Source organism: Oncorhynchus clarkii, chromosome 29 (genome assembly GCF_045791955.1).
Source record: "Oncorhynchus clarkii lewisi isolate Uvic-CL-2024 chromosome 29, UVic_Ocla_1.0, whole genome shotgun sequence".
In the NCBI taxonomy this organism is placed as follows: Eukaryota; Metazoa; Chordata; class Actinopteri; order Salmoniformes; family Salmonidae; genus Oncorhynchus; species Oncorhynchus clarkii.
Window position 1 is genome coordinate 17,758,800 of NC_092175.1, and position 288,358 is coordinate 18,047,157.

The following is a 288,358-nucleotide window of genomic DNA, read 5'->3' on the forward strand; positions in this document are numbered from 1 at the left end:
TACCTGATGACTAACAAAAGAGTGCTATATGAAGGGTAAGTAATCAGTGTTGTGTCTGACTGATTAAATTGTGAGACTATTTTTATCAAACCGATTACTTAACGTTTGATTGATTAAGTGATTGAATTAAACCATGCAACAATTAATTTGTTAATAACTTGGGGTACCACGGAAGAGTGTTTATAGTGCTGCTGTCTTCCGAATAAACTCTTGAAGATCTGTTATATCACTAGCAGTCCAATATTAAAGCTATGCTAAAGTAAATACAGAATCGTATGCATTCCAATAACCGCCCATTCGGAAACGGGAAAATGCCAGATATATATTTACACTGAGCTGCGCTTCGATAGATGGGTCAAGAATGGAAGACTGTTTTGCCCAGCAGAGATCACCCGTGTCCTTTATAGAATCTGTCTGGTTGTAGTGTTGTGTGGCGGATACATTGTAGTACCCTGTCTTCTCAGGAGATTGTCTGTCCTTTCCTAGGCCATGTACGTTTACAGCTGCTGCTGATAACTCAACGTCTAGGTGTGATAACATGCGTCTTGGTGAGAGGTGTAGGAGTCAGGCGCAGGAGAGCAGGGATGTCTGAGGAGCGTGTTTAATAATAGTCCAGCAATGCAAATGGCACAGAACAAAAATCCCAAAACTACGCTCTCGAATAATCGTGCAAACACACGGAGGAACTAACACAGTTCCGACACTTTACATACACGTGCGTAAATGCGAAAAAACAACAAACATCAAATACCATCGAACGCAATACACACAAGTCTAATCCTGCACGAATTACGGCAGGTAACAGCTGCCCTATATACCCACAGAAATCAAAGCAATTGAAAACCAGGTGTGAAAAGGAACACAGACAAAACAACCAGAAAAAGAAAAAGGGATCGGTAGTGGCTAGTAGACCAGCGACGCCGAGCGCCGAGCGCCGCCCGAACAGGGAGAGGAGTTACCCTCGGTAGAAGTCGTGACACTAGGATCTATTCTTTAGTGAATAAGAGTTCACAGTTCATACCAAGTTGCCATACTCAGCTTGTGCTGTATTCTGGCTGGTCTAGTCAAAATTCACCATTCCAGCGTGGTGATCGCCACCTCCACGTTGAAATTCACCCTTTTAAACGTTAGGACAGCAGTCCTAACATTTCTGGAACTAAATGTTAATTTCGTTAGGTTGTAGTTGAAATTATCCCTTTTAAATGTATGGACACCAGTCCTCATGTCATCGGGAACAGAAGTTTGACTTCCGTCAACGGGCTTTTTTATTGGGGGAGAGAAGGGCATGTTTCATAGTTCTCAACCAATGTCCGTTCACTTGTGTGTGGCCACTGAGTGAGCATGGTTTACTTATGAAAACCATTCTCTCATTTAGAAGCTAAAATTACATTTAATTTTTTCATAAATAGTTTCATTTTTAAACATTTAAATTTAACAACAATTCCATGTTAATCTGATAATTCTAATGTGTAGACTTTCTAAGATACAATTTATGTCATCCTATCATCAGATATAATGTCTGACACCAACTGATCTGACATCATATTCTTTAAGCACCAACGGACACTTTCAACTGGTTGGACTACAGAAATATTGTTATTTTCCCCAACCTTTTTATGTTACCATACTCTCTCTATTTTAACAAAGGGCTTTCCAAGAGTCTATTCTGTAGAGTGGAGAGAGAAGGGGGAAAGGTATTTATGGGGGTCATAAACCTCAGGGAAACGTCATGACATCAGGGAGTAATAAAGTCCAGGTGTTCGTAATGGTGGTTGACAGGTGTGCATGAAGATGGGTTGCCAGGACCAGTGGTTGGTAGACAGGCGACGTCGAACGCCGGAGGGAAGGAGAGGGAGTAGACGTGACACATATCCCAGATTACCTATTTGCTTATGGCCTTGCCTACACCTTGCGACTTGTTTTTTTTTAAATTTTGAGCAAAAAAATATAGCGCCAATGTATGTAATGAATATGAATTTGAAGGGCAGAAATTATTAAATATTAAAGCATTAGACCTCTCACTAAACGTTTCAGTCATACAGAAGTAATACTTAAATCCAAACTAGCAGATAAGTAAGAATGTCTCACCCCATGTTCTAGAATGGACAGTGTCACAGATTGTGTCACCAACATGATTCATTGTATTTGTTATTTGAAATTTTCGTCTTGCTGAGGTGCAGTGAATGGTCAGAGAAGGGCACACGGAAAGCCTCTCCAGGGTAGACATGTCCCCCAGCGTAGGTGTGACAACGTAGTTGAACCCCATTATTCAAATAACAACCTCTCACTTTCTCCAAAATAATGCTATTTTTAAAACAAGCCAGAGAAAGTTGGTTGCAATTTCAGCTTAATCCACCAGAAAAGAAATAACACATATCATAACAAATATTATGGTAAAACTCAAATATAGTAATTGAACCCCAAAAAAACATTTTGGTAAAAAAAAACGTTAAACGGTATAATCTTTGTAAAGTATGTAATACATAGGAATGGCGGAGTTAAGTCACACATGCAGCTAACAAACATGTATGGAAACGTCTGCTCTTCCCCAAACAACTAATTGCAGCATTAGCAAAAAAAGGGAAAATACAAGTGGAAGGGGGAGAAAGTAAGGAACTTGTATTAAAGACCAAAATTAAAGAAAGTTGTGATTAATAAAAAAGTATCCAAGTTTCATTTAAGGACAAAAAGGACAGAAATGAAAGCTGTGACATATAGATTGCAAAATAATTGGGAAGAGATTTTCGAATCGATATCCTGGCACATAGTTTATTAAATTATACACAAAATGACGCCGGATTCAAAACTTTGAGTTTTCTATTTAAAAGTTATTGGGATAGCCGTCCCACCTGGCCAACATCCGGTGAAATGGCAGAGCGCCAATTTCAAATTACTATAAATATTAAACTTTCATGAAAAAGCTTTCCCTCGAAAGCAAACCATGCGATTATCTGAGGACAGTGCACAGCACACAAATCATTTTCAACCAGGGAGATGCGACACGAAAGTCAGAAATAGCGATATAATACACTGCTCAAAAAATAAAGGGAACATTTAAACAACACAATGTAACTCCAAGTCAATCACACTTCTGTGAAATCAAACTGTCCACTTAGGAAGCAACACTGATTGACAATAAATGTCACATGCTGTTGTGCAAATGGAATAGACAACAGGTGGAAATTATAGGCAATTAGCAAGACACCCCCAATAAAGGAGTGGTTCTGCAGGTGGTGACCACAGACCACTTCTCAGTTCCTATGTTTCCTGGCTGATGTTTTGGTCACTTTTGAATGCTGGCGGTGCTTTCACTCTAGTGTTAGCATGAGACGGAGTCTACAACCCACACAAGTGGCTCAGGTATTGCAGCTCATCCAGGATGGCACATCAATGCGAGCTGTGGCAAGAAGGTTTGCTGTGTCTGTCAGCGTAGTGTCCAGAGCATGGAGGCGCTACCAGGAGACAGACCAGTACATCAGGAGACGTGGAGGAGGCCGTAGGAGGGCAACAACCCAGCAGCAGGACCGCTACCTCCGCCTTTGTGCAAGGAGGAGCAGGAGGAGCACTGCCAGAGCCCTGCAAAATGACCTCCAGCAGGCCACAAATGTGCATGTGTATGCTCAAATGGTCAGAAACAGACTCCATGAGGGTGGTATGAGGGCCCGACGTCCACAGGTGTGGGTTGTGCTTACAGCCCAACACCGTGCAGGATGTTTGGCATTTGCCAGAGAACACCAAGATTGGCAAATTTGCCACTGGCGCCCTGTGCTCTTCACGGATGAAAGCAGGTTCACACTGAGCACGTGACAGACGTGACAGAGTCTGAAGATGCCATGGAGAACGTTCTGCTGCCTGCAACATCCTCCAGCATGACCGGTTTGGCAGTGTGTCAGTCATGGTGTGGGGTGGCATTTCCTTGGGGGGCCGCACAGGCTACCTCTGGTGAGCACATGGATGGCTGACTGCCATTAGGTACCGAGATGAGATCCTCAGACCCCTTGTGAGACCATATGCTGGTGTGGTTGGCCCTGGGTTCCTCCTAATGCTAGACCTCATGTGTCTGGAGTGTGTCAGCAGTTCCTGCAAGAGGAAGGCATTGATGCTATGAACTGTCCCGCCCGTTCCCCAGACCTGAATACAATTGAGCACATCTGGGACATCATGTCTCGCTCCATCCACCAATGCCACGTTGCACCACAGACTGTCCAGGAGTTGGATGCTTTAGTCCAGGTCTGAGAGGAGACCAGGCGTTGTAGGGAGCATGCCCAGGCGTTGTAGGGAGGTCATACAGGCACGTGGAGGCCACACACTACTGAGCCTCATTTTGACTCAAATTTGGACATTGCATCAAAGTTGGATCAGCCTGTTGTGTGGTTTTCCACTTTAATTTTGAGTGTGACTCCAAATCCAGACCTCCATGGGTTGATCAATTTGATTTCCATTGATAATTTGTGTGATTTTGTTGTCAGCACATTCAACTATGTAAAGAAAAAAATATTTAATAAGAATATTTCATTCATTCAGAACTAGGATGTGTTATTTTAGTGTTCCCTTTATTTTTTTGAGCTGTGTATATGCCTTACCTTTGAAGATCTTCTTCTTTTGGCACTCCAAAAGGTCCCAGTTACATTACAAATGGTCCTTTTGTTCGATAATGTTCTTCTTTATATCCATAAAACTCAGTTTAGCTGGTGCTCTTCAGTCAATAATCCACTCGTTTTCCCTCCTTCAAAATGCACACAAAATGAATCCCAAACGTTACCAATAAACTTATCCAAACAAGTCAATCAACGTTTATAATCAAACATTAGGTACCATAATACGCAAATAGATAATACATTTAAGACGGAAATTATTATTGTCTTTACCGGAGATAAACAAAAAGAACGCGACGTCTCGGCCATGCGCTTGGAAACATTACAGCCAGAATGGGAGCCACTAAGAACTACAACTACTACAACTTCTCCCTCATTCAAAAAAAAAAACAGACTGAAACTTTTTCTAAAGGCTGTTGACATCTAGTGGAAGCCATAGGAACTGCAATCGGGGATGATTTCGCCCTATTATAAGTGCCAGCCATAGAAATTAGATTTATTTTAATGTTATGGTTTGTCCTCTGGGTTTTGCCTGCCATTTCAGTTCTGTTATACTCCCAGACATTATTTTAACAGTTTTAGAAACTTTAGTGTTTTCTATCCAAATCATTACATTTTATGCATATCCTAGCTTCTGGGCCTGAGTAGCAGGCAGTTTACTTTGGGCATGCTATTCAACCGGACGTCAAAATACCGCCCCCTATCCCAAAGAAGTTAAATTATTATACAAAATTCTTGCAACCAATGGAATGTTATATACATGGGGGATACAACGATCCCAGCTGTGCAGATCTTGCTGCGACGAGACAGAATCATTAGTTTGTTTTGGTACTGTCCATACGTAGCTTGTTTTTGGTCAGAGGTTCAGGAAGAGCTGAAGAGTTTACCTGGAACTACTCTGAAAATAGGGGTAGGAGAGGTTGAGTGGAGCTGAAGGGTAGGACTAAAAATAACAAGGTAACTCATGTAAAATATACTGTATCTGTAAATTGTATATAGTTTGTATAAGCTGGACAAAGAAGCGTTGTTGTCCATTAGTTCTCCAATTAGGGTTAGGGGAAAACAATAAAGGAAAATATATATTTTTAAAGATATATACAGTTGAAGTCGGAAGTTCACATACACTGAGGTTGGAGTCATTATAACTAGTTTTTCAACCACTCCACAAATTTCTTGTTAAACAATCTATAGTTTTGGCAAGTCGGGTTAAGGACATCTACTTTGTGCATGACACAAGTCATTTTTCCAACAATTGTTTAAAGACATTATTTCACTGTATCACAATTCCAGTGGGTCAGAAGTTTACATACACTAAGTTGACTGTGCCTTTAAACAGCTTGGAAAATTGCAGAAAATTATGTCATGGCTTTAGAAGCTTCTGATAGTGTGTGTGTGTGTGTGTGTGTGTGTGTGTGTGTGTGTGTGTGTGTGTGTTATATAAAATTGACCAAAATTATTTTTTTCTTTGTCATTATGGTGTTCTTGTGTGTAGATTGATGGTAAGAAAAAAATGATTTCATCCATTTTAGAATAAGGCTGTAACCTAACAAAACATTTGACAAAATCAAGGGGTCTGAATTCTTTCCGAAGGCACTGTATAAACAACACAAGAAGTGGGGGAAGCCTGGGGTCATGGACGACTTGCTGATTTCCACTTTAAATATGTCATTGAGTAAATTTGTCCATGTTATGTGTTTTATATCTTAAACTCCTTTGGAATATCGGTACACTAACCTGAATTTCACACCTCTGTCTCATGTCTTATTTCACTGGACATCCCATGACATCATGAATAGCAAGGCTTGGAGTAAGTTACCATTTCCTGCATAGACCTGGCACAAGTCATTGGCGTTAACTGTTATTTTGAGGGTGACATTTGAACCGTGCGAGTATGTCAATGGTAACCAATTTTCAATATAGAACATAAACAAAAAATGTGTCAAATGTTACCTTTGAAACGTTATATCCATAACAAAACAAATATGCAAACAAACTAATGTAAAATTATTATTTATTCAAGCTCACTTTCAGATTTATAAATAAAATCAGACATTTTCCCATTTAAACATTGTTGTGCCGGGAGAAAGTGCAGTGATGACACTTTTGGGTGAGAAATAAACTAACAACCTTTAGAATCTTTGAAATGACATGGTGTGTCCAGTAAAAGTTTTTGATATCCTGAAGATGCACCTGGCAGGTGTTTGTGTGTTGAAAATGCAAACTGAGAGAGGGGTTGTGTTCTGTTCACAGCAAGTGACATGTTGCCATACTAATATCATGCCAATAAGTGTCTGGCAACGGACACTCTGGGAATAGCACGAGTATGTTATCATGCCACACACTTTGAGAATCCTAGCGCCCAGTGTGGAAACCAGTGCACTGTGAATGGGGATCAGGGAAAGTGTCCCTGATTCTCCAAACACAGCAACTGGGGATGACAACTTGGTTGCCTGCACCAAGGGCACCATGCAGACACATCACAAACTCTGTGTAGGCAGCATGCCGGTGCTCCTGGGCATCATGTCCAGGCTCTGCTGCATCTGCCACTGCCAACATGTGAACCCTATAACGCTTGTGCAAACGTAAATATCACTCGTCTAGGCAGTAATGGCAAAATGTGGCAGCTGGCTTACACAGAGGTCTGGTTCCTGACCGCAACACTTCCTCTCTCTGTCTGTGGGCATCTCCCTGCAGTTGCCACAGGGGCACCAGGTACATGTGCAGGTGGTGGCTCACCATTCCGCCGCCGGTAAATCCGTAGGACATCCAAAACTATCCCTGGTTCTCGCTGAAACATCAGTCTCACCACCTCCCTGTTGTCTGCACCATCCAGCTTCATGAGGAGGAATTCCTGAATGAACAGATGCACACATCCTTTTTTAAATATCCTGATTCTCCTGTAGGTCTGCTGATTTAAACCAGATCGAACTTGTTTGGCATCAACTGAAAACATTAATCCGTAACTCTGCCAAGCCTACAGTACAAGCAAAGATGAACTGGTGAAGGCCATCAAGACGTCTTGGCTTGAGAAATTGACCATACTATAGACCCCTTTCCCTCCTTCCAGGCAGGAGTCTATTGTCCTGCTAATAGTGAATGGCTTCTTTTGTATTCCAATGTATTAATTACAGTCATTTACCATTCTCATTCTCGGACTGGAAGCACTGTTTGCACAGTTCACAATCTCATTTTAAAATCCTTGTTTAAAAAATAATTATATTTTGGAGATTATTTTGTTTCAAATAACCAAAAGTGAGCGGTTGTAATCTGATAAAAGGGGAAAAGGCCATTCTTGAACATGGGGTGAGACAATAGGCCCTTTTTAATTTTGTCTGGCTTGCCATTCCAAATGATATTTGGAATGTTTTGCTCATATAATTTGAACAGGTCGCTCTCCATGTCACGCCCTGACCATAGAGAGCTAGGGGGTGATCTAGTATATCTATTTCTATGTTGGTGCTAATGTGGTTCCCAATTAGAGGCAGCTGTTTATCGTTGCTTCTGATTGGGGATCATATTTAGGTAGCTATTTCCCCACCTGTGTTTTGTGGGATATTTATAGTATTTTGTGCCTGCCGTGGTTAGTTTATTGATTTATTGTTTTTGCTTTAAGTTTCACTTTGGAAATAAATATGTGGAACTCAACCTCCGCTGCGCCTTGGTTCCGTTCTTACGACGTCTGTGACACTCCACCTATGCTTGACTCTCCGCCAATAATTACGTTTAGAGGATTGGAGGATTCTAAATTAATATCTAAGGGTATTTTTCGTCAGGGCAAAACTGGTGTGTGAGAATATCTAAGGGGCTTTTCTATAATTATAATGCCGTGTTAATAATAATAATAATAATAACCGCTTTGTAAATAAGGATGAATTATGAAAGGAAAATGACATGCGCAAGAGATGGTGGTAATATTTTTCCTTTTAGAGACTATAATACATGGTACATAGGTCAACCAATATACACAAAGCATTAGAGATCCTTTCATGTCTCTATTTTGGTTTGGTCATGGCGTGAGTTGGGGTGGGCATTCTATGTTTTGTGTTTCTATGATTTCCTATTTCTATGTTTTGGCCGATGGTTCTCAATCAGGGACAGCTGTCTATCGTTGTCTCTGATTGGGAACCATACTTAGGTACCCCTTTTCCCACCTGTGTTTGTGGGAAGTTAACTTTGTTTGATGGCACATAGCGTTAAGCTTCACGGTTTGTTTTGTATTGTTTATTGTTTTGTCGGCGTCATTTCTTAAATAAAGTAAAATGTGTAAAACCCTGACGCTTGTTTTTTAAGTGTTCATAGATCTAGGTCTAGATATTCCTGGTGTTTGTTTTTAACCAACATTGCTAATTTTAGTTAAACGCTTTTCACAGACCGTGCTTATTTGAGACCAAAACTAGCAATCAATTGTAGAGTCGTGACTTTTTATAATACTTTCTATTTTTTACTTCTAAACGATCAAAAATAATGTTGGTACCTATTTATTTTGATCCAAAGCCATGAATGAGTGAGTCACTCAGCTTTATGTAGGTTCTGAGGCTATATGACTTCGCCATCAACTTGATTATTTAGCAGACATCACTTGCTGCTTACATTCAGTCAACACATATTAAGTATATTATGGAATATAATTGTTTTGTTTTTTTACAGCTTCCAAAAGCATAATCAGTGCTCATACCTCCACCTTGTGGTGGTCTGGAGCAATGAGGCAGTGACGCAGGGTAACATACTAAACCACAAATTACCTCTAAATTCCGCGGCATAATCTCAAAAATGTTAATTTAGGAACCACTGTAGCCTACTATCAGTAAAGCAGAATGTGATATTTCCTATATGTATGGTCAAGGTCTACGATTAATTCAAAGCCAATTCAAGCACTACTTTCTGTTGCAAAATGTTTCTATTGAATGTAATATATGTGGAGAAATACACTTGAATGTAGTATGTGTGAAGAAATACCAAAAGCCAACATTTATTCAGCCAACAATTATTCTGTCATACTAAACTATTCAACTATTTTTGTTAAATCTATAGGCATATTCAATATAATACAAACCTGTGTGGCAGCCATTCTATCAAGTCGGGGAGCAAAATGCCTCTTCTCATCCCCATTTCTGTCTCTCGGCTGCCAGAATCTGCCCCTCCCTCTTTTCCTGCTTGCCTGACTGCCATCAACATTGTCCAATGCAACCTGCGCATACAATGAATGACGTTAGATGTCCTGCTATGTGAAATACATTGAACATTACAATTTCACAAGGTTGAAAATATTGCAGCTAGCTGTAGCTAACTAGCTTTGGTTTATAAAACATTAGCAAGGCTAGCAAGGGAACCGAATGAACACATCACGGAAACTTGACAAATTGTTCACGATTTCCATATGGTATTACAATACCAATACTTTATGGAGTTTAACGTTATATTTTACCTCAACATTCTGTGTGTCCAATGCTTAGCTAGTAGACTGCTGCTGTAGCTGTATGAAATTGCTGGCTAGCTAGCTGTGCCTAATGTAAACAAATCCACAAATTTTAGAACGAAAGGGAGAGAGTGCAACGAGGGAGTGACGCTAAACTTGTTTAGAAAGGGTGTGGGGGAGGGAGGGGGAGAGTTCCACAATGTGGGAAAAAAATAGGGATATCTCCTTTAAAGCTGATCTACAACCAAAAATGTTTTAATTAAAAATGACACAACATCCACCTGGACAGGTGTGGCTTATCAACAAACTGGGGACAATACTAGGGCAACTCTAAAATGTGCAGTTTTGTCACACAGCACAATGCCACATACAGTGCATTAGGAATGTATTCAGACCCCTTGACTTTTTCCACATTTTGTTACGTCATAGTTTTTTGTTCAAATTTGAAATAAAACAACTGAAATATGACATTTACATAAGTATTCAGGCCCTTTACTCACCTTTGGTAGCGATTACAGTCTCGAGTCTTCTTGGGTATGACCCTACAAGCTTGGCACACCTGTGTTTGGGGAGTTTCTCCCATTCTTCTCGGCAAATCCTATCGAGCTCTGTCAGGTTGAATGGGAAGTGTCACTGCACATCTGTTTTCAGGTCTCTCCAGAGATGTTCGATTGGGTTCAAGCACGGGCTCTGGCTGGGCCATTCAAGGACATTCAGAGACTTGTTCCCGAAGCCACTCCTGATTTATCTTGGCTGTGTGGTTAGGGTTGTTGTCCTGTTGGAAGTTGAACTTTTACCCCAGTCTGAGGTCCTGAGCGCTCTGGAGCAGGTTTTGATCAAAGATCTCTCTGTACCATGCTCCGTCTTTCCCTCGATCCTGACTAGTCTACCAGGCCCTGCCGCTGAAAACATCCTCACAGCATGATGCTGCCACCACCATGCTTCACTGTAGTGATGGTGCCAGGTTACCTTCTGACGTGACGCTTGGCATTCAGGCCAAAGACTTCAATCTTGGTTTTATCTGATCAGAGAATTTTGTTTCTCATGGTCTGAGAGTCCTTTGGTGCCTTTTGGCAAACTCCAAGCAGGCTGTCATGTGCCTTTTACTGAGGAGTGGCTTCCGTCTGGCCACTCTACCATAAATGCCTGATTGGTGGAGTGATGCAGAGATGCTTGTCCTTTTAGAAGGTTCTCCCATTTCCACAGAGGAACTCTGGAGCTCTGTCAAAGTGACCATCGGGTTCCCCAATACTTATTTTCCACCATCATTTGCAAATAAATTCATTAACAATCCTACAATGTGATTTTCTGGATTTTTTTTCCTCATTTTGTCTTTCATAGTTGAAGTTTACCTATGATGAAAATTACAGGCCTCTCATATTTTTAAAGGGGAGAACTTGCACAATTGGTGGCTGACTAAATACTTTTTTGCCCCACTGTATGTGACCAACAGATTCACATCTGTATTCCCAGCCTAAATGACTACCGCCCGTAGCACTCACTATGAAGTGCTTTGAAAAGCTGGTCATGGTTCACTTCAACATCATCATCCCAGAAACCCTAAACCCACTACAATTTGCATTCCGGCCCAACAGATGACGCAATCTCCATTGCAATCCACACGGCCCTTTCCCACCTGGACAAAAGGACCACCTACGTGAGAATTATGTTTGCTACAACACCACAGTGCCCTCAGAGCTCATCACTAAGCTAAGGACCCTGGGACCAAAAACCTCCCTCTGCAACTGGATCCTGGACTTCCTGACAGGACGCCTCCAGTTGGTAAGGGTTGGAAACAATACATCTCCCACACTGATCCTCAACATGGGGGACCCTCGGGAGTGTGTGCATAGTCCCCTCCTGTACTCCCTGTTCATCCATGACTGAATGGCCATGCAAGACTCCAACACCATCATTAAGTTTGCTGACGACACAACGATGGGAGGCCTGATCACTGACAACAATGAGACAACCTACAGGGAGGAGGTCAGAGACCTGGAAGTGTGGTTCCAGGACAACAACCTCTCCCTCAACGTGAACATGACAAAAGAGCTGATCATGGACTACAGGAAAAGGGGGGTTGAGCACTCCCCCATTCACATCAATGGGGCAGTAGTGGAGCGGGTTGAGAGCTTCAAGTTCCTTGGTGTCTACAATCACTAACAAACTATCATGGTCCAAATACGCCAAGAGAGTCGTGAAGAGGGCAGACTGAAAAGATTTGGAATGGGATCCTCAAAGTTTTTCAGCTGCACCATCGAGAGCATCTTGACTGGTTGCATCACTGCTTGGTATGGACACTGCCTGACATCGGACCGCAAGGTGCTGCAGAGGGGCGGCATGTAGCCTAGTGGTTAGAGCATGGGGCCAGTAACCAAAATGTTGCTAGATAGAATCCCAGAGCTGACAAGGTAAAAGTCTGTCGTTCTGACCCTGAACAAGGCAGTTAACCCACTGTTCCTTCTTGTAAATAAGAACTTGTTCTTAACTGACTTGCCTAGTTAAATAAAGTTTAAATTAAAATAAAAGGGTAGTGCGTACAGCCCAGTATGTCCCTGTGGCCAAGCATCCTGCCATCCAGGACCTCTATACTTGATGGTGTCAGAAGAAGGCCCTAAAAATTGTCAAGGACTCCAGCCCGCTTAGTCATCGACTGTTATCTCTGCTACCGTATAGAAAGCAGTACCAACGTGTCAAGTCTAGGTCCAAAAGGCTCCATAACATCTTCTAAGCCATTAGACAGCTAAACAGTTAATTAAAAGGTTTCCTTGACTATTTGCATTGACCCCCTTTTTCATGCTGCTGTTACTCGCCATTTATTATCTATGCATAGTTACTTTACCCCTACCTACATGTACAGGAGCAGTCCAAAGTTTGGACACACGTACTCATTCAAGGGTTTTTCTTGTTTTTTTCTTATTTTCTACATTTGGAATCATGTAGTAACAAAAAAAAGTGTGAAACAAATCAAAATATATTTTTGATATTAGATTTTTCAAAGAAGCCACCCTTTGCCTTGATGACAGTTATGCGCACTCTTAGTATTCTCTCAACCAGCTTCACCTGGAATGCTTTTGCAACAGTCTTGAAGGAGTTTCCACACATGCTGATCTCTTGTTGGCTGTTTTTCCTTCACTCTGCGGTCCAACTCATCCAAAACCATCTCAACTGGGTTGAGGTCGGGTGATTGTGGAGGCCAGGTCATCTGATGCAGCACTCCATCACATTCCTTCTTGATCAAATAGCCCTTACACAGCCTGGAGTTATGTTGGGTCATTGTTCTGTTGATAAACAAATAATGACCCCACTAAGTGCAAACCAGATGGGATGGCTTATCACTGCAGAATGCTGTGGTAGCCCACCTGGTTAAGTGTGCCTTGAATTCTAAATAAATCACAGACAGTATCACCAGCAAAGCAACCCCACACCATCACACCTCCTCCTCCATGGACACATGAGACCAAAGGACAGATTTCCACCAGTCTAATGTCCATTGCTCGTGTTTCTTGGCCCAAGCAAGTCTCTTCTTATTATTGGTGTCCTTTAGTAGGGGTTTCTTTGCAGCAATTCGGCCTGATTCACGCGGTCTCCTCTGAACATTGTTGTTGAGATGTGTCTGTTACTTGAACTCTGAAGCATTTATTTGGGCTGCAATTTCTGAGGCTGGTAACTCGAATGAACTTATCCTCTGCAGCGAGCTAACTCTGGGTCTTCCATTCCTGTGGCAGCCCTCATGAGAGCTACTGTTTCATCACTTTTTTTTTTGTGACTGCACTTGAAGAAACTTGCACTTGAAGAAAAGTTGCACTTGAAGAAAAAGTTATTAAAATTTTCGGGATTGACTGACCTTCATGTCTTAAAATAATGATCAACTGTCATTTCTCTTTATTTGAGCTGTTCTTGCCATAATATGGACTTGGTATTTTACCAAATAGGGCTATCTTCTGTATACCACCCTTACCTTGTCACAACACAACTGATTGGCTCAAACGCATTAACAAATGAACTTTTAACAAGGCACACCTGTTACTTGAAATGCTTTCCAGGTGACTACCTCATGAAGCTGGTTGAGAGAATGCCAAGTATGCGCAAAGCTGTCATCAGGGAAAAGGGTGGCTACTTTGAAGAATCAAAATATGAGGATAAAGGTAAGACCCAGATGCAGACTGTGTCAAAGTAACAATGTTTATTACAGCAACAGGGACAAAGGCACAGGATGGCAGGCAGGCTCCGGGTCATGTCAGGCAGAGGTTGGGAATCCAGAGGTGGGGCAGAGGTACAGGACGGCAGGCAGGCTCAGGGTCAGGGGCAGGCAGAGTGGTCAGGCAGGCGGGCTCAGTGCCAGGACAGGCAACCAGGAGTGCGAGAAAAGAGACTGGGGAAAGCAGGAGCTGATACAAAAACCGCTAGTTGACTTGACAAACAAGATGAACTGGCAACAAACAAACAGAGAACACAGGTATAAATACACAGGGGATAATGGGGAAGATGGGCGACACCTGGAGGGGGTGGAGTTGATCACAAGGACAGGTGAAACATATCAGAGCGTGACACTAGAATCTAAAATATATTTAGATTTGTTTGTTTACTACTACTATGTTATTTCATAGTTTTGATGTCTCCACTATTATTCTACAATGTAGAAAATAGTTAAAATAAAGAAAAACCCTGGAATGAGTATGTGTGTCCAAACTTTTGAATGGTACTGCACATATTACCTCAATTACCTCGACTAACCTGTACTAGCGCACATTGACTCAGTACTGGTACTGCCCTGTATATAGCCTCGTTATTTTTTATTTTATTGTGTTACTTTTTTTCTTGCCTTAGTTTATTTGATATCATGTTCATTTGTTTAGTAAATATTTTCTTTATTACTTAGCCAACATTGCAGAATTTTTTAAAAGGGGTTGTGGTGTCCATTTCATGGTACGGTCTACACCTGTTAATACGGCGCATGTGACAAATTAAATTTGATTTGATCATATGCACAGTGAGGTTGTCTCAGGTTGAAGTCCACAGGATTCCATGTGAGTTGTGTGTAGGCAGGCAGGGATGGAGGCAGGCAGGGATGGATGGAGGCAGGCAGGGATGGAGGCAGGCAGGGATGGATGGAGGCAGGCAGGCAGGGATGGATGGAGGCAGGCAGGGATGGATGGAGGCAGGCAGGCAGGGATGGATGGAGGCAGGCAGGCAGGGATGGATGGAGGCAGGCAGGGATGGAGGCAGGCAGGGATGGAGGCAGGCAAGGATGGAGGCAGGCAAGGATGGAGGCAGGCAAGGATGGAGGCAGGCAAGGATGGAGGCAGGCAAGGATGGAGGCAGGCAAGGATGGAGGCAGGCAAGGATGGAGGCAGGCAAGGATGGAGGCAGGCAAGGATGGAGGCAGGCAAGGAGGCAAAGAGGGAGGCAGAGAGAAGAAGGAGAGAGGCAGGCAGGCAGTGAAGTGTCAGCCCCCAGATCCTAATTCACTCAGATGTAACCACACGGCTGCCACCAACCATTAGATCAGCAAAAACAACTTGATCTGCAAAGCATTATTCTACACGTGACAAAGACTATACAATTGGAATACCACAGACTTATTACCTTCCGATAAGTTGTTTATTGTTGCCCCCACTACCACGCCCCAACTCTCCCATGTGTATGCTGGCATTTGTGCATGGAGAGAGAGAATGTTAGGAATAAAATATAATGTAGAAAGTGCAAATGTTTTGGTTTACCACCAGCAAATGTCATGCATATCCAATTGTAAAAATGAAAGGGTTTGATCAGAGGGCCCCTTTTCCCAGTGGCAGTGTGACCTAACTAGAAACACGCAAGAAGACTGAGACAAGGCTCCAATTCACATGGGAACACGGTGACATCTCTTCAACCAAATGCTTGTTAAAACTTTTCCATACTGATAACTTCAGAACAACATTTTTAAAAACGTAAACTTGAAAAGTTTTAAAGGTTCGATAATGGAAACTCAAATAGAATTTAAGCACAGCATTCCTGCAGTGACAAGCGTGCCTGCAGAACACAACAAAGATATGATTTTCTTTCCCTCTATCTCCACTCAAGTGGATATTCTTCATTAGGAGGGAAATGGGTTGCGATTCACAATATTACCGGTGAGTAATATAGATTTTCTGGACCAACAGCAATGCTGACAGATGGTTCTTAAGAGGATCCACCCCTTTTTTTCAATGTTCGCCTTAAATGACATACCCTAATCTAAGCTACCTGTAACTCAGGCTCTGAAGCAAGGATATGCATATTCTTGGTACCATTTGAAAGAAAACACGTTGAAGTTTATGGAAATGTGAAAGGAATGTAGGGGAATATAACACAATAGATATTGTAAAAGATCATGCAAAGAAAGAAAAAAACATAATTTTGTATTTTTTTTGTACCATTGTTGAAATACAAGAGAAAGGCCATAATGTATTTTTCCAGCCCAGCTCCAATGAACCATTGCATTTCTGTTCAAAATGTTGTATCAAGACTGCCCAAATGTGCCTAATTTGTTTATTGATAACTTTTCATGTTCAAAACTGTGCACTCTCCTCAAACTATAGCATGGTATTCTTTCACTGTAATAGCTACTGTAAATTGGACAGTGCAGTTAGATGAACAAGAATGTAAGCTTTCTGCCAATATCAGATATGTCTATGTTCTGGGAAATGTTCTTGTTACATACAACCTCATGCTAATCGGATTAGCCTACGTTAGCTCAACTGTCCCGTGGAAGGGACACCGATCCCGAAGAAGTTTTAACCTCTGGCATTACTCAACTAAATACAAATTGCTGTGTTCATTAGAGTCTGTCATAACTAAGATGGGAACTCCACTGGATTGTTTGTGGTGCATCATGAAGATACAGAATGCCTATGTAGTAGTTCGTTACTTTATTTCCCCACATCAGTCGGTACAAAACTAAATGACCTTTCGCTCTAAACTTAATCAGTTTTACTCTTTGTTTGAGTTTGTCTCTCAGTAGGCTACAGTGTCTCATTTTTCTCTATTTTTGTTATGTACTGTGTCTTTTTGTGTGGATTCCGTTTGTTTCCTTGTGTCAGTTTTCACCCTCTCCATGTATTTTTTTTTTTGCTATGTGAAGAATTGTGAAGAATTGCTATGTGAAGAATTATTGTACATTTCTGTTTCTACAGTGTTGTGGTTTGTGAGTAGGCATTGTGTTCCCTTTTTTCTCTTTGTGTTTGTGTATTTTTTTAGTTGCTGTCTCCCTCAGATGCTTCACAGCAATTACCTCTGGGCCTGTGTCTCTAGGATTTTACAGACGCCTTATCTGCTTTGAACCAGTCATGTAATCGTATCCTGCAGTTTTGATGCTTTCCTCTGCCCCAGTGAGGCTATAATTAGTGGGCAGCCTCGTCCTCTTCATCCATAGTAATGCCGGCGCCGACAGAGATGGCCGCCTCGCTTCACGTTCCTAGGAAACTATGCAGTTTTTTGTTTTTTTACGTGTTATTTCTTACATTAGTACCCCAGGTCATCTTAGGTTTCATTACATACAGTCGAAGAACTACTGAATATAAGATCAGCGTCAACTCACCATCAGTACGACCAAGAATATGTTTTTCGCGACGCGGACCCTGTGTTCTGCCTTACAAATAGGACAACGGAGTGGATCCTATGCAGCGACCCAAAAAAACGACTCCGAAAGAGAGGGAAACGAGGCGGTCTTCTGGTCAGACTCCGGAGACGGACACACCGTGCACCACTCCCTAGCATTCTTCTTGCCAATGTCCAGTCTCTTGACAACAAGGTTGATGAAATCCGAGCAAGGGTAGCATTCCAGAGGGACATCAGAGACTGTAACGTCCTTTGCTTCACTGAAACATGGCTCACTGGAGAGACTCTATCCGAAGCGGTGCAGCCAACGGGTTTCTCCACGCATCGCGCTGACAAAAACAAACATCTTTCTGGTAAGAAGAGGGGCGGGGGCGTATGCCTCATGGCCAACGTGACATGGTGTGATGAAAGAAACATACAGGAACTCAAATCCTTCTGTTCACCTGATTTAGAATTCCTCACAATCAAATGTAGACCGCATTATCTACCAAGAGAATTCTCTTTGATTATAATCACAGCCGTATATATCCCCCCCCAAGCAGACACATCGATGGCTCTGAACAAACTTTGTTTAACTCTCTGCAAACTGGAAACGATTTATCCGGAGGCTGCATTCATTGTAGCTGGGGATTTTAACAAGGCTAATCTGAAAACAAGACTCCCTAAATTTTATCAGCATATCGATTGCGCAACCAGGGGTGGAAAGACCTTGGATCATTGTTACTCTAACTTCCGCGACGCATATAAGTCCCTGCCCCGCCCCCCTTTCGGAAAAGCTGACCACGACTCCATTTTGTTGATCCCTGCCTACAGACAGAAACTAAAACGAGGCTCCCACGCTGAGGTCTGTCCAACGCTGGTCCGACCAAGCTGACTCCACACTCCAAGACTGCTTCCATCACGTGGACTGGGAGATGTTTCGTATTGCGTCAGATAACAACATTGACGAATACGCTGATTCGGTGTGCGAGTTCATTAGAACGTGCGTTGAATATGTCGTTCCCATAGCAACGATTAAAACATTCCCTAACCAGAAACCGTGGATTGATGGCAGCATTCGTGTGAAACTGAAAGCGCGAACCACTGCTTTTAAACAGGGCAAGGTGTCTGGTAACATGACCGAATACAAACAGTGCAGCTATTCCCTCCGCAAGGCTATCAAACAAGCTAAGCGCCAGTACAGAGACAAAGTAAAATCTCAATTCAACGGCTCAGACACAAGAGGCATGTGGCAGGGTCTACAGTCAATCACGGACTACAGGAAGAAATCCAGCCCAGTCACGGACCAGGATGTCTTGCTCCCAGGCAGACTAAATAACTTTTTTGCCCGCTTTGAGGACAATACAGTGCCACTGACACGGCCTGCAACGAAAACATGCGGTCTCTCCTTCACTGCAGCCGAGGTGAGTAAGACATTTAAACGTGTTAACCCTCGCAAGGCTGCAGGCCCAGACGGCATCCCCAGCCGCGCCCTCAGAGCATGTGCAGACCAGCTGGCCGGTGTGTTTCTGGACATATTCAATCAATCCCTATACCAGTCTGCTGTTCCCACATGCTTCAAGAGGGCCACCATTGTTCCTGTTCCCAAGAAAGCTAAGGTAACTGAGCTAAACGACTACCGCCCCGTAGCACTCACATCCGTCATCATGAAGTGCTTTGAGAGACTAGTCAAGGACCATATCACCTCCACCCTACCTGACACCCTAGACCCATTCCAATTTGCTTACCGCCCAAATAGGTCCACAGACGATGCAATCTCAACCACACTGCACACTGCCCTAACCCATCTGGACAAGAGGAATACCTATGTGAGAATGCTGTTCATCGACTACAGCTCGGCATTAAACACCATAGTACCCTCCAAGCTCGTCATCAAGCTCGAGACCCTGGGTCTCGACCCCGCCCTGTGCAACTGGGTACTGGACTTCCTGACGGGCCGCCCCCAGGTGGTGAGGGTAGGCAACAACATCTCCTCCCCGCTGATCCTCAACACTGGGGCCCCACAAGGGTGCGTTCTGAGCTCTCTCCTGTACTCCCTGTTCACCCACGCACGCCTCCAACTCAATCATCAAGTTTGCGGACGACACAACAGTGGTAGGCTTGATTACCAACAACGACGAGACGGCCTACAGGGAGGAGGTGAGGGCCCTCGGAGTGTGGTGTCAGGAAAATAACCTCACACTCAACGTCAACAAAACTAAGGAGATGATTGTGGACTTCAGAAAACAGCAGAGGGAACACCCCCCTATCCACATCAATGGAACAGTAGTGGAGAGGGTAGCAAGTTTTAAGTTCCTCGGCATACACATCACAGACAAACTGAATTGGTCCACTCACACAGACAGCATCGTGAAGAAGGCGCAGCAGCGCCTCTTCAACCTCAGGAGGCTGAAGAAATTTGGCTTGTCACCAAAAGCACTCACAAACTTCTACAGATGCACAATCGAGAGCATCCTGGCGGGCTGTATCACCGCCTGGTATGGCAACTGCACCGCCCTCAACCGTAAGGCTCTCCAGAGGGTAGTGAGGTCTGCACAACGCATCACCGGGGGCAAACTACCTGCCCTCCAGGACACCTACACCACCCGATGTCACAGGAAGGCCATAAAGATTATCAAGGACATCAACCACCCGAGCCACTGCCTGTTCACCCCGTTATCATCCAGAAGGCGAGGTCAGTACAGGTGCATCAAAGCTGGGACCGAGAGACTGAAAAACAGCTTCTATCTCAAGGCCATCAGACTGTTAAACAGCCACCACTAACACTGAGTGGCTGCTGCCAACACACTGACACTGACTCAACTCCAGCCACTTTAATAATGGGAATTGATGGGAAATGATGTAAATATATCACTAGCCACTTTAGACAATGCTACCTTATATAATATTACTTACCCTACATTATTCATCTCATATGCATACGTATATACTGTACTCTATATCATCGACTGTATCCTTATGTAATACATGTATCACTAGCCACTTTAAACTATGCCACTTTGTTTACATACTCATCTCATTTGTACATACTGTACTCGATACCATCTACTGTATCTTGCCTATGCTGCTCTGTACCATCACTCATTCATATATCCTTATGTACATATTCTTTATCCCCTTACACTGTGTACAAGACAGTAGTTTTGGAATTGTTAGTTAGATTACTTGTTATTACTGCATTGTCGGAACTAGAAGCACAAGCATTTCGCTACACTCGCATTAACATCTGCTAACCATGTGTATGTGACAAATAAAATTTGATTTGATTTGCCCCAATCGCTCCCTGCTCTTAGGCTGCTTAATTACAAGGCAGAGATCTGTGTTTATGCAACGTGGTCTCAGAGCAATTAGTATTATTTTGTATGTAAATCTGTGACACTCCATTAAGTTTGAAATGTTACGTTAGGTTACATTATGAATGGAATAATGGATGTGCAATATCATACAAATTAGAGGATGTTTGGTATCATACAGATTACTTGATCATACAATTACATTAAAATTGGATGATGTATACTGTTGGCTTCTGAGAATATGAAATATATTTATTCATGTCACTGAGGGAGAGAGGGTAATGTATAACGTTTACATTATATTAGGTATCCTATTGAATTATTGAGTGCTTAGGGTTGTGTGCAATTAAGCTTGGAAGCAATCACATGTGGCAGGCATTGATAAGGGGAGAGAGCTATGGATTAGTGATGAAGGGGTCGAGGTCAAGTCAGATCACGTTAAGGGAGAAAGAAAAGTTTATGGACGTATTACTTAGTTTCCTGCGGAGCAGTAAATATACAATGTTTGTACAGATGTGTAGGAGGATACTCAGCCTAGGAGGAAGGGTTAAATATCAGTGCTTATGTGAAAAGGTTTTTGTCTAATGCAGCTGTATTGATCCTCTGGGAAGAATAAACTTGGTTAAGCTTTCATAGTGTCTGTTGAGTTTTTTACTCTGAGAAATAGAACCTAACACTACCGAACAAAAATATAAACTCAACATGCAACAATTAAAAATATTTTATTGAGTTACAGTTCATTTAAAAGTCTTACTCGTATTGGCTACGGAGAGTGTGATAACACAGTCATGTGGAACAGCTGGCGCGCTCATGCATTGTTCAGTGTTGCTTGCCTCGTAACGAGCAAAGAAGGCATTTCGCTCATCTGGTCGGCTTGCATCACTGCAGAGCTCGCAGCTGGGTTTCCCTTTGTAATCCATAATAGTTCGCAAGCCCTGCCACACCCGACTAGCGTCAGAGCCGGTGTAGTAGGATTCAATCTTTGTCCATTATGGAAGCTTTGCCTGTTTGATGGTTCATAAGAGGGCATAGTAGGATTTCTTAGAAGCATCCGGATTAGTGTCCCACTCCTTGAAAGCGGCAGCTGTAACCCTTTGCTCATTGTGGATGTTACCTATAGTCCATGGCTTCTGGTGTGGTATGTACATACGGTCACTGTGGGGATATGATGTTACATCATGTAAGTGTAACAGGGTAATTTGACTTTTTTCTTTAATTTCAGTTTGTTTTTTGCTAATTTGAAATGTGTTTACACAACTTGAAATTCACAACCATGAAGTCAAATCTACTGAAGCAACATAACAGTTGTATTGACTAAAAAGGACCTCATTAGAATAATACCCAGCACGCTTTGCAACCATTTTTTACATTAAATTTGTCATTTAGCAGACACTTTTATCCAGAGCGACTTCAGTTAGTACATTCCACGAAGGTAAATAAGAACCACATGTTTAAAAAAAAGTGACTTGTTAAAAGTTTTGTAACTGTTACTGAGAATGTCATTGTAGTTAAAGTGGTCTGTTGGTTGGTTGATATAACTGAGTGCACTGTCTAGTCTACTTAACTTGATTGTAAGTTAGGGTATTTGAAAATGGAGTCTAGTTATTGCTATGAAACAATTGTTGTAGGTTAGTATAACTAGAACACATCATTGCCTCAAGTATTAATGGCTATAAACAATCTTCAAAGAATAAGTTGAAACAATAAAAGTTTTTAAACAGTACTGTTGCTGGTAGTGTTTGCATTTGTGTTGAATGTGCTCTGCGATTGATTGTGTTTGTCTGCTTGTTTCTAGGTAACAAGGTGATTGAGTGCATCGGTACCCCTCCCTTTAAAAGAGGAGTACATGGGGAGCTTCTCTTTTGGGCAAAAACCGTCCTCCTTCCATTCTCCGCTGTGACCCACAAACCGACAAGTGGTCTGGGGGTGTACATTTGATTGTAGGCAAACGGATGAGGGTCCTCCCCTCCTCGATATATCCACCGTTCATCAAGGATCCTCATATGTATCCTACACGGAAGAGTTTTGAAATCTGCCACGCCTCCTTTGAATCAGCTGTTTTGTCAGAGAATAAAACAGGCACACATTTAAAAACAATATGCTACTTTTTATTTTATCATCTATAATGTATTGCACAACTAACTTAATCTGTTTTGATGAATTTACAAATTTAGTTTTGGATCCACCCCTGTAAATGTAATTTGCCTAATGAAGCGCGAATGGAGAAGGACCGTCTCATTTCAAGCAAGGACATTTCTCAAGGACACATCTCCTCAATTACCTTTGAACTTTTTCAAAAGGAGGCAAGAGAGGATTGAGAGAGGACGCGGGAATGAGGAAATCTAATTAATAAAAGGCCATGGAGTTTTCTGGATGCAAGCCAAGCCAGGTCAGGGAGAGATAGTCAGTGCTGGACTCCAAGCTGCCATGTTTTTTGATGATCTTGGTAAGGTATTAAAGTCAAGTATATTGTTTGTTTCTTGGTGTGGCAACTTGGAGGCCAGTCAGGTAAAACGCTACATTCTTTAACATATTTTAATCTTTGTGTGTTTAAAGGGGAAGGCTTCCATTTGTATAAGTTGCCTTGAGCCTCAGCCATTTAGTAGTTAACTTGCTGTATATTTATATTGAAGCTTGTGTGGCTTGACTGTGTGCTGTGCCTTTTCACTAAAATCTAACTTGAGTGCTATGTGTTCACTAAGGAGGAAATTCCAATTTGTATATACACTAAATGACCGATAGGGGGTGCTGTGTTGAAGCCATTGTGCCTCCATCTTGGCACTCCCACACTGTGAAAAACATATTTTGGAAGCTATTCAAATGCATTTGTTAATGTCTAAATTTGTTTTTGCCATATTTATTCTATTACAGACACCTTTCTGCATACCTTTAAATTATATTATGTAAGCTAGACAAACATTTCAAATATCAAAACATTTTCCTTAAGACGAGAGTAGTATGTTCATTACCGGAGATAAATAACGAAGTGCGCACCTCACCGGAACGCGCTACAAACATTTTTCAAAAAACAAGCCTGAAACTCTTTCTAAAGACTGTTGACATCTACTGGAAGCCTTGGGAACTGCAATCTGGGAGTATTTCCAATGATTTCCCCATAGACAGGCATTTTAAATGGTGTCACCTCCAAAAAGATTTCCCCTGCTATATCAGTTCTGTTATACTCACATACATTATGCTAACAGTTTTGGAAACTTTAGAGTGTTTTCTATCCAATACTACCAATTATATTCATACCCTAGCATCTGGGCCTGAGTAACAGGCAGTTTACTTTGGGCACCTCAAAAATCCAAACTGTGCCTTGGTTTGAGGGCAGCGCAGATTAAATGTACTGTTACGTAACAATCACATTCTGGAATGGAGAGAACATTCTAACATCATGTGCATAAAAAAACTCACACTGAGGCAACCATTAGAGATATTTGGAACTCACGCATAAAAGGGTGTATGTGTATATATATATATATATATATATATATATATATATATATATATATATATATACACTGCTCAAAAAAAATAAAGGGAACATTTAAACAACACAATGTAACTCCAAGTCAATCACACTTCTGTGAAATCCAACTGTCCACTTAGGAAGCAACACTGATTGACAATACATTTCACATGCTGTTGTGCAAATGGAATAGACAACAGGTGGAAATTATAGGCAATTAGCAAGACACCCCCAATAAAGGAGTGGTTCTGCAGGTGGTGACCACAGACCACTTCTCAGACCACAAATGTGCATGTGTCTACTTAAACGGTAAGAAACAGATTCAATGAGGGTGGTATGAGAGCACCGACATCCACAGGTGGGGGTTGTGCTTACAGCCCAACACCGTGCAGGACGTTTGGCAGTTGCCAGAGAACACCAAGATTGGCAAATTCGCCACTGGCACCCTGTGCTCTTCACAGATGAAAGCAGGTTCACACTGAGCACATGTGACAGACGTGACAGAGTCTGGAGACGCCGTGGAGAACGTTCTGCTGCCTGCAACATCCTCCTGCATGACCGGTTTGGCGGTGGGTCAGTCATAGTGTGGGGTGGCAATTCTTTGGGGTGCCGCACAGCCCTCCATGTGCTCGCCAGAGGTAGCCTGACTGCCATTAGGTACCGAGATGAGATCCTCAGACCCCTTGTGAGACCATATGCTGGTGCGGTTGGCCCTGGGTTTCTCCTAATACAAGACAATGCTAGACCTCATGTGGCTGGAGTGTGTCAGCAGTTCCTGCAAGAGGAAGGCATTGATGCTATGGACTGGCCCGCCCGTTCCCGAGACCTGAATCCAATTGAGCACATCTGGGACATCATGTCTCGCTCCATCCACCAATACCACGTTGCACCACAGACTGTCCAGGAGTTGGCGGATGATTTAGTCCAGGTCAGGAGACCCTCCGCCACCTCATCAGGAGCATGCCCAGGCGTTGTAGGGAGGTCATACAGGCATGTGGAGGCAACACACACTACTGAGCCTAATTTTGACTCGTTTTAAGGACATTGCATCAAAGTTGGATCAGCCTGTAGTGTGGTTTTCCACTTTAATTTTGAGTGTGACTCCAAATCCAGACCTCCATGGGTTGATCAATTTGATTTCCATTGATCATTTGTGTGATTTTGTTGTCAGCACATTCAACTATGTAAAGAAAAAAGTATTTAATAAGAATATTTCATTCATTCAGATCTAGGATGTGTTATTTTAGTGTTCCCTTTATTTTTTTGAGCAGTGTATATTCTTTTTTTACGACAACTACAAATAAATGCAATCCCAAAGTGTACTGACCAGATACTGTACCTAACCTAGGTTTCATTCCATTATGGCCACTCAATCCTTCCAAACATACACTTCACCTCACTCATCCTCATCTCCTGTTTCAGCTGAATTTCTGTCAACATGGCCAGTCATGGTCTAGAATACCACAGTAGCTTTCCGGCCCATGACTCAATACTCTGGTACCGCAGAGGAAGCTTCCGTAATTCCCAGCTGTAAAAGAAGGATCAATCATAGAGCCATGCTTCTAAGCCTCTGTCTGCTAAGCAAATAGGTAATGTAGTGTAAATAATGCTTAAAAATCTCCAGGATTATCCCCCATGCTTTTAATGTGGGGCTGCGGACCATCTAGAGCAAACTGAGCAGAATACTAAAGAGTCTTTGAGCAAAGAGACTTGTTTAATGAGATTAAGGGCAACTTTTACACGGAGGGTTTATCTCGGTCTACTCTATTATCACCCTACATGTTTCATTTCCCAAAGCAAGCCTGTCACGCAGCTTAGTGCTGAAATAATTTTCCATTATTAATTGAGTTGGAGAGATGCCCCTTCTTAAACAGCACTGACCACACTTTATTGTCTATGCTATCTAGGAGTATTTTTATACATTTTAACCATTTACGGAGTTTGTCTTGCGGCTAATTGAAATTACCTCATCCTAAGGTCCTATTTGTAAGGAATTGGAGGTCTTAAGGTCTTAACCTACGGTCCATCATACATCTCTTGATTCACATTCCCTCATTTTAAGTACTTGCAAACATTGCTCGCTAAATGCTTGTAATTATCTCACCTTCAATTTCGAGAAGGAGAGTACCAGATAATTTCTCTGAAACAACCCCAAAATGTAATATAATCCGTAGGTGATATTTGCAAAGCATGGACGAGGGTGGCCTTGTGGCTTTGTGAAGAAGTCACTTGATTGTCCTGGACTGAACTGAGAACATGACACAAGCAGTAAATCAGCAATCAGCAAACAATTCTGGAAACAATTTTCACTTGTTAGATTTAAAGCATAGGGCACATTTTTCCTTCTAGACCTAGAAAACAAAACAAACCAACTCCACTTATGTAAGTACTGTACACTGTGAATAAGTGAGGATAGAAAGATAATGTGAGTAGCCTTTACCTGCCACACAGAGCATGTTTGTTTGAGAGGAGCAGAAGAATAATCTTTATTCTAGTTTGCCTACAGTACTAAAATATCCTGTAATTTCACAAGTTGCTTATGTTTACATTGTAAGCCTAGCAAGTCAATGCATTTAGCTAGCTAGTAGAAGCATTTCCTCAACGGTTGATGGCTATGCCAGACATCCCGATGGCTATAGTGTAGCAGCCCAATTCTGATATTTTTTCTATAATTTGTTTTTTCACCAGTCAGATCAGCTCTGAAATCGTATGTGAAAAGATGTTATTTGTCAAAAGACCAATTAGTGGAATAAAGATCAGAATTGGGTTTCCCTGTGTAAACACAACCTAAGAGCCAAATATGCCAATTGTGTCCCCCCATTAGAATTTATATGGATGACTCTCAGGAGCAATACCATCACATACTGCAGATGCCCACCAATAGCAGAGAGGGACTTCCCTCTGCTCTGTCTGATTGCCCATGGTGATATGCTGATGAGAGGAGTGGTGAGTGTCCAGTAAGGAGTCTGACAACCTCAGGGTCATTGGCACTATTCATCTAAATTCCCCCTCCATTGGCAGCCTTCCTACAGGTAGATAAGCATCAGGCATAGATGCCCTATAGCTTACCTCTGTAGCGCTGAAGGGAACTGTAGCCTTACACGGATATGCCTTTAAAAAAAAAATCTGTGTGGCATGTAACAACGCCAAAATCCAGTTTCCACATCAAGATTCCTGTATTCTGAGCAAGAAAATAGCAGGGCCTTTGAGGAGACCTGTGATTTAGTCAATATACTTCATATCACTGGCGGAGATGAGTAATGATTAGGCCCATTCAACACCTCACTGTGCCCAAATATGTGTCTGACAGCTCGGAGGCCTCGCTGCTCCAGCAGTATGAGTATTTCAGCTAGTTCTCAGCTCAGAGAGTGGGCTTTTTTTTCCAGGGTTTGAATAAAATTGATCACTGCTGGGTGAGTTTCTGCTCCCTGTGCTTTGTGCTGGAGAAAATGTGGCCACGCGGAGTGCATCAGAGGTCCTGAGGAGAGAAAATAAATCATGGAAAGACTTCAAGCATGCATTTTGGAAAGGGGGCGGAGATATAGAGAAGCCTCTCAAAGCCACTAATACACTACTGAGTAGTGGATACAACAAGAAGAGATTAAGTGGGAAGGGAGATGGTGATGGTGAAGTGGAGGGTAAGACCAGATCACACATGATGTTACTTCACCAGGTCTCAGTGACAGAAGATGACTCGGAGTCAGAACTGATAATGAACAGCTTTTTGAGATACTGTGGGATGTTTGGAAGATATGGAAACACACCAGAATGATGGACATCCGGGTGCAGCGCCCCTCTCTCTCTACATGTAGGCCATCTATTTGATACTGTCTGGTCCAAACGAGTATGACATTGTTGCCGCCCATAGCATTAAATGCAAGGGAATCCAGCGAGCATTTGGCCTCCCTTCACACACGAGCGCAAACAGAAATCAGAACCATGGACAGTCACATCATATTTAGCTTATGTTGATTGGACTAAAATGTTTTTGGGAATCTTTTAGTTGTCACTGTTTTAGACTAAGCAGAGGTGATTTGATGATGTTGAAATGTTGAAGTGTAAATGGTGCTGGAATAGTGGAGTCAGCTCCTGTTTTCTTTGCAACTTGTGGAAACTCTCTGTGGTTCTAAATCAATAGTTGTTCAGTAGTCCAAAAATGTCTGAAACATTAACTTGGCCATGCTGTAGGTCATGTAACTGTCTATTACATGCGATATGTGTCATGGACTTCACCGGACAGAGGTTGCTATCACGTTTTGTGTGGTTGAATTGATTCTGCCACTGTTTTCTTATTGTCTTTGCCTTAAGGCCTATATATCACGATCAAAAGGCATATGAATTAACAGCAAAAAACACAGCTATGACAACATACAGTTTAGGTTGTTACTGTATATGTTTTTTTGAGGGGGAGGGCATGGTTTCCCCAGTGATTTTATCCACTCACTGCTACAGGTCTCCATACGTGTCCAGTGTCCACCACTCACCCATCATGATGTCCTTGGTGACAAACTGCAGCACCACCTCCTCAAACATGTCCTCCACCAGGATGAACAGGGAGAAGTCCTCAAAGATCAGCTCCTGGAAGTTAGGTAAGGTAGGAGAGGTTACAGGCTGTTGAGGGAATACAATGTTAATCCTTGAGTCAGATGAAAGACAGAGCATTACCAGTTCTACAATGACTGAACCTACATTCATTGCCAGAAGCTGACTCCAGTCCAAGGACAGGAAGGACAGCAGTGTAGTGATTCTATCTATAAATTGACTACATAACTATTCTTCAAGCGAGAACACACAAATGCTAGGGGGATCAACGGCCCACAATGCAACGGGGCACCTGTGGCCACTCCCAAATTCTCAGGGCATAGCCAATCAGATGCTGATCTCAGGTAGGCTAGACTGGGGTAGACTAAAGGCTTGGACATAAACCATTCAGAGTGTTATTAAAAGCCATGGCATTAGCTTGGACAGTGGCCACAGAGAACAAAATGCCATCCCCTGGCAGTGCTCAAGCAGGATTGTAAATATCCACTGGCTGGGTTAATGAGGTGTGCCATGCATGTGGGCCTATATTTATTTTTGGACGCACTCAGGCCAGGTACAACATCGGTCTCTGTTTCTGATAATGGCTTTATAATAGATGATTAAAATCGTTGGGGACTAGGGAAATGGGTAAATGAGGATGTGAGGTGTAGCTAAAGGATCAGAGTTGGGCACAAAGCCTGAACGATAGAGTTTAACTACCTGCTGTAATAATGTTTGTGAGTATACATCTTGCCTTAACAAAAGGAACACCTCTTGGGTGTCTTATGGCCGTAATAGGCCCTTAAACACCAGAGCACTCATCCATTTGCTACTCTCCTGACTCAAGGATATACACATTAACAGGTCAAGGTTATTATAGTTTTGTGTTTTTATATTAGTTTTTATTTCTATTAGTTTTTCAAATAAAATCTTTAATTCAGTTTAGTTTCAGTTGTATAAAAATATAACATTTTGTTTTTATAGGATTTAGTTTGTTTTAGTTTGAGCGGCGGCTCCAAGGGTCGCGTTTTCAAAATTAAACAGTTTGATTATTTTGTTTTAGTGTTAGGGACAGAAAGCATGTGTGGGTAGCCAGGACGCTCAAGATCTACTGCGAAATTTGCCATCCTTCCAGGTAAGCAGGAGGTACGGAATTACTTAAAAAGGGGCCACTAGGGGCAACGGTGAGAGCTATTACCATAAGCCGCAAGGGTCGCTTGTTCTATCCCAGTGCTAAGCACTTGTTTATGTTTTTGTTTTAACCCTATCCCAAACTTTAACCCTTACCTTAACCATTCCAAATTAATTCCTAAACTTAACCTTTGAAATTTGACATTCATGAACAAATGTCAGATTCTGCAGTGAGACTGTGAAAGCTTGTTAGCGTGGGAAGTTAGGAGCCATTTGGGTTGAATAGTTTTTTGGGATGTCACTTCTTGCAACTGGTGGGCAGTAATACATAAGGTAATGGGTCAAGTCATAGGTTGGGTTAACCCTTCTCATGAGTCATTCTACATCCCTTTTGATTACCTGAGATGATTTGGTCAAGTGTGAAACGCTCTGTCTAGAAACAATTGATCCTTGATTACGATATGTTTTGGAAATGTTGAACACTCAAGTTAATTATCATCCAAAAATAACTTGTATAAGATAAACTTACTGGTATCTGGTTTACCACAGATTTCCACGTAGTTTTTTTTGTGTAACACAGCTTCGAACCGACAGGTTTTTTTAGTTCCCTCCCAAGTTTCCATTAGCTCAGGAAGTTCAATGCAAAACACCTCGGTGGGAATATGTGTTAAAATGGCACACAGTAAGTGTATATTTTATATTTGTAAAATACTTCTGGGCAGATAAGAAAGTATAATTTTGGATGTTTCCTAAACGCATTGCACTCTGTAATTATTAATGGTTAGATAGAGCGTCGGGACAGCTGTACAAATCAGCCCCGCTGTGGTCAATAGTTTAAATGAGAACCCAATGGCTGTACAGCCTTGGGTTTTCAAGAGCTAAGGTTGTTAGGTTTAAATTATAAAGTCAATATCAATGTGAATTGGATTTAAAAGGAATAGCATTGAGACTGGTGCAAAGAATATGGTGGAAGGAATCTCTTGCCCATGTTTACACCAATCCAATGCTTTTAAACTATTTTTTTTTTTACTTTTTACCCATAGTTTAGAAAAAGAAATTTTGAACATTCATGATTTTTTATTTTAGTTACTGTTGGAGTCAAAGAAGTTTCAATATAGTTTTACAGATTTGTCAATTGTTTTACTTCAGTTCACAAAAGGAGTCATGCTGAGACCAATGTATTTTACAGATGAGCTCTGTATACACTTCAATATACACTAGACACATCAATATTCACATCAATAGACAGAAAGCAAAACACAATCATAAACTATTACATTCTTCAGTGAAATGTTCCTCAATCCTCCTGAATTGCCCTAGAGGCACCAATTCATCACATTTTAGAGATCCTTGGAGAATATTCCACAAGTGGTGCAAAAAACTAAGATCTCCAGTTAGCCATCCCTGAAACCGGGTCTGGTATCTCGTATGTATGTAACGGCTGTTGGGAGGAGAGGACCAAGATGCAGCGTGGTATGTGTTGATGATTTTTATTTAACTGAACACTGAAAGAACAATGAGAACGAACAAAACCAAAACAGTTCTGTGTGGTGCAGACACAAAAAAAAAAAAAGAAAACAACTACCCACAAAGACAGGTGGGAAAAGGCTACCTAAGTATGGTTCTCAATCAGAGACAACGATAGACAGCTGTCCCTGATTGAGAACCACACCTGGCAAAACACCTACAGAAATAGAAAACAGAACACAAAACATAGAATGCCCACCCCAACTCACGCCCTGACCAAACCAAAATAGAGACAAAAAAGGGATCTCTAAGGTCAGGGCGTGACAGTAACAATTAAGTAAGGTACAGTGGACATTTCTGCAGGAGGGCTTTATATACAAAAAGAGTGCAATGCATCAATCTACAAGACTTTACAAATGGCCAGCCTACTTTCTGATAGAGAATGCAATGATGTGTACTGAACCTATCTCCCGCAATAAAGCACAGTACAGTGGCAGCTGCATTCATATAGACTATATTGCCATTGTCTAACCGGTATCAATGTCGACTGAATTATTTGTTTTCTGCCATATAATGAAAGGCACGATCTATTCCTATAAAATAAGCCCATTTTAATTCTTAATTTCTTAGCTAACTCATCAACATGCTTTGTCACGCCCTGACCTGAGTATTCTTTGTTTTCTTTATATATTTTGGTTAGGTCAGGGTGTGACATGGGTGATGTATGTATTTATGTACTGTCTAGGGGTTTTATAGGTTTATGCGGTTGTTTACCATCTAGGTGTTTATGTATGTCTATGGTTGCCTAGATTGGTTCTCAATTAGAGGCAGCTGTTTATCGTTGTCTCTGATTGGGAACCATATTTAGGCTGCCATCTTTGGGTATTTTGTTGGTTATTGTCTATGTGATGTTACATGTCTGCACTGTTTATATATAGCGGCACGTTCGTTTGTTATTTTGTAAGTTTGTTTTAGTGTTCTTCCTTCATTAAATATAGAACATGTATTCATATCACGCTGCGCCTTGGTCTCCTCTTTACGACGATCGTGGCATGCTTATTGAAAGACAGCTGTTCTTCAATCCAGATTCCCAGATAGTTATAAATGGGGAATAGTTGACAAAAACAACCTTGGAACTGTATTTAATGAATACATTATCACCCGACTCCATATTATTTTCCTTCTACCTTTTCCTACGCATAAATGGTGAGACTGTATGGTCTGTTTGTGGGACTTGTTTCATTCAATTCCTCGCCTAGAGTTAGGACTTTGATTATACAGCAGGTGCCAAACTTGTATGCATTTCTGATTTGAATACACACCCACCCAGTCAGTGTCCCACATTTCCACACCTTCAGTAGTGTAAAGGCACAGACACTCCAGTAGCGGTTGCTGGCTGAGAGTACTTCGCACCACTGAACAGAGTGCCAGACCGAATCTACATATAGAAAAGGGCGAAAATGTTTGCGGTCAGACGCCCCCTACTGGTGATCCCTAAAACACATGAGAACAGTGAACGAACGGTCAACATTCACTGTGCGATGTTTTCTCCTCTAGGCTTCGCCTAATTATCTCAGTTCAATTAAACTGGTTAGCAGCTGTCTGTCTGACTACCTCTGAGTCTGCCATTTTGCCAGTCTGCCAATCCACCGCTGGGCACTGCCAGACCTGCCAACTTAACATGCTCTATTGATTTACCCAGAAACAAGCACACCATGAAATTACACTAATAGGCCACCCATGAAAGCACACAAACTTGAACTAAACAGCTATTATGGCTATTATGAGAATCACAATTTTCTCATAATGATCATCACCAACACTAACCATGTATTGTTTGTCTAATCCCACACAAAATATGGAAAACAATATCTCTATTTTCTCCTATACCACATGAGGAACACTGCAGGAGGTTGAGCCTTGGGGGTGAAATGGACTATGCAATATAGATAATGGAGAAGGTGGAGAACTTTGGGGAATGATGGAAGTACTCTCAGAGTGCAGAGAGAGAGATAGAAAGTCAGACACTACGATAACACCACTCGACCAGCTCAACTTGGCCCACTAGCTGATACAAAATTAAAACCCCAATTTAATTAGCAGCTTTATTGTTAGCATGACTGACTTCTAGATTCTAGATACTGTTCAGTTTCAGTCTGTCTCTCTCTGCCAGTGGGTGGGGGCTTTGCAAGTAATTAGCTGACTGATTAATGCCTCGACTGGATACCTGCCCATGGGAAGGAAAACTGTGTAGTTCAAAAACGATAGAATTACACATGCAAAACAGTGCAGGTACTAGCAATTATCACTGGGAAGAGCTCTACATTCAAAAAAATATAATTCAAACACTATGGTTGTTCAGATTGTGGGTTTATTACAGCTGCGGAGTTAGGATATAAAATAATTACTAACTGCCATCTGAGTCTGTCTTTTGCCACAGCTTGCACCCTGTCCCCTGAGAGACCTATCTCCTCCAGCTCAGCCACCACTGTCTGTTAGGAAAGAAACCATGCAGGAAAAAGTGTTCAAGAAGACAAAGGTGACATGGAAAGTGGATTTAGATTTCAGCATGGAAAGGGTATGGGTAGCAGCTTTAGAACACTGACCTTGTATACATGTGGTACATTGAGTTTGTTTCTCAGTGTTATTTCATTACTTAAATCAAGTCAAAATGTATTTGTCACATACACATGGTTAGCAGATGTTAATGCGAGTGTAGCGAAATGCTTGTGCTTCTAGTTCCGACAATGCAGTCATAACCAACGAGTAATCTAACCTAACAATTCCACAAGTACTACCTTATACTGTACACACAAGTGTAAAGGGATAAAGAATATGTACAGAAAGATATATGAATGAGTGATGGTACAGAACGGCATAGGCAAGATGCAGTAGATGGTATCGAGTACAGTATATACATATGAGATGAGTAATGTAGGGTATGTAAACAAAGTGGCATAGTTTAAAGTGGCTAGTGATACATGTATTACATAAAGATGCAGTAGATGATATAGAGCACAGTATATACATATGAGATGAGTAATGTAGGGTATGTAAACATTATATTAAGTGCCATTGTTTAAATTGGCTAGTGATACATTTTTTAAATACATTTAACAGTCTGATGGCCTTGCTTTGATGCACCTGCTTTGATGCACCTGTACTGACCTCGCCTTCTGGATGATAGCGGGGTGAACAGGCAGAGACTCGGGTGGTTGTTGTCCTTGATGATCTTTATGGCCTTGGTGTAGGTGTCCTGGAGGGCAGGTAGTTTGCCCCCGGTGATGCGTTGTGCAGACCTCAGTACCCTCTGGAGAGCCTTACGGTTGTGGGCGGAGCAGTTGCCGTACCAGGTGGTGATACAGCCGACAGGATGCTCTTGATTGTGCATCTGTAGAAGTTTGTGAGTGCTTTTGGTGACAAGCCAAATTTCTTCAGCCTCCTGAGGTTGAAGAGGTGCTGCTGCGCCTTCTTCACAGCGCTGTCTGTGTGGGTGGACCAATTCAGTTTGTCCGTGATGTGTACGCCGAGGAACTTAAAACTTACTACCCTCTCCACTACTGTCCAGTCGATGTGGATAGGGGGGTGCTCCCTCTGCTATTTTCCTGACACCACACTCCGAGGGCCCTCACCTCCTCCCTGTAGGCCGCCTCGTCATTGTTGGTAATCAAGCCTACCACTGTAGTGTCGTCCGCAAACTTGATGATTGAGTTGGAAGCGTACTATGGTGTTAAATGCTGAGCTGTAGTCGATGAACAGCATTCTCACATAGGTATTCCTCTTATCCAGATGGGTTAGGGCCGTGTGCAGTGTGGTTGCAATTGAGTCGTCTGTGGACCTATTGGGGCGGTAAGCAAATTGGAGTGGGTCTAGGGTGTCAGGTAGGGTGGAGGTGATATGGTCCTTGACTAGTCTCTCAAAGCACTTCATGATGACGGAAGTGAGTGCTACGGGGCGGGTAGTCGTTTAGCTCAGTTACCTTAGCTTTCTTGGGAACAGGAACAATGGTGGCCCTCTTGAAGCATGTGGGAACAGCAGACTGGGATAAGGATTGATTGAATATGTCTGTAAACACACCAGCCAGCTGGTCTGTTTCTGCTGTTTCTTTTTGTAATCCGTGATTGACTGTAGACCCTGCCACATACCTCTTGTGTCTGAGCCGTTGAATTGCGACTCTACTTTTTCTCTATACTGACGCTTAGCTTGTTTGATTGCCTTGCGGAGAGAATAGCTACACTATTTGTATTCGGTCATGTTTTCCGGTCACCTTGCCCTGGTTAAAAGCAGTGGTTTGTGGTTTCAGTTTTGCACGAATGCTGCCATCAATCCACGGTTTCTGGTTTGGGAATGTACTCTTGGCTGTTTCCATGGCATCACAGCTCAATGACCCTGTTGACTTAGTCCCTTTCAATCAGCCTTTATTAAATCTATCGTAAATCTCAGTCAACCTTGACTGTGCTTTATGTGTGTGTGTGCTCCATGTGCACATTGGTTGAATAGCGACTTATCATCAGTGTTCCCTTACCATTGCAAGTCCAAAAATCCTCCATTTTGTTTATTTGTGTGTGTTTTTATTTATTGTGAATATGTCTATTTATCTGCATACCGCTATGCTTTTGACTTAAAGCCTGTCATGAAGTTTATAAGGGCTCTGAATAAAATATGTTATCTGATGAGCTGCAGTTCTTACAGGCACCAGGGGAACATTGGCTAGAGTAAGTGCATGGTGCACACACCCTTCCTTTGTATTTAATCAATATCTCCCTTTATCAGCTGAGGCCTAAGGGGATGGACTATGAATGAGAACAAATCATCAGCATTTATGGTAAGTACTCCTTGACTGGAGGGCAGATGTATGGTGTAAAAGGCACTACCACTGCTTATCTAAAAGTGTGTCCTTAGTATATCAAACATTAGTCTATTAGTTGTCTATGAATGTTTCCCACAACGTTTGTTTCTTATGACAATGTTTTCTGTAGACAGATGTAAATATTTGATCAGTATGTGGAAAGAAGGCAGCTTTTCAAGTTTCCAGTTTTAGCTGTATGTACAGGATACACATGGTATACACCAATCACCGAAATGCTTACTTACAGGGTTCCTTCTCAACAGTGCAACAAAATTAAGAAATAAGAAAAGATAAGAATACAAACATAAAGTAAATGGCTCAGTAGACTAGAATAAACATTTTAGCATAAGTATAATACTGGAAGCACAATTTATAATCCAATATTTGAAGGTGTTTTGGGGAAGGGGGGATTCGGGGGAAAGTGTTTATATTGTGGAGTATTTTGCAAAAATAATAAGTCTGGTAGCAGCAGTTGTGATGTGTGTACAACATGAATGTATATGTGTGTGTATGTATGTGTGTGTATGTATATGTGTGTGTGGGTGTGGGTGTCAGTGAGTGCATGTGTGCTAAGGTGTGGAAAGTCCATGCAAGTGGTCAGTCTAGTTCAAGTGTTCAGCAGTCTGAGCCTGTTGGTATCAGACCTCATGCTCCGACACCGTCTGCCCGACGGTAATGGAGTGAACAGCTCCCGACTGGGGTGTGTGGGGTATTTGATGATGCTGCGGGTCTTCCTCAGACATTGTTCCTAGATGGGTGGGAGGACGGTCCCAGTGATGTACTGGGCCATCTTCACCACATGCTGGAGTGCCTTATGGTCGTGGACAGAGTCATTCCAGTACCAGGCCGTGATGCAACCAACGCTCTCAATGGTGCAAGCAGTAGTATTTGGAGAGAACCCGGGGTGGCATGCCACATTTCTTCAACCACCTTACAAGAGTGGTGGTGTTGTTGGTCCATGTCAAATCCTCGGTGATGTGGACGCTGAGGAACTTCAAACTGCTGACTCATTCTACTGCAGTCCCGTTGATGTGGATTGTGGCATGTTCCCTCTTCTGCTTCCTGAAGTCAACAATCAACTCCTTTGTTTTGCTGATGTTGAAGGAGAGGTTGTTGTCCCGGAGCTGACAGGGTAAAAATCTGTCGTTCAGCCCCAGAGCAAGGCAGTTAACCCACTTATCACCTAACCTATAGGCCAACTTGTTGTTGGTTATGAGGCCTGCAATGGTGGTTTCATCAGCAAAGCTTAATTATGGAGATGATGTCTTGCAAAGCAATGCAGTCAAGGGTGAACAGCAGAGGGCCGAGGACACACCCCTGGGGTGCCCCTGTGTTAAGAGTCTGTGTGGAGGAGATGCTTTCGCCAATCCTCACAGCCTGTGATCTGCCCATCAGGAAATCCAGGATCCAGTTGCAGAGGGTGGTGTCCAGAGCCAGGGCTCTGAGCCTGGTGTCGAGCTTGGAGGGAAGAATAGTGTTGAATGCTGAACTTTAGTCAATGAACAGCATTCTCACATAGAAATTCCTCTTGTCCAGATGTGTTAGGGCATGTGAATAGCAATGGAAATGGCATCTTCCGTGGATCTGTTGGAGCAGTGGGCAACATGGTGATAGTAATTTGGGCATGTCACCTTGTTTTTCATGGACACTGGGGTGATGGTGGTCTCCTTGAAGCAGTTGGGGACTACAGCCTGGGACAGGGACAAGTTGAAATGTCAGAGGAGACCTCCACCAGATCAGCATACACTCTGAGGATGCGGCCAGAGATGCCGTCAGGACCGGAGGCTTTGTGAGCATTTGCTCTTTTTGTTTCAAATATTTTTTATTAAACACACACAAGAATGGTGTATAGGTAGGTATACAAGTTGGGGACTACAGGTATACAATTCTTATCTAAACATAAAAGAACATACAGGAACAACAAGACCCAGAGTTCTGGGTGCAGAACAAATAATACAAAACACGCCATACAAAACAAGGACACGTAGAAAGAAAGAGGGAAGATGTCCCCCCTACCCCCCCTTATCCCCCCCCCCCCCCCTATTCCCCCCTATTCCCCCCCCCCCCCCCCCACCCCCCAACTGCTCGGGTGGCAGGGCCAGCACATGCTGCCCAAAGGTAGATTAAAATATTACAATTGAGAGTGCGTTAATAAGTACACATTCACAGCACCGCCTCGTCCAAGTAGGAGAGGAAAGGCTGCCAGATTTGATCAAATGTTGATCATTTATTGTTCAGAATATATCTAATTATTTCTAAGTGTACAGTGTTTGCCAATTCACTGAGCCATAATTTGGTAGAGGGCGCTTCCCTCCTTTTCCAAAACAACAAGATTAGTTTTTTTGCCGAGATGAGACCGTACGAGATTAGTTGTTTTTGGGGGTTGGTTAATCCGTTTAGGGACTCAGATACTCCCAGGATTATCAGAAGCGGGTCTGGATCTATTGAAGTCTCCAAAACTTCAGAGAGGATCCCAAAAATTCCACACCAATAACCATGCAAGCTAGAGCATAGGGCAAAGCAGTGGAGTAGTGTACCCTGCGCAGCCTGACATTTATCACATGTAGGGGATGTGTCAGGAAATATCCTATGCAGTTTAGTTTCGGAATAGTGTAATCTGTGTAATACCTTGAATTGTATGAGACGATGTCTGGAATTAATGGAGCATGTGTGGATATACTCCAAGCTCTCTTCCCAGTCTGCCACCGAGATGTCAGTCCCTAGTTCTTCCTCCCATTTTGCCTTGATGGCATCTGTAGAAGGTGTGCTAACAGATTGAAAAGCATCATATAGACGCGAAATCAGTTTATCTGAGGTGGGGCATATTTTTATGCATCCGTCAAACATGGAAGGTTTAGCATTCCCAAATGTTGGGAGGTGCTTTCTAACGTAGTCTCTAATTTGTAGGTATCTGAAAAAATTACTCTGGGAAGATTATAAGTTTCCCTCAGCAACTCAAAGGAAGCAAATGTCCCTTCTATGTATAAATCCCCTATGGTACTTATCCCCAACTCTCCCCATCGCTCAAAGGTGTTATCAAGGTTAGAAGGGGCAAAGGAGGGATTCCTGGCAACAGGGAGCATGAATGACATTGGTCTAAGCTCAAAGTGGACTTTAATTTGCTTCCAGATTCGGGCTGTGCTATGTATAATAGGATTGTTACAATAAAGTGACATCTCCAGATTGACAGGCGACAAAATCACAGCGCCAATAGAGAAGGGGTGACACTCCTCACGCTCCATACCAAGCCAGCTGGATGCCGGAAGTACGTCATCCAACAGAAACGTAACAACGCGGAGGTTAGCGGCCCAGTAATAAAATATAACATTTGGGAGAGACAATCCTCCTTCCATCTTGGATTTACAGAGGTGTTTTTTTACCTATCCTGTGTGTTTTATAATCCCAGATGAAAGGATTGATAATTGAGTCCAGTTGTTTATGAAAGGATTTAGGTATGAATACTGGGATGTTCTGATATAGGTAGAGCAGTTGTGGGAGGAAGACCATTTTAATGGCATTAATTCTTCCGAGCAGAGAAATTGGGAGAGTTCTCCAAAATAGTATGTTTGCTTTGAGTTTTTGTATCAGAGGGGAAATTCTCTTTAAATAGTAAGGAGTATTGTTTGGTAACTTCAATTCATAGGTAGGTAAATTTTTTAAGATAACTTAAATGGGAGATGTTCTAGCCAGGAGGTATTTTGCGACCGTATGGGCATTAATTCACTCTTGTTCCAATTTATTCTGTATCCCGAGAAGGTACCAAACAAATTGATCACATCAAGAATAGCTGGGATACTAGCCTGGGGTTCTGTTACATAGAGGAGGATGTCATCTGCGTATAGGGAGATCTTATTTAGAGTATCTTTAGTATTATAGCCATGTATTGCCGCATGAGATCTAATCGTCTGAGCGAGCGGTTCGATAATTAGGGCGAAGAGCATAGGCGACAGCGCACAACCCTGCCTTGTCCCCCTGTTGAGGTTAAATCGGGGCGACAATGATTGGTTAGTGAGTATTCTGGCACAGGGGTTCCTATATAAAAGCTGGATCCAATTTATGAACCCATCTCCAATATTAAATTTCTGTAGGACCTTGAATAGATAGGGCCACTCAACTTGGTCAAAGGCCTTTTCGGCATCAAGAGATATGACGGCAAGGTCCACGTTGGGTAACCTCTGAGAATACATAATATTGAAGAGGTGCCTGAGATTGAAGAATGAGTTTCTGTTAGGGATAAAGCCGGTCTGATCCGAATGGACCAATTTGCCAATTAAAGTGCTAAGCCTGTTAGCCAGAGTTTTTGCTCAAATCTTTTGGTCTGTATTAAGGAGAGATATTGGTCTGTATGACCCTACCTCTTCTGGATCTTTACCCTTCTTATGTATAACTGTAATGAACGCTTTGTCCAAAGTAGAAGGGTGAGCTCCATCCTCATTGGCCTGAACCAACATTTTGTGCAGGTAGGGAGAGAGCATGTTGCTGAATGTTTTATAGAATTCACCAGGGTATCCATCTGGGCCCGGGGTCTTGCCACTCTTTAGAGATTTAATTGTTTCTTGAATTTCATCAAGAGATATTTCCTTATTCAGGAAGTTAGAATCTTCCTGGTTCAAAAATGTTTGCATAATTAAGGGTTAGGATCCGCTTTAGATGTATATAGAGTCTCATAAAACTGCCGGAATCTGTCATTGATGTCTTTGGGGGAAGAGAGTAATTCCCCAGATGCAGATTTAACCCTGTGAATCATTCGGTCACTCACATTTTTTCGAAGTTGTCTGGCGAGTAATTTGTGTGGTTTGTCACCAAACTCAAAATATTTTTGTTGGCATAGAGAAAAGATTTAGCAATTTTAGCTGAGAGAATCTGATTACATTCAAATTTATATTCAAATTTTAAAGAGGTAATTTTTTTATGTTTCTCCATAGATGGGTGGCTAGCATTCTCCCTATCCAGTAAGTGAATTTGTCCCTCCAGTTCTTCCAGTTTTCCTCTGTTTTGCCTACTCCTGGCAGCCTGAAAGGAGATGATACAGCCTCTCAGATAAGCCTTCAGTGTTTCCCACAATAATGCTGGGGAGGTCTCTGTGTTGTCGTTGGTATCAAATAAATGTTTTATTTGGTCTATTACCAAATATATTCACAGAATGTTGGTTCTGTGAGGAGCTGAGGATTCAACCTCCAGACCCTCTCGTTTGGTACAATGTCACCCAATCTCAGGGAGAAGGTGAGTGGACTGTGGTCCGAGATTATAATTCATGATACCTCACATTACAGGTATAGGGGAGTAGTCTAGCATCCAACAAAAAGTAGTCAATTTGAGTGTAAACCTTGTGAACATGAGAGTAAAAGGAATGTTCCCTACCCGTAGGGCTAGCGATCCTCCATATATCAAATAAGTTTGAATTTTTTATGTAGGTATTCAAAAATTCGCTTGAATAGGAGGTAGGGGTTCGCCGGGTAGAGGATCTATCCAAATATTGGTCTAGCACACAATGACCAGGTTAGTATGGGAGATATCTGGAATCAGGGCAAGGACTCTTTTGAAAAAAGAGGGGTTGTCAATGTTTGGCCCATAGATATTTAGTAGAGTTACTGAGGTAGAGTGGATTTCTCCTATTGCGATCACATACCGACCCTCTTTATCCGTAATAGTGGTTTTATATAGAAAGGGAATTCCTTTCCGTACCAGAATCGCTGTGCCTCTCGTTTTGGCAGAGAAGTTGAGAGTGATACACTTGCCCCACCCACCTACACTTAAGTCTGCTATGAGAGTTATTCTTCAGATGGGTTTCTTGCAAAAATATAATATCAGACGAGAGTGCTTTCAAGTGGGCTAGGACCTTGCCCCTCTTAATTGGTTCGTTTAAACCATTGACATTCCAGGAAGTGAATGTAAGCCCCGCCCTCCTCTCGTTTGTAGTTGCTATGGTGGCCTGCATACCATGTAACTTGATAAAAAGGTAAGAAAGCGCACCAAACCATCACGATCAGCATATGTAGCACCTACACCCGAGCAGTATCCAACCCACCCCTCCCCCCTGCAAGCACCTTTACTTCCCACCCTGTTCCCCTAATTTCCCCAACACTTACCCCCCCCCCCCCCCATCAACCCACATTTAACAGGCATGCACAAACAGGAGAGAAAAAAAAAGGAAAAATAAAAATAATAAACACATTGTCTGGCCGATGCCAAAAAAGCACGGCGCGACCTCGAACAAGAGGTAAAACAAAAATAAAATCCCAACTATACGTTCACCTCTCACTATCCTAGAACTTCTACTAACATATGAACTGAGGAGGCTCCCGCGAGTTAAGTGTTCAGTTAGCATCTAATAAACCTAAACAGAATAAGTTGCAACTTAAACATATTGCGCATTTAAGCGTCATCCTGGGTCAATCCCAGAGATAAGCAAGATATAGCCTCAAGATTATATTGCTAAGCACTGCCGGTCAAAAAATAAACCATCCGCAACCGACATAGTCAGCCGTACCTTTACATACTGTACACACATACAGTGCCTTGCGAAAGTATTCGGCCCCCTTGAACTTTGCGACCTTTTGCCACATTTCAGGCTTCAAACATAAATATATAAAACTGTATTTTTTTGTGAAGAATCAACAACAAGTGGGACACAATCATGAAGTGGAACGACATTTATTGGATATTTCAAACTTTTTTAACAAATCAAAAACTGAAAAATTGGGCGTGCAAAATTATTCAGCCCCTTTACTTTCAGTGCAGCAAACTCTCTCCAGAAGTTCAGTGAGGATCTCTGAATGATCCAATGTTGACCTAAATGACTAATGATGATAAATACAATCCACCTGCGTGTAATCAGGTCTCCGTATAAATGCACCTGCACTGTGATAGTCTCAGAGGTCCGTTAAAAGCGCAGAGAGCATCATGAAGAACAAGGAACACACCAGGCAGGTCCGAGATACTGTTGTGAAGAAGTTTAAAGCCGGATTTGGATACAAAAAGATTTCCCAAGCTTTAAACATCCCAAGGAGCACTGTGCAAGCGATAATATTGAAATGGAAGGAGTATCAGACCACTGCAAATCTACCAAGACCTGGCCGTCCCTCTAAACTTTCAGCTCATACAAGGAGAAGACTGATCAGAGATGCAGCCAAGAGGCCCATGATCACTCTGGATGAACTGCAGAGATCTACAGCTGAAGTGGGAGACTCTGTCCATAGGACAACAATCAGTCGTATATTGCACAAATCTGGCCTTTATGGAAGAGTGGCAAGAAGAAAGCCATTTCTTAAAGATATCCATAAAAAGTGTTGTTTAAAGTTTGCCACAAGCCACCTGGGAGACACACCAAACATGTGGAAGAAGGTGCTCTGGTCAGATGAAACCAAAATTGAACTTTTTGGCAACAATGCAAGACGTTATGTTTGGCGTAAAAGCAACACAGCTCATCACCTTGAACACACCATCCCCACTGTCAAACATGGTGGTGGCAGCATCATGGTTTGGGCCTGCTTTTCTTCAGCAGGGACAGGGAAGATGGTTAAAATTGATGGGAAGATGGATGGAGCCAAATACAGGACCATTCTGGAAGAAAACCTGATGGAGTCTGCAAAAGACCTGAGACTGGGACTGAGATTTGTCTTCCAACAAGACAATGATCCAAAACATAAAGCAAAATCTACAATGGAATGGTTCAAAAATAAACATATCCAGGTGTTAGAATGGCCAAGTCAAAGTCCAGACCTGAATCCAATCGAGAATCTGTGGAAAGAACTGAAAACTGCTGTTCACAAATGCTCTCCATCCAACCTCACTGAGCTCGAGCTGTTTTGCAAGGAGGAATGGGAAAAAATTTCAGTCTCTCGATGTGCAAAACTGATAGAGACATACCCCAAGCGACTTACAGCTGTAATCGCAGCAAAAGGTGGCGCTACAAAGTATTAACTTAAGGGGGCTGAATAATTTTGCACGCCCAATTTTTCAGTTTTTGATTTGTTAAAAAAGTTTGAAATATCCAATAAATGTCGTTCCATTTCATGATTGTGTCCCACTTGTTGTTGATTCTTCACAAAAAAATACAGTTTTATATCTTTATGTTTGAAGCCTGAAATGTGGCAAAAGGTCGCAAAGTTCAAGGGGGCCGAATACTTTCGCAAGGCACTGTATATACATATATATATACATATATACATACACACATACATACACACATATACACACACACATACACATATATATACATACACACATGCATACACACATACACACACACACACGCACACACACACATATACATACATACATACATATGTGTGTATACATACCCACACAAAAAAATCATATGTAAAAATATATATTTAAAGAATATGTATATACATCCATATGCACATATACACATACAAACATTCATACCCCAGAATAACAATCTACACTGATTTAAAATATACACATACATAATACTAAAATGCTAAGAGAAAATAGTAATAAAGTACAAATAGTAATTATATGTACGCACACCTACACAGACATAAGCACTACAGAGGGCTGGTGGGACTCTAGTCGGGAGAGAGGCCCACGGCCAGACAAAGGCAGAACGGCACAAAACATCAACTTGCTAACCAGGTGTCTGCCCCCTCCCAACCATCACCCCCAGTCCCCTGCAAGCAATAAATAAATGGTATGGTAGTAAGAATAATGTAAGGATTGTAAAATAAATAACGAAACAAAACAAAAGTGGGGGAATATAAGTATATCCGTCCGAAGGTGTCAATGATCAAACCTGGAAGTAAAAAATATGCATCGCTCTGAGCACAGCCGGGATGAAAGTGAATTTAACGTTAAATGAGAGCTCTGACCGCCATCCATTGGTCTGCTCAGCGTCTTACATGTTCGGTAGCCCTTGTTGAGCCCGTTTAATAAGTTTTCACCCAATATGGTATAGTATGGAGTCCATGAGCAGACCTTAACACAAGGCACTCTAACCTGTACAGGGGATTGGTGTATATCCCCGGATAAACTTCTCTGCGTCCAAAACCGAGGAGAGCCAAATCTTCTCACCGGAAGGCGGGGTAATTCTTAGTCTTGCAGGGAAGAGTAAGGCTGGGCGAAGATGGAGTTTGTAGAGTTTGGTCATGACATCTCTGTAGTCGGCGCGATGCTTTGCCACATCGGGCGCATAATCCTCATATACACGGAATGGATGCCCTTTATGTGACAGGTTGCCCCTCATTCGAGCTTCACGCAGGATAAGATCCTTGGTCTTGAAACTGTGACAACAGATGATTACTGGGCGAGGACGTTGGCCCGGTCCAGGCACTGGGACAAGGGAGCGATGTGCACGGTCCAGCTGGGGATCCGAATCCAAAACATCCGATCCCATTGCATCCTTCAATAGCTTGGCGAAGAAGTCGGTGGGGCGAGAGCCCGCCTCTACCCCCTCTGCCAGACCAACAACGCGAAGGTTATTACGTCTGTATCGGCCCTCCAGGTCCACCACTTTCACAGAAAGCCTCTGCACACTATCCTCCAATGACGTGCATAGCTTCTCTAACTCGTCGATCCTACCAGCGTTGAATTCAGAAGCTTTCTCAAGGTCCACAATATTCTGGCCATGCGAAGCGACCGTTCGAATGATGCTCTCGATTTTGGTGTCCAGTTCAACAATAGTGGCCTTAAGATCCTCAGCTATAGCAACACGTAGCTCCCCCAAAGCCCGGGTAAGTTCTGTAAGTGTCACGTTGTTGCATGTGCCTCCCGCCATGTCTGTCTCGTTGTTTAGTGGGGAGTAGGCCTCCGCTGTGGATTTATTGTCCTTTGGTCGCTTCTTACTCGGCATTTTCATATAAAAAGTTACAATCTTGTATTAGAAAGAAACGTTTGTTGTAAAAAGTGCCATAAAGTAGGTTAAATTAGATTATTTCGCAAAAAAGTTGCAGGAGCCTCTCACGCACAGCCGTTCACTCCAACATGCTAGCTCCGCCCTAGCATTTACTCTTTTGAGAGTTTTCATCACGTCAGCCTCGGTGAGCAAAAACACCTGGTTAAGCAGCAAGAGCCTTCCTGGATGGCTCGGTATTGTCTGTCTCGAAGAGAGCATAGAATGTGTTAAGCTTGTCTGGGAGGAAGGCTTCGGTGGGCACCACAGCTGGATTTGCCTTTGTAGTCTATGATAGTCTGCAGTCCTTGCCACATGCGATGCGAGTCTGAGTTGTCGAACATCAATTCATGTTTGAGTCTGTATGGTCTTTTGCATCCCTAATGAATTTGCGGAGCTCGTACCTGCTTGCCTTGTATGCATCCTGCGCCACTGAGACATCGGGGTTTGTTCTGCTTACATTTAATGCTGCAGTACATTCTTTCAGCATGGTATGGATATGTCCATTCATCCAGGGTTTTTGGTTGGGGTATGTTCGGATTGTTATTGTGGGTAAAACATCTTCAACACAATTCCTAATGAAGCCTATGACTAACGATGTATCTTTTAACATATTCCAATCTGTATTCTCAAAATAGTCCTGCAGCATTGAATCTGCTTCCTCTGTCCAGCGCATCACTATTCTCTGTGTTGGTGGCTGCCTCTTGAGTTGCTGCTGCTTGTAGGCGGGGAGTAGGAACAGAGAGGCTTGATCTTAAGGGTAGGCTTTGTCAAAGAGGTGGGGCTTTATGAGGGACTGAAAGATGGTCATGGACTCAGTCACAGATGGCTAGAGGGAGTTCCAGAGCCTAGGATCAACCCTAGAGAAGGCCATGTCGCCAAAGCTCTGGAGCTTCGACGTGGGGATGACAAGGTGGCCTGCCGTGGTGGAATGGAGTGCGCAAGGGGCGGAAGTAGTTTGCTGACAATGGAGAACAGAGTCCTAGGTCTTATTGGAGCTGTTGATGATGTTGGGGAAGTAGGCAGACCTGGCAGCACTAAGGGCATCTCTGTAGATGAAGAGGTGGAGTTTGTGGGCTTCAGCATGGTCAGTGAGCCCAGACTTCCTGCTCAGGTGCTCCAGGCGGCCAGCTTGCTTCAGGGAGCACATGTTGGTGATATTTTTGAACAACATGCCTGGTTAAAATGAATTCCCTCTGTATATGGTGGAGTCTGCATTTTAGCATCAGAAACTCACAGGTCAGGTGAACAGGAGATCAATATGTTTTCAACTTCTGTACACCTTCGTCGGGTTTTTAATTAGCAAAAAGGAGGGATACTTGTATACATTTAAAAATGTCATCCTGATTCAGGGAGCAATCAAAATGAGAATACAAAACTTAATTGATAATTTAGTTGCACAAATCTGACCAATCACATCATGTTTAGCTTTGCATTACCATTATGATTGGTTGTTGAACTCATATAGGATACCATTTGAAATATATAAAAGCCTCCTTTAAGTTTTCATTCTGAGAACTCTGAAGGACCGAAACAACTTCTCTGGTTTTAAATTGTCTCTGTGGCATCGATATGAGTCAAAAACATGAATTATAGTGTCAAAATTGACTACAAAGAATAAATAGGATCGTTTTGGCCAAAAAGTCAGTCTCGTCCAAAACTGAGTTTTGTAAGTAAGTTACTGGAGCATAACATACTGGGGGGTTGGGTATGGATTACTTACAGTGCCTGCCCACTTTAGCCAATGATGCCCAATGGTTCATAGACAACACGTTGTGGTCTGCCTCCAGCTGCCATGTGGACATTTGTTGTCAAGTTTGCATATGGGTGAAACGCACTCACATTTCACTTATCAGCAGTGTAAAGGTGGCAGGTAGCCTAGCGGTTAAGAGTGTTGGGCCAGTAACCGAGCTGTTGCTGGTTTGAATCCTTGAGTTGACTAGGTGAAAAATATGTACCCTTGAGCAAGGCACTTAACCCTAATTGCTCCTGTAAGTCGCACTGGATACGTGTATCTGCTAAATTACTCAGATTTAAATTATTTAAGTAGTACTTTAAAGTATTTTTACTTAAATCGTTTTTTGGGGTATCTGTACTTTACTGTTGTAATGAACACAATGGGAGACAGAGAGCTGGTTTCAAGTGCAGGGCGCAGCAGGTGTTTATTGTGAAGGACCACAGGAGGAGGCAAGTAGGGGGCAGTCCAGGGGCAGGCAGAAGGTCATACACAGGGGTCCAAAAAGGCAACAGTACAGGCAGGGAAAAGGCTAGTAACGTCACCTAGGATATCAGACAATAGGTTGATAACAGGAAATCTGATAGCCAGGGAATAGGTATCGTTAGTGAAGCAGGCAAAAACTACCATACACGGGAGGCTTAAATTACAACTAAACAACCAGTGCTCCGAATAGCAGTGTATCACAAAACAAACAATACCTCACAATGATGGGGTGCAAAGAACTGAACTAAATAGGTGTGATGATGACATACAGGTGTGTGGACAGGTGATCAGAATTCAGATGATTGGGATCTGGAGAGTGAGCTGCGTTCAGGGGATCTACGTGTTTGAGAGTGAGTTGGAAGAAGACTTTACAACTATGCATATTTTGGAACATTTTTACTTCACTACATTCCAAAAGAAAATACTGTACTTTTTACTCCTTATGTTTTCCCTGACACCCAAAAGTACTCATTGCATTTTGAATGCTTAGCAGGACAGGAAAATGGTCCAATTCACACACTTTCAAGAGAACATCCCTGGTCATCTCTACTGCCGCTGATCTGGCGGACTCACTAAACACAAATTATTAGTTTGTAAATTATGTCAGTGTTGGAGTGTGCCCCCTGGCTATCCGTAAATAAAATAAAAACAGGAAAATTGTGCCGTCTGGTTTGCTTAATATAAGGAATTTCAAATGATTTATACTTTTACTTTTACAATTGATACTACTTAAGTATATTTTATCAATTACATTTACTTTTAATTCTTAAGTATATTTAAAAACCAAATATTTTAGACTTTTACTCAAGTAATATTTAACTGAGTGACTTTAACTTGAGTAATTTTCTGTTACGGTATCTTTAATTTTACTCACATTCATTTGTTAAAAATACTAAAAACATAATTCCACTTTGACATTATGGGGTGACACAATCTCAATGTAATCCATTTTCAGGCTGTAACACACCAACATGTATGCCTCATAAAAATTATATCTCAGTGATCTACTGACAGTTCTTCGGACGTCATGGTAAAGTTTCTGCTCTGACATGCATTGTCCGCTGTGGGACCTTGTATAGACAGGTGTGTTTATTTCTAAATCATGTCCAAACAATTGTGTTAGCCACAGACATACGCTGCCATGCCCATCAGGCGTTGGCAAACACCTCAGACAGGCTGGTCTCATAGACAGCGATCCAGGACACTCAAGTTAGTATGATACTGTACGCTACGTTTGGTATGGTTACATAAAAAATTAAAGGAGGGTGGTTGGTCGAAGCAGGGGTGGGTGGGTGTATAACACGAACGTCTAGCAATCCAAAGGTTTTGTGTTCAAATCTCATCACGGTCAACTTAAGAATTTTTGTTAATTAGCAACTTTGGAAATATTTAGTGCTTTTTAAGCTGCTTTTCAATTACTTGGCATGTTACCTAACCTTAACCCTGTAGCCTGCCCCAGATTTGATTTACTATGTTACGTCTACCCCTGAGTCCAGGTTGCGTCAGATGGGACAAAAAGTGATTACTAATTAGACAGTACATCACAAGTGTTTAGTAATATCATCCTTTCAATACATGTGTCACTCATCAATTGTTCCTCATTTTTCTACAGATGGGCAGGAGAGATGCTTTTCCAATGGAATTCTCTGACTGAAAGACAGGTTGATACTGATGTCAGAATTGAGAGAGACCTAGCACAGAGCATAAAAATTCTATACCACACATCTCTTACGTTTTATCGTCTTTTGTTATTATTGAATCGAATGGTACTATCAATGGGGGTGGGCACTGCTTCTAAAGCATTATGTGAAGTATGGTTTATTCTACACTGAACTGTTACAATTGAAAGTTATCTAAACACTTTGTTTAGAATTTCTACATAAGTTTATACATTTTACTTTTCTCATATTATTTTCTCATTTGCAGAAAAAAGGTCAGTAGCCTACAGAGTGGCATGAGAAAAGTGCCATTCTCCTGCATCACATATTTTCCTGTAGTTATTTTGCCTGCTGGACCCATGGGTTAAGGCAAATTCTGGCATATCCAGGATGGAGTGTCACCCCTTCTGCCACCTAACTGAACCTGTCTCTAACTGGTAATACATCACCCACTGGAGACTTGAAGACAGAACATCACTCAACCGTGCGTGTCAGTGTGTGGTTAGACACCCAAATCATTAGATTTGTCCAAATAGACAAGTCATGGCCGCTAGCATTTGTTAATGAGCAATGATGAAAAACAAGGCCAAATCAAGAAGTGGAGTTGCCCTTCAATGTAGTTAAGAAGGATTTTTGGACTTGAAACCCAGTGAGATTCTGGTGCGAAGAAGAAAAAGCTGAAGTCAATATTTATTAATAAAAAAATGTATTTAACCTTTATTTAACTAGGCAGGTGTCACGCCCTGACCATAGAGAGCCCTTGGTTCTCTATGGTATAGTAGGTCAGGGCGTGACTAGGGTGTGATCTAGTATACATATTTCTATGTTGGTGCTATGTGGTTCCCAATTAGAGGCAGCTGTTTATCGTTGCCTCTGATTGGGGATCATATTTAAGTATATATTTCTCCCACCTGTGTTTGTGGGATATTATTTTGTGTTTGTGCATGTGCACCACATAGTCATGTTTTGGTGTTCGTTTTTGTTTCGCTTAATTTTCACTTTATAATAAAGATGTGGAACTCCATGTACACTGCGCCTTAGTCCAGTTCTTGTGACAGCAGGTCAGTTAAGAACAAATTATTATTTACAATAATGGCCTATCAAATGGCAAAATGCCTCTTTCGGGTATGGTGGGATTAAAAATATAAATAACAAATATAGGACAAAACACACATCACAACAAGAGAGACAACACTACATAAAGAGAGACCTAAGATGACAACATAGCATGGCATCAACAAATGACAATACAGCATGGTAGTAACATGACAACAACATGGTAGCAACACAACATGACAGCAGCACATCATGGGAGCAGCACAAAACAGGGTACAAACATTGTTGGGCATAGACAACAGCACAAAGGGCAAGAAGGTTGAGACAACAATACATTAATACGACAATACAATATGACAAAAATATTTATCAATTCAATTACATAATACAGTTACAACATAAGACAAACAAGACAGCCTGTAGCAGGTTTATTATCAGCCTGGACTGCCTAGTGGTCACTATTCTATTCTGCAGTCAAAAGACAGCGATCACTATCGGCTGTCCAGGCTGATCTATTATCAAAATGTCTCCATCCATTCCATTATAGACTACTTTTTTTGGCAATGTAATAGTGTCACCTTGTGGAATTGTAATTATTTGCAATACAAAATCGATACTACTGTACTTGTTTATAAGTTACATGGTGACATATTGCTATACAAGCTTATTGTTGTAACATGCAGGCCTACACATGTTTTGTTGTTGAACTGAGTGTGTCTTGTAACCTGTCAGCGGCAGCAAGCCGCAATGCATCCAGCCTCCAGGAAAGCCATGAGAAAACAAAAATGTATGCCAGGGATGGGCAAAATCAGCAATCATGAGGGACCACAGTGGCATGCAGGTCTGCATACCCACATCCATACCCACACATGCAGTCAGAGCCGGCCCTAACCTTCTTGCTGCAACTCCACACATAGGGCTGAGAGATAATTGTGCAATTTTATAACTCATTTCCTGCAATTCTACTCATTTTGCCATCATTTGAATATGATATCAATTGGGTCCCCCAGTCGGAAATTTGACCATTATTATTTCAAGTTTAGATAGCTGGCAAGACTACTCAATATAAAAATGTTAGCTGACATGGGCTAATTAAGTGACTGACATAAAAAGATAAAAACTGCTGATACACAACCAAATTTTGAAATTGCAGATTCTGTATTCTGCTATTCTAACTCTCAACATTAAGTTGAGACTCTGACTGAGTTATTAAAAAAAAAATAGACCTTGTGATAACTGGTGTTGAGAAAGGCCTCCTCCCCTGATCAGATGTTGCATTCATCAACCAAAAGTTGTATTAAGGAAAATTTGGTTTATTTAAAAAATAATTACTTTTTGTTGGTAACGTATTGTCGAAAGCACAAAGGCAATATTATTTACTGTGCCGATAGAGGAGTAGGCGCGTGTACAATAATAACATAATTTGATGTGCTAGTATTATTTCTTTCATGGATGAATTAAATTGTAAATGAAAATATACACGTGGTGCTATAGGATAAAAACATATTTTACATTGTAATGCACTACCACTACATGCCATTGTGTGATGGAGGGTTTATTTTTCCACTGTCACTAGGCCTACACATTCACACTCGAACTGAATTGAATGGGGGATACATACCTACTTTTCACTGAAGAAGTGAACGAGGTACGATATATATATATAATTTCGATCGAAGACCTTAAAAGCATGCCTGACAAGACCAATGAAATCACAAAGGTATCCTAATATAGTGTGGATACAGGAGTAGCCTATTCTATAATAATGTAATGGTATGTGCTTGTATTATTTATCTAACTGATTAATTAATTAGTAAATGTGGATGGGTAAGCTACATCATTCAATGATTACCGTATTGTACAAGGTAGATACAGGAGTAGCAAATAGTCTACAATAATAATGTCAATGAATGTGCTATAGTATAACTTATTTCATTGATTAATGAAATTGTAAATGAGGATGGATAGGCTACTTTATTCAGTGAATACAGAATGTCTTGCTATCTCTGGGAGTATGTTAATGAAAGCTTTTCAGCTGTTGAACTATGGCAAGGTCGAACTAATTTCTAAATCTATCTTTCTTTTAGTCAAGAAGTGATGAGCCAGAGCAACCAATCAGCATCATTGTAGCTGTTCTACTCACCACGACACTGCTCTCCCTCCACAAGCAACCACATCCTCTTCTCTTGTTCAATTAACTTCTCTAGGGTAGGGGGCAGCATTTGGAATTTTAGATGAAAAGCATGCCCAGATTAAACTGCCTTTTACTCAGGCCCAGAAGACAGGATATGCATAATTTTGCACGCCCAATTTTTCAGTTTTTGATTTGTTAAAAAAGTTTGAAATATCCAATAAATGTCGTTCCACTTCATGATTGTGTCCCACTTGTTGTTGATTCTTCACAAAAAAATACAGTTTTATGTCTTTATGTTTGAAGCCTGAAATGTGGCAAAAGGTCGCAAAGTTCAAGGGGGCCGAATACTTTCGCAAGGCACTGTAAATACCCCTGTGCCCATCTCATTGCAATATGATCCATCCAAGGGCTAAGCTGGACGACTAAAATGTGAAATATTTAAACAAGATGCTAGAGTTGTGTGTGTGTGTGTGTGTGTGTGTGTGTGTGTGTGTGTGTGTGTGTGTGTGTGTGTGTGTGTGTGTGTGTGTGTGTGTGTGTGTATAGATGCCGTTCCAGGAAAAGACATGAGATGGCAATGGAGATAGTTATGAAAGTGAGAGCATACAGTATAAAAATAAAGACCTATTGGGACCTAAAATGAGTGTGGGGTGCCCACTTGTGTCTTCTTTTTGTCCGTTTGAAGATCCTACAGTCACCCCTGGGTGGAGGTTCTTGGAACACTGCTATTTAAGTCTGAGCAGAGGTTGACGAAAACCTTAAGGTGGTGGTGATATTTTGTGTGTTATCCTGAATACCAGGCAGATGTTTGAGTACAGCATGAAACAGGGTAAACTTGTTGAGTACATTCTTGAGAAAGGGGTTCCAGCAGGGTCCTTTGGCCTTCCCCAAAGGAGAACACTTTTTTTGGTTCCAGGTAGAACCCTCTGTGGAATGGAGCCCAAAACAGGTTCTATCGAGACACAGAAAGAATTCTTCCCTGGAACCAAAATAGTTTATCCCATGGGGACAGCGGAAAAATCCTTTTAGTTTATAAATAACACCTTTTTTATCTGAGTGTAGGCCTATATTGCAATGGTGGTTCTATGGTTTCCTTTTTTAAAAAAAAACATAATTGGTAGTGGGGAGTTAAGATGATCAGAAATACTAAGGAATATCCCCACTTTTAGCACATGTTTGCAAGCAGGCAAAGGAACATTCTATGTGTGCTGAGGCATGTGTGACCACTCAACATTGACAGGACAGACAAGAAAAACACATGCTCACATGCAAACAAAAGAGAGCGTGTCTTACTTGCACCGTTATCCAATTATTAGGATACAAATAGCTAATCCTGGCTACCAACGTTCTGACATTAATTTATTGAGGCAAGCAGATCAGAGATGTCAAGGTGGTACCCAAGTATATGCCATGTGTATATGACACACACGTAAGGTCATACTTTTTATGTTTTATTTTATTGAACCATCCCTTGTATAATTTTCTAGGCCTCCCAGGTATTTACATGAAATGTATGTATATGATTACTACCGCTAGGGGGAGCTGTGATGTCAATGGCGTATGTTAGTGAGATGGTGATGTCTTGGAGGTTTCTTCTTCAATCTTGGAGAATGACTACTACTGAAAACTAACAACTCCATCTCATCAATTTACCCTATTAATTCAGTTATGTAGTGTGTAGATGTGCAATATGACTGAGAATATTGAGGTAACATGGTTACAGTGGCTTGTGAAAGTATTCAATCCCTTTGCATTTTTCATATTTTGTTGCATTACAACCTGGAATTAAAATTGATTTTGGGGGGTTTGTATCATTTGATTGACACAACATGCCTAACACTTTGAAGATGCAAAAATGATTTGTTTTGTGAAACAAACCAGACAAAAAAAAACATTTGAGCGTGCATAACTATTCACCCCCCCAAAGTCAATACTTTGTAGAGTCACCTTTTGCAGCAATTACAGCTGCAAATATCTTGGGGTATGTTTATAAGCTTGGCACATCTAGCCACTAGGATTTTTGCCCATTCTTCAAGCTAGATGGTTTCCACTGGTGTACAGCAATCTTTAAGCCATACCACAGATTCTGAATTGGATTGAGGTCTGGGCTTTGACTAGGCCATTCCAAGACATTTAAATGTTTCCCCCTAAACTGTATGTATTTATATAGCCCTTCTTACATCAGCTGATATCTCAAAGTGCTGTACAGAAACCCAGCCTAAAACCCAAAACAGCAAGCAATGCAGGTGTAGAAGCACCGTGGCTAGGAAAAACTCTCTAGAAAGGCTAAAACATAGGAAGAAACCTAGAGAGGAACCAGGCTATGATGTATAACACTTGTATGAAAATTTGTTGAAAAACTACAAACCTCAGATTTCCCACTTCCTGGTTGGATTTTTCTCAGGTTTTCGCCTGCCATATGAGTTCTGTTACACTCACAGACATCATTTAAACAGTTTTAGAAAGGATTTATACTAACGTTACTATCTGGACTTACTGGTGGCACAAACACTGTTTCATCCTTTCCTACACTGAAATGACCCTTGCCTAACGATGACGTCTGAAGCTGGGCTTGCAGCACAGCTATCCTCGGCGTAAGGCAATCGTTCTCATGTATATTATGAGTACAGCGACTGCAATTAGAAGGCATCATGTTAATGTTACTACTTAGCTTCGACTGTTGGAAGTCCTGATGAACCATGTCCAGATAAAGCGTCCGGAGTGAAAAAGTTGAATGAAAAAAAGTTGAGTGAGGGAAAACCTAAAAAATATGAACAGTAATTAAAAAGTAAAAACCGTAAAGTTGTCAGGTAGCAAAGTAAGGTTGACAACAAAACGCACAGCAACACGTAAACAAGTCTGCAAGTTGTGACCGGAAATTATCTCGTCCTGATCTCGTCCACTTGAGCATTGCTTTAGCAGTATGCTTAGGGTCATTGTCCTGCTGGAAGGTGAACCTTTGTCCCAGTCTCAAATCTATGGAAGACTGAAACAAGTTTCCCCTCAAGAATTTCCCTATTTAGCGCCATCCATCATTCCTTTAATTCTGGCCAGTTTCCCAGTCCCTGCCAATGAAAAACATCCCCACAGCATGATTCTGCCACCACCGTGCTTCACTGGGGATGGTGTTCTCGGGGTGATGAGAAGTGTTGGGTTTGCGCCAGACATAGCGTTTTCCTTGAATACCGAATAGCTCAATTTTAGTCTCATTTGACCAGAGTACCTTCTTCCATATGTTTGGGGAGTCTCCCACATGCCTTTTGACGAAAAGCAATGACTTTTTTTTGGCCACACTTCCATGAAGCCCAGTGGTGTGGAGTGTACGGCTTAAAGTGGTCCTATAGACAGATAGTCCAGATAACCCAACCCTGATCTGTACTTCTCCACAACTTTGTCCCTGATCTGTTTGGAGAGTTCCTTGGTCTTCATGGTGCCGCTTGCTTGGCGGTGCCCCTTGCTTATCAATCAAATGAAATGTATTAATAAAGCCCTTCTTACATCAACTGATGTTACCAAGTGCTGTACGGAAACCCAGCCTAAAACCCCAAACAGCAAGCAATGCAGGTGTAAAAGCACAGTGGCTAGGAAAAACTCCCTAGAAAGGCCAGAACCTAGGAAGAAGCCTAAAGAGGAACCAGGCTATGAGGGGTGGCCAGTCCTCTTCTGACTGTGTCGGGTGGAGATTATAACAGAACATGACCAAGATGTTCAAATGTTCAAAGATGACCAGCAAAGTCAAATAATAATAATCACAGTTGTTGTCGAGGGTGCAACAGGTCAGCACCTCAGGAGTAACTGTCAGTTGGCTTTTCATAGCTGATCATTCAGAGTATCTCTACAGCTCCTGCTGTCTCTAGAGAGTTGAAAACAGCAGGTCTGGGACAGGTAGCACGTCCGGTAGCTGAGTGGTGTTACAGACTCTGGGGCCTTTCAGAACAGGTGTATATATACTGAGATCATGTGACACTTAGATTGCACACAGGTGGACTTTTTTTTAACTAATTATGTGACTTCTGAAGGAAATTATTTAGGGGCTTCATAGCAAAGGGCGTGAATTCATATGCACTCACTACTTTTCCGTTTTTAATTTTTTTGAATTAAGTTATTTTTTTCATTTTCACTTCACCAATTTGGACTATTTTATGTAGGTCCATTACATGAAATCCAATAAAAATCCATTTCAATTACAACAAAAGAGGAAAAACGCCAAGGGGATGAATACTTTTGCAAGGCACAGTAATAACATAGTCCATGACTTTGGTGATGTTTGAAGGCAATTGAAAGGAATTTTAGCTGAGTGAAAAACTGTTTGGTATTTTCCCCATTGTAAGTAATGGAGTTTGGCTAGGTTGCTAATGGTTTACATGTAAGAGAAGGGATTCAGATGGCGTCCGAACTTTCTGTATTTTTTTCAACAATGTTTTAGATCCAATTATTTTTATTTTGTATGAGCAAAGGATCAGTTTACTTTTGGTAATATATGTAAATATTTGATGTCACAATAAATTGTGTTAGTGTTAATATTTGTACGAAAATAGCGTTTAACAGTTCGCTAGCTTGATGCTAACCAAATTTAGCTTGGCTAAGTGTTAGTTAGCTCTAGGCTAGTTAGTTTCAGTCAATGTTAGCTTACATGTTAGTGATTAATAATGTAGTTGTTGTAGCATTGTTTTGCATAGGGCTCCAGTAATTTAGTTTTTTTTCGTAATTGACATAGATAGTTCAGTGAGTTATTTATAATGTGAATGTGTCATGTATGGTGAGTCCAGGTTTGGATGAACTCCAGGTTTGGATGGGCAAGTATCTTGACGGGTTCCAGGAATGGTGGGAGGACAATCTAAATGTAATTATCTTTGCATACAACAGCAGCGTCCAGGCCTCCAGAGTACTCACCCTATTGCCTGCTCTCCGGACAGGAATCACAGCTGTTAACTGAGATAAACAATGCAATTGTATATACAATTATTGCATATACCGTGGTATAAAAATCATGTGATTGACTTAGTGTTTGTCTATTGCTATTTCTGTATGACGTACTTTGAGATCACTGAAACTCCACCTGAAGTGGTGGAAGTTGTCGAACCAGATCAGAACGCCTTCGAGGACCACCTTCAGGCATGGGCTGGAGGTTTTAGACCAGGTAAATTTTCTTGTCCACTGTTAATTTATTTTCTGGCCTTCCAATAGATATATAAGAGATGTATTTGTAATAATATGAAATATAATTGCATTCATTTCTGTTATCAATCAAGGTGAGACTGAATATGGACAAGACGCAGGAGAAACAGAAGGAGAATCACCGGAGGAGAATCAAGGGGACCAAGTGCGGGTTAATTATCCGGGTTAATTATTTGGCTTGGAAGAAGGACAAAAGGAAAGCAGACCTGGGAAACCTTGCTGCTCTTTCGTTCCTAGCTGGGGTCACCATCAGTTAAGGTGAATATAAAACCTTAGATGATAACTGTTTGCATTTGCCTCCTCGTGGTGGGCAACAACAGCAGTACCAACACTGGCCCAGGGGTTTCTCCAAATAGACAATCTCAAGGCTAACCACTGGGTCTTGTAACAGCTGCTTCCATGTAGGTACGGTTAAGGTGTATAACTCCAGTGGTCATGACACCACCCTGGAGTTTCTCTCATCTCATCTCTCTTTCTTTTCCAGGGACCATCCCTTACCTCCCTCATCAACCCCACTGACATAAAACATTACAGACAGGTATCCTTTCTTTTCTGTCTGCCAATAACATTATTGTATGTCTAATCAAACATTTAAATTAAATAATTCAATAACTGTATTTTTACATACCTGATAAACCTGTAACCTGTGTGTTTGCTTGTTTACATCTGTCTCCTACCCTGTTCCCTTTACTCTGCTCATGTTCTCCAGGACCTAGGAGCTCTGCCTAACACCCAGACATGGATCCTCCTGATGTCCTCCATTACCAACCACCCTCCCAACTTTTCACTACATAAGCTTCTGTTGTTGTCATGTTGTCATTATCTGCTAAGAAAGAGCAAGAAAACTATCATACTGGGCATATAATGTGAGTTGCACAGATTAGCTAAAAACACTAGCACTGCAAACACTCAAAACAAATAGAGCAGCAGCGCCTGGACTTTGCAGTCTCCTTCTTTGAGTCCCCCTTCTGAGACTGACTGCCTGTTGAAAACAAGTGACATGCAGAACCTCCCATTCACACAGCACCCACCTCCTCTCTATTTCACACACCATAATTACAATTTTCAGTCTATAATTGCCATCAGAGTGGACAAACAATATGTGAAAGTAGATTGACATCGGTGATTTTCAGGTCAGAGAAAGAAGTCAGAGTTTATGAATTGGAATTTCGAGTTGGATGACCCTTCACAACAACAAAAAAATCCTAGTCTGAGCTTTTTTTTACAGAGTTCCCAGTTGTATTGAATACACTGAAGTCAGAAGTCAAAGATTGCCGAGTTCCGAGTACATTTTTTAATGTGCCGCTGGAGACTGAGTAGGGCTACCTCTAACAAAAAGGCTCTTGTGTCTGTATTGATCTGAGAAATAGGCATATCTACACAGTAATGGTGACTTGCTGCGATATCAACTAGCCTAATAATTTGTGTATTGAGGTGATATGCCTATTTTAGCTAAATCGACAAATGAAATTGATTAGGTTACTCTGGCAATTAAAAATATTTTTTTACAAAATCATGTACATGTAGACGTTCGCTCATGGTGAGATCTTTAATAATGAACAAAACAGACACTTCAACTAACATGTGACATATGGTAAGATCTTTCATAATAAACTTACAAGCAAACTGACACGTTATGTGTCAGTGCCACATTACACCACATGAACACTACTAAACACTACTTGTACATGACGTGTACGTGTCACGTGACGTGAACGCGTCGTTGGCACTATGAAAAAATATGTTTGGTGACTTGATGAAAGATATTGGTAGCGTCACGAGGCTTAATTCTGGCACTTATCACCCCCTATAGTCACCTGTAGAGCTCACTGCTGTTGACGTCAGGTAGGTAATAGAACTCCACTCATGCAGGCGTGGCCAAACGTCTCGCGGGTCTCTGAAAAGCGCTTTTTTGTTGAATGCGAACTATTTTTAAAATCGACAAACTGCTAAAATGAATAACGGTTTACTATTATCGTGAACATTTAAACAAGAGAGGAATTTATATGGTATTTAAGTCTACTTACACATGCTTTGAACGAATTAGTTGTTGAAGGGCGTGATGAGGGACCGCCTGGGCGATTTGACAGCGGTGAGTATCACTATCGGAGAGAATGGAAATAACTAGTTAACATTTCTATCTAGAAACTAGGACGTCTGCTTTGCGTTTCTTTTTCCTTCTCACTTTAAGTTTCAGTTAAATTGTTCATGAAAATGTGAATTGTTTCTGTCGAGTCATTTCGAGTCAACTACGACTCTTGTCTGTTACAGTACAGTAGCTGTAGGCTTTATTGAACTTTAGCATAAAATTAAGGAACTATTGGTATTGTCGGTTTATTCGATGGCAACAGGTGTACTGTACGATAACTATATATATATATGTTAGCCTTTTAATCCGTGTGCCAGCCAGGTAGGTTAGTGTAATGAGGGCCTACACCTAGCTACTATTGTCGATGTTACATTTAATTCATTATTAACTGTTGTGTTTCTTGTTCCTATAAATGGGTTGGTCAAGGTTATTGATGCCTATGACTCCAAAGGTCCTTTTAAAAAATATTTGTTTTTAAACATTTTATAGCTTTAACTAAGGCTATTCTAATGTGAGTAACGTTATATTTTAGGAATTATTTTATTCTCCCTCTGGCATTACACTTCACAATGGTAGGACTGTGCAGTTAATTTTTCACAATGGGGTGCTGAAATAACATGTAATTGGCATGGCAGGCCTAGTATTTTCTTTGGTTACAGAGGCCTTCCACTGATCAGACAATTATTTTCACAGAACAGCAACAATAACCCTTTTAATGTGGATGATGATGATGGCACCATCACATTGGATAACAATTCCCACAGGGATGACTTCTTGAAACAGGTAGTCTACTTGGAGCTTTAAGTTTGCATAGTCAAGCGTCTTCTCTAACTCTGTTTGCCAAAGTCTAGCCAATGTGTGTTAAAAAATGTATTCTGTTTCTTGCTGACTGTTGATTCCTTTCAAATGTCACTGTAACCCTCAGTGAGGGTAATACAATGTTTTGATTATAAAAGCCTCTGTTGTGTGTAAACTAATGAAACATGTTGTGTTTGGAAGGTGGGGGAGGTGCGAGGCCTCATCGATAAGATCTCTTCCCAGGTAGATGAAGTGTTGAAGAAACACAGCGCCATCCTCTCTGCCCCCAACCCTGAGGAGAGTGAGTATGGCCTCCTCACAGCTGCACACATTCACACAAATTGTCTTAAAATGTGAAAAGTACAGGAAAACCACATTTGAATGAAAATGGTTCCTCTCCAGGATGTTGTCCAGTCTGGAAAAGTCACATATTAAATACAAATGAGCCAGGCAGGAAACACTGCCTATAACTCCAGCCCAACCAGCCTGCCCATTTCTTCTAATAATCATCTGTTATTACTGGATTAAGGAAGTGCCAGACAACCTTTGGCTGCTGATGACAATCTTTTTTTTATTGCTTAAATGCTTCATATGTTTTCTGATGGAAATGGATGTCGATTTCACATTGAGAAATCTGCAGTCATATCTAGGCATGAACATTTTATTCTACGATGGCTCCAACAGAATAGCCTGCATTGGACTGAATGATATTAATATTATACAGCACTGTGGTGGGAGACCAGGTCAATATGCCACCAACAGATTATAGATGTTCCCAGAACAGTTGTAAAAGGCAGCATGTAGTGACTTCAATTGGCACCTCTGACCAGTCACTTGCTGCCTTTGATGTGCTGTCTCCATGTTTCTCCCTTCAGGCACCAAAGATGAACTGGAGCAGCTCACCAATGAAATCAAGAGGAATGCCAACACAGTGCGGGCCAAGTTAAAAAGTGAGTTCATAATAAATCAACAATTTCCTGTGTGTATCAAGAATGGTCCACCACCCAAAGGACATCCAGCCAACTTGACACAACTGTGGGAAGCATTGGAGTCAACATGGGCCAGCATCCCTATGGAATGCTTTTGAGACCTTGTAGATTCCATGCCCTGACGGCTGTTCTGAGGGCAAAAGGGGTGAAACTCAATATTAGGAAGGTGAGTGAGTTAAAAAGTGAGTTCATAATAAATCAGTTAGACTGTAAGCTAGGGTATGAATGAAATAATATGTAAGTGGGAGAACTAGAGAGTACTATATAATGAGTTTGGGAACACTTCCCTCAATTCAGAGGGATTTTAGTTTATAAGGGAGATTTGACTTGCAAAGTAGCTGTACGTACGGGAAAGCTACCCTCTGCACACCTGGTCATAGGTAAACACATGGCTGGAATAGTTTGACCCCCACTGCTAACAATATAGGTATGTAGAGGTGTGTGTCTTAACTGCCTCTGCATGTATGGGAATATGTTAAGATGATGCATACACTTGTAAGTTGGACTAATTGTTTGCTTTCATATGCAAGTGTATGTTTGGAGTTTAAGTAATGTATTGATGCATACAGTATGTGTGTGTGCATTAGGTAATACACTGAGTGTTAAAAACATTAGGAACACCTGCTCTTTCCAGGAAAAGACTGACCAGATGTAAGCTATGATCTCTTATTGATGTTACCTGTTAAATCTGATCCACCTCTACGCAGACGACACCATTCTGTATACTTCTGGCCCTTCTTTGGACACTGTTAACAACCCTCCAGGCAAGCTTCAATGCCATACAACTCTCCTTCCGTGGCCTCCAATTGCTCTTAAATACAAGTAAAACTAAATGCATGCTCTTCAACCGATCGCTACCTGTACCTACCCGCCTGTCCAACATTACTACTCTGGACGGCTCTGACTTAGAATACGTGGACAACTACAAATACTTAGGTGTCTAGTTAGACTGTAAACTCTCCTTCCAGACCCATATCAAACATCTCCAATCCAAAGTTAAATCTAGAATTGGCTTCCTATTTCGCAACAAAGCATCCTTCACTCATGCTGCCAAACATACCCTTGTAAAACTGACCATCCTACCAATCCTCGACTTTGGCGATGTCATTTACAAAATAACCTCCAATACCCTACTCAACAAATTGGATGCAGTCTATCACAGTGCAATCTGTTTTGTCACCAAAGCCCCATATACTACCCACCATTGCGACCTGTACGCTCTCGTTGGCTGGCCCTCGCTTCATACTCGTCGCCAAACCCACTGGCTCCATGTCATCTACAAGACCCTGCTAGGTAAAGTCCCCCCTTATCTCAGCTCGCTGGTCACCATTGCATCTCCCACCTGTAGCACACGCTCCAGCAGGTATATCTCTCTAGTCACCCCCAAAACCAATTATTTCTTTGGCCGCCTCTCCTTCCAGTTCTCTGCTGCCAATGACTGGAATGAACTACAAAAATCTCTGAAACTTGAAACACTTATCTCCCTCACTAGCTTTAAGCACCAACTGTCAGAGCAGCTCACAGATTACTGCACCTGTACATAGCCCACCTATAATTTAGCCCAAACAACTACCTCTTTCCCTACTGTATTTAATTAATTTATTTATTTTGCTCCTTTGCACCCCCATTATTTTTATTTCTACTTTGCACATTCTCCCATTGCAAATCTACCATTCCAGTGTTTTACTTGCTATATTGTATCTACTTTGCCACCATGGCCTTTTTGCCTTTACCTCCCTTATCTCACCTCATTTGCTCACATCGTATATAGACTTGTTTATACTGTATTATTGACTGTATGTTTGTTTTACTCCATGTGTAATTCTGTGTCGTTGTATGTGTCGAACTGCTTTGCTTTATCTTGGCTAGGTCGCAATTGTAAATGAGAACTTGTTCTCAACTTGCCTACCTGGTTAAATAAAGGTGAAATAAAATAAATAACTAAATAAAAATCCACATCAATCATTGTAGATGAAGGGGAGGAGACAGGTTAAAGAAGCCTTGATGCAATTGAGACAATGTGTATGTGTCATTTAGGGTGAATGTGCAAGACAAAAGATTTGAATGGGGGATGTTAGTAGGTGCCAGGCACACCAGTTTGAGTAAGTCAAGAACTGCAACACAGCTGGGTTTTTCACACTCAACAATTTCCTGTGTGTATCAAGAATGGTCCACCGCCCAAAGGACATCCAGCCAACTTGACACAACTGTGGGAAGCATTGGCGTCAACATGGGCCAGCATCCCTATGGAATGCTTTTGAGACCTTGTAGATTCCGTGCCCTGACGACTGTTCTGAGGGCAAAAGGGGGTGAAACTCTATTAGGAAGGTGGCCCTAATGTTTTGTACACTCGGTGTATATTGCGTCATGCTGACCGGGCCTTGCTGTGTGTTGGCAGCCATGCAGGACAGCCTGCCTGAGGATGAGAATGCAAACACAGCCTCTGTGGACCAGCGCATCCAGACAAACCAGGTCAGAACTGGACCATATGTTAACTACAATACATTTGTTTCAGACATAGACCCTAATGGAGTTCTCTGTGTGTGCCGTTTGTCTCCCCACCTTCAGCACACAAATCTGATGCGCTGGTTTGTGGATGTCATGACGGTGTACAACGAGACCCAGATGTCCTTCAGGGAGAGGTGCAAAGGACGGATTCAGAGACAGCTGGAGATCAGTGAGTGCTGGGTTTGCGCGCACAGAGAGAAACATTATTACCTTCTTAGCCTAGACAGTCACCTGTTTTCTGTGTGCTGTACATCTTTATCAGCAAACAGGAGTGTTCTGAGAGGGGGAGGTATACCCTGGCCACGCCCTAAGATTACAGAATGGGGAGCTTGCAACAGGAGACACCTGTGTTTAGTGCTGCCTTAGCAACGGTTTTCAGGGTTGTGTGGGGGAGGGGTTGCAATATATGTAGTCAGGTGACCAGAGGAACAGGAGGTGTGTTCTTTAGTTACTGGTCTGCTGTTAGTGAGCCCTTGTAGTTAAATTGGAAAACTGATTTTACAAATTTTCTTTCTTGAAGCTGGGAAAGTGACCACTGATGAGGAGCTGGAGGAGATTCTGCACAGTGAAAATCCTGCCATCTTCACCTCTGATGTGAGTGGCATATTCTTAGAACACTCGTGTATCACTACACAAATAAATCAAAAGATGTAAGTATAAAAGTGAATTGAATTATTGCACTCATTTCCTTCTACACGGTTACAGCTTTGTGGATTGTTTTGCCACATCATAAATGTCTCAACCTGTACTTCTTCCTCCCTGTACAGATCATCTCCGACTCCCAGATCACGCGCCAGGCTCTGAATGAGATCGAGTCTCGCCATAAGGACATCATCCGCCTGGAGTCCAGCATCAGGGAGCTCCACGAGATGTTTGTTGACATGGCCATGCTGGTGGAGACTCAGGTGAGATGGATGTCACAAAGGGAAAAATGTCTTGGAACAAAACTGCTTTGTGTATAAATCCTCTATCCTATATAATCACATTTGTCAATGTAAAAGCATATACGAATTTAAATATGGTTTCAAAGATCCCCTGGAAAACCTGTATTGTGATCTGTGTGTTGTCCTGTGTGTCCAATAGGGGGAGATGATCAACAACATAGAGAAGAACGTGAGCAGTGCAGCAGAGTACATCGGCGTGGCCAAAGTGGAAACCAAGAAGGCAGTGCGGTACCAGAAAGCGGCACGCAGGGTAAGACTTTTCCCCCGTTTCCCCAGCCTTTTCAAGAGCAACACCACCGCCGTCCCCAACGAACCAAAACCCACTGCTGTCAAATGAGCCACTATAACCATAGCTTGTCTTGCTGCCACTGAACATGCCATTCAAGTTAGCACTGTGAATGAAGCTAATGTCCCGTTCAAGGTCAGCCAATCATTTGTAACGCTGTGAAGCTAATGTCGCACGCCTGAAGCTTTTATTAGATTTATCACAGAGAACCTAATCTCTCAGGAGTCTAGCGTCACATTTGATGAAGGGAAGATGGTATCACACCATAGAGCTTCCCGATAGGTTAAGCACAGAACTGCTATGCAAACTGCCTGTAGAAGTGTACAAACTGTGAAATGTTAGCCATGGCCCTTGCCTCTGTTTGTGTGATGTTTGTGCTGTTTACCTGTAATGACCGTTGGAAATAAATGTGACTTGAAATTAAAACAGACAATTATTTGAATATTTTTATTAATGTATGTTTGGCCTAGTACACACTATTTTGACATAAAGCCTAACATTGTGCTTCTTGTTTGTTTTGGCAGAAGTATGTCATAATTGCCATAGTCGTGGTGATCCTGCTTGCTGTAATCGCACTTATCGTTGGTTTGTCTCTGGGTCTAAAACTGCCCTCAACCGCACAGCCTTAGGTAATTACTACTGATCTACACAGACAAACACTGTCTGTCCTGATTTAACACACACGTAGACAAATACTGTCATGTCCTATAGCAGTTTGCATTTAACTCTCTAAATGCAGTCCTGTTAGTCAAATACTGACCGGTTTATTACTATGGCAACTTATACGTAAGACTGTCCACCCCTGGCCTGTGGGCTATAGGAAGTAAGGGCCCTGAACTTTTCCTTTTTTTAACATTTATCTTTTAGTTCTTAATTCATTGCTTTTTTAATGAAAGACTGTATACTATGTATTTGGGCAATGCAGCTGATTCAATTTTCCTTTTGTTCCCCACTCCTTTTCCTGGACAGCTCTTCTTTTTCACAGAAAATGCTTTATCTTGCTATTGGTGGGGTTGTTAGTGTCATCGTTTTAGCCATTATTATGGGGTTGAGTGTCTCATAGTGTCCCAAGCCCCCCCCCCCCCCCCCACAAAAAAACCTTAAACAAAAACGATCAATATATGATCAGTCTCAACCTCATTCTTCCATCTGAAATATCTACCATGACCACTAATGCCTTGCTGGGTGAAGTGATTCCTCTCTCATGGAGTGAGTAAAAGCTCCAATGAGGAGTTTCTGCTGTGCATTTGAGGAAGAAGACAACTCTGCACCTGCAGTATCATCCAGAGGGTGGTGCTGAATCTCCTGTTTCACTCCTAAACCTTTTCAACCAGACATGCACTATGCACTTTTGACAGAAACAAACATACACACAGCATGTTTTACTATCCTTGTGGAGACCTAAAATTGATTTCCTTTCTATTTCTCCAAACTCCTATCCTTAATTCTAACCCTTGTCATTGCCCTTGTTTGACTATCCTTTTGGGGATTTTAGGTATCCATGAGAATAGATACACAGGGCCTACGCTCAGTTTACTTATAACCTCTGGTATTCTTTGAAATGGCATCAGTAAATCCCAGTTACATGTTTGTTTGTATTCCCTCTCCTGAATTGGTTGGATGTACTCCCTACTTGAAGATGTGTTCTATCAATGAATGTTTGACTGTTTCTTTGTGCCTCTTATTACATTTCGCGCTCCAGAGCTTTATCAAATATCTTTACACCACTGAACATTGCAAATGTATATTTTCAACTTTTGTAGAATGTATTTTTTATAGTCACCTGAACATGTATCCGATGTTACTCGTTATTTATTTGTGCTGTATTTTGTTAACAGCTGTGATAATGAACTTGATATGACATTGCTGACTGAGTGCTTGACGGAGTTGAGACAAACATCATGTTGTACTACTGCACCTGTTTTAAAATATTATATTTCCATACACAAAACACTAAGCTCACAGCACAGTGGATGTAATTTAGCCAAGTGTTGCAGTTGTCAGAATTAATTTAGGAAGGTGGGAATGGTGTCAGGACACACTTCATTATGCCTGTGGTTTTCATCAAGTGCCTTACAACAAATGACTAAGTTAACCACAGCACTGTCCAAGTCTGCAAGATATGACATCACTTGTCTAAAGTGAATCCAGCTGATATGTAAAGGGTCTCTTTCAATGTTCTTTCACTTCAAAAGTATCTATGATAGCCAACCAAGAGAGAGCAAAAATAAAGCAGTGTTAAAAAAAAGTTTTCCTGTAATAGTTCATGTCAATCCTGCTGTTTCATAGAAATGTTAGAACATGTTTTGAGCAAAGTGAGGTTGATATTGCTACTCATCCTTGTTTTACTTTAACAACTCCTTCTGCCTCAATGAAAAGCTGTTTTTCTGTTGGTCACTGAAGAATCAAAGGAGCTGAACAATTATCCATTCTGGCTCCTGTCCTGGCTTTTACACTATACACAACCATCTCCCTTACCCCCTCGCTCTCTGTAGTAGAGGTATCAGCAGCTCTAGCCCATGTATCCAAACACACTTACAGGAGGAGAGAGGGTATTTGTCTGTGGAGGCTGGTGGGAGGAGCGATAGGAGGACAGGCTCATTGTAATGGCTGGAATGGAATAAATGGAACCATATGTTTGACACTTCCTTTTATTCCATTTACAATGAGCCTGTCCTATAGCTCCTCCAACCAGCCTCCACTGGTATTTATAGTGTTGCAGTCCTCACCAGGAGAGACGGACACAGCCAGAACCTGCGCAGCTAAGTCTAGTGCCTATTTATAGACCCCACCTCATTAAACCTATTCTCATCCTATATCCTTGTAATTTTAAGGTGTTTAACCTTTCTGCTTTCAATAGGACATGGTGTTATGAACAATAATTGAAAGTGCCACTTGTTCCAGTGTGTTGTACTGAATGTTGTTACAGCCCATGTCTATACTTTTGATATTGTAGAAGATGTCAGTAGGGATCACGATGACTATCTTTGACTATGACCTGAAGCTTCATGAGTTCTGGTTATACCGGCATGGGGGCAGTTTCTCTACCGGCTACGATCACAGGTGAAATTCCCCTCTAGTCACTGTTTTCCTTTTCTCATTTTCTCATCCCTCTCTTCTGCTCCTGCTGTATATGTGCCATATGGCCACACAGCAAGCAGCTCCGGGTGCAACAATGCTGGGATGAGAAAGACAACACATTGGGCTGTGTTTCAAGAATACAGATCTAATGAGAATCTCCTGCATTAGCACGTACCAACACACACCATAGGAACCATGGAAACTACTGAACCTGCTGTGTTATCTCTGGAGGCACGACACATTCAGACATGCAAATATTCACTCATTTGTATTTAGCTGGATACACGCAGTGATCTGCACACTACATACTCTTACATTTGCCCTTTCTGCCACACAGCTGCCTTTATTACATGACTAAGGAGGACCAAACCAACTGATATCAAAAGAATACACTGCCAAGGAATGTCGGGTCATCTGCAGCAAAGAAGGGAGGAGAGAGTATAGTGAAAAAGAGTTGATTACCACTGAGGTAAGACAATTTGAAAAAACATGGGAATCCATCCTCTGAGGAAATTATTTGTATGTCTATACTGAACAAAAAATATACACGTAACATGTAAAGTATTAGTCCCATGTTTCATGAGCTGAAATAAAAGATAGCAGAAATTTCAGTCGGTGCTGGCATCCGACAAACCAAGATTTGTCCGTAGGACTGCCAGATGATGAAGCGTCACTCCAGAGAACGTGTTTCCACTGCCGCAATGGTGGTGAGCTTTGCACCATTCCAGCCGACGCTTGACATTGCGCATGTTGATATTAAGCTTGTGAGCGGGTGTTTGGCCATGGAAACCCATTTCATGAAGCTCCCGACGAACAGTTATTGTGCTGACTGTGCTTCCAGAGGCAGTTTGGAACTCGGTAGTGAGTTTTGCAATTGAGGACATACGATTTTTACATGCTTCAGCAATTGGTGGTCCGGTTCTGTAAGCTTATGTGGCCTACCACTTTGCACCACTTTGCACCTAGACATTTCCACTTCCCAATAACAACACTTACAGTTAACCGGGGCAGCTCTAGCAGGGCACAAATTTGACGAAATAACTTGTTGTACCGGTGGCATCCTATGACGGTGCCACGTTGAAACTCACTGAGCTCTTCAGTAAAGACATTCTAGTGCCAATGTTTGTCTATGGAGATTGCATGGCATTGTGCTCAATTTTATACTCCTGTCAGCGGCAGGGTAGCCTAGTGGTTAGAGCATTGGACAAGTAACCGAAAGGTTGCAAGTTCAAATCCATGAGCTGACAAGGTACAAATCTGTTGTTCTGCCCCTGAACAGGCAGTTAACCCACTGTTCCTAGGCCGTCATTGAAATTAAGAATTTGTTCTTAACTGACTTGCCTAGTTAAATAAAATAAAACATTTAAATGGTGCGGCTGAAATAGACAAATCTACTAATTTGAAGGGGTGTACACATGCTTTTGTCTATGTGGTGTATGAACATCATTGCATTTCCATTCTTATTATCTAAATTTAGAATCAAAATATACATGACTCAGGGGTAGGTAACATTGTTTTTTCTATTTTGTGAAAATCCTGCCTATAAATAAAAACACAAGTGCTAATTGGTGGGTTGTGAGGGGGCAAGGGTTGGGTTGCTGTGGGGACATTCATTTCTCATGCCTACAACAATAGACCATGGTCGTGTTCAGCAGGCATAACATGGGGACTAATTTGAAATGTAATGAGGTACGCATTTAATTTCCTGCCGTTTGAAAACAACCCAGAGCTCTCTGTTTCTTCTTCTCCCGGCAGCAATACAAAAGCTCTCCAAGGTGAGTCATTTAAGAAGCTGTGAGGTGTGTATGAATTTGGCAGAATATGTGTGTTTGCGTGCATGCACGAGTGTGCAGTGTGTGTGTGTGTGTGTGTGCGTGCGTGCGTGCATGTTCAAGGTTTAAAGGGAAGGCAGTCTGCTTTGGTTTGGGATAACAGGACAGCTCTCCTCTAAAGCACCTTTTTTTAAAGCCACAAAATATTGGCATCTATTCTAGGCTAAAGAGTCAAATGATAGAATGTCATTATTCAGTGAGAAATTAGAACATGGAAATGTTCTAAATGACTAATGGGGTGAATGCATAGACTGATGTTTGCTTTTTCACCAGGTAGGTTAAAGCCCTGCTGTAAGAAACCCCAGCAGCTGGAGAGAAAAAAAAGTTAATGGGAACGTCTGAGGATGTGAATGTGTATGAATAAGAGCAGTATTTCAGTGCTATCTGTGCAATCAATCAAAGTTAGGACCTGGAATTAAAATTCTCAGAAATTGTGACACCATGTTGCCATATAGTGTTGTCCTTGTGGTAGTGGGGAAAAAAGTGCTGACCACAATACATACAGTACTTTAGCATTTAGGCAGATAAATTACATTTCTCATTTTGAACAGCTATTGTAGAGAACCGTAGTCTATTATCAACAATAAAATAAACCATTATTTTGAGATTAAGCCAAGGAGCATCTGAGTACTGATTATATAAAACCTGCGTGAGAATCTTCCATATCATCATGTTTCCTGGGGTTTTTGTAGCCTAATCTGTTTAATTCTCCCCGGGATCTAAGCAGTATTAGAGTTGTGCCTAAGAACAACCCTTAGCCATGGTATACTTAAGCAATAAGGCATGAGGAGGTGTGGTATACAACCCTGAGAAGTGGTAAATTGCCCACATACCACAACCCCCCAAGCTGCCTTATTGCTATTATTTGCAGTATATTGGCAATATACCACACCTCGTGTCTTTTTGCTTAAATATACCACACTCCCTCGGGCCTAATTGCTTATTTAACCCCCTTAACCCCATCAGTCACCATACAATTGTGTTTGTGATGGCTAATGACAGTGAGTGGATGGAAGGAGGAGGACAGGTGCAGAGTGGAGGTATGGAGAGGAAGATTTAGTTGTGGCTGATAAAAGCTGACCTGGCTCCAGCGGCTCCTCCTGTCATTGTAGTGCTGTGATACAATAATCCCCCTGCTCCCTCTTATGTAACGGACTGGAGAACACATTAATAATCCCAGCCTGCCTCTGTCTCTGTACACACACACACACACACACACACACACACACACACACGCATACACCATCAGTCAGTCAATGAGTGGGCGCAGCGAGCAGCAGAAGCGGCCTGTTGTGGGGATAGCCAGGGAACTCTGGATGCATGGCAGCAGCACTGGTAAACTATGGACAGGTATCTATGTTACAGGGAGGTGAAAGGCTTGAGCACCAGGTCATTGGATTTACACCTAATCCAGGGATGAAGCCGTATTGTGTTTGTAATGTGAGTACAGTGTGCATATGTGTGAGCATGAGTATGTTTTTAAATACACAAAGTCTAAATTTGTAGTGTGCCTGCGCGTTTTTTTTTTTTTACAGCATCCATCTCTGTGTCTCTTTGTGATTTACGATGTGTGTGTGTGCCAGACTGCCAGGACATCATGCGAGGTCACAGGTCAAGTGACATTGAGGAGCTTCTGAGACAGTCTCACTCAGAGCTGCTGTGGATCCAGAGACAGCTGTCAATCATCGCTGCCAGGAACTCCCATCACCTGCAGGTCCAAGGGAAGGTAAGGTTCCACCCACGTGAGCTCACTTTTGGCCTTCTGACCTTGCTTTTGTATGCATATCCTTGTTAAAGGTCCATCTGTTCATATGTTGTACTATAAATCAATTGTCAATGTGTCCAGGAGAGGACAGCATAGTTCTCTGAAAACACCAATGACTCTATGGTAAAAAGCAGTGTCTGGATTCACCAATCAGAGGAAGAAAAAGGGTGAAATCCATGTTGACGTGTTATTAGCATCTTTAGTGGGTGTGGCCAGAATGTCTTGTCAAATGGCACCTTGCTTCCTCAGACTCATTTACATTTTGAAGGGAGTGGTTGGATTTTGGCTGTCCAATCCCACCTAGGTTTTGCATTGTGCCTGAAAACCAACTGGCTTATAAAGAACTGTATCTAAGGACAGAGAGAAAGAGCGAGAGAGGGAGATAGTGTGTACACTCAAAGCAGTTGGTGTTGCTAGGCAACATAATGGAGGAGATTGAGTTTTTTCCTCTCCCTCTCCATCCCTGTACATAGAGATCTGCTAACCAATACCTGCAGCTGTTATTTTGTAATCTCCCTAAAAACACCACTGCTTTTAGAGGTATGATCTGGGATTGGGGAGGGCTGAGAGGGCACTGATGCTTATTGGTCTGTCAATGTGACAGTTCGTTTTGATTGGTCTGTCCTGGGGGTTTTGTTTTTTCCATTGGTCCTTGTCCTCCAGTACTTTAGTATAAGTGTCTTTTAGAGGTTACGTAGCAGTTAAGAAATAAATGCATAAAGGAATCGAGATTAAAAAGTGAGGGATTTATGTCAGTGTTTGAATGGGAGGGGAGAAAGGATGATGAATCATGGCTAAGAGGATGGAAAAAGGAGCATTGAGCAAGGTTATGTGTACCAGGGGAGGAATCCATTGACGCAGTGGGCTCAGGTCATGCATTTCTCTGTTTTAGAAAGAGAGAGAGAGATGGTGAGAGCGAGACGGGTGTGAGGGCTGCTCAGGGACGGCTGCAGGTAGGAGATGCGTGTAAAGGAAACGCTCATCCATGATGCAATCATTTACACAGGCCAATGATATGAATGCTCACACACTTCAGTGGGTTTGTGTCTGTGAATTCTTGTGACTGGGATGAAGAGGAGGGATGTGGACTGCACTGAGCATGTGCGTGCATCTGTGAGAGAGGGAAGGGAGCGAGAGAAAGAGAGATGGAGAAGTAGAGTAGGTGAGGGAGGGAGGGAGGGAGATAGTGAGTGTCGTGGTAGAGAACCTGAGAGAGCTACTAAGGAGGAGAGAGCGCGAGAGAGAGCGGGAACATAAGCAAGTGACAGAAATGGTGTGTGTGTTAGAGAGCACTAGTGTGTATCTGACTCTCGGAGGGTGTGTTGTTGCTTGAGTTTTCCTCTGAGAGGGCTGAGAGGCTCTCTCACTGTCTGTCTTTTGGCTCTCCGTTCGGCTACAAGCTGCAGACTGGACCAACCATTAAGTCTGCGGAACGCTCACGCTGCACACACTCGTAGGCACACACACACACCACTGGGGTGTCAGCCCTGCCAGCCGGTGATGAGAGGGAGGATACAGTCGTTTTGACACAAAGGGGGAACTGCCTTTGAGGTATGGAGCTTTTTTACCCTCTGCACCACTAGTGTTGTGCCACTGTCTCAGCGGGAATTGTTATTGCCATATTCCTTAGCAAAATGCAGCATACACATTTCTGAAAAAGCATAGGCATATACATGCTTGGTTACACTACACACACACGCACACACACAAATCAGAATCAAAATGTATTGGTCACATATTTTGCAGATTTTATCGCAGGCACAGGGAAATGCTTATGTTTCTAACTCCAACAGTGCATTTATACATAACAGTATAAAACAATACACACAAATCTGAAAAATAAATGAACTAAGAAATATCAGCACGGGTAATGTCAGAGTCCGGAATATAAATATATACAGTATGTACACTGTACACAAATAAATATGTGGACACCCCTTCAAATTAGGGAATTCGGCTATTTCAGCCACACCCGTTGCTGACAGGTGTATAAAATTGAACACACAGCCATGCAATCTCCATAGACAACCATTGGCAGTAGAATGGTGTTACTGAAGAGCTCAGTGACTTTCAACGTGGCACCGTCATAGGATGCCACCTTTCCAACAAGTCAGCTAGTCAAATTTCTGCCCCGGTCAACTGTAAGTGCTGTTAGTGTGAAGTGGAAACATCTAGGAGCAACAACGGCTCAGCCGCGAAGTGGTAGGCAACACAAGCACACAGAACGGGACCGCCGAGTGCAGAAGCGCCCAGCGCATAAAAATTGTCTGTCGTCAGTTGCAACACTCACTACCGAGTTCCAAACTTCCTCTGGAAGCAACGTCGGCACAAGAACTGTTCGTAGGGAGCTTCATGAAATGGGTTTCCATGGCTGAGCAGCCGCACACAAGCCTAAGATCACCATGCGCAATGCCAAGTGTCGGCTGGAGCGGTGTAAAGCTTGCTGTCATTGGACTCTGAAGCAGTGGAAATGCTTTCTCTCGAGTGATGAGTCACGCTTCACCATCTGGCAGTCCGACGGATGAATCTGGGTTTGGCAGATGCCAGAAGAACGCTACCTGCCTGAATGCATAGTGCCAACTCTAAAGTTTGGTGGAGGCCTCCAGAGTGCTTGAGGCATCACTACAGACCCGGGTTCGATCCCAGATTGTGTCACAACTGGCCATACCCGGGAGTCCCATAGGGCGGCATACAATTGACCCAGCGTTTACTTGGCTCATCGCGCTCTAGCAGTTGTCAGTCGAACGGTGTTTCCTCAGACACATTGGTGCGGCTGGCTTTTGGGTTAAGTGGGCAGGTGTTAAGAACCGCGGTTTGGTGGATCATATTTTGGGGGACGCATGACTTGATCTTAGTCTCTCCCGAGCAGCGATGAGACAAGATCGCAATTGGATATCATGAAATTAGGGAGAAAAAGGGGGTAAAATACAACAATAAAAAAAGTTTGGAGGAGGAATAATGGTCTGGGGCCGTTTTTCATCATTCGAGCTAGGCCCCTTAGTTCCAGTGAAGGGAAATCTTAACGCTACAACCTACAATGAAATTCTAGAAAGATCAGTGCTTCTAACTTTGTGGAAACAGTTTGGGGAAGATGGCCCTTTCCCGTTTCAGCATGACAATGCCTCCGTGAACAAAGCGAGGTCCATACAGAAATTGTTTGTCGAGATCGGTGTGGAAGAACTCGACTGGCCTGCACAGAGCCCTGATCTCAACCCTATCGAACACCTTTGAAATGAATTGGAACGCAGACTGAGAGCCAGGCCTAATCGCCCAACATCAGGGCCCGACCTCACTAATGCTCTTCCAGCAATGTTCCAACATCTAGTGGAAAGCCTTTCTAGAAATTGTGGAGGCTGTTATAGCAGCAAAGGGGGAACCAACTCCATATTAATGCCCATGATTTTGGAATTAGATGTTTGACAAGCAGGTGTCCACATACTTTTGGTCATGTAGTGTTTATAATGGCGTGTGAAGACAGTATGGCCAGTATATGAATAGAAAGGTTCTGTGCAGCAGTAGTTATATAGGATTAGCCTTGACTAGAATACTGTATATACATATAAACTGGGTAAAACAGTATGTAAACATTATTCAAGTGACCAGTGTTCATTGACTATGTACATAGTTGCACTTGCATCATAAACCAGATGTTATCCGTGACTTCCCTCTTCAATCCACTGAAGAGGAATATATCACGACTAACCAGGTGTGTGTGTGCTAGCACGCTTACGTGTGTGTGTTTGTGATTTGTACACGGTTGCCCATTGACTTGTTTGCGTGGGCGATACTTCTGTGTTGCCGAGAGAGCGACGTGTCTGCTGTGAGCCCCTCCTCAGCTCTACTCTGCTGTTATGAAAACTGCTATGGCTGGGACTGCAGCGGAAACACTCTAGCCTAGGCTGGGCCAGGCTGAGTAGCTACATTAGACAGGGCCATGGCGCCATGGAGCTGGGAAGGCCTGTGGAGAGCTTGGCTAGGCTACATGCATGGGTCTAAACATGTTAGTCTGTAGGACCGTGCAGGCTTTTGTGCTTCTGTCTAGGGCTAAATGGAGCTAGCCATGGCAGGGCAAGGCAGTGTGGAGTTTGCCAGTGCCATATGCCATTTAACTGGGTTGGCTGGTGCCAGCAGGAATTGGCATGGGCTGTGAGGGAGTGGGAAGAGTATAGGCTGGGTGAGGCTTCCTCATGGGAGGTAGGATGGGTGGAACTGGGTAGGTAAAGCAGAGTTGAATATACCTGAGCAGATTTGACCAGGTAAAAATATAATTTTTGTGGACGAAGCCATTGAGTGTGTGATGACTCGGAGTGAATATCTGTGTGTGGTAGCATGTGACTAGTTGGTATTGCTTTCAAAAGATAAGAAATGGATAGAGAGTGAGAGAGAGAACGCCCCCACAGGCTGTGTTAGTATAGTAGTGTGTCAAGGTCACAGTGGGTGCTAAAGGTGGCGTTATTGAGGTTGACATTTAGCACATTGGATGTTGCGGCTAACAGACCTCAGGTTTTTTCCAACTCACTCCATTCCAGTCCATCTGCGCTGAGGTTGGCTTTCGCTGGGTTTCACTTCATTACAACCATCACAGGCTATGTCCCAAATGATACCCTTATCCCGATATACTGCACTACTTGGGCTCTAGTCAAAAGTAGTGCAATATTTGGAATAGGGTGCCGTTTGGGACACAATCAGATTCATGAATGCCTTGATAGCACTTTAGTTCCTCCAAAATCAACCTCTGCGTGATGGACAGAATAGTTCAGGCTTCTAGCTTCTCATAGGGATGTTGAGAGACTTCCAATAATATTTGGGCTAATTGGTAGACTAGTTATCTCTCTGAAGTAGTTGGGCTAGTGGTAGAATGGCTGCCTGGCGTTGTGTCAAAGCATCTGGCTACATTCACTGCTAGCTAAAAATCATGGTTAGAATATCTGGCTATCTGAATGGTCTTTGAAGCCTGTTTCTTCCAGCCTGGCTGGCTGATTTTCTGATTGGGTGTATGACATATTGGTTTCCTTATCCTGTATGCAGTCTATGGACAAGGTTTGATAGCAACCCCTGCTTTGGTTTTGTTGTCCACTGCCTCAAACTTCTTTAGCATTTGTGGCACAAATCCAATGCAAGTTAATGGTACCTATATTTGCATTGTTACACTTAATGTTCAAATCATCCCAAAGTATTTAAAAATGGATTGTGCATGTTACCTGAGAGGATTTGGATATGAAGCGTGAACATACTTATATAGACATACATTTGAAACAGTGTCCAGGTAAACTAAATCAAAGCATGGGGTGCTGTTGTACCTTGTCCATAGACTGCTTACAAGGTAAGGAAATCAATATATAATTTTGTAATTTGGGTGAACTATCCCTATAACATTTAGGGTGGGGGGGTGGGGAATAAACAAAATCATACCTAATAGCAGGTACAGCACCATCTTTGGTCAGAATCTGGTCATATCAGGATGTAGGATGGGACCTAAACATAACAACTTAAATTACACATTTCTCTGAACAGGGGAAAAAACATTTTTATTTAATTTTTATTTCACCTTTATTTAACCAGGTAGGCCAGTCGAGAATAAGTTCTCATTTACAACTGCGACCTGGCCAAGATAAAGCAAAGCAGTGCGACAAAAACAACAACACAGAGTTACACATGGGATAAACAAACAAGTCAATAACACAATAGAAAAATATGTATACAGTGTATGCAAATTAAGTAAGGAGGTAAGGCAATAAATAGGCCATAGTGGTGAAGTAATTACAATTGAGCAATTTACACTGGAGTGATATAGCTGCGGATGAGGATGTGCAAGTAGAAATACTGGTTTGCAAAAGAGCAGAAAAACAAATATGGGGATGAGGTAGGTAGTTGGTTGGATGGGCTATTTACAGATGAACTGTGCACAGCTGCAATGATCGGTAAACTGCTCTGACAGCTGACGCTTAAAGTTAGTGAGGGAGATATGTCTCCAACTTCAGTGATTTTTGCAATTCGTTCCAGACATTGGCAGCAGAGAACTGGAAAGAAAGGCGGCCAAAAAAGTGTTAGCTTTGGGGATGACCAGTGAAATATACCTGCTGGAGTGCGTGCTATGGATGGGTGTTACTATGGTGACCAGTGAGCTGAGATAAGGCAGAGCTTTGCCTAGCAAAGACTTATAGATGATCTGAAGCCAGTGGGTTTGGCGACGAATATGTAGCGAGGACCAGCCAACAAGAGAATTCAGGTCGCAGTGGTGGGTAGTATATGGGGCTTTGGTGACAAAACAGATGTCACTGTGATAGACTGAATCCAATTTGCTGAGTAGAGTGTTGGAGGCTATTTTGTAAATGACATCGCCAAAGTCAAGGATCGGTAGGATAGTCAGTTTTACGAGGGTATGTTTGGCAGCATGAGTGAAGGATGCTTTGTTTGCGAAATAGGAAGTCGATTCTAGATTTAACTTTGGATTGGAGATGCTTAATGTGAGTCTGGAAGGAGAGTTTACAGTCTAGCCAGACACCTAGGTATACATAGATGTCCACATATTCAGAACCGTCCAGAGTAGTGATGCTAGTCGGGCGGGCAGGTGCGGGCAGCTATCGGTTGAAGAGCATGCATTTATTTTACTAGCATTTAAGAGCAATTGGAGGCCACTGAAGGAGTGTTGTATGGCGCTGAAGCTTGTTTGGAGGTTTGTTAACACAGTGTCCAAAGAAGGGCCAGATGTATACAGAATGGTGTCGTCTGCGTAGAGGTGGATCAAAGAATCACCCGCAGCAAGTGCGACGTCATTGATATATACAGAGAAGAGTCGGCCCAAGAATTGAACACTGTGGCAGCCCCAGAGAGACTGCCGGACAACAGGCCTTCCCATTTGACACACTGAACTCTGTCTGAGGAGTAGTTAGTGAACCAGGCGAGGCAGTCATTAGAGAAACCAAGGCTGTTGAGTCTGCCGATAAGAATACAGTGATTGACAGAGTCGAAAGCCTTGGCCAGGTCGATGAAGATGGCTGCACAGTACTGTCTTTTATCGATGGCGGTGATGATATTGTTTAGGACCTTGTGTGTCGCTGAGGTCACCAGCATGGAAACCAGATTGCATAGCGGAGAATTGGCTTGGGCCAGTTGCTTCGGGGGGTGCAGAGCTATTGGCTGGGGTTGGGGTAGCCAGGTGAAAAGCATGGCCAGCCGTAGAGAAATGCTTATTGAAATTCTTGATTATCGGGTATTTATCATTGGTGACAGTGTTTCCAAGTCTCAGTGCAGTGGGCAGCTGGGAGGAGGTACTCTTATTCTCCATGGACTTTACGGTGTCCCAAAACTTTTTGGAATTAGCGCTGCAGGATGCAACTTTCTGTTTGAAAAATCTTTGCTTTCCTAACTGACTGTGTGTATTGGTTCCTGACTTCCCTGAAAGGTTGCATTTCGCGGGGACTAACGACACAGGGTGTTTTTGTGCTGGTCAAGGGATGTCAAATCTGTAGTGAACCAAGGGCTATATCTGTTCTTAGTTCTACATTTTTTGAAAGGGGCTTGCTTATTTAAGATTGTGAGGAAAGCACTTTTAAAGAATAACCAGGCATCCTCTACTGATGGGATGAGGTCAATATCCTTCCAGGATAACCGGGCCAGGTTGATTAGAAGTGTTTTAGGGAGCGTTTGATAGTGATGAGGGTTGGCCGTTTGACCACGGAGGCAGGCAATGAGGCAGTGATCGCTGAGATCTTGGTTGAAAACAGCAGAGGTGTATTTAGAGGGCAAGTAGGTCAGGATGATATCTATGAGGGTGCCCATGTTTACGGATTTGGGGTTGTACCTAGTAGGTTCCTTGATAGTTTGTGTGAGATTGAGTTCATCTAGTTTAGATTGTAGTACGTCCGGGGTGTTAAGCATATCCCAATTTAGGTCACCTAGCAGTACGAACTCTGACGATAGATGGGGGGCACAGCTGGGAGCTGAGGGGGGTCTATAACAAGCGGAAATTGTGAGGGACTTATTTCTGGAGAGATGGATCTTTAAAAGTAGAAGCTCGAACTGTTTGGGCATCGACCTGGATAGTATGACAGAACTCTGCAGGCAATCTCTACAGTAGATTGCAATTCCGCCCCCTTTAGCAGTTCTGTCTTGACGGAAATGTTGTAATTGGGGATGGAAATATCAGAAATTTTGGTGGCCTTCCTAGGCCAGGATTTAGGCACATCTAGGATATCAGGGTTTGCGGAGTGTGCTAAAGCAGTAAAGCAAATTTTGCGATACATGATGTTAACATGTATGAACCCAAGGCTTTTACGGTTGCAGAAGTCAACAAATGAGAGTGCCTGGGGACACACAGGGCCTGGGTTAACCTCTACATCACCAGAGGAACAGAGGAGGAGTAGGATGAGGGTATGGCTAAAGGCTAATGAACTGATCGTTTAGTGCTTTGGGAACATAGATTTAAAGGAGCAGATTTCTGGGCGTTGTAGGATAGATTCAGGGCATAGTGTACAGACAAGGGTATGGTAGGGTCCTAGTACAGTGGGGGTAAATCTAGGGTTTGTGTGATGATGAGAGGGGTTGCATCTCTGGAGGCACCAGTTAAGCTAGGTGTGGTCTCCGCATGTGTGGGGGGTGGGACAAGGGGGCTATCTGAGGCATGTTGAGCAGGACTCGGGGCTCAGCAGTAAAATAAAACAATGAGAGCTACCCTAAACAACAGTATACAAGGTATATTGACATTAGAGATAGGCATAAAGCAATCACAGGTGTTGATTGGGAGAGCTAAGACAACAACTGGTGAGACAACAACGGGTAAACAGCTAAGACAACAACAACAGGTACATGGCGATAGATGGGCAGTTATCTACACACAGGGCCTGAGTTCGAGGCTGGGGGTGACAGAATTGGGTCCGTGGGTGGCTTTCTTTGGAATCCTTATATCTTACTCATTGTTAGAATTTCGGGAGTCCAAATCAGATGTTATGTACAATATTTATTGAATATTTGAATCCTATCATTTAAAGTGGCCAATTTCAGTGCAGTCAATTAGCTTAATTTCTCAGAGATCAAATACATTGCAACAAAATAATGTTGCTTGAATGTTAATCTTCTTCGTTTATAACTACAGAAACAATTTCAGAACAATCTGAGATTGGGGGCGTCATGGCTTGCTGAAAAGACATGGAACGACCCTCTCTCTGGTCTTAATGGCTTGTGAATCAGATGTCTCGCGTATGTGTCCATCTGCCACTTTTCTGCTATATAGGCTGGTTGGCTTATCCGCAGGTTTGTCTGGCTGGCTTCCTGCCTGGTTTCCTGGTTGGTGTTGGTTGGCTGTTGGTCTATCTGTCAGAGGGGCTGTTGTGTGTGGGTACCAGCTGGATGGTTGACAAACAGTCTTCCAATGGTAAGTGTTAGTGATTTGCACAGCAGCGTGTGTGTATGTCAGGATTAGGAAATCCTCCCCTGGATGGTTCAGTTTAAGATCCCAAACACATTCATATCCTAGGAATTAAATAACAAATAGCCCAAATAAAACACATACCTGTGGTCTTGGCTCTTGGTGTTTTCGTGACTTGGTTCATGTGGTTGGAAGACCTTCTGATCAGAGGTCACTGAGGGACCAAAGCTATTCATCTGAAAAGCTTTTAGAGAGACTAAATGGATATTCTGACAAGCTTGTCTTTCAGACACATTGTTCTCATTATACACTATGGTCATTAAACATTTCAAAGAGAAAGATGTATCACAGAAGAGTGGGCATGAAACAGAAAAGGAAGACAGAGCCATTACATCGTACAGGGAGGCTTTCAAAGTAGTGCTCTACAGGTTGCTTTTGTCTAGGTGGATACGTTGCTTTTTATATCTCTAGATATTGGAGTGCCTGAGCCGGCTAAGTGCCTCGCTTAGGGGCTCAACAGGAGCACTACACCTCACTAGGGATTTCAAACTGCAGCTGACCAACTTTCAGCCCTATATCATTCCCCCATAATGCTTTGTGAGAGGCCTGGATGTCTTTTCGGCCCGGCCGGCCCTCTCCCTTTTTCCTTCCACAGAGCTGTGTGTGGGGTGAACGGGTCTGAGGGATATATCTGTTTGCTCATCAACTACCATTAACACACACACACACACACACACACACACAAACACACACACACACACACACACACACACACACACCTCCCTCCCACCCTGAGGGGATGGAGTGTTTAGAGTCATGGGGGAGACGTGTCCACTGGAGCGTGGCTAATTTCAGCAGACAGGGACAGAGGCAGCATTAGTGTTCCCTTGAGTCAGCTGTCCCGTCAATCTGGCCCTGGATCCCTAGTTCCATGCAGTCACAGCCACAACCCTGTCCCCTACCTGCTGTATGACAGTTCCTGGGGAGGACCTATGCCTGGGCACACATGTCATCATGTGAGACTGGCAATTATGAAATCATCTCATCTCCTATGTCTTCCTGTACAGTTGTCTTACAGAAATAATGTGCACTGTAGCACTGGGGGATGCTAAAAACGTTCATTTGGGGTATGGCATTTATTATGTCCTTGGTTTAAGGGATGGCACCCTTTGCAGGGCAGTGTCCCCATCACTGTTCTTTGGCAATGGGGTCTCCTTAGACCAGATGGAGGAGTTTGTCACTCTGTATTAGTGGCCCTCTAAATCTAGAACACCCCACCCTGTTTTTTCCCCCCAGGTTGTCTCCCATTCAAATACTGACCAGACCCAAGCCTATTCAGCTTCCTCTTTCAAAAGCCTGCATGGAGATTCAGGATAAGACTGCTGGCTAGCGTATATCTTTCCCTCCTTCTCTTGCAGCTGAGACATGAGGTTACTCCCCTGCACTCCACAGTTCTTTCATCCCACAACGTCAGCCTCTTCCGCCTTCTGGAGGATAGAAACCGAGCCCTAAAGCTTGAGGTGGCTACCCTTCGCCAGGAGAAACAGCAGTACAGAACACTGGTGAGTCTGGACTTTCTCATCTCTCCTCCACACAACTAGCCCAGACAGCGCTCAATCACTAAAAGGTGTTTTGTTATGGGCCATCTATTCTCCAGAGTATAGCATATTACACCATATCTGTGTTTTTGATCAGTCTCCATCTATCCCGATTACCCTCAGTTTGGGCCTTCAAGGCAGTGATTTATCATACTCTTTACTGCATTTATTTTTATCACAATATTTGTGCTCAGAGTATGTCTAATGTATAGACTAGCGAGTTTATGTTTTGTTCCTTTATGGCAAGCTCTCATGCATAGCAGATGTTGTGCGGTTTGTCGTGCCACTGTGTATTGTGCAGTCAGGTTAGTGTGTAAGATATGGAGGTGAAGAGAAGAGAAGATCAGAGGAGAACAGGGGAAGGGGAGGAAGTCCTCTGGGGCTCACCCTGGTCCCATGGGTGAAGGTGCAAAAGCCATTGCCCTGGCAACAGGCCCACTAGCACGATAGGGACAGATTGGTAAAGGGAAACTGACAGACCGTAATGGCTGCTTGCTGTTGCAAGCCTCACTTGTTCCAAATCAATTTCACCCAATGGAGATGTGAGGTGGTTATGGCAGAGATGGGTACTTACTTGTACACACAATATTGGCTTGTCATTGGCCAACACGCTTAGGCCTAAATCCCGGAACATGCTTTCTGGCATCCATATGACTTGATGATCAGCTGTCACGTCTGTCCAGTATCTTAATGCTCTCATGGTAATTTAATGTGGTTCACTATTGTGTATGCACTGTATGCATATGTGTATGTGTTAGGAGTGTATGTGCATAACCTGTTAACACATCCACATTGTTGTGTGCACGTTTCATTTCGTAACTCCATGGTCCTTGTGCAGGAGTAATGCTTTCCTGTTCCAGCTGTGTGAAATGTAATGGATGATGAGTCACCAGAGGCTGGGTTGTTAGAGTGGGGATGTGTTAAAGTGACAGCGACTGGTTTTCTATGTGTTATGACATGCTGGATTGTATACAGGTAACTGCCAAAATAAAGGAAAAACTTAATAGGGAGTTGGGCCCCCATGAACTGCCAGAACAGCTTCAATGTGCCTTGGCACATGCACCCTTTAAATCCCCTATCCTCTTTTGAGACCCCTCTTTCCAATTGAGATTTACTGAGATTTATTCTTCTAGCCATGTTAGCCAAAATAATGGGCAACTGGGCGTTTTATACCTGACCCTAATATGTATGGATGCATATTCAAGAACGCGAACCGTATTATATAGAGCTATTATTGCATGGAACTCCGTTCCATCTCATATTGCTCAAATGAACAACAAACCTGGTTTCGAAAAACAGATGAAGCAACATCTCACGGCACAACGCCTCTTATTTGACCTATATAGTTTGTGTGTATGTATTAATATGTAGGCTACGTGTGCCTTTTAAAAAAATGTAGTTCTGTCCTTGAGCTGTTCTTTTCTATTAATGTTCTGTATTATGTCAGGTTTCATGTTTTGTGTGGACCCCAGGAAGAGTAGCTGCTGCTTTTGCAACAGCTAATGGTGATCCTAATAAAATACCAAATGACCCTAAGCATAATGGGATGTTAATTGCTGCTTTCAATATACTTTGTATCCCTCATTTACTCAAGTGTTTCTTTATTTTGGCAGTTGCATGTACATATTAATTAGATTTATATAGCAACTTTCTACCTAGTGAGGTAATCAAAGCTTTTTACATAGTAAGGGCTCACCTGATCCATTGTGGCACCCACTTGGGTGATGCACGGTAACCATTTCGTGCCAGAACGCTCACCACATATCAGCCAGCATGGTAGAGAGGTGAGGAGTTATATTTGCCACTTAGGAATCAGTTGCCAGATTGGGTATATTATATGTCATTGACTGGCTTGCCAGATTGGTAGTGTACTGTGACAGTGACTGGGATCTATGCCATTGTGGTGATTTGTTATGACGCAGACTGGGTTGCTAGATTGGGATTAAGTTATGACAGAGACTGGGTTGACAGTGTGGGGATGTGTTATAGTGACAGTGTCTGGGTTGCTAGTATGGTGATACACTACATACAAAAGCATGTGGACACCTGCTTAAACATCTCTTTCCAAAATCATGGGCATTAATATGGAGTTGGTCCTCCCTTTGCTGCTATAACAGCCTCCACTCTTCTGGGAAGGCTTTCCACTAGATGTTGGAACATTACTGAGGGGACTTGCTTCCATTTAGCCGGAAGAGCATTAGTGAGGCCGGGCACTGATGTTAGGCGATTAGGCCTGGCTCGCAGTCGGCATTCCAATTCATTCCAAAGGTGCTCGATGGGGTTGAGGTCAGGGCTCTGTGTAGGCCAGTCAAGTTCTTCCACACAAGTCTCAACAAACCAATTCTTTATGGACCTTGCTTTGCGCATGGGGCGTTGTCATGCTGAAATAGGAAAGGGCCTTCCCCAAACTGTTGCCACAAATTTGGAAGCACATAATCATCTAGAATGTCATTATATGCTGTACCATTAAGATGTCCCTTCACTGGAACTAAGGGGCCTAGCCCAAACCATGAAAACAGCCCCAGACCATTATTCCTCCTCCACCAAACTTTACAGTTGTGCTATGCATTGCGGCAGGTAGCATTCTCCTGGCATCCGCCAAACCCAGATTCATCCGTCAGACTGCCAGATGGTGAAGCGTGAGTCATCAGTCATGTTTCCACTGCTCCATAGTCTAATGGTGGTAAGCTTTACACAACTCCAGTCGACGCTTGGCATTGCGCATGGCTCCCGAGAAACAGTTATTGTGCAGACGTTGCTTCCAGAGGCAGTTTGGAACTCGGTAGTTAGTGATTTTTTACACGCTTTAGCACTCGGTGGTCCCATTCTGTGTGACCTCCCACTTCGCGGCTGAGCTGTTGTTGCTCCTAGATGTTTCCACTTCATAATAACTGAACTTACAGTTGACCGGGTAGCTCTAGCAGGGCAGAAATTTGACGAACATACTTGTTGGAAAGGTGACATCCTATGACGGTGCCCCTTTGAAAGTCACTGAGCTCTTCAGTAATGCCAATCTACTGCCAATGTTTGTCTATGGAGATTGCAAAGCTGTGTGCTCAATTTTATACACCTGTCAGCAACGGGTGTGGCTGAAATAGTTGAATCCACTAATTTGAAGGGTTGTCCACATACTTTTGTGTATCTCGTGACAGAGAGGGCTGCTGAAGCCCTGTTGCTTGTTGCCTGGCGACCCTCTGTGTTGGACAGGGCATGGCAGGAGTGGACCCTGGGTGAGAAATGACCTTCTGTGTGTCTTTAAGGAGGGCTCCCGCTAAAAGGCATCTTTCCGGACACCATCCCCATGGCAACACCTCCACTGTGCGAGCCCCGGGCACAGCCCCTGCAATGATAGTCCTCATGATAAGAACAATGTGGACGCTCACTGGAACAACGGTGAATTAACAATAAAGGCTAATGACAGTGTAGCGTCAGGGTCATAATTTGCATCACTAATGTGTGTTATTCAAATGCATGAAGACAAAATCACAGGGTTAACATATTCCATTCAAATTCAGTACATTGCAATCCTATTAGATCCCATTAAACTCACCCCCAGGAAGTTCATATTGTTTTGACGAAGGGTTCCTAAAGAGATTTTCGTCACAGTCTGCTTTGGCTGAGGTCTCCATCCTCCCTAATTGAATTTGACCCAGGCAGAGCAGACCTCTTTTAGCTGTTTCTCTCTCTATCTCTCAGGCAGCCTCCATAAATCCATTATCCTCTCCAGGAGACCGCTAAAAGTACAGCCCTGTCTTCATAGAGGGAGGAAATGTACAGGGCCGACAAGATTCCTCTATTCCACAATGAGAGACACAGTAGCAGTATGGTGACAGAAAGGAACAGAAAGTTACCCATAAAATGTTGGGTTAATTAAGCAATAGATCCTTTGCACAATCTGTCTGGATCCTACTTTACCCCCCACCACTTTATTTACCAAGCCCCACCACTCCTCTAACAAGTCCCATGCATTCTGGGTGTAGCCCAAGGATTTATATATACGCTAGATGACTAATATGGTGCGCTGTGTTGAAGCCACCTTGCCTCCATCTCGGCACTCCCCCACCATTTAAATTTTTTGGGGGGAAGCTATATAAATGCATTTATACATGTCTAGGTTTGTTTTAGCACATGTATTATATTACATACACGTTAATGTATACTTTTAAATTATATTATGTGAGCTTAACATATATATATATATATATATATATATATATATATATACACAACTTTTTAAAAATACATGATTGACATGAAAGTCAGTCAATCTGGAACATTTCAAGAACTTTGAAAGATTCTTCAAGTGCAGTTGCAAAAACCATAAATCGCTATGATGAAACTGGCTCTCATGAGGACCGCCACAGGAAACGAAGACCCAGAGTTACCTCTGCTGCAGAGGATAAATTCATTAGAGTTACCAGCAGTGTTGGAAAAAGTACTCAACCTGAGTAAAAGTAAAGATACCATAATAGAAAATGACTCAAGTGGAAGTTACCCAGTTAAATACTACTTGAGTAAAAGACTAAAAGTATTTGGTTTTCAATATACTTAAGTATAAAAAGTAAATGGAATTGCTAAAATGTACTTACTATCAAAAGTAAAAAGAACATTTTTCAAGTTCCTTATATTTAACAAACCAGACGGCACAAATTTCTAGTTTTTTTATTGATGGAGCATTTGTGTTTAGTAATGTTCTCTTGATAAATGTGTGAATTGGAAAATTGAGTAAAAAGTACATTATTTTCTTTAGGAATATAGTGAAGTAAAAGTTGCCAAAAATGTAAAGTACAGATACCCCCAAAAACTACTTAAGTAGTACTTTAAAGTATTTTTTACTTAATAAGTACTTTACACCACTGTAGCCCAAATAAATATAAAATAAATAAATAAATACAAATAAAATAATAAAAATAATAAATGCTTCACAGAGTTAAAGTAACATATACATCTCAGCATCAACTGTTCAGAGGAGACTGCGTGAATCAGGCCTTCATGGTCGAATTGCTGCAAAGAAACCACTACTAAAGGACACCAATAAGACGAAGAGACTTACTTGGGCCAAGAAACATGAGCAATGGACATTAGACCGGTGTAAATCTGTCCTTTGGTCTGATGAGTCCAAATTTGACATTTTTGGCTCCAACCGCTGTGTCTTTGGGAGATGCAGAGTAGATGAATGGATGATCTCCGCATGTGTGGTTCCCACCGTGAAGCATGGTGGAGGAGGTGCGATGGTGTGGAGGTGCGTTGGCGGTGACACGGTCTGTGATTTATTTAGAATTCAAGGCACACTTAACCAGCATGGCTACCACAGCATTCCGCAGCGATACACCATCCCATCTGGTTTGCACTTAGTGGGACTATAATTTGTTTTTCAACTGGACAATGACCCAACACATCCAGGCTATGTAAGGTCTATTTGACCAAGAAGGAGAGTGATGGAGTGCTGCATCAGATGACCTGGCCTCCACAATCACCTGACCTCAACCCAGTTGAGATGGTTTGGGATGAGTATGACCACAGAATCAAGGAAAAGCAGCCAACAAGTGCTCAGCATATGTTGGAAAAGCAATCTAGGTGAAGCTCGTTGAGAGAATGCCAAGAGTGTGCAAAGCTCTCATCAAGGCAAAGGGTGGTTACTTTGAAGAATCTCAAATATAAACTATATTTTGATTTGTTTGACACTTTTTTGGTTACTACATGATTCCAAATGTGTTATTTCCTTGTTTTGATGTCTTCACTATTATTCTACAATTTGGAACATAGTAAAAATAAAGAAAAACCCTTGAATGAGTAGTAGGTGTGTCCAAACTTGACTGGAACTGTATGTCCTTGAAGAATTTAATTGAAATACTGTAGAATTCCAGCTGTGCCACCCTAGACGCGTCAGCGTCAGCTGTGCCACCCTAGACTCTGGGTTCGCGCCCAGGCTCTGTCGCAACCGGCCGCGACCGGGAGGTCCGTGGGGTAACGCACAATTGGCCTAGCGTCGTCCGGGTTAGGGAGGGCTTGGCCGGTAGGGATATCCTTGTCTCGTCGCGCACCTGTGGCGGGCCGGACACAGTGCACGCTAACCAAGGTTGCCAGGTGCACGGTGTTTCCTCCGACACGGCTTCCGGGTTGGATGCGCGCTGTGTTAAGAAGCAGTGCGGCTTGGTTGGGTTGTGTATCGTAGGACGCATGACTTTCAACCTTTGTCTCTCCCGAGCCCGTACGGGAGTTGTAGCGATGAGACGAGATAGTAGCTACTAAAACAATTGGATACCATGAAATTGGGGCAAAAAAGGGGTAAAAATTCACAAATAAATAAATAATAAATAAATACTGTAGAATTCCATTTATTCCTATGGAAGACTGCTCCTACTGGGGAGTGCCAATATGACTGACCAGTGGCTTCAAAGCATCTCAATGGCCAATACATTGCATCAGCAATCCAGCGTTTATATTCATCATTGATGTAGCCAGCCAGGGCACTGAGTTCAGCTGGGCAGCAAGGTTTGTGTCTGCATTAATCAAAGCAGACTTGATCCAGATCTGAACAGACTGAGCCAACCCATAATCAAATTGGAGGCAGAGCAGAGAGCTCATTGCTGGCACATAGGCTAAGTAATTGAAAGGTCAGTTTAAATATATAACTACCTACCAACTAGGGCTGGGAATTGCCAGGGACCTCAAGATACGATATTGTCACGATACTTTGGTGGCAATACGATATGTATTGCGATTCGATGTTCCAAACATATTGCTCACCATACAGTGCCTTCAGCAAATATTCATACCCCTTGACTTATTCCACGTTTTGTGTTACACCCTGAATTCAAAATGTATTACATAGAGCTTCCCATGCCTGGCTTGTGCAACATTTGCCCATTTTTATTTTCATAATTCTTCAAGCTTTCCTATGCAAACATTTTCAGGTCTTGCCTTAGATTTTCAAGTAGATTTAAGCAAAACTGTAACTCAGCCACTCAGGAACATTCACTGTTTTCTTTGTAAGCATCTCCAGTGTAGATTTGGCCTTGTGTTTTAGGCTATTGTCCTGCTGAAAGGTGAATTCATCTCCCAGTGTCTGGTGGAAAGCAGACTGAACCAGGTTTTCCTGAGGGGGAATGGGCTTTGTCGTGCCCTCTTCACGACTGTCTTGGTGTGTTTGGACCAATCTAGTTTGTTGTTGATGTGGACACCAAGGAATTTGAAGCTCTCAACCTGCTCCACTACAGCCCCGTCGATGAGAATGCTCATGGGGAGGATGAGCTGACCAATCAATGGTCTAGACGAGGATGAGCTGGCCAATGAGCGGTCTCCTCACATTCATATTTTTATGAACGATATATGCCCACACCATTCTGTTGTTGGGGTATGCCCACACCATTCCAACACAGAAAAGTTGCTTTTTAACATACTTAATTATACTGTTTTTGCAAGGAAAGCTATTTCACTCATATTGTAAGTAAATGATAGAAATCTGGAAACACTAGACAGTTTAAGTAATTTTAGGCTGTAACAGCAGTGGGCACCCACTGATTAGGGCAATATGATATACAGGTGTGAGGTGTGTGCGCTAGGGTTGAATGGTGAGAACCCGGTTACCAAGATTTACCAGGATTTACCAACCAAAACCACTTCCCTTTTCCCGGGATAAATAACAGCAAGAAACCAGAAATGATAATACATTATTTATATGAACAGCATGGCGTGAAATGGAACTATTACATTATATGCGATGTCGAAATCTGGCTTCTCTACGGCCTCTGCATGATGAATCATCAACGCTCAGGGTGGGGACAGACAGCCCATCTCAGTATGGATCACAGTTTGTATTTGTATTTATTATAGATCCCCATTAGATGCTGCCAAAGCAGCAGCTACTCTTCCTGGGGTCCAGCGAAATTAAGCAGTTTTGTACAATTTTAAAACATTACAATACATTAACAGATTTCACAACACACTGTGTGCCCTCAGGCCCCTACTCCACCACTACCACATATCTACAGTACTAAAGCCATGTGGATGTATAGTGCGTGTGTTATTGTGTGTGTGTGCATGCATGTCTGTGCCAATGTTTGTGTTGCTTCACAGTCCCCCGCTGTTCCATAAGGTGTTTTTGTTATCTGTTTTATTTTATCAATGTAGTCATGGCTCTATGTAGTACTGTGTGCCTCCCACAGTCTGTTCTGGACTTGTGAAGAGACCACTTGTAGCATGTCTGTGCATTCAACATGTCAAAACATCTCATAAATACAAGTAGGGATGAAGTCAATCTCTCCTCCACTTTGAGCCAGAACCTTCCAGAAGGACAAGCATCTCTGCAACAACGCAGGTCCTACAGGCCCTAGTTTTGTCTCACCTTGACTAATGTTCAGTCATGTGGTCAGGTGCCACAAAAAAGGACTTTTGCAAAAAAAAGGAAAATTGCAATTGGCTCAGAACAGGGCAGCACGGCTGGCCCTTGGATGTACACAGAAAGCTAATATTAATAATATGCATGTCAATGTGTTGTTAAGAAGGCAGAGCATTGCTTTATTATAGACAGACTTCTTCCCATCTTAGCTACTACTGCATCAATATGTCTTGACCATGACAGTTTACAATCTAGGGTTACTCCAAGCAGTTTATACATCTCAACTTGCTCAATTTCCACATTATTTATTACAAGATTTTGTTGAGGTTTATGGTTTAGTGAGTGTTTTGTTCTAAATACAATGCTTTTAGTTTTAGAAATATTTAGGGATAACTTATTCCTTGCCACCCATTCTGAAACTAATTTCAGCTCTTTTTTGAGTGTTGCAGTCATTTCAGTCTCTGTGGTAGCTGACGTGTATAGTGTTGAGTCATCCGTATACATAGACACTCTGGCTTTACTCAAAGTCAGTGGCATTCTAACTGGATTATGTTTGAGAGGCTTCCATTAAAGAACACCCTCTGTGTTCTGTTACACAAGTAACTCTTTATCCACATTATAGCAGGGGGTGTAAAGCCTAACACATAAGTTTTTCCAGCAGCAGACTATGATTGATAATGTCAAAAGCTGCACTGAAGTCTAACAAGACAGCATCAATTTCTCTCAGCCAATCATCAGTCATTTGTGTAAGTGCTGTGCTTGTTGAGTGTCCTTCCCTATAAACGTGCTGAAATTCTGTTGTCAATTTTACTGTCAAATAGCATTGTATCTGGTCAAACACAATTTTTTCCAGAAGTTTACTACGGGTTGGTAACAGGCTGATTTGTTGGCTATTTGAGATAGTGAAGGGGGCTTTGCTATTCTTGGGTAGCGGAATGACTTTAGCTTACCTCCAGGCCTGAGAGATCACACAAATCATCCAGAAAGTATACTTCTCTGTTGATATCACGTACATTATCAAGCATTTCACACATATAATCCACAGTTCCCAATGCATGGAGACCTATCATCGCATCATGGTAACTTTTTTTGTGTGACAGGTAGGCCTGCATTTGTTGCAGGATAGTCTATGCTACAGTAATTTAAAGACCGAAAGAAGGTCTAATTTACCCATCTCCATCTGGCTTTCGGGGGTCACCTTATTTTGTAAAGATTATTCTATTTAAATTGCAGCTGCAGTTTTAAAACAGCCTATCACTCGAATATCATTTTGTTAAATCAGTACTCGCGTGATCACTCTTTCGTAGTCTTTCTCTCGCTCCATCTCCATGAACTCCATTCAAATTACATCCCTCGATCCTGACTAGTCTCCTAGTCCCTGCCACTGAAAAACTTCCCACAGCATGATGCTGCCACCACTATGCTTCATCGTAGGTATGGTGCCAGGTTTCCTCCAGACGTGACACTTGGCATTCAGGCTAAAGAGTTCAATCTTGGTTTCAACAGACCAGAGAATCTTGTTTCTCATGGTCTGAGAGTCCTTTAGGTGCCTTTTGGCAAACTCCAAGCGAGCTGATGTGCTTTTTACTGAGGAGTGGCTTCCGTCTGGCCATTCTACCGTAAAGGCCTTATTGGTGGAGTGCTGCAGAGATGGTTGTCCTTCTGGAAGGTTCTCCCATCTCCATAGAGGAACTCTGGAGCCCTTCAGAGTGACCATCTTGTTCTTGGTCAACTCCCTGACCAAGGCTCTTCTTCCCCGATTGCTCAGTTTGGCCAGGTGGCCAGCTCTAGGAAGAGTCTTGGTGGTTCCAAACTTATTCCATTTAAGAATGATGGAGGTCACTGTGTTCTTGGGGACCTTCAGTTCTGCAGAAATGTTTTGGTATTCTTCTCCAGATCTGTCCCTCGACACAATCCTGTCTCGGCGCTCTACGGACAATTTCTTTGACCTAATGGCTCGGTTTTTGCTCTGACATGCATGTCAACTCTGGGACCTTATATAGACAGGTGTGTGCCTTTTCAAATCATGTCCAATCAATTGAATTTACCACAGGTGGACTCCAATCAAGTTGTAGAAACGTCTCAAGTATGATCAATGGAAACAGGATGCACCACCACAGGATGCAATACTTATGTAAATAAGGTATTTCTGTTTTTTATTTTTTATACATTTGCAAACATTCCAAAAACATGTTTTCGCTTTGTCATTATGAGGCATTGTGTGTGGATTGATGAGTAAAAAAATATTTTGTCAATTTTAGAGTAAGGCTGTAATGTAACAAAATGTGGAAAAGGGGAAGGGGTCTGAATACTTTCCGAATGCATTATTATATACATAGGTATGTGGACACCCCTTCAAATTAGTGGATTTGGCTATTTCAGCCATGTGTGTGTTGCTGTGTGTCTATGGTGTCTACCATGTTCTTGTAACCCATCACATCTGGCTTGCTATCCACTCTCCATCCATGTGTAACTGTAAAGTATGTAACGCCTGATAACGTCATAAGCTGATATGTGATGTTAAATGGCAATATGCAATGAAAAATGTTGTTCAAAATTCAAAAGGCACTCGCTCGCGTATTTGAGCTCTGACAAAGTCCTTGAGGCTGATACGTAAAGCTTAGTAAAGAACAGTGATACTAGCAAGAGCAGTGTGCAGGTTTCTCTTTTCTCTCATGTTGTCCAATTTGTTGTGAAAATGTGCTGAAGAGGGAAACATTTGTTGACTTGTGGTTTGATTGAACCATATTATGCGGTAAATGTGCGGTGATCAGTTGAAATTGCGAGCCCTCATTTTGTACTGTGTGTGATGGGTCAGTTTTATGTGATGAAATTGTGATGATTTGACTGTTTTATGCGGAAAAAGTGCAGTGATTGGTCAAATTTGATTTTGAAAAAAGAATTGGTGGCAGCGAATCACAGAATCCTGGAGGGACTGAAAAGGTTCCGCCCATTCTGACTGAGAACGACAGTAGGCTATGTGTCTACAGTCAAACAGGTTCCACCCATTCTGCCCCTCCTGCTGCAGTCACAGGCAGCATACACTTTTAGCATGCTAGCAATTAGCATTGAGTGTTTGCTTGCTTGTGTGTGTGACAGAGAGCAGTATCAATAAAGCCCTGCCCAATTAGCCCCACCCCATCGACTATGCCTGCTCCACAGCTGCATGAAGGGGAGCTGCCGAGCGGAGGAAGGGATCGGAGGAGGGGTCTATCCAGCCTCAGACCAACCCCTCAGCAAGCATCTCCAGCATTCAGTCAGTCAGGCAGCCAGCCCACTGGAAGCCCAGCCACCGGCAGGCAGGGCAGCTTCCCCCTATAAGGACAGCTTCCGGAACACTGCTGCTACTGCTGCTGGTAGGAGATGAATACAGCACCGGGGATTCTGTAGCTAGCTGCACAACCAGAGAGCGTGAGAGAAAGAGAGGGAAGAGAGAGAGACAGAGTGAGAGTCAGGAGGCAGAGAGAGACAGGAGGCAGAGAGAGAGAGACAGGGGGGAAGAGAGAGTCGGGCGGAATGAGAGAGAGGGAGGAAGGGAGGGAGAGACGCAGGCCCAGGAGCTGCTGCTGCTGATGCAGCCGCCTGACATTTAGCCTCCCAAGATAAGAGGAAGGAACACTAGCAGCATCTCAGTCACAATGCTACAGTGCTAGCTAGCCAGCAGATACGGTAAATACTGCTCCATCATCACCACTCTGCTTCCACTAACTACTGCATAGTCTCTCACTCTCTCTCACTCGCTCTCTTCCTCCCTTTATCCCTCCCTCTATCCCTTGGGTGTCGTGCCTGTGTTCTGAGCATGTGTGTGGTTGTATGTCTGTGGCTGGCTGAGGGAAGTCTCTCCCATTTACTGTGCCGGAGGAGCGCTGAGAGATGGAGGGGTGCAATAGCACATTGTGACTACTGGGACACAGTAGGGATGCTGGGCGCTCCTGCATTGTCACGCTCTTCTTCATTGTACACTGCCACCTGTTTTTCATTGCTGTGTGTGGTCTGTGTGGTCATTAAGGCCTGTCATGTCAGCTCCCAGACTCAAAATGTAAATGTTCTATAATACCTGTCTCTATACTATCGAAACAATGTACAATGTAATTGTGTGTGTGTGTGTGTGTGTTGTGTCTTTTCCTTATTTTGGATGTTGGTTGTGTAACCTGAACCTCTCCCTTTGCCTGGCCATGGGGTTGCCATGGAGACAATGGGAGTCTCCTCAGCAGAAATGCTATTTGATCCCAATACTGTGTTGTACCATAGATTTACAGGATGTAGATTCCGCTTCTACAACATAAAGACTGACTGCTTTACATTTTTTGGGGGACAGGATGGAGGCTTTTGGGAATATTGCCTTTCTCCACTTACTACATCATAACTGCATTGATTCTGGTCTCGACTACAGCTCTCTTCTCATAGGTGGAGGCAGGTTCTAGAAACAAAGCTGAAAGTAAATAATTTGCTCTAGTCACAATTATATTGACAAAGGATGTATATGAAAGTGTGTGTGTCTTTTTGCGTGGGTGTGTGAAAGGGACCAACGGAAGATGAGTGTAGATGTGAGGGAGGGTATATAACCTAAATTCTCAGTCTGCAGTATTTCGACAGGCATGATTCTCTTTCTCTCTCTCTCTCTCTCTCGTTCTGTTGGTGTGAATCCTCAAACAACAGCAGCAGCAATGACATTATTGGCTCGTGGGCACCCACCACCTCTTCTTCCTCATTCTGTTCTTCATCCCTCTATTTTCTGCGCAGACTGGTAGCCACTGCCAGCTGAGCTCATCCGGATGCCAGGGGGTGGGGGGGGAAAGAGGAGGGATGAAGGGAGAGGGGGGGGACTAAACTTCTATTTTGAATCCCCAGCTGGATGTTTTTCCCCCCTCTTCTTTTGAGATTAATTGAGGAATAGTCTGCCAGCAAAAAGACAGCCTTGACTAATCTCAATGTTCCTGAGGACACACAGCCAGGGAGAGGGCTCGGAATAGTCACACGCATGCTTGGGCATACACACACACTTAATCCATGTGCTGACACCCACAAGCACATATGCTCAAGCATGCATGCACTTACATTTGCCAACACACAGACACACACTGAATCCCATCCATGATGCATTTGCTGGTCAGCACAGCATGTAGATTCATTTTTGTGTGCACACAGACACGTGTGGAGTACAGTACAGTGTGTAAGAGAGGCGTAAGCACAAGAAAACATCCTGTCTCTTCCCACTAATCCTGTAGTATCTGTATCAGTGTTTGCAGGTGAGTCAGACCAGATGACTCAATGTTCCCATGCAGACTGCGTATCTTTGATAGATTAATTTACTCATTTAATTATTCCTGCCTGTTTGAATAACAGAGGAGGAGCATTTGCTTACTCTGCTTTTCTGCTTGCTCACACTTATAATACTCAAAAGAACATCTGATACTCTGGGATCTGAAAACACTGGCAGTGTAATGGTGCAAATTAGGTTTGTGGAAGCTTAGTACTTTTACCTCCGATATTCTACCTGTAAAAAAGGGTATCTATAGCAACCCCATGGTCTCCTTTCCCCACCTCCTCACAAATGTGAGGATGACTGCTCACAAGCGCACCATGAGCATTAGTGTCATTAAGCCAGTTGGCTTAAGGGAGTGGGTAGCATTTCAGACCTATGTGCGTAGTAGTAGTAGTACCACAGGCATTGGGCAGTTGCATTTTATAGTAGAATGCTACAGTAGCTTCTTAGTCTAGGCTTGTTTGTAGTTTATTTGGTCATTTGTAGTCTTTTGGTCATGTTGACATGAGAAATCTGTTACTCTGTGTTTTCCACAGGTACATATAATAGCCACCCCAACCCCCTCAATGTTTTGCAGAAGTAGCTCTACTTTGGTGGACTCTGGTACATTCTAATTAGGGCTGTATCCGAGAAAAAAAAAATCTTAAATCGACCGAGAGTCGTCTGTTCTTTTGACCAATCGGTTGGTCGAAATGTTAAAACGTGTATTTTTCCACATATAGACACATCCTAAACTCAGCAAAAAACCGAAACGTCCCTTTTTCAGGACCCTGTCTTTCAAAGATAATTCATAAAATTCCAAATAACTTCACAGATCTTCATTGTAAAGAGTTTAAACACTGTTTCCCATGCTTGTTCAATGAACCCTAAACAATTAATGAACATGCATCTGTGGAACGGTCGTTAAAACTTCTTCGGGATCGGTGTCCCTTCCACGGGACGGTTGAACTAACGTAGGCTAATGCGATTAGGTTGTAAGTAACAGAACATTTCCCAGGACATAGACATATCTGATATTGACAGAAAGCTTAAAGTCTTGTTAATCTAACTGCACTGTCCAATTTACAGTAGCTTTTACAGTGAAAGAATACCATCATATTATTTGAGGAGAGTGCACAATTTTGAACATGAAAAGTTATTAATTAACTTAACAAATTAGGCACATTTGGGCAGTCTTGATACAAAAATTTTAACAGAAATGCAATGCTTAATTGGATCAGTCTAATACTTTGCACATACACTGCTGCCATCTAGTGGCCAAAATCTAAATAGCACCTGAGCTGGAATAATAAACTGTGGCCATTCTCTTGAATTTCAAAGATGATGGTACAAAAAAAATACAAAAGATCGGTTGTTATTTTCTTTATAGTATCTCTTACCAGATCTATTGTGTTATATGCTCCTACATTCCTTTCACATTTCCACAAACTTCAAAGTGTTTCCTTTAACCTCTAGCGTCGAGCAATCCCGTATCCGGGAGTGTAATCATAGCCTCAAGCTCATTACCATAACGCAACGTTTCCTATTCATGAAAATCACAAATGAAATTAAATAAATACATTGAAACACAAGCTTAGCCTTTTGTTAACAACACTGTCATCTCAGATTTTCAAAATATGCTTTAACCAAAGCTACACAAGCATTTGGTAAGAGTATTGATAGCCTAGCATAGCATTAAGCCTAGCATTCAGCAGGCAACATTTTCACAAAAACAAGAAAAGCATTCAAATAAAATAATTTATCTTTGAAGAACTTCGGATGTTTTCAATGACGAGACTCTCAGTTAGATAGCAAATGTTCATTTTTTCCAAAAATATTATTTGTGTAAGAAAAATAGCTCCGTTTTGTTCATGACGTTTGGCTAAGAAAAAAAACGAAAATGCAGTCACTTACAACGCCAAACTTTTTTCCAAATTAGCTCCATAATATCGACAGAAACATGGCAAACGTTGTTTAGAATCAATCCTCAAGGTGTTTTTCACATATCTATTCGATAATCTATCAGTGGTGGCAGCTGGCTTCTCATCAGAAGAAAACGGAAAAATACTGCAGCTGGAGATTACGCAATAATTGCGACGAAGGACACCAAGCGACCACCTGGTAAATGTAGTCTCTTATGGTCAATCTTCCAATGATATGCCTACAAATTCCGCACAATGCTGCAGACACCTTTGGGAAAACGTGGAAAAGGTAAGCTGACTCCTAGCTCCTCCACAGCCATATAAGGAGTCATTGCCATGAGGTGGTTTCAAAAAATGCGGCATTTCCTGATTGTAATTTTATCTGTTTTTTTTCTGTAACATCAGTTCTGTGGCACTCACAGACAATATCTTTGCAGTTTTTGAAACGTCAGAGTGTTTTCTTTCCAAAGCTGTCAATTATATGCATAGTCGAGCATCTTTTCATGACAAAATATCTTATTTAAAACGGGAACGTTTTTCATCCAAAAATTAAAAGAGCGCCCCCTATATCGAAGAAGTTAAATGGTACCAAGAATATGCATATCCTTGCTTCATGGCCTGAGCTACAGGCAGTTAGATTTGGGTATGTCATTTTAGGCGAAAATTGAAAAAAAGGAGCGGCTCCTTAGACACTAACAGCTTAGAGACGGTAGGCAATTAAGGTCACAGTTATGAAAACTTAGGACACTAACGAGACCCTTCTACTGACTCTGAAAAACACCAAAAGAAAGATGCCCAGGGTCCCTGCTCATCTGCGTGAATGTGCCTTAGGCATGCTGCAAGGAGGCATGAGGACTGCAGATGTGGCCAGGGCAATAATTTGCAATGACCGTACTGTGAGACGCCTAAGACAGCGCTACAGGGAGACAGGACGGACAGCTGATCGTCTTCGCAGTGGCAGACCACGTGTAACAACACCTGCGGGACAGGTGCAGGATGGCAACAACAACTGGCCGAGTTACACCAGGAACCCACAATCCCTCCATCAGTGCTCAGACTGTCCGCAAAAGGCTGGACTGAGGGCTTGTAGGCCTGTTGTAAGGCAGGTCCTCACCAGACATCACTGGCAACAATGTCACCTATGGGCACAAACCCACCGTCGCTGGACCAGACAGGACTGGCAAAAAGTGCTCTTCACTGACGAGACGCGGTTTTGTCTCACCAGGGGTGATGGTCGGATTTGCGTTTATCGTCAAAGGAATGAGCATTACACAGAGGCCTGTACTCTGGAGCGGGATCTATTTGGAGGTGCAGGGCCCGTCATGGTCTGGGACAGTGTGTCACAGCATCATCGGACTGAGCTTGTTATCATTGCAGGCAATCTCAACGTTGTGAGTTTACAGGGAAGAAATCCTCCTCCCTCATGTATTCCAAGATGGCGTAGCAGTAAGACTTGTTTTTGTCCCGTGTAAATATTCAGTTTATTGTATACATTTCAATATATTTATTTTATATCTATTTTGTCCATATTCGGATTAAATATACCTTACGGCAACCCGCCTCATCCAATGTGGAACGGATTTGCAATTTTTTAGACCTTATAACTGTAACCTCCATCAGGAGCAGGCCAGGTAATTAGCTACTAGCTATTTTGTCATTGTTAGCCACCGCTAGTGGTATTTACCTTTAGCTCAGACACCAGCCGCTTTAGCCCGGATAGCCCGGATAATACCTGCCAGTCTGCACAGTGCGATATCAGCCCTAAGCATATCAGACTGCTTTTTTCCCCACTACATCACTGGATTCCTGCCACAAGCTCTGGAGCATTACACCGGATCATCGCAGCTAGCTAGCAGCTACCGAGTGGCTATTGTGGCTAACGCCTTGTCCAGAAGCAAGCACCAATTAGCCTCGAGCTAGGCCCATCTCCCGGCTAGTAAACGAAGTACACCAATTACAATACCTCTCTTGCCAATTGGCCTGGACCCTTTGTCGACACGGAGCCCCGCCGATCCATCACGACTGGTCTGCTGGTTGGCTGACGTAATTCGGCTGATGTGCTCTCAACCGGCCTCTGGGTCGTGGATGTCGGTGAAGTCCCATCTGCTAGCCCCGGCCCGCTAGCTTTTCTGAACACTGTGTCTCCTGCTCGCCTAGCATAGTAACGACTACCGAACGGCTCATTGTTTCATCTATTGCTGCTCATTGGACCCTATGATCACTCGGCTACACAGCTGATGCCTGCTGGACTGTTCATTAACACGTTACTTCATTTTGTCTATCTGTCGGCCCCAGCTTTGAACTCAGGCCCTGTATGTAACTACCTGACCCTCTCTGCCCATTCATCACCATCTACCCTTTGTTGTTGTCTTAGCTGTTTACCCGTTGTCTCACCCGTTGTTGTCTTAGATCTCCCAATCAACACCTGTGATTACGTTATGCCTCTCTCTAAGGTCAATATGCCTTGTATACTGTTGTTTAGGGTAGCTCTCATTGTTTTATTTTACTGCGGAGCCCCTAGTCCCGCTCAACATGCCTCAGCCCCATTGTCCCACCCCCCACACATGCAGAGACCGCACCTAGCTTAACTGGCGCCTCCAGAGATGCAACCTCTCTCATCATCACTCCATGCCTAGGTTTACCTCCATTGTACTCGCACCCTACCTTATCCTTGTCTGTACATACATGTCATGACAGGTCTATGCCCAAACAGTTCGAGCTTCTACTTTTAAAAATCCATCTCGCCAGAAATAAGTCCCTCACTGTTGCTGCTTGTTATTGACCCCCCTCAACTCCTAGCTGTGCCCTGGACACCATATGTGAATTGATTTCCCCCATCTATCATCAGAGTTCGTACTGTTAGGTGACCTAAATTGGGATATGCTTAACACCCCGGCCGTCCTACAATCTAAGCTAGATGCCCTCAATCTCACACAAACTATCAAGGAACCTGCCAGGTACAACTCCAAATCCATAAACATGGGCACCTCATAGATATCATCCTGACCAACTTGCCCCCTAAATACACCTTGCTGTTTTCAACCAAGATCTCAGTGATCACTGCCTCGTTGCCTGCTTTCGTTATGGGTCCGAAGTCAAACAACCACCCCTCATCACTGTCAAACGCTCCCAAAAACACTTCTGCAAGCAGGCCTTTCTAATCGACCTGGCCCGGATATCCTGGAAGGATATTGGCCTCATCCCGTCAGTAGAGGATGCCTGGTTGTTCTTTAAAAGTGCTTTCCTCACCAACTTAAATAAGCATGCCACTTTCAAAAAATGTAGAACTAAGAACAGATATAGCCCTTGGTTCACTCCAGACTTGACTGCCCTTGACAAAAACACCCTATGGCGTACTGCACTAGCATCGAATAGTCCCCGCGATATGCATCTTTTCAGGGAAGTCAGGACCCAATACACACAGTCAGTTAGGAAAGCATAGGCTAGCTTTTTAAACAGAAATGTGCATCCTGCAGCACTAATTCCAAAGAGTTCTGGAACACTGTAAAGTCCATGGAGAATAAGAGCACCTCCTCCCAGCTGCCCACTGCACTGAGGCTAGGAAACACGGTCACCAGCGATAAATCCACGATAATCGAGAATTTCAAGAAGCATTTCTCTATGGCTGGCCATGCTTTCCACCTGGCTACCCCAACCCCGGCCAACAGCTGTGCACCCCCCGCAGCAACTGGCCCAAGCCGCCCCGCTTCTCCTTCACCCAAATCCAGACATCCGATGTTCTGAAAGAGCTGCAAAATCTGAATCCCTACAAATCAGCTGGGCTAGACAATCTAGACCATCTCTTCCTAAAAATATTTTCTGCCATTGTTGTAACCCCTATTACTAGTCTCTTCAACCTCGTATCGTCTAAGATTCCTAAAGATTGGAACTCAGCCGTGGTCATCCCCCTCATCAAAGGGAGAGACACTCTAGACCCAAACTGTTCCAGACCAAAATCCATCCTGTCCTGCCTTTCTAAAATCTTTGAAAGTCAAGTGAACAAACAGATCACGGACCATTTCGAATCCCCCCGTACATTCTCCGCTATGCAATCCGGTTTTCAGAGCTGGTCACGGGTGCACCTCAGCCACTCTCAAGGTCATCATAACCACCATCAATAAAAGACAGTACTGTGAAGCAGTCGTCATCGACCTGGCCAAGGCTTTCGACTCTGTCAATCACTGTATTCTTATCGGCAGTCTCAACAGCCTTAGTTTCTCTAATGACTGCCTCGCCTGGTTCACTAACTACTTCTCAGATAGAGTGCAGTGTGTCAAATGCGATGGCTTGTTGCCTGGACCTCTGGCAGTCTCTATAGGGGTGCCACAGTGTTTAATTCTCAGGCTCTATTCTCTGTATATATCAATGATGTCGCTCTTGTCCTCGCTACATATTCATCGCCAAACCCACTGGCTCCAGGTCATCTATAAGTCTTTGCTAGGTAAAGCTCCTTCTTATCTCAGCTTACTGGTCACCATAGCAACCCCCACCCATAGCACGCGCTCCAGCAGGTATATTTCACTGGTCATCCCCAAAGCCAACACCTTGTTTGGCCGCCTTTCCTTCCAGTTCTCTACTGCCAATGACTGGAACGAATTGCAAAAATGACTGAAGTTGGAGACATATCTCCTTCACTAACTTTAAGCATCAGCTGTCAGAGCAGTTTACCGATCGCTGCAGCTGTACACAGCCCATCTGTAAATAGCCCATCCAACCAACAACCTACCTCATCCCATAATTGTTTGTTTTTTTTCTGCTATTTTGCACACCAGTATTTCTACTTGCACATCCTCATCTGCACATTTATCCCTCCAGTGTTAATTGCTAAATTGTAATTACTTTGCCACTATGGCCTATTTATTGCCTTACACCACCTTACTTCCTTTGCACACACTGTATACATATTTTTCTATTGTGTTTGTTTATCCCATGTGTAACTCTGTGTTGTTGTTTTTGTCGCACTGCTTTGCTTTATCTTGGCCAGGTCGCAGTTGTAAATGAGAACTTGTTCTCAACTGACCTACCTGGATAAATAAAGGTGCCTTGGTGGAAGAGTGGGTTAACACCTCACAACAAGAACTGGCAAATCTGGTGCAGTCCATGAGGAGATTCACTGCAGTACTTAATGCAGCTGGTGGCCACCAGATACTTTTGATTTTGACCCCCCCCCCCCTCCCTTAAGGGCTCCCCCTTTGTCCTGTTGTTTCTGTTAGTCACATGTCTGTGGAACTTGTTCAGTTTATGTCTGTTGTTGAATCGTGTTATGTTCATGCAAATATTTACACATGTTAAGTTTGCTGAAAATCAATGCAGTTGACAGTGAGATGATGTTTCTTTTTTTGCTGAGTTTGTGTTTTAATCAAATTAACTATTTGCACTGAGATTGTCTGATGCTTTAAGGGCTCTGTTTGATTAAATAATGAAGACACATAAATGACGAGAGGGAGTCCGACCGCAAATGATTTGACTTGCTCAGATTTGCTACGCTGTTAAAAATAATGACAGCAAGTGACTGTGTGACTGGCACTCGTTGTCTCTCTTTCCTCCATGCTGCAACAACCACTACAGAACTTCAACAATGTTTATCGTGCTGTCCATGTTGCTGAAGCTGCCTCAACCCTTGCTCTCTTTACGTGACACATGTATGCATCGCATGCACGTGACCAATAGGGCCTGACCTATAGCATATCATAATCACATCAATAAATTGGTTATTAAAAACTCTGAACTCATGTAAAAGCAAAATGGATGCTGAGGACTTGACAAACAAACTTGAAACGGGGGAATGTTCACTGGTTGCTCAGGGGGTAAGTTGGATGTGTGGAATAAATTTGACTTGTTTGGGAAAATACTGGAGATCAAGAAACAAGGTAAGGAGCAAGGGCTGCATGCATATTATGTGTGTGAAACATGTGCTGTTAGATTACAATAACATTTTAATGATGGTTTGGAACAATGTAAACAACACTAAATAAATTCGAAGTGTACCAGAGAGTCTGTTGTAATGTTTTTTTTTGTAAAGCCTTTATTACAGCAAAGACTAAAAACAGTCACATTCATTAGTGAATGCAATTTACGAAATGGAACAGTTTATTTATTGTTTACGCTAATTATTCAAAGTTGCTTTATTTTATTTTAAAATAAATGCTTGACTGCATTTAAAATCATGAATGACTCGTATGCTTTGTGATGACATTAAGAAATTAATGATTGATTGATACAGTAGCCTATATAAGTATTGAAATATAAGCCTAATGACATTACTTATTATTATAATGATGATCATAATAATAATAACAATAAGAAGGAGATCAAGAAAGAGGAGGGTTATTATTATTCTAAATAAATTGTTTCTGACAATTTGGAAGAGTGTAAACAAGACTAAATAAATTAAGTAATACCAGAGAGGCTGTTTTAAAGGGAAAAAAGTGCAAAGCCTTTATTACAGCATCGCGAAGACTAAAAACAGTCAATTTCAATTAATTTTTTGATCTGACGTGGTGGTTGCCAAACCTCACGGAATCAGTAGGCTATTAGACAAACACTCTAACAGAAGCAGGATCTGTCTTATTTCTATAGATATATATGGATGATTTATAAAGCCAGGCACATTTAAGTTAGGCTATTGATTATAGACCTAATTAAGATGGCGTTTCCTCTCTCCTCACTTTTCTTAAACAATTAAGGCAAGTGCTGTTTCCTCGTCACCTAACTCCCCTGCTTCCTCCGTCGCATTGTTCTCTACACCAATATGCTGGTTAACTTTGCTGTTATACACATAGCAACATGGTCTATGAAAAGGTGCCAATTCGCGCTCTGATGTTTCAGAACCGCAGACAGCGGCCGCTATCCAATGCAGAAGAATGCGCATTTGTTACAAAATAATATTAGTTTTATTAGTGTTACGCCATTGTTCTTACATAATATAACCAAATACAATTGCAGTAGCACGTCTTAGCGATGGACTGTGCCATCCCCACGGCTTCCACAATGGAGGACAGGCGTAGATCAGACAGGTGTCTTGTTCACCATGAAATTATATATATTTTTTGTTACTGCTCGACTAAAGAAATATCGGTTGACAAAATGGTCTTATGCCTTGATTCCATCTGAAATACACAGCTAAATTATTGCATACTATACAGCACATATGTCAGAGTCAAGGCCCGCGGGCCACATCCGGCCCGCAAGAAGGTTTTTTACGGCCCCTGGGATGATCTTGATTTATTATTAGAACCGGCCCGCAGCAAGCCGGCAGCCCGCAGATCTTTTACACGCACCAATACTACATTTCCCACAATGCAAAGGTGACGCACCGAGCAGTAGGCTGCTTCATTTCAATATTTATTGGCACAGCAGTCGTCAGCATCACAGTAAAATTAACTTTCAGATACCCATCAAAAATGGCAAAACGGAAGGTGGATACTGAGAACCGGGGGTTTCAAACAAGGTGGGAGTCGGAGTATATGTTCACGAAGGTAGCTGGAAAACCTGTGTGTCTTCTGTGTGGAGAAAGTGTGGCGGTACTGAAAGAGTATAATCTGAGACGACATTATGAAACGAAACACGCGGACAAAAACAAGAATATGGACATGGAACAAAGGCTACAAAAGGCAGAGGAATTAAAACGAGGCCTCAAATCTCGACAGGCTCTGTTCAAAAAAGCCAAATCACAAGGCCAGGCTGCTGTCAAGGCCAGTTTTATTTTGGCAGAAGAGATCGCTAAATCAGCCCGGCCATTTACGGAGGGGGATTTCATCAAAAACTGCATGATTAAAGTTTGTGACGAAGTTTGCCCAGAAAAAAGGCAACTCTTTTTAAATGTGAGTCTGAGCAGAAACACCATTGCCGAGAGAGTAGACCAGTTGTCCATCAATCTAAAAGAGCAGCTTGTGAAAAAGGGAAAAGATTTTATTGCATATTCCTTGGCTGTGGATGAGAGCACCGACATTTCTGACATTGCCCAGTTGTCAATTTTCATCCGCGGAGTGGACTCCAACCTAAGCGTGACAGAGGAGTTTTTGGCTTTACGTCCTATGCATGGCACAACTACGGGGCATGATTTGTATGAAGAGGTGTCAAGATGTGTAAATGAGATGGAGCTGCCTTGGGAAAAACTCGTGGGTTTGACAACCGACGGAGCACCTGCGATGTGTGGACACAGGAGCGGACTGGTGGCGAAGATACGGGAAAAGATGCAAGAGGAAAACGCGACAGGTGAGCTGACAGCTTATCATTGTATCATACACCAGGAAGCGTTGTGCGGTAAAGCCGTAAAATGGAGCATGTAATGAGCATCATCACGCGCACAGTTAACTTTATCAGAGCCAAAGGTTTGAATCACCGCCAGTTCAAGGCATTTCTGACGGAGTTAGAAACGGAGCATGGTGATTTGCCTTATCACACAGAGGTGCGATGGCTAAGCCAGGGAAAGGTGCTTCAAAGATGTTTCGAGCTTCGTGAGGAGATTTGTCTGTTCTTGGACAGCAAAGGGAAAGACACAACACAACTCCGAGACGAAATGTTTCTGTGTGAAATGGCTTTTCTGTGTGACATTACGAGTCATCTGAATGCAATAAACTTGCAGCTGCAGGGTCGGGATCGTGTCATCTCTGATATGTACAGTACAGTGAAGGCATTTAAAACCAAACTGACTCTGTGGGAGACGCAGATGCGGAAAGAAAATTTGAGCCACTTTCCCAGCTGCCAGACCATGAAAGAGAAGCTCTCTACCAGTGCGTTCCCGAGCACACAGTTGGCTGATAAAATAGGTATGCTTGCCGCTGACTTTCGACGCCGATTTGCTGACTTTGAAGCACAAAAAAGCAGGTTGGAACTGCTCGGTAACCCATTTGCTGTTGACGTGGAAAGCTCACCACCAAACCTCCAAATGGAGTTGATTGACCTCCAATGCAATGATGCACTGAGGGCAAAATATGCGGCAGTGGGTGCTGCGGAGTTCGCCCGTTTCCTCCCCGGCACAATGCCCCAGCTGCGCATCCAGGCTGCTCAAACGTTGTCTATGTTTGGCAGCACATACCTGTGTGAACAACTGTTTTCTTTGATGAACCTGAACAAAACATCACACAGAAGTCGACTTACTGCTGAACACCTCCACTCAATTCTGAGGATTTCTTCAGCTCAGAGCCTTACCCCGAACATTGATGAACTTGTGGAAAAGATGGGACACCACCAAGTATCACCCTCAACCTCAAACAAGTGAACATTACTGTGCAATCACATATTTAGAGTTTTTACTCAGTTCAAGTTTAAAAGTTAAAATTTAATATTTGTTTTCACTGCATGTTACTTCTCCTTAAACAAAGTGTTGTTTTTGATTAATAGATTTTTGCACTTTATTTTTTTTGTATTTCAATCCAATTATATTTTAAAAATATTTCAGTTGAGTGGATGATAGAAAATTGCTATTATTGTTTTTTCTTTGAAGTAAATTTAGCCCACTTTTGCTAAAATAGAAAATATAGTCTACTGATGGTGCCTTGAATACCGGTTTCTTTCATTTAATGTTCATGTTATGGGGATATTTATATAAAGGAAATTTGTCTTTTGTGTCTGTTGAAAATTAAAGATTACTGACAGAGCCATAAGAAAATATTGCTTTATTTATCTGATCATATTGTAATATATTTGTTAGGTTTTCAGTAGGTTCAATTAGGTTCACTAGACTATATGCGTCATTTAAAAATTTTTCAATGAACATTCGAACAGTCCGGCCCTCGTCTTGTAGCTGATTTTTTTATTTGGCCCTCCGTCCATTTGACTTTGACACCCCTGCTATACAGAGTTTACCTACCAGATTTGAAAAATATGTATTACTGTGTAGAAAAACATGACTTTACAATTTAAATGATTGAAAATGTATGAACTCTCTCACCGGTGCGATTCAGTAGGCTACACTGACTGAAGAGAATCACTCACTTTAGCGTCACTGTCTGGCAAGCCCTGACATCCTAGGAAAGGAAACCTAGGAAATCCTTTACTTTATTTGTCCTGATGCGATACCATGGGCATATAATATAACCATACTGCATGATGAATGGCAAAGAAATATAGGAGATAGACTTTATTCAGTCAGTTTGACATTAGTTTGGTATTAGGGGCGATGCCCCCCCAATTAAAAAATAATAATATTTATGTACATTTACGTATTTATGTTTTAAGCGCTCTTAAAAGTACGGTAAATGTGTACATTTTCCAAGCCGTTCAGTTACTACTCAGTCCCTCAGTGACTGCAAGCAGCAGCATCTCCGCCTCAGTGGGCGCAAAGGCCGTGCGAACATCGCTTCGATTGTTTTCCCAGGTATTTTCTATGAGAGGGAACTGCCACAATGTAGCAGAAATGATAAAACAAAGTAAATGAACTGTCCTGGGGCGCTCAAATGTGCTACCGTTCAGTCAGAACTTCTGGGTCTGTTCTAGTCATGTTCAAATTAATTAGCCAGCTACAGTCATTTTGAGATACATGGTTTTGTAGATTTTTGTTGTCAAATTAACCAGTATATCTACATTTGATATGCAGCTAACTAGTTATAGCTGGTAGCTTGCTAGCTAGTTAGCTTCCATGTCAATTTCAAGTCTTTATAAAATAATATCTAACTCTGAAATATTTAGTTATTTCAGAAGGAAAGTTAACTGGCTAGTGCTTCATGTTTTGTGACATTGTGTTAGCTAGCTATCCACAGTTAGATAATGTGCACCTGCATGTTTTTTGCATTCTCCCTGGTGCACTCCTTCGTTCGTTCGTAACGTGAGCTGGTTGCTCGTTCTAAATCATATAAAATAAATTGTTCAAAACAGTGGCAGCATATTCAGCAGTGGTCATATTCTCAAAGAAAACTTGCTATTGTATTTGTGTCATGCTGCTTTGTTGACAACTCCAACCACTTCGCGCCCCTGGTATTCAGCCAATCAGCGTCCGCCGCTGTAGTCAATGCTTGCTGTTCAGTTGCCAATCAACACACAGTAAATAGCGTTCTATGCGATACGATATGTTAAACACACAATAGAAAACAATAATTAGGCTAAGTTGTGGATTTCAACTTGTCGTTAGTTTTGTCGCACCTGGACTACTGTCCAGTTGTGTGGTGAGGAAAATTACAAATGACCCAGAACAGTGCATCACGGCTGGCTGAACCTCTTACTTCTACCCCCTCCTTTTTCGAACATTCTGTTAAAAATCGCGCAACTTTTCAGCGTCCTGCTACTCATGCCAGGAATATAGTATATGCATATGATTAGTATGTGTGGATAGAAAACACTCTGAAGTTTATAAAACTGGTTAAATCACGGCTGTGACTATAACAGATCGTGTGTTTCATTGAAAAACGCAAGAAAAACTGCTCTCTGAAAGCTAAAAATAATTTCCATAAGTCACTTCCACGAGTTGTTAAAAGAGAACAGAATTTAATATCGACCTGCCTGCAATTCATACAAATTCCACACGATGTCGCCATTGTCGTCATTTTCAATTGAATTAATTGTTGGAAAATCCATCTATCTGGCATCCATTTTCCCAGTCTTCACCCGGATGTAGTTGATGAAGACATTAGCAGCCATTGATTTGCAAGCGAAGACCTATTGAAAATACATCGCCCTGTAATCATTTTGATAGATTATAAACGTTTACTAATACCTAAAGTTGGATTACAAAAGGATTTCGAAGTGTTTTGTGAAAGTTTATCGTCGACTTTTTTAATTTAAAAAAATTACGCAGCGTTTAAAAACGATGTTTTTTTCTGAATGACACAGCTTCCATACAAAGCTATTTTGGGTATATATGGACCGATTTAAACGAAAAAAAGACCCAATAGTGATGTTTATGGGGCATATAGGAGTGCCAAGAAAGAAGCTCGTCAAAGGTAATGAATGTTTTATATTTTATTTCTGCGTTTTGGGTAGCGCCGGCTACCGCAAAATCTGTTGTTTACGTGTCGTGCTGGCATTTTGGGGGGTGCATGCTATCAGATAATAGCTTCTCATGCTTTCGCCGAAAAGCATTTTAAAAATCTGACTTGCTGGCTAGGTTCACAACGAGTGTAGCTTTAATTCAATACCCTGCTTGTGAATTTTGATCAAAGATTGAGTTGTAACGAGTACATTTAGCATTTAGCGTAGCGCATTTGCATTTCCAGGGGCATACTTGAGACGTCTGCGTCTCAAGTATGGTCAAGAAGTTAATTAAATGTAACAAGCTAACATTCATTACATGAATATCAATCTCTGCTGGCTCAAAGTAGAGGAGAGATTGACTTTGTGACTACTTGTATTTGTGAGTATTGACATGTTGAATTCACTGACCTGTCTGTTTAAACTACTAGCATGCTGCTCAGACACCCATGTGTACCCCACAAGACATGCCACCAGAGGTCTCTTCACAGTCCCCAAGTCCAGAACAGACTATAGGAAGCGCACATAGAGCCATGACTACATGGAACTCTATTCCACATCAGGTAACTGATGCAGTAGAATCAGATTTAAAAAACATAAAAATACACCTTATGGAACAGCGGGTACTGTGAAGAGGGACACACACAGGCACAGACACATGCATACACACACATGATAACATATGCACTCAACACACACGTACACATGGCTTTTCCGTTGTAGATATGTGGTAGTAGAGTAGTTGTCTGATGACACACATTTAATGTGTTGTGAAATCTGTATTGTCATTTTTTTATAGCTGCCTAAATTCTGCTGGACCCCATGAATAAGTAGCTGCTTCCTTGGCAGCAGCTAATGGGGGATCCATAATAAATACATTACATTCAAATCAAATCAAATTTATATAGCCCTTCGTACATCAGCTGATATCTCAAAGTGCTGTACAGAAACCCAGCCTAAAACCCCAAACATTCTCTCCCTCCGTGTAAAGAAATTTGACAACAACCAGAGGTCTGTATATAATGACCTCTGGTTGGACCACCCTAGCAATGGGAGTCGTTGTCCCAAAGGCGGGAAGGCAGGCTTAGGTCCAAAATAAGCCTATAGAAACACATTATGCTTATTTTGGACAGATTTTGGTGAGTGAAACCTCTCGCTTTGCCTCTTCCTCTCTGCTGCGTTTTCCAGTGATTGTTGGTTTTGTGACTTACAGGTGCTTATCTTATCAATAGATTGCTACAAGGTGCATATCATTCATTCTAGCGGGAGAGGGCTAGAATTATTGAAATTGAAATGAAAAGTAGCCTAGTTAATATGAAGTGGAAAATGTAGCTGGCTGAAAATGAGTCTGTAACCGGCTGATTAGCCGACAGCTGGCACTAATGGAAAACACTAGTTACTTCCACAACAGTGGGCTAGGTGGCACTCCCAGCTATCTACAAGCCCCTCGCCGCACGCTCTCTCTCTCTGTCTCTCTCTCTCTCTTTTTTTATTTCTCTCTGCCTTAATCGTTATACCTATTCTCTTTCCAGTATCTATCCATCTTCCACTCATCTATCCTCTCTCCATGTTCCTCTCTCTCGCTCCCCCTATCTCCTTGTCCTCAGTACAGTGGTGTTGTGCTTGGCAGTTGAATGGAGGACTGAGCCACAGCAGGACTAAATACAGGCTGAGGGGACCAGGCCATGGGGACATTAGGGAGACTGTATATGGTTCTGTTCAAACACAGCCAACATGATAGCCACCTCTACCTGGGACTGCCCCTCAGTCACATGGTGTCACCGAGCTGGGCTCACTAGAGAAGGATGAGGGTCCACAAGCCAAACTGCATGTACTGTAGAGTGTAGTCAACAATATAGGCTTACAGGACCTATTGGGATCCCCTTTTATGTGCTATACAGTACCATCGTCATGGAAACAGTGGGCTAAGCAACATGACAGGGTTCAGTGTATTAATAGCATACGTTTTAACTGTGCAATGGGGTCAACCTTGAATTATTTAGCCGTTCTTCATGTTTTGCTAGAGATTTGGGTCTTGTGTGTTGCGGGATGGAGTCCTAGTCAGACTTGGGTAAGTCCTTGCCATAGGGATTTTTAATCACCTCAAAGTTCACTGATCCACCTAAGTGACTTTCAGGGGAAAAACATTTTTATTTACACTTTTTTATGCTCCAGTGTGACGAATGGGAGCAATAGGTCCCGGTGATGTCAAATGTATTATGTCATTTTGATTTGATTCGATTTGTGATGTATTAGGATCCCCATCAGCTGATGACAATGGCGACAACTAGTCTTGCTGGGGTCGGACACATAACGAAAAAGCCATTACTGTCAAAAAAGACCACAATTTACATACATCACCAGTTCAAAGTTTGTACACAACTACTCATTCAAGTTTTTTTTTTTCTACATTGTCAATTAATAGTGAAGACATCAACACTATGAAATGACACATATGGAATCATGTAGTTACCAAAAAAGTGTTAAACAAATCCAAATATATTTTATATTTGAGATTCTTCAAAGTAGCCCCCCTTTGCCTTGATGTCAGCTTTGCACACTCTTGGCATTCTCTCAACCAGCTTCTCCTGGAATGCTTTTCCAACTGTCTTGAAGGAACTCCCACATATGCTGAGCATTTGTTGGCTGATGTTCCTTCACTTTGTGGTCCAACTCATCCCAAACCATCTCAATTGGGTTGAGGTTGGGTGATTATGGATGCCAGGTCATCTAATGTAGCACTCTGTCCCTCTCCTTCTTGGATAGCCCTTCCACAGCCTGGAGGTGTGTTGGGTCATTGTCCTGTTGAAAAACAAAGGATAGTCCCACTAAGCGCAAACCAGATGGGATGGCGTATAGCTGCTTTCCACCGGTCTAATGTCCATTGCTCGTATTTCTTGGCCCAAGCAAGTCTCTTCTTCTTATTGGTGTCCTTTAGCAGTGGTTTCTTTGCAGCAATTCGACCATGAAGGCCTGATTCATGCAGTCTCACCTGAACAGTTGATGGTGAGATGTGTCACGCCCTGACCGTAGAGAACCATTGTTTCTCTATGGTATAGTAGGTCAGGGTGTGACTAGGGATTTAGTATATGTATGTCTATGTTGTATTCTAGTTTATTATTTCTATGTGGGCATTCTAGTTTTCATATTTCTAGGTTGGTGTGCTTGATATGGTTCCCAATTAGAGGCAGCTGGTTATCGTTGTCTCTTATTGGAGATCATATTTAAGTAGAATTTTTCCACATGTGTTTTATGGGATATTGTTTTGAGTTAGTGCACGTAGCATCTCTGTAGTCACGGTTCGTTGTTAGTTTACTGTTATTACTGTTATATTTGTTTTTGTCTTTGCTAAGTTTCACTTTATTCATTAAATTATGTGGAACTCAACATCCTGTCATGTATTGTCATATTATGTCTTGTTCCTGTTCTTTCTCTTCACTTCGTCTCTCTCTGCTGGTCGTATTAGGTTACCTTCTCTTCCTCTCCTTCTCCCAGCTGTTCCTCATCTTCTCTAAACTACCTCGTTCACCCTTTTCCCACCTGTTCCTTTTTTCCCTCTGATTAGGTCTCTATTTCTCTCTCTGTTCCTGCTTCTGTCTTTGTCAGATTCTCGTTTGAGTTTCTCATGCCAGAACCAAACTATCGTCTCGTTTGCTTCACCCTTGTCCCGTCCTGTCGGAATCTGCCTGTTCATCTGATGCTACGTGTGATCAGGTACCTCTGTCCTCTACGACCCGCGCCTACCCAGAGAGACCAGCAGTCTGTCGCCGCTAACCCAGCTATTCTCCTCTGCTGCTAAGAAGGGGACTCTAACCCAGCTATTCTCCTCTGCTGCTAGAAGGGGGACTCTTCTGTAAATATCAGAAGGACTTTATGATTAATTTATCGCCCTCTCTGCGGGTTGTCTATTTTGCCATTATATACATCTGAAGAGGATCTATGTCTTCCCTGTGTTTTGACATTAAAGGACTCTGTTTTTGTTAAACCGCTTTTGGGTCCTCACTCACGTGCATAACACATCCCCTGCGCCTTGGTCCGATATTTATTCTAACGAACGTGACAAGATGTGTCTGTTGCTTGAACTCTGTAAAGCATTTATTTGGGCTGCAATCTGAGTTGCAGTTATCTCTAATGGACTTATTGTCTGCAGAAGAGGTACCTCTGGGTTTTCCTTTCCTGTGGCGGTCCCCGTGAGAGCCATTTTCATCATAGTGCTTGATGGTTTTTGCGACTGCACTTAAAGAAACTTTCAAAGTTCTTGAAATGTTCCGGATTGACTGACCTTCATGTCTTAAAGTAATGATGGACTGTCATTTCTCTTTGCTTATTTGAGCTGTTCTTGCCATAATATGGACTTGGTCTTTTACCAAATAGGGCTATCTTCTCTATACCACCCCTACCTTGTCACAACACAACTGATTGGCTCAAACGTATTAAGAAGGAAAGAAATTGCACAAATTAACTTTTAATCAAGGCACACTTCATAATTGGAATGCATTACAGGTGACTATCTCATGAATCTGGTTGAGAGAATGCCAAGAGTGTGCAAAGCTGTCATCCACTTTGAAGAATCTCAAATATAAAATAGACTTTGATTTATTTAACACTTTTGTGGTTACTAAATGATTCCCTATGTGTTATTTCATAGCTCTGATGTCTTCACTATTATTCTACAATGTAGAAAATAGAAAAAAATCCAAATTAAAACCCTGGAATGAGTAGGTGTGTCCAAACTTTTTACAGGTACTCTACATTTAAAAACATGAAAATGCAGTGTGTGTGTGTGAATCTATCTGTTATACATACATAACAGTACATGCACACAACAAGTAGGTCACATGGGGGAGAGGCATTATGCCACCCATTACTGGCCACCCATTCCAAAACAGACTGCGACTCTTTGTTAAGGGTTTCAGTGACTTCTTTAGCTGTTGTTACTAGAGGTCGACCGATTATGATATTTCAACGCTGATACCGATTATTGGAGGACCAAAAGAGTCGATACCAATTTATTTGTAATAATGGCAATTACAACAATACTGAATGAACACTTATTTTAACTTAATATAATACATCAATAAAATCTATTTAGCCTCAAACAAATAATGAAACATGTTCAATTTGGTTTAAATAATGCAAAAACAAAGTGTTGGAGAAGAAAGTAAGATGTGCCAATATGCAATATGTGCCATGTAAAAATGTGCGCCATGTAAAAATGTCTGCATGTAAAATATGTGCCATGTAAAAAAGCTAACGTTTAAGTTCCTTGCTCAGAACATGAGAACATATGAAAGTTGGTGGTTCCTTTTAACATGAGACTTCAATATTCCAAGGTAAGAGGTTTTAGGTTGTAGTTAATATAGAATTTCTAGGACTATTTCTCACTATACCATTTGTATTTCATATACCTTTGACTATTGGATGTTCTTATAGGCACTATAGTATTGCCAGAGTAACAGTATAGCTTCCGTCCCCCTCCTCGCCCCTACCTGGGCTCGAACCAGGAACACATCGACAACAACCACACTCGAAACATCGTTACCCATCGCTCCACAAAAGCCGTGGCCCTTGCAGCCCATGGGGAATAACTACTCCAAATCTAAAGGCGAGTGACGTTTGAAACGGTATTAGCGCACACCCAGCTAACTAGCTAGCCATTTCACATTGGTAACACCAGCCATTAGGCTGATAGGCTTGAAGTCATAAACAGCGCTGTGCTTGCGAATAGCTTCTGGCAAAACGCACGAAAGTGCTGTTTGAATGAATGATTACGGGCCTGCTGCTGCTCAGTCAGACTGCTCGATCAAATCAGACTTAATTATAACATAATAACACAAAGAAATACTTTGGTAATTAATATGGTCGAATCCGGAAACTATCATTTCGAGAACAAAACGTTTATTATTTCAGTGAAATACGGAACCGTTCGGTATTTTATCTAACGGGTGGCATCCCTAAGTCTAAATATTCTTGTTACTTTGCACAACCGTCAATGTTATGTCATAATTACGTAAAATTCTGGCAAATTAGTTTGCAATGGGCCAGGAAGCCCAAACTGTTGCATATACCCTGACTCTGCCTGCGTGCAATGAACGCAAGAGAAATGACACAATTACACCTTGTTAATATTGCCTGCTAAACTGGATTAGTAGTTATAACTAGTGATTATGATTGATTGTTTTTTATAAGATAAGTTTAATGCTAGCTAGCAATTTATCTTGGCTTCTACTGCATTCGCGTAACAGGCAGGCTACTCGTGGAGTGCAATGGTTAGAGCGTTGGACTAGTTAACTGTATGGTTGCAAGATTGGATCCCCTGAGCTGACAAGGTGAAAATCTGTCGTTCTGCCCCTGAACAAGGCAGTTAACCCACCGTTCCTAGGCCGTCATTGAAAATAAGAATGTGTTCTGAACTGACTTGCCTAGTTAAATAAAGGTATGAAAAAATATATATATAAAAAACAGAAATCGGCACCCAAAAATACAGATTTCCGATTGTTATGAAAACTTGAAATCGGCCCTAATTAATCGGCCAATCCGATTAATCGGCCGACCTCTAGTTGTTACTGATGCGTATATGGTTGAAACATCAGCATACATGGATACACATGCTTTGTTTAATGCCAGTGGCAGGTCATTGGTAAAAATAGAAAAGAGTAGAGGGCTTAAAAAGATGCCCTGCGGTACTCCACACTTTACATGTTTGACAATAGAGAAGCTTCCATTAAAGAAAACCCTTCTATTCGATAGATACATGTTGCTCTGAATCCACAACCTGGCAAAGGTTGGAAAGGCATAATACATAGGTTTTCTCATCAATCAATAATATCAAAGGCTGCTCTGAAATCTAACAGTACAGCTCCCACAATCTTCTTATTATCAATTTATTTCAACCATTCATCAGTCATTTGTGTCGGTGCAGTACATGTTGACTGCCCTTCTCTATAAGCATGCTGAAAGTCATGCTGTTGTTCATTTGTTTACAGAGAAATAGCATTCTATTTGGTCAAACAATTTTTTCCAACAGTCTGCTAAGATCTGGCAGCAAGCTGATTGGTCTGCTGTTAGAACCAGTGAACGCCGCTTTACCACTCTTGGGTAAAGGAATTACTTTGGCTTCCCTCCAGGCCTAAGAAAAAAAAACTTTAATCTAGGCTCAGAATAAAGATATGACAGATATGATTGGCTATAAGTTATCAATGCCAGGAGGTTTGTCATTATAGATTGATAACAATAATCTTTCCACCTCTCTCACGCTAACTTTCCAAAATTCAAACTGTTGCTTTTCTTCAAACTGTTGCTTTTTCAATGCTTTTCTTTTATGCATGAATACGATGGCTCACTGTTCATTGTTGGCATTTCCTGCCTAAATTTGCCTACTTTGCCAGTGAAGTAATCATTAAACTAAATAGCAACATCAAATGGTTTCGTGATGAATAAGCCATCTGATTCAATAAAAGATGGAGTTGAAGTAATTTAATTTAAAGTATTCAAGTTTTTTTCCATCAATCTTTATATCATTGATCTATCTTGGCTTCATAATACAGTTTCTTCTTCTTTTTGTTGAGATTACTCAAATAATTTCTCAATTTGTGGTATGTCATCCAGTCAGATGTGCAGCCAGACTTATTAGCCACTCATTTTCCCACATCTCTTTCATTCATACAGTTTTTCAATTCCTCATCAATCCGTTGAGCCTTAACAGATCTAACAGTAAGTTTGTTAAAAGGTGCATGTTTATAAATAATTGGAAGAAGCAATTTCATAAATTCATCAAGTGCAGCGTCTGGATGCTCCTTATTAATCACATCAGGCCAGCAAATATTTTTAACATCATCCACCTAAGAGTCACAGCAAAATCTTTTGTATGATCTCTTATACACCAATTTAATTTACGCCCAGCTTTTGGAACTTTGGCTTTCCTGTATATAGCCACTATATTGTGATCACTGCATCCAATGGGTACGGATACAGCTTAGAACAAAGTTCTACAGTATTATTAAACATGTGATCAATACATGTGGATGGTCTTGTTCCTGTAGTGTTTGTAAACACCCTGGTAGGTTGATTAATAACCTAAAACGAGATTACAGGCACTAGTTACAGTGAGAAGCTTCCTCCTGAGTACACAGCTTGATGTAATAAAAGTATATTCAATATTCAGGTCCCCAAGAAAGTAAACCTCTCTGTTTACATCACATACACTATCAAGCATTTCACACATATTATTTAGATACTGACTGTTAGCACTTGATGGCCTGTAGCAGCACCCCAAAAGAAAGGCTTTAGATGTGCCAAGTGAACCTGCAACCACAACACTTTAATAACTCTTGACATAAGATCTTCTCTAAGAATTGCAGAGATATGGCTCTGAATATATACAGAAATACCTCCCCTATAAGCATTTCTGTCTCTTCTATAGATGTTCTTTCATTGTACTGCTACTGCTGTATCATCAAATGAATTATCTAAGTGAGTCTCAGAAATGGGTAATATGTTAATGTTATCTAATGTTAGCAAGTTATTGATTACATGAAACTTATTTCTAAGGCTACATATATTAATATGGGCTATTTTCTGCTCTTTCCTGGGTAGCTGTTTGACTGAAAGCTCTTTTTAGTCACGTCATCTGATGCGTGCTCTGCTCTCCCCTGAGGCTTACTTGCCAGAGTGGAACAGCCCATGTCCCTCACAGCCCCGGGGCCCGTTTGTTCTCAAAAGGGGCCAATGCATGTCACCCTGGCCCCAGGCCCTACATACACACAGAGACACGCACACTGCTGGATCCCTTCACTTATACACACACATCCTGGCATACACACATACACTGCATACAAACATACTCACATACATGCATACGGACTCACTCAATCGCATGCACAGCATGAACTCAACACACATACACACACACAGACACAACCTAGGCAGGGAGGTTATGCACGGTAGAGGGAGATGAAAATGTGGAGGTGTATTATACAGTGAAGAAGTTAATCCTTCATGACTGTAGTGCTGGCCTTTCTCTTGACAGTACTCTCCTCTGTCTCCTTCGTGAAAGCCTTGCTGAGACTCGTCCTGTTTAGTGGGGGCAAGCTATGGGGGTCTTTCTCTGTGCCTTTCACAAGCAGCCAGCTCGGGAAGAATAACCTTTACACGCATAGTTTATTCCTTTGACTGTGTGGTTGTTGAGACGCTAGCGATCTGCAGGAATATATAGGCATACCGCACCCACTGCTGATACCAATCCTAAATTATGTTGCTTACACCTGTACGATTCTCTCATCTCCGCAAGTACGCGTAGGCTAGGTGTTGCTGATTTGTAATCGGGCGTAAAACTCACCTTTCACAAACCTCTCTTAGAATTTGTCCCCTAAAAGTGTTCTCTCTGGCCAACCCCTTCTTATATCTTGTATCTTTGCTCACACAGCTCAACTAAAATACATTAACAATTCAGGAGCTGGGCATATCACTTTACACCATCAATCCAGCCTCTTCATTTTAGCCTGTGAAAAAGGACAAGGACAAACTCTAAAGTATGGCCTGGCTTGTTGTTATGTTGGTGAGTCCAAGGCTAAGGCTGACTGTCATTTGGTCAAATAGCGAGATGACAAGATGACAATCAATCAATCAAATGTATTTATAAAGCCCTTCTTACATCAGCTTATGTCACCAAGTACTGTACAGACACCCAGCCTAAAACCCCAAACAGCAAGCGATGCAGGTGTAGAAGCACGGTGGCTAGGAAAAACTCCCTAGAAAGGCCAGAACCTAGGAAGAAACCTAGAGGAACCAGGCTATGAAGGGTGGCCAGTCCTCTTTTGGCTGTGCCAGGTGGGGATTATAACAGAACATGGCCAAGATGTTCATATGTTCATAGATGACCAGCAGGGTCAAGTAATAATAATCACAGTGGTTATAGAGGGTGCAACAGGTCATCACCTCAGGATAAATGTCAGTTGGCTTTTCATAGCCGATCATTCAGAGTATCTTTACCACTCTTACTGTCTCTAGAGAGTTGAAAACAACAGGTCTGGGACAGGTAGCACGTCCGGTAAACAGGTCAAGGTTCCATAGCCGCAGGCAGAACAGTTGAAACTGGAGCAGCAGCACGACCAGGTGGACTGAGGACAGCAAGGAGTCATCAGGCCAGGTAGTCCTGATGACAATGATAGGTGGCATGTATTATGGAATGTATATCAAAGGATCCAAAAATATACACACTTCAGACAGCACAGGAGAGAGATAGCACACACCCTAGGCATGTCAGAAGAGCGAGACTGCAATAGCAAAAATCTGTGTCCTAACTGACACTGGCCTATTCTGTCACGCCGTGACCATAGAGAGCCTTTTTATTTCTCTATTTGGTTAGGTCGGGGTGTGACTAGGGTGGGTACTCTAGTTTTTGTATTTCTATCTTGTACCTGGTATGGTTCCCAATCAGAGGCAGCTGTCTATCGTTGTCTGTGGGGATCATATTTAGACAGCCTTTTCCCACTGGGTTTTTGTGGTATCTTGTTTTTGTGTAGTGCCTGTGAGCACTGCATTTGCTTCACATTTCGTTACTCTTTATTGTTTCATTTAATAAACATGTGGAACTCTACACACGCTGCGCCTTGGTCCATTTATTCCAATGATCGTGACAGAAGATCCCACCACAACTGTACCAAGCAGCGTGCCCGGGAGGAGATGGACTCCTGGTCTTTGGAGGAGGTCGAGGAGAGAATATCCTGGATTTAGGAGGAAGTCTTGGCAAGATACGAAAGCCTGCCGTGGAAACAGACGCAAGAAGAGAAGGGAGGACAGCGACGACGGCAATTTGTTTTTGTGAGTTTCATTTAATAAACATGTGGAACTCTACGCACGCTGCGCCTTGTGACATATTCCCTTTATACTGCGTTACTTTTGACCAGGGACCATGGCCAAAAGTAGTGAACTATAAGGAATAGGATGCCATTTGGGATGCAACCATAGAGATTTGAGGGAAGATGTTGGCTGAAATAGAAGTTGCCCTTTACCACAAGACCGGGTCTTGTTGTTTAAATCCTTATAAGTGAAGACTGAGGTTGTAGAAACTGACCCTGGACCAGAGCTTAGAGGCAGCTCCTCCCAAAAGCTGCTGGTTATGCAACCCAAACATATCCAGTGTGCACTGCTCACAGTGCAGATCTTCTTTCTGCTGTACACTGAGCCAGCTGTGTCTTGGCAGCACAGTCCTCGTTTCAACCTGGCACTGTTTTAGAGATGCCCCGTAGGCCTGCTACTACTGACACACACACAGAGCACATACACACTCATGGCGCACGCACACACAGAGCACATACACACACACACCAAAACACTGGATTAGCCCCACTCACTTTGTGTTTTATGAATGAGCGACCTGTAGAGAGCCAACAGGGAGAGGTGAGAGGAACATTGTTAAGTAGAATCAGCTGAAAGTCCTATCATAGCATGACTGTAGGCACATGGCCTCCCTCACTGCTGCTGAGAGATGGCTGGGAGGTTCTGAATCTTCCAGACCTGATGGTGCTGAACAAACAACTGATCCTTCTATTAAGGTTATGGGCCATGTCACGTTCCCTTTGCCCTTTCGCTGTCCTACATCATCTACATCACACTGGACTAACACAGAGTGGGGGTGTGACTGGAGGAAATGGGGGCCAGAGTTACGAAAGATGGGCTGCGTTCCAACATGCAAACTAGCGTACCACTTAGAATGCATGCCAAATTAATAGCTTTATCCTAAGTCGTGTGTTAGACTTGACACGTTAAAACATGGTTCAATGAATACTGCAGTGCCCTCTATAAGGATATCTTCTGCTTTTGTTCTACATGAACTCATGCCCCTGATGATAGTGCTATGGTATAGCTCCAACACGGCCGTGTATCCCAGTGTGACCTGCCTGCCACTAATCCCATCAAAGAGACAGTATGGAGGCCACCTAGTAGAGGCACTGAGGGTCTCCCTACAGTTCCTGGGAACAAAGCTGCATGTCGTCTCATTAACCTAGGAAATCCTCCCGGGAGTTTAAAGGGACCAGCGGGAAACCACGGGGTCCACAGGATTGAATTTAGTCTGAAGAAACAGAGACACACACATAATGTACACTACGTACTGTCTGTCTAAGACATTTAGGTAAATAGCTGTAGATAAACCAACCACGTTATATACATTAACACTACACTCTCACCAAGACAATGCTAGTGATTAAATAAGATGGGATTGGTAGACTGGAGTGTATAGGCCTAGGAGACGTTCAGTATGCCTTGTTTCTGTCATTGTTTGGAGTGATTGGATGCCTAATCATTGTCTTTAATATCTGGTAAAATAGCAGGGAATGATAGATACCATGTCAGAAGACGATGATGATGACATCATCACTGCAGCTGCCAAAGCAGTGATGTTACCCTGACCTGCTGAAGGGGTAACATCTGAGGGCCTATGCCAAGTCTTTTCAGCCTCCTGAGGGGGAAGAGGCATTGTCATGCCTTCTTCACGGCTGTGTTGGTATGTGTGGACCATGTTAATTCTTTAGTGATGTGGACACCTGCTCCACTACAGTGCTCCGTTTCCTGTAGTCCACAATCAGCTCCTTTATCTTGCTAATGTTGAGGGAAAGATTGTTGTCTTGGCACCACACTGCCAGGTCACAGACCTCCTCCCTATAGGCTGTCTCATAGTCGTCAGTGATCATGCAATCAGGTGGCGGATGTGTAGTTGCCTACCCTCACCACCTACGGGCAGCCCGTCAGGAAGTCCAGGATCCAGTTGCAGAGGGAGTCGTTCAGTCCCCGGGTCCCGAGCTTAGGGATGAGCTTTGAGGGCAATATGGTGTTAAACGCTGAGCTGTAGTCAATGAACAGCATTATAACATAGGTGTTCCTCTTATACGGGTAGAAAAGTGCAGTGTAGAGTGCAATATAGATTGTGTCATCTGTGGATCTGTTGAGGCGGTATGCGAATTGAAGTGGGTCCAGGGTGTTTGGGATAATTGTGTTGATGTGAACCATGACCATCCTCTCAAAGCATTTCATGGCTGCAGATGTGAGTGCTATGGGGTGATAGTCATTTAGACAGATTACCTTGGTGTTCTGAGCAAGAGCGATCACTTGTGGTGAGAGAGAGAGAGAGAGAGAGAGAGAGAGAGAGAGAGAGAGAGAGAGAGAGAGAGAGAGAGAGAGAGAGAGAGAGAGAGAGAGAGAGAGAGAGAGAGAGAGAGAGAGAGAGAGAGAGAGAGAGAGAGAGAGAGAGAGAGAGAGAGAGAGAGAGAGAGAGAGAACGTGTGTATACAGGTGTTTCTCTCTGTGTGTTTTAAACATTGACTTAGTACTTTAAAATGAGACACTACCTTGACATGAAGATACTGCTGGATACAGAGGAGAGAAGAGTAGTCTTGTAGCCTTGAGCCATAATCAGCTCCTAATCAGCTCCTACTGACAGAGATGAACCCTAATTTCAATCAGATGCACAGTGACAGTAGCTCATAATTGTAAGTGTGTGGATACAAAACAACAATGCAGTGCATTCGATATAATATGAACAGTGTGCGTTGGGTTATAGACAGAGTCCCCACACACTATGATCTATTTTTCTCTGGGCCTGTGTTCTAGGGACTGGACAGAGCATCCGGAGCAGATGCAGTGCCACAGGCTAAATTAAAGTATTGGGATGATGATGAGGATGGAGGAAAACAGCCAGAGATGTCAGTGTGAATTAGTCACTGGGAGTGTTGAGGGCTCTCTCTCTCTTCTGCTCTGTCCACCCTCCACCCAGCAGGCTGGCACGCAAATATGGATTTTTAGACACACAGACACTGTCTGTCTGTCTGTTTCTACACCACGGCTCCATGCTGGAAATGAATGCTCTTCAGCTCCGTTTGCACCCTGGTCTTTTTTTAACCATGTTGCTCCATTTGTCTTCATTTGTTAATCCTTTGTGGAGTGGGTTTGAAAGTATTTTATTGTCCGTGTTTGATTTAGATTTTTATTTTCACAGCAGGTTCAAAGTGTCCATAGAATGTTCAACAACAGCATGCAGTCTGTACACCTCAAAGGGATGAAGGAGCATTTCCATCCCTTCCAGAGGCTAGGAATAGAGGGTTGTGTCGACAGGTCGTGTGACGAGAGTGAAGCTGTGAATCTCTGACTCATAGGAGGAGTTGTTGGAGGATACTTCACTGCCTGCAACTGTACCCAGTCATGCCCATAAGAGGGGGGTCAGACCAGGAACATTCTCTCTGTGTCTATCTCCCTCCTTCCCTGACTTCTCTTCCCGCCCCCCTCTATTCTCGCTGTGTTTGACAGACAGCGATGTTGACTCTAAGGCCTTGTCTAGTCCTCTTAGGGCTAAGGTACAAAGTGGAGCTGTCACCTGAAGTACACTGACATCAGGATTATCCCTATAGTGAGAGGAGTCTCCAAAGCCACCGTACAGTGTACAGTACACCGCAGGAAGAGGGGATGGGGAGAATGTGTTGCACCTCTGTGTCTCCATGTTGTCATCGACACCTTACCACCTACACACACACACACATGCGTGCACACACACACACACACACACTTACTCACTCACAGTGGCAGTCTGCTGTTTATTGAGTCCCTCCATATGTGCAGACAATTTGACGATAGGGAGCCTGCTGAGGCTTTATCCTCCCCACAAATCCTCCATCCACCCTGGGTCTAGAGTTGGCATCTACCCTCACAGCTCTCTCTCTCTCTCTCTCTCTCTCTCTCTCTCTGTGTGTGTTCAGGACTTAAGCCTGTTACATAATTGTATTAAAGCAAGAGTCACTTCACACCTCTTTCACTGTGTGAGATTTAGCATAAACGTCTGTCAGAGGGAAGACCTCTGCCTCTCAACATCGTTGTCCCAAATGGTACCCTATTCCCTATGTAGTGCACTACTTTGACCAGGGCTCATAGGGTGCTGTTGGGTCCTTGGAGATCTCAGGGTGGCACTGTTAATGGTGTCGGTCACACACCAAATGGAAGGTGACGTGTGCAGCAGTGTATTCTGTTGTCTAGATAACAAAGGGGGTTTGTGACCTGGATACGACAAACTGAGATGAATGTCTATGTGGTGTATAACAATACACGTTTGCAGATGGAGTAAACGTACAAAATGCATTGTAGCCTATTGCTGTACTGTACACACTATTACTTTATGATTTAATACACCGATATCACCATGGACTGTACTGTCGCATTTAGACTCATTCTCTTTCTCACCACCCTCTTTCTCTCTCTCCTGCCTATATTTTCCCTCTCTCTATCCCTCCGCAGAAAACTAAGCTCCAGGATGCGTTGCAGGAGAAAAATCGCCTGAACATTGAGTTGTCCAGCCACAACCTGAAGGTATCCAAGTATGACCAGGTAGGTAAGACTCTCAGTATGCATCCCAAATGGCACTCTGTTCCCTACATAGTGCACTACTTTTGACCAGGGCCCATAGGGCTCAACTGCACGACAGCACAGCCCATCACAGTGCTAAACTCTCTTGATCAATGGGCATACAGTTGAAGTCGGAAGTTTACAAACACCTTAGCCAAATACATTTATACTCAGTTTTTCACAATTCCTGACATTTAATCAAAGTAAAAATCCCCTGTCTTAGGTCAGCTAGGATCACCACTTAATTTTAGGAATGTGAAATGTCAGAATAATAGTAGAGAATGATTCATTTCAGCTTTCATCAGATTCCCAGTGGGTCAGAAGTTTACATACACTCAATTAGTATTTGGTAGCATTGCCTTTCAATTGTTTAACTTGGGTCAAACATTTTGGGTAGCCTTCCACAAGCATCCCGCAATAATTTTGGCCCATTCCTCCTGACAGAGCTGGTGTAACTGAGTCAGGTTTGTAGGCCTCCTTGCTCGCACACACTTTTTAAGTTCTGCCCACATATTTTCTATGGGATTGAGGTCAGGGCTTTGTGATGGCCACTCCAATTCCTTGACTTGTCCTTAAGCCATTTTGCCACAACTTTGGAACTATGCTTGGGGTCCTTGTCCATTTGGAAGACCCATTTGTGACCAAGCATCAGCTTTAACTGATGTCTTGAGATGTTGCTTCAATACATCCACATAATTTTCCTATCTCATGATGCCATCTATTTTGTGAAGTGCACCAGTCCCTCCTGCAGAAAATCTCCCCCACAACATGATGCAGCCACCCCCGTGCTTCACGGTTGGGATGGTGTCTTCGGCTTGCAAGCCTCCCCCTTTTTCCTCCAAACATAATGATGGTCATTATGGACAAAAAGTTATATTTTTGTTTCATCAGACTAGAGGACATTTCTCCAAAAAATACTATCTTTGTCCCCATGTGCAGTTGCAAACCGTAGTCTGGCTTTTTTATGGCGGTTTTGGAGCAGTGGCTTTTTCCTTGCTGAGCGGCCTTTCAGTATATCAATATAGGACTCGTTTTACTGTGGACATAGATACTTTTATACCCGTGTCCTCCAGCATCTTTACAAGGTCCTTTGCTGTTGTTCTGGGAGTGATTTGCACTTTTCAAACCAAAGTACGTTCATCTCTAGGAGACAGAGCGCGTCTTCTTCCTGAGCGGTATGACGGCTGTGTGTTGTTTATACTTGCGTACTATTGTTTGTACAGATGAACGTGGTACCTTCAGGCGTTTGGAAATTGCTCCCACGGATGAACCAGACTTGTGGAGATCTACAATTGTTTTTCTTATGTCTTGGCTAATTTCTTTTGATTTTGCCATGATGTCAAGCAAAGAGGCACTGAGTTTGAAGGTAGGCCTTGAAATACATCCACAGGTACACCTCCAATTGACTCAAATGAAGTCAATTAGCCTATCAGAAGCTTCTAAAGCCATGCCTGGAATTTCCCAAGCTGTTTAAAGGCACATTCAACTTATTGTATGTAAACTTCTGACCCACTGGAATTGTGATACAGTGAAATAATCTGTCTGTAAACAAAAAGGAGCTGTCTTTCTCCGCCGGCCAAGACGGGTCTTTGAGATGAAAGACGGGAGGTACCAGTGCCCGAGCCTGGGTCTGATGTTACTACCTTAGCGTTAGCATCAGAGGCAGTAATCACAGGAGCAGTTAGCGTTAGTGCTGGGCGCTAGCCAAGGTGCTCTCTCTCTCTCTCTGGGTATTAATGTAATGAGATTGTTGAGACTCAGTAAATAACCGCCTCTGTCTAACCCTCGCGTCAAAGGGGCGATTTCTCAAGCGGACGATGTGAGATCGATGGGAGGTGTGAGTGGAGCAGTCTTCCTGTATCAGAGGGAGGGGATGCAGCGGGGGACAGAGAGCCCCAGATGGACGACAGGAAAGGGAGAGAGTAAACGAGTGCTGAGAGGAACTTGTCAGGACTGTCTGATTGATGGGAGGGAAGGCGAGGGACTAGTTGCTGTGGGTGATTTAAGCCAGTCAGTTTGGTCTTTGTCATTATCATTTTCTCATTTCCCCCCTCATGATCCCCAGATGACCTTTAACTGACCCCTGTGTAGAGAAAGAATTGTATCACATCTAAGTGGAGTTGTCAGAATTATGGAATTATGGGGAGATATACAATAGATTTGATTTTATATCAGAAAATAATATATTGTCACAAACTTTACCCACAACCAAGAATGATTATAGATTCATTTGTTTGAGGGTCTGGCTGAAATCATTTGTTTCAGCGTACAAGTATAGCATTATGAATAACTTGTGTGGTGCAATTTCGTGGAGTCTGCAAATTACCTTGAATGAGCTAATCTGTCGAGGTAATTAATTAGTGACTTAAGGGGTTGGAAAGCGGTGAGGAATGATTCTGTTCAGATGCAGCCTAACTCCAGAGAACCCAACTGAACTCACCTTCAAGGCATTCAGATTGATGATGAAATGAAGCCACCGATTTTGAGTCAGCAGCTACCTTTCATAGTCACAATGGAAATAGGCTGATTAACTTTACTTCAGTTTGTGAACTCTCCACCCCCCACCCCCCACCCCCCCCCACCCCACCCCCATGAAACTCTGATTCATGTAATGGTGTAAGACCAATCTTCATCAATTTTGCATGCCTCTGTTACTTCGGAAATACATGGATATGAATGAAAAAGAAGGATAAATTGTTGGAATAGAAGAAAAATTGGTTTTCTCCAATTTTTTCTTCCCTCACTCCAAATGCGTATACTGTATATTTAATCTCTCTGATTCACTCTTCCCCTGATTTGATTTCTCTCTTTCCTTATTTTCTTTTTCTCTAGGTAAGGTCAGAATATGAGCAACTTAGACACACCTATAGCACTGTGAGTCAGGAGAGAGACTTGGCTCAAGAGGAGAGGAAACAGCTCCAAGGCAAACTGGAGAACCTCGAGCAGGTCCTCAAGGTGAGAATACATCTGCCCGTCCATCCATCCAAACATCTATCAATCCATCCTAGCTCTCCTAAATTCACTGCTACTGTTCCTCCAACTCAGCCAATCATGAGATATGAACTAAACATCAGCGGCACGGTTCTATAAGGCCTTTGCAATCTGATTGGTTTAGGTTAACGTAAGGCCAGATCACTTGTACCTTTTGTGAAAACCTGATTGGGCAAATGCATCTATCTACAAAATCTGTCCTTCGAGTTATAGAATACATATTGTTTTTACAATAAAGCTTGGAAGAAATTGGTGTAAGTCATGAGCTTTGTTATCTGTTTTGCAGGACACACTTTTTCATTAGACTCTTATTTGCCAATAGCAATCAGCAGTAGTCTCATAGCAGTGTGAAAATGCTCTCATTACAAATCACTGCTTCCCTCCATTCCATATTGATTGTCTGTTTGTAAGGAGTGGATATGTTTGAGGGAAAAATGTACCCATCAAGAGGAAATTGACTCCTGCTCCTGAAAAATGAAAGAAGTGTGTGTTGCTTTCTCATTGCCTATTGATTTGTACAGATGGGTAGACTGCATGTTGGAGAACATAATGGAGAAAGCAGAGAAAGAAGATTTCCCGAAGTGGAGCATTCTCCTTCGTTTCCAGTGTGCTCAATGTTGCAGGGATAATGACGATACCAATGACTGCGATTATGAAAATCTGTAGGCTATTGTCTGATCGCTGTGTGGGAGAGCAAGAGGACAGTTCATTCTGGAGCTTTTGAATGACCCCCACCACATCTGATAGAGTGAGCCTAGCAGATCAAATAAAATGTTATTGTTCACATACACATGTTTAGCAGATGATATTGGGGGTGTAGCGCAATGCATGTGTTTTTAGCTCCGAAAGTGCAGTGAATATCTAATAAGTCTAACAATTTCACAACAATACACACAATACACACAATTTCTAAAGTAAAGGAATGGAATTAAGAATATATAAATATTTGGACGAGCAATGTCGGAGCGGCATTGACTAAAATACAGTAGAATAGAATAGAATACAGTAAATACATATGAGATGAGTAATGCAAAATATGCAAACATTGTTAAAGTGACTAATGTTCCATTATCAAAGCGGCCAGTGATTTCAAGTCTATGTATATAGGGCAGCAGCCACTACGGTGCTAGTGATGGCTATTTAACAGTCTGATGGCCTTGAGAGAGAAGCTCTTTTTCAGTCTCTCAATCTCTGCTTTGATGCATCTGTGCTCACCTCGCCTTCTGGGTGGTAGCGGGGTGAACAGGCAGTGGCTCGGGTGGTTGTTGTCCTTGATGATCTTTTTGACCTTCCTGTGACATCCGGTGCTGTAGCTGTCCTGCAGGGAAGGTAGTTTGCCCCCGGTGATGCGTTGGGCAGACTGCACCACCCTCTGGAGAGCCCTGCGATTGCGGGCAGTGCAGTTGCCATACCAGGCGGTGATACATCCCGACAGGATGCTCGAATTGTGCATCTCTAAAGGTTTGTGAGGGTTTTAGGTGCCAAGACACATTTCTTCAGCCTCCTGAGGTATAAAAGGCACTGTTGTGCCTTCTTCACCACACTGTCTGTGTGGGTGAACCATTTCAGTTTGTCAGTGATGTGTATGCCGAGGAACTTGAAGCTTTCCACCTTCTCCACTCTCGTTGATGTGGATAGGGGGGGTGCTCCCTGTTTCCTTAAGTCCACGATCAGCTCCTTTGTTTTGTTTACGTTGAGTGAAAGGGTATTTCCCTGGCACCAAGCTCCCAGGGCACTAACCTCCTCTCTGTAGGCTGTCTTGTCATTGTTGGTAATCTACTGTCTACTACTGTTGTGTTGTCTGCAAACTTGATGATTGAGTTGGAGGCATGCGTGGCCACGCAGTCATGGGTGAACAGAGAGTACAGGAGAGGGCTCAGAACGCACCCTTGTGGGGCCTCTGTGTTGAGGATCAGTGAAGTGGAGGTCTTGTTTCCTACCTTTACCACCTGGGGGTGGCCTGTCAGGAAGACCAGGACCGAGTTGCACAGGGCGGGGTTCAGACCCAGGGCCCCAAGCTTAATTATGAGCTTGGAGGGTACTATGATGTTGAATGCTGAGCTATAGTCAATGAACAGCGTTCTTACATAGGTATTCCTCTTGTCCAGATGGGATAGGGCAATGTGCAGTGCAATGGCGATTGCATCGTCTGTGGATCTATTGGGACGGTAAGCAAATTGAAGTGGGTCTAGGGTGTCAGGTAAAGTAGAGGTGATATGATCCTTGACTAGTCTCTAACAGCACTTCATGATGACAGAAGTGAGTGCTATGGGGCTATAGTCATTTAGTTCAGTGACCATTGCTTTCTTAGGAATAGGAACAATGGTGGACATCTTGAAGTATGTGGGGACAGCAGACTGGGATAGGGAGAGATTAAATATGTCCATAAGCACTCCAGCCAGCTGGTCTGCGCATGCTCTGAGGACGCGCTAGGGATGCCGTCTGGCCCGGCAGCCATGCGAGTGTTAACACTCTTAAATGTCTTACTCAACTCGGCCACAGAAGGAGAGCCCAGTCTTTAATAGCTTGCCGTGTCGGTGGCACTGTGTTATCCACAAAGCGGGCGAAGACGGTGTTTAGCTTATCCGGAAGCAAGACGTCGACAAGGTGGCTGGTTTTCCCTTTGTAGTCTGTGATTGTCTGTAGACCCTGTCACATACATCTTGTGTCTGAGCAGTTGAATTGCGACTCCACTTTGTCTCTGTACTGACATTTTGCATGTTTGATTATTTTACAGAGGGAATAACTATACTGTTTGTATCCCAGTCACCTTGCCATGGTTAAATGCGGTGGTTCGCACTTTCAGTTTTGCGTGAATGCTGCCATCTATCCACGGTTTCTGGTTTGGGTAGGTTTTAATAGTCACAGTGGTACAACATCTCCTATACATTTCCTGATAAACTCAGTCACCGTTTCTGTGTATTCGAGAATGTTATTCTCAGAGGCTACCCAGAACATATCCCAGTCCACGTGATCAAAACAATCTTGAAGCATGGGTTCTGATTGTTCAGACCAGCGTTGAATAGTCCATAGCACGGGTACTTCCTGTATGAGTTTCTGCCTATATGGAGTCATGATCAGATTTGCTGAAGGGAGGGCCTTGTAGGCATTTCGAAAAGCTGAGTAGCAGTGGTCCAATGTTTTCTCAGAGCGAGTGCTACAGTCAATGTGTTGGTATTACTTCGGTAGCGTTTTCCTCATATTAGCTTTGTTAAAATCATTGGGTACTTTAAATGCTGCCTCAGGACAACTTGCATAGAGTCCAGTGTAGTTATTTCAGGGCCATTGTGATATCAGCTTGAGGGGAATATACACGCCTGTGACTATAACCGAAGAGAATTCTCGTGGGATGTAATACGGTCAGCATTTGATTGTGAGGTATTCTATGTCGGGTGAACAAAAGGACTTGAGTTTCTGTATGTTATCACAATCACACCATGAGTAATTAATCATTAAACATACACCCCCGCCCTTCTCCTTCCCGGAGAGATCATCATTCCTGTATGTGCGATGAACGGACTCAGACTATATATCACGAGAACCATGTTTCCTTGAAACAGAGTATGTTACAAGCCCTGATGTCTCTCTGGAAGGAGATCCTCGTCCTGAGCTCGTCAACTTTATTATCCAGAGACTGAACATTAGCGAGTAATATACTCGGAAGCAGTGGGTGTTGTGCGCGCCTCTTTAGTCAGACTAGAAGTCCACTCCGAATACCTCTTCTCAGCCGAAGGTGTTTTGGATCAGCCTCTGGAATCAGTTCAATTGCCCAGGGGGGTACAAACAAGGGATCCAATTCGGGAAAGTCATATTCCTGGTCGTAATGCTGGTAATGCTGGTAATGCTGAGTTACCACCGCTCTGATATCCAAAAGTTATTTCCGGCAGTATGTAATAACACAAAAATAATTCTGGGCTAAAAATGTAAGAAATAACACATATAAAAGAAAATATTGCATAGTTGCTTAGAAACTAGAAGCACGGCTGCCCCAACTTGTCATGGCGCCGACAGAGGTACATGCCCTCCTATGAGAAAAATGCCCTTTTGATTGGTGACTATTTTAGTGTAATGAATTGATCATCAAGCAAGCACATTTCTCAAACCCTTGAATGCTGGAAAATACCCTTCCTCGCCCTCCTGCTACCATGAGTGCGGCAGTGAGATGTCCTGTATCCAGAGCATATGGGTGCCTGGTGGCGAGTTGAGTAGTAGGCTACTTTGAAGTTGCATCTCTCACTGTCAGGGACTTGGAAGGGGCAATTCGACTGTTTGTTGAGGCAGATGTCAGCAGCAGAAAATCTAGTAAAGACTAGTTAAATCAGTATAGATAAATCAGTTATTTATCTACATTATATATACAAAAGAATGTGGACACACCTTCAAATTAGTGGATTCAACTATTTCAGCTATACCCGTTGCTGACAGGTCTATAAAACCGAGCACACAGCCATGTAATCTCTGTAGAACATTTTGGCAGTAGAATTGCCTTTCTGAAGAGCGCAGTGAATTTCAACGTGGCACCGTCATAGGATGGCACCTTTCCAACAAGTAAGTACGTCAAATTTCTGCCATGCTAGAGCTGCCCTGGTCAACTGTAAGTGCTGTTATTGTGAAGTGGAAACGGCTAGGAGCAACAACGGCTCAGCTAAGTGGTAGGCTACACAAGCTCATAGAACGGGACCGCCGAGTGCTAAAGCGCATAAAAATCTGTCCTGCGGCCTCCCGGGTGGCGCAGTGGTTAAGGGCGCTGTACTGCAGCGCCAGCTGTGCCATCAGAGTCCTGGGTTCGCGCCCAGGCTCTGTCGTAAGCGGCCGCGACCGGGAGGTCCGTGGGGCGACGCACAATTGGCCTAGCGTCGCCCGGGTTAGGGAGGGCTTGGTCGGTAGGGGTGTCCTTGTCTCATCGCGCACCAGCGACTCCTGTGGCGGGCTGGGCGCAGTGTACGCTAGCCAAGGTGGCCAGGTGCACGGTGTTTCCTCCGGCGCATTGGTACGGCTGGCTTCCGGGTTGGATGTGCACTGTGTTAAAGAAGCAGCGGCTTGGTTGGTTGTGTATCGGAGGACGCATGACTTTCAACCTTCGTCTCTCCCGAGCCCGTACGGGAGTTGTAGCGATGAGACAAGATAGTAGCTACTACAACAATTAGGATACTACGAAAATTGGGGAGAAAAAGGGGTAAAATTAAAAAAATAAAAAAAAATCTGTCCTGGGTTGCAACACTCAATACCAATTTCCAAACTGCTACTGGAAGCAACGTCAGCACAAGAACTGCTCGTCGGGAGCTTCATGAAATGGGTCTCCATGGCCGAGCAGCCGCACACAAGCCTAAAATCAGCATGTGCATAGCCAAGCGTCGGCTGGAGTGATGAATCATGCTTCACCATCTGGCAGTCCGACGGACAAATCTGGGTTTGGCGGTTGCCATAAGAACGCTACCTGCCCAAATGCAGGTAGGAATGCATGGTGTCAACTGTAAAGTTGTAAAGTTTGGTGGAGTGGGAATAATGGTCTGGGGCTGTTCTTCATGTTTCGTGCAAGGCTTTTTAATTCCAGTGAAGGGAGATCTTAACTCTACAGCATACAATGACATTCAAGATGATTCTGTGCTTCCAACTTACTTTGTGGCAAAAGTTTTGGGAAGGACCTTTCTTGTTTCAGCATGACAATGCCCCAGTGCACATGGCGAGGTCCATACAGAAATGGCTTGTTGAGTTAGGTGTGGAAGAACTTGACTGGCCTGCACAGAGCCCTGTCCTCAACCCCATCAAACAACTTTGGGATGAATTGGAACGCAGACTGCGAGCCAGGCCTAATCGCCCAACATCAGTGCCTGACCTCACTAATGCTCTTGTGGCTGAATGGAAGCAACTCCTCGCAGCAATGTTCAAACATATAGCGGAAAGCCTTCCCAGGTGTTATAGCATCAAAGGGGGACCAACTCCATATTAATGCCAATGCTTTTGGAATGAGAAGTTCGACGAGCAGGTGTCCACATACTTTTGGTCATTCCAAAAGAGTGGATGCTGTTATAGCAGCAAAGGGGGGTCCAACTCCATATTAATGCCCATGATTTTGGAATGAGAAGGTCGACGAGCAGGTGTCCACATACTTTTGGTCATTCAGCGTACATTAACAATCAGCTAATGTCTCTGTGAACAGTAGCCTAGTGGTGCTAGCTTGGTTACAGTATGTGATGACGGAGTGTGCTTTTGCACAGTATTTACGTATATGGTGAAAAAAAAATGGTTAATTCGACTATAGGAGCAGTAGTACATTATGAATTTGGGGAGGAAGGTTTCACATTGAGCACTTGCCCCTCACAAAGGAGCCTGGTGACAGTCCCTCAGTCACTAGAGTCCCCAGCAGAGCTTAAGACTGTGATTATGCAAAGAAGTGCCTGCTTAGCTCAAAGCCAGTAGGGGTGTCCGGGGTTATTCTTCCACTACAAAAAAAAGTAATTTCAGCAACATGGATTTGGTACACTGAGATGAACTTTGAGAGATTCAATCTTTTTTCAGGTAACTTTTTCACAGCAGACACTGCCAGTACTCAATTACAGTTGCTACTGTGGGTCTCTCTACTCTGGAACACTCTTTAGTCTCTACTCTGGAACACTCTTTAGTCTCTACTCTGAAACACTCTTTAGTCTCTGCTCTGGAACACTTTTTAGTCTCTACTCTGGAACACTCTTTAGTCTCTGCTCTGGAACACTCTTTAGTCTTTACTCTGGAACACTCTTTAGTCTCTGCTCTGGAACACTCTTTAGTCTCTGCTCTGGAACACTCTTTAGTCTCTACTCTGAAACACTCTTTAGTCTCTGCTCTGGAACACTTTTTAGTCTCTACTCTGGAACACTCTTTAGTCTCTGCTCTGGAACACTCTTTAGTCTTTACTCTGGGACACTCTTTAGTCTTTACTCTGGAACACTCTTTAGTCTCTGCTCTGGAACACTCTTTAGTCTTTACTCTAGGACACTCTTTAGTCTCTACTCTGGAACACTTTTTAGTCTCTACTCTGAAACACTCTTTAGTCTCTGCTCTGGAACACTCTTTAGTCTTTACTCTGGAACACTCTTTAGTCTCTGCTCTGGAACACTCTTTAGTCTCTGCTCTGGAACACTCTTTAGTCTCTACTCTGGAACACTCTTTAGTCTCTACTCTGAAACACTCTTTAGTCTCTGCTCTGGAACACTCTTTAGTCTTTACTCTGGAACACTCTTTAGTCTCTGCTCTGGAACACTCTTTAGTCTCTGCTCTGGAACACTCTTTAGTCTCTACTCTGGAACACTCTTTAGTCTCTACTCTGAAACACTCTTTAGTCTCTACTCTGGAACACATGCATTTACAGTGTATTGCCAAAAACCACTCAACAATTACAAACATGGACTCTGACCTGTCTAATGAGCCAAGCTGATTAAAGAATACCACAGTACCCAAATACCCCCACTCTCTCCTACTCACACACACACACACACACACACACACACACACACACACACACACACACACACACACACACACACACACACACACACACACACACACACACACACACACACACACACACACACACACACAGACACAAACTCCAAGAAACATCGTATTACCTAACTCCAATTCCTACCGGTGGCAGCGGCTCTTAACTCTGCAGATACAGTCATAATGACTCAGCTAATTTGGGAGTGGCTAGATTTGGGTTTTGTGTTGGTGTCTCTGTGTGATGGATCACAGAAATCAGTGAGTCAGACTAGACGTAGTCAATACAGGTAGACAAATTTTATACCCACTGAATTAAAAACGAGATGTTCTTATGTAATGTGTACTTTTTATGTATTGTGTACTTTTTATGTATTGTGTAGCTGCTACGGGTGCTGTAAAAGTGTTTGGACTGAGATTTTAAAGGCATAGTTACCTCACTATGACCATGAACTTACTGTGTTGTAGTATATAACCACATATTGAACATGTTGTGAGCATTTGACCATGTATTGACTGTGTTGTGACTTGTTCTCCATAGCATATGCGAGAGGCTGCAGAGAGGAGGCAGCAGTTGGAAGAGGAGCATGAGCAGGCCCTGGCTGTCCTCACCACCAAGCAGCAGGAGATTCACCTTCTGCAGAGGGTAAGCCCATAATAACCCACCTCGCCTCCGTCCTAGACTCTAACCTCCATGACCACAGTATGACCACAGTGGTCACAAGACAAATCAAATCAACATTTATTTGTCACGTGCGCCGAATACAAGTGTAGACCTTACAGTGAAATGCTTTCTTACAGACCCTAACCAGCAGTGCAATATTTAAATAAAAAATAGCATAGTTACCTCACACTGTTATCATGGTAACAGTGTGACAGCCTGTAGGGAGGAGGTCAGAAATCTGGCCAGGTGGTGCCAGAATAACAACATATCCCTCAACGTAAACAAGACTAAGGAGATGATTGTGGACTACAGGAAAAGGAGGACCGAGCACGACCCCATTTTCATCGACGGGGCTGTAGTGGAGCAGGTTGAGAGCTTCAAGTTCCTTGGTGTCCACATCAACAACAAACTAGAATGGTCCAAACACACCAAGACAGTCGTGAAAAGGGCACAACAAAACCTATTCCCCCTCAGGAAACTAAAAAGATTTGGCATGGTTGCTGAGATCCTCAAAAGGTTCTACAGCTGCAACATCGAGAACATCCTAACCGGTTGCATCACTGCCTGGTACGGCAATTGCTCGGCCTCCGACCGCAAGGCACTACAGAGTGTAGTGTGTACGGCCCAGTACATCACTGGGGCTAAGATGCCTGCCATCCAGGACCTCTATACTAGGCGGTGTCAGAGGAAGGCCCTAAAGATTGTCAAAGACCCCAGCCACCCTAGTCATAGACTGTTCTCTCTACTACTCCATGGCAAGCGGTACCGGAGTGCCAAGTCTAGGACAAATAGGCTTCTCAACAGTTTTTACCCCCAGCCATAAGACTCCTGAACAGGTAATCAAATGGATACCCAGTCTATTTGCATTGTATGCTCCCTCCAACCCCTCTTTTACGCTGCTGCTACTCTCTGTTTATCATATATGCATAGTAGCTTTAACGATACATTCATATACATACTACCTCAATTGGCCCAACCAACCAGTGCACCCGCACATTAGCTAACTGGGCGATTTGCATTGTGACCCACCACCCACCAACCCCTCTTTTACGCTACTGCTACTCTCTGTTCATGATATATGCATATTCATCATATATGTCACTTTAACCAAATCTACATGCACATACTACCTCAATCAGCATGACTAACCGGTGTCTGTATATAGCCTCACTACTGTTATTTTCAACTGTCTTTTTACTGTTTTTTATTTCTTTACTGACCTATTGTTCACCTAATACCTTTTTTCCACTATTAGTTAGAGCCTGTAAGTAAGCATTTCACTGTAAGGTTGTATTCGGCGCACGTGACAAATAAACTTTGATTTGATTAGGAGAGACAAGTATTGTGCAACTATCATGAAATGATCCCCCCAAACACTAACTCATGCTCCATGAAAAAAACTAAAAAACATTCTACCATTAGTCCTGGTGAGACTGATGAGAAAGTAAAAGGGGTCATATAATCAGTGGTCTCCTGTGATTGTCTGTCTCTATAGGCAGCAATAATCTGAGCCTCTAGAGAGCTGGGTGAATTCCTGTGTGTATGTGTTCTGTTCAGAGAGGAGCCATGACAGGCAATTAGCGCAAACGGCAAACACAGCACAGATCAGACTCCCCTGAGCCTAAACCGAGCACTTCACTTTAGAGAGACGCAGAGAGAATGTGTGTCAGCTTCTGTGTCTGCACGTCTATCCGTGACTATCTGTGCTTCAATCCATGTGTTTGTATGCATCTGCCTCAGCGTGCTCGTTTGAGTCCTTGTCCTTCCTTTTTCTGTTTACTCCTTAACCTAATTTATTGTGCTGTGATTCCATTCAATTAGCAATTCACAGATATTATCTCATTGGAGTAGAACAGCAGTTTGTCCTTATCAATATCAAAGCCAATCTGGATGAAACAGATTGATTTCATGAGGCTATTCTGATGCACCTCAGTTTCAGGTTTTTGTGTTGGAAGTCATCGCGCCCCCTATGTTCTCCCCCAGTCTCCCCCGGTCCTCAGATAGCCCTCAGCTGTGAGGCATTAATTGCCTTCTCCTCCTCATGCTGTGCAGAGCTGACATCAGTTGTTGTTCAACTCAGACTGTCTATTCTACAGGTAACTACCAAAATAATTGAAACACCAGTATAAAGTGTCTTAATAGGGCCTTTCACCACCACAAGTAAAAAAAACAGCTTCAATGCACCTTGGCATAGATTCTACAAGTGTCTGGAACTCTATTGGAGGGATGTGACACCATTCTTCCACGAGAAATTCTATAATTTGGTGTTTTGTTGATGGTGGTGGAAAACGCTGTCTCCGATTCACTATAGAATCAACCCACTCAATTGGGTTGCAATCTGGTGACTGAGACGGCCATGGCATATGGTTTACATTGTATTCATGCTCATTAAACCATTCAGTGACTGCTCGTGTCCTGTGGATGGGGGAGTTGTCATCCTATGGGGACACAGCCATAGTAGCCAAAATAATGGCCAAAATAATGCAATGGCCTGCCCAGCATTTTTATACATGACCCTAAGCATGATAGGGACACTGAATGCAGTCATCGACTACAGCTCAGCTGGGTCTCGACCCCCCGCCCTGTGCAACTGGGTACTGGACTTCCTGACGGGCCGCAGGGTAGGTAACAGCATCTCCACCCCGCTGATCCTCAACACTGGGGCCCCACAAGGGTGGCCATGCACACCTCCTCCTCCAATGACGAGACGGCCTACAGGGAGGAGGTGAGGGCCCTCGGAGTGTGGTGTCAGGAAAATAACCTCACACTCAAAGTCAACATAACAAAGGAGATGATCGTGGACTGCAGGAAACAGCAGAGGGAGCACCCCCCTATCCACATCGATGGGACAGTAGTGGAGAGGATAGTAAGTTTTAAGTTCCTTGGCATACACATCACGGACAAACTGAATTGGTCCACCCACACAGACAGTGTGGTGAAGAAGGCGCAGCAGCGCCTCTTCAACCTCAGGAGGCTGAAAAAATTCAGCTTGTCACCAAAAGCACTCTCAAACTTTTACAGATGCACAATCGAGAGCATCTTGTCGGGCTGTATCACCGCCTGGTACGGCAACTGCTCCGCCCACAACCGTAAGGCTCTCCAGAGGGTAGTGAGCTCTGTACAACGCATCACCGGGGGCAAACTACCTGCCCTCCAGGACACCTACACCACCTGATGTCACAGGAAGGCCATAAAGATCATCAAGGACAACAACCACCCGAGCCACTGCCTGTTCACCCCGCTATCATCCAGAAGGCGAGGTCCGTACAGGTGCATCAAAGCAGGGACCGAGAGACTGAAAAAACAGCTTCTATCTGAAGGCCATCAGACTATTAAACAGCTGACTCAACTCCAGCCACTTTAATAATGGAAAAATGTATGTAAAAAAATGTATCACAAGCCACTTTAAACAATGCCCCTTAATATAATGTTTACATACCCTACATTACTCGTCTCATATGTATATACTGTACTCTATACCATCTACGGCATCTGGACATCTTTATGTAATACATGCATCACTAGCCACTTTAAACAATGCCACTTTTATATGTTTACATACCCTACATTACTCATCTCATATGTATATACTGTACTCGATACCATCTACTGCATCTTGCCTATGCCGTTCTGTACGATCACTCATCCATATATCTTTATGTACAGATTCTTCATCCCTTTACACTTGTGTGTATAAGGTAGTTGTTGTGAAATTGTTAGGTTAGATTACTCGTTTGTTATTGCTGCATTGTCGGAACTAGAAGCACAAGCATTTCGCTACACTCGCATTAACATCTGCTAACCATGTTTATGTGACCAATAAAATTTGATTTGATTTGATAGGATGTTTAATTGCTTAATCAACTCAGGAACCACACCTGTGTGGTAACACCTACTTTCAATATACTGATCCCATTACTTTGGCAGTTACCTGTATGTCTGCAGTGTACCAAGAGCTATGCCACTTGTATGTTTGATGTAACACTGACAGAGAGATACTGTGCAGTGCTCACTGTGTCACCTGCAGGTCCTACAGTATATGACTGTGTTTCTGTGTTTTCTCCAGGCTCAGGTTAAAGCTGAGAAAGAGCATGAGGGAGCGGTCCACCTGTTAGAGGTAAGTGAACATGGATGTCCGATGGGCAAAATGAGGATGGCTTCAGTGGCTGTTTTCAAAATAGCTGTCAATTGACTGATATGTGGTTTTGTTTGTGTATGCAAGACACATTGATTGATGGATACTGTATGAAAAATACCTCCATTGTGTTGTTTGAATTCCACGAAATACATATTGCCTTTCATGAAAAGCTAGTTTTGAGGTAAGCCTGGTTCATCCCAGGTCATACTCCATACTGTATTTACACTGAACAACAAAAATGTAAACGCAACATGTGAATTGTACCAGACATTTTCCACATGCACAAAAAGCTAATTTCTCAAAAATGTTGTGCACAAATTTGTTAATATCGCTCTTAGTGAGCAGGTATCCATTGCCAAAGATAATCCATCCACCTGACAGGTGAGGCATATCAAGAAGCTGATTAAACGGCATGATCATTACACAGGTGCACCTTGTGCTGGGGACAATAAGAGGCCCCTTTAACATTTGAAATTTTGTCGCACAACACAATGCCACAGATGTCTTACGTTTTGAGGGAGCTTGCAATTGGCATTCTGACTGTATGAATGTCCACCAGAGCTGTTGGCATTGAACGTTCATTTCTCTACCATAAGCTGCTTCCAACGTTGTGATAGAGAATTTGGTAGTGCGTCCAACCGGCCTCACAGCCACAGACCACGTGTAACCACGCCAGCCCAAGACTTCCACATCCAGCTTCTTCCCCTGTGAGATCGTCTGGAGGGGGGACTCATTCTGATTGGCTGGACCTGGCACCCCAGTGGGTGGGCCTGGCTTCCAAGTTGGTGGGCCTATGCTGTCCCAGGCCCACCCATGGCTCCACCCCTGCCCAGTCATGTGAAAGCCATAGATTAGGGCCTAATGAATTTATTTTATTTGACTGATTTCCTTTATGAACTGTAAATCAGTAAAATCTTTGAAATTCTTGCATTTATATTTTTGTTCAGTATATATAGCTTTTTGAGGCTTTCGTTGAGTGGTGATTTTAGCTGTAATGAGAATAGAACACTTTTACAGAGAGTTGGGTCAGCAAAACCTGCTCATAACTCCCTCCTTTAGGACCGCTCAACATCGCCGTTGCTCAGGCTCAGAAGCTCTCATACCAGCCATGGCACTAATGGCTCCTGAAGAAACCTCTTTTACAGAAAAAATTCAGAGCCCAACCATCCAGATGATGAAATATCTACAGTGTAGAGGAGATGCATTAGGAGCACTGGCACTGTTCATATAGAACTCCAATAGCATGCTCAGTTACTGCGTTAAAACGAGTTAACCTAGAGAGGAGATGATACTAACATTATCTAGGGACCTGAGTATTGTTCCTTTCCATAATTTCTGGTTCTCAACACTGTCTTGGCTATGATTTTGGGTGTTTTTTATTTGATTTTTTATATTTATTGTAAGTTACTTGATGCTCCCAATGGGCGACTTGTTCTTACTTGTTTTGTAAGGGTTCTCTTTTCTCATTTATTTACATGATTTTGCATGGATTACTGTATTACGTATGCATTGATCTCATACGGTGTAACAGTTTGATTTGGGTGTTTGTTTTCTTTCATCTTTGTTCAATGTCATTGCGTGTTTCTATGTGTTTCTTTTGTGTCTGAACAGAACCATTTGGACAGAATGCAGGTATTTATGTTTCCTACCCTGAAACATCTAGAATCCCCAATGTTCATCATCTCCATTGTCACATTTGTCCTATATCCTTTCAATAGTCTCAGTGAATCACTCAGGCTCTAATTCACATTAGTGCATATGTTATAAAAGGTATGGTAATTAGGCAATGAAACGTACTAATATCGTATTCAATTGAAGTATATCAGATGAACAGAGCCCAATGCTGGTACTGCCTCTGTACTCCAGTCCAAGGTCGTGTCCCAAATCACACCATATTCACTATATCCCTCAAACTCAACTCTGGACCTCCAAGCCAGTTCCACTGCATTTTATAATTGTTCCACTCTAATCAGGGACTGATTTAGACCTGGGACACCAGGTGGTGGCAATTAATTATCAGGTAGAACAGAAAACCAGCAGGCTCCGGACCTCATAGGGTAAGAGTTGATTACCCCTGCCCTATATGGTGCACTACTTATGACCAGGGCCCATAGGGCTCTGGTCAAAATTAGTGCACTGTATAGTAGTCCACTATACAGTGGCTTGCAAAAGTATTCACCCCCCTTGGCATTATTCCTACAGTATTTTGTTGCCTTACAACCTGGAATTAAAATTTATTTTTTGAGGGGGGTTTGTATCATTTGATTTACACACTTGATTTACACACTTTGAAGATGCAAGATATCTTTTGGGGGTGAAACAAACAAGAAATAAGACAAAAAAATGGAAAACTTGAGCGTGCATAACTATTCACCCCCCAAAGTCAATACTTTGTAGAGACACCTTTTGTAGCAATTACAGCTGCAAGTCTATTGGGGTATGTCTCTATAAGCTTGGCACATCTAGCCATTGGGATTTTTACCCATTCTTTAAGGCAAAATTGCTCCAGCTCCTTCAAGTTTGATGGGGTTCCGCTGGTGTACAGCAATATTTAAGTCATACCACAGATTCTCAATTGGATTGAGGTCTGGGCTTTGACTAGGCCAAGACATTTAAATGTTTCCCCTTAAACCACTCAAGTGTTGCTTTAGCAGTATGCTTAGGGTCATTGCTGGAAGGTGAACCTCTGTCCCAGTCTCAAATCTCTGGAAGACTGAAACAGGTTTCCCTCAAGAATTTCCCTGTATTTAGCGCCGTCCATCATTCCTTCAATTCTGACCAGTTTCCTAGTCCCTGCCGATGAAAAACATCCCAACAGCATGATGCTTCCACCACCATGCTTCACTATGGGGATGGTGTTCTCGGGGTGATGAGAGGTGTTGGGTTCGCGCCAGACATAGCGTTTTCCTTGATGGCCAAAAAGCTACATTTTAGTCTCATCTAACCAGAGTATATTCTTCCATATTTTTGGGGAGTCTCCCACATGCCTTTTGACGAACACCAAACATGTTTGCTTATTTATTTCTTTAAGCAATGGCTTTTTTTCTTGCCGCTCTTCCGTAAATCCGACTCTGTAGAGTGTACGGCTTAAAGTGTTCCTATGGACAGATACTCCAATCTCCGCTGTGGAGCTTTGCAGCTCCTTCAGTGTTATCTTTGTTCTCTTTGTTGCCTCTCTGATTAATGCCCTCCTTGCCTGGTCCATGGATTTTGGTGGACGGCCCTCTCTTGGCAGGTTTGTTGTGGTGCCATATTCTTTCCATTTTTTAATAATGGATTTAATGGTGGTCCATGGGATGTTCAAAGTTTCTGATATTTTTTTATAACCCAACCCTGATCTGTACTTCTCCACAACTTTGTCCCTGACCAGTTTGGAGAGCTCCTTGGTCTTTATGGTGCCGCTTGCTTGGTGGTGCCCCTTGCTTGTGGTGTTGTAGACTCTGGGGCCTTTCAAAGCAGGTGTATATATACTGAGATCATGTGACAGATCATGTGACACTTAGATTCCACACAGGTGGACTTTATTTAACTAATTATGTGACTTATGAAGGTAATTGGTTGCACCAGATCTTATTTAGGGACTTCATAGAAAAGGGGGTGAATAGATATGCAAGCACCACTTTTCCGTTTTTTATTTTTTATAATTTTTTGAAACAAGCAATTTTTTTCATTTCACTATTTTGTGTCTGTCTATTACACGAACTCCAAATAAAAATCAATTTAAATGACAGGTTGTAATGCAACAAAATAGGAAAAATGCCAAGGGGGGTGAATACTTTTGCAAGGCACTGTATAGGGAATATGGTGCCATTTGGGACGAATACCAGATGTCCTGTAAGATCCAAGCACATTTGATTTCCTTGTTTCTTTTTTAAACCAATCAGACCAAAGTAGTGGCTCCCCGATGGCTGTTCATTCATCCTCAGTTTCTGTATCTCAGCCCATCTTGCAGCTGAGTGTTCTGAATCTGAAGTATTCTGACTCTGAAGTGTTCTGACTCTCTAGTTTTATCGCTGGGTGAAACCAACTTTCCTCGTGACTAGGACCCTGGCTTGCCTTATCTCTTACTGTGCAGGCCATGGTGTTTCAGTCTTGTAGCTTTCAGAGAAAACCCAACGGTTGTTAACTCAAGGCTCTAAATGTAATCTCGGAGCTGCTTAGATAATGTCTTTAAAGTACATACTTTTATAAGCCTCTTAACTCGTCACACTGCTTGGCTTTGTTATCAAAGTGTATCAGCGTTGCACAGCCTCTGCTTCCAGATCCTTTGATTACTCGGCAGGCAGTGTTTTTGATATGAATGAGCTGTTCTAAGCTAGAAATGGCTCTTTTGGGATCCAGTGCCATAATTGGTTCAGCTTGCGATCTGCAGCACCAGTAAAGGATTTAAGCCAATGATAAGTTTAACTCATGTCCATGTAGTGGTATATTACTAACGTGTTATTAACATAAAACATGCATTGCAATTTAGTGTATCCTGTTCTAAAGATTTGCTACATAGGAGCACAGAAAACCTCCTTCCATTGACCGTTTGTGTCTATCTCTTTCTCCTCCACACATCCCTGTTTACGGAAGGTCAAGGTTCGCGACCTGGAGCTGAAATGCAGGTCACAGACTGAACAGTTTGGCCAGCTGTCCAAGGACCTGGAGGATTTCCGTCTGGAGGCGGATACTGTAGACATCCTCAGCACTGAGCCTTTCTCCAAACACAACGTTCCCTTTCGCCCAGAAAATAAACTCTCCCAAATCCTCAACGGACTGGCAGCCCAGGCAGGGAAAGGTGAGCACTCCCAACTCCCAACCCTGCCCACTGTGAGAACATTATGGTGTCAGACGACATAGATATGAAGCAGAAAAGTGCTTATCACTAGAGAATAAAAGTATATACATCATGTCTGGCATTTGATTCAAACAGTGTATCTCATCAATCAAGACCAAAATACAGTTCTGAAAGTCTATGTGCACAGTCTATGTCAGTCATTATGCCTGGGTAATTAATTAATTCAAAATTGAATGAGACAGTCGTTTAATCTAGTTGTCACAACAATGACCTTTGCCAGAACCCTGTGGGGTGTGGTTGGGAGAGTGGGAGAAAGAGAGGGAAAGTTGGCAACTAAACGGCCTGGTGTGAGTCACAGAAAGGCACCTCTTTTCTCTTCAGTCCATCTCAGCAGAACAGGCTTCAAGGCCAGTTTGGATCACAGGAACTGGAAGAAATGCTGCTTTATTCATGATCAATGACACAACTCATCTGTAGCATAATGAACCAAATCCAAACACCAAGAATTCAGATGTTATATTTTTGTCTAAGATGGGAAATTACCTAGGCATGGCTTTGTGTAGGGGTGTGGCTGCTAGAACTATGTGATGGTAGAGTCCCGTTCCGTGTCAGTTATGTCTTCAGAGAGTAGAGAGTGTTAAGCATCAGAGAAATGCCTTGCAGATGTGTCAGGCAGAGAGCAGAGCCAGGTGCTGGCCATAAAGAGTGTTTGCTGTGTACTCCCCTGAACAGGAAATCAATAGCTGTGCCATGAATGAGAGCAGAAGGAATGACAGATGCTCTTTATTTGGTGTGGAAATCGATGTTTCCCAGGCGATGAGAGCTCGGCAAACACTCGGCTGATATCCAAGTTCCTCCGCCCACTGCAGATCGGAGACAGAGACAGGCCGGAGCTGCTGTCTGTCAAACCCTCCGCCGTGACAACGAGCTGCCCCAGCAGCCCGCGACGGGCGACTCCCTCAGAGGTGGGTCCTGCTCTCGTCTCTTCTCATACAGAGACACAGTCCCATTGCTAAAGCATAAGGGTGCTATTGCTCAAGAGATGGGCTATTCATGGACGAGCTGTATACTTGCACTTGATAGCCATCAGCTGAGCAATAGCTGTAAAACCAATTGGTTTAGCACCAGACAGCAACATGAGTCTCCTGTGGCAATTGTCAGACAGTAGAACTAGACAGTATACGAGTGCTGGGAAGTTTTTCTGTGTCAGATCAGTCATTCCACTGGAGACATAATTATGAGTGGCTATGATCATACGCAAAGCCATTGTGTTTGAATTGGATCAGAGTTATGGTATTTAGATGCAACTCTGTGATTGCTTCCCTGCCCGTGTGTTTCCCAAGATGGAGGATGAGATCCGTCGTGCACCCAGGTCCAAGCCTCGCTACACTGGCACAGTCCGTCTATGCACTGCCCGCTACAGGTGAGACCAGTGGGTCTGTCACACAACACCTGGGAAAGCTGAATCACGTATAGCTTGCTGACACCGAGCAGCGCCAGAAATCCACACATAACACTCTAGACCAGTGCTAGATCACTAAGTACCTCCACATGCACATCAGAAGCACTATTTTCTCCATAAACATCTTGTAGTATATATTGTAGTCAGGAGCACATCTACAGTAACAGTCAAAAGTTTGGACACACCTACTCATTGAAGTGTTTTTCTTTATATGTACTATTTTCTACATTGTAGAAAAATAGTGAAGACACCAAAACCATGAAATAACACATGAAATCACGTAATAACCAAAAAAGTGTTAAACAAATCAAAATAAGTTTTAGATTTTAGATACTTCAAAGTAGCCACCTTTTGCCTTGATGACAGCTTTGCACACTCTTGGCATTCTCTCAACCAGCTTCACCTGGAATGCTTTTCCAACAGTCTTGAAGGAGTTCCCACATATGTTGAGCAGCTGTTGGCTGCTTTTCCTTCAATCTGCAGTCCAACTCAACCTGATCCATCTCAATTGGGTTGAGGTCGGGTGATTGTGAAGGCCAGGTCATCTGATGCAGCACTCCATCACTCTCCTTCTTGGTCAAATAGTCCTTACACAGCCTGAAGGTGTGTTGGGTCATTGTCCTATTGAAAAACAAATGATACTAAGCGAGAAACAAATGAAATGTAGTATCACTACAGAATACTGTGGTAGCCATGATGGTTAAGTGTTCCTTGAATTCTAAATAAATCACTGCCAATTTTACCAGCAAAGCACCCCCACACCATCACACCTCCTCTTCCATGCTTCACGGTGGGAACCACACATGCAGAGTTCATCCGTTCACCTACTTTGCGTCTCACAAAGACAAGGCGCTTGGAACTAAATATCTCAAATTTGGACTCATCAGACCAAAGGACCGATTTTCACCGGTCTAATGTCCATTGCTCATGTTTCTTGGCCCAAGCAAGTTTCTTCTTATAATTGGTGTAATTTAGTAGTGTTTTTTGCAGCAATTTCACCATAAAGGCCTGATTCAAGCAGTCTTGAATCAGTTGATGTTGAAATGTGTTTGTTACTTCTGTAAAGCATTTATTTAGGCTGCAATCTAAATCACATCAAATCAAATGTATTTATATAGCCCTTTGTACATCAGCTGATATCTCAAAGTGCTGTACAGAAACCCAGCCTAAAACCCCAAACAGCAAGCAATGCAGGTGTTGAAGCACATTGGCTAGGAAAAACTCCCTAGAAAGGCCAAAACCTAGGAAGAAACATAGAGAGTAACCAGGCTATGAGGGGTGGCCAGTCCTCTTCTGGCTGTGCCTGGTGGAGATTATAACAGAACATGGCCAAAATGTTCAAATGTTCATAAATGACCAGCATGGTCAAATAATAGGTCTGGGACAGGTAGCACGTCCAGTGAACAGGTCAATCTGAGGTGCAGTTAGCGTATCCTCTACAGCAGAGATAACTATGGGTCTTCCTTTCCTGTGGCGGTCCTCATGAGAGCCAGTTTCATTATAGCGCTTGATGGTTTTTGTGACTGCACTTGAAGAAACTTTCAAAGTTCTGAAATGTTCCACATTGACTGACTTTCATGTCTTCAAGTAATGATGGACTGTTGTTTCTCATTGCTTATTTGAGCTGTTCTTGCCATAATATGGACTTGGTCTTTTACCAAATAGGGCTATATTCTATATACCACACCTACCTTGTCACAACACAACTGATTGGCTCAAACGAATTAAGAAGGAAATAAATTCCACAAATTAACTTTTAACGAGACACACCTGTTAATTTAAATGAATTCTAGGTGACTACCTCATGATGCTGGTTGAGAGAATGCCAAGTGTGCAAAGCTGTCATCAAGGCAAAGGGTGGCTACTGTGAAGAATCCCAAATATAACATATGTTTTCATTTGTTTAACACTTTTTTGGTTAATACATGATTCCATATGTTATTTCATAGTTTTGATGTCTTCACTATTATTGTACAATGTAGAAAATAGTAAAATGAAGAAAAACTCTAGAATGAGTTGGTTTGTTCAAACTTTGACTGGTACTGTATGTTGAACCCTCCTCTCTCTTGTTGTGTAGTTACAACCCTTATGATGGGCCTAATGAGCACCCAGAGGCAGAGCTCCCCCTGGTGGCTGGGAAGTACCTGTATGTGTACGGCACGATGGATGACGACGGCTTCTACGAAGGTGAGAGGGAATCCAGGGTTACTACACACTTCACCACTAGCATCAGTAGCAACATATGCAATCTCATTAGCATTATGAAGGCTTTTCAATCCATGGCTATGCTAATCCTCCTAGCATCCCTGGCCCAGACTTCAGCAGCTCTGGTGAGTCATTGTTGGTGGTGGGTGAGATTGCCTAGTGTTAGCCTAGCTCCTGCCTGCCTGGCTGTTTGGAGATGGATGATGTTTGTATTTACCACAGGGATACTGGGGCTCAGACCAAGCTGTTGTCAAGATGCAGCCTGATCCCCGTAGCTAGAAGGCTAATCCGGCAACAGGGCTCTGATTAATCACAGACATATTCCCCTGCAGATGGAGAGCCATCTAGGGCCTCACAGCCTAACTAATGTACTGACTGGAATTACGAGATAGAGAGGGAGAGGACAGTTAGGCTGTCTTCGAAAAGCAAGTACAGTACTGATGAGAGAAAGAGGTTGGTGGTCACTATAATGAACTGGGTGCGATTTCATACGCACCCTCTCCATTGTGCAGGAATAGTTTTTTTCACCCCCTGTACTTCCTGGAGAAATTGATGACATCACCTTCTCTGTTTGATTCAAGAGAACTGTCCTAACCTTGGGGACGGGCACCACAGAGTTTCTCTTTCCACACCAGTAGTACTCACACTCACAGATAACACTTGCATTGAATCACAAGGGCTCTAGTCATTATTTTCATTTCTCTTTTTTCACTAATGGGATGGTCTATTTTTAGCTGATGGTAACATTTGCAGCAGGCATCATTAAAGGCTTGAGCGTTCCATAGATTCCCCCTGAGACAGCCGTACGAGACTGGTGTCTTTACCTTCAGTCTGAGGTGTATCAGAACAGAACAGGGTTCCTGGAAGGTGTTACTGTGTCTGCCTGAATAATCACTCAATAAAATCTTCACAGCCAGCTAAGCCTGAGTGATATTACATGTTGCTGACAATTGAAATATCCATTTTCTGCTTTACTCTTTTGATCTCGTCTTTACATACCTCGTTGCCATATAAATATATTAGACATTTCTCTATACATTCTAAAGGTACTTTTTCATTCAATTATTTGGAATATACTGTATGTTTTGGGATGAGATTAATAGAGGAATTTGAAGACATAGGGTTGTGAGTTTGAATTTTGTTGATAATAAAGTAAGCATCTCTTTCTGTCTCTGTCTTTGTGTGCTCCAGGGGAGCTGCTGGATGGCCAGCGAGGACTGGTCCCCTCCAACTTTGTGGAGTTTGTCCAAGACAAGGAGAAACCATCCATCCAGCCAGGGGACACAGGGGAGGACCTGGGCTCTCTGGACAATACCTCCCTGGGCCTAATGGGGGCCGATGGAGGGCCCCTTCAGGATGGGCTACTGGGCTCCACCAACCCACTGGGCCCCTGCAGCAACGGCACAGGGACCCTGGACCCTGAGGATCTGTCTGATGACATTGTGCCTTACCCCCGGAGGATCACTCTAATCAAGCAGTTGGCCCGTAGCGTCATTGTGGCCTGGGAGCCCCCCATGGTGACTCTGGGCTGGGGAAACATCAGCTGCTACAACGTGCTGGTGGATGGTGAGGTGCGTGCCAGCGTGCCCTACGGGGGCAGGACCAAGTCTTTGTTGGAGAAGCTGGATCTGGACACGTATACGCACCGCGTGTCCGTGCAGAGTGTGACAGACAGGGGACTGTCGGATGAGTTACGCTGCACCCTGATGGTGGGAGCCAACGTGGTGGTCGCTCCATATGGCCTGCGTGTGGACGACATCCTGCGCGACTCGGCCGAGCTCTCCTGGTTGCCCAGCAACAGTAACTATGGGCACACGGTGTTCCTGGATGGGGCGGAGCATGCGGTGGTGCGGCCGGGGAGGTACAGGCTGCGCTTCGTCAACCTCAAGGCCATGACGGTGTACAAGGTGAGGGTGGTGGCCCGGCCACATCAGGTGCCATGGCAACTGCTCATGGAGCAGAGGGAGAAGAAGGAGACTGCTGTGGAGTTCTGCACACAAGCTGCTGGTGAGGCTTGGTTCTTCTTAAGTCTAACTATTTATTTTGTCCAACATATGTTCTATATTATTTTGTCCAATACATTGTTTTTCTGACATCTATAATGTGTTAGGGAAAGGTTGGATAAAAGTCCACTGGACTTAAGATATAGACCATTAAGATAGATAGATAACTCATGTCTTTACCCGTGCCATGTATGTCTGTTATGTTTTGTCCAGGTCCTGGACCATATTGCAGATCAGGTCAGAAGGAAGACCAGTTTGTTTATGGGAAAAGTAGGAAGTAGTTTTTGATTGGCATGGGTAACTGACACATTGAATGAAAACAAGCTAACAGCACTTTAAAACCTAACAAATGATCATGAGTAACTTCCTCAGCTTTTCCCTGCCATTGGCTTGATGCTAATATACATAATAAATTAAGGTACGTCCCAAATAGCCAACTATTGCCTATATAGTACACTAGTTTTAACCAGAGCCCTGGTCAAAAGTAGTAGACTATACAGGGAATATGGTGCCATTTGGGACACAAGCCTAAAGCTGCCGAAGTAACTCCCTCCCACTCGATACTTAACTGAGATGACCACATCAGTATCCGTGTGCATTTCCCTCTGCCTGAGCTGTGACATCACTGTGACGTCCTGCATGGTGTACCCAGTGAACCAGGAGAGAACAGGCTGGACTCATTCAACTCACACTGACGCCTCTCACGCATAAGACACACACAGACACAAACATTGACAGATACACATAGACAGACTACATAGACGGGCGGCCACACAGACCCATGCACACACACACTCCCACACACACAAACATGCACACATGCATACACACTAACACACACACACACTCATGCTTTCAGGTGGCCTTGGGCCTCCCTTTGTGCCTTCTACTTTCAATATTTGCATCATACAATACATGGCAAGCAACAGGGCAATGCTTCACATAAAACATTCAAAATAGCTTAGCTTATAAATGCTATATCGTTAAATACACCTATATTCCAAAAAGCTTAGCTTATAAATGCTATATTGATAAATGCACTTTTATCTGTTTGAGTGTCATTACAAAGAGTTTGATGTTAACCAGATAAGACGTTTCATGCATTTGGGATTCACTCTCAAAACAATCCACTCAAATTTGACCAGATATTGCATGACCATTAAATTGTGATTTAATTGGTGTATACAACCAACATTGGGAAAAGGAACTGCTTTGTGTATCATAGACATGTCACAATCATGTAGTTCACAACAGAAAGAGATGGGATTCAACAAGTTAACAGCACTTGGTGTCTTATGAATGCTTACACTCACCACCACTCCCTCCCTGTTTGTGTGTGTAAAACCTGTGTAGACAGTATATATTATTTCATCCCCCCTCCAGGCCCCCCATTACCCCCTCAGGAGGTGCAGGTGCAGTGTGGCCAGGCTCCAGGGGTCCTGCAGGTGCGCTGGAAGCCCCCTGTCCTCTCACCCACCGGAACCTCCAATGGAGCCAGCGTCATCGGATATGCAGTCTGCACTAAAGGACAGAGGGTGAGTGGGGGAGTGGGTGGTTGAGAGAGTGTGCACTGAAGGTCAGAGGGTGAGTGAGGGAGTGGGTGGTTGAGAGAGTGTGCACTGAAGGTCAGAGGGTGAGTGAGGGAGTGGGTGGTTGAGAGAGTGTGCACTGAAGGTCAGAGGGTGAGTGGGGGAGTGGGTGGTTGAGAGAGTGTGCACTGAAGGTCAGAGGGTGAGTGAGGGAGTGGGTGGTTGTGAGAGTGTGCACTGAATGTCAGAGGGTGAGTGAGGGAGTGGGTGGTTGTGAGAGTGTGCGCTGAATGTCAGAGGGTGAGTGAGGGAGTGTGCATTTTATGTCAGTGGGTGAGTGAAGGAGTGGGTGAGTGTGCACTAATGGACGGACAGAGAGTGGGTCAGTAACTGTGCGCCAAATGACAGGTGAGTAAGGGAATACCCTAAGTGACAAAGAAGTGAGGGAGAAAGTATGCACTATGTGAGAGTGAGTGAACAACAGTGGCAGAGTACGTGACGTATGTGTGTAATTGTGTCATTGTTGTTGTGCCACTGTTCTACACACAAAATCCCACAATGTCAAAGTGGAATTATGATTTAAGAAATGTTAACAAATGTAATTAAAAATGAAAACCTGAAATGTCTTGAGTCAATAAGCATTCAAACCTTTTTGTTATGGCAAAACTACGTAAGGTAATGAGTAAAAATGTGCTTAACAAGTCACATAATAAGTTCAATGGACTCTATGTGCAATAATAGTGTTTAACATGATTTCTGAATGACTACCTCATCTCTGTACCCCACACATAGAATTATATGTAAAGTCCCTCAGTTGAGTAGTGAATTTCAAGCACATAATCAACCACAAAGACCAGGGAAGATTTACATTGCCACACAAAGAAGGGCACCTATTGGTAGATGGGTAAATAAAATAAAAAGCAGACACTGAATAGCCCTTTGAGCATGGTGAAGTTAATAATTACGCTTTGAATGGTATAGCAATACACCCAGTCACTGCAAATATACAGGCATCCTTCCTAACTCAGGTGCCGGAGAGGAAGGAAACCGCTCAGGGATTTTACCATGAGGCGAATGGTGTCTTTAAAGCAGTTACAAAGTTTAATGGCTGTGACAGGAAAAACCTGAGTATGGATTAACAACATTGTAGTTACTCCACATTACTAATGTAAATGGAAGAATGATAAGGAAGAAGCCTGTACAGAATAAAGATATTCCAAAACATGCATCCTGTTTGTAATTAGGCACTAAAGTAATACTGCAAAATATGCGACAAAGAAATACACTTTTTGCCCTAAATACAAAGTATTACGTTTGGGGCAAATCCAACACAACACATCACTGAGTATCACTCTTCATATTTTCAAGCATGGTGGTGGCTGTATCATGTTATGGATATGCTAGTCATTGGCAAGGACAAGTGAGTTTTATTAGGGTAAAAATAAACGTAATAGAGCTAAGCACATAATTTGGCAGTACGTCCAACCGGCCGCACAACCGCAGACGAACTGTAACCACGCCACCCCGGGACCTCTACATCCAGATTCTTCACCTGCGGGATCGTCTAAGAACAGCCACCCGGACAGCTGATGAAACAGAGGACTATTTATTTCTGTAATAAAAAAAAACTATTCTGATTGGCTGGGCCCGGCTCCCAAGTGGATGGGCCTATGTCCACCCATGGCAGCGCCCCTTCCCAGCAGTCATGAAGTTCACAGATTAGGGCCTAACAAATTGATTTAAATTGACTGATTTCCTTATTGTAACTGTAACTCAGTAACATCTTTGAAATCGTTGCATGTTGTATTTATATTTTTGTTCAGTATATACAAAAATGTGGGTGTTATTTTACCTGTTTTTATTGCCAGCTTGAGTTACCTGGGGTGACAGAGTTCCATGTAGTCAAGGCTCTATTTAATACTGTCCGTTTCCCAGGCTCTGTTCTGGACCGGGGGACTGTGAAGGGACCTCTGGTTGCATGTCTTGTGTGGTACTCATGAGCATCCGAACGGTGGTCCAACTGCTTGAACAGACAGTTCAGTACCATTCAGTACCTCGCACCAACACTTCGCACAAAGACCAATAGTGATGCAGTCACTATAATCTCTCCATGTACACATCTATGTGCATTACATTCTGCTCTGTTCTGGACCAACGGCAATTCTCCAATGTTCTTATTTGCCACACATGACCACACAACTGGGCAGTAGTCCAGGGGAGACAACCTGCCTGGTTGATTTAGATGTCAAGAAAGCAGAGCAATTTTATCATGGACTGACTTCTTCCTATTGAGTCTTTATGTTTTGACAATGACAGCTTGCTATCAAGGGTTACACCCAGCAGTTTAGTCTCCTCAATTAATTGCCACATTATTCAGTAATAGATCTAGACTACGGGGCTGTAGTGGAGCAGGTTGAGAGCTTCAAGCTCCTTGGTGTCCACATCACCAACAAACTATAATGGTTCAAACACACCAAGACAGTCGTGAAGAGGACACGACAAAACATATTCCCCCTCAGGAGACTGAAAAGATTTGGCATGGGTCCTCAGATCCTCGAAAGGTTCTACAGCTGCACAATCACTGCCTGGTATGGCAACTGCTCAGCCTCCAACCGCAAGGCTCTACAGAGGGTAGTGCGTACGGCCCAGTACATCACTGGGGCCAAGCTTCCTGCCATCCAGGACCTCTATACCAGGCGGTTTCAGAGGAATGCCCTAAAAATTGTCAAAGACTCCAGCCACCCTAGTCATAGACTGTTCTCTCTGCTAATGCACGGCAAGCGGTACCGGAGTACCAAGTCTAGGTCCAAATGGCTTCTTATCAGCTTCTACCCCCAAGCCATAAGACTCCTGAACAGCTAATCAAAAGGGTTACCCAGACCCCTCTTTTACGCTGCTGCTAGTCATTGTTTATTATCTATGCATAGTCACTTTAACTCTATCTACATGTGCATATTACTTCAATTAGCTCGACTAACTGGTGCCCCGCACATTGACTCTGTACCGGTACCCCCTGTACAGTATATAGCCTCGCTATTGTTACTTTTATTTTCTATTTTTCACTAATCATTTTTTTTACTTAACAGTTCTTTTTATTAAAACTGCATTGTTGGTTACTTGAAAATGGCTGTCTAGTAATCAACAACCAACTTGACAGAGCTTGAAGAGTTTTAAAAAGAATAATGGGCAAAAATTGCACCATCCAGGTGTGCAAAGCTCTTATAGATTTACCCCCAAAAGACTCACAGCTGTAATCGCTGCAAAAGATTATTCTAACATGTAGTGACTCAGGGGGTTGAATACTTATCTAATGAAGATATACTGTATTATATTATTTTCCTTTAGTCTTTAAGAAAAAGTTTGAATTTTCTTCCATTTTGACATTGGAGTAGATGGTAAAATTGTGGAATGTAGAAAAAGTCAAGGTGTGTGAATAATTTCTGAAGGAACATATAAACGTAGCATGTAAAGTTTTGGTTCCATGTTTCATGAGCTGACATTTCCCGTATGCACAAAATGCATATTTTTCAAAAATGTTCTGCACAAATTTGTTTACATCCCTGTTAGTGAGCATTTCTCCTTTGCCAAGATAATCCATCCACCTGACAGGTGTGGCATATCAAGAAGCTGATTAAATAGTATGAGCATTACACAGGTGCCCCTTGTGCTGGGGACAATAAAAAGGACATGAGCAGTTTTGTCACACAACGCAATGCCACAGATGTCTCAAGTTTTGAAGGAGTGTGCAATTGGCATGCTGACTGCAGGAATGTCTGTTGCTGTTGTTCATTTCTCTACCATATGCTGCCTCCTTTTTGAGAATTTGGCAGGACAACCAAACGTGTAACCATGCCAGCCCAGGACCTCCATATCCGGCTTCTTCACCTGCAGGATCGGGGGTGGGTGGGGTGGTGGTTCTGAGGAGTATTTCTGTCTGTAAAAAAAACACTTTTTTTGGGAAAACCTCATTCGGCTTCCAATTGGGAGGGCTTAAACCCCCCAAGGCCCACCCATGCTGCACCCCTTCCCAGTCATGTGAAAACCATAAATTAGGGCCTCATGAATTCATTTCAATTGACTGATTTCCTTATATGAACTTTAACTCAGTAAAATCTTTGAAATAGTTGCATGTTGTGTTTATATTTTTGTTCAGGATACATGGGCCTGTGAAAACCCTAGAAAGCACTCTCTCTCCCTCTGCTGGTGAACATACATATTGACATCCTCCCTTTGTAGACTTGCAAAGGGTCTGTGTTAGTTAAACTGTGTCTATAGTAGTGGGCTTTGCTCTGAATTTAAGAGCAATAGAGGTGAAAGCAGTTGAAAGGAATGCAACAATTAATGAAATGTCAACTGTCTCCAAACCGAGTTATGTGTGTTGTGCTTCCTGTTAGATAGCGGAGGTGTTGTACCCCCTGGCTGACTATGTAACAGTGGAGCTGAACAGGATCCAGTGTCTGGAGGCCAGGGAGGTCATCGTCAGGACATTGTCAGCACAGGGAGAGTCCCAGGACTCCCAAGTCGCCCCCATTCCAAACAACCTACTGGTGCCTCTTCCTCACAATGCCCCCCTGTCCCCTCCGCACCTACACGCAGGGCCCCCTCCACCTCACCCCCATGCCCCCCCACCCCACCTCCAGTCACCTCAACTCCCCCACCCCCCCATGCCTCACCCCCAGCCTCTCTCACCCCTGCCTCACAGACAACCCCTCCCTAACCACCCTCCTCACCCTCAACCCCAGACACACCTCCAACCCCTGCAACCTCATCCTGTATCACAGCCCCAGACTCACCAACAGCCTCACCCCCCTCACCCTGGTGGTCCTCCACAGCCACTGCACCTCCAGCCTCACCCACCTCACCCAATGCCCCAGCACCGCCTACCCCTGCTGCCTCATCCCCCCCCTCAGCTCCACCAGAGACCAGTTAGTGCCAGAGACCTGAAACCGAAAGAGCAGGTGGCTCACCATGGGGGAATCCCCAGCCAGCCCTGGGACCCTACCTGCTCCCCCTCCGGACAGCCTCTTCCTACCCCCATGCATGGACACACCCTGGAGGCGCCCCCCTCTGCTAACCTGCGCTCGCCCTCCCCCCAGAGGATCCTGCCCCAGCCCAGGGGCACCCCCATCCCAGACCAAATGGCCAAAGCCATCGCCCGCAAGGCAGCACAGAGGGTGGCTGCAGAGAGTGGCAGAGTGAGTCATTCATACATAAAGTCAATCAATGATACCCTGGTTAGAGTTCTAGTCTGATCATTTTTCTGTTGAATTAAATTACACATATCTTCCTATTGGTTGGGTTAGATGGAGAGGAGAGTCATCTACAATGAGCAGTGTCAGGCCTTCCACCAACAGAACTCAGACGAGGAGGATGAGGAAGGGTATGGTCGAAGCCGCAGGAGACAGGGGGCCTCAGTGGATGAGTTTCTCAGAGGGTCCGAGCTGGGCAGGCCGGTAAGACACAGAATAAAAAGGATCGAACATACTCGCATCTCCGTAGGTTTGTGCAGATGCTGTATATCTTGGTATGATTTCACACCTTTTGTGTGTGCGTGTGTATATGTGTTTGCATGTGTGTGTGTGTTTGCGTATGTGTGTGTGTGTGTGTGTGTGTGTGTGTGTGTCAGACCCACTACAGCCACAGTGAGGAGTACCACAGTGACAGCAGCCGAGGCTCTGACCTTTCTGACATCATGGAGGAGGATGAGGAGGAGCTCTACTCTGAGATGCAGCTGGAGGAGGGACGACGACGCAACTCCCACAATGCACTCAAGGTAGGAATAACAAAGCTCCTCAACGCTCAACATTGAAATGTTACATTTTAAGTTTGGTTCTGATTACAACTCGGACAATGGAAACAAGCAAACATGCAAACGCCTTTATTACTGTTGGATAAAATGGCACGTGTCGAGCCATGTGTCTACAGTAGGACACTTTACTCTATCTTGTTTGATTGATTGACCTTCACATTCTCCTTTATTTGGAGCAATGACATGCACGGAAGTCATTTTGGCTAGTTGTGGGAACATTAAACACTGTTTTTGTGGGATATTTTTAAGATTGGGAACACCCTCTCTGGGGGTCGGCTGGATCGGGAGACGGGGAGAAGAATGCCCCGAGACGGTCCACAGCCCCAGAGACGCCCTCTCATGGTGCCCTCCATTGGTCAGTAGGGTTACATGAACACAGAGAGGACTCTGGGTATTGTAGTCTTTTTGTGCTTTGATGTTCTCCGTGCCCTAATAGATATTCTGCTTCCTGTTTTAATCCTCCATGAGCTCCTCGGTTTCTACAGATCACCTCTGTGTCTTTGAACCATGTTCATGCCTTCCCAGTACTGACAGCTTACTTATAGAGATCAATCAACACAGTATTATCAGCTACTAGAAAGTTCCCTGGATTCTAGGGTGACAGTGGACACAGACACATTTATCAAATTCAATGAATATTCCAATTATAAAAAACTGCTTTTGATTTCTCTGTTTATGGCCAGCGATATGTTAGGATTATCAAGGTTATAACGGGAAGAGACCTTAGAACGAACCAACCAATGAGTGACCTCCGCGCTTTAACCACCACCATCTGATTGGTGTTTCCTGTAGAGATAACCACAGAGAGTAACAGTGATGGGAACCTCTCATCCGTCACGGAGGATGTTTACTATGGCAGTGTAGCACGGCACAGGAAATGGTCGTCCCGCCGACACCCCACGGGCTCCAAGCCTTCCTATAATGGTACGTGCAGTGGTTTCTCCCTCGCTCCTCTGCCAAAGCAGTGCCAAAAGCCACCAGTGCTAGTGGAGAGAACAGTAGTGACATCAACGAGTGGCTTAACAGGCCTCAGAACGCCTAGCATGATCCACTGCACTGCACCAAAATGGCGGCTTACTGAGCCACACTGGGCCCATGTTGGCCACCCAATGTTGCGGATTGGAATGACTGCTGCTCAGAGAATGCTTCTCCCCTCCCTCCCTTGCACTGAACTCCATCAGATGCCTGCTAAACCCCTCTACCTCTCAATCTAACCACCCCCACCACACCTTTACTGGGGTTACTATGCATGACTGGGTGGGAGGAGTCATAGTTGCTGAAGACACAGTTATATAGCAACACAGTTATACAGCAATGTTGTCCTTTCTGAGCAAACTCAATGACTGTTACAGAACGTTATAGTGAAAATACATTTTTACATCTTACATAGAGACAAACTCATTTGTTTGTTTGGGATTTCATATGTTTACTTTGCTAATGGCCTGGTCTTATTTTATCGTTTCTAAGCAAGGGGTCAACTGAAGGACCGACAGCGACGTGTCTTAGGACAAACTGTAGGCCCAGCGTACTTTAGAGGAGCCTAACACAATAGTCAGATCACTACCTGAGGGTTCAATAGCATGCATGCTTAACTCAGTCTTGTGATCGATGTGCTCGTGTCTGTGTGCGTGTTGCTGTGTGTCATAGCGTTTTTGTCTATGGTGTCTACCATGTTCTTGTAACCCATCACATCTGGCATGCTATCCAACCTCCATCCATGTGTAACTGTAAAGTATGTAATGCCTGATAACGTCATAAGCTCACATGTGGTGTCAGATGGATGTACATAACATGATATACTTTGTGCTGTTAATGGGACCAATTGATGGATTGACCACAGAATTCTGCTAGCATGCTACAAAATTAAGTGTTGGTTTAACGAAGCAAGCTCAATCCATTAAGTAGTACTGCATGGTCACCTAAATGGTTTGGCTCTCTCACTTGTCAAACACTTGTAAACAACACAACTGTCTGTATATGCCATGCACAATAGCATGCGTAACTTGCCTCACTACCACTCACTAGTGTTACTGAGTTGCCAAACTCATGCTATATGAATCTATGATTAATGTAATTTAATTTCAGAGTAACATAAAGCCATAGACTGTGACCCCATGAGATCCAGGTGGATGTGTTCTTCTCTCTCTCCCGTGTTTAAGAGGGATACAGGGACCGGGAACGCCGCTCCCCTCCTAACTATGATGAGTCGGAACCAGAGGAATCGTTCCGGATCTTTGTGGCTCTGTTTGACTACGACCCCCTGTCCATGTCTCCCAACCCGGACGCAGCAGATGAGGAACTGCCCTTCAAAGAGGGCCAGATCATTAGGGTGGGTGTCACACACAGGGCTAGGCCATACGTTTTGAGATATTGTGCTTGTGTTTGAAAAAATTGAGGTACAACATAAAACAGCATTGAAAAGATTATTTTCTTTCCCTCTCTTTGTCTCTTTTGTTGCGCTTTCTCTCACTCTTTTCTTCTCTCTCTCTCTCTCTCTCTGTCTGTTCCAGGTATATGGTGATAAGGACACAGATGGTTTCTACCGAGGGGAGATCAGGGGAGGCAGGATGGGGCTCCTGCCCTGCAACATGGTGTCAGAGATCAGGGCTGAGGACGAGGAGACCATGGACCAGCTCATCAAGCAGGGCTTCCTCCCACTCAACACACCAGTGGATAAAGTAGGAATAGGTAACCACAGAACTAGATTGAGTAGAACAGACATCCTCATTCAAGTCAATGATTCCATAATAGGTGGACTGGCAGCCATTTTGACTGTACCCATGTATTCTTTTTCAAGGGGTGTGTTCGTAAATTGCCTCCAGTGTGTCAGAGTGCGCTCTGGGTTGTTTGTAAATTCAGAGCATTTCACTCTCGGAGTAGATAGGAATTTACGAACTCACCCTAGGTAACACACTGGGCAGGGCACAGTGACTCTACAAACATCTGTCACTATATCACCTCCTGGAGTGTCCTCTTGTTTCCTCTCACAGGGCAGGACAGACGTGGCTTCCGCCAGCACCAGGCCACCAGGAGGATGGTGGCCCTCTACGACTATGACCCCAGAGAGAGCTCCCCCAATGTGGACGTGGAGGTATTGCCACACAAACACACAAAACACACAGACAAACATACTGACACTGCACATGTAACCAGATAGACAGACATTGTAAGGGTGTTAATGACGTTTCTGTTTCTTGATAGGCTGAGCTGACCTTCTGTGCTGGTGACATCATCTCTGTATTTGGAGAGATTGATGAAGACGGGTTCTACTATGTGAGTTTGCCTCTTTTCTTGGTTCCATGATTTGACTAACTTGTTTTATTACACAGGGCCATTCACAAGTTGTTAAAGTCAGGGATGTTTCAGTTACTCATTTTTTTAAAGAAATGCCATTGAATGAACCTGGTTCATACACATATTATGTCCTTTTGCACAGGAGAGGGCTCTTTCCCTGACCGCCAGAGTTCAGTGGGTCTAGCCATGGTTCTCATCCCCACTGCCCCCTCCTCTCCTCTCTCTGCAGGGAGAAATCAATGGCCACCGCGGCCTCGTTCCCTCTAATTTTCTAGAAGAAGTGCCTGACGACGTGGAGGTGTACCTGACGGACACTCCGTCTCGCTATGCCCAGGATGAGCCCGCCAACCGGGCCGAGGCCAAAAGGGTACATCGCCGCTCTCAGCGCTAGGCCCTCTGTCCATCCATCCTCCGCCTCTCTTGATTTACGTCTCGCTTTCTCCACTTGCCGTCTGTGTTCTGTGTGTGTGTGTTGTCCGTGTTTGACAGTGACAGTGGTGAATATACAAACCTTATCCCCCGCCTGGTGAAAGGGACAAACACAGTCATACCTTCTGATTGTTAGAAAGGAAGAAGCAAAAGCCAAAGTGGACAGAGAAATAGAACACTTGACCTATGTCAGTACGGGGCAGGTGATATTCACATAGCATTGACAAAGGACAGTGGATATTTGAAAAAGGTTTAAGTCAGTAATTGGGTACCCTCTTTGCACTGAAACACAAAACCAAACGCTGGATATTGTGTCTATTAATAGTGTTTTATGAACACATCTGAAGAGTTCCTGATTTCTATCAGTTGTTCTCCAATGGAAGTAAAGGATTTGAGTAAACTGTAGGGGTTGATAATATAGCAAAGCATGCCTTTTCAAAAATAAACTTGATACCTTTTATATAATAGTAGACTTTATTGGCCCGACTGCTGTATTTCCTGGGAGAGGCTTTGTTTCTTTTTATATACTGCACACACTTAAAAATATATATATTTTTCAGGTCTTGATGAAATTGGATAGATATGCCATGTTTGATCTAAACCAGATGAAATAACAGCCACAGTGAGACATCCATACTGTAATGGTACAATGGAACAATAAAATCAGAAATTGGATATGAATCATTTTCATTCGCGACCTGTGTTCGTGTGTATTGTAGTATTTTTTGTATTTTTTTCCCTCATAGTTGTCGTGTGGGTTGTACTGAAATGATGATGTCACCACATCTGATTTCCTTTTTTCCTCACCTGCTTGGCAAATACAAACAGAAGAAGATTGTTCATTTCACATCATAAAATCTGCCTCGTACAGTAAGTGAGCAACTAGAGATACCAGCCTGACAGATCTAATGCTGGGCATTGTGATTATTACACCTGTGTTAAATGGTTTATTTGTAGCCAGTAAACATTCTGCTTAGGTGTATAGCAACATGGTCATTCATCATGCTTGCACATTAAAGTATTACATACCAGTTGGTGTAATGAGGAAAGGGTTTCCTCTTTTCAGTATAACCAGAATGTTTATTTGCAGTGGACTACTACCACACTCTGAGATAGTGCTCTATTTTGCAAGCTCAAAAGTTCCCTATATCTGTAGTCATTGATAAACCATTTACTAATGGGAACTGCAAATCCCCATTTGTTTCAAAGTTATGATTCCTCTTTAACTTTGAGATACCATTTTAAAGGTCCTAGGTGAACTGTGTGGTAGCATGTTTGGTTGCCAGCCCAGTGCATTAGACAAGAGGGATGATATCTACAGTTGTGTCCCTGAGTGTTGTAAATTACTCTGTGTGTCCCTCATGATCGGTGACCTATCAGAAGCTGTGGTATTGTGATGTTGTGCTCTGTTTTCACTAGTTACCACAGCCACAAAGTCAAAATGGGCTATAACGTAAAAATTCTGGAAAACAATGTGCTTTTTGGTATTAGGATTAGGCATAAGGTTAGCAGTGTGGTTAAGGTTAGGTTTAAATTCAGATTTCAAGAAGACACATTGTAGAAATAAGTGGGGTTTGTGGCTTTGTGGATGTGGTAACTAGTAACGACCTGTTTGATGGCTTCCTACTCAGTGTTTGTTTGTATAAAACCTCACCAGCCCCACCAACGTCTTCAGTCCCCCATCAACAGAGGGACAGGAGTCTAAAAGGAATAGTTTAAATAACAGTCCAAAAGCAATACCTGATTCATAACCTCTTTTATAAACCTCTTTGTTTCTTCTCTCTTGTTTTTAAACCAGAGCTGTAGGTACAGTACAGTACAATCACACAGTTTTGACACACTGAATAATTTCACTCCAGAAGTGAAAAACGTTATTGAGCTGGTTTCCTGGACATATTCATCCTAGTCCTGAACTTAAAACGTATTTCAATGGAGAATTGTAATTGAGCATGCCTTTCAGACCAGGACTAGGCTAAATCTGTGTCTGGGAAATCAGCCCATATATATTTCCACGATAATGGAATTACGCTGAGATTCAGATTTTTTCACTTTAAAATGTATACCAAACAAAAACCATTGATTTCAAAGTTTAATAAACAATATAATTATATGCACAAGGACCACTTTTAGCAACTTCCACATAAAATATTACAAAAACACATTTAAAGAAAGAACTGTGCAGATACAAAGTTTGGTAACAGAATAAAACTGAGGGATTCAGTTTTTTTTATTCTAAATTGTTCAAAGTAATCATTGTGCATAGAGTTGCATGGTTTGTTAAACTTTGAAGTCAATGGTTTGCGTTTGGCATACATTTTAAAGTGAAACAATTGGAGTCTTAGCATAATTACGTTATCGTGGAATTGTCCAAACATTAATGTTACATATGTATTTGGCACACATTTTAGTGGAGAACCAACAGTAAGTATAATGATCTGTAATGGCATTGTTGTATTTTTTTCCTATGACTTTATACAGAGTTATGTATGCATACTTGTGTATGTTGATAGCTATTGTTGAGAAGTCTCAAGGTCAACACACATAGCACATCAAATTCAAGTATCGTTGGAATTGTAATTAGACTCTAGAAATGGATATTTTGGCATATCAACCCTTCATTCTATTTCTATGGCTGGGAAACTTTCAGTAATGATCTACTTGAGCACTGAACCCAAAGTATTTTAATGTCCCATTGGACTTATAGTGTGACAGTGGGGTGATAGTGTTATTGAAGGACACAGTGCTGACTGTGTGTCCTAGTCCTACCTCAGACAGAGAAAGGGTAAGCCACAAAGGACAACTACTTGCTTTGTAATGCCCTGCCCCTACACCCACCATGGCATCTCTCTTCAGGTAGCCATGGATACCACAGAGAGTACGGCCCCGCCTGTCCGAGCAGCGTCCCCCACAGTGCGTCCCCTGTGTCCTCCAGGCACCATGCGACCCATCAGCCCCGCCAGGGGCCCCAGGGACCCCCGGGACAACAAAAAGAAAAAGGGACTGCTTTCCAAGGGGAAGAAACTGCTCAAGAGACTCTCTCCGGTTAAATAAACTGTCCCCAGCTGACCCCAGAAAAGATGCTGGGCCCAGTATTGTAAATTGCATACAGTACACACAATCAAATCAGCCGAATCTACAGCACACAACTACAATGGCTACGTGTTCGTATGTATTACAGGACAATATATGTGAGCCTAATCTAATATAGTCAGTGATACAACATTCATGTTCTAGTGATGAATACACATATTTACGTACATATACTCAGTGCCAAATTCAATGAGAACTTTGCTCACATACTGTATAACTGTGATATATTTGAGGTGGAGGAAAAAAATAGGAGTATAAACTAGGACTTTCATTACATTTTACCACTGTTTTCTTTAATCAAATGGTTATTAAGGGACTTTGGAAATCAGGACAATGCTGATAATGCATTTGTGTGCATTTGTTGTAGGGTAACAACAGAGTAGCCTATTCTTTTTTGTTACAACCCGAGCTGGTTTCCATGGCAATTGTGCCAATATAAGGTCTCTAAAATACATGGCGTGGCAAAAACAAGTTGTTGTGATAGTCAGATGTCAATACTAGGAGACAGACCATACTCCTGGAACACTATAGCAACAACTCAACGACACTGTTATTGATGGCATTCTGTCAGTAATGCTGGCTGCTAACACAGAGGCTTTATTCAGTGCAATATATCACGGACAGGAGGGTGACAAATGGTTGAATCACTCACAGAACCTAGAAGTCTGCAGGGTGGTTGGCCACAGAGCATTACAGCAAGGAGAGGAAGCTACATTGGGTAAGACGTTTGAACCATCTCAGTGGCCTTTATGAAAACAATATAGAGCATGACATTCCTCGTTTTCTATGGTTGAACAAGGTTGTTTTTAAACTAACACTAGTCTGCCAAGAACCCCTGCTGCATCTCTGCAGCTTTGTTTGATCAAAAAAAAGAAGGTTATAAATAACCTTCTGTGTTTGCCTTCCAATTGCACAAAGGGGTATGTTTTGTCTGATGAATGGAAAAGCACTGCTGTGTGTGTGGGTGTAGGTGTAGGCTGTGTGTGTGGGTGTAGGTGTAGGCTGTGTGTGTGGGTGTAGGTGTAGGCTGTGTGTGTGCTCAGTGTGCATTCATGTCTGTGCGTTCTTTCTTTTTTTCCCAAAAAAAGAGGACACGTGGTTAGGAGTCATGTGATCTTAGTGGTGTGCCGCTAACTACATTGCCGGTGTAATGTTCAGTAATGTTCAGTTCTGAGGGTTGTGTTACCCACTCAGCCATTTCAGTAAAGATGTCTAGGTGTGTGCCCTCAAGATTCTGCACCGTTTACTTGTTTACACTATTATAGACCAATTGGCAAGAGAAAGGGAGGGATGACCTACATACTGTACCTACAACCTCTAAACCAGTAGTTGTGGCTTATGGGCTAAATGAGGGCTAAATAAAGGATGCATCCAGCTGATTGTCATTTACTAGGGAGGCTGTTAGACAAACATTGTCCTGTATTTTTGACAGCTTTTAAAGCCCTATATTAACCCATTTTCATAACCCATGATCCCATTCTGTAAGAGTTTAGCATCACTACAGTTACTGTACAGCCAGCATTTGATGTGCATAATCATCAGGGACAATATGTAAATCCATGAGTCACAATGAAATATGTTGAAATGCGATTGATAGTGAAAACTAGTCGGAGAGAGACCTATCAGACATGCCCATCAGCTAAGATATTTAAGGCAAGTGTAATATCCCGCTGTATAAGGATTACAGGGATCTTCTATGTTTATTAAAAAATAGAAAATCTAACGATGGATTGCCAAAAAGGAATGTATGAAGTGTTGAGCAGGCAAAATAGTTTATATTTTATTATGCGTCCAAAGTTATGCATTATGTTATGCATCCATTTGTTAAAAGGTGTTCAAGTCATAATTTCCCAATCATTCATTTGTGAATGCGTGTATGTCTATGTTGTTGCATTTTTGTACTTTTTCCATTTGTCGATCATTTCTAAATGTTTATACTTGATTTTCAGACTGCCTTTTGAGTGCTTTGAGATGTCTTCTTACTGTAAACAGTGCAGGCATTCTCCATGGTGTCCTCAAGATAAGATGTTTAAGTCTGTGGTTGTGTGCTTGCTCTGTGAATCAAAGAGAAAAAGAAAAAGATCATTTATGGTGATCAAATATTGTGTGCATGTGCAAATTATTATTATTTTTTTTAATCAAAAAATAAATGTGATATTTTGTAGAACATCTGTGTTTGGATTACTTTCATGTATGTGTGATTCTTTTCTTTTTCTCAGTGTCCTATTCATGTAATTACTCACGCATGTCGCATGAATTAAAACTAATAACATCATTAAAAGTGGATTTTGAAGCACAGTCTACCAGAGATTAAATGGGAAACCTACTGAAGGGATCAGCTTTACTGCCTACTATTACACTTTTCATCCTATGGATGGCAGCAGTGATCTGGACCCGATGGCCATTTAAATGTGATAAGAACAATAACAAACTCACATGGCGGAGTGGGAGGGAGCTTCGGTGGCACTTAGAGGAGGTGGAGGGAACGGGCCTCGGCGGAAATGGAGTCAAGAACAAGATGGTTGTCAGGAGTAGTGCAGTATTATCATAAGGAGACATGTACTTGGAAAACGGATGAGGAATGGAAGGAGGAGGTATAAGAGATGGAGGGTGAGCTTGAGTCTGATAAAAATTGTGGGAAAAAGGGAGATGGTTTGTTAAAGAAGAATGGTAGAAAGTGTAAGCAGAGGGAGCTGAAGACAGGAGGAGAAATGGAAGTGAGCGAGGGTGAAGTATCGGAGGTGGTAGGTGTGGTGAAGTTATCGGAGACCGAGGTATATATCGAAAAGTGGACTCTTGCCTTGTGGATGATCCATTTGTGGTTTCACGGTGGGTGAAAAAGAGTTGGGTAATGTGGAATCGGTGAGGGTAACCAGAAGTGGTCTAGTGATAATTGTTTGTGTTTCTGTTAGTCAGAGGGAGAATGTGCTCAGAGTAAAACGAATGGGGGCAAGAAAAGTGACTTGTTTCACTCTCAAGAAAAGGGCACCAATGAAAGGAGTGATAACTGTGGTAGCAGTAAATATAAAACAGCTGAGGGGAAAGATTCCCGGTATATGTGATGCTTGTCGTTTGATGTGACGCAGACAGGCTGGCGAGAGTGAGGAAACAGAAGAGTCATTGTCTGTTCATTTGAGTTTTGAAGTTGAGGCTTTGCCCGACAAAGTGCAGTTAGTATGTATAAGTTATCCTGTACAAGCATATGTGCCGAATACATTTTATAGGTGTCAAGCTTATGGGCATGTGGTAGCGGTGTGTAGGAGGGAGGGCCCAAGGTGTGAGAAGTGTGCAGAAATGCATGATACAAAGCAATGTGTAGTATTAGGGAAAGTAGTGGAATGTGTTAATTGTAGGGGTGCCCATGGAGCTGGGGATCAGTCATGTTCCGTGCGAGAGAGGCACGTTGAGGTTTCCAGGGTTAGAGTAGAGCAGAAGTTGTCGCCCCCCCCCCACTTCTAATTTCCTTAAATTTGTGGCTAGGGTCAAATACTTTCTGTGGCACACACTACTGGTCAACATGAGCTACCAAAATGATTATGAAGTGTACCAGGCCTTGCAGTCCCAAGATAGAAGGAGGAGGATAATTTTGGCAGGCAAGAAAATGACCTTGCCGAAACCCCCCCCATCTCCTTCTAATTTCCTTAATTTTGTCACTGGAGTCAAATACTTTCTGTGGCACACATCAGAGTCAAATACTTTCTATAGAACAAACTTCTAGGAAAGGCAACCAAAATGAATAATTAATGTATGTGTGTTATAGTAAACATAGAGGAGGGAGTAAACTGTTTCAGAACAACTACTAGTCGAATAAGACATTGGACATCTAACGTGATCATTAACATCTGCCTTGAAGGACACAAATAAAAAATACTTTCTGCTACTAAGATCAGTGAAATGTAGATTAAACTGACAATGGAGTGAAGAGCAGAACTCTTAACTAGCAAGCAAGTCGCAGCAATGAAGAATTGAGTGTGTGCGTGTTCTGAGGGGGATTCTGTCAGGGGGGAGATTTTTGGCACAACAGTTTATATTTGGGTGCAGGAGCTCCACAAGTTAATATTTTAAGATGAACAGAGCTTAAGCAGCGAAACATGTGAGATGCCAGTACTCAGCTCCTGTGAGATTCTGCCCAAGTCAAGCACTGTCACAAAATAATAAGAGGAAAAACAAGGCAGTGAAGGCCACTGTACCTTGACCTGCAGCGTGCCGCCGAGGTCTACGGGACATGCCAGCTGTGTAGTTACTCACAATCACAGAGTGGTAAAAGTGGGTTGTTATGGTACCCTCTTGACACAGATAAAAAGGTGACATAATGTTACTGGTTCCATGCCCTGCAATCTGATTGCTCAATTGGGTTTGCTCTAGATGGGAAAGATTGAGCTTTCTAATTCATTTTGTAATCATGTCTAGTTGGTGTTTTATTAGGATGCCACCGGAGATCCTTCTGAAGATCCTGTCGTACATGGATGCCTCTCTTCTCTGTAGGCTACGTCAACAAGCGCTTCTATGAGATGGTTCACAATAAGTAAGGAGTGAAGTACTGGTCACATTGTAGGCTATTCTTCCTCCCTACAGTCTTGCATGATCATTTTTGACCCACAGTATTTTGTTGCAGTGGAACGTGGCACGATATGTACTCGGCGGAGTATGTACAGAGTAAGAAGTGGAGGCTCAAGCGTATGGACAAGGGTCATTGAAATTCAATTTTATAACACTCCTTTTTGCTTATCCCACCAGGGATGCTTGCTATGAGCACTATATGCTTGTAAGCACAGTACTTTTTGTAATATCATTGGTGTTTCCCCCCACCAGGTGCTGGACAAGCTGAGTGTGGTGGTGGTGGAGGAGAGGGCTACTGGAGAAGGCTATATTTCAGGACCATGGCTGACTTTAACGACACCAAGTGGAGGAAGCAGTTGAGAGACATTCACCCCTTCAGAGGCCTGCCCAGTCAGACTGAGAGTGTCCTCAGGTTAGACTAACTGCAGGCAGTGCTCAAGTTGTACTGCCTCTGTTGTTAAGTATAAAACATACAGTATATAAAACATATGCTACTGTAGTATTGTCACAACCTACTCATTGAAACTCATTGGACCAGATTCAATTCAATTTAAAGTATTTTGCTCTCCTCTCCTCTGCCTCAGGAGCCAGCGTGTGACCTGGGAGATCAGTGTCTGACAAGAGGGGGTTGGAGGGGACTTTTGAGCAGAGCTGGATTATGTCCTTTCTATTTCAGGTTTCATTTCAGCAGAAAAGGATGATGGAATGCATGATAGATTAAATAATTAAATCATTCAGTCATTAATTCCCTCCCCCTACTCCATGCAAGAGGACAAGCCTCCTTTTGATGACGTGGACCCTAACTTCGGCCTCCATGATTACACGCTCTGCATTATACTGCACAACACTCTAATCCAGATAATGGCCCGTGCACTTCTCTCAACTCTACTGCCGCAAAAGTAAACAAACCACTACCAAGAGAGTTTCTATTCTAGACCTACTGTATATACTTTGGGTACCAGAATGCAGCTGTACCATAACACACTGTAGTTGACTTTGGTTGGGGTTGTCCAGCTCAGGTCCATGATAGTGTCATCCAGCTGAACGTCATCAATAGGGGAAGCCTGTCCCAGCACACACCTCTTTCTGGCAGAATCAGTATGCCCTGGAAGTATGAGGCTCTGGAGGGCACCGTGGAGGTACACTGGCTCCCACTGGTTGAGGTTACACTATATAATAATATATGCCATTTAGCAGATGATTTATCGAAAGCGGCTTAGTCATGCGTGCGTACCAATAGGCCTAGATGATGGGGATATTGTAATAACAGAACAGCAGACATAGACAGTCTCTTGTGCTCTCTCTATATGTCTTTCACTCTATTTCTTTCTCTCTATATGTCTTTCTCTGTCTCTCTCTATATGTCTTTCTCTCTATATGTCTTTCTCTCTATATGTCTTTCTCTCTATAGGTCTTCCTCGGTCTTTCTCTCTATATGTCTTTCTCTCTATATGTCTTTCTCTCTAAATGTCTTTCTCTCTAAATGTCTTTCTCTCTATATGTCTTTCTCTATATATGTCTTTCTCTGTCACTCTCTATATGTCTTTCTCTCTATATGTCTTTCTCTATATATGTCTTTCTCTCTATGTGTCTTTCTCTCTATATGTCTTTCTCTGTCTCTCTCTATATGTCTTTATATGTCTTTCTCTCTATATGTGTCTCTCTCTCTCTCTCTTTCTCTCTATATGTCTTTCTCTGTCTCTCTCTATATGTCTTTCTCTCTATATGTCTTTCTCTCTATAGGTCTTTCTCTCTATAGGTCTTTCTCGGTCTTTCTCTCTATAGGTCTTTCTCTCTATAGGTCTTTCTCTCTATATGTATTTCTCTCTATATGTCTTTCTCTCTATATGTCTTTCTCTGTCTCTCTCTATATGTCTTTATATGTCTTTCTCTCTATATGTGTCTCTCTCTCTCTCTTTCTCTCTATATGTCTTTCTCTCTATGTCTTTATATGTCTTTCTCTCTATATGTGTCTCTCTCTCTCTCTTTCTCTCTATATGTCTTTCTCGGTCTTTCTCTCTATAGGTATTTCTCTATGTCTTTCTCTCTCTTTCTCTCTATGTCTTTATATGTCTTTCTCTCTATATGTGTCTCTCTCTCTCTCTTTCTCTATATATGTCTCTCTCGCTCTCTGTGTCTTTCGCTCTATATGTCTCTCTCTATATACAGTGGGGAGAACAAGTATTTGATACACTACCGATTTTTCAGGTTTTCCTACTTACAAAGCATGTAGAGGTCTGTCATTTTTATCATAGGTACACTTCAACTGTGAGAGACGGAATCTAATCCAGAAAATCACATTGTATGATTTTTAACGAATTAATTTGCATTTTATTGCATGCCATAAGTATTTGATCACCTACCAACCAGTAAGAATTCCATCTCTCACAGACCTGTTATTTTTTCTTTAAGAATCCCTCCTGTTCTCCACTCATTACCAGTATTAACTGCACCTGTTTGAACTCGTCACCTGTATAAAAGACACCTGTCCACACACTCAATCAAACAGACTTCAACCTCTCCACAATGGCCAAGACCAGAGAGCTGTGTAAGGACATCAGGGATAAAATTGTAGGCCTGCACAAGGCTGGGATGAGCTACAGGACAATAGGCAAGCAGCTTGGTGAGATGGCAACAACTGTTGGCGCAATTATTAGAAAATGGAAGAAGTTCAAGATGACGGTCAATCACCCTCGGTCTGGGGCTCCATGCAAGATCTCACCTCGTGGGGCATCAATGATTATGAGGAAGGTGAGGGATCAGCCCAGAACTACACGGTAGGACCTGGTCAATGACCAGAAGAGAGCTGGGACCACAGTCTCAAAGAAAACCATTAGTAACACACTATGCCGTCATGGATTAAAATCCTACAGCGCACGCAAGGCCCCCCTGTTCAAGCCAGTGCATGTCCCGTCTGAAGTTTGCCAATGACCATCTGGATGATCCAGAGGAGGAATGGGAGAAGGTCATGTGGTCTGATGAGACAAAAATAGAGCTTTTTGGTCTAAACTCCACTAGCCTTGTTTGGAGGAAGAAGAAGGATGAGTACAACCCCAAGAACACAATCCCAACCGTAAAGCATGGAGGTGGAAACCTAATTCTTTGGGGGTGCTTTTCTGCAAAGGGGACAGGAGGACTGCACCGTATTGAGGGGAGGATGGATGGGGCCATGTATCGCGAGATCTTGGCCAACAACCTCCTTTCCTCAGTAAGAGCATTGAAGATGGGTCGTGGCTGGGTCTTCCCGCATGACAATGACCCGAAACACACAGCCAGGGCAACAGGAGTGGCTCCGTAAGAAGCATCTCAAGGTCCTGGAGTGGCCTAGCCAGTCTCCAGACCTGAACCCAAAAGAAAATCTTTGGAGGGAGCTGAAAGTCCGTATTGCCCAGCGACAGCCCCGAAACCTGAAGGATCTGGAGAAGGTCTGTATGGAGGAGTGGGCCAAAATCCCTGCTGCAGTGTGTGCAAACCTGGTCAAGAACTACAGGAAACGTATGAACTCTGTAATTGCAAACAAAGATTTCGGTACCAAATATTAAGTTCTGCTTTTCTGATGTATCAAATACTTATGTCATGCAACAAAATGCAAATTAATTACTTAAAAATCATACAATGTGATTTTCTGGATGTTTGATTTAGATTCGGTCTCTCACAGTTGAAGTGTACCTATGATAAAAATTACAGACCTCTACATGCTTTGTAAGTAGGAAAACCTTCAAAATCGGCAGTGTATCAAAAATTTGTTCTCCCCACTGTATGTATCTTTATCTCTCCCTCCTCTCTGTAGAACTGCTGCATGATGAGCCTGACCCTGATGGATGAGTACCAGAATCCCTTCTGGTGTGTCAGCACGCCCGTTTCAATGATGCTAAACAACAAGGAGCCCTTCTCCGACAAATACGAGGGCCAGCACTTCCTGATCAAGTACCAGGATATGACCCAGAGGGCAAGGTAAACCAACCTCACATGACCCAGAGGCCAAGGTAAACCAACCTCACATGACCCAGATGGTAAGGTAAACCAACCTCATATGACCCAGAGGGCAAGGTAAACCAACCCCATATGACCCAAAGGGCAAGGTAAACCAACCTCATATGACCCAGAGGGCAAGGTAAACCAACCTCATATGACCCAGAGGGCAAGGTAAACCAACCTCATATGACCCAGAGGGCAAGGTAAACCAACCTCATATGACCCAGAGGGCAAGGTAAACCAACCTCATATGACCCAGAGGGCAAGGTAAACCAACCTCATATGACCCAGAGGGCAAGGTAAACCAACCCCATATGACCCAGAGGGCAAGGTAAACCAACCTCATATGACCCAGAGGGCAAGGTAAACCAACCTCATATGCACCAGAGGGCAAGGTAAACCAACCTCATATGACCCAGAGGGCAAGGTAAACCAACCTCATATGACCCAGAGGGCAAGGTAAACCAACCTCATATGACCCAGAGGGCAAGGTAAACCAACCTCATATGACCCAGAGGGCAAGGTAAACCAACCTCATATGACCCAGAGGGCAAGGTAAACCAACCTCATATGACCCAGAGGGCAAGGTAAACCAACCTCATATGACCCAGAGGGCAAGGTAAACCAACCTCATATGACCCAGAGGGCAAGGTAAACCAACCTCATATGACCCAGAGGGCAAGGTAAACCAACCTCATATGACCCAGAGGGCAAGGTAAACCAACCTCATATGACCCAGAGGGCAAGGTAAACCAACCTCATATGACCCAGAGGGCAAGGTAAACCAACTTCATATGACCCAGAGGGCAAGGTAAACCAACCTCATATGACCCAGAGGGCAAGGTAAACCAACCTCACATGACCCAGAGGGCAAGGTAAACCAACCTCATATGACCCAGAGGGCAAGGTAAACCAACCTCATATGACCCAGAGGGCAAGGTAAACCAACCTCATATGACCCAGAGGGCAAGGTAAACCAACCCCATATTTCCCAGAGGGCAAGGTAAACCAACCTCATATGACCCAGAGGGCAAGGTAAACCAACCTCATATGACCCAGAGGGCAAGGTAAACCAACCTCATATGACCCAGAGGGCAAGGTAAACCAACCTCACATGACCCAGAGGGCAAGGTAAACCAACCTCATATGACCCAGAGGGCAAGGTAAACCAACCTCATATGACCCAGAGGGCAAGTTAAACCAACCTCATATGACCCAGAGGGCAAGGTAAACCAACCTCATATGACCCAGAGGGCAAGGTAAACCAACCTCATATGACCCAGAGGGCAAGGTAAACAAACCTCATATGACCCAGAGGGCAAGGTAAACCAGCCTCATATGACCCAGAGGGCAAGGTAAACCAACCTCATATGACCCAGAGGGCAAGGTAAACCAACCCCATATGACCCAGAGGGCAAGGTAAACCAACCTCATGTGACCCAGAGGGCAAGGTAAACCAACCTCATATGACCCAGAGGGCAAGGTAAACCAACCTCATATGACCCAGAGGGCAAGGTAAACCAACCTCATATGACCCAGAGGGCAAGGTAAACCAACCTCATATGACCCAGAGGGCAAGGTAAACCAACCTCATATGACCCAGAGGGCAAGGTAAACCAACCTCATATGACCCAGAGGGCAAGGTAAACCAACCCCATATGACCCAGAGGGCAAGGTAAACCAACCTCATATGACCCAGAGGGCAAGGTAAACCAACCTCATATGACCCAGAGGGCAAGGTAAACCAACCCCATATGACCCAGAGGGCAAGGTAAACCAACCTCATATGACCCAGAGGGCAAGGTAAACCAACCCCATATTTCCCAGAGGGCAAGGTAAACCAACCTCATATGACCCAGAGGGCAAGGTAAACCAACCTCATATGACCCAGAGGGCAAGGTAAACCAACCTCATATGACCCAGAGGGCAAGTTAAACCAACCTCATATGACCCAGAGGGCAAGGTAAACCAACCTCATATGACCCAGAGGGCAAGGTAAACCAACCTCATATGACCCAGAGGGCAAGGTAAACCAACCTCATATGACCCAGAGGGCAAGGTAAACCAACCTCATATGACCCAGAGGGCAAGGTAAACCAACCTCATATGACCCAGAGGGCAAGGTAAACCAACCCCATATGACCCAGAGGGCAAGGTAAACCAACCTCATATGACCCAGAGGGCAAGGTAAACCAACCTCATATGCACCAGAGGGCAAGGTAAACCAACCTCATATGACCCAGAGGGCAAGGTAAACCAACCTCATATGACCCAGAGGGCAAGGTAAACCAACCTCATATGACCCAGAGGGCAAGGTAAACCAACCTCATATGACCCAGAGGGCAAGGTAAACCAACCTCATATGACCCAGAGGGCAAGGTAAACCAACCTCATATGACCCAGAGGGCAAGGTAAACCAACCTCATATGACCCAGAGGGCAAGGTAAACCAACCTCATATGACCCAGAGGGCAAGGTAAACCAACCTCATATGACCCAGAGGGCAAGGTAAACCAACCTCATATGACCCAGAGGGCAAGGTAAACCAACCTCATATGACCCAGAGGGCAAGTTAAACCAACCTCACATGACCCAGAGGGCAAGGTAAACCAACCTCATATGACCCAGAGGGCAAGGTAAACCAACCTCATATGACCCAGAGGGCAAGGTAAACAAACCTCATATGACCCAGAGGGCAAGGTAAACCAACCCCATATGACCCAGAGGGCAAGGTAAACCAACCTCATGTGACCCAGAGGGCAAGGTAAACCAACCTCATATGACCCAGAGGGCAAGGTAAACCAACCTCATATGACCCAGAGGGCAAGGTAAACCAACCTCATATGACCCAGAGGGCAAGGTAAACCAACCTCATATGACCCAGAGGGCAAGGTAAACCAACCTCATATGACCCAGAGGGCAAGGTAAACCAACCTCATATGACCCAGAGGGCAAGGTAAACCAACCCCATATGACCCAGAGGGCAAGGTAAACCAACCTCATATGACCCAGAGGGCAAGGTAAACCAACCTCATATGACCCAGAGGGCAAGGTAAACCAACCCCATATGACCCAGAGGGCAAGGTAAACCAACCTCATATGACCCAGAGGGCAAGGTAAACCAACCCCATATTTCCCAGAGGGCAAGGTAAACCAACCTCATATGACCCAGAGGGCAAGGTAAACCAACCTCATATGACCCAGAGGGCAAGGTAAACCAACCTCATATGACCCAGAGGGCAAGGTAAACCAACCTCACATGACCCAGAGGGCAAGGTAAACCAACCTCATATGACCCAGAGGGCAAGGTAAACCAACCTCATATGACCCAGAGGGCAAGTTAAACCAACCTCATATGACCCAGAGGGCAAGGTAAACCAACCTCATATGACCCAGAGGGCAAGGTAAACCAACCTCATATGACCCAGAGGGCAAGGTAAACAAACCTCATATGACCCAGAGGGCAAGGTAAACGTGCCTCATATGACCCAGAGGGCAAGGTAAACCAACCTCATATGACCCAGAGGGCAAGGTAAACCAACCCCATATGACCCAGAGGGCAAGGTAAACCAACCTCATGTGACCCAGAGGGCAAGGTAAACCAACCTCATATGACCCAGAGGGCAAGGTAAACCAACCTCATATGACCCAGAGGGCAAGGTAAACCAACCTCATATGACCCAGAGGGCAAGGTAAACCAACCTCATATGACCCAGAGGGCAAGGTAAACCAACCTCATATGACCCAGAGGGCAAGGTAAACCAACCTCATATGACCCAGAGGGCAAGGTAAACCAACCTCATATGACCCAGAGGGCAAGGTAAACCAACCTCATATGACCCAGAGGGCAAGGTAAACCAACCTCATATGACCCAGAGGGCAAGGTAAACCAACCTCATATGACCCAGAGGGCAAGGTAAACCAACCTCATTTGACCCAGAGGGCAAGGTAAACCAACCTCATATGACCCAGAGGGCAAGGTAAACCAACCTCATATGACCCAGAGGGCAAGGTAAACCAACCTCATATGACCCAGAGGGCAAGGTAAACCAACCTCATATGACCCAGAGGGCAAGGTAAACCAACTTCATATGACCCAGAGGGCAAGGTAAACCAACCTCACATGACCCAGAGGGCAAGGTAAACCAACCTCATATGACCCAGAGGGCAAGGTAAACCAACCTTATATGACCCAGAGGGCAAGGTAAACCAACCTCACATGACCCAGAGGGCAAGGTAAACCAAGCCCATATGACCCAGAGGGCAAGGTAAACCAACCTCATATGACCCAGAGGACAAGGTAAACCAACCTCATATGACCCAGAGGGCAAGGTAAACCAACCCCATATGACCCAGAGGGCAAGGTAAACCAACCTCATATGACCCAGAGGGCAAGGTAAACCAACCTCATATTTCCCAGAGGGCAAGGTAAACCAACCTCATCTGACCCAGAGGGCAAGGTAAACCAACCTCATATGACCCAGAGGGCAAGGTAAACCAACCTCATATGACCCAGAGGGCAAGGTAAACCAACCTCATATGACCCAGAGGGCAAGGTAAACCAACCTCACATGACCCAGAGGGCAAGGTAAACCAACCTCATATGACCCAGAGGGCAAGGTAAACCAACCTCACATGACCCATGCATCAGAGGATAGATGAAGAGGCCTCTTTGTTTATTTTTGTGTGGCAAGGTTGGGTTAGTTTACTAGACACCATATCAGTGATAACATATATGTACTGTATTTATCACCCATAACTTAAGTAATTTAGCACATATGGGGAGCAGCAACCAGGAAGTGGATGTAACTTTTTTCTCCATAATAACAGTAATGTATTTATTCTTTAGTATTGTAGGTGTGGCTGGAAAAGCAGAGACAGTACTTCCTCATCAAACTGGTAGTCTTCATCGCCACGGCCAAAGTCAATAAGCACTTTGGGAGAGCCTACTGACGCGGCATGTAGAGGAGGCACTGTACTACATACCTCTGTCATAATGATTACATAATGATGACGAGGTGTCCTAAACAGTCATGACAACTGTTTATGACATCTTGTATGTCACTGTTAGGACAGTATTAGCTATGTAGGCCTTATGCCAGAGGTTTGCCCCTGCAAGTTTTAGTTTTCTTCCATGTATTTATATATTTGTATGCATTGCTTTGTGAATCATTTGTACACATCGGTAAAATGTGATCCTAGATATTATATAGAGTAAAATAAATGTGAAATGTGTTAAGAGAGTCAAGAATGTTTATGTTACAGATGGATTATCTGATTGTGTGAAAACGTTTTGATGTATATATTTCGGTGTTGTTTTTTTAGTGAGCCATAGTGCATTAATTAAAATCACCAGTTGACCTAAATCATAGGGAATTTTACGGCAGAGCGCTGTAGTAGCTCATTAGGAGGAACTGCCTGCATACTGCTGTGTTCGACTTTACATCCTCAGGATGGCAGCAGTCATCTTCACCCATAATAGCAATATTTCCAGAATGAGTAAAGTGCAAAGGCCTTTGCAGCAAGTGCTCCCTCACAGTGCTGGCCATGAACGCTTTCTTCGAAGCTGTGTGAAGACTCATCACACTAACTGTGCATACACCATGCACTGACGCCAACTGTCTAAACAGCACAGATAAACCTTCTATAAGCATCAACATTATTATTTCTAAGTACTGGCTGCAAATGCCCCAAAAATATCAAAGCCTTCATTCATACAAGTATTTTTCAATACAGTACAGAAGCTAGTAAAGAGTTATTGATAGAGTGGAAAGCAGCGATGCCTCAGTACATTTGGCACAGGGGCTCTGCGTACGTTCTAAAAAAAAGCAAGAAAAAGAAAAAGACAGTGGAGATTACACTCATATATCACTGCATCCTGGCTCCTGTGCCTCCCTCCGGATCCTGAGTGAGCTGTTAGCTCCCAGGGCCTCTTAGGCCATCGGATGTTTAAAATGCTCACTGGCTGTGACCTCTCCATCTCTGCCACCCATTCTACCTAGTACTCCACCAGAGGGGCGGGACCAGTCATCCATCTTCTGGTGGCCTTTTCTGATGAATATTTTACAGGGCCTAATAGTGCTGTGTAAAACCTCACCATCACATCTCCATTACCCTCCCGGAAACCTCAACAGACAGCTTGGATCTCTACAAGGAGAAAGATGGTAAAGATTAGGTAGTGTATTGTGCCAGCTGACCTTCTGGTGCCAGGTGTGTGTTTAAATCCCTCATCGTTCTTTTAACTGCTTTTAACTTGGCTTGAGAATGTGTTAAGGTTTAAAATAGCTTTTCCAACAATAATTGTGTGCCTGTGTGTGCATGCATTCCTTTGTGTGTGCGTGCATGTGTGTGTTTGTGCGTTTGTTTGAGTCCTGAGTTGATGCCATAATTAATGATGCCATATAAAAAAAGATGGATCCCTAAGTCAGCACAAGTGATAAATAGTCAAATAAAAAAGTGTGATCACATTGAATACCCTTCTGCCACTTCAACCCATTAGGTTTCCTTCCCAGGATGTAGCTAAAGGCAAGACTCTGACCTGCCTGTCATTGATGTGTGAGAGCAGGTGCCGGTGGGAGGACCATCCGCTTGGCCTGTAACTCATCCTGGTCTCCCGCGGGGCAGAGGAGTGATGTGTATGGTGGCCACGCTCTGAGAGCCACATTCATTCTTCATCCCACACTGTAATGCCATTGACACCAGGAAAGCAGGCAGCTCAGCCTAGTCCCAGCCATTCATCTTCGTCTGGGCCGTTCACAGTGGGCTAGCCACGAGGCATCGCCTCCCCTCAACCGAGTCTTGAGAGCTCCCAGAGCTTCCTATATGGACTGACTTAACTGCTGGACTGAACCCCCTTTATGACAAGACAACATGGTGCAGATTTGTCTAGAGGTTGTGTGGAGGCCGTGATAACAACAACGCATAGGTCTTCATAAATTATTTCACAAACCATATTGTCTTAAGTGATATTTAAAAAATACCTCAACTTGATGAGCTAATGATCGATCATGAGATTCCCAATAGCCTATAGCACTGTACCAATACTGAGCGGGCATATTTGATTTACAGTAATCTCTCCGCTCAGGTTTGAAGGACACAATGAAGTCCCTCTCATCATCATTCAGCTAATGGAGAGTAATGGAGAGGTTGATGACAGATTAAGGCACAGTAGCTCAATGTCAATCTCTGTACAGGATTAATGTCAGCAAAGGTTAACAGAGCCACCAATCATCCAGTGACCTGTGTCCTTACAGATAATTCATGGACATTCTTCTCATGTTTCATCTCGACTGGGATTGGCAGGGGCAGGGCTGCAAATCAGGAAAAGGATCCTAAAGTTTTATGAGTGAGGGGCAATCGTAGGGTTAATGGTAAATATACTGCTATATACAATATAATATTACACATAATGTACTATACCTTAGGATTTGTCTTTGGACAGGTTTCCTGAACCATTGATGTTAAAGTATAATTTTTTGGGGGTCCGAATAGAAAATGTATTCTAATTTCAGAGCCAGAACAGAGGGGAATGAATAAGGAAAACTCACAGGGTGAGTCACAGCCAATGATTTATATATACACTAGACGACTAACAGGGGCGCTTGTTTTGAAGCCACCACGCCTCCATTTTAGCACTCTCACAAAACATTTTGGAAGCTATAAAAAAGCATTTAATTACATTTTTACATTTGTTTTTGCCATGTTTATTCTATTACAGTCACCTCAGTGCATACTTAAGAACTATATGTGACCTAAACATACAAATACAAAATTAAAGCCTTTTATTGGCCAATACATAGCATCAGTAATCCAGAGATTATATACCATACATCATTAGCCACAGCCCCAAACACATCATTTGCTTTTTTTTTCTTACACAAATTCTTTCAGCTTCTCTTTCATCCCCACTAAGCTCCTCCTACCAATCGCCATGAGGGAATCATTCTTCTCTGCTCATCTGTCTGAACAGCTGGACATCCATCCAGCTTCCTGTCAGTAATTAGGGTTGAACAGGGTTGACCCACTCTAGATTACCATTCAACCTTTTGGCCACCTGGCTAGTTTATAAGGCCAACAGCAGTGATCAGACCACCTCAGTTCCATCCACAATCTTTTTTGCATGTCTAGAGCTGCAAAGCTAAGATCTGGAACAGTTCCCAGACCCAACGGTTGCCATCGCAAACACTTGCATTTCAGAAGCTTTCATAAGCGGAGAGAGATACAAATCTCATTCACAAATGAATGCAGGTCGACGTTTCTCATGGATCTTGGCTTGGAGACAGAACTGAGCGATTTCCGCTAGATGGGCCAGCTGCAAACTCAAAATTGGCAATATAATAAAAATTCATGAAAAACATAATGAGCTTTTTGGTCATAATTTAAGATTTAGGCATTAGAGTTTTTAGCAGTGTGGTTAGGGTTAAGGTTAGTGTTAGGTTTAAAATCAGGAATGTATCTCTTTGTGGCTGTGCCAGCTAGTGACCACTCTGCGCAGCTACCCCAGCACATGAGTCATCCCAGTAAATGCCAAACTGCCACATTAATGCTAATTTAAAACTACCAGGCCCTGTTTGGCTTGTGGTAAAGGGTCTTTTGACAATGTTAAACATATCACACACTAGGGGGTCCAGGATGGATTGCAGCAGACTTCCTCTGGTTCTTTTCGCCTGAAACAGTTGTGCTCCATTGGTTCCCCTTCTTTATAGCTGCTTAGAGGCACTTTAATTTCTCTAAGACACATATTTATGCTAAGCTGCTGGCGCTGTCAGGGATGGGATGTTTATTTATTTGTATTTGTCTGTCCCTGCATAAAGCTGCTACCTTGGCAGTGGCACCCCCATTAAAAAGCAGGACGCTCTGCTGGAGCAGGGTGGAGGGGGTGGAGGGTCGCGTCGGGTTGGCAGCCATGTTCCCCTGGCTAACTTATTTATTTCAAGCATAAAGGAGTGTTGACACGTGCCCTTACACAGACAAACAACACGCGGCTATCAAACCACAGGACACTGGGAGTCACCCTCTGCCACTCAGCCCAAACAGAAAGGGAGTCAAAAGAGATGAGAGGAGTACAGGACATGTCTGACAGTATTATTGGCTGATTAAACCCTGTAGGTTTACTATAAGTTAATGTTCTCTCAGCCAACCAGCCAGGCAGCCACAGCCTTGGTATGGATCCAGAGGGAATGACACAGCCTTGGTATGGATCCAGAGGGGATGACACAGCGTTTATGAGACATATTCTCACCTCCTCCCATCCCTAAAAGTGTCCATCTCATCATCTGTCCACTGCCCCAGCAGGGTGACATCATCATCATCGGAAGCTGCATGGCATTTTAATTCATATCTTACACACCATGATGTTTAGTGTACTACATTGAGTGAGGGCCTGATATTTTAGAACAAGACTAGGTTAAAATTAAATGTAGCACAGACACTGTGAATTTTATGGAATTTCTATAGTATTTGAGACGTGCTTGCTAGGCAAAGGAATGTGGCAATCATACAGTAAATGATCTGAGAGGATGGGATAGAGTTCAGTGAGATCATGCATATCTCCACCAAGCCCTTTGGTAGGTCAGGTCAGAGTTTCAATTTGCACCCAGTTCTTTCAGATCTACTATAGAGAATCTCCGAAATGTCTTGTCATGGGGTCTAATGATTCGGTTGGAAACGTGTCCCATTTCTGCTTGTTGTTCTGCTGAAGAACGTGAACAGCGGTCAGTAGATACCGCTGGTACTGTATGCATGCCACTGGCTGAAAAGTGTCTGCCATGCAGGCCCACAACGGTGTCTTCGAATGGGCATCTTCGCATTGCGCACTAAATTGTTGGTGATTTATTCGTTGATTTTATGTAGTTACGTTAGTTACATTAGTACGCAAAGTTTAGGAATTTCATATAAATTTTTGGATACGTTTAGTCCTATGTAAGTTACATAAATCTTGTTTGTCCAGAATTGAGGCGTTTGAACATCCGGACATCACATTATATGCAAGTCCTCTTTATATAAATCATGTTTTTTATTACTGTAGGCATGTTCGTCTCAACTCTAACTTTATGATGGGGTATTTATTCAAGGCTACAAAAACAGAGGACAATATAACTGATATACAAAAAAAATGAAATTAAATAAAAAATATATAGGCATATAGCCAACAAAGTAGGTCTATATCTAGGCCTGTTATGACTTGTGTATAGTAGTTATACAACATATTCCAGATGAGATAGTCCATAATTAATTGAGAAATCACTAGATTCTATTGACTACTCATGCAGTTCATTTCCTCGCAGCCCCTTTCCCCCACGGCGATTACGCACGAGAGTCGTTAATCGGACGGAAGATGGGAACAGCCGATCTATGGCATAGCCTGCCTTGATGTTTGCTCATTGTGTATGCAGGACTGAACAGGATATAAACTAGCCTCTGTTCACTGTCTACTCTCTGGAGTGTGCAATTAATTGCGTTAACATTAAACGGTGGATTTACTGTAAGAAGCAACAACCCTCAACTTGAACATTTTGTTCTAACCTACAAATTGGCGAACAACAAGCGAAAGTGAATTTGACGCAGAAAAAATCAGATGGAGGCAACATACAAACATTTGCGTAATGTGGATACCAAAGCAGGTGGACGTAAATAACACTGAGTTATTATTTGGAATAGGAATGTACTGTTGCGTCTGTTATTAATATAGGCATATCTTTCCATCAGAGCCCTTTACTTTGTTGGGAATTGAAGAAATGTAAATTACCAGAGATGTGTGTCAATTGACAGCAGAAAAACAGAAGCTCTTCCCTCGGTGCGGTGTTAGAGCACTCCTCTAGATTATCAGGACTTTCCAATTTGCCAAGACACACTACTTTCCTCTCCGTGTGATGTTGCCATTTGCCACAGTGTTCATTTTCACACTTCTGACAGGTAAGACTTGCACTTTACGTTGATGGATGGTGGTTATTAAATAGTTTAATACATTTTTTAGAAATCAGTTTGTACGTGATCTATTTCATTTTAATTGTCACCCATATGTACTTTACTGTAGGCTACTTCACTGGTACTGACAAATGTTTTGTTAAAAGTAAACAATTGATCAACAGATCAAAAATGAATGTAGTGTCCTCTTGACAGTTGGAAACACATTTGAATGAAAAGCTTATTTTATAACATTAGCCCCATACTTTGATGTAGATGCACTCATTCATTTAAAACAACAGTTCCTATTTACATACACAATGAAAAAGAGGATACGGCTTTTTAAAGAGACAGGAACCATGATATCTCAATTTTTTTAGTTTGCATTTACATGGGATGATAATCCTGAAAATAACATGTATTCTATGATGCTTTGAGATACAATTAGGCCAGGGTTTCCCAAAGTCGGTTCTGCGGCCACCTCTGGGTGTACGTTTTGTTTATTGCCCTAGCACTACACAGCGGATTCAAATAACTAAATCATCATCAAGCTTTGATGATTTTAATCAGCTGTGTAGTGCTAGGGCAAAAACTCTGCCGTAGGCCAATGTTTGCTAGAAAGTAGTCTGGCATGACTACTGTTTATTAATTTTGACTAAGTTGCTTAATTTCCCTTGCTTCACTGAGAGCCCAACTAGCACATTTGGTTCCATGGAAGTTGTGGGAATGTATGTTTTTGGTTTCACCTTGTTTGTGGGAACGAAGCCATGCGTTTTCTCACTGGTAAAACAGGACATTTTTTAAATGTTCTGAGAATAGAAGTGAAAATGTAACCTGTTCTTAGGTTGCAGGGAGGTTCTGAGAACGTCTTACTCTGGTTCCTTGAAAGTTTTCCTCTGAGGTTTTATTAATGCTCTGAGAATGGAAAATATAGGTTATTTGGAGATTTTTTTAAATAACTTCCTTAAAACGTTCACAGAAAGGACACATGGAAATGTATTTCCTGAGGCATTAATCATGCAAACACATTATTTTATTGTCTCTTTCATTGTGACACGGCATCAGTGAGATTCAAACCTATAATCTTCTGTTCTCCATCCATGGAATTAGTCCACTGCGCCACCAGGATGGAGCTAGCATGCCATGTGTAAAAAAATAAAAAAAATAAAAAATAAAAATGTTCCTTTTAGTCTATTCAAATAGACCCCATTTCAAAGGAAACAAGCATTTCTGTTTATCATTTTTAATACATTTGCAAAACTTTCTACAAACCTGTTTTCGCTTAGGCGTTATGGGGTATTGTGTGTAGATTGATGAGGGGGAAAAACTAATTTAATACATTTTGGAATAAGGCGTAACAAAATGTAACGTAACAAAATGTGAAAAAAGGGAAGGGGTCTGAATCATTTCCGAATGCACTGTATCCTTAAGGTCCCTCAGTCGCGCAGCGAATTTCAAACACAAATTCAACCACAAAGACCAGGGAGGGTTTCCAATACCTAGCAATGAAGGGCACCTATTGGTAGACGGATCAAAATAAAAAAGCAGACATTGAATATCCCTTTGAGCATGGTGAAGATATTAATTACACTTTGAAAGGTGTATCAATACACAGTCACTGCAATGATACTGGCATCTTTCCTAATTCAGCTGCCAGAGAGTAAAGAAATCGCTTAGGGATTTCACCATGAGGCCAATGGTGACTTTAAAACAGTTACAGACTTTCATGGTTGTGATAGGAGAAAACTGAGGATAGATTAACAACATTGTAGGTACTTAATTATCAGGTAGAACAGAAAACCAGTATGCTCCGGACCTCGTAGGGTAAGAGTTAATTACCCCTGCCCTATATAGTGCACTACTTATGACCACAATACTAACCTAATTGACAGAGTGAAAAGAAGGAAGCCTGTACATAAAAAAAATATTTCAAAACATGTATCCTGTTTGCAACAAGGCACTAAAGTAATGCTGCAAAAAATGTGGCAAAGTAATTAAGGTTTTGTTCTAAAGTGTTTTGTTTGGAGCAAATCCAAAACAGCACATTACTGAGTACCACTCTTCATATTTTCAAGCATAGTGGTGGCTGCATCATGTTATGGGTATGCTTGGAATCGTTAAGGATTGGCATGTTTTTCAGAATAAAAAAAGAAATGGACAGGCAGAGGAAAACTTGGTTTATTCTGCTTTCCACCAGACACTGAGATTAATTCACCTTTCAGCAGGATAATAACTTAAAACACAAGGCCAAATCTACACTGGAGTTGCTTACCAAGATGACAGTGAATATTCAGAGTTACAGTTTTTACTTAAATCTGCTTGAAAATCTATTGAAAGGCCTAAAAATGGTTGTCTGACAATGATCAACAACCAATTTGACAGAGCTTGAAGACCTTCGAAAAGAATAATGGGCAAATGTTGCACAATCCAGGTGTGGAAAGCTCCCATTAAGATTTACTCAGAATGAGTCACAGCTGTAATCACTGCCAAAGGTGCTTCTACACAAAACTGACTCAGTGGTGTGAATACTTATGTACAGTAAATTAGATATTTCTGTATTTCATTTTCAAAAGATTTCCTAAAAACATTTTTTCAGTTTTTCATTATGGGGTATTGTGTAGATGGGTGAGAATTTTCTTTATTTTGAATTCAGAGTGTAACACAACCAAATTTGGAATAAGTCAAGGGGTATAAACACTTTCTGAAGGCACTGTAAATACAGTGGGGCAAAAAAGTATTTAGTCAGCCACCAAGCAAGTTCTGCCACTTAAAAAGATGAGAGGCCTGTAATTTTCATCATAGGTACACTTCAACTATGACAGACAAAATGAGAAAAAACATCCAGAAAATCACATTGTTGGATTTTTTATGCATTTATTTGCAAATTATGGTGGAAAATAAGTATTTGTTCACCTACAAACAAGAAAAATTTCTGGCTCTCACAAACCTGTAACTTCTTCTTTAAGAGGCTCCTCTGTCCTCCACTCGTTACCTGTATTAATGGCACCTGTTTGAACTTGTTACCAGTATAAAAGACACCTGTCCACAACCTTAAACAGTCACACTCCAAACTCCACTATGGCCAAGATCAAAGAACTGCCTAAGGACACCAGAAACAAAATTGTAGACCTGCACCAGGCTGGGAAGACTGAATCTGCAATAGGTAAGCAGCTTGGTTTGAAGAAATCAACTGTGGGAGCAATTATTAGGAAATGGAAGACATACAAGACCACTGATAATCTCCCTCGATCTGGGGCTCCACGCAAGATCTCACCCCGTGGGGTCAAAATGATCACAAGAACGGTGAGCAAAAATCCCAGAACCACACGGGGGGACCTAGTGAATGACCTGCAGAGAGCTGGGACCAAAGTAACAAAGCCTGCCATCAGTAACACACTACGCCGCCAGGGACTCAAATCCTGCAGTGCCAACTTTTTGGTAAAAACTCAACTCGTCGTGTTTGGAGGACAAAGAATGCTGAGTTGCATCCAAAGAACACCATACCTACTGTGAAGCATGGGGGTGGAAACATCATGCTTTGGGGCTGTTTTTCTGCAAAAGGACCAGGACGACTCATCCGTGTAAAGGAAAGAATGAATGGGGCCATGTATCGTGAGATTTTGAGTGAAAACCTCCTTCCATCAGCAAGGGCATTGAAGATGAAACGTTGCTGGCTCTTTCAGCATGACAATGATCCCAAACACACCTTCTGGGCAACGAAGCAGTGGATTCGTATGAAGCATTTCAAGGTCCTGGAGTGGCCTAGCCAGTCTCCAGATCTCAACCCATGGAAAATCTTTGGAGGGAGTTGAAAGTCCGTGTTGCCCAGCAACAGCCCCAAAACATCACTGCTCTAGAGGAGAACTGCATGGAGGAATGGGCCAAAATACCAGCAACAGTGTGTGAAAACCTTGTGAAGACTTACAGAAAACGTTTGACCACTTGTCATTGCCAACAAAGCGTATATAACAAAGTATTGAGATAAACTTTTGTTATTGACCAAATACTTATTTTCCACCATAATTTGCAAATAAATTCATTAAAAATCCTACAATGTGATTTTCTGGATTTTTTTTCTCATTTTGTCTGTCATAGTTGAAGTGTACCTATGATGAAAATTACAGGCCACTCTCATCTTTTTAAGTGGGAGAACTTGCACAATTGGTGGCTGACTAAATACTTTTTTGCCCCACTGCAACGCTCAATGTATTAACTGTAAACATTAACTCTGTAACCCATTACAGTTATAACACTAGGGCAGAAGCGCAGTGGTCAGCTTACCTGCTCCAAAGATGAGATCAACAACAATCTCCGCAGCACGTACAGTGACGCGATCAGAGAGCAAGATCTGGAGCACTGCAAAGCCTTGATAGTTCCACTAATACCAACCACAGAGTTCAACGAGATGCCCAGTTGGAAGGAGGTATAAGAGGTTGTCAAGAGGGCAAGAGCTAGCTCAGCCCCTGGAATGAGTGGTGTGCCCTACAAGTTCTACAAACACTGCCCATAGCTACTACACCAGCTCTAGAGAATCCTGAAGGCCTTCTGGAGAAGGGGCAAAGTCACTCAACTGTGGAGATGTGCAGACGGAGTATGGATTCCTAAGGAGGAGAACTCAAAGAACATAAACCAGTTCAGAACCATCTCACTGCTGTGTTGAAGGAAATATATTCTTCAGAATTGTGTCCAGGCATCTGACAGACTACTTCCTGAAAAACTCCTACATCGACACATCAATCCAGAAAGGAGGGATTCCGAAGGTGTCAGGGTGCCTGGAGCACACAAGCATGGTCACGCAGCTAATCAGAGAAGCCCGGGAGAACAGAGGAGCTGTACTGTGGCTGAACCTCACAAACGCTTATAGCTCCATACCCCACAAGCTGTTTGAAGTGGCTCTAGTTCAGCACCACATCCCAGGCTGGACTACTACAACAGTTTCAGTCCACAGCATTGGAATGGCACAGGCTTGAGAAAGGAATCATCACTGGCTGCACCATTTCAGTGATCCTGTTTGCCCTTGCCATGATCATGCTGGTGACGTCAGCAGAGGTGGAATGTAGACACCCGCTGACCAAGTCTGCCACGCGACAACCTCCTATCAGAGCCTTCATGGACGACCGGTCTGTGACAAGAACATCTCTCCCCTGTAGTAGGTGGAATCTGAAGGGGTTGCAGAAGCATGTCACCTGGGCACGGATGATCTTTAAGCCAGCAAATCTAGATCCCTGGTGGTGGAGAGGGAAGACAGTGGACAGGTTCCGCTTTGTCATTCAAGACAAACATATCTCATCCGTCACAGAGAATCCAGTGAAGCGTCTCGGTAAGATGTTTGACAGCAGCCTGAGGAATACAGCATCCATCAAGATAGCCAACCAGGAGCTGGAAGCGTGATTGTACCAACATGGTGTCACGGCCGTCGAACGAAGTAGTCTAAAGTGCAGCGTGGTGAGCGTACATTTTCCTTTTATTTCAAATGTCACCAACTGAAGACACAACCGTGAAGCTTACAGGGCTGTAGTGCCACTAACAAATGTCAACTACCCACAAATACAACAGGGAAAGAAGGCTGCAGAGACAACGATAGACAGCTGTCCCTGATTGAAAACCATACCCGGCCAAAACATAGAAGCACAAAAACCTAGAAAACAAAACATAGAATGCCCACCCAAATCACACCCTGACCAAACCAAAATAGAGACATACAGTGCCTTGCGAAAGTATTCGGCCCCCTTGAACTTTGCGACCTTTTGCCACATTTCAGGCTTCAAACATAAAGATATAAAACTGTATTTTTTTTGTGAAGAATCAACAACAAGTGGGACACAATCATGAAGTGGAACGACATTTATTGGATATTTCAAACTTTTTTAACAAATCAAAAACTGAAAAATTGGGCGTGCAAAATTATTCAGCTCCTTTACTTTCAGTGCAGCAAACTCTCTCCAGAAGTTCAGTGAGGATCTCTGAATGATCCAATGTTGACCTAAATGACTAATGATGATAAATACAATCCACCTGTGTGTAATCAAGTCTCCGTATAAATGCACCTGCACTGTGATAGTCTCAGAGGTCCGTTAAAAGCGCAGAGAGCATCATGAAGAACAAGGAACACACCAGGCAGGTCCGAGATACTGTTGTGAAGAAGTTTAAAGCCGGATTTGGATACAAAGATTTCCCAAGCTTTAAACATCCCAAGGAGCACTGTGCAAGCGATAATATTGAAATGGAAGGAGTATCAGACCACTGCAAATCTACCAAGACCTGGCCGTCCCTCTAAACTTTCAGCTCATACAAGGAGAAGACTGATCAGAGATGCAGCCAAGAGGCCCATGATCACTCTGGATGAACTGCAGAGATCTACAGCTGAGGTGGGAGACTCTGTCCATAGGACAACAATCAGTCGTATATTGCACAAATCTGGCCTTTATGGAAGAGTGGCAAGAAGAAAGCCATTTCTTAAAGATATCCATAAAAAGTGTCGTTTAAAGTTTGCCACAAGCCACCTGGGAGACACACCAAACATGTGGAAGAAGGTGCTCTGGTCAGATGAAACCAAAATTGAACTTTTTGGCAACAATGCAAAACGTCATCTTTGGCGTAAAAGCAACACAGCTCATCACACTGAACACACCATCCCCACTGTCAAACATGGTGGTGGCAGCATCATGGTTTGGGCCTGCTTTTATTCAGCAGGGACAGGGAAGATGGTTAAAATTGATGGGAAGATGGATGGAGCCAAATACAGGACAATTCTGGGAGAAAACCTGATGGAGTCTGCAAAAGACCTGAGACTGGGACGGAGATTTGTCTTCCAACAAGACAATGATCCAAAACATAAAGCAAAATCTACAATGGAATGGTTCAAAAATAAACATATCCAGCTGTTAGAATGGCCAAGTCAAAGTCCAGACCTGAATCCAATCGAGAATCTGTGGAAAGAACTGAAAACTGCTGTTCACAAATGCTCTCCATCCAACCTCACTGAGCTCGAGCTGTTTTGCAAGGAGAAATGGGAAAAAATGTCAGTCTCTCGATGTGCAAAACTGATAGAGATATACCCCAAGCGACTTACAGCTGTAATCGCAGCAAAAGGTGGCGCTACAAAGTATTAACTTAAGGGGGCTGAATAATTTTGCACGCCCAATTTTTCAGTTTTTGATTTGTTAAAAAAGTTTGAAATATCCAATAAATGTCGTTCCACTTCATGATTGTGTCCCACTTGTTGTTGATTCTTCACAAAAAAATACAGTTTTATATCTTTATGTTTGAAGCCTGAAATGTGGCAAAAGGTCGCAAAGTTCAAGGGGGCCGAATACTTTCGCAAGGCACTGTATAAAGGCTCTCTCAGGTCAGGGCGTGATTCATGGTGTCCTCCCACAGATCCTCTGGCCCCTGCTGGTCCTGATCTTACAGTCAAGAGGTTCGAGAGGGTCAGCAGCTACCTCCACAAATGGCTGGAATTACCTCAAAGCCTGAGCAACATTGCCCTGTACGATCAGAAGAAAAAAACTGTAGTTACCCATCATCAGTATACCACCCTGCATCCCACTGCTGGCTTACTTCTGAAGCTAAGCAGGGTTGGTCCTGGTCAATCCCTGGAAGGGAGACCAGATGCTGCTGGAAGTGGTGATGGAGAGCCAGTAGGACGCAGTCATTTCTCTGGTCAAAAAATAAATATCCCAATGCCCCAGGCCAGTGATTTGAGACATTGCCTTGTGTATGGTGTTGTCTTTCGGATGGGATGTTAAACTGGTGTCCTGACTCTCTGTGGTCACTAAACAGCCCATGGCACTTATTGTAAGAGTCTGGGTGTTAACGCTGGTGTCCTGGCTAAATTCCCAATCTTGCCCTCATACCATCCCCAGCTTACAATTGGCTCCCTCTCCCCTGTAACTATTCCCCAGGTTGTTGCTGTAAATGAGAATGTGTTCTCAGTCAAATTACCTGGTAAAATAAGGGTTTAAATAAAATCAGCAGCCTAAATGCCAGCCAAGTGACCCAAAAATCTTCTGTTCTGCTGGGGCAATGTTAATTCACCATCATGTCCTCTGTGCCTGAAGAGAGAAATCCTTGAGCACATCCTCAGCTGCTGCTCAAAAGCCTTAGGTGAGGGTTTCTACTGCTGGTGCCACAACCAGGTGCTCAAAGCCTTAGCGGATACTATCTGCAGTGGAATCAGCTACTGCAAGCGCCTCTGATCAACGAAGCAGGCAATTGTATTTGTCAGAGGTGGGTAAAAGCCAGCTACCAGAACCTCTTCTTTCAACAGCTCCAGACTAGGAAAGCAGCTCAGACGACACTGAGGCCAGACATTGTGCTGCTTTCCGAAACCTCCAAGCAGGTTATCTTACTGGAGCTCACTGTCCCTTTGGAGAACTGCGTTGAGGAGGTCAATGACAGAAGGAGGGTGAAGTGCAAGGACCTGGTGGAGCAGTGGCACAGGCAGGGGTGGAGATCAAGGTGTGAGCCTGTTGAAGTGGGCTGCAGAGGGTTCGCAGGTCAATCCCTATACAGGTCCTATAGCCTACTGGGTATCACAGGGGCCAACAAGAGGAAGGCTGTCAAGACCACCACAGAGGCATCACTGATCATGTGTCCAAGTGCATCGCAAGATGTGTTTTTCAAAAAGAGAACATGACTTTAAATATAGAACATGAAGAAAACTGTAGGAAACGTTACGCTGAAGTACTGAAATTCCCACAGAAGCACATTGTTTCTTAACTATTTGAGAACATTCCAATGTCAAACAGTTGGAGAACATTCCTAGAACATTACCAAAAATGTAATTAAATATAACTTTGTTTTGAACTTTCAGGAAACATTGTGTAAAAATAATGAAATACCAAGAAAATAACGTTTTTTGTCAAGTTCCTTAAATGTGCTGAGAATGTTCCAAAGCCGAGCAACTATCCTGCCCCATTACCAGAAAGTTGTGGGAAGGTTGTATGCAATATAACCATAAGACAACCATGCTCTCACCAAGCTCTAAGAAACATGAGGTTCTCAGAACGTTATGTGCTAGCCAGGATGCTAGTAAACTTGTCATTTTCAGTATTTATGAGGAACTAAAATGTTGAGATCTCCCTCTATCTACTAATGAAAAGCACTCAAGGAAAGATGGATCAACAGTCTCAATTACTGTACCATAGAGTGGATCAGGAATGTCAAACTAATTTTGCCCCGAGGGCCGCACTGTATGATTGTAGGTACATTATTATTTCTACACAGTTTCCATTTGATTGGACCCCCACTGGCCCGCTGGCCATATGTTTGATACCCCTGGAGTAGATGAATGATGTGCATTGCACTAAACCCTCAACCACACGTTGGATGCAGTATGCTTGAACCACCTTGTTTGAACAGTACCACTATTCCAACCACAGGTCCAAGTTGAATCATTATGGTGTGGTGCGATCACACATGGTGGTGGTGTAGGTTTTTGTAGACATGATTTGTTCACTAGGCATGTGTGTTTTCAGGTCTGTTTGGCCAGAGGATGAGGTGCCAGAGTGAAAATCAAGCCAAGCTGTTTGTCTTCTGTTGATAAAGATTTCAGACGTGTGTGTGTGTGTGTGTGTGTGTGTGTGTTGTGCTGTCTCATCCTACGAGGGTGGGCCTTGCTGTGCCACTGTGCTCTTCACGTTTGTATTAAAATGATAGAGCTCAGTCTTTGGATGTCCTCCCTGCTTGGACATGAATATGCATGCATTATTATCTTCCATTGCTGTGCACTCATTAAGATATCCAAGCTGTGCCTAAACACAGGTCTAGCCTGTAGAAAGATTAAAACATCAGGAAGTATTCATATTTGCTTAGTGCACAATTTCACCTCATGACCCTCTATTACCCCAGTTTATCCTTGGAAATTAAAATGTGATTTTGATTGACCCTCTTTCGTAAGAGAAAGGTCACATAGGTTGAGGCATGAAGGGCAGCACAACCCTTCCATTTCCCAACAACAATTGAACAGAGACTGCTTACTCTCCTCTAACAAAATGCTAATGATTTTGCAATGTGTTCATTAATATTTTGCATGTGTGATCGGTGATTGGCTGCTTTTTTTCATGGTGAAATCTCTGAGCAGGTTCCTTCCACTCCAGCAACTGGGTTAGGAATGACTCTTATATCTTTGTAGTGACTGGGTGTGTTGATACACCATCCAAAGTGTAATTAATAACTTCACCATGCTCACAGGGATATTCAATGTCAGCTACTTTTTTTTACCCATCTACCAAAAGGTGCCCTTCTTTGCTAGGCATTTCTTTTGGCCCATAGACACGCATTGAATAACATTCATCAATGTCAAAAAAAATGAATCATAAGAAACAAGATTTTGAAGTGTCTGTCCTAAATGTAGGCGATATCAAAAGAACTCTGGATATATTTAGTATACTTTTTTGCACTAATTTAACCTCTTTTTTTGGTGTAGGCATGAAACTATCATCATACTTCAATTCATTTTTTTAAACCGTTACTTTTAGACGAGTCCTGTGACACTTGTGTGGGTTGTAGAGCAAATCGGTGAACACCATCATGTGAAAGTCTCCCCTTTCCACAGAGTGATCATAATGTTTTTTTTAGGTGAAACCGTTCAGACGCTACAGATGATTACATGAGAAGCTGACATATGGAATTGTTTTAAGATGGTCATACTATGGATCATTAAGCTATTTGATTTTGAATTTTAGGACCCCTTTAGGTATAAACATTGTACATTGTAGAATAATAGTGAAGACATCAAAACATCAAAATAACACAAATGGAATCATGTAGTAACCAAAAAAAGTGTTAAATAAATAAAAATATATTTTATATTTGAGATTCTTTAAAGTAGCCACCCTTTGCCTTGACGACAGCTTTACGCACTCTTGTCATTCTCTCAACCAGCTTCATGAGGAATGCTTTTCCAACAGTCTTGAAGGAGTTCCCACATATGCGGAGGGCATGTTGGCTCCTTTTCTTCACTCTATGGTCCAACTCATCCCAAACCATCTCAATTGGGTTGAGGACGGGTGGTTATGGAGGCCACGTCATCTGATGCAGCACTCCATCACTCTGCTTGGTCAAATAGACCTTACACAGTCTGGAAGTGTGTTTTGGGTCATTGTCCTGTTGGGAAAAAAAAATATAGTCCCACTTAGCGCAAACCAGATGGGATGGCGTATCGCTGCAGAATGCTGTGGTAGACATGCTGGTTAAGAGTGTCTTGAATTCTAAATAAATCACAGACCGTATCACCAGCAAAGCACCCCCACATCATCACACCTCCTCCATGCTTCACGTGGGAACCACACATGCAGAGATCAGCCGTTCACCTACTCTGCATCTCACAAAGACACGGCAGTTGGAACCAAAAATCTCAAACATCCCACCGGTCTAATGTCTATTGCCCAAGCGAGTCTCTTCTTACTATTTAGTAGTGGTTCCTTTGTAGCAATTTGACCATGAAGGCCTGATTCACGTAGTCTCATCTGAACAGTTGACCTTGAGATGTGTCTGTTACTTTTATTTGGGCTGCAATCTGAGGTGCAGTTAACTCTAATGAACTTATCCTCTGCAGCGGTAACTCTGGGTCTTCCTTTCCTGTGAAGATACTCATGAGAGCCAGTTTCATCATAGCGCTTGATGGTTTTTGCGACTGCACTTTTTCCGGATTGACTGACCTTCATGTCTTAAAGTAATGATGAACTGTTGTTTCTCTTTGCTTATTTGAGCTGTCTTTGTCATAATATGGCCTTGGTATTTTACCAAATAGGGCTATCTTCTATATACCTCCCCTACCTTGTCACAACACAACTGATTGGCTCAAACGCATTAAGAAGGAAAGAAATTCCACAAATGAACTTTTAACAAGGCACACCTGTTAATTGAAATGCATTCCAGGTGACTAACTCATGAAGCTGTTTGAGAGAATGCCAAGAGTGTGCAAAGCTGTCATCAAAGCGAAGGGTGGCTACTCATAAGAATCTCAAATATTTTTTGATTTGTTGAAGTGCAACACTGGCGGATGTGGTGGATTGAGATGCATCCAATGCAAAAACAACTGATATTGGTGGGATTTTTTCTATTATGTAACCGGTGATTCAATCGACTCTGGCGGTTAAACATTATTATGCAACTTAATAGGAAAGGAAAGAGGAATACCTAGTCAGTTGTACAACTAAATGCCTTCAACTGAAATGTGTCTTCCGCATTTAACCCAACCCATTTGAATCAGAGGGGTGACTTGTTAAGCACATTTTTACTCCTGAACTTATTTAGGCTTGCCATACCAAAGGTTGAATACTTATTGACTCAAGACTTTTCAGCTTTTCAATTTTAATTAATTTGGGCTTTACTTGGCTCATCGTGCTCTAGTGACTCCTTGTGGTGGGCCTGCAGGCTGACTTCGATCGTCAGTTGAACAGTGTTTCTACTGACACGTTGGTGCAGCTGGCTTCCGGGTTAAGTGGGCAGGTTTTAAGAAGCTCGGTTAAGCGGGCAGGATGCATGACTTGACCTCCACCTCTCCCAATGAGACAAGATCGTAATTGAATCTCAATTGGATATCATGAAATTGGTGAGAAAAATGGGTTAAAAAAAAAATTCAAACACAATTCCACTTTGACATTATGGGGTATTGTGTGTAGGCCAGTCACACAAAATATCCATTTAATCATGTTTTATTCAGGCTGTAACACAACAAAATGTGGAAAATGTAATGGGGTATGAATATTTTCTGAAGGCACTGACTGTACAAAACATTAGGACATTAGGACCAGCTGAATCCAGGTGAAGGCTATGATCCCTTATTGATGTCGCATGTTAAGTGCATTTCAATCAGTGTAGATGAAGGGTCGGAGACAGGTTGAAGAAGGATTTTTAAGCCTTGAGATAATTGACACGGATTGCATATGTGTGCCATTCAGAGAGTGAATGGGCAAGACAAAATATTTAAGTGCCTTTGAATGGGGAATGGTAGTAGGTGCCAGGCGCACTGCTTTGAGTGTGTCAAGAACTGCAACACTGCTGGGGGTTTCATGATCAATGGTTTCCCATGTGTACCAAGAATAGTCCACCACCCAAAGGACATCCAGCCAACTTGACACAACTGTATTGGAGTCAACATGGGCAAGCATCACTGTCGAACGCTTTCGACACCTTGTAGTCCATGCCCCGACAAATGTAGGCTGTTCACTCAGTGTATATGACAACAGGATTCAACACATACAGACCTTGAAGTTGTGGTAGAAAAAGACTGCCTAGATAAAGTTGACTCATACTTTGCCTTGTTACTGTATCATTCCAAGTGCTCTCAGCTGTAAAGCTACTCGGCTGTTCTAGGTCATGTTTAAATTGAAAGGGATTGTGCTGGATTTCAGGATGGGCTGTATAGTGGAGCAGGAGGACAGTGGGCTAGCTAGGGCATTCCTTGTGATGATGTTTGATGTACAGTATATTGGATTTCAGCAACCGTACCCTGAAAAGTGGGGTCATCTCTTCTAGACTTCCACTGAATCCACTGAATAACCATGGTCACTGTGCATGAGAGTGGTGTCAGCTTTTATTTTATCCACCACCATTATTCAACATTTAAACACATTTTTGGGGAGAAACCATAGTAATGCTGCTACTTTGAATAGACACACATTTGCTCTGTGATTTTTTGGCACTATGCTAACAGCTGTATTTGAAATCTCATTCTCTAGGTGTCCACTGCCAGGAGATGTCAGAAGACACCAAGAACCAAGCTCCTTTCCCTGTCTACCCCTCAGTAGGCTACCAGATCCTCAATGCAGACCACCTACTGCTGAGAGAGAATAGCCAAGAGCTCCTGGGGAACTCCGGCCTGCAGGCCCAGAGGCAGGCCTTCCTCATCACCAACCCCGGGGCGGGCCTCCTGCGGCCGGCCGTCAACGCCACGTATGGCCCCCTGTCTGTGGAGAGGCCTATCGGCCGAGAGCTGCTCCTCAGCGGCCGTAGGATCCTTCCTGTCGTCCTGGCCCGCCAGGTCCGCTCCTCCATGCCAATTGTCAGAATCCTCTTCCACATGCCCGATTTGGCCAGTGGAGGTGACGCTGGGATGAAGGCAGGGGAAAAAGAGGACAGGGGTAGTAGTGGGAGGAAGGGAGCGGCGGAGGAGGGGGCACATTGTGTGACGGCGTATGCCTTCTGGGAGACACGGGAGGTGCGGGGGGCATGCCTGCTGTCCCCAGGGGGATTCTGTGTGGCCCAGTTGAAACCTGAGCCAGCCTGGTTCAGCCCTAGGGAAAGATTGGGAGAGGTTCAGGGGAATCCCGTAGAGATCTACTTCCAAAGCCGACGGGACCGGACGGGCCAGTGTGTGCCCCAGGACAGCCTGCAGCGTGTGGGGGTGGGGAGGGGCGGCCCAGTGGGGTCTGGTATACCATTGAGGAGGGTAGGGAGTGTCAACCTCCTAAAGGCCTCACCTGGGAACCCTACATTTCTGCGTCTGAGACTAGGGGGAGCCTTGGTAGTCCAGACCTCCTCCAAACCACTGAGATCCACCGACTTGGCCACTTTCTATGTGTTCCTGTCCAATGTGTCTGCTGTGGAGAGCTTCACTCTTAGGTAAGAACACTGCTTGGATATATTGTTTGTCTGTGCGTCTCTCTCATTGCATAGCTAGAATATCCAGATCACAATCAGATAGTACGTACAACATTCATAGCTAATTTATCAGACTATGTACATAATGTTGTTGATATGACTTCACTGTCTATATATTGTATTGTACTGCTTTGTGTGCAGAACATATTCTGTATATACTGATGCACTCTCAAAACACTGACTATTGAGGATCAATTCTACATCCTATTTGTTTAATATGGGTTTACTAATACACATTTAATGTGTTACTGCGTCCCCTCTGTTACTATGATGCATGCTACCATGATGTGCTGTCCCCTGGCTCAGAACATAAATCCATATGTAACATTAAATGTATACATTTTTCTTTTTTTGGGGATTATGAAAACATATAAAGAACACAACAAATGTTAACCTTTCATGTTAAGCGGATTTTATGAGTACAAAATACACTATATATACACACAAGTATATGGACACACCTTCAAATTAGTGGATCGGGCTATTTCAGCCACACCCGTTGCTGACAGGTGTATAAAATTGAGCACACAGCCATGAAGAGCTCAGTGACTTTCAATGTGGCACCGTCATAGGGTGCCACCTTTCCAACAAGTCAGTTTGTCAAAGTTCTGCCCTGCTAGAGCTGCCCCAGTCAACTGTAAGTACTGTTATTTTGAAGTGGAAATGTCTAGGAGCAACAACAGCTCAGCCGCAAAGTGGTAGGCCACACAAGCTCACAGATCGGGACCACCGAGTACTGAAGCGCGTAGCGCATAAAAATCATCTGTCCTCGGTTGCAACACTCACTACCAAGTTACTTCCAGAGGCAAGTAACTGTTCGTCAGAGCTTCATGAAATGGGTTTCCAAGTCTGAGCAGCCGCACACAAGCCTAAGATTACCATGCGCAATGCCAAGCGGTGGCTGGAGTGGTGTAAAGCTCCTCACCGTTGGTCTCTGGGGCAGTGGAAACGTGTTCTCGGTAGTGATTAATCACGCTACACCATCTGGCAGTCCGACGGACGAATCTGGGTTTGGCGGATGCCGGGGGAATGCTACCTGCCCCAATGCATAGTGCCAACTGTAAAGTTTGGTGGAGGAGGAATAATGGTATGGGGCTGTCTTTCATGGCTTGGGCTACAGTAGGCTTCTTAGTTCCACTGAAGGGAAATCTTAACTCTACAGCATACAATGACATTCTAGATGATTATGTGGCAAGAGTTTGAGGAAAACCCTTTCCTGTTTCTGCATGACAATGCTCCCTTGCACAAAGCGAGATCCAATCAGAAATAGTTTGTTATGATCGGTGTGGAAGAACTTGACTGGCCTGCACAGAGCCCTGATCTCAACCCCATCGAACACCTTTGGAATGAATTGGAATGCAAACTGCGAGCCAGGCCTAATCGCCTAACATCAGTGCCCGACCTCACTAATGCTCTTGTGGCTGAATGGAAGCAAGTCCCTGCAGCAATGTTCCAACATCTAGTGGAAACTATTCCCAGAATAGTGGAGGTTGTTATAGAAGCTTAGGGGGACCAACTCCATATTAATGACCATGATTTTGGAATGAGAGGTTTGACTATCAGGTGTCCACATACTTTTGGTCTTGTAGTGTATGTTGGAGGAAGTTAGCAAAAGAAAATAAATAATTGGTGTCATTTTAGGCCTTGTGCGAAAAGTTTATCACCATGATGTATGGGAGAGGCACTTCATGAAGGATAAGTTCCATGCATTTAAATGGTAACTTAAGGCCACTTGATTGGCGCCAGGGCGTGTCTCCAAGGCCATGCTGTGGGATGGTTGAATGCTGGTGTGGCTGGGAGTCATCTTGCAGTTCCGCTCCCTACACAGATTACAGACTTGTCGTATGCTAGTCCCCGTCTACTTCACTCCAGACTGAAAGAAGATCACAAGTCGCTCTTCCATAGATGGGGGAAATAATTGGGAAATTATTCGGCAGCCTTCATATCTTAACATCCCATTTAATGTTTGAACGGGGATTTCTGAATATTTTAGTTCATAAATAATGCATCAATTTAATGGAGCAAGAAAACAAATAACTAACAGCTGCCTGACTCCTTTGGGCCGAAATGAACTTATTACACAGGCAGCTCTATCGCGCCAAAACACACAATTCAATCTGTTTTGCAACAGCTCTACTCACTGCCTCGGATGCACATCACAGAGCAGAATAATATTGCTTTTATTGGAATGTTTTAGATGAGTATACTGAAAAACAGCAGAACATGCTCTATCTTCTGATACAGTGATATCCCAAAGCATACCCTGACCTTGTGTTAATCCACAGTTCATATCCTATTATATGACTAAAAGGCACAGGGAGGGATATTCAGTACAGATAACAAAAGATGAAACCTCCACTAGATTAGTTATTGTCGAAATGGGACCTGTGACTGGCTGCCAAAAATGTTACAAGTTTAATCATCTCTGAACCTGAAACTGACCTGGATTTGTTGCATTGCGTCGGTGGGGATCGAGGAGAGTTGCGTGAGAGATGCCTACCCTCTCTGGTCACAATATTTATTTGAGAGATCAATCTGTTTGCCACCTGAATCTCCCAAATCCATTGACCCACTGCAGATGCTGTCAGGCCTCTGTGCTTGAGTCCCATTGCTCTTCATCGCCCCATACTGGGATTTAGAGAGGGGAGACGAGTGAAGGGACTGAGCCGAGTGTTTTAAGGCCATGTGGAACCAGGTCTGAATTGGCTTGGCTCAGAGATGAGTGATCCTTCCTTGGGGAAATCCCTGCTCCACTTCACTCCTCCAGGCCCAAGATTGAGTCCAAACCCCAAGGGTTATGGCAGATAATCCTTGTTCTGATTGAAAACGATTCGAGAGGTTAACCCTTTGGGTGGAGATGATCTGACCACCATTCCATTACTGCCTCCTGGACTTGTGTTTGTGTGCGGTCGTAAATGTGTGAGGTGTGTGTGCAATTGTGTTTGTTGGTAGTTCCAGTCCCACAGTCATTGGAACAAGGCTACAGTAAGCGTATTTGCTGCTCTACCTCATAGCCAGTACTCAGAGACCATCAGGAAAAAGTACCAACTGTCATATTTGAGTAAAAGTAAATATACCTTAATAGAAATTGACTCAAGAAAAGGTCACCCAGTAAAATTCTAAAAGTAAAATTCTCCTTTCGTAAAAGTCTAAAAGTATTTGGTTTAAAATATACTTACGTATCAAAAGTAAAAGTATAAATAATTTCAAATTCCTTATATTAAGCAAAACAGATGGCACAATGTTATTGTTTTTTAAATTACGGAAAGCCACGGGCACACTCCAACATTCAGATTGGAAAATTTACAAACTAAGCATGTGTGTTTTAGTAAGTCCTTCAGATCAGAGGCAGTAGGGATGACCAGGGATGTTCGGTTGAATTTGACTATTTTCATGTCCTGCTAAGCATTTCAAATGTAACACATACTTTTGGGTGTCAAGGAAAATGTATGGAGTAAAAAATACAATATTTGATATAAATAGTAAAGTACATATACCCCAAAAAACTACTTAAGTAGTACTTAAAAGTATTTTTACCTAAGTACTTTACACCACTGGAGACCATCCATTCCAGTCTGTCCAAAGTGGCTATCCCTTTTGCTCTTTCCCTCTATGAAAAAGCCCACAGTACAATATCAGCATATACCGAGATCATACACTACAATGTATATTAAACTTTAACTTATTTGATATTCTCTACAAAGCCTTATAGAGTTACTTGTGGAATTAATTTCAATATTTTTGGTGACCGAATTGGATTCTTCTCATATCAGTTTCTTTATAAACACTGAGTATTTCCTTTTGAAAGAAGAAAAAAATTATACCAAGCTTACATTTACCAAGCTCACTCCTCTAGCCTAAACCCTTAAGACTGTTAGAATCATCAAAATCAAAAAATCTGAAATTAAAATGTCAGAAGCTAATATAAGGGTAGAGAGTCTTAGCGAGTGTTTACATTAGATATGAAGTGAACTCGGAATACCAAATCCACAGACACCTACTGTAATCTATGAAAATGAGCCCACTCTGTTTGTCCTCCTGCTGCATGGTTGGCTGGGAAAATTAGCTCGCTGGAAATGACGGTTGCATGGCAGTTCATTTTTCACAAGTAATTTACTTTGCCCCGTAGAATTGTGGGTAACCTAAGGACATTTCAGGCAGCCTTATTTTTTTTATCTGCAACATTTTTTGATTGCTTAGTCCAAAGGAATTAATACTTTGTCAAATTCAGGCCATGGGATGCTAACATTGTGTATTTTGAAAAGTGCTATTTTAGTGATGAGTTTGTGCTGTGCTTTAAGGGAGGTACAGGAAGTCTCCGGCAGCAGTCTATTTAGCTGATAGCCTGTTGGCTGTTCCACACTAAATAGATTGTAAATGTGGGATATGTGAAGGTAGTAGATGAAGAGTGGAGCTGTAAAACATCACAAATGAGATGATGATGAGTTGACTTTGAGGAAGTCACACAGACAGCTCTATGAAGTCTCCCTTAATGTCCCCCCTTTTCTACGTGATCTCAGGCAAAACATTCATTTAATCAACCTCCTCATTGACTCTTGTTTCCTTTACCATCCTGATCTCATACTTAGACTGTTTACTGATCCAGCCAGGCTTAAAATAGACTGTTGTCATCTGGCTTTGCCCCTGTTGGTCTGAATTCCTCCTGGTTCCTGGTACTGGCCAACTAGATCGAGCTATATGTGTAAAACAAAATGTCCTCATTTATCTTAATGGAAAAATCCACTCAAACTATCTTTTAGTATTTTTTTCATTAGTCCACTGTAAATATAGTCCACAAAATGTTTGCATGTCAGCAGTCAAGTTTAGCAGATGTAGGACTTTCAAGCAGGCTGTGTTTTTGCCGTTTTTGACTGAATTTCTCTTTTAACAGGAGTAATGATATGTTTGGTTGGTAGATTGTTTGGCTGTGATGCTGGCCTTGCCTCAACAAACCTAGCTGAGAGTTGATTAGTCTGGCTCCTGACCCATGCCTCGGCCCTGCCTGGATTAGTATTGATCAGAATATCAGCTGTCACAGAGCACCAGTCTTTGTATGTTTGACTGACTAACACACCTCTGCAGGTGGACGGGACAGGGGGAGGGTGTGTGTGTGTGTGTGTGTGCGTGTGTGTGTGTGTGTCTAACCCCTCTTATCATATTTTATGAAGTTGCCTTGCCAGTGTGTTTGTGTTTGTGGAGATTAGGAGTTGTATGTCTGGCAGTGTGTGACTTTAAGCCACTGGGCTTTCACTTCATGACCACACTATTCTGATGTTCTCCCCATTATCTGAATATGTTCCCCTCTAATACAATTGCTGTAATAGACCTAATGGAGAAGTATTTCTGTCTTTGCTCCTGTTTGTGCTGTTTCAAACAGTCAGCTCAGTTTAAAGAATAATGAAATGTTAGTACTTAAGACAACACCCTGCTAAGAAATTAGTATTCCAATCGCAAATTCAAATACTTGCCTATGAAAGCAAATCATTTTCTGTCTGAAACACACCACTGACGGGCGCTATCTGATATTATGATCCACAGCTGCATCACATGCCAGTCACCTTAATGCCACATAAAGAGCATCAGTGATTCCTATCACATGTGTGTTTAAAGGTGACAGGCAAAAGTCTCCACAAAACTATAACACTTAATAATAATGCTCATGTAGGCTTCATTAAATTAGCCTCCACACACCAAAAAATATGACTATATTTTAGCTGTCATTTCTACTTTTTGGTGAATGTCATTTTCTGTCCATAGAATTCAAGGATGACGTAATTTGAGGGCAAAAGGAAAATAACAATTGCTCACTGCAAGGAACTCAAGCTACAGGCATGGCTTTTATGAGTAATTTTCTGGATCAGAAATGAAACAAATGACACTGACATGATCTGGGAAATAAACATGTATGTCAATAATGATTATACTCATATGCAGATAATGCAGCCAGGTCACCTGTGATATAAGTCAGTGTTCAATGTTCATCCATGTCTGATGACGTGGAGGAAACCAGACACTAGGGACAACAGTGAGCACTGTTACCTTGAAGTAGGTTTTGGTTTTGCTAGGGCATTGTAGACAGGGTTGGCGGACGGGTGTAAGCATGTTCGAATCCAGCGACAGAAATTTGTTTTTGAGATTTTTGTTTTAAGCCTATCCCAAACCTTAACCCTTACCTTAACCATTTGGAGTTAATGCCTAACCTTAAGATTTCAGAGTTAATGCCTAAACTTAACCCTAACCTAAAAAATATTCAAATAATAAACTTAATCTTTAAACACTTTGAAATTTGATGTTTGGAACAACTTCGTAATTTGAAGTTTGCGAAACATGAAGGAACGTCTAATTATGACATGAGACTGTGAAAGCAAGTAGAGATAATGAGATCCAGTATGATCTAGCTAGTTAATTAGCTAGCTATAGCTAGACAGTGTATTCCCAATCAATTTGATGAGGCTCCCATTCATACAGCTAAGATTAGCTAAATGTTTTAGTTGATAATACTTGTTGGATGATACAACACATGTACAGTATAATGAATGTTAGCTAGCTAGTTACCTAGCTAATACACTTAGTTTACTTCTTGGGAAACAATATTTCTGCTATCTAGCTAGCCATTTTTGCTGCAGCCAGCAAGCTGTCTAATCAAAATGTGGCTAACAACCACGTTAAAATAATTGAGCTATTACTGGTCAATTGTTACCATATATAGCTAGCTAAACACTTTCGGACAATTGTACTGTGAACACAAGGTTAGCTAGCTGGATAGCTAGCTAGCAAACATTAGCTAGCCCAAGTGTGGCTTAGCTAACCAAGAACATCCATGATCATGATCTCTCCTGGTGAAACTGCTTTGATAAGCATTTTCTCAATCACAAATGCTTTTACCACTTTGAGCTGTACATAATTAAAGATCACTTAAATAGTAGTGTCGTTTCAAGTGATTTATTATAGTTAGCTAGAAGGAGAACAGCATCGTGTCTTCTCATTCTGCAGCATAAATCTGACCGACCACCAACTGTCACACTAACCAAGTTTCCGTCAACAGTTTTTACGTGAGTAAAGTCATAACATTTTTTACAAAATATCACGACAGCTGTGATGGAAACAGGAAGTTTCGGTACAATAATTTGGACATGGTGGAATCTTTTTGTGTCGGTAAAATTAATTATGCGGGAAATGGCGGTGAAAACTCATTTTATGTGCAAATATTGATATAATAATCCAAGTTTATTTTGATATGATGGCTAACGCGGTGATGGTGTGTCCTCCCACTATGATTTGAGAAACAATGTGGTGAAAGTGAACTGTGATCTCGATGCTCTTTTCCAACAAATATCGAGGGTCTTCTGGTGACATGATGATCGAAGCTTCACAGCCTTTTGACAAATACAAATATTCTTGCTCGTATCCATAATAATCTTATTATGTAGACTTGCCTACCCGCACAGCCTGACCTCATTATATCTGTGAGCTGTTGTCTAGAGCTCACTAGCCAAGGCCAGGGTAGGCACATTTGCTGTTTAACTTTCAAATAGAGTTGAAAATGCGATGGAATCTTATTGAACTTTAGATTTTTATTCGGTACATGAAAACTTAAGTACATTTTGTGTGCACTACATCGCCATGCACTGATTTTTATCCACTAAAAGTACATTTGGTGGACACACACCACTGGTGGGAAAATATAGAGTATTCACATGAAAATCTGTCGCCAATTGGATCAAAACCTAGCTAGTTTTGTGAAAAATGAAAACTACTTTGAAATTGCTGGATCAAATGTAAAATAGAGTTCTGATTTTGTTTCACATACTAGAAATGTGTGAAATTGTGCACTAGTATCAGACAATTTAACATTTTCCAAGAATTCCAATAGAGCAAATTGACAGGTAGCCATACCTATTTTAGTGTTATATCAAGGATACAAAATCTACCCTGACCAAAATATTATTGCAGATCATTTTATGATGTATTTAGCTCTTGTATTGTTGTAGAAAGGTTTGGAAAAACAGGGACATCTTTGCCTGTCACCTTTTAATGTTGATGGGTTCTGACAAATAATCATGATTTAATCATCTTTTCTAGGAAAGGTATTTTATTCCTGTTGAGATAGATGAGAGCGATAGACCTTTATCTCGCTGATGGAAGATGTGAAACTCCATATTACTTTACTTTATTTAGACAAGTATTATATTAACTAGACTGCTCTCACATGTAGTGGCCTCCAGTTCTCAGTGTAATAAATATGTACAAATAGGGATTTGTAAAAAATAAAAAAAGGCACTGACTGCGTAAACATTTCAATGGTGGTTTTGACTAAATTCAACTTCCAGGCAGCCCCTGGTCGGCCTTCAAAATCTATCACTAGGTCTCCTCCCACGCCTTGAAGTCTCACGTGTCTCTGTTCTGTCCCCTATCTAAGCCTTTATGTTCGCTGGGAGGAACAGACAAGCTGTCTGGCCTATGGATTGAGTCGAAAAAAGCTTAAGGCAGAGCGGAGAGAGCTCCAGGGCCATGTTGCACAGCTGGAAGAAACCCAAAAGGAGATTAGTGCTTCCTTAGGCCACACAATCAACGGGCCTGATTAAGAAACAATGTTACAGGCACTTCTCCATTTAGATACACACACACACACACACAATGACGGAGACAAATGGGCCTGGTCAAAAGTACTGCACTACATAGGGAATAGGGTGCCATTTGGGATACAGACACAGTCAGCCCAGACTCGGCCAGGACAGAATCACTCCATCTAAATCTAAGCTTGTATGTTTTCACGCAAAGAGAAACACATATGTATTACATCACATTAAACATATATTGCAAATGTATATTCTGTACTGGACAGATTGACATAGATTTAGGTTATATCGGTTATATCTCACACGCATACACAAGATTAAAGACTTACTTTGACTCCTTGTACTCCTTGTACCCACACGCAATGCACATACAGTGCCGACGTTCAGGTCCTGAACCTCCCCTAGGTTCTTACTGTGGAATGCAGTGTTTGGTTTTCGCCAGGCATAATGGGATACATCCAAAACGTTGACTGAAGTTTGCCAAAAAGCACCAGGAAGCACCTGGATGATCATCAAGACTCTTGGAAGAATGTTGTATGGACAGATGAGTCAAAAGTATAACTTTTTGGAAGACATGGGTACCATTATTCCTGACAAAAACGAAACAATGTATTCCACAGTAAGAACCTTATACCAATTGTCAAGCATGATGGTGGTGGTAGTGTGATGGTTTGAGGATGCTTTGCTGCCTCAGGACCTGGACGACTTGCCGTAATAGAGGGAACCATGACTTCTGCTCTGTATCAGAGAATTCTCAAATCAAATTAAACTTTATTTGTCACATGTGGCGAATACAAGTGTAGACCTTTACTATGAAATGTTAACTTACAAGCCCTTAACCAATATTGCAGTTCAAGAAGAGCTAAGAAAATATTTACCAAATAAAGTTCCAAAAAATATTATAATAACAATAATAAGAAAAATAACACAATAACATAGCAATAACGAGGCTATATGCAGGTGGTACAGCTACTGAGTCAGTGTGAGGGAGTACAGGCTAGTTGAGGTCATTTGTACATGTAGGTAGATGTGAAGTGACTATGCATAGATAGTAAACAGCGAGTAGCAGCAGTGTACAAAACAAATGGAGGGGGGGGGGGTCAATGTAACAGTCCGGTGGCCCTTTCATTAATTGTTCAGCAGTCTTATGGTTTGAGAGTAGATGCTGTTAAGGAGCCTTTTGTACTTGGCGCTCTGGTACCACTTGCCATGCGGTAGCAGAGAAAACAGTCTATGACTTGGGTGACTAGAGTCTCTGACACGTTTATGGGCTTTACTCTGACACCGCCTAGTATATAGGTCCTGGATGGCAGGAAGCTTGGCCCCAGTGATATACATTTGGTAAATCTGACAATTATTCGATCCTCTGATTCCTGCTTACAAGCAAAAACTAAAGCAGGAAATACCAGTGACTCACTCAATATGGAAGTGTTCAGACGACACAGATGCTACACTACAGGACTGTTTTACTAGCACAGACTGGAATATATTCCGGGATTCATCCAATGGCATTGAGGAGTATAACACCTCAGTCGTCGGCTTCATCAATAAGTTGTCATGTCTTTACTATTTGTGATGACATATATTTTCAAATCGATTACCTAACGTTCAATTATTTGATTAAATTCATTTGGCAATAACTAACTCATTAGGAATGCGGGGCACCACTGAATCATTAGTTTATAGAGAGGGCTATGTCCCGAATCCACTCTTAAAGATCTGAAGATCTTTTATATCAATAGCAGTCAATCATGAATTATTCTTTACCTTCTATCAGTCTCATCTGAAAGTCGTAAAATTCTTGGTTATTTGCTCGAACCCTAATATAAATTATGAATCAGCGATGTACAAATTGGCTTAATTATTGATTTACTAACTAATCAATCAAATCACAGACATACATGAAAATACACAGTAGATATTGTACATTGGGTTGCTACATGATACAAAGAAAACGTCCCTAGCGGACGAAACCGATATGACGGCTTGGTAGACAAAAGAAAAGGGGTGTGCAGTTCAAGAGCGGGAAACTCATAGAGGAATACGAACCTCATAGAAACTGCTAACACTTTACATGAACGACCGCTCATTCGAAATCGCAATTTTTATTTATGCACGTATGTCATTGTTGTTTTCTCTGTTGGAATCCAGTACGTCTGCTGGAGACAGAAAAGTCTCTGGTTGCGTTTCCCCGAAGATCAAAGTATTTTGTGGATGTTAGAATGGGTACTTCAGAGTACAGTGTTTCGGCAGTTGACTATGTTCTTGTCCCAGATTTACGTCATTTCTAACTTCAGACTAGTAATTTGTGTCGTCTGGAATTTCTCACTTATTCAGTAGTGAATCGATAGTCTCAAAGTTGAACCATAGCCAGCCAATGGTCCACGTGGGATGGTTTTCTAGTCTTATAGTTTCTACAGGTCTTAACCATTTGAGACATCGGCCTTACCATGTGTCTCTTTGGCACCTTGTAGTTTTAACCAGAGTCCCCCGGCATGTTTTGGTCTTAGAAATTCCACCATTTGCATCCTTAGCTTACACCGGTGTTTGCGTGGTCTGGTGTGAATATCAGCAGGGGTGGGTTTTATACGTTTCAGTAGAAAATGGCTGTTCCATGAAGCCAAATGTGATGTCTGGGCTCACGGGGGTGTGGCCACTGACTAGTTAATCTTCATATGAAAACCAATACTCTTGTTTAGAAGGTTAATATCATATTACATCTTTTCACAAATAGTTTCATGTTTATTCACATACATTTCACAATATTTAGATGTAACCCTGACAGCTGGGAAATATACACTTTAAGAGGTACAGTTATGTGTGTTTCCTGTCCTTCATGAGATCACCAAATGAAACACACTCGTCATAACTGTCCCTTAAGTGTCCAGGGACCATTCATCACTAAGTATTGAACGCTGAGCTGTAGTCAATGAACAGCATTCTCACATAGGTGTACCTTTTTTCCAGGTGGGATAGGGCAGTGTGGAATGTGTTTGAGATTGTGACATCTGTGGATTTGTTGGGGCGATATGCGAATTGGAGTGGGTCTAGGGTTTCTCGGATGATGGTGTTGATATGAGCCATGACCAACCTTTCAAAGCACTTCATGGCTACCGACGTGAGTGCTACAGGAGAATATCAGGCCATCCATCTTTGCGCTGAAGCGCAGCTGGGTCATGCAGCAAGACAATCATCCAAAACACACAGTCAAGTCAACATGAAAATGGCTAAAAAGAAACACATTTGAAGTTTTGGAATGGCCTAGTGAAAATCCAAACTTAATCCCAATTGAGATGTTGTGGCATGACTTTAAATGAGCAGTTCATGCTTGAAAACCCACAAATCTCTGTTTGGCATGGAAGAGTGGGCCAAAATTCCTCCACAGCGATTTGAGAGACTGATCAACAACTACAGGAAGTGTTTTGTTGGACTCATTGCAGTTTAAGATGGCACAACCAGTTATTGAGTGTAAGGGGGCAATTGTTTTTTCTCACAGGGACATTGGGTGTTACATAACTTTGTTTATGAAATAAGTATGTCATTGTTCACTTAGGTTACCTTTATCAAATATTAGGTTTCGGTTGAAGATCTGATAACATTCAGTATCAAAAATATGCAAAAGTAGAGAGAAGGTGCAAATATTGTTTCACAGCACTGTACATGCTTATTAAATAATTCCAGGAAGTCTGATGACAAGATCTCCATGGTCAGGAAATGTTAGAGAGCATTCTTTACCTACACTGGGTCACCCCATCCTAGGGAGTTTGTATGAGGGCCTCGTACTGCCACCGTGCCTGGTCCTCCCACCCTTACAGGCGTGTAATGAGGGCTCCTGCACTGCTGTTGACTGGATAGATAGACGGGATGATATCACACAGCAGATTAAATGATCAGTGGTTCCCCAGCAAGCAGCTAGTGCTGATGGGAATAAGATGTGCCTGCTGATTCTCAGTTTGCAGGCAGGGAGGTAAACATCACTTCTCCGATGTCTTTCAGCATACCTCATTAGAACACACACACGCACATGCATGCACACACACACACACGCACACACACACGCACACACACACAGAGAGAGACCAGCCAAACAGTGGTAATAACATGTTCATCTTCTTTCAAATTGAACTTTCACCAACCAGGCAGCTTTAGATGCTGAGCGCAGAGCAGTGCAACTTCCATAGACAAACATTGGCATTAGAATGAACCGTAATGAAGAGTGACTTTTAACTTGGCACCATCATAGGATTACACCTTTCCTAAAAGTCAGTACGTCAAATGTCTGCCCTTCTAAAGCTTCCCCGGTCAACTGTAAGTGCAGTTATTGTGAAGTGGAAACGTCTAAGAGCAACAACGGCTCAGCCGAGAAGTGGAACTACCGAGTTCTAAACTGCCTCTGGAAGCAATGTCAGCACAAGAACTGTACGTCAGGAGCTTCATGAAATGGGTTTCCATGGCTGAGCAGCCTGCACACACACCTAAGATCACCATGCGCAATGCCAAACGTCGTCCAACATCAGTGCCCAACCTCACTAATGCTCTTGTGGCAAGTCCCCGCAGCAATTTTCCAACATCTAGTGGAAAGCCTTCCCAGACGAGTCGAGGCTGTTACAGCAGCGCAGGGGGAACCAACTCCATATTAATGCCCATGATTTTGGAATGAGATGTTCGACAAGCAGGTGTCCACATACTTTTCGTCATGTAGTGTACGTCATGCTTCTATCATTATCTGAGGTTCTCAGGTGATCTTAGATAGACCCACCTCCCCTGCAGCAGATACATCATGGGTTAATAATACTCAAACAGAAACGTGGAGATTCTGTTGATATCAACTCAAGTAGCCTGTGTTTGTACAGTATGTGTGTATGTCAACTGACCTGTGTGTGTTACAGTCACTGTGTGTCTGTGTGTTCCAGAGCCACAGTGAGGAAGGGGATGTCATTCAGTACAGCGAGGCCCAGTGACTCAGCCTTATGGGACATCGCCCTGGAGTCTGGCAGAGGGGGCGCAAACACCATCTCTGCCGTGTGTCAGAGGAAAACCATCACCACCGGGAAAAGGTGTGTTCAAGAATGAGAGGTTCCTAACCCCTATTGAATTCAAATGAATGAAGCTACACATGGTTCTGAACATCTTATTCGTTACAAAACTGCATGATTGCCAAATTTCTAAAAGCCCTACATTTTCCACTTTCTTAAATGGCCTTCCTCCTGTCCTGTTACCACTGACTGATATAAGTAGTGGACGATTGTTGATGCACAGCACGTGTCGAAGACGAGGGTAGAATAAACAAACAGATTTGTTATAGATTTCTGAGAATTCTCCTTGTTAAAACATCAGGATTTATTTTAACCTTTATTTAACTAGGCAAGTCAGTTAAGAAGAAATTCTTATTAACAATGGCAGCCTAGGAACAGTGGGTTAACTGCTTTGTTCAGGGGTAGAACGATAGATTTTTATCTGTTAGCTTGGGGATTCGATCCACCAACCTTCAGTTACTGGCTCAACGCTCTAACCACTAGGCTACCTGCCACCCCATCCATTAAAATAGGAAGAAGGAAGAAATTGCAAATCTAGAATTTTGATTGAGGAATAAAACTATTGAATTTCATCAGTTGCCTTGTTGGTGTGGTCATGGCATTTTTGCGACAGCCTGTTATTGTATGAAGGTCTATGTAACATTGTGATGAATCACTCTCATTGTAAATAGACTGAAGGGACTATTTAAATTCCTCATTAGGGAACTATTTTAACAGATACAGTATATGTGACATAGTTATTTGCTTTAGGCATTAATTCCCCTGATTTACATTAGATATATTATGAGGTCAGGTGAGGTCATGTGGTCAGGAAGAAACTCTGGGCCCTAGTTATAATCTTATGCAATGTGCACCGGTTTCCCGGACAGAGATCAAGCCTAGTGCTGACTAAAAAAGCACTCCCCAATGAACAATATTAATTGAAATAGAGTATACGACTAATCTTTTACCTGGGAAACCAGCCCTATAACTACCAGGAATAACATACAGTAATTGACAATGCAAATCAGTTGTTTGTAATCCTCTGAGATTATGATGACATCAGTAAGAACGTTAGTATTCCTGCTGTCTACCACAGTGGGGGAGGGATCAACTGGTCTAATATGAACACCTTAAAACCCTCAAACTCAACTCTGGACCTCGAAGCCTGTTCCACTGCATTTCTTAATTGTTCCCCTCTAATCAGGGCCTTCTTTAGATCTGGGATACCAGGTAGGTGCAATTCATTATCAGGTAGAACACAAAATTAGCAGGCTCCGGACCTCGTAGGGCAGGTATTGCCAGGGGTACGCGCAATGCTGTCGGGTGTACGAATACTTTTTAAAAATGTGATTTATTTTTCTCTTCACATTTTCAAACAGTACATTTATATTTTACAACATTTGTGTGTTTTTTTTCTTTCCTGATTAGCCTAGTTTCACTGCCAAAAATAAAATGTAACCATCTAGTGTTTAGCAAAATAGCAACACAATGTCAAATACAGGTATCCTAGTCAAATAATTAACATCCAATCATATTAACCGTTACTCTCTCACAGTAAACCTTCACTCTTGCGCAGACATTTAGAAACTAAACATGACAATTGGAAAAATAAGCGACAGGAGTTTGAGTTAGAATAAAGACGTATAAAAGCAACAGATACCATTAATAAGAAAGGGCTAGAAGCGTCTTATATGGTGAGCTACCGAGTGGCTAGGACAGGCAAGCCCCATACTATTGTGGAGGACTTAATTCTTCCTGCTGCCACGAATATGGCTGGGACATTGCCGGTGGAAAAGTCCCAAAAAACTATACAGACAATTACTTCATCAAACAACACTGTTTCACAACGCATCAGTGACTTGGCAGGATATGTTTTGAAACAATTACTGCTTCACGTACATGCCAGTGAATTATATGTGTTACAGTTGGATGAGTCAAGTCAATAGATGTGGCGGGCCTGGCACAGCTCCTGGTATATGTCCGTTAGGTTTATGGGGGGTCAATAAAGGAGGACATTTTTAAAGTACTGGACAGCTTTGTGACATCAAATTGACTTTGGTGGTCAAGATGTGTTGGTATCTGTACTGATGGCGCAAAAGCCATGACAGGGAGCCATAGTATAGTAGTAACGCGCGTACAAGCAGTTGCTCCCGACGCCACTTGGGTACCCTGCAGCATCCACCGAGAGGCTCTTGCTGCCAAGGGAATGTCTGACAGCTTGAAAGACACTACAGTGAAAATTGTTATCTTTGTTAAAGCAAGACCCCTGAACTCTCGTTTATTTTCTGCATTATGCAATGATATGGGCAGCGACCATGTAATGCTTTTACAACATACAGAAGTGTGCTGGTTATCAAGTTTTTTTAAAATTGAGTGACGAGCTTAAAGTTTTCTTTACTGACCATAATTTTCACTTGTCTGACCGCTTGCATGATGACGAGTTTCTCACACGACTGGCCTATCTGCGTGATGTTTATTTTAACCTGCGTGACCTGAATCTAGGATTACAGGGACTCTCCGTAACTACATTCAATGTGCAGGACAACATTGAAGCTATGATTTAAGAAGTTGCAGCTGTTCTCTGTCTGCATGAACTAGGACAACACACAAGTCTTTCCGTCATTGTATGATTTTTAGTGTGCAAATGAACTCAAGCTTACAGACAATGTCAAATGTGATATAACGAAGCACCTGAGTGAGCTGAGTATGCAATTACGCAGGTATTTTCCCGAAACGGACGACACAAAATACTGGATTCGTTATCCCTTTCATGCCCTGCCTACACTTACCGATATCTGAACAAGAGATCCTCATTGAAATTGCAACAAGCAGTTCTGTGAAAATGGAATTTAATCAGAAGCCAATGCCAGATTTCTGGATAGGGCTGCACTCAGAGTTTCTTGCCTTGGAAAATGACACTGATGCCCTTTGCAACCACATACCTATTTGAGATTGGATTCTCGACCCTCACTAGCATGACAACTAAATACAGGCACAGACTGTGTGTGGAAAATGATTTAAGACTGAGACTCTCTCCAATACAACCCAACAATGCAGAGTTATGTGCATCATTTAAAGGACACCCTTCTCATTAACCTGTGGTGAGTTATTCACAATTTTTGATGGACAAATAAGGTTTTATATGTAAGATGGCTAAATAAAGAGCAACATCGAATAGTGTGTGTGTGTGGCAGGATTTAAATGATGGCAACAAAAAAAAGAGAGTGCACAGCTGGAGGTTGAATGTTTGAAAGGGTACAAGGACTATAAAAAGTTTGGGAACCACTCTCGTAGGGTAGGAGTTGAATACCCCTGGTTTAGAATGTCTCTTCATTATGTGATCTTGTAATCCCCCATCTTTATATCAGACACATGTTGTTAGTGACAACTCATGTCCATTTGTCAATTGTTATTTCGTCATTAAAGGCATTTGATCTATGTACTCAAGTGATGTACACAAGTCACTGCTGCCAATAGATTTGAGTTGCTATATTATTCATGTATGTATTTAATTGAAAACATTCTGAGAAGTTGGCACCATAACTGTATATGACACTTAATTTTTTCTCATGGACACATGTAGAATTGTAACAGGCCAGGTAACGTGCATGTGTAAAGCATCACATCTACAGTATTTATTGATGGACTGGACATGTTGGCTTTAGAGGACAGCATCACACAGCATCACGTGTCACATTATCAAAAATGTACCGTCAACAAGGAACATGCTGCTATCACAGCACTACCTGATCCAGATGGCAAAACAGACCTCTGCCCAGCAACCTCCCAGCACTTGCTCTCCCCCTCAGACACACACACACACACACACATACACACACACACACACACACACACACACACACACACACATACACACACACTCTCCAACCCGGCTCAGCGTGCCGCCCGTCCGACCCACTTATCTGTACTCATCAGTAATCATCAGTGCGTTATCCGGGCTTAAGCACTGGCCGGCTTGCTCCAGGGAAGATTAGGAGCCCAGATATGCCAAGTCCCAGCAGCTGTATTAACTAGTGAATAACCAGTGAACACCCAGGTGGGTGGACAGAGGTCCCCCCCCCACACTTTTTTCTCCTCCATTCCTGTCTAGTAGTAATTGAGTGGAATCATGGTGAAAATGGTCCCAATGAACCACCAAGACTCCTGTCCAATCCCTTTTATTGAGAAAGAAGTGAATGTTGAGCAAGGCTATCTAGAGCGTTAGAGATGCTGTCAAGGCTCTGACTGGTTTAAAAATCCTTAGGAGTCGATTGAGTTACCAGTGCGGCCGTCAAAATCCATCCGTTTAAGAAGGAGATATACGTTTTTTTTTTTTTATGGGCTGCGTCTCAATCCACCTCATCCGCCTTCAGATACACCGCTGTTTGTCAGACCAGGAGACGTCTCGAAAATTGGTCTTCTCACAAAAACGTATGTAGCATCAGAATGGTTTTGCCTTAAGGCTAACATGATCACTCTATGGAAAGATGAGACTCTCACGAACACGATGCTATTCTCCGGGACTCGTCTGAAGGTAACCCGGTACCGGAAGTATGGAAGTAGTTTTATACCAACAAAAAAAGGGGATAAATATGTGTCCCAAATAAAATATATTTCCTGAGCTTTCTTATATCTCCTAGATATAGGACAGACACTTCAAACTCTATTTTGACATTTGTGAATGTGTTATTGAATGTGTTTCTATGGGCTATAGTAGTAAAGGCAAAGTTAAATATTTGTATATTTTCTTTCTAATTATTATTTTATACATACAGGGGTCCTAAAATTCTAAATCAAATAGCTCAATGGTATGACCATTGAAGTGATGTTGACATCTGCTAGGTTGGAGGAACATGAACAACTATGATACCCAAACTATGACTGTCAACACTTACCTACACTACAGTATAACCAAAGTGTAGATTAAACCAGGATCGTTTTCATAATATCACTGGGACTTTGAATATGCATGTTAGATCTTGTTGATTGCAGCATTCATGTCCATTCATGAGCTGTGAAACATTGTATTGAATATGATTTTGTGAAAATCATTAGAATGCAGAACGGGACTGTAACTCTCTTCCAGGATTGTCAGGGGTCTGTTGGAGGTATTGCAGCTTGACTTTGAGACCAAGGAGTTGACTGATCAACAATCAGAGAGCCAGATGATCACATGGCGTTTTGAGACAGGAAACATCAAGGATGTCGGCATCATGAGGATCTATACCACTCAGAGAGACTACGTGGGTCTGGCACCACTGGTCATGGTGAGGAGTGTGTGTGTGTGTGTGTCAAATCACATTTTATTTGTCACATGCGCTGAATACAACAGGTGTAATGTGTGTGTGTGCGTGCTCATGTGTGTGCTCGAGTGCGTGCGTGCATGTGTGGCATTTTATTACTATGTGTGCATGCATATCTTTGTGTATGCCAGTTTGTATGGCACAGCAGCAGCTGCGTTAACAGTAACACCACCACTGTATTATCCCTGAAGCTTAACGGTGAGTTGAATTAAACTCCCCTGGACGTGCAATTAAGTGTAGGCTGGATGTACCATAATTTTACCTCTATTGTTCTCTCATCGGGTTTGATGTTTTATGATGGCGATAAAGGAACAATAAAGCGTGTGTGTAAATGATTGGGAGAGCCCTGGAGAGGGGATGTCAGGGGGGGGTGTTAATTGTTGACCGGCTGAGTGCCAGCTCCCTTGGCCTCTAGCTTTGATCAATTCTGTCCCAGGTCACACTCTCCCTCAGTCAGTGTTAATGAAGTTGACGTTCATTGAGAGGATCAAACGGCTCCCATAGGTAGGAATGAACCATCTTTTTAATGAAGCCACAATGCATATTGATTTATAAAATGTCTCCCTAAGTATGTACTAAGTACAGATCTGGATTGTCAGAAGACGCTAATACCACCTGCAAACTTGTTTCCGAAATCAAGCACACTTCCATTACGTTTGTGAGTACTTTACACATTCACAGCAGTGTTTGTGCCACAAATCCCATTGAATTGCTTCAGTACAGTAGGTTTGTACCAATAGTCAATTAGGTTTGGGTGACTTTCAGAGGCAGAACTAGAGCTTGTCCTTTCTGAATCGCGGTCAGCAGCTGTTGTGCTGTGCTGCTGAGTTTAGAACAGCTGACAGGCTGCCCTGCAACATCTGTCGAGTGCTTCAGTTAAATCTACACCAGGCCAGGGCATACAGTCATCAGCCACTGTATCCACCCCTACAACTCCTAGATTAGGAAGACATTTTATTAGAGAGCATCACGGCCAGAAAACTGTTTTGAATCAATATTCAAAGAGAGGTTATGGAGCTACAAGAGAGATTTCATCAGCCGTGGATCAACGTTGACTTGTCTATTCATGTTGAGAAGTTATACCTAGCAGTTAAACACAATAAACAGTACAAGGTAATGTGTGTGCATGTGATTGTGTGTGGGCATGCATTGGTGCATGCATGTGTATGTACAGTACATGCCAGTTTGTGTATGTATTTGTATGATAATCTGCCTGCCTGCCTCACACGGTCGCTGTGTCCTGTCTTGCCCCCTTGTAGGACAGTGACGTGCTGAACACAGCTGTTCTGACTGCTAAGAAGGTGTCTGTCCCAGTCAGGACTCTGGCTGTGGAGGCTGACGGCTCCGTCACTGATGTCACCAACTACACCAACTGCAGGTCCACTGATGAAAACGTGCTGAAGGTACAGCATTGGAACCCCTTTTTCAATATTCACTGTTTCCCTATGTTGCAAGATAACAAGTTGGGTATGGGCACCCACAACACAATAAAAACTCATACAAAACCATAGTTGCACATCAATTAAAAACAACACCAAATCCTCCTCCACAGCAACTAAACACAACAGACTCTGAATACCCCATATACTCATAAACAGATCAATATTGTTAACCAGTTTGTAATAGGCTGTCCCCGAATACTGTTCTTTCGGGTCTTCCATATTGCTAATTTAGCTACCCCTAACACATAATTAAGCAAAATAACTACACCCCTTCGACTAAACCTGTACTTTAGACCAAATATAAACAGTTGGGAAAAGAAAACCTCTCCCAAAGCTGAGAACCAAGAAGTGATCAGGTCAATCATTCCGACCAATCTGGGACACTGTAAAAACAGATGTGCCAGAGTTTCAGACCCAGCACAGAAAGGACACCCTTGCCCAACTGTCGGATCCAGGTATACCAGATGCATAAAGGAAACCCTTCCCCAACAGTAGGATCCAGGTGTACCAGATGCAGAAAGGACACCCTTCCCCAACAGTAGGATCCAGGTGTACCGGATGCATAAAGGACACCCTTCCCCAACAGTAGGATCCAGGTGTACCGGATGCATAAAGGAAACCCTTCCCCAACAGTAGGATCCAGGTGTACCGGATGCATAAAGGACACCCTTCCCCAACAGTAGGATCCAGGTGTACCGGATGCATAAAGGACACCCTTCCCCAACAGTAGGATCCAGGTGTACCGGATGCAGAAAGGACACCCTTCCCCAACAGTAGGATCCAGGTGTACCGGATGCATAAAGGACACCCTTCCCCAACAGTAGGATCCAGGTGTACCGGATGCATAAAGGACACCCTTCCCCAACAGTAGGATCCAGGTGTACCGGATGCATAAAGGACACCCTTCCCCAACAGTAGGATCCAGGTGTACCAGATGCATATTGGTGGCAATAGCTCCATGTATTATCCTCCATTGGAGGTCAGCTGTCCTCTTTTCATTAGGCAGTTTGTGAAAAAGAGGCTCTTCAAAATGCCACATCCCTGGTGGCGTGCAGGCCTTACGGGGACTTGACAAGAACTCTCCAAGCCTGCATAACATACTCATAAAATGGAGTCAGGCCAGGCAAATCACCCCCCTCCAGCTTTAAGAGGAAAAGGTGCTTGTCTTAGCCCAAACAGCCCGCTCTCCTCATCAATGTGTAGGCTGTGTCACAGAACCGTCACAGTACAACAGTCTCTGGGCTGCTTGAAGACGGAAAGCCATGATCCTGGAAGAAATGTCCACCAAACCTTGCCCACCCTCGTGCAGTGGCAAGTACAGGGCTAAAGCTTTAATCCAATGTTGTGCAGACCAGAAGAAATTGACAAGGGTCCTCTGAAGCTCTTGTATCAGACCCCCCCGGTGGCTGTAAAGTCATTAGTCTGTGCCACAGGGTAGAGGCAGCAAGATTATTAGCTACCAGTACCCTTCGCCTATAAGACAGCTGGGGTAGCCACCATTTCCACCTTGACAGTCTGGCACACACTTTCACCCAAAACATGACATCATGTAACATCTTAACATTAAAATACCAGTAAGATGATGACCTTAGTGGACAGGACAAGTGAATATCAACAGTAACAATATGGTGATTAGAGAAACCCACAGGAGTAATGTCACACCTTCCAACCCTACTACAGTAGTGATCAGATACATACAACCTGTCTAACCTTCCAACCCTACTACAGTAGTGATCCGATACATATAACCTGTCTAACCTTGCTGCAATGACACGACCTTCATTAACTTTTAGCCATGTGTACTGCCTAACTTTTGCATTCCTTACTCTCTACACATCAGAAAGCTCAAACTCAGTTAATAGACCAGACAGGCAAGTTGCTGACCGCAGATGAGGTTCTTCAGCAGTGCGGTCAACAGTAAAATCTACTGTAGAATTCCAGTCCCCCCCTAAAACCATGCACCCCTCTTGGTCACACTGTCTTAAGGTTTCCTTTATTTTATCAAATACAGCAATACGCTCTGTACCCTCATTAGGAGCATAAACATTAAAAAAACAAATAAAAAACCCATAACATCCACCTTGACCAATAAAACCCGTCCCTTGACAATCTCTGTTGTAGATACCACATTCACCCCTTAGCCTGAGGAAAACAGCAAAACACTGAAATTAGTACCATGACTGAGTACATGCCGCCCCTCCAACCACATACCCCAGTCAACCTCATTAGCCTCATCACTATGTGTCTCCTGTAGAAAAACTACATTAAGCCTTTTCTGTTTTATTACTTCTAATACCCAAGCCCTCTTATTCCTGTCCCTTCCCCCATTAATATTGAGAAAACCTTTCCTTAGTACCTCCATGTAGAAAAGAGAAAGGAAAAGCAGAAGAAACCAAAGAGAAAATAGACACCCTATGAGGCATGATCATCATCATTGTTTTAATTTTCTATTAACCTGACCACATTTCCCACTACCCTTTGCTGCTGTGACAGCAGTAACACATTTCCTCAAGTGAAAACGCTTCTTCACGTTCAACTGGTCTAACCCCACCATCTTCTGTAACATCACAGCTGACCTCACAAACGTATCAATGTCAAAACAAATCTGCCAATTTGACAGATTTCCTAAAAGTCTGATCCAGTCTGATCCAGGAACCCATTTACCTCCACTAGATTGTAAATTCGAGTCGTGGACCAGCTGCTATCATATCAAGAGATATCCTTCTCCTGATCCTATGACTTGGGTGGCTGGAGTCTTTGACAATTTTTACGGCCTTTCTTTTACGGCCACAGACCACTGACTCCCTTCTACCACATCCCTCTCAATACTCCCCACTTGCACCCAATCACTCGTACCAGGCATCTCCTCCACTACCTGGGAGACTAGCCCCACCTGCACCCTCTCCTGTACCCCAGCACTCATACTGGGCAACTCCTCACCAGTCTGAGGAAATGGCTCTTCAGATCCAACCTTACCTTCTACAGCAATATTTTTCTGCTGCATAACATTTCCCTCTGGTACAAGTTGCAACTCCGTGCCCTCAACAGGACAACATGTTCCTCAGCAACAGGTGCTTGTGGGGTGGCAGGGTAGCCTAGTGGTTAGAGCGTTGGACTAGTAACCGGTTGCAAGTTCAAACCCCCGAGCTGACATGGTACAAATCTGTCGTTCTGCCCCTGAACACTGTTCCTAGGCCGTCATTGAAAATAAGAATTTGTTCTTAACTGACTTGCCAAGTTAAATAAAGGTAAAAAATTGTGGCTGCTCTACCGCTGTCGGCCCATCTACATCAATGGGCCCAGGCGTTACGAGGACTACCTCCCTCTGCCTTCTCCCTTTTTGGGCAAGCATGTCGCTTATGGCCAACATCACACTCAACACCGTTGACTACCTGTACCTGAGCCATATACAATCTGTTGTCATACTTGACTTTAAACGATAACTCCAAAGTCTGCTCCGGTGAGCACATGCCGAAACGACATAACCTGTTTCAAGGCCGGGTGGTTGCAACCCAACGAGACAATCTTTATTGAACTTGCGAACTTCCCAAACCGCAATAACTCGCGCTCCATTAGCTCATTGGGAATAAATGGCGGTACATTCGAAATCGTTGCCCTTGTTGACGGAGAAAAAAGCGGTGTAACTTGAATAAACATTCCTTTAAGAAGTACGCCATGCTCAACCATACGATCAACAAGGTGCTCTTCTTTAAGAAAAACCACCACGGCTTTATTCATCCATGACGCATAAGCAACATTCTCATATCCTACCTTCTCTCCTACGGCGACCAGAAACTCCTCCACAGGGACAGTAGCTTCAGTAACACACCTCAAGCTGTGTCGAAGTGACAGGGACGGCGTCCCCATGTGGGTCGCCATCCCCGCCAAAACCAGGGTAATTTCGACACGAAAAACAATATACTTAATTCTACCACAACAACTAAATAAAAATAATGATAACCGTAATAATGCATAGGAAGGAAAGGAACGTAAAAGAAAAAACAAGATATCTAACTCTACACAACACTCGCACTCACGAGAGAGAGAGAGAGAGAGAGGCAAGCAAGCCCTGGAACTTTATCCAGTTTATTTCATATCACTCTCTCTTCCCGATCAGTGAGTAAAGAGTAAAGCACCTCACTGGGTCAGGGTAAAGGATGATCCCCGAGCATGGATACATTTCTATACACATAAACACAGATGCAGTAAGATGGTTCCACAGCATGCTCTTTCTCTCTTCTCTCTCTTGGCACTTAGATGGACAAGCCTACAGTATGTGACTATGGGCACAGGGACCTCACGTTTGATAGAACGCTTGCTAACCACTTAAATAACTCCACATGGAGAGGTTGTGTTCTTTAACTCAACCCCCCCCCCCCCCCCCCCCCCCCCCCCAGGTGTCGGATCGTTGTGACTATGTGTTTGTGAACGGGAAGGAGACGAGGGGGAGGATGAAGATGGTGCTCAACTTCACCTACAGCTACCTGAGCGCCCAGCTGGAGATGAGTGTGTGGATGCCCCGCCTCCCCCTGGTCATCGACGTGGCTGACCCCGAGCTCAGCCAGATCAAGGGCTGGAGGGTCCCGGTGGCCGCTGGCAACAAGAGGTATGGTTTTGTTTGTTTACAACTCTCCACATATCGATGTTAGTAGAGCTTTCGTCTCGGTCAATGCTATTTTAAAGCCATAGTATAGAATGGGAGAGCTGATGCCATGACCTGCCTGAGTTTGGCTTTCATTACATTTTAAAGAAGGATTTAATCAATTGTGAGTTGTACAAACGTCATAAAAAATCATCACAAGAGCTACTGGTAGTGACCCACTGCATAGTGACAAAGGATGAAATCAAAGAACATTAAATGTAAGTAGGATTTCACAGAGCTATACCCAGAATCCTAAACCCCTAAACCACAAAATAGTGTTTGTTTACCAGCCTCATAAACTAGAGCTGTGCTGTTCAGACAGATAGATGAATTCATAAATGCAAGCAGTACAGTAAGTACTATGACAGAGAGGGTACGGAATGGAAATCCCCCAGCTTACCAGCCTTGCCTAATGCATATTACAGAGAGACTCTATAATAATCAACTATAATCACATCACTGTTAGTTACATAAGTGTGTTATGCCCTGTAGATGGGACTGTATAGACTTGCTCTCAGGAAACAGGTCAGTAGGTTCTCTCTCAATACTGAGTGTCGTACCGCTGCCTGGTTCTCACTCAATACACTGACGTGGATGGATGGATTGTGTAGGGTGTTGTTGTTTTTCTCTGGAGATATCTTAACATGGTTATGGGTGGTTTCAGAGCCAGCTACCCAAGTCCATTTAACCCTCAGTTATTTTTTGCAGACGTCTGTCAGTTCTTGGTTTAAGTATACTTAAGCAATAAGGCCCTAAGGGGTGTGATATATGGCTAATTTCGTCTCATATACACACGGGTGGGTGGTTGGGTTGAGCTAATTAGCACCCAGTATCAAAACTACCCGGTTTACACAATTTATAAAATTATGTTTTGTCTTGCATTACTCTGGTCATAGCCATAAATCCCCCGTGTCTCTGTGTGTGTGTCTCAGGACCAGCTGGGACAGTGAGGAAGAGGAGGAGATGAGGAAGGGCAGGGGCTGCATGCTGCAGTACCAACACACTGTGGTTAGGGTGCTCACACCCTTTGTAGCTGAGCCGTCGGACCCAGCTCCTGACCCCATGGCAGGGAAAGTGGGGGGGGCTTTGGAGAGTTTCCTGGGGACAGACTGGCAGGTGGATGTCACCAGGCTGGTGCGTTACTCTTTCAGGGTGAGAGACCCATCTATAGCCAGACTACAGGCTGGGACTGTACTGCAGGGACGCGCTGCAGGGACCACGACACTACAGGTAATGTGTTTGTATGCGTGTGTACATACAATGCCTTCAGAAGGTATTCAAACCCTTGATTTTGTTCACATTTTGGTGTGTTACTGCCTGCCTTTAAAATGGATTCTATTGAGATTTTGTCACTGGCCTACACATAATACCCCGTAATGTCGGAGTGGAATTATGTTTGTTTTTTAAATTATTACACATTTTATTAAAATGAAAAGCTGAAATGTCCCCGCGCGGGACGGTTGAACCAACGTGCGCTAATGTCATTAGCATGAGGTGAGACTGAAGAGACTGAAAAGATTTGGTATGGGTCTTCAGAGCCTCAAAAGGTTCTACAGCTGCACCATCGACAGCATCCCGACTGGTTGCATCACTGCCTGGTATAGCAACTGCTCGGCCCCTGGCCGCAAGGCACTACAGAGGGTTGTGCGAATGGCCCAATCCATCACTGGGGCCAAGCTTCCTGCCATCCAGGACCTTGGTGTCAGAGGAAGGCCGTAAAAATTGTCAAAGACTCCAGCCACCCAAGTCATAGACTGTTCTCTCTGCTACCACACGGCAAGTGGTACCAGAGCGCCATGTCTTGGTCCAAGAGGCATCTAAACAGCTTCTACTCCCAAGCCATAAGACTCCTGAACATCTAATCAAATGGCTACCCAGACTATTTGCATTGCCCCCCCCCCCCTGCCCTCTTTTATACCACTGCTACTCTCTGTTATCATCATCTATGCATAGTCACTTTAATAACTCTACCTACATGTACATATTACCTCAACTAACCGGTGCCCCCTCTCATTGACTCTGTACCAATACCCCCCTGTCTATAGTCTCACTATTGTTATTTTACTGCTGCTCATTAATTACATGTTACTTTTATTTCTTATTCATTTACGTCTTTTTTAAAACTGCATTGTTGGTTAGGGGCTCGTAAGTGAGCATTTCACTGTAAGGTGAAATGTTGTATGTTGTATTTGGCGCATGTGGCTTATACAATTTGATTTGTAAGTAACAATAACATTTCCCAGGACATAGACATATCTGATATGGGCAGAAAGCTTAAATTATTGTTAATATTACTGCACTGTCTAGTTTACAGTAGCTGTTACAGTGAAAGAATAGCTTGCTATTGTTTGAGAGTGCACAGTTATGAACTTGAAATGTATTAATAAAGCAATTAGGCACATTTGGGCAGACATGATACAACATTTTGAACAGAAATACAATGGTGCATTGGATCAGTCTAACACGTTGCACATACACTGTAAATTCTAGTGTCCAAAATCTAAATTGTGCCAAAGCTGGAATAATACAGAGGCCTTTCTCTTGCATTTCAAAGATCATACAAAAATATATATTTTTAAATTCTTTGTATTATCTTTTACTAGATCTAATGTATTATATTCTCCTACATTCATTTCACATTTCCACAAACTTCAAAGTATTTCCTTTCAAATGGTGTCAAGAATATGCATATCCTTGCTTCAGGTCCTGAGCTACAGGCAATTAGATTTGGGTATGTAATTTTAGGTGAAAATTGAAAAAAGGGTCCGATCCTATTAACTTGATTTTTGAATGACTACCTCATCTCTGTGCCCAACACATACAATTATCTATAAGGTCCCTCAATGGTGAAGTTATTCATTACAATTTGGATGGTCTATAAATACACCCAGTCACTACAAAAATAGAGACATCCTTCCTAACTCCGTTGCCAGAGAAGCCAATGGTGATGGATGGATCAACAACATTGTAGTTACTCCACAATACTAACCTAAATGACAGAGTGAAACCAAGGATGCCTGTATATAAAAAACATATTCCAAAACATGCATACTGTTTGCAATAAGGCACCAAAGTAAAACTTCAACATATGTGGCAACTTTATGTCCTGAATACGTGTTATGTTTGGGGTAAACACAACACATCACTGAGTACCACTCTTCAGGGTGGTGGCTGCATCATGTTATGGGAATGCTTGTCATCAACAAGAACTAGGGAGTTTTTTTTATCATAAAAAGAAACGTAATAGAGCTAAGCACAAGCCAAATCCTAGAGGAAACCTGGGACAGTCTGCTTTCCAACAGACACTGGGAGACAAATTCACCTTTCAGCAGGACAATAACCTAAAACCTGAGGCCAAATATACACTGCCGTCGCTTACCAAGACAACATTGAATGTTTCTCAGTGGCCTAATTGAATCCCAATTTGTAATTCAACAAAATGTGGAAAAAGTCAAGGTTTTGAATGCTTTCTGAAAGCACTGTATGTGTCTGTTTGTATACTAATGTGTGTGTATGATGTTGCAGGTGATGTCTCCTCTGTCTGAATCGATCCTGGCTGAGCGGATGGTCAGGGTTCTGGATGACAAAGTGAGCGTGACAGAGCTGGGAGTGCAGCTGGTGTCTGGCCTCTCTCTGTCCCTCCAGCTCAGCCCAGGGAGTAACCGGGCCATCGTCGCCATGGCTACCACACAGGAAGTCATGCAGAAACCCAAGCAGGTAACTAGCTGTAAAATAAAACCTGTATTAAACTTATTATGCAAAATATAGAACTTCCAATATAATACTTTTTCCAAAGAACAAGCCCCAACACATTGTGCCATTCAGAAGCTGGGGCACTGCTAGAAAACTGTACCCTCAAAGCCCTTCATAGATATCGGGCAGGAAAATTATCAATTTCACAGTGTAACCTGGTGGTCTAGTAGCATATGTTTTGTCCCTGTGATTTCTGTGTGTGCGATTTAATGGTGTCCACAGCTCAGGCCTGTAGTACAGTGGCCACGCTGTGAGTCAGGCAGGGAGCACGCACACAGTTTAACAGCTCACACATTAGCCGGGCAGTATGCCCATTCAAAAACACTTCCCAAACTGTGAGCGGGGAAACCATTAGGCAGTTGTCCATACTTCATAGCCAGCATTATGACAGCCCTGTGCTGCCTTGGGGCCTGGTGAACCGCTAGCTTGACCCAGTCAATACTCAAGCTATTAGAATGGAGCTCGCGCACATGCCCATTTGTTTCTGTGATGGGCTGTGTTAATGTAAAATTCTGGGCTATGCATAATGTATTTCTCCTCAGAATATAGGCCAGGCCTCTTGCTCTAATCGTTCATATCAGTTTACAGCTCTCTGGTTCTATGGTCACTGGACTGACTTGTGGTGGGGGTAATTACCCACATTGCGCCTTCTGGTGGCTATTGTAAACAGTGTTTATTATGCATCTACTGTATATTGATATTGATCTCCTGTGGTTAAATTGAGTTTCAAAGCATGATTTGATAGGACTGTGGTGTGTGGTACAATAGCCGAGCTAATTATAAAGAGATTAACAGAGGCAGTTCTTAGATACCAACAAAAAGATGGATTATCTAAAATGGCAACCCAACCGACAAAACACTGAGGCAGGAAATTAAATAACTGTAGAATTGTGAACCATTGGGTTGCTTGAGGATCCTTTGGAAAGATACAGAATCAGTTCTGCTCCTGATTTACCACCTACTATTATGCATTATCACAAGATCTATTTATGAGAGGGAATATTTGGAAATAAATTGGATTTCCGTTGTCCTCTCCTGATCCAGTCTCTGTGTTGTCTCTCCTTAGGAAGCACTGGTCAGCTGCTGGGTCCAGTTCAGTGATGGCTCAGTGACCCCTCTGGACCTCTTCGACCGCAGCGTCTACTCCCTGACTGTGACTTCATGGGACGAGAGAGTGGCGACTGTGCGCCGGACCCCCCAGTCAGCTTTTATGGTGGCGGAGGGCGAGGGTCAGGGGACGCTGGTGAAGGCAGAACTGAGGATTTGTGAGGAGTGCCAGAAGTCCAAGAGAAAGAGCAAGCTGGTGGTGGGCAACGGGCTTCTCAGGGTCACTTTCCAGATGGGCAGCAGGCCCGATGGAGGGGACACTGGTGGGGGTGTTGCTGAGTATGGCAATGATGGTTCAGAGTCAGAGGGAGAGCCTAAGCCTGTTGTGACATTACCATGGGAGCCCACAGCAGTCGTGGCATCACAACGAGAGCCTGAGCATGTTGTGACCTCACCACAGATTCTAACTGAGGGGGGCGGAGACAGACGCTCGTTCAGGAGCACTGTGCCAGACCTCCAGGAGACCATCATGACTGACGTCACCACATCATCTAGCAGGGCTCAGGAAGTGGCTGGAGGTGGCATCTCTACCATCAGCACCACTACCACCAACACTGACAGTAGTACCACCACCATGGGCAAACCTGGCACTGACAAACCTCTGATGACTGGCAGACCTGGCAGGGATAGAACCCTGGGAAGAGGACAAGGGCTGAGGAGAGACTGGGGAAACCTGGTGGAAAACCCAAACCAGAAGAAAGAGATGCCCAAAGCAGAGGCACCACCCCAGAAAGAGCAGCCCAAGCAGTCCAAGCCACCGCTGGTGGTGGAGAGTGACCTGGTGAGGACATTTAGAGCCATGTCAGACCTAGAGATCGGTATCTTCGCCCTGGTGGGGGTCTCCGTGGTGGCCATCCTGGCCTTCCTGCTAAACTGCACCTCCTATAACCTCTGCTTCCGGGTCCACAAGACCCCCATCCAGGGCAACCCAGATCCCAACAGCCCTAAGGAGCACAGGAATGACTGGGTGTCGCTGGGGACCACCACAGGTCCCCAAGTCTCCACCCTCAAGCGAGAGAACCACCGCTCAATGGAGTCCAACTGCAGCCTGCAAAGTCACAGCTCCATAGATACCCACCGGGCCCTGGAGAGCAGTCTGAGTATGAGTGCTATCCCAGAGAGGACAGCCACCCTGGGAAGGAGGACCAGCTCCCAGCAGGTTCCCGCCCTGGACCCCACTGCCCAGCGTTCAGCCACCCTCCTACCCAAGCCCACCTGCAGCGATCCCCTCCACTCCCCCACCAGCAAGAGGAACCAGGTCCAGTTCACCACCTTCACCACGCTGGACATTAAGCACCTGGCTGCCCTGAAGAGGAACGAAGTGGACTTTAACTGGCCCAGTCAGGCTGGGGGAGCTGGGGAGCCTCAGGGGCCCCTACCTGACATGCCATGGCCTGTAGTCAGACCCCTGGGTGAGCCAAAGTGAGATTCCACATGGGTTGTTTGTGTGAGTGTGTGTGTGCGTGCGTGTGTGCGTGCGTGTGTGTGTGTGTGTGTGTGCGTGTGTGTGTGTGTGTGTGTGTGTGCGTGTGCATGCATCTGTGTGTTCTGAACCTGTTTAAGTGTATAAACTGTGTAGGTAGAGTATACACATAATAGGTGTATGGACACTGTCATTCCATTATATCACACATATGTCACACATATTATATCACACACATTAACAATTTACACACATGACCAAATTACCAAATGAATGACCAGACCTCATTAATATGGGATGGTAAAAAATGTATATTTCTACAGATGATTGTTTACACTGTTTAAATGCAGTTTAATAATGTTTCATTTCCTTTCACTTTTATATATTTGTATGACTCCACAAAATAGCTTCAGATTTCACTTTGTACCAGTTGTTAGGGTAATTGCAATATGAAAGACATTATTTGTAGTTGGTTATATACTTTCCAGCCTTTGTATATTTGTATGATTCCTCAACAGAATAGTTTAAGAGTTTGTACAATTGGTCAGAGAAAATGCAAAATGTATGAATATTATTGGAAAATGATTTTATACAGACCACCCTTTTGAATGGACATTTATTCAAATTGTATGTGCTATGCAAACACAGTTCATGGTCATGTAGAGTTTGAATTGAATATTGGCACCAACTAAACAATGAAAATACCTCTGCTACAAGAATTGTCTTGGGGGAAGAGTTCTTCCATTTGAAAAGAAAAAAAAAAAAAAGTATAATCTTGTCCTCAACACAGAGCAATACATTTTAAAAGAGAGGATTATTTCATGTGTAAATGAAGACGAATGGTGCTCTGTCTGTGCAGTGATGTTTTGATGTTCAATTCCTATGAGATTAACCAATAAATGACTGAATGAAGGACCAAATGGATGGTTTGGGAGCAGAATTTCATCAGCATCGTCTTCCATCATTATTCCTTTTTATTAAAAATAATGTGATTATTTTTATATTCAAAACACATAATAATGGGTGAAGTTGTCCAAAATATACTTTGTTTATTACTATAAAAGACAATGGAAATTGTGAGATTCCCTGAGCTTTGGTTTGTCTCTGGATGTCAGGTGGTATACAGTACAATATGTCAGTGGCATCACAAGAGTAGGTCTTGCTGCAGAGGTCCCCTCCTCTATGTGGCCTGTGAAATGAAGGAACTTTTCACTCCACTTTGATACAAAGTGATTTTCAATACAGGTTAGGTGGGCATTTTCGCTAACTCTTTTCCTAACCTTAACCTGATCTCCTAACCGGCTACATTAATTATCCTAACCGGCTGCGTAAATTCTCCTAACCTGTTACGAAAAAGTCACTTTGCTATTGAATTGGCATAAAAAAGTGTTTCCCGTGAACTGAAGTCACCCACTGAATGAGGTCCATTTTGAGTGATAGGAGTAAGTGAGAGAGAGTGAATGAGTGAGTCAGAGAGAAAGAAGACAAGAGAGAGATCTCCCTTTTGCTTATTGCGATAGCGCCAACACACTTCTGAGGAAATGCTGTTTGATATCTTCTGCCGAGGCACACAAGTGATAACTCCCTGGCTCCCTCTCTATAGTGTAACCGTGGTGACACATCTCTAAATTACATTTCAACAGTAAAAAAAACCTGTACAAGCTTAAACTAACCCAGATAATCTGATGTGGTGATGCGCTGAACCTCAAACTGACAGCAGAGGATTTGACAGCATGTGTCATTTCCTTCTGCTGTAGAGGGGGACGGATTTGAAGTGTTGATAAAGGCTATTTAATACATTTTCCCAAAATTCTCTCCCTTTACACATCCAGCATGTTTGCTATGTGGGCAGACTCTCTCCCCTTCAGACAGTTTATCTTTCTTACAGGAGCTGGAGAGTTAAATACACTTTCACCTGCGACAGTTCCCGTGAATCTCTGCAGTGTTTCTGACCACAAAATGACTGTAATAATAGAGATTGACATCAACTGACATTAATGTGTAGGCAAATATAAAAAAATACTGAATACTAATACTGAATATCAACTTTATATATGTAGATCAGCTTTAGTATTGCAGATAGATTGTAGCTACCATCAATGTAATTGTCTGCATCATTTCTAATCGACAATATATATTTTTGTAAATACACTACCGTTCAAAAGTTTGGCGTCACTTAGAAATTTCCTTGTTATCGAAAAAAAAAAAAATTGTCCATTAAAATAACTTTAAATTGATCAGATATACAATGTCGACAGCTAATCCAAGTTTATAATTTTAAAAAGCTAATTGATCATTAGAAAACCATTCTGCAATTATGCTAGCACAGCTGAAAACTGTTGTTCTGATTAAAGAAGCAATAAAACTGGTCTTCTTTAGGCTAGTTGAGTATCTGGAGCATCAGCACTTTTGTGTTTTATTCTAGGCTCAAAATGGCCAGAAACAAATAACTTTCTTCTGAAACTCGTCATTCTATTATTGTTCATGAAATAGTACCCGCAAAACACCAGTCTCAATGTCAACAGTGAAGAGGCGACACCAGGATGCTGGCCTTCTAGGCAGAGTTGGGAAAAAAAGCCATATCTCAGACTGGACAATAAAAATAAAAGATTAAGGTGGGCAAAAGAACACAGACACTGGACAGAGGAACTCTGCCTAGAAGGCCAGTATCCCGGAGTTGCCTTTTCACTGTTGACGTTAAGACTGGGGTTTTACGGGTACTATTTAATGAAGCTGCCAGTTGATGAATTGTGAGGAGTCTGTTTCTCAAACTAGACACTGTAATGTGCTTGTCCTCTCGCTCAGTTGTGCACTGGGGCCTCCCACTCCTCTATCTATTCTGGTTAGAGCCAGTTTACGCTGTTCTGTAAAGGGAGTAGTACACAGCGTTGTACAGAACTTCAGTTTCTTGGCAATTTCTCACATGGAATAGCCTTCATTTCTAACACAATGTGCCATTGGAACACAGGAGTGATGGTTGCTGATAATGGGCCTCTGTACGCCTGTGTAGATATTCCATTAAAAATCTGCCGTTTCCAGATATTTTTTTTTAAACAAGCTAATCCAGCTACCATAGTCATTTACAAAATTAACAATGTCTACACTGCTTTTCTCTCAAAAACAAGTACATTTCTAAGTGAAACAGTAGTGTGTATAAATATATATACAGTACCAGTCAAAAGTTTGGACACACCTACACACCTAGATTTTTCTTTATTTGTACTATTTTCTACATTGTAGAATAATAGTGAAGAACTATGAAATAACACATACAGTTTAGAGATCATTATTTATTTCAGCTTTAATTTCTTTCATCGCATTCTCAGTGGGTCAAAAGTTTACATACACTCAATTAGTATTTGGTAGCATTGCTTTTCAATTGTTTAACTTGGGTCAAACGTTTTGGTAAGCCTTCCACAAACTTCCCCAAAAGGTTGGGTGAATTTTAGCCCATTCCTCCTGACATAGCTGGTGTAACTGAGTCAGGTTTGCAGGCCTCCTTGCTCGCACACACTTTTTCAGTTCTGCCCACACATTTTCTACATGCTTGGGGTCATTATCCATTTGGAAGACCCATTTGCGACCAAGTTTTAACTTCCTGGCTGATGTCTTGAGATGTTGCTTCAATATATCCACATAATTTTCCTGCCTCATGATGCCATCTATTATGAAGTGCACCAGTCCCTCCTGCAGCAAAGCACCCCCACAACCTAATGCTGCCACCTCCATGCTTCACGATTGGGATGGTGTTCTTCGACTTACAAGCATCCCCCTTTTTCCTCCAAACATAATGATGGTCATTATTGCCAAACAGTTATATTTATGTTTCATCAGACCAGAGGACATTTCTCCAAAAAGTGCCATCTTTGTCCCCATGTGCAGTTACAAACTGTAGTCTGGCTTTTTTATGGCGGTTTTTGGAGCAGTGGCTTCTTCCTTGCTGAGCGGCCTTTTAGCTTATGTCGATATAGGACTCGTTTTACTGTGGATATAGATACTTTTGTACCTGTTTCCTCCAGCATCTTCACACGGTCCTTTGCTGTTGATCTGGGATTGATTTTCACTGTTCGCATCAAAGTATGTTCATCTCTCGGAGAGAGAACGTGTCTCCTTCCTGAGCGGTATGACGGCTGCGTGGTCCCAAGGTGTTTATACTTGTACTATTGTTTGTACAGATGAACGTGGTACCTTCAGGCGTTTGCAAATTGCTCCCAAGGATGAACCAGACTTGTGGAGGTCTACAATTTATTTTCTGTGGTCTTGGCTGACTTCTTTTGATTTTCCCATGATGTTAAGCAAAGAGGCACTGAGTTTGAAGGTAGGCCTTGAAACACATCCACAGGTACACCTCCAATTGACTCAAATGATGTAAATTAGCCTAGCAGAAGCTTCTAAAGTAATGACATCCTTTTCTGCAATTTTCCAAGCTGTTTAAAGGCACAGTCAACTGTGTGCAGAGAAGGTGAATGGATGATTTCAGCATGTGTGGTTCCCATCAGGAAGCATGGAGTATGGAGGTGTGATGGTGTGGTGGGTGCTTTGCTGGTGACACTGTGATTTATTTAGATTTCAAGGCACACTTAACTAGCATGGCTACCACAGCATTCTGCAGTGATACGCCATCCCATCTAGTTTTGGCTTAGTGGGTCTATCATTTGTTTTTCAACAGGCCATTGACACAAAACACACTTCCAGGCTGTGTAAGGGCTATTTGACCAAGAAGAAGAGTGATGGTCCACAATTGCCTTACCTCAACCCAATTGAGATGGTTTGGGATGAGTTGGACCGCAGAGTGAAGGAAAAGCAGCCAATAAGTGCTCAGCATATGTGGGAAATTCTTCAAGACTGTTGGAAAAGCATTCCTCATGAAGCTGGTTGAGAGAATGCCAAGAGTGTGCAACACTGTCATCAAGGCAAAGGTTGGCTACTTTGAAGAATCTCAAATTTAAAATATATTTTGATTTGTTTAACACTTTTTTGGTTACCACATGATTCCATATGTGTTATTTCATAGTTTTCATGTCTTCACTATTATTCTACAATGAAGAAAATAGTAAAAATAAAGAAAAACCCTTTGAATGAGTAGGTGTGTCCAAACTTTTGACCGGTACTGTATATCAATTTCTCCATTATCTTGCCTTAAAAATCAGGCAAAAGTAAATTTAAAAAACTGTCTGCTTACAATTTCAGAGTCTTAGGCTGAATAACATTTGATCTCTCTCAATCTTTTTTCACATATGGGCCATTTAAAATGTTCCCACTGTTCTACAATGTATAAAATAGTAAAAAATAAAGAGTTTTGACTCATTGTCACGACTCCGACCGAAGGTGGCTCTCCTTCCCGTTCGGGTGGCGCTCGGTGGTCGTCGTCGCCAGCCTACTAGCTGCCACTGATTCTTTCCTCCCCCTCCTTGTGTTTATTGAGTACACCTGTTTTGAGTTGGGTATAATTAGTGAGGCTTTATTAGTCAGCCGGCCCGCCTTGTTCTTTGTGCGGCATTAATTATTGTGACCTTCTGTTTTGTGTAACTTGCACGTCTGTGGGTTACGTGGTTTCCCATTTCGTGGGTTTTGCTGGACAGTTTAAGTCCCCTAGTTTGGGGCGTTTGTTTTGTTATACGCCCTATGTTTTCGTGGGGTTGGCTTATGTATGCCGTTTTGTGCATTAAAGTAGCACTACCCTGAACTATCTGCTTCCTGCGCCTGACTTCTCACCCACTACACTCAGAACGTTACACTCATACTGAATAGTGTACTTTATACTTGACATTTTATTTTCCCAAATCGGATAGGCATTTTCAAATGTACCCCAATGTATAAAAAGGAAAGGTAGTTGAGACATTTGTCTAGATAAAAAAGATTTGGGTTTGGCAAGCACTTTGCGTTTCCTGTTTGTCATTCATGAACAACATGGGGGAAGGACAATCTCCCTACATCTGCAGTATCATTACAGTGGCCCATTAATCTGGAGCATCAGCTTCCCTATTGACAGATTGAAGGGATTGGGGTCGTTATGTTGGGCTGGGATTAGTGTGCATTAGTGGACCCTCTCTATGGCACATGCCCTTTAATGTGGGCCAGAGAAGACAAGGTTGCTTACTTGTTGCTATGTTAACAACACTACCCTGGGTCATATTCATCACGCTCAATGGGGCAAATGCTGTCAAACTGAAATCGAGTAAGAGCGTGTCACGTCCTGACCTTAGTTCCTTTTTTTATGTCTCTATTTTAGGTTGGTCAGGGTGTGAGTTGGGGTGGGCATTCTATGTTTTGTTCTATGTTTGTATTTCTATGTGTTTGGCCTGGTATGGTTCCCAATCAGAGGCAGCTGTCAATCGTTGTCTCTGATTGAGAACCATACTTAGGCAGCCTGTTTTCGCCCTTGAGTTGTGGGTAGTTATTTTCTGTTTAGTGTGAGTACCTGACAGAACTGTTGCGGTTTGGGCTACTTTTGTTTTTTTGTGTTCCGGTTATAATAAACAACATGGACACTTACCACGCTGCGCATTGGTCCGATATTTCCTACGTTACAGAGCGCTCGTGTACTGGACAGGTTTGGATGGTGCCATCTCGTTTTGAACGTGACTCTGCTCCTGATTTTCCATACTAGATGGAATGTTATTCTAATATTGTCTTTTCTACTAATGATATACAGTGCCTCTAACCTTATGCTTGTTCTTTCATGTAGGCTACAGTATTTAATTGAATCCTCTGATATGCTACTGTTGAAGGAAGTTTATATATGAGTGGTGTTAAATAGAAAGGATATTGCCCCAGATACTGTTTAAGTCATCAGATGAATAAGAAAATTCACTAATAGTGAAGGGATGCAGTGTGCAATGGCAGTTCTGCCTGGTGCTTCATTAACTCACAAAAGGCAGGCATCAACAGATCTCCCTGGTGCACTTGCCGTAACACATCTCGCAGATCTCACTGATCAACAGTCTCCCATTTCACTCATTGATACGCAACGATAATGTCATTCTGTAAAGCAGGGCAGGTTAACTACGGAGCATGGTGAGGAAGAACAAAAATGAAACAGTGGCAGATGAAAATAAACCAGGCCAGTAGAGCATAGTAGCCAAGTCGACAGACATCTGGAAAACAGAGGAAGGAAGAGAAAGCGAGAGGGAGAAGTTGGAAGCAAGAGAGCGAGGTTAGATATGGAGAGAGAGGACACAATAAAACGAGACGATTAAGCCCACAACAGCCTGTGTATAATGAGGTAGTCAGTCAAGCCTGTGATGAGGACCTGAGTGGGACCACACAGTCAATGCCCCAAGGGCCCCTGGGACAGACACTCTCAGGTCAGGGGGCAGCTGGAGCAGAACAAACAAGGACATCCATTTTTCCTCTCTCTGCGGAACCCGAACCGGCCAATCAATACCCTAGCCTGAGGGGCTGGATTGTGACTGAAAATGTTTTTAGGGAGAGTGAGAGCTCTCACATGTATAGAACGTTTCTGAGGAAGAAGATCTAAACTGCTGACAGAAACCGTGCATATTTGTTTTGTACCATAAATGTCTTCAGCAGTCTAAATCTATAAGATTATCACTCCATGATTACAGTGTCTTCAGAAAGTATTCACACCCCTTGACTTTTTCCACATTTATGTTACAGCCTGAATTTAAAATGGATTAAATTGAGATTTTCTGTCACTGACCTACACACAACAACCCATAATGTCAAAGTAGAATTATGTTTTTAGACTTTAGAAATGTCTTGAGTCAATAAGTATTCAAGACTAAATAAATGAGTCACAAAATAAGTTTCCTGGACTTTGTGTGCAATAATAGTTTTTAACGTTATTTTTAAATGACTTATCTCTGTACCCCACACATACAATTGTCTGTAAGGTCCCTCGGACGAGCAGTGAATTTCAAACACAGATTCAGCCACAAAGACCAGGGAGGTATTAAAATGCCTCGCAAAGAAGTGCAGTTCTTGGTAGAAATAAATAAATAAATACGCAGACATATCCCTGTGAGCATGGTGAAGTTATAAATTACACTTTGGATGGCGTAGCAATAAGCCCAGTCACCACAAAGATACAGGAGTCATTCCTAACCTCAGTTGCAAGGGAGAAGAAGGAAACCGCTCAGGGATTTCACCGTGAGGCCAACAGTTACAGAGTGTAACAGCTGTGATAGGACAAAACTGAGGATGGCCCAACAACATTGTAGTTATTCCACAATACTAACCTAAATGACAGAGTGAAAAGAAGGAAGCCGGTACAGAATAAAAAATATTCCAAAACATGCATCGTGTTGTGCAATCCAAGACTCACAGCTGTAATCGCTGCAAAAATGTCATTCTAGCATGTATTAACTCAGGGGTGTGAATACTTATGTACATAAGATATTTCTGTATTTAATTTTCAATAAATGTGCAAATATGTCTAAAAACATGTTTTCACAAAAAAACAAGATTTAATCCATTTTGATTTCAGGCTGTAATACAACAAAATGTGGAACAAGTCAAGGGGTATACTTTCTGAAGGCACTGTATATTAGTACAGGGGGTACATCCTCTATTGATAAACCTGTAGGATGAATTTACTCTACCGTATACCAGTGCAGAGTTACTTTTTGATAAATCATCTTGACTGTACACTCAGTTTATTAGGTACACCACCCCATTCGCGAACATGGTTCGCTCCCACAGACAGTGAGTCATGTGTCCGTGGCTTGCTATAAAAAAGCAGGCAGACAGGCATCGAGGCATTCAGTTAGTGTTCAATTTTGTGTTTTATTAGGATCCCCATTAGCTGTTGCAAAAGCAGCAGCTACTCTTCCTGGGGTCCACACAAACCATGAAACATGACATAATACAGAACATTAAGAGACAAGAACAGCTCAACTACATCAATAAAAATGTAAAGGCACTCGTAGCCTACATATCAATACATACACACAAACTATCTAGGTCAAATAGGGGAGAGGAGGTGTGCCATAAGGTGTTGCTTTATCTGGGTTTTTTTTATTCCGGGGTTGCTATTCATTTGAGCAACATGAGATTGAAGTTCGAAGCAATAGTGTACACTTTCTTGAATTTGTTCTGCATTTGGGGATTGTGAAAAAACCACTGGTGGCTTGTCTGGTGGAGTAAGTGTGTGTGTGTGTGTGTGTGTGTGTCAGAGCTGTGTGTAAGTTGACTGTGTAGACAATTTGGAATTTTCACACTGTTTCTTACAAATAGAAGAAGTGATAGTCAGTCTCTCCTCAACTCTTAGCCAAGGGAGACTGGCATGTATAGTATTTATATATCAGCCCTCTGATTAGAATGAAGAGCAAAACGTGCTGCTCTCTTCTGGTCCAGCTGCAGATTAACTAGGTCTTTCCTTGCAGCACTGGACCAAACGACTGGACAATAATCAAGATAAGACAAAACTAGAGCCTGCAGGACTTGCTTTTTGGAGTGTGGTGTCAAAAAAGCAGAGCATCTCTTTATTACAGACAGACCTCTCCCCATTTTACAAACATTGAATATATGTGACCCGATTCAGGAAACTAGGCATATGTCGCAAGTCCCGACTTCACAGGAGAACTGTTTGAACGTAAAAAATATTATTTGATCAAAATGCGTTTTTTTTGGCAGAAATGCCTTTTCGAACATGTGAACTTTCATGTGCCTTAATATCAAACTTGTATGCCATCTGTAAATATGATTTTTTATTTTTTATTACGAGCCTAGTTGGTTTAGGCACAGAAAAAGCGAGCAACCTTCCCGATAGCCATGATTGGCTGAGACAATGAGTGGGCTGGACATGTCGAGAGATGAGTTTGGATTGGTCTACCATATAGCATGCGTCTGTCTATTGGAGCTGGTCAGTATGTTTAGGTAAACGCATCAAACGCGGCTTTAAAAAACATGTGTTGTGTAGTAAAACTACATAAACCTAATGTCAAGTTAAAGTGTACACTTAGCTAGCTAACGTTAGCTGGCTGGCTCGCTAGCTAACGTTATGTGTATGCTCTCCACTTTCTGGAGGACCGAGTTTTGAAATCAGTGGAATTCAAGTATGATAGCTAAGGAGATGGAGAAAACACCAGTCTGGAATACATCATCAAACTAAGGCAACCATGCATGGCATCAGACAGGAGACGTGTCCAACCATGATGTATACTGGTAAAATGTTCAGATATTATACATTTAGAAGCCTCTTGGACCTAGACTTGGTGCTCCGGTACCGCTTGCCATGCGGCAGCAGAGAGAACAGTTTATGACCTGGGTGGCTGGAGTCTTTGACAATTTTTTAGGGCCTTCCTCTGACACCACCTGGTATAGAGGTCCTGGATGGCAGGCAGCTTGGCCCCAGTGATGGACTGGGCCATTCACACTACCCTCTGTAGTGCCTTGTGGTCGGAGGCTGAGCAGTTGCCATACCAGGCAGTGATGCAACCAGTCAGGATGCTCTCGATGGTGCAGCTGTAGAACATTTTGAGGCTCTGAGGACACATGCCAAATCTTTTCAGTCTCCTGAGGGGGAATAGGTTTTGGCGTGCCCTCTTCATGACTGTCTTGGTGTGCTTGGACCATGTTAGTTTGTTGGTGATGTGGACACCAAGGAACTTAAAGCTCTCAACCTGCACATTGCAGCCCGGTCAATGAGAAAACAATACTCTTTTTCCTGTAGTCCACAATCATCTCCTTTGTCTTGATCACATTGAGGGAGAGGTTGTTGTCCTGGCACCACACGGCCAGGTCTCTGACCTCCTCCATATAGGCTGTCTCGTTGTTGTCGGTGATCAGGCTTACCACTGTTGTGTCATCGGCAGATTTAATGATGGTGTTGGAGTCGTGCCTGGCCACGCAGTCTTCTTTTTGACAAGTTCAGTCACGTCATTTCTCAATTTGCATTAAGTCAGCCAGTCAGATATGCAGCCAGACTTATTAGCCATTCCTTCTGCCCCATCTCTTTCAACCATATAGTTTTTCAATTCCTAATCAATCCATGGAGCCTTAACAGTTCGAACAGTCCGTTTTTTAAAACCTCTACGAGATCGGTGTTCCTGAACCGGCACCGTCAATATTCAGCTCCCCAAGAATGTAGACCTCTCTGTTTACATCACATACACTATCAAGCATTTCAGACATATTATTTACATACTGACTGTTATCACTTGGTGGCCTATAGCAACACCCCAAAAGAAAAGGCTTTAGATGTGCCAAGTGAACCTGCAACCAGAAGGCTTCAATAACACTTGACATAAGATATTCTCTAAGCATTACAGGGATATGGCTCTAAATACATACAGCAACACCCCCCCCCCCCCTCCTATAAGGAGTGGCATATGTAAATCTTGGTGGGGCAAAGTCCCCCAAAAATGTTGGGATGCACGCCAGCAAAGCCACCACACAACACAACACTAAACAATACATTTTAAAAAACAATACATAAAACAATAATAATAATAATAATAATAATAATAATAGGATAAACATTGGATAAAAGTAGAGACTCAGAGCTACAAAATGGTATATACCATAAATGGCATTTGAGGAAACAATGAGAAAGTAATTCTGTTTTGAATGTTGATCAACTTGTAAACTCACTTTTGAAAAACTGTCTTTCAATGTTTTGGTACTACTATTGGAGAGCCCTTCTTTGTCTACACTCATTGAACATTGTTCACATCATCTTAAGCCTTAGCCCCACCCATCTCTTTAAGGGCTGATCCAATCATTCTGTACTAACTTGCCAGCTACTTCCAGACATCTAGGAGAGAGAGAACAGCTCACTAAACATTACTCGCCCTATCCTATATCTGTGGTTTCGAGTTCAGAGCACACACTGGACCTCAGGCCAATAAGTAGGGTTGTTCCGAAAGCTCTGACCTCACAACTACAGTCAAGAACCCAAGCTAACTGGCTAACATTGGCTAGCTACTTCCAGACACATAATGAGAGAACACCCCACTCTGATCATTTTACTTGCCCTTGCAGAGCTGGTTAGGCTTTTTTCATGTTATCCAGAGTGTTGGTGACTGTACCTGTGCTGCTCGCAACAATTGAATTATGCTTTGTTGATGACATTTACTTACACCGGACATATTCGGACATATTCATATTGAACGGTGTTCAAAAATGCATCAGTTATTCTACGCTCTGGCACACTAAGACAAGAGTCTTTTGTTAATGTAGCTAGATAACTAGCTAGGTAAACAATGAATCCCAACGCATGACGTAACATTAGTTAGCGAGCCAGCCAGCTAACATTAGCTACATAGCTAACAGTACACTTTAACTTGAAATGAAAATCTTTTGTTAAGACATGTAGCTAGCTACTGAAACAATGGACCATAATCACAACTCATGACGTTACTACCCTGCATGAATCTGCAGGTAGCTAGCTAACTGTTACGTTCCCCAGTTTCTGTGTTGTAGTTTGTGTATTTGCATGTGTTTTATTTCAGGAAATGGCTTCCTGAAATCCCTCAAGCAGCTGATTGGTCGACTCCAGGGCTAATTGGAGAGCTGACCCCGCCCCCTCGTCAAGACACAGCTGTCTCCAATTATACATTAATTCTGAAGCTATATAAAAGCCAGTGTTCTGTTCAGGAGAGAGAGATTTGGAGGTAGGGATTGCTGAGAGAGATTTGCTGGGAGGTCATTGCAGAGCGATTGTTTGTGATAGAGATTTTGCTGAGGTCATTGCAGAGTGATTGATTGTGATAGAGAGATTTTTGCTGGAGGTTGATTTGCTGGGAGTTCATTGCTGGGAAGTTGGTATGTTTTGTGAGTTTGTTGCTCAGAGCTTATTTGATGTACTTTGTTTCTTAGTTTGTTTGTGAAATTGTTTAATATTCTGTTTCATTTGTTCCCAGGGGAGAAGGGGACGGCACCTTGGGAGTGTCTAGGCAAGAGGCCCGCGGGCATACATATACCCGTAGTATATTCACTGTCTAGGCACACTAGGTAAGACCTGGGCGGACCACCCCCTGTATTTTGGTTAGGGCACCAGGTGGTGCTAAATTAGGTAAGTAGTGGGTAGGCAGGTAAGATAGGAGAGGGGGCTTTGAGATTTACTTTCTTTGCTTTGGTTCCGTCCAGCCCCTTTTCCCCATATTACCGTGTAAAGGAATAAAGTCCTTGTAAACGGTACCACATTCTGCCTGTTGTCATCCTTACTCGCACCTACAGTCCGTACCTTTTTCACTTCACGGAGAGTTTAGTTGTAGCAGGGTGTTTCGTTCCCTCTTCATAGAGGCGTGCGTAACACTAACCAACCAGGTTCTATAACTAGTCAAGCAAATGTGTCTGAGATACGAATAAGATCATACACATAACATTAGCTAGGTAACAGTACAATTGAAATGAAACCACTTTCTGTCAACTAGAAACGTGTAATATCTGAAAATCTTACCAGTATACATCATGGTTGGCAGTGTCTCCTGTCTGATGCCTTAGTTTGACGATGTAATCCAGACTGGTGTTTTCGCCATCTCCTTAGCTATAATACTCGAATTCCACTGATTTCAAAACTCTGTCCTCCAAAAAGTGGAGAGCATACACATAACGTTAGCTTGCGAGCCAGTCAGCTAACGTTAGCTAGCTAACAGTACACTTTAACTTGACATTAGGTTTATGTAGTTTTACTATGCAATACATTTTTTTAAAGCCGCGTTAGACACGATTTAGCTAAACATACTGACCAGCTCCAATACAGACGCATGCTATATGGTAGACCAATCCAAAATCATCTCTCGGCATGTCCAGCCCACTCATTGTTTAAGCCAATCATTGCTAGCGGGAGGTTGCTCGCTTTTTCTGTGGCTAAACCAACTAGGCTCGTAATTTAACAATTTTATTCGTATTTACAGATGGCATACACGTTTGATATTAAGGCACATGAAAGTTCCCATGTTTGAGAAAGCATTTTGAAAAAAGAACATTTCCGTTCAAACAGTTCTCCTGTGAAGTCATGACTTGCAGCTCAAGTTACCTGAATCGGGTCACATATAGTTACAGCAGTCCAAGATAGGAGAGTCAGACACACACACATGCAACAACATTACTCATACTTACTTCCGGTAATGTAGTTCTTGGTTCTGTGCGCGGGGCGGGTAGGGCACCATCATCATCCTCCTGAATCCCACTAACGATGGATGCAGAAGCTGGGGTCCTTGGGATATGTTACCTCCTCCTAACTGGAGGTCTTACCAATGCCTTGCCCAGCTCCTCGAGAAATATCTGTCTCATCTGGAGCTTCTCCCTGTTCCAATCTGGTTTCAACTCCATCCAGATGACAATCGCATTGTACGCCGTGATGTCCAAGATGTTGAAGAATATCACAAGTGGCCAGTGTAGGGTTCTTCTGTTGCAGCTGTAGCCAGTCACCAGCTTCTCTAAATTATCCATCCCTCCTTTTGTGGCATAGTAATCCATTATGATTTTTTTTTTTATGTTCCTGGCCAAAGATTTTCCTATCCCTATGCAGAGTACTCATGAGTACCACATTTTTGCCTTTCTTTGGCACATAGGACACTAGGGATGTGTCGGCCTTGAACACAAACATAGAGGAATTGATAGGCCTGTTATGTGTATCAACAGCTGAGATGGGAACTGACTTGTAATTTTCGTACTGTTCCTACCATCGTCAGCTTCCTCTTGAGGAGCTCCTGTCCCAGCTTGTGCAAAGTAAAAAAGTTATATACTTGGCATGATGATTCCTTGCTGTCCCCAGTCCACCTGGCCGTGCTGATGCTCCAGTTTAAACTGTTCTGCCTGTGGCTATGGAACCCTGACCTGTTCACCGGACGTGCTACCTGTCCCAGACCTGCTGTTTTCAACTCTCTAGAGACAGAAGGAGCGGTAGAGATACTCTTAATGATCGGCTATGAAAAGCCAACTGACATTTACTCCTGAGGTGCTGACTTGTTGCACCCTTGACAACTACTGTGATTATTACTATTTGACCATGCTGGTCATTTATGAACATTTGAACATCTTGGCCATGTTCTGTTATAATCTCCACCCGGCACAGCCAGAAGAGGACTGGCCACCCCTCATAGCCTGGTTCCTCTCTAGGTTTCTTCCTAGGTTTTGGCCTTTCCAGGGAGTTTTTCCTAGCCACCGTGCTTCTACACCTGCATTGCTTGCTGTTTGGGGTTTTAGGCTGGGTTTCTGTACAGCACTTTGAGATATCAGCTGATGTAAGAAGGGCTATATAAATACATTTGATTTGATTTGATTTATTGCATGTGATGTTGTAGCCAAATAGTCCCTGTGTCAAGTCCAGGACAACCCGCATCTCTTGGTTCATCTCAGGGGCTCCTCCGTCTGGCTTCCCCATATACACTTGCAAGTTCCACGTATATGATGATGCAGCATCACAGGCAGCCCAGATCTTGATTATTTTGCGGATTTAGATGGTATTTACTGCCTGAATGGGCAGCGTCCCTTAAATGGCATTAGCCGCTAATCAACAGTAGCGTTGGGCCCAGGGTTGTACAACAGGGAAAGACGGTCCACCTACTTGTCCCACACTGACCTGATTGCAGCTAGCTTGGCTCTCTGCCGTCGAGCTGGTTTGGTGTCTCGTTTATCAAACTGAATAATCCTTGAAACAATATGGAAGTCTTCCAGAGAAATTGTTGCACAGAAAAGTTATCTGCCAGTTTCTGCATCCCACAGGGATTCTGTAGATTCCCCATTGGATCTGAAAACACCAGCAAGGATAAGAACGTGTGCATGTAATTGAGTGTGGTCCATCTCCAAAAACAAACCTTCCCTTCAAATGAGTGCAGTCCAGAATGATTTTCTGGATGGTGTCTGGGAGGAACAGTTCAAAAGTAGACTTTATGTCCTGCACAAACAGTGCCTTGCGAAAGTATTCTGCCCCCTTGAACTTTGCGACCTTTTGCCACATTTCAGGCTTCAAACATAAAGATATAAAACTGTATTTTTTTGTGAAGAATCAACAACAAGTGGGACACAATCATGAAGTGGAACGACATTTATTGGATATTTAAAACTTTTTTAACAAATCAAAAACTGAAAAATTGGGCGTGCAAAATTATTCAGCCCCCTTAAGTTAATACTTTGTAGCGCCACCTTTTGCTGCGATTACAGCTGTAAGTCGCTTGGGGTATGTCTCTATCAGTTTTGCACATCGAGAGACTGACATTTTTTCCCATTCCTCCTTGCAAAACAGCTCGAGCTCAGTGAGGTTGGATGGAGAGCATTTGTGAACAGCAGTTTTCAGTTCTTTCCACATATTCTCGATTGGATTCAGGTCTGACTTGGCCATTCTAACAGCTGGATATGTTTATTTTCGAACCATTCCATTGTAGATTTTGCTTTATGTTTTGGATCATTGTCTTGTTGGAAGACAAATCTCCGTCCCAGTCTCAGGTCTTTTGCAGACTCCATCAGGTTTTCTTCCAGAATGGTCCTGTATTTGGCTCCATCCATCTTCCCATCAATTTTAACCATCTTCCCTGTCCATGCTGAAGAAAAGCAGGCCCAAACCATGATGCTAAAATATGTTTATTTCTAATGGAAAAGTTACATTCATCCCAGAAATATGGAGGAACTAGTCTGGGTCTGCAGTTATTTTTCACTTAGCTTCAGATCTAAAGAGCACAGGAAGGTGTGTGTGTATGTTTGTGTGCATTTGTATTTGCATGTTTTTGTATAAGTATAAGAATGAAAGCAGCAAAAACATACTGGCCTGTCAATACGAGAAACACATGGAGTGTGAGTGTAATGAACACGAGGGGAGACAGAGAGCTGGTTTATTGCAAAGGATCACAGGAGAAGGCAGAAGGTCATGCACAGGGTTTCAAAAGATAACACGAAATCCGATAGGTTAAAGTACATGCAGGGAATAGGCAAAAGGCGTTGTTAGTGAGGCAGGCAAAAACTATCATACACGGGAGGAGTAAATCATGGGAAAACCAGCGCTCAGCACACCATGTGTCACAAAACAAACAATACCTCACAGTCATGGGGTGCAAAGAACTGAACTAAATAGAGTGGGATAATGACATACAGGTGTGTGAAGAAGTGATTAGAATTCAGGTGATTGGGATCTAGGTTTTTGAGAGTGTGAGCTGGAAAGTGAGTCCGGTAGACTCCGGTAGAGAAGCTGGATTTTTTTTTCTTTTTTCAGCAGAGGAACATACTGTATTTGGTCAAATTGTCAGTATCAGCCAACCCCATTTCTTTAGAGAACTGCTCCTGTATTACATGTAGTAAGCAGATTGTGTGTTCTCTATCCCTTTGATCTCTGACAACTGTTATTTTTCTTCTCTCTACCTCCCTCTCTCCTTCCCTCGCAGCACAGTCTGCTGTCATCCATGCTGAGGCCCCAAACACTCTTTCTCTATCACTCACTCACTCCTTCCTCTCTTCTTTTTCTCTCCCACTCCCTATTGCTCTCTTTCCCCTTCGGATTTCAGAAATGTGTCAACACTGTATTTTCTGTCATTTTTGGCCTATGTGTATTTGGGTATTAGGACTTTCAACCTTCTTTGAAAAAAATTGTGCTGGAAGTATGAGGTAATAGGTAAAACAGATGGAACAGCTCTCTCTCCCTCATATGTACATTTTACTTTTTAAAATGTTATTGAACATTTATGTCATTTAGTAGACTCATATCCAGAGACTTTCATACTTTTTCGTACTTTTTTATGTATCTACAAAGAAGTACACGATCGATGCGCTGTCCACGGTCCTGAACCGACAGTGCATTACTCTTAATACTTCCCCTCTCCCTTTCTCTCTCTCTCATCCTCCTTCCTTCTCTCTCTCTCTATGATCCTCCTTCCTTCTCTCTCTCTCTCTGATCCTCCTTCCTTCTCTCTCTCTCTCTCACTCTCTCTCATGCTCTTTACCTCTCTCTCATCCTCCTTCCTTCCTTCTCTCTCTCTCTCTCTCTCTCATCCTCCTCCCCCTCTCTCTCTCTCTCTCTCTCTCTCTCTCTCTCATCCTCCTCCCCCTCTCTCTCTCTCTCTCATCCTCCTCCCCCTCTCTCTCTCTCTCTCTCTCATCCCCGTTCCCTCTCTCTCTCTCTCTCTCTCTCTCTCTCATCCTCCTCCCCCCTCTCTCTCTCTCTCTCTCTCTCTCTCATCCTCCTTCCCTCTCTCTCTCTCTCATCCTCCTTCCCTCTCTCTCACACTCATTCTCCTTCCTTCCCTCTCTCTCTCTCTCTCTCTCTCTCTAATTCTCCTTCCCTCTCTCTCTCATTCTCCTTCCCTCTCTCTCTCTCTCTCATTCTCCTTCCCTCTCTCTCTCATCCTCCTTCCCCCTCTCTCTCTCTCTCTCTCTCTCTCTCTCTCTCTCTCTCTCTCTCTCTCTCTCTCTCTCTCTCTCTCTCTCTCTCTCTCTCTCTCTCTCTCTCTCTCTCCCTCTCTCTCTCTCTCAATTCAATTCAAGGGCTTTATTGGCATGGGAAACATGTGTTAACATTGCCAAAGCAAGTGAGGTAGACAACATACAAAGTGAATATACAGTGCCTTGCGAAAGTATTCGGCCCCCTTGAACTTTGCGACCTTTTGCCACATTTCAGGCTTCAAACATAAAGATATAAAACTGTATTTTTTTGTGAAGAATCAACAACAAGTGGGACACAATCATGAAGTGGAACAACATTTATTGAAAATTTCAAACTTTTTAAACAAATCAAAAACTGAAAAATTGGGCGTGCAAAATTATTCAGCCCCCTTAAGTTAATACTTTGTAGCGCCACCTTTTGCTGCGATTACAGCTGTAAGTCGCTTGGGGTATGTCTCTATCAGTTTTGCACATCGAGAGACTGACATTTTTTCCCATTCCTCCTTGCAAAACAGCTCGAGCTCAGTGAGGTTGGATGGAGAGCATTTGTGAACAGCAGTTTTCAGTTCTTTCCACAGATTCTCGATTGGATTCAGGTCTGGACTTTGACTTGACCATTCTAACACCTGGATATGTTTATTTTTGAACCATTCCATTGTAGATTTTGCTTTATGTTTTGGATCATTGTCTTGTTGGAAGACAAATCTCCGTCCCAGTCTCAGGTCTTTTGCAGACTCCATCAGGTTATCTTCCAGAATGGTCCTGTATTTGGCTCCATCCATCTTCCCATCAATTTTAACCATCTTCCCTGTCCCTGCTGAAGAAAAGCAGGCCCAAACCATGATGCTGCCACCACCATGTTTGACAGTGGGGATGGTGTGTTCAGCTGTGTTGCTTTTACGCCAAACATAACGTTTTGCATTGTTGCCAAAAAGTTCAATTTTGGTTTCATCTGACCAGAGCACCTTCTTCCACATGTTTGGTGTGTCTCCCAGGTGGCTTGTGACAAACTTTAAACAACACTTTTTATGGATATCTTTAAGAAATGGCTTTCTTCTTGCCACTCTTCCATAAAGGCCAGATTTGTGCAATATACGACTGATTGTTGTCCTATGGACAGAGTCTCCCACCTCAGCTGTAGATATCTGCAGTTCATCCAGAGTGATCATGGGCCTCTTGGCTGCATCTCTGATCAGTCTTCTCCTTGTATGAGCTGAAAGTTTAGAGTGACGGCCAGGTCTTGGTAGATTTGCAGTGATCTGATACTCCTTCCATTTCAATATTATCGCTTGCACAGTGCTCCTTGGGATGTTTAAAGCTTGGGAAATATTTTTGTATCCAAATCCGGCTTTAAACTTCTTCACAACAGTATCTCGGACCTGCCTGGTGTGTTCCTTGTTCTTCATGATGCTCTCTGCGCATTTAACGGACCTCTGAGACTATCACAGTGCAGGTGCATTTATACGGAGACTTGATTACACACAGGTGGATTGTATTTATCCTCATTAGTCATTTAGGTCAACATTGGATCATTCAGATATCCTCACTGAACTTCTGGAGAGAGTTTGCTGCACTGAAAGTAAAGGGGCTGAATAATTTTGCACGCCCAATTTTTCAGTTTTTGATTTGTTAAAAAAGTTTGAAATATCTAATAAATGTCGTTCCACTTCATGATTGTGTCCCACTTGTTGTTGATTCTTCACACAAAAAGTGAAGTTTTATATCTTTATGTTTGAAGCCTGAAATGTGGCAAAAGGTCGCAAAGTTCAAGGGGGCCGAATACTTTCGCAAGGCACTGTATAAAGTGAAAAACAACAAAAATTAACAGTAAACATTACACATACAGAGGTTTCAAAACAGTAAAGACATTACAAATGTCATATTATATATATATATATACAGTGTTTTAACAATGTACAAATGGTTAAAGGACACAAGATAAAATAAATAAGCATAAATATGGGTTGTATTTACAATGGTGTGTGTTCTTCACTGGTTGCCCTTTTCTCGTGGCAACAGGTCACAAATCTTGCTGCTGTGATGGCACACTGTGGAATTTCACCCAGTAGATATGGGAGTTTTTCAAAATTGGATTTGTTTTCGAATTCTTTGTGGATCTGTGTAATCTGAGGGAAATATGTCTCTCTAATATGGTCATACATTGGGCAGGAGGTTAGGAAGTGCAGCTCAGTTTCCACCTCATTTTGTGGGCAGTGAGCACATAGCCTGTCTTCTCTTGAGAGCCATGTCTGCCTACAGCGGCCTTTCTCAATAGCAAGGCTATGCTCACTGAGTCTGTACATAGTCAAAGCTTTCCTTAAGTTTGGGTCAGTCACAGTGGTCAGGTATTCTGCCGCTGTGTACTCTCTGTATAGGGCCAAATAGCATTCTAGTTTGCTCTGTTTTTTTGTTAATTCTTTCCAATGTGTTAAGTAATTATCTTTTTGTTTTCTCATGATTTGGTTGGGTCTAATTGTGCTGTTGTCCTGGGGCTCTGTAGGGTGTGTTTGTGTTTGTGAACAGAGCCCCAGGACCAGCTTGCTTAGGGGACTCTTCTCCAGGTTCATCTCTCTGTAGGTGATGGCTTTGTAATGGAAGGTTTGTGAATCGCTTCCTTTTAGGTGGTTGTAGAATTTAACGGCTCTTTTCTGGATTTTGACAATTAGTGGGTATCGGCCTAATTCTGCTCTGCATGCATTATTTGGTGTTCTACGTTGTACACGGAGGATATTTTTGCAGAATTCTGCGTGCAGTCTCAATTTGGTGTTTGTCCCATTTTGTGAAGTTGGTTGGTGAGCGGACCCCAGACCTCACAACCATAAAGGGCAATGGGCTCTATGACTGATTCAAGTATTTTTAGCCAAATCCTAATTGGTATGTTGAAATTTATGTTTCTCTCTCTCTCTCTCTCTCTCATCCTCCTTCCCCCTCTCTCTCTCTCTCATCCTCCTTCCCTTTCTCTCTCACTCTCATCTTCCCTTTCTCTCTCACTCTCATCCTCCTTCCCTCTCTCTCTCTCCTCCTCCTTCCCTCTCTCTCTCTCTCTCTCTCTCTCTCATCCTCCTTCCCGCTCTCCCTCTCTCATCCTCCTTCCCTCCCTCTCTCTCTCTCTCTCTCTCATCCTCCTTCCCTTTCTCTCTCTCTCTCCCTCTCTCATCCTCCTTCCGTCTCTCTCTCTCTCTCTCTCTCTCTCTCTCTCTCATCCTCCTTCCCTCTCTCTCTCTCCCTCTCTCATCCTCCTTCTCTCATCCTCCTTCCCTTTCTCTCTCTCGCTCTCTCATCCTCCTTCTCTCATCCTCCTTCCCCTTCTCTCTCTCCCTCTCTCATCCTCTTTCTCTCATCCTCCTTCCCCTTCTCTCTCTCCCTCTCATCCTCCTTCTCTCATCCTCCTTCCCTTTCTCTCTCTCCCTCTCTCACCCTCCTTCCCTTTCTCTCTCTCCCTATCTCATCCTCCTTCCCTCTCTCATCCTCCTTCCTTTTCTCTCTCTCCCTCTCTCATCCTCCTTCCTTTTCTCTCTCTCCCTCTCTCATCCTCCTTCTCTCTCTCTCTCTCTCTCTCTCTCTCTCTCTCTCTCTCTCTCACATGAAACGAGACTGTGCACGCTTGTGTGTGTGTGTTGGGGAGGTGAAGAGGGAGAGGGGGAGCCCTTTTAAGTAATGTTGTCAACACATGTAGCATCATCTGAGACTGAAAACACTCCTTTAAAATATAATATTTCCCATTCCTTCTTCTCAGGATTGACAGCACAAATCTATTACATGAGTAGACTAGTTTTGAATGACAGAAACATAATGGTGTTCCTGTAGTTGTATAAGCTGTCTAAGCTGCTGGCTTTGGCTTAGTCCCAAACGACACCCTATCCTTTGTAGTGCACTACTTTTGAGCCCTATGGGCCCTGGTCAAAAGTAGTGCACTATATAAAGCATACTCTGTCATCTGTGTTGCATTTGGGGTTAGAGCTGTTCCCTGCCATTTTTACACAGCTAGGGCCCCTCCATCATGGCAAGGTCAGTATGTGTCCTCTGTATCTGCACTGCTCTAATACCAGCCCACGCACTCTGACGCTGTCTCTGTTCATGTGGGGGATGAGCCATTATCAGCCGGTAAAAAAGCAGCAGGTGATTTATCCCCTGTCGGCCGTGACACATCTTATCACGGTAGGCCCATTAAGGGTGTTTCCACGACGACATGATATATGACCCCCTTCGCTGGTCTGTTTGCACTCAGTGGGTTTTTACTGCTGAAGAGCCATGCGTGTGTGTGTGTGTGTGTGTGTGTGTGTGTGTGAGAGAGAGAGAGAGAGAGAGAGAGAGAGAGAGAGAGAGAGAGAGAGAGAGAGAGAGAGAGAGAGAGAGAGAGAGAGAGAGAGAGAGAGAGAGAGAGAGAGAGAGAGAGAGAAAAATCATCTCACCTCACCTCACTTTCCCTGCTCCTGGCCCCTTTTCTCCCCCATCTTCCCTATCACACCTCCTCACCTATCACATTCCCCCCTATACCGGACCCAGGGTTCAATGGGTTCTTGCCCCAGGGACAGAGAATGAGGTCTGGCTACAGTCCAGGGTCCTGGGTCCATCGTTCCATTTACTGTGCTGCAGTGGAGCCATGACCCTGGCAGAGGCTTGTACTGTACCGATCGATACAGCCCAGAGAGAAGGCTGTAAATTAGACTACTAATCCCATGCTTTTCTCTGGCCCCTCTGCCCTTCCTTCCTCGCTCCACAACCTGTGCCGTGACCTGAACAGTAAAAGCTATCTGTTTGTGTTGTTGTCTCTTATTTTCATGGACCCAGTACTGACCCTGGAAATGTTTATACCGTTTTAAAGCTTGGCTAATGTTTGAAGCGCTGCTAGATGGTTATTGACGTTTCTTGGATCTGAGATGAAAGAGAAGAAACATTCATGATATTTTCTCTCTCGACTATTCATGTGAAATACCTCCAACACCTACCTTTGTCACTTGGAACAATATACAGTACCACACACTACCACACACTATGGAATTCTTTCAGAAACTGAGTACATTTTGTAAGTTATCTGACAAAGACAAATGTTTTGTGAGATGCTTTGAAAATTAACTTCGCAAGGCTAGGCATTAGCTCCGAGATGTAACACCTAGAGACATCTTCAGGTCTCAGGCACAGTTAATCATCACACAATTCACAGTCTGTGTCCACAATTGAAATCTGATTAAGCTGTGCAGGGCTAGACCTTCGCCTACAGAGGAAGTGCTCAGCCACAGCAGTGACCACTTCAAAGGTTCTCACACACTATTTTAAAATCTGAGGGGAGAATTGCAATAGAGTGAAAGTCTCCATCTTTCAGCGACATCCTTCACAGCACAACTAATGGCAGGGGCGTGTCCGTGACAGGGACGTATGACTCGGACGCCAGTTTCATCTCTGACACAAGGCTTTGATTACTGTGTAGAACGTTGCAGCCGGTGGATCTCACAAATCGTACCTGATTGGATTTCCTGATCAAGGGGCTGTGTGTGTGGGTGAGGGGGGCCGAGGGGGGGGGGCACAGCAGGAGGTCTGGCTCATAGCCGTGTCTGATGTCGTGAGCCTCAGAGACAGGTGTCTCGCTGTCAAATACACTTACTGCACAGTCCAACGGCAGGCAGCGGAATTAAAATGTGTGGCTGGCGTCATAGTGGAGACGTTATTACCTCTGGGTTGGAGGCTCTCTAGCAGGCAGACAGGGATGTTTGATGGAAGGTTCTGTGTGACGTGTGACGTGAACATGTACAATTGTGCAACTCATCCATTGAATATTGATGAGGCCATAGACACAATGTTTTTAAGCTAGTTTAAGTTATTTAGATTTTTTTTAGAGCAGCAAATCTTTAAATAGTCAATGTTGTCATTAATAGTCTGTCACAATGGAATTAAGAATGAATTAAGATTCGAACACCAATATTTTCCCTAAGTGCAAAATGACTCATATCATCTGTGATTGGAGCACATGGATGTGTGAATAGACTGATAGACTGGAATTCTTGTCAAATGTGGTCACTTTATCCCACTCTGCGGCACACACACACACACACACACACACACACACACACACACAGGACCAGCAGCAACCGTTGGAGCAGCACTCATCACTCATGTCTCTCTGTCTCACTACTCATGTCTCTCTACAGTCAGTTAGCGTAAACACTAGAAAACAATGGGACAATCGGTGGGTGCACCTGCAATCAGGCTGATGCTGTCACTCAGCCGCTAAGTCAACCAGGCCTGACAGACAGGCAATACTGAGAGTGTAGCTGTCCGTCAAGCCAACACACAGAGACGGTGTCATAGTGTCACAGAGATGTCTCAGGAATGGTCATCTCAGTAGATTTGTATCGTAGAGCATTTTTCTGCTGAAGCCTTAGACAAGATTGTCATAATTATAATGGTTATTTTAAAGTGACATGCTAACATGACCTCTCTGATTTTGTCTCCTGGCAGCACTTCATCCTGTCTTGTGGAGTGAGGTAACAGTACATGATTTGAATTATTACAATCAGATAAAAATATATTCACTGTCACCACCAAAATACTCAGTTAGAACATATGGAAGAGATTCCTGGGTATGCTTTGCCAGTTAACAGATTTAGCAATCCTTCTGTATGTCCTTTAATCCATGCATAAGTATAATGTAATAGGGAAAGGGGGATACCGAGTCAGTTAATATGACACGTGACAGAGCGAACCCGTCTTTGTGCTAACTATCAGAACAGGGGTCTTGCTCATACTAGAGAGAAAGATTCATTTTTATTCACACTCGTACATTCACACTGATCATCTTTCTGGAGCCAGGGATTTAACCCACAGCATCCATGTGATGAGTGGACATGGTTTCAAAGAATTCCGTACAGTAGGTGGATAGTGTTGGCCTCTTGCTAACAAATCAAATCAAAATCAAATACATTTTTATTTGCCACATGCACCAAACCTTACTGTGAAATTCTTCCTTACACGCCCAACAATGAGGTTTTAAGAAAATAAAAATAAACTGACGAGTCACAGTTTTGTCTCACCAGGGGTGATGGCCGGAGCGTTACACCGAGGCCTGTACTCTGGAGCGGGATCGATATGGAGGTGGAGGGTCCATCATGGTCTGGGGCGGTGTGACACAGCATCATCGGACTGAGCTTGTTGTCATTGCAGGCAATCTCAATGCTGTGCATTGCAGGGCAGACATCCTCCTCCCTCATGTGGTACCCGTCCTGCAGGCTCATCCTGACATGACCCTCCAGCATGACAATGCCACGAGCCATACTGCTCGTTCTGTGTGTGATTTCCTGCAGGACAGGGATGTCAGTGTTCTGCCATGGCCAGCAAAGAGCCCGGATTTCAATCCCATTGAGCACGTCTGGGACCTGTTGGATCGGAGGGTGAGGGCCATTCTCCCCAGAAATGTCTGGGAACTTAAAGGTGCCTTGGTGGAAGAGTGGGGTAACATCTCACAGCAAGAACTGGCAAATCCGGTGCAGTCCATGAGGAGGAGATGCACTGCAGTACTTAATGCAGCTGTTGGCCACACCAGATACTGACTGTTACTTTTGATTTTGATCCCCCTTTGTTCAGGGACACATTATTCCCTTTCTGTTAGCCACATGTCTGTAAACTTGTTCAGTTTATGTCTCAGTTGTGGAATCTTGTTATGTTCATACAAATATCTACATGTAAAGTTTGCTGAAAATAAACGCAGCTGACAGTGAGAGGACGTTTATTTTTTTGCTGAGTTTATGTCTATGTCCTGGGAAATGTTCTTGTTACTTACAACGTCGGGCTAATGCAATTAGCCTATGTTAGCTCAACCATCCTGTGGAAGGGACACCGATCCCGACACAGTTTTAATGGGTGGGACCATTTTTACAAAATGGTAAGACATCTCTTGGAAAATTACTTCTGTGTGTGAAACAATGTTGCATTTAAAATGGAATTGACAGCGTTTTAGCAACTTGAAATCTTATAGAAATCTGTTCATATCCACCTCCAGGAAGAGTATGAAACTTTTTAAAAACATTTTCTAACAAGCGACTTCTTAGATATGGTCATTTTCAAGTTTTCATAAATTCTTACCTTCTTCTTTGGGAATTACGTATACTAAGGCATTTGTGAAAATTCTATAGCAATATAGAGTGGGAAAGCGGCTTTGCACATGGACAATTAATAGACACTGCAGTAAATAAAACCGAATAAAAACATCTGTCTTGTCCAGGACCGTAGTCTACAGAGACCGGTGCACTATAGCCAATCAAAGCTACAGTAGACCTTTATACAAACAAGCTATTTGCCACACAGGCCTGCCATCATTCTGTCACGTATACACCCTCTCGGGCGCTCGAGGTCGCCAGTCTGCTTATTATTAGGCACACCTGTCACGATCGTTACGCGCACCAGCGCCTCATCAGACTCCCCTGGACTCGATCACCTTCCTGATTACCTTCCCTATATCTGTCACTCCCTTTGTTTTTTTCCCTAGGCGTTATTGTTTCTGTTCCAGTGTTTCATGTCTGTACGCTATTCGTGTGTCTTGTTTTGTTCCATGTTCATTCATTTATTAAATACACTCCCTGTACTTGCTTCCCGACTTCCAGCGTACATGTTACACATTCACTTTGAACTGGACTGTGTGTTTACAGGACGTTGCTATAGTGCAACTTTAGATGACTGCTTAACCAGAGGGGAAAAAAATTATAGATCACCTTTACTCTACACACAGAGACGCATACAAATCTCTGCCTCGCTCTCCATTTGGCAAATCTGACCATAATCCTATCTTCCTGATTCCTGCTTACAAGCAAACATTAAAGCAGGAAGCCCCAGTGACTCGGTCTATAAAAAAAAGTGGTCAGATGAAGCAGATGCTAAACTACAGGACTGTTTTGCTAGCACAGACTGGAATACAGTGCCTTGCGAAAGTATTCGGCCCCCTTGAACTTTGCGACCTTTTGCCACATTTCAGGCTTCAAACATAAAGATATAAAACTGTATTTTTTTGTGAAGAATCAACAACAAGTGGGACACAATCATGAAGTGGAACGACATTTATTGGATATTTCAAACTTTTTTAACAAATCAAAAACTGAAAAATTGGGCGTGCAAAATTATTCAGCCCCCTTAAGTTAATACTTTGTAGCGCCACCTTTTGCTGCGATTACAGCTGTAAGTCGCTTGGGGTATGTCTCTATCAGTTTTGCACATCGAGAGACTGAAATTTTTTCCCATTCCTCCTTGCAAAACAGCTCGAGCTCAGTGAGGTTGGATGGAGAGCATTTGTGAACAGCAGTTTTCAGTTCTTTCCACAGATTCTAGATTGGATTCAGGTCTGGACTTTGACTTGGCCATTCTAACACCTGGATATGTTTATTTTTGAACCATTCCATTGTAGATTTTGCTTTATGTTTTGGATCATTGTCTTGTTGGAAGACAAATCTCCGTCCCAGTCTCAGGTCTTTTGCAGACTCCATCAGGTTTTCTTCCAGAATGGTCCTGTATTTGGCTACATCCATCTTCCCATCAATTTTAACCATCTTCCCTGTCCCTGCTGAAGAAAATCAGGCCCAAACCATGATGCTGCCACCACCATGTTTGACAGTGGGGATGGTGTGTTCAGGGTGATGAGCTGTGTTGCTTTTACGCCAAACATAACGTTTTGCATTGTTGCAAAAAGCTCAATTTTGGTTTCATCTGACCAGAGCACCTTCTTCCACATGTTTGGTGTGTCTCCCAGGTGGCTTGTGGCAAACTTTAAACAACACTTTTTATGGATATCTTTAAGAAATGGCTTTCTTCTTGCCACTCTTCCATAAAGGCCAGATTTGTGCAATATACGACTGATTGTTGAGACAAAGTCTCCCACCTCAGCTGTAGATCTCTGCAGTTCATCCAGAGTGATCATGGGCCTCTTGGCTGCATCTCTGATCAGTCTTCTCCTTGTATGAGCTGAAAGTTTAGAGGGACGGCCAGGTCTTGGTAGATTTGCAGTGGTCTGATACTCCTTCCATTTCAATATTATCTTTTTTAACAAATCAAAAACTGAAAAATTGGGCGTGCAAAATTATTCAGCCCTTTTACTTTCAGTGCAGCAAACTCTCTCCAGAAGTTCAGTGAGGATCTCTGAATGATCCAATGTTGACCTAAATGACTAATGATGATAAATACAATCCACCTGTGTGTAATCAAGTCTCCGTATAAATGCACCTGCACTGTGATAGTCTCAGAGGTCCGTTAAAAGTGCAGAGAGCATCATGAAGAACAAGGAACACACCAGGCAGGTCCGAGATACTGTTGTGAAGAAGTTTAAAGCCGGATTTGGATACAAAAAGATTTCCCAAGCTTTAAACATCCCAAGGAGCACTGTGCAAGCGGTAATATTGAAATGGAAGGAGTATCAGACCACTGCAAATCTACCAAGACCTGGCCGTCCCTCTAAACTTTCAGCTGATGGGAAGATGGATGTAGCCAAATACAGGACCCTTCTGGAAGAAAACCTGATGGAGTCTGCAAAAGACCTGAGACTGGGACGGAGATTTGTCTTCCAACAAGACAATGATCCAAAACATAAAGCAAAATCTACAATGGAATGGTTCAAAAATAAACATATCCCGGTGTTAGAATGGCCAAGTCAAAGTCCAGACCTGAATCCAATCGAGAATCTGTGGAAAGAACTGAAAACTGCTGTTCACAAATGCTCTCCATCCAACCTCACTGAGCTCGAGCTGTTTTGCAAGGAGGAATGGGAAAAAATGTCAGTCTCTCGATGTGCAAAACTGATAGAGACATACCCCAAGCGACTTACAGCTGTAATCGCAGCAAAAGGTGGCGCTACAAAGTATTAACTTAAGGGGGCTGAATAATTTTGCACGCCCAATTTTTCAGTTTTTGATTTGTTAAAAAAGTTTGAAATATCCAATAAATGTCGTTCCACTTCATGATTGTGTCCCACTTGTTGTTGATTCTTCACAAAAAAATACAGTTTTATATCTTTATGTTTGAAGCCTGAAATGTGGCAAAAGGTCACAAAGTTCAAGGGGGCCGAATACTTTCACAAGGCACTGTATGTTCCGATATTCTTCCGATGGCAATGTGGAGTACACCAAATCAGTCATTGGCTTCATCAATAAGTGCATCGAGGACATCATTCCCACAGTGACTGTACATACATACCCCAACCAGAAGCCATTGATTACAGACAACATTCGCACTTAGCTAAAGGTTAGAGCTGCCGCTTTCAAGGTGCCGGATTCTCAGACGAACCATCAAACAGGCAAATCGCCAATACAGGACTAAGATTGAATCGTACTACACCGGCTCCGACACTCATCGGATGTGGCAGGGCTTGCATACTATTACAAACTACAAAGGGAAGCACAGCCGAGAGCTGCCCTGTGACACCAGCCTACCAGACGAGCTAAATCACTTCTATGCTCGCTTTGAGGCAATCAACACTGAGGCATACATGAGAACATCAGCTGTTCCGGACAACTTACGCTCTCTCTAGCCACTTTAATAATAAAAAATTGGATGTAATACATGTATCACTAGTCACTTTAAACAATGCCACTCTATAAAATATTTACATACCCTACATTACTCATCTCATATGTATATACTGTACTCTAAATCATCTACTGCATCTTGCTTTTGTCACACGGCCATCGCTCATCCATATATTTATATGTATATATTCTTATTAATTCCTTTACAATTGTGTGTATTTAGGAAGTTGTTGTGAAACTGGTAGTTGTTGTGAAATTGTTAGATTAGTTGTTAGATATTACTGCACGGTCGGAACTAGAAGCACAAGCATTTCGCTACACTCGCATTATCATCTGCTAACCATGTACATGTGACCAATACAATTTGATTTGATTTGATGTGAGTTGCCCTTGCTGTCTCTGCCTGGCCGGTTCCCCTCTCTCCACTGGGATTCTCTGCCTCAGACCTTCAAACAGGTCAACATTCACAAGGCCACTGGGCCAAACGGATTACCAGGACGTGTGCTCCGGGCATGTGCAGACTAACTGGCAGGTGTCTTCACTGACATTTTTAACATGTCCCTAATTGAGTCTGTCATAACAACATGCAGACCATCATAGTCCCTGTGCCCAAGAGCACTAAGGTAACCTGACTACAGACCGGTAGCATTCACGTCCATAGCCATGAAGTGCTTTGAAAGGCTGGTAATGGTTTACATTAACACCATTATCCCAGAAACCCTAGACCCACTCCAATTTGCATACCCCTCAAACAGATCCACAGATGATGCACTCTCTATTGCACTCCACACTGCCCTTTCCCACCTGGAGAAAAGGAACACCTATGTGAGAATGCTATTCCATGACTACAGCGCAGCAATTAACACCATAGTGCCCTCAAAGCTCATCACTAAGCTAAGGATCCTGGGACTAAACACCTCCCTCTGCAACTGGATCTGGACTTCCTGACGGGCCTCCCCCAGGTGGTAAGGGTAGGTAGAAACACCTCTGCCATGCTGATCCTCAACACTGGAGCCTCTCAGGGGTGCGTGCTCAGTCTCCTCCTGTACTCCCTGTTCACCCACGACTGCAATGCCAGGCACGACTCCAACACCATCATTAAGTTTGCTGACGATACAACAGTGGTAGGCCTGATCACCATCAACGATGAGACAGTCTATAGGGAGGAGGTCAGAGACCTGGCCGTGTGGTGCCAGAATAAGAACCTATCCCTCAACGTAATCAAGACAAAGGAGATGATTGTGGACTACAGGAAAAGGAGGACCGAGCACGCCCCCATTCTCATTGACGGGGCTTTAGTGGAGCAGGTTGAGAGCTTCAAGTTCCTTGGTGTCCACATCACCAACAAACTAGAATGGTCCAAACACACCAAGACAGTCGTGAAGCGAGCACGACAAAGCCTATTCCCCCTCAGGAGACTGAAAAGATTTGGCATGGGTCCTCAGATCCTCATAAGATTCTACAGCTGCAACATCGAGAGCATCCTGACTGGTTGCATCACTGCCTGGTACGGCAACTGCTCGGCCTCTGACTGCAAGGCACTAGAGAGGGTAGTACGTACGTCCCAGTACATCACTGGGGCTAAGCTTCCTGCCATCCAGGACCTCTAAACCAGGCGGTGTCAGAGGAAAGCCCTAGAAATTGTCAATGACCCCAGCCACCCCAGTCATAGACTGTTTCCTCTGCAATTGCATGGCAATTGGTACCGGATTGGTACCGGAGCTCCAAGTCTAGGACCAAAAGGCTTCTCAACAGCTTTTAGGTAATCAAATGGGTACCCGGACTATTTGCATTGTGTCCCGCCAACCACATTGGCACATTGACTCTGTACCGGTACCACCTGAATATAGCCTCGCTACTGTTACTTTCACCGTCATTTTACTTTTTATTTTTATTTTGTATTTCTTTACTTATCTATTGTTTACCTAATACCTATTTTTTTACTTAAAAATTGCACTGTTGCTTAGGGCTTGTAAGTAACCATTTCACTGTCAGATCTACACCTGTTGTATTTTTGGCTCACGTGACAAATAAACTTTGATTTGATTTGAAAGAGTTAAGAGTTAACAGCCCATGATGACAATGTGCATCACAAATAGCCTACTAACTAGCACTTCCCACTGAGAGAAAAAAAGTGTGTATTCGGCTTATACCTGCATACCGCCACTACATCGCTGGCCCTTTGTGTTTTAGTGCACTCTCCTACATGAGTGCTCTGGTTTTATGGTTGCGGTCTTTTCAGCATCACAAACCTGTCACACACTGAAGGCCTATAGGTTTGCCAGTGTGCAAACATGTCTATAATATACAGTACCAGTCAAAAGTTTGGACACACCTTCTCATTCAAGGGTTTTTCTTAAATGTCACTATTTTCAACATTGTATAATAATAGTGAAGACATCAAAACTATGAAATAACATATGAAATCATGCAGCAACCAAAAAAGTGTTAAACAATAAATATATTTTAGGTTTTAGATTCTTCAAAGGAGCCCTTCTTTACCATGATGGAAGCTTTGCACACTCTTGGCATTCTCTCAACCAGCTTCATGAGGAATGCTTTTACAACAGTCTTAAAGGAGTTCCCACATATGCTGAGGACTTGTTGGCTGCTTTTCCTTCTCTCTGCGGTTCAAATCATCTCAAACCTTCTCAATTGGGTTGAGATCGGTTGATGGTGGAGGCCAGGTCATCTGATGCAGCACCATCACTCTCCTTCTTGGTCAAATAGCCCTTACATAGCCCAGAGTTGTGTTTGGTCATTGTATTGTTGAAAACAAATTATAGTCCCACTAAGCGCAAACCAGATGGGATGGCGTATCACTGCAGAATGCTGTGGTAGACATGCTGGTTAAATGTGCCTTGAATTCTTAATAAATCACAGACAGTGTCACCAGCAAAATACCACCACGCCATCACCCCTCTTCCTCCATGCTTCACGGTGGGAACCACACATGCGAAGATCATTCATTCCCCTAGTCTGCGTCTCACAAAGACACGGCGGTTAGAACCAAAAATCTCAAATTTGCACTCATCAGACCAAAGGACAGATTTCCACCGGTCTAATGTCCATTGTTTGTGTTTCTTGGTCCAAGCAAGTCTTCTTCTTATTGGTGTCCTTCAGTAGTGGTTTCTTTGCAGAAATTCTCCCATGAAGGCCTGATTCATGCAGTCACCTCTGAACAGTTGATGTTGAGATGTGTCTGTTACCTGAACTCTGTGAACATTTATTTGGGCTGCAATTTCTGAAGCTGGTAGCTCTAATGAACTTATCCTCTGCAGCAGAGGTAACTCTGGGTCTTCCTTTCGTGTGGTGGTCCTCGTGACAGTCAGATTCATAATAACGCTGGATGGTTTTTGCTACTGCAGTTGAACCAACTTTCAAAGTTCTTGAAATGTTCTGCAACGACTGACCTTCATGTCTTAAAGTAATGGTGGACTTTTGCTCCTCTTTGCTTATTTGAGCTGTTATTGACATAATCTGGACTTGGTCTTTTACCAAATAGGGCTATCTTCTGTATACCACAACTACCTTGTCACAACACAACGGATTGGCTCAAACGCATTAAGAAGGAAAGAAATTCCACAAATTAACTTTTAACAAGGCACACATGTGAATTGAAATGCATGGTTGAGAGAATGCCAAGAGTGTGCAAAGCTGTCATCAAGGCAAAGGGTGGCTACTTTGAAGAATCTCAAATATAAAATATATTTTGATTTGTTTATCACTTTTTTGGTTACTACTTCAAATCAAAATCAAATCAAATGTATTTGTCACATAAACATGGTTAGCAGATGTTAATGCGAGTGTATCGAAATGCTTGTGCTTCTAGTTCCGACAATGCAGTAATAACCAACGAGTAATCTAACCTAACAATTCCAAAACTACTACCTTATACACACACAAGTGTAAAGGGATAAAGAATATGTACAGAAAGATATATGAATGAGTGATGGTACAGAACGGCATAGGCAAGATGCAGTAGATGGTATCGAGTACAGTATATACATATGAGATGAGTAATGTAGGGTATGTAAACAAAGTGGCATAGTTTAAAGTGGCTAGTGATACATGTATTACATAAAGATGCAGTAGATGATATAGAGTACAGTGTATATACATATGAGATGAGTAATGTAGGGTATGTAAACATTATATTAAGTAGCATTGTTTAAAGTGGCTAGTGATATATTTTACATCAATTTCCATCAATTCCCATTATTAAAGTGGTTGGAGTTGAGTCAGTGTGTTGGCAGCAGCCACTCAATGTTAGTGGTGGCTGTTTAACAGTCTGATGGCCTTGAGATAGAAGCTGTTTTTCAGTCTCTCGGTCCCTGCTTTTTATGCACCTGTACTGACCTCGCCTTCTGGATGATAGCGGGGTGAACAGGCAGTGGCTCAGGTGGTTGTTGTCCTTGATGATCTTTATGGCCTTCCTGTGACATCGAGTGGTGTAGGTGTCCTGGAGGGCAGGTAGTTTGCCCCCGGTGATGCGTTGTGCAGACCTCACTACCCTGTGGAGAGCCTTACGGTTGTGGGCGGAGCAGTTGCCGTACCAGGCGGTGATACAGCCCGACAGGATGCTCTCGATTGTGCATCTGTAAAAGTTTGTGTGCTTTTGGTGTCAAGCCAAATTTCTTCACCCTCCTCCTTCCGCCTTCTTCACAACGCTGTCTGTGTGGGTGGACCAATTCAGTTTTTCCATGATGTGTACGCCGAGGAACTGAAAACTTTCCACCCTCTCCACTACTGTCCCATCGATGTGGATAGGGGGGTGCTCCCTCTGCTGTTTCCTGAAGTCCACAATCATCTCCTTTGTTTTGTTGACATTGAGTGTGAGGTTATTTTCCTGATACCACACTCCGAGGGCCCTCACCTCCTCCCTGTAGGCCGTCTCATCGTTGTTAGTAATCAAGCCTACTACTGTAGTGTCGTCCGCAAACTTGATGATTTAAGTTGGAAGCGTGCATGGCCACGCAGTCGTGGGTGAACAGGGAGTACAGGAGAGGGCTCAGAACGCACCCTTGTGGGGCCCCAGTGTTGAGGATCAGCGGGGTGGAGATGTTGGGGGGGCCGTCAGGAAGTCCAGTACCCAGTTGCACAGGGCGGGGTCGAGACCCAGGGTCTCGAGCTTGATGACGAGTTTGGAGGGTACTATGGTGTTAAATGCTGAGCTGTAGTCGATGAACAGCATTCTCATATAGGTATTCCTCTTGTCCAGATGGGTTAGGGCAGTGTGCAGTGTGGTTGCGATTGCATCATCTGTGGACCTATTTGGGCGGTAAGCAAATTGGAGTGGGTCTAGGGTGTCAGGCAGGTTGGAGGTGTTATGGTCCTTGACTAGTCTCTCAAAGCACTTCATGATGACGGAAGTGAGTGCTACGGGGCGGTAGTCGTTTAGCTCAGTTACCTTAGCTTTCTTGGGAACAGGGACAATGGTGGCCCTCTTGAAGCATGTGGGAACAGCAGACTGGGATAAGGATTGATTGAATATGTCCGTAAACACACCAGCCAGCTGGTCTGCGCATGCTCTGAGGATGCGGCTGGGGATGCCGTCTGGGCCTGCAGCCTTGCTAGGGTTAACATGTTTAAATGTTTTACTCACGTAGGCTGCAGTGAAGGAGAGTCCGCAGGTTTTAGTTGCGGGCCATGTCAGTGGCACTATATTGTCCTCAAAGCGGCAAAAAAGTTATTTAGTCTGCCTGGGAGCAAGACATCCTGGTCCAAGATGTGGCTGGTTTTCTTTTTGTAATCCGTGATTGACTGTAGACCCTGCCACATACCTCTTGTGTCTGAGCCGTTGAATTGTGACTCTACTTTGTCTCTATACTGATGCTTAGCTTGTTTGATTGCCTTGCGGAGGGAATAGTTACACTGTTTGTATTCGGTCATGTTTCCGGTCACCTTTCCCTGGTTAAAAGCAGTGGTTCGCACTTTCAGTTTCACGCGAATGCTGCCATCAATCCACGGTTTCTGTTTTGGGAATGTTTTAATCATTGCTATGGGAACGACATCGTCAATGCAATATCTAATGAACTCGCTCACCGAATCAGCGTATTCGTCAATGTTGTTGTTGGAAGCAATGCGGAACATATCCCAATCCACGTGATCGAAGCAGTCTTGAAGCGTGGAATCAGATTGGTCGGACCAACGTTGAACAGACCTGAGCGCGGGAGCTTCTTGTTTTAGTTTCTGTCTGTAGGCAGGGAGCAACAAAATGGAGTCGTGGTCAGCTTTTCCGAAAGGAGGGCGGGGGAGGGACTTATATGCGTCGCAGAAGTTAGAATAGCAATGATCCAAGGTTTTACCAGCCCTGGTTGTGCAATCGATATGCTGATACAATTTAGGGAGTCTTGTTTTCAGATTAGCCTTGTTAAAATCCCCAGCTACAATGAATGCAGCCTCAGGATATGTGGTTTCCAGTTTGCAAAGAGTCAAATAAAGTTTGTTCAAGGCCATCGATATTTCTGTTTGGAGGGAATATATACGGATGTGATTATAATCGAAGACAATTCCCTTGGTAGATACATCAGGTGAACAGAAGGACTTGAGTTCCTGTATGTTGTTGTGATCACACCACGTCTCGTTACTCATAAGGTATACGCCCTCGCCCCTCTTCTTACCAGAAAGATGTTTGTTTCTGTCGGCGCGATGCGTGCAGAAACCAGCTGACTGCACCGATTCCGTTAGCCTCTCTCAAGTGAGCCATGTTTCCGTGAAGCAAAGAACGTTACATTCACTACTTGATTCCATATGTGTTATTTCATAGTTTTGATGTCTTCACTATTATCGACAATGTAGAAAATAGTAAAAATAAAGACAAACCCTTGAATGAGTAGTTGTGTCCAAACTTTTGACTGGTACTGTATATTAACGATGTAAAGCAGTCGCGATTGGTGTCATTTAAAATTAGGGAGAATTATTTTTTTTCATAAGCATTTCAATTACAGCATATTGGATGACTGACATTCATAGTCCATTCACCCAGTTCAATGTAACATTGATATATTCAATGTAACATTCGATACTCGAATTGTCTCTATAACCATCATGAGGTTGCTACAACCTAGCCTATGAATGAAAGTTTACAGCATAACGTAGGTGCTCTCAGGTCGAGATAAACATTTAAGATGACACATGGACAGACATTGACATATTCAATACCTCCTTGCACACTCTTGCCTGCATCTAGCTTATATAGTGTGTAATCATTAGTCCAACAGTTGCAAACGAGTGTTTCTATTGGACAAAATCAGTTATGTTTATCCCCGTTTCATTCAGTTTACTTCTGTTTAAGAAACTTTTTTCAACAGAATCGGTGGCATGAATACCCCTGATCAAAGGTAAACACAGTTCTCTTTCATAGCAGCCACTTTGTATTTGTTCTCGCATCTATGGCTCTCCTCTCACCTTTTCCCTTTGCTTGTGGACTTCAATGCACAACACATGTATGTGACCAGGCGAAAAAACATTTCCAAGCCAAACCACATCATAACCGCTACACTCAGCCTACATCCTTGTCACCATCTTAGCTAAAGTAACGTCATAGTCAACATAGGCAATGTAACTAACACCCTAGTAAACCTGCTACAATCATGCAGAAACGTTACAGTGCACAGTCAGTAAGCAGTTTAGCAGTTACACCAGCGGGCTATGTGGCAATAAAACCAAAATCTTACCTTAACTTGGAAGAGTTCCAATGATGTGTTGGATAGTCACAGTTAGCTAGCTAACATAGCATCCCTCAGCTTAAGCCGGGTGTTTGAGTATGTTAAACTCACTAGCTGCGTTTGCTATCTCTCTCTCTCTTTCTTGCATTTACAATTAATTTGTTCAAAACTGTTCACTATTGTCTTTCTCTCTCTTTGAGTCAACCACTCACCACATGTTATGCACTGCAGTGCTAGCTAGCTGTAGTTTGGGCTTTCAGTACTAGATTTATTCTCTGACCCTTTGATTGGGTGGACAACATGTCAGTTCATGCTGCAAGAGCTCTGATAGATTGGAGGAAGTTGTCATAATCACTGTGTAAGTCTATGGAAGGGGTTGAGAGCCATGAGCCTCCTAGGTTTTGTATTGAAGTCAACGTACCCAGAGGAGGACGGAAGCTAGCTGTCCTCTGGCTACACCATGGTGCTACCCAACAGAGTGCTGTTGAGGCTACTGTAGACCTTCATTGCCAAACAGTGTGTTTTAATCAATTATTTGGTGACGTGAAAACATTAGGTATAGTTTTATCTAAAAATGATAACTTTTAAATGTTTTACAATTTGTATTTTTTATAAAAGGTCCTCCCCTTCCTCTTCTGAGGAGCCTCCACTGCTGTTAAGATACTGTATTAAAGTTTAAGAAAGGAGTGTATATATTTGGCCTGGCGGTCTCGGGAAGAAATTACAAGTCCTCACTGTCTGAGACCAAGTCAAGACCGAGTACAAATGTATGAGACAACACCGAGACACTCAATAGGTAGTCTTGAGACCGAGACTAGCACTACAACACTGGTGGCAATATAAGGGAAGTAAACCGATGACTGAATGTTGGCGGCTCAAACCTCAGGTGACAGAGAGCTGAAATGTCAGGATAGAGGTCTGGGTAAAGTCAGAGTAAATTTAGCTAATCTTATTATTTTTTATGTCATTAAGTTATTTTTATGCCCATCACCTTCAAGATGCCCACATTTTCCCACCCTATGTACCTACTGCATAATAACATTAGATACACAATGTGGTTTCTTGGCCTATTTCAAAATGACTTGATTGCAATTCAAATATTTCTCTATCATGAAGTACAGGTGTGGAGTAGAAATGTTATCCAGGTCCAAATGAGGATTAATAAAATGTCCACCGTCTTTCTCTAGACTCCCGAGAGGTCTCCTGTGGACCAGACCAGACCAGAGCATACTCTAATGAGCCCTAGATGATTAACACAGAGCATCTTTCTGAGTTCCAGCCTCCACATCGTTAACACCCACCTAGGCACATCAACACCTACTGAACAAACTAACTGTGAGCCCAGCTGAGGAAACAACTGATTTTAACCAAAGCCAGCTCGTCTGTTTACTGTTAATTTGCTTGTTTTTTACATTGTCAAATACAAGGAACGCTTGACAGAAAGTATCAAGGCAGACAAACAAACACGATAGTTGAGTGCACAAATAGGTCGACAGAGGACTCCTCAAAGGTACTCTTCTACATTAGCACCTGTTTACCAGTGAGATGTTAGTGAGTCCTCAGAGGATGTCAATAAATGTGTTAGAGCTGAAAATGCTCTATAGCACTTAGTGAAGGGCAATCACAGCATAGAATGTAATTTAAGTTCTACGGTAATCAGCCTCACCACATTCACACTTGTATTGTGTTATGCAGATGCATCTCAGTGAAGCTATGGACAATCCATAATCTTGCTGGACCTGTTTTATGTAGGTTTAAAATGTCATGGCCTTCAATGTTTTCTTATTGGGTTGTTATGGGGTGTTAAAGGTCAAACCAAAGGTTTCATCTAATACAATAGCTCTTCTCAACTTGAGCCATATAGGCTTCAAAAGATGTTGTTCAATTCATTTGAAGGACCTCACACTGTATCTTAACTCAGCGTCCTAGTCGTGAGTGGCCATGCAGTTCCCCAAAAGCACTAGAATAGTCAAGTAGCTATGTACTATACTAGGTAGCTATGCTTCAGTCTGCTATCACACGGCCAGTACACAAACACACAACTGTTATCCAGAGAGGTGGACCAGAATGCACTTCTCAGAGGTTGTGCCCTTGTGGCGAGACAGAGATAAGCCAGTCGTGCAGAGTAAAGGAAGCTAAATGGAACTGATCCACTGGAATGTTTTCCTTCCCAGTTAAAGGAAACACCACTCAAAAACTATATTTTGGCATTTGTTTCACTAGTCTACTGTTGATACATTCACAAAGTGTTTTGTCAACAATCCCCTCAACAATGTCAACAATCACGTTTTCAAGATATAGAACTTTGAAAAAAATGTTGGGACTGTATCAACAGCGGACTAATGAAACAAATACCAAAATATAGTTTTGGAGTGTAATTTTCTTTTAACATGCTGCTGGCAAATATTTCAATGATACAATTTAAAATATACAACATTCAAAATAACCACAATTTCCAATGATGTATATGATTATTATTATTATATCTAACGGAGTGACCGTGTGTGAGAGTATGAGTTACATGTGCATAACTTAAGTACATAAATCTCTTCGGTCTAGCCCTTCTTTAATGCCATCGCCTGCAGTGAAACCCTGGTCTGTCTAATGCAGCTGTAGTCTGAGGGGCGTGTCTGGATTGTGTGTCCTGTCCTCTGCAGTGCTGACCTCTCTGTGCTCTGTCTGCATTCTACCACCCAGCAGGATGCCTGCAGACAGAGAGGCATTAACATTCCCTGTGCGGAAACACAAGGCTCCCACATTGAGGCCCAATCACACGCCGCAAAGACTAAAGGTATACGTTTTTTTTCCAGACGCTGGTGGAGGTGGGGTCACCCCCCTGCCTGTGTTTGTGTATGAATGAGACTGAGTCTGGGCATCTGTTTGTTGTACCCACCCAGCCTCTATCACAAACACTGTCCAAAACATACACAGGTCCCCGCCCAAATGTCTCAGAGCTCTGTATTGCATTAGCTTAGCAAAGGAGACATGGAGAGAGGGAGAGACGAGACTGAAATGAGAAATAAGGGCAACACACAGACGCTACAGAACTGAGATATGAGATTAATTTCCAGAAGTGAAAGATGGCTGTAGCCAAGGTAACTTTGAGAGATGGAGAGAAGCCTTGATTCAACGTGTTGGTGGATGGTAAGAAAATATTGTTTTTTTCTTCATACCCAGGAATAGTGTTGAACATGATTACGTCATGATAATTTAATCTTATTCAACCAGCAACCTCCATACACAGGCATTGCAAACACACACACACACACACACACACACACACACACACACACACACACACACACACACACACACACACACACACACACACATACACACACACACACACACACACACACATCCAATTAAACAGACTTTATTCATATCTTTGGTCAGGTAGCATTCTTTAAAAAATGCTATTCAAATCAGCCGTCTGGAAGAGTTCCACTGGGGAGAAGAAGAAAACAAAGGGAATGCTCGCTGTGTAGTCGTTTCCTCTCTGTTGGCAATCCTCTCACGTTGTACTGGTTGGTTTCAGTTAAAGGGGCAGTTTAAACAATAACAAAGCTCACCCTGCTACTGTTTCAGTAAACCACTGAGGGATGGAGCTAGAGAAATGTCAGCGCTATGGATGTAAGGACTGACTGTATCCACAATATCAAATCATATCCCTGATATCAAAATTATAGTTTTATCCATATTTTGAAGCTATACAGTGTTAATTTACAATTATATTGTTTAAAGACAGTGGAGTAAAACAAGCTATATTTTGGGTTCTGATGGGGTACGACAGTTGAACTACGACAGTTGAACTCATAAAGCATTTCTAAGTTATATTTTTCAAGATTAAATAGGTATATATCATTAATTTATGAGTCTAAAAATGGATATAGCAAAAGCAGATTGCCCATTTTAAGGGCCAACCTGTCATTTTTCAACTAGTAGATTGGTAATTGCACACTGTTTAATTCTGTATCCACACTTTTGTTGACCCGCCCTCCCCTCCCACTGCTCCTTGCCATTCTCTCTCCCTCCTGTCTCCACCTTTTCTCCACCTCTCCCGCACCTGTGCCTTCCTGAATAATGATATTAGGTTCTCTCCAGCATTTGAACCTGATGCTCGGTAGGGAAAAGGGAACAAATATAAAATCTAGGAGAAGGATCTATGGTAGCCAGCTGGGTCCATCTCTGCCACAATGCACCCAAGTGCCTATGAACCCTGACTCTTGTTGCCCCATGTGATACCTGTGGAGAGTTGGCCTCCGTAATAGCCCAATTCTATCCCCACATGCTATCACTCTCTCCGCTCTCTCCACTTTCACTCTCAGACTGACTGACAGGCATTTGTTGCATTGTGAGACAGATGGTTTGAAGCAGATGTCTGTGGATAGAGGGAGAGAGGGAGGGATAGAGGAAGTGAGAATGAGTGAAAGGGGGAGAGAGAAGAGGGATTTAGAGAGAGAGAGGGAGAGAGGGAGAGAGTGTGAGAGAGAGAGATTAAATCCCCAGATCTAGAGCTCAATTTTTAAATCCTCTGATTTAAAAACAACAGTTTGTTGTGGTGAGGTTAAGGCTGGTACTTTCACTGGGTGATGAGCTAGCAGGAATCCCAGCCTTTGTCTGTGAAAATGATGTCTGCATGGTATTTCTTTATGAAGGTACGATTGGTCTGGCCTTTACGATTTGACCTTATCTAGCGTTCGTAAAAATGAACTTTTTGGCCCACCTGTAAATGTAGTTTTAACTGAAAATTCTCTAATTGGAAATGGGGCAATAGCCGGGCATTGAGGTGAGGAATGGAGGCTCCTGATTGGCTGTAAGTGCAGACTAGACTGTGCTGTGTTATAGGCTCCTGAGTCACCACAGCTCTCATTAGCCACATTAGGAAAATATATTGCTCCACTGCTGCTTTCCCCCAGGCACCTTCGTTAATGGCATCAGAAATGATCTTCACATTTTATGCTTTTACCCCAGCAAGACGGCACCAACAGATATGGCAGCTCTGCATCTAGCTCCTAAGCAACTATGCAGTAGTTTGTTTTTTCCTGTGTTATTTCTTACATTATTAGACCAGAATTTTATTTTGTGTTATTACATACAGACGGAAATAACCTTTGGATATCAGAGTGGCGGTAACTCACCAGGAATATGACTTTTCCGAATTGCATCCTCTGTTCGTACCCCCCTGGGCAATTTAACTTATTCCAGAGGCTGATCCGAAACACCGCCGGTGGAGAAGAGGTATTCGGAGTGGACTTTATGCCCGACTTAGGAGGCGTGCACACCATCCACCGCTTCCGAGTATATTACTCGCTAATGTTCAGTCTCTGGATAATAAACTAGACGAGCTCAGAGAGAGGATCTCCTTCCAGAGAGACATCAGGGATTGTAACAAGGCTCTCTCTGGATATACTGTCCTCGTCCATTCAGCCGTCTGAGTTCTCAGTACATCGCACAGACAGGAATAAAGAACTCTCCGGGAAGAGAAAGGCGGGATGTATGTTTCATGGTTAACCGCTCATGGTGTGATTGTGGTAACATACAGAAACTCAAATCCTTTTGTTCACCCGATCTTGAATACCTCACAATCAAATGCCGACCGTATTCCCTCCCAAGAGAATTCTCTTCGGTTATAGTCACAGCCGTGTATATTCCCCCTCAAGCCGATATCACGCCGGCAGAAAAGTACTACACCGGAAACCACACATCCTGAGGCAGCATTTATTGTAGCTGGGGATTTTAACAAAGCAAGTTTGAGGAAAACACTACCGAAGTTCTACCTACACATTGACTGTAGTACTCACACTGGTAAAACATTGGACCACTGCTACTCAACATTTCAAAATGCCTACAAGGCCCTCCCCTGCCCTCTCTTTAGCAAATCTGCACACTGCCCTATCCCATCTGGACAAGAGGAATACCTATGTAAGAATGCTGTTCATTGACTATAGCTCAGCATTCAACACCATACAATCCTCCAAGCTCATCATTAAGCTCAGGGCCCTGTATTTGAACCCCGCCCTGTGCAACAGGGTCCTCGACTTCCTGACGGGCCGCCCCCAGGTGGTGAAGGTAGGAAATAACACCTCCACCTCAACACAGGGGCTCCACAAGGGTGCATGCTCAGCCCCCTTTTGTACTCCCTGTTCACCAATGACTGAGTGGCCACGCACACCTCCAACTCAATCATCAAGTTTGCATACAACACAATAGTAGCAGGCCTGATTACCAACAATGAAGAGACAGCCTACAGGAAGGAGGTGAGGGCCCTGGGAGAGTGGTGCCAGGAAAATAACCCTCTCACTCAATGTCAACAAAACAAAGGAGCTGATCGTGGACTTCAGGAAACAGCAGAGGGAGCACGCCCCTATCCACATAGACGGGACCAGAGTGGAGAAGGTGGAAGTTACTCTGCGTACACATCACTGACTATTTTAAATGGTCCACCCACACAAGCAGACAGGCTGAAGAAATTTGTCTTGGCCCCTAAAACCCTCACAAACGTTTACTGATGCACAATTGAGAGCATCCTGTCGGACTGTATCACCACCCGGTACGGCAACTGCACCGCCCACAATCAGAGGGCTCTCCAGAGGGTGGTGCAGTCTGCCCAACGCATCACCAGTGACAAACTACCTGCCCTCCAGGACACCTACAGCACCTGATGTTACAGGAAGGCCAAAAAGATAGTCAAGGACATCAACTACCTGAGCCACGACCTGTTCACCCCGCTATCATCCAGAAGGCAAGGTCAATACAGGTGCATCAAAACTGGGACTGAGAGACTGAAAAACAGCTTCTATATCAAGGAAATCAGACACTTAAATATCCGTCACTAGCTGCTTCCACCCGGTTACGCAACCCTGCACCTTAGCTGCCCTATATACATAGACTTGGAATCACTGGCCACTTTAATAATGGAGCACTAGTTACTTTAATCATGTTTAAATAATGTTTACATTCAGCTTTACTCATCTCAAATATATATACTGTATTCTATTCTACTGTATTTTAGTCAATGTCACACCGACATTGCTCAATCTAATATTTCTATATTTCTTAATTCCATTATTTTACTTTTAGATTTGTGTATTGTTGTGAATCTTTTTTAGATACTACTGCACTGTTAGATACTACTGCACTGTTGGAGCTAGGAACACAAGCATTTCGCTACACAAGCAATAACATATGTTTATGTGACCAATAAAATTGAATTTTATTTTTAAATTATCATCTGTTCTTACTGGTGGTCTAGATCCAGCATCCACCCAGATGAGTGTGAATCTGGGTTTGAGTGGAAAGGGTAACGCGGAGAGTCAGGACTCTTTGCTTCCCCAAAAAGCAGATTTTGCCCTCCCTTTTAGTGGTTTGAAGTTAATTAAATCGGCAAGCCATTTGCACACCAACTATTGACTCCATTGAGTGCTGAGTCATTGTGAGGCCCAGAGAGTCACTCTACCTCCTGTACAATTGCCACCCTTACCCAGCCAACAGGATGCTAATGCCAACACATGGGCTGTGTCCCAAATGGCACCCCTATTCCCCATATAGTGCAATACCTTTGACCAGAGCACTACGGGCCCTGGTCAAAATAATGCACTATATAGGGCATACTGTACAGTAAGGTAACATTTGGGACTCAACCAGTAAGTAGGATTCTGTGGAGCTAGCGGTGTTAGCATAGCTGTATCTGTCAACTGACAGACAGAGAGGGGGTGTTTGACAGGCGACGTCAGGTCAGGGCAGCAAATAAATGTTTGAATGTGAGAGAGAGCACACATAAAGAGCAAAGATAGACAGGCAGACAGGCTGACACCACCAGTGTAATGGACCTGCCAGAGGCTCTCCTCTGTTCTTCTCTCACAACATGCCACATACACACACAGGCACGGCCAGACAGACAGACACACACACACATGGACAGACATGCATGAAAGAACACATAAACACACACACACAGGCGCACAAACACACCTAGGCATATTCACATTATTAACGATTCTTAACGAGCTGCAGTCATTTGAAAACGGATACCTGAGAGAGCGCGAGAGAGAGAAGAGTGAAAAAAGATAGCTAGAGAGAAGGAGACGGAAGCTGTGGCGAGGACTGAGTCTACTGGAACTCTGAGATGGTGCTCTGTGATGCACCTCTGCTTTAGAGCGGGCTGGTAATCTCCCCTGTCAGCCCTCAGCTACAGGCTGTAATTTGACAAATCGCAGGTCTAAGATGAAGTGAAATTAGGCTTGGCAGCGCAGGGGCCTCCTATCCTCTGACACAGATCATCTGATCCTTTTTTTACAGCACATTAAATATTGAGAGACCTGTTCTGCTGCGGCGGCTCAAATTAAGAGATGCCTCACTAACGATTTGTGCTGCCACAAGAAAGAGTGCCCTGTTGTCAGCGAGCGACAGGGAACGTGTGGGACCTTAGGTGGAGAGGGTAATAAAATGCTTGTCATTTTGAACATAACATAACATATCTCCAGAGCACCAGAAATATTCATCACTCTGTATTGACGTCAGTGTCAACGCATTGGCAGACCAGGTAATGTACAGTTCGGACGCCAAATGTATGGCGATTCGAAATGAATAGAAATGAATAGCGGGTTGGCACGACTAGAGCTTTGCTTGACGTACAGATGTATAATCTTAATTTGAGCCAGTTTGCTACAGCAGGAAATAATCTTGCAGCAACAGAAAATGTGAATTATTATGTGGATTGTCAAAGACTCCAGTCATCCAAGTCATAGACTGTTCTCTCTGCTACTGCACGGCAGGCGGTACCAGAGCACCAAGTCTCTGGTCCAAAAGGCTCCTTAAAAGCTTCTACCCCCAAGCCATAAGACTGCTGAACAATTAATCAAATGGCCATCTGGACTTTTTACACTGCTGCTACTCAATGTTTATTATCTATGCATAGTCGCTTTACCCCTACCTACATGTATAAACCTGTACCCACACACATTAACTCGGGTACGGGTAGCCCCTGTACATAGCCTTGTTATTGTTATGTAATCTAATTGTGTTACTTTTTATTGTAGCTTTTACTGTAGTGTTTTTTAGCAAATATTTTCTTAACTGTATTTCTTGAAATGCATTGTTGGTTAAGGGCTTGTAAGTAAGCATTTCATGGTAAGATATACACCTGTTGTATTCGGCACGTGACAAATAAAATTTGATTTGATTATAACTAATACAATTTTTATGTACATTTTTCATTAGTGCAAAACATTTTCAAGTGTAAATTCCAAACTTCAGAAGACTTTTTAAACATTGAATCCACAACAACTTTGTATTTCCTGCTGTCCAGGAAAATACTCAGCAACAAAAGACTGATCAAATTAAGATCCTACATCTGGCAAATTTGTTTCACACAACAGCTCTAAACACTGCAGCAGACTTCCTCGTTGGATTTGGGTCAAATTCAGGCATAACAGCGACTTGTCACAGAAGTCCTCCACCTGCAAATCGATATCATGATTGTGCTTCCGTTGTGGTTGAGAGAGAGACAACAAACTTTGGGAACTTGTACATATGTAAGATCTTAGTTTGAGCCAGTTTGGTACAACAGGAAAATAATCCTACAGCAACAAGAAATGTGAATTATTGTGTGGATTATAATTCATGTAAAAACAATTGTAGTGGTTGATACATTTTTTGTTACGGGAAATCAAGTCTGACCTTTTTAAGTGGAAATTGCAAACTTTAAAAGCCTCAAATATATTACAAGTTTACATTTCCTGCTGTACAGGAACATTCTCAGCAACAAAGAGTGATCAAATTAAGATCCTACATCTAGCAAATCAGCCTTTATTTGGATGCAATTAACATATGTTAATATGCATGACCATTTCTCCTGACAGTGGAAGAACTGCTCTGGCGCAACGCATGAAACAGAGGCTTCACCCGCACCGCTCTCAAAGAGTAGTGGTTTCAGATGGTACTATCCCCTCTCTTCACGAGAGAAAGTGACATATTTTTTATTTCGGTGTGGCGATAAAGCAGTGATAGAACTAGAGCTAAGTATTGCAGCTGTGTGGTTTCTTATAGCTTTGGAAGTATTTGACGTTCCCCTCAAGGATAGACTCTCTCTCTCTCAATTCAATTTCAAGGGCTTTATTTGCATGGGAAACATATGTTTACATTGCCCAAGAAAGTGAAATAGATAATAAACAAAATTGAAATAAACAATACAAAATGCACAGTAAACAATACACTAACAAAAGTTCCAAATGAATAAAGACATTTCAATGTCATTTTATGTCTATATACAGTATTGTAATGACGTGCAACTAGTTAACGTACAGAAGGGAAATAAATACACATTAATATTGGTTGTATTTACAATGGTGTTTGTTCTTCACTGGTTGCCCTTTTCTTGTGGCAACAGGTCACAAATCTTGCTGATGTGATTGCACACCTCGGTATTTCACCCAATAGATAATGGAGTTCATCAAAATGTGATTTGTTTTCGAATTCTTTGTGGGTCTGTGTAATCTGAGGGAAATATGTGTCTCTAATATGTTTTTTTGCCAGGAGGTTAGGAAATGCAACTAATTTTCCACCTCATTTTGTGGGCAGTGTGCATGGCGGCCTTTCTCAATAGCAAGTCTATGCTCACCGAGTCTCTAGATTTCCTTAATTTTGGGTCAGTCAGTGTTCAGGTATTCTGTCACTGTGTATTCTCTGTTTAGTGCCAAATAGCATTCTAGTTTCACATTCTTTCCAATTATCTTTTTTTATTCTCATGATTTGGTTGGGTATAATTGTGTTGCTGACCTGGGGCTCTGTGGGGTCTGTTTGTGATTGTGAACAGAGCCCCAGGACCACCTTGCTTGGGGGCTCTTCTCCAGGTTAATTTCTCTGTAGGTGATGGCTTTGTTATGGAAGGTTTGGCAATCGTTTCCTTTTAGGTGGTTGAAGAATTGAACGGCTCTTTTCTGAATTTTGATAATTAGCGGGCTTCGGTCTAATTCTGCTCTGCATGCTTTTTTTGCTGTTTTACGTTGTACAAAGAGGATATTTTGGAAGAATTCTGAATGCAGAGTCTCAATTTGGTGTTTTTCCCATTCTGTGAAGTCTTGGTTGGTGACCGGACCCCTTACCTCACAACCATAAAGGGCCATGGGTTCTATAACTGATTCAAGTATTTTTGACCAGATCCTAATTGGTATGTCGAATTTTATGTTCCTTTTGATGACATAGAAGGCCCTTCTTGCCTTGTCTCTCAGATCGTTCACAGCTTTGTGGAAGTTACCTGTGGCGCTGATGTTTAGGCTGAGGTGTGTATAGTTTTTTTGTGTGGTCTAGGGCAACGGTGTCTAGATGAAATTTGTAGTTGTGGTCCTGGCAACTGGACGCTTTTTGGAACACCATTACTTTTGTCTTACTGAGATTTACCGCCAGGATTTAATGCATATCACCCATTATCAGCAACCATCACTCCTGTGTTCCAATGGCACATTTTGTTAGCTAATCCAAGTTTATCATTTTAAAAGGCTAATTGATCATTAGAAAACTATTTTGCAATTATGTTAACACAGCTGAAAACTGATGTTTCTGATTTAAGAAGCAATTAAACTGGCCTTCTTTAGACTAGTTGAGTATCTGGAGCTTCAGCATTTGTGGGTTTGATTAAAGGCTCAAAATTGCCAGAAACAAATAACTTTCTTCTGAAACTCGTCAGTCTATTCTTGTTCTGGGAAATGAAGGCTATTCCTTGCGAGAAATTGCCAAGAAACTGAAGATCTCGTACAGCGCTGTGTACTACTCCCTTCACAGAACAGGGCAAACTGGCCCTAACCAGAATAGAAAGAGGAGTGGGAGGCCCCGGTGTTGCAAAGAAAAAGCCATATCTCAGACTGGCTAATAAAAAGAAAATATTAAGATGGGCAAAATAACAAATACACTGGACACAGGAAGATTGGAAAAAAGTGTTTTGGACAGACAAATCTAAGTTTGAGGTGTTCGGATCACAAAGAATAACATTTGTGAGCCACAGAAAAAAAATGAAAGGATGCTGGAGGATTGCTTGACGCCATCTGTCAAGCATGGTGGAGGCAATGTGATGGTCTGGGGGTGCTTTGGTGGTTGTAAAGTGGGATATTTGTACAGGGTAAAAGGTATCTTGAAGAAGGAAGACCATCACTCCATTTTGCAACGCCATGCATACCCTGTGGATCGTGCTTAATTGGAGCCAATTTCCTCTTACAACAGGACAATGACCCAAAGCACAGCTCCAAACTATGCAATAAGTTTTTGGGGAAGAAGCAGTCAGCTGGTTTTCTGTCTATAATGGAGTGGCCAGCACAGTCACTGGATCTCAACCCTATTGAGCTGTTGTGGGAGCAGCTTGAACGTATGGTACGTAAGAAGTGCCCATCAAGCCAATTCAATTTGTGGGAGGTGCTTCAGAAAGCATGAAGTTAAATCATTTCAGATTACCTCAACAAATTGACAACTAGAATGCCAAAGGTCTGCAAGGCTGTAATTGCTGCAAATGGAGGATTCTTTGATGAAAGCTAAGTTTGAAGGACACAATTATTATGTCAATTAAAAATCATTATTTATAACCTTGTCAACATCTTGAATATATTTCCTATTCATTTTGCAACTCATTTCATGCATGTTTTCATGGAAAACATGAACATTTCTAAGTGACCCCAAACTTTTGTACGGTAGTGTATGTGTTGAAGAGGGTGTTGGCTTAAGCTGCATCCCTGTATCACCCAGCGGCCCAGTGGAAAGAAATGTTTATTTGTTTTGGATTGTTTGTCATTTAGGGTGTGCAGGGTGAATATGTGGTCTGTCGTACAGTAAATTGGTAAAAAGACAAATTGACATTTGCTCAGTACGTTGTTTTTGGAAATGTCTGCTGTTAATGATAATCCAGAGGATTTTCCCAAGGTTGCTGTTGACACATCCCATAGTAGTTATTGGGGTCAAATTTGTCTCCACTTTTGTGGATTGGGGTGATCAGTCCATGGTTCCAAATATTTGGGAATATGCTAGAGCTGAGGATGACGTTAAAGAGTTTAAGTATGGCCAATTAGAATTTGTGCTCTGTGTATTTTATCATTTCATTGATCATACCATCAACCCCACAGGCCTTTTTGGGTTGGAGGGTTTGTATTTGGTCCTGTAGTACATTCAGTGTAACTGGAGAATCCAGTGCGTTCTGGTAGTCTTTAATAGTTGATTCTAAGATTTGTATATGTATATGTTTTTGCTGTTTGCTCTTTGTTGTAGAGCCAAAAAGATTGGAGAAATGGTTTATCCACAAATCTCCATTTGGGATAGATAACTCTTCATGTAGTTGTTTGTTTAGAGTTTTCCGATTTTCCCAGAAGTGGTTAGATTCTATAGATTATTCAATTACATTGAGCTGATTTCTGACGTGCTATTCTTTACACCTTCACTATTACAGTGACACATTTTGTCCAGGAAATTGTATAGAAGATAATACATTTGTTGTTGCCTAATTGTTTTTTTGTTGTAGATTTCCACACTCTTCTCATATATAGCATTTATTTATATTATTCAGTTCCTTTGGCTTTGATGCTTCACAGTTGAGCATAGCTCTGTTATTTCGCTGTGATCTGATAGGGGTGGCAGTGGACTGATTGTGAACGCTCTAAGAGACTCTGGGTTGTGGTCAGTGATAAAGTAGTCTACATTACTACTGCCAAGAGATGAGCTATAGGCGTGCCTACCATTGACTATGTACATACCCAGTGTGCGACAGAGCTGCAGGTGTTGTGACCCATTTTTGTTGGTTATGTTGTTGTAGTTGTGTCTAGGGGGGCATATGAGGGAGGGAAAGCTGTCACATCCAGGTATGTGTTTGTCTCCATGTGTGCTGAGGGTGTCAGGTTCTTGTACAGATCTAGCATTTAGGTTGCCACACACTAGTACATGTCCTTGGGCCTGTAAATTGTTGATCTCCCTCTCTAGGACGAAGAAGCTGTCATCGTGTGGGGCTTCTACTGGGGGGGATGCAGGTTGCACACACGAGGACATTTTTTTCTGTTGAGATCATTTCCTTGTTCATTTCTAGCCAGGTGCACAATGTTCCTATTTTGACTAATTTAATAGAGTGGCTAAGGTCTGCTCTATACCAAATTAGCATCTCTTACCTGTTTCACACCTGGTAGTTTGGTGGATGGGACTACCAGCTCAGTGGGTCAGTCTCCTTTATACCATGTTTCTTGTAGGATGACAATGTCTGTATTTCCAATTTCTTTGAAGTCTGGAATCCTTATATTTAGGCCAAAGGCAGGTGACCTAAGACCTTGTATATTCCAGGATGAGATAGTAAAAGCTTTGTGTTTCATAGTGACGAGTGTTGTTTTTGTGTGGTTTAGGCCTGGACCATCACAGTAGGTGTGAGCAGAGCATGTTGAGCATCTGATACATACCGCTCAGGTCGAAGGATGGGGCTTGGGCGGGTGAAAATGAGGGGTTTGGGCCTGTTGCTCTGTTCACGGCCTGGGCATGTCCTGCTGTCATGTTAAGGTCCTTGCTGCAGGGGCATGGGGTGGGAAGAAGGGGCATATGTCTGATATGGGGGGGCCTATATAGGGTGTGGCCGGTGTTTGCTTGGGGTGGTCTTAGCTGGTTGGGGTGTGGCTGGTGATGCTGTGGTCTGGGTGTAGGTCCTCTTGGCGTGGGTTCTCTCGGGGCAGGTCATTCAGGAGGGGCTTTTGCAGGTCTGGGAGGGTGTCTCTCTGGTCTGTGCGGGGTGTCCGTTGCTCTGTTGTTCATGTGTGAGGTGCTGGGGCTACGGTTGAGGGTAACGTCCTTCAGGGTCCTGACAAAAGTTGGGATTGCTGCTTCGTAGAGGTGGACCTGTTCGTAAAGGCTGTTCAAGTAAAGGGTGGAGTGATGTGCTGAGTGCTGTGGCCACCCTTTCTTGCTGGGCCCTGAGGTCATTTGTGCCTGTGTGAATTATGATGTGGCTGGGGGACCCTAGGGCATGCCTAGTGTTTGGGCACCAGGGTTTAGCCACTTTGTGGTTGGGAAAAAGTTTATCCTCTTGAATGTGTTTGCCATTTGAGTCAATGAGGATTACAATTTCTGGCTTTTGTGTCCTCAGTGGATGTGTGGGGGTTGTCAAGAGAGCTGTCAGGGAAGCTGACAGGGAGGCTGTTAGAAGGGGTTGGGGTCTGTTGGGTTGGTGGGTCATGAGTTCTTTCCAATTCTGGTGTTGAGGTGTTGGTCCGGGTATGAGGTTGGCTGTTCTTCTGGCTTCGCTGAGGGACTGTCCTGCTCTCTGTCACACCTCAGCTTTGTCACCTCCTCTTGCAGTGCCATGTGTGCCTCTTTAAGTTCTCTCACCTCAGTCCGTAGAGCAGCCAGCTCTGTCAGACAGCCGTCAATTTCCACCTTCTGCCCTCCGGGTGTCGTTGTGCTGGTCTGTTTTGTGTGTTTGTTCTGTCTGGATTGTGTGGACTAGTGAATTTATCCCTCTCAGTGATGGAGGAGCAGTCAGTTGTGGGACCTGGGTGTGTTCAGTCCTGGGCAGGGACGGGGGACTATCCTCGTTTGCAGGACAGTTTGAAGAGTCTTATAAGACTCACTCAGGATGGGGGAGTCGTCACAGAGAGAGAGCTGTATCTGCTGTGCTCTCCCTTTGATCATGTACAAGTCCTGCTGGAACTGCTTGAGGATGCCCTGCACCATTACTGTCCCAGACTTGTACACGTTGACAGAGGTTGTTTCCATTTCCTCAATGTCTACTATTCTGAGTTTCCACCCTGGGCCAATACCATCTGCCTTCATATAGGGATAGTGTGCTCTTAAAGCACTGTGCCATGCCAGGGGATGGTCTGTGTGGAAAACTAAGTTACTTACGTTCCCCTCTTTGTAGCAATCAGCAAATTGTGTCTCTGGATTGTCCTCGAGGAGCTTTTTTTTAAAAACGTATTCCGTGCAGTGATATTTTTAATATCCATGGGGTACTGTTTTGCAATGACCTCTAAATGGGGATAAGCCATGGGGGCTTCAAAGGCCTCGTGTGTGGGGGGGGGGGGGGGGGGGGTGAAACTCCCCTGCCATTGTTAGGCTCAAGAATATTCACACCTTTCACTTCATACTTCAGTGCTAATTACAGTTGCAGCCAGGTCCGTCCTGTCCTAGCAGCTTGGTAGCTTAGTAGCCTTATTTATTCAGCTTTATTCAACAGAATTAAATTACCTAGAGATTGTTTTTTACTTTTTGGCTTCAGAAGTAGTTTCAGACAGAACATTACTCACTCAGTTTTTTTGTTGGATGGTTTTTCCAGGTTCCACTGTGTTTCTTCTGCAGGTTTTGGTTTGTTAGAAGTTTTTTCTTGATAGTACTGCTTTTTCGTACCTTTTTATGTACCTACAGAGTAGTGCACGATCAATGCACTGTCCACGGTCCTGAACTGAAAGTGCATTACCCTTAATACTGCCTCTCTCTCTCTCTCTCTCTCTCTCTCTCTCTCTCTCTCTCTCGCTCTCTCTCGCTCTCTCTCTCTCTCTCTCTCTCTCTCTCTCTCTCTCTCTCTCTTCTCTCTCTCTCTCTCTCTCTCTTTCTCTCTCATCCTCCTCTCTCTCGCTCATTCTCCTTCCTTCACTCTCTCTCTCTCTCTCTCATCCTTCTTCCCGCTCTCTCATCCTCCTACCCTCTCTCTCTCTCTCATCCTCCTTCCATCTCTCTCACATCCTCCTTCCATCTCTATCTCATTCTCCTTCCCCCTCTCTCTCTCTCTCTCTCTCTCTCTCTCTCTCTCTCTCACACCAGGGTAGAGAGACTAAGTTCTGTCACCTCTTAGAACAAGAGATGAAAGCTTCTCAAGGCCCTGTTCTTCTTACATAGAAAAAGTTGTCCGACACCCGGAGATATCCTATTCTCTCTCTCGCCCTCTTTCTCTCTCACACACACACATGCACGCACGCATACACACGTTGCGTATCACTTATCAGTGTAACAAAAACCATGTCACGCCACTGTAGATACACACCGCTCACTTTGCTTTTCTTTCATCTCAACTTTTTCTTCAATTATGCAATTACAATACAAATCCCACGCCTCCCACACATGCCTCCCACACAGCACAACTGTTTGAAAGACTGCCTTATCCATGTGATCACTGTCTGATTTGTCCATATGTGTTAATGCCTGTGTACAGCACAGAAGTAACCTCGTAATCCCTTTTCACATCCATATGTTATGTTCTACAGTATATGTATGTCTCTGATGTGTCTCTCCAACATACTGGCTTTGAACGATGAAAAGGACACAGTATCATCTGACATACAGATGATCAGTAGAGCACTGAGGTACCAGCAAACAGGAACACCAACATTTCATCAGAAGGATAGGTCTATATAATTTTTGGGGAGCTGTAAAACAGCATGATTATTTTGTATCAGTTGCTGTGATTTTATACCTCCTCCAAAAGTGTGTACACAAAACTGTACACCTGAGTGTTGGTGTTTCTCATGGTATAGCAATGAAATAATCTGTTCAGAGACACTAATCAACCCTGCCAAGGCATTCTACAGAACCAGCCAAAGAGAGATGCTGTTCCAATAACAAGCATTGACAAGACTTTTGGCACTGTCTCAGTAGTCAACAAACAACGGCACAGAGGGAGAGAGAGAAAAACACAGCACATTTCCTCACACACCTGTTAGGTCAGACTGCATGAGAAGATGTCTCTACCATGTCCGAGATCTGAGCTAGACTTTGTATTATGATCATACAGTAAGTACTCACTTAGCACATAACGTTCTGAGAGCAGCATGTTTTTTGAGCTTGGTGAGAGTGTTGGTTGTCCTATGATTATTTTGCATTCAACCTTCCCACATAGTTCTGGGAATGGTCCAAGATACCCAGCTAGTCCATAACGTTCTGAGAACCATATGTTTCTTAGGTGGGAATTTCAGTACTTCAGCATAACATTTCCTACTGGGTTCCTCATGGTTCTATTAAAGTAATGTTTCGAGAATGTTAATAAGGAACAACATTCGTCTGTGGGAATTTCAGTATTCAGTATAAAGTTTTCTGCATGGTTCTATTTAAAGTAATGTTAATTAGGAACATTCAAAGAACATTCTAAGAAAATTATTTAAAAACATACATTCTGTGTGTTCAGGTGTGTTGGCTGTGCCCACTAATTGGCGACACCGGATCTTAATGTGCTTGTTTCCTATGGTATTTACCTGTTGTTTCCCATATTCTGTATGAATAGACAAAAATTAGCAGCTTTTTCTGAATTAAAAAAATGTGGACTGCTAGTTAAAACCTGGTGGTACAGTGGATTGATTCCATTGCTAGAAAACAAAAGATCATAGGTTTGAATCTCCCTGAAACCATGCCAAAATAAAAAATACTGTTCGTATGATTAATGCCTTAGCATCTTAAGTTCCATGCGTCCTATCTGAGTTCGAAACAGTTAACCTAAGCTAGCAGAGTTATTAAATGTCTTATTGAGACATGTTCTCAGAACAGTATTTAGTTACCTTAAAATAACCTATAATTTATATTCTCAGAACATTAATTAAACCTTCCAGGAAAATGTTCAGGGAACCATATTAAAGTGTTTGTTTCACCTCCCCATGCAACCTAAAAATGTATGTTCCCAGGACAAGCGAAATCTTCCCTTCCAGTCAGGAAACTTATGGCTTCGTTCCCAGAACCACTTCCAAGGAACAAATGTGCTATCTGGATATCATCTCTCCAGACAGAGACTAATGAAAGACATGATCCAGAACTTTGGCGACTAGTAACTTAAGTATTATTTTACTCTTTCACTTTTGGCTGGATGTGCATAATCTATGAGCAGAATTACCTCAATAAGCCTCAAAATTCCTAGTTTGAAAGTGACTGTTTACTAGAAGCTGTGTGCCACCATTTTCCCTACATTTTCCCACGCGTGGACCCACCCCCTAGCAATTCGAGTTCCAGCCAATGAGCTTCAGCCCCTCGTCATTTGAGTGACAGCTAGCAAGATGCACACACAGGAGAGCAAGAGAGAGAGTGATGACGTGGTGCATATATCTGCACATATGTGACCGACAAGCTCGATTCAGTCTTACGTAGCATCATTTGAAATTGAGTTTTTTTTTACAGTGGATAAAGTAGAGACTAGAACATTGTATATCATTCACTACAGTTGAGGAACAATGGGAAAGTAATTACGCTTTGAAAGTTGATAAACTTATATCCTCACTTTTGAGAAAATGGCTTTTAGTGTTTTGCAAAACCTACTG

At 42.9% G+C, this 288,358-nt stretch overlaps 3 protein-coding genes and 1 pseudogene across 4 annotated transcripts; all 4 read left to right on the top strand.

The window, feature by feature from the left end:
- Nucleotides 1-60,487: 60,487 nt before the first annotated feature.
- Nucleotides 60,488-66,668, top strand: LOC139388125 (syntaxin-2-like). The gene is made up of 10 exons (XM_071134698.1): nt 60,488-60,517; nt 61,208-61,297; nt 61,514-61,613; nt 62,188-62,262; nt 64,700-64,773; nt 64,870-64,978; nt 65,330-65,403; nt 65,577-65,714; nt 65,893-66,003; nt 66,564-66,668. The coding sequence occupies exons 1-10, from the start codon at nt 60,488-60,490 to the stop codon at nt 66,666-66,668; spliced, it is 906 nt and encodes a 301-aa protein (XP_070990799.1).
- A 5,642-nt stretch (nt 66,669-72,310) lies between these two features.
- Nucleotides 72,311-163,951, top strand: LOC139388469 (RIMS-binding protein 2-like). 2 transcript variants are annotated; one of them, XM_071135143.1, is made up of 24 exons: nt 72,311-72,392; nt 72,536-72,678; nt 83,503-83,646; nt 126,377-126,466; nt 129,317-129,439; nt 137,493-137,597; nt 141,682-141,732; nt 146,329-146,533; nt 147,347-147,498; nt 147,877-147,956; nt 150,073-150,182; nt 151,392-152,207; nt 152,417-152,440; nt 153,587-153,738; nt 158,127-158,927; nt 159,036-159,185; nt 159,359-159,505; nt 159,791-159,896; nt 160,334-160,465; nt 161,701-161,870; nt 162,052-162,229; nt 162,532-162,632; nt 162,743-162,814; nt 163,065-163,951. In XM_071135143.1, exons 2-24 carry the CDS (start codon nt 72,550-72,552, stop codon nt 163,224-163,226), a joined length of 4,200 nt encoding a protein of 1,399 aa, XP_070991244.1. In that variant the 5' UTR covers nt 72,311-72,392; nt 72,536-72,549; the 3' UTR covers nt 163,227-163,951. The 2 variants fall into 2 exon arrangements, with proteins under 2 accessions (XP_070991244.1, XP_070991245.1); XM_071135144.1 differs by lacking the exons at nt 72,311-72,392; nt 72,536-72,678; nt 152,417-152,440; nt 160,334-160,465 and adding an exon at nt 74,012-74,268.
- A 2,172-nt stretch (nt 163,952-166,123) lies between these two features.
- LOC139388156 (F-box only protein 15-like) lies at nt 166,124-179,819 on the top strand (annotated as a pseudogene).
- A 5,453-nt stretch (nt 179,820-185,272) lies between these two features.
- Nucleotides 185,273-232,437, top strand: LOC139388661 (transmembrane protein 132D-like). The gene is made up of 9 exons (XM_071135476.1): nt 185,273-185,802; nt 199,482-200,364; nt 213,896-214,039; nt 219,087-219,267; nt 220,563-220,706; nt 225,143-225,351; nt 226,320-226,617; nt 228,913-229,104; nt 230,207-232,437. The coding sequence occupies exons 1-9, from the start codon at nt 185,760-185,762 to the stop codon at nt 231,671-231,673; spliced, it is 3,561 nt and encodes a 1,186-aa protein (XP_070991577.1). The 5' UTR covers nt 185,273-185,759; the 3' UTR covers nt 231,674-232,437.
- The last annotated feature ends 55,921 nt before the right edge of the window (nt 232,438-288,358 follow it).

Bases quoted from the DNA above. Each gene is read 5' to 3' on its own strand.
- LOC139388125 (XM_071134698.1), top strand. From the start codon at position 60,488: ATGAGGGACCGCCTGGGCGATTTGACAGCG. The intron at 61,298-61,513 runs GTAGTCTACTTG...TGTGTTTGGAAG, and splicing joins GGGATGACTTCTTGAAACAG to GTGGGGGAGGTGCGAGGCCT. The intron at 65,404-65,576 runs GTGAGTGGCATA...CTCCCTGTACAG, and splicing joins CTGCCATCTTCACCTCTGAT to ATCATCTCCGACTCCCAGAT.
- LOC139388469 (XM_071135143.1), top strand. From the start codon at position 72,550: ATGCGAGGTCACAGGTCAAGTGACATTGAGGAGCTTCTGAGACAGTCT. The intron at 129,440-137,492 runs GTGAGAATACAT...TGTTCTCCATAG, and splicing joins ACCTCGAGCAGGTCCTCAAG to CATATGCGAGAGGCTGCAGA. The intron at 141,733-146,328 runs GTAAGTGAACAT...TGTTTACGGAAG, and splicing joins GAGCGGTCCACCTGTTAGAG to GTCAAGGTTCGCGACCTGGA.
- LOC139388661 (XM_071135476.1), top strand. From the start codon at position 185,760: ATGTTGCCATTTGCCACAGTGTTCATTTTCACACTTCTGACAG. The intron at 185,803-199,481 runs GTAAGACTTGCA...CTCATTCTCTAG, and splicing joins CATTTTCACACTTCTGACAG to GTGTCCACTGCCAGGAGATG. The intron at 214,040-219,086 runs GTGTGTTCAAGA...ACTCTCTTCCAG, and splicing joins ACCATCACCACCGGGAAAAG to GATTGTCAGGGGTCTGTTGG.